Source organism: Solanum lycopersicum, chromosome 8 (assembly GCF_036512215.1).
Source record: "Solanum lycopersicum chromosome 8, SLM_r2.1".
NCBI classification, from domain to species: Eukaryota; Viridiplantae; Streptophyta; class Magnoliopsida; order Solanales; family Solanaceae; genus Solanum; species Solanum lycopersicum.
In genome coordinates, this window is record NC_090807.1 from 67173390 (window position 1) to 67410270 (window position 236881).

Sequence of the window (236881 nt, forward strand, 5' to 3'; positions counted from 1 at the left end):
CTCTTAAACTATCAGAATTAGCTTAAGTATACCTGTAAAGTATATTTCGGCTGATATATACTCTTAGCGTCAAACTATTGGGTCAAAGATACTCTTTTTATTAACAGAATAGGTTATACGTCACTTAGATGTCATATGGATATCACATGGCATGTCACATGATCCATAGAGTTCCACTCATGCCACGTAGACTAATAAACTTATCCCTAATTTTTTCCAATTTTCTCCGTTTTCCGTAGAATTTAGTAACGATTTTACTGAAGAACATAGAATCTCTTTTCCTCATTTCTCCATTTCCTTAGAACGATTTCACAAAGTACATAAGTTTTTCCAAGGAAAGGGTATTTTTAACCCTATAATTTGAGGAGAAGTGTAATTTTGAGTCGAAATATAGTTAAAAGATATATTTAAATTATTTCAAATAATTTAAAGATATTTTTTACCCTTTTTCGATAATCAAATACTGTCTTTGACAAAGTAATAAGTTCCAGTCAAAGTTATATATGTACTATGTGACTTTCTTGTAATAATTAAATAATCATAAAATATGTTACATAAAGATATTTTTAAAATATATACATATAAATTAAAGCTTCAAATATAGTAAAGAAAAAGCAAATGTATGTTTTTAGAGGACCGGTTTCTTTCAGAGTAAAAGTTGTCTACGCGGTATACGATATTTTATTTGTTTTATATTAATTATCTTATTTTTTAAGTTGATTTAATTAATTTTTAAAAATTAAATTAATTAATATTTTAAACTTATAATTTATTAGCTGTTAAGATTATAAACAAAACACTATAAATTACACTTTTCTCGTATCTATATGAGAAAGTATTTTAAAATATTAATTAAAATTTATGTAATTTAAATTTTAAAATAAAAATATTTGACAAATAATTTGAAATAAAGAGAATACTAGTATATACTGATAAAAGTTGTGGCGTAGTAAAAGGTAATCTTTCATTGTATCACCTTTAACAAAAAAATTGAATTTAAATTGTAACAATATATTTTCCTTTTTTAGTGAAAACTGATAATCAAATCAATAAATTTATAAAGTATATATATCCGACCCCGTGAAAAATTGACTTTTTTTTCTTATATCGCCAAATCACTCATCAATCCTCATAAATGCTCCTTCAACCATATAAAACTCTAAAATCTTATCAATACCAATGGTAGTAACTTCGATTGAAATTTCTTTATCCTTTTGATAATTTTTTTGAATTTGAATTTGGATTTGAAAAAAAAAAATATTGGGATCGCTCAAAAGTTGGTTTTATAGTGTGTGAATTTGAACTAGTCGAATTTTAATATAAATAACGAATATTTAAAAAAATTGTGATCTTCTTTTATCCTCAAATTCATCGATTCGATTTGGTTATTGATATATAACCAATTAGATTTGACAGAGACACAAAAAGAATTACTTAAGAACAAGGTGACAAATCAAATAAATCATGTATAGACAAATTGTATCTTGCATAATTAACAGAAGAGTTTGAAACAATCAGATTTGAAAGCATAAACTAAACTCTGGCTTTATATACCGAATCGTATAAATATAATATATTAATTTACTATTAAAGTTGAGAAAAAATATCAATATGTAAAAATCAATACCCCAATAAAAAACTAAAATTCAAAATCTCTAAATGAATAACTCATACTTTATCCTAATTTATACGACACATTTCAGATTTTGAGATTCAGATAATTCTATCTCTATCGTTAATTTATCATATATCTTTTAAATATTTTAAATATTTAATATATTGTAACTCATAATACTTCTTACTTAATTTACAAATATATAAATTTTATTTTAAAAATTTAAATATTTCATAAGAAAAATCTCAATCAAACTTAAATTATTTAACTCACGAAAATAAAATACATGACATAAATTAAACAAGACAAATAATAATTTTTTTGTTTAAATATTAATTTTGATTGAATTTTGAACCCCACCCCAATAATCACAGCGAACACGTTAAAATCTTACTCGCCACATATTAAAGAAATTTCCTCTCAACTCCACAAACACACCTTTCATATGACTCGCCACTATATAAACCCCAAAATCTCTGTATATTAATTCTCCACTATCAACAATGGCGAAAACTCCAGAGAAAATCTCACCGCAAAAAATGGCGTCCGCCGCAGCAAACAAACCTCTCATATGGGATTGCGGCAGCTCACTCTACGACTCATTTGAGTTGAAATCATTCGAACGTCAACTCGATTCAGCCATATCTTCTCGAAGCCTCTCAATGCCTCATTTACCCGATCGTCGTCTTCTTATTCCACCGTCAACAACAGATCCACAGCAAACTACTCAACCGATTTCCAAAAAAACTTCTAGGATCTCTAGATCTTTCCAGAAACTTCTCAAATCCGTTTTCAGAGCAAAACAGAGCAACAGTCCGCTGTTTCAGGGGCAAAATCGAGATGGATTTTACGTCGTTTATGATAAATCTGGTGCACTTACGACGATTCCGGAAGGACCGGAGTACGACGGACTTTCGCCGGAGATTAAGTCGTTGGTTAGAAGAACGGGTTCCGAACGGTTCACGGCGACTTCTATTGGTATTTCATGTGCTTGATAGATAATATTGATCTTAATCTAAGTAATTAGAATATTTATGACTAATATGTATAGCAATAATTTCTTTCATCTTTTGGAATATTGTTGTTGCTAGTTTTTTGAACTCAAAAATTTGAAGTTTTCATGGCCTACAACGTAGAATAAGTGACATTATTCCATAACTTTTGGTTCGAGTTATTGTTCTCAAAAACTATAAATATCTTAATTGTGATTCATATGTAAAAATTCCTTCCATAAATAATTTAGGACGAAAAATATCTTAATTGTGATTCATATGTAAAAATTCCTCCCATAAATAATTTAGGACGAAAGAAATATAATGCGTAATTTGAAAACTTATCGAGTAAACAAACATTACTCAAACTTATAATGATTAGAAATTGAGATAGGTTTATCGTCCCGAGTAACTCGTAAGTTATTTTTGGTTTACGCGGTAGCCTTAATGACAGCAAGCTAGCTTAGTTAACTCCCGCCTTAATTCACGTAAAAAGTAGCGCGAATAGTGCAAAGTATTCTCTATTTATTGGTATTTAATCATGAAATCTACTTCTTTATGACTTAAAAATCATTAATATCGCAATTAATTGATTAGGTGAGGAAATTTCCTCAAACATGTAATATTCATGTTATGAGCTCGATAAGTTTATCGTTTTATACGTAGATGGTCGAGTTTAATTTGTTAAGCAGTTGGTAATTTTTATGTTGTGAACCTGATAAATTTATCGATTTATCTATAACGATAATTAAGTTAGTTGAGCAGGAGGTTGTAGGTTTGAGACTTTCTTCATGCTTTATGAATTGAATATGTCGTGCAGGGCTTGTATAGTTCCATACACAATATTCGAGATGAGATTTCTAATTAAGAAAATAATGATCTTATTCATTACACCACATCGTTTAATAGCAGTGATTTGATTTCTTTATATCACGAGTGAAGGTACCTAAAAGTTTGACTTCCAACTATGAAGACTCAACTCTACGTTAGAGGAGGAGAAATGGAGTATTTAAGTAAAAATTGACAGCAAATATATGTATGACCCATCTATAATTGACCTAAATTTGACAACTAACCAAGCACTTCCTTTGCATTTCTTGGAAAATATATAGGGGTAGCTTTCTTTTTATCATTTATATTTTTGATGTTTAATCAGTTAATGAAAAATATTTTTTTAAAAATACACATTAAAAGTTAATAATAATATTGATATTGAATCAAGTAATATAAAGTTAAAAGTCGAAATAATTATTAGAAATAACTACCGCTTATGAGTAAGAAAAGTCATGTTATATGCTTTTTAATAAAATATTTACCTAATAATTTAACATCAAAAAATGATAATAAATGATTTTTGTATGACCAAATGTACCATCTATGTTAAGGAAAAAATAATATTGGATGGTCTTGTAATATATTTAGAAGATATTAGCTACCATAAAAAAAGATTTATTGGCATCTTATGGTGGTTGAATTAAAGACACATTATAATCAAAGGTTTTGTCTATATTTGTGGAGATCGCTAAAAGACTACATAAGAGAATATTAATGAATTGTACTATATATTGACTTGCTCTTGAAAAAATTAGAACAAAAAATAATGTATTAATCTTGATAAGTTTAAAAACCAAATTACAGCTTTACTAGAGCTATACATATTTAAATTTTCTTTCGTCAAAAAAAATCATACTATAAGATAAAACCAATATAAATCCCATTAACATTAATGTTAACATAATTGAGAGCTTCTAAGATTGGTTTAGGTTGCAATTTGAATTCCAATTTACAAGTGACATCTTTATTCGTAGAAGCATATATATTTGATTAAAATTTATGATTTCATCATTATTTATAACTAGTTATATTTGGATTAAATTAAACGAATAAATCATTAATCTCTTATTCTTACTATTTTTATCTCAATTCCTTTTTAAAGTTCCTAACTTCGCTACAATATCTATAAGTAGTTGATTACGTATCGAAATAAACAAATTTGTAATAAAATTTCCATATTAAAATTCATGGCTTCACAACTACTTATAATTAACTAGCTAGGTACATATCAGATTGAACAAATTAATTCTTTTTTTTCTTCCCTACTTTTTTCCGATTCATAATTGAACCGAACCGATTAATCCTCAGATCAAATTAGGTGATACAAATTAAAAATGGTATGATAAAAATTAAAAGATGTTCACGGATGAAGCATGAATATAATTAATGAATATTGGTTCAATTAATTAGAAAAGATGATTAATTACTATAGTTATATACTCGTGAGGTTGGTGGCAAAGCATTTATATACTTTACAGCATTACATACATTTAATTATTTTGCAGAAGGAAGCATTTGATTGGGCAATTTAACACTATAGTTTCTATCAAACTTCATGTCAATCTAATAGTACGTACAACTAGTAAAGATTAAAAAACAATGAATTTAATGCACACTGTGTCATACATGAGTGGCCCAAATTCAATTTGAAATTTTTCGACGTGTTTATTATATTATTAAGTTAAATTATTCATTATTATATACTTAAGTACATATTATTTATCTTTTAAGATTTTATATGCTACTTCCAAAAATTCATTTAATAAGCGAAAAATTATAATGATCGACTATATAAAGCTAGTGTTTTGATATTAGTTGAACTTAACAATTTGTACAAAATGTCAATGATTATTTTCGGTGTAATAATAAAGAAAATACAGAAGAGAAGCTTAACAATTCTTATTAGGCAACCACCACCTAACCTATCGACAGGAAAAATTCGAAGAACTTTCCTTCATTAATTACTTACTAAACTAGAAATTTCTACGAGTATCTTTCAAATTTCATGTCAATAGTGTATATATGTATAGTACATAGAAACAAAGATAAAAAGGATGGATCAATGAATTTAATGCAGACAACAATACATGTTTGGCCCAAATTTATTTTTTGAAAAATGTTTGAACGTGTTGTTGTTTTAAATTAGGTTTCTCTTTTAGAAATAAAATCTTCTAAAAGTTTTATTTGCATTTTGAAAGAAATGTTTAATAGTTGGGAGGCATTATAGGTTGACTAAAAATATCAATATTTTGATGTTTTATAGAATTGGACCAATATTTTATAAGATGTCGATATTTATTTTTCATTTACTTAGGAAAGATTAAGGGAAGCAAGACCTTTTTTTTTTTGGGTTTCTCACCTGATCTTTGGAGCTCACCCACCAAATTCGAATCGCGTTCTGCAGAGTTCATTTGAGGGTGGCGCTCCCGCTTAACTAATGTATTAGCACTAATTGAAATAATAAGAAATATTTATAAACAAATTTAATTAGCTAACATGACGTACATATATTCTTCTTATATACAATTGAACTTAATATATATATGAGTATCGAATATCGAATAAAAACATATCACCCTCTCATTTAGTGTCTAAGAGTACACATTAATAAGCTTTAGGTCAAAGTTACCACCTATTTATTCCTACAAATCAAACTTGTGATTGTCCACATCTTCATGTGGACTATTCACTAATCTTTTAAAAAAAGACACCCTATTTACAAGGGAAACTACACATAGAGGTAGGTTTGCCAATTTCACTTTCTTCAAGTTTCTTACAAGTTACAAGATAAATGATGATAATGAAAATGATACACATTATTATTGATGAGGAAATTATTTTCTATAATTGTTTGGAAGTTAAAGATTTTTATTTATTTATTTTTCTTTCCCAATATTGTTTGTCTACAAATCTTTTAACTGTTTTTGAAAAATATCATTATAAAGGATGAGTAATATATATTTAATTATGTATATAAAATCATGTATTGACATATAGTATGATTTATGACGAAGGAAAGTAAATTGACACCTCTAATTGGGATGGCCCTATGTCTATGACCACTCACAATTTGAAATATTAATTGGAAACAAATTTAAAAGACTTGCCAATATGTACAGTTCGATCAAACTAATTTACCATATAATCGAAGTATTAAATATTTATACATTAATTATGTATTATTACATGTATATCATATTTGAAATATACAAAATCTATACATTTGCTAACACTATCGAAGTAAATTGATCCACGCGATATACATAATTCATTTTCACTGAACTAGTTATTTGAGTCTATATATGGGCTACCTCTTTTATCCACTTTTTTTTATAAAATCTACTTTTAAGTTATTTAAATAGGTTTCAACTAAAATTGTTGTGTTCTTGTCACCTCTTGGTAAATTAAACTCTCATGTATTAACTTTGTCAAAATAACACTTACTTTTATAATGATTCAAAGTTCCAAACCTACAACCTCAATGTTGAAGACGAAGAGTACTTACCATACGTATCCGTAAAATAAAAGTGTACGTAATAGTCAAATGTATAGTAATAGTTAGTTAAATACAAATAAAAAGAAGAAGAAGGGGGTTTATGTGATACTTGAAACTACAGGGGGTAGTTTACATACAAATAAAAAAGAAAAAGGTAGTTTATGTAATACTTGAAACTACAGGGTAGGTTTTTGTAATAAAAAAAGTTAAAGAAGCAACTGTGTCGAGAGCCAAAAACCCTAGAAGAGAAAAGGGGTTTTTAGAACCAGCAAAATCTGCAGATTTAGGGTTTAAGATTTGTTACATTTGGTGAAGAAGGAAGAATGGATAAAGCAATTATTAAGCTTGAAGAAGGTACAACATGTACTGCGTGGAATTATTCGGGTCACAGATTAGCTGCTGGTTCAACTGATGGTACTTTGTTTGTTTTTGATTCTACTGATCCGGCTTCATCTGTTTTCAGTGGTTCTTCTAAATTCAAGGTTAGATAAAAACACAATTTTCATATGAATTTGTTTTAGCTCTCAATTTGAAGTCATACGGATTTGAAGTTTTTTTTTTTTGTGGGAAGTACAATTTTTGGATATAGATTGATGTTGTAGCAATGTACATCCAAAGAGCCGAATAGATTATTTATACATGTAGGAATTTGCTGCAGAATAAATAGAACAAGTATGTATCAATCCGAGGTCGGGTATATGGGATAGTGAGTATCATTGTCCTTGTAGTCAATGAAGTCAGGTAGAACATGAGTTCTCTGGTTCAAATCCCGGCATTTGGTGAGCAAAGTTATGACGTACACGTGTTGGTGGGAGATAGAGGTATATGGTGGAATTAGTTAGAATTTTGCTCAAACTAGCTCAGGCACCACCTCATAATAAAAAAGATGGGATAGTGAGTTATTACTGCCCAAACAAAAAAAGGGGAACATTTGACTCTTGATATCAGACTTTGGAGTCCATACAAAAATCTCCTATTTTTGAATAGAAACCAATAAAATGTTGAACGGGGCAGAAGTTGATAGTTCGTTTCCTTGTGAAGTCATATGTATTAAGAGAGATTCACGTCCTTGTCGTGCTTCTTGTATAGGTAACAGATACCATAAGTATATGTTAATAAGTTTTCAGTGGCAGAAAAAACTGGACAAGTAGTATTGTCAAACTACGGTCCAGAAAGCTTCCAAGTATTGATGTAATGGTCTGTATGGCAAAATGTTGAACTTTCAAATAACTATTGAGAAGCAGGATACATAACTACTGCAAATCAGTCAAACTTGATTCCTTGTTTTTTCATTCAGTTGGCCATTTTTATTGGGACCCTCTTTTGCTCTAATGTAATCTAAGGATTGAGTATGAAATTGAAAAACTGATGAATGGTATAAACTAACTTCAAAAGGAAGAAAAACTGTAACTCGGTTCCTTTTTGTATACTAATGTAGTGCTGAGCAAATAAGCTTTTAATTTTTTTCTTTCGCTTAACTATGAAAATAATTAATTGTGATTATAAAATAGTGTTAAATTCTTGAACTGAAATCTATGCGATTGCATTTACATTTTGATTAGGTGCATGAATCCAGCATTGTAAAAGTTGTTTGGGCTCCACCAGAATATGGAGATGTAGTTGCATGCATTTGTGCTGATGGAAGTTTGTTGTTGTGGGAGGAGGTAGTTGAAGGTGAGGACACATTATTCGGCATTTGTTCATGAAATTACTGTCACGAAGCTAAGCTGAACATTATGTATGTGTGCCTTTTCCCCTTCTTTTTTGCATGGGGATGTTTTGCTGATAAGAGTAGATAGTCAAAGTGAAATCTTTGGTTTCTTTCTTTTGAATCTCTAAAGTCAGGAAAAAGAAGCAAAAGAAAACTTATCCTCTATTTTTCCCCAAATGTTCATGAAATATTGGAAAAATAGAATAAATCCAAACAAGAAACTTGATATGAAATTGAAAATTATTTTGGTTCTTTATGTCATTTATTCTTTCTTTTCTATTGTGTTTGACAAGAGTAATTGTGAAGATAAATTTATCCCCTTAAATTCTTAGTAATAATCTCTGTTTCCAACAACCAGTGAAACTATAATCTTAATCTTATCATCAATTGAGTTACTTGCTTTCATAGTCCTTTTTTAATCTATGAATTTTTTTAATTTTATCTGTAAATACTTTCTCAAATTTTACTTCTGACAATAATTTCACATTTGTTTTTCTCAACATTTAACTGGAGACTTACAATGAGTTACTAATCTTTAGATTCAGAGCTGCTTCAGTGGAAGCTGTGCAAATGCTTTGACAGAATCTCATCCCTAGTTCTGGATGTTCAGTTTGGAGTCTCCCAGACAAGTCTGAAATTGGTGAGTTTAAATTAGATTGGTCGTAAATGTCTATGATTTGACATTGAAATGTGACAGCAGTTGTTTCAATAGCTTGAGGGTGGCAGGGTGCTAGAGATTAGAACAAAGAGATGTATCTATGTTGTTTTTGAGTTTATGATTACTGATTTTGTTGTATTTCTCTTTCATGTCTATAGTGCTTTAGATGCATTATGATGGAATCACTCAATAGTCGTAAGCAATCTATTGTTGTATGCATCTCTGTAGGAATAGTTAATTTTTTTATGGCTTGCCCTTGACTGAGATGTTGAATGTATAGTTTTTTTGCTTGCCCTTAAAGGAGATGTTACTTCCCCCTTCTCTTGATCTTTGCTGCAGCATTGGGATTGATTTCTTGTTACTTGTAGAGTGATGTGCTAAAATAACTCGCCTTTATTGATTAAAAACCTTATATCTCATCTAAATTTATTTCAGCATATCCGGTACTCTTTTTTCTTCCTTCTTTTGTCTTCTTAAATTGTTAAAATCACCTCTTATAATCTGTTAACTGAATAGCAGTGAACCTACAATGCCAAGTTGCTTATTGCTTATTAATACTTGCATTTATTGATATCACTGTCTAAAAAATTGAAGCTCTTATTGGGAGTGTGAAAGCGAAGTGTTCTTCTCATTGACTTCTCCCCTAACTACTTGTAAAGTTGGTTAGGGTAGTTAATGAATTTATCTGGAAGGAAAGAAGGGGAACATCTACGAGGTCAGATGTTGCCCGATACAAACTTCCCACACTAAAACTCTATCATAAGATGCTTGAGGTACTTGAGTGAGTTCTTCAAGCTGTTGATCAGGAGGCACATAAAGCAACTATAGGTTCACACTAATTTGTACTGATTTGGCTCTAAAGTATGCCGTCTAGAATAACTACTATGAATTGCTTTCTTGAACAAGATCACATCGGTACTAAGTTAAAAGTATTTCAAGTTTCTTTTTCCTCGTTTGAAGTTTCGAGGAAAGATCCCTAATCTTTCTTTTGCATTTGGCAATACGATGTGACAGGATAGGGGCCAATACCTGTACATTGTGGTCTTGCTTTATTTTACTCGCAAATCATTTAATTTATGGGCCTTTAGATCTGATGGATGTTCCTTATTTTTTTCTTCAATTTGACGGGATAGACAAGGATGAGATGAAACTGCCTGATCCAGTGATTCTTGGTTTTCAGCTTTTAGTCTATATGACTACATAAAGTCATTTTGATCACATTTTCCGTTATTTTCTTTCACATAGGTTGCTGCTTATTCGGATGGCCAAGTGAAAGTGTTTGAGCTCCTAGATCCATTTGAATTGAAGAATTGGCAGCTGCAGGTGTGTATCTACATTCTGCTTCTTTGACTTTCTGCCTCGTGAGCCATGTTCTTCCTTATTGGTCATTTATATCGCTTTATTTTTCTGGTGCAGTACTTGTTTTATACATACTCTGAAAATGATGATAGTATTTTTTACTCTTCTGACTCTATTTTAAAGATGACACATTATGAATGTTACTAAGAAATGGAGAAGCTAACTTTTAGTCCTCTTTTTGTAGGCTGAATTTCAGAATGTTATTGAATCTGTATCTAAATTTGGAAATGTTTCATGCCGATCGGCTTCTATTGCTTGGAATCCCTTGAAAGGAGAAATCCAGCAATCAAGCTTCGTTTTGGGTTTTGATTCCGATACGCCACACCTAAACTCCTCCAAGGTATGGCAAGTTCCTTTCTTATTGTTAACTTTAAGGACTGTGTTCTATAATCCTTAATTAGTTCTATTTACATATTTCTTTATTAGCTAAAAGTTGGCAGTGAATTTATTGCATTTTGATTCTTGTTGATAAGAAATAAAATTCAGCTAGTTCTTGTATGTGTCTATTTGACATTTATAAAGTCGGAAGATGTAATTCTTGAAATCTTAAGCTTCTATCATGTAGTAGATGGTCTTAAAAGCTGTTAATTTACTTGGTCTCTGATGGGACATATGTAATTTTATCATATCATAGATTTCCACAGGTTTGGGAATTCGATCAGGATCATCAGAGATGGCTTCCAGTTGCAGAATTAGCTTTACCTGCAGATAAAGCTGATCCAGTCTCTACTGTTGCATGGGCACCAAATATTGGAAGGTTTGCTCTTGACAACATCCTCCTTAAAACCATATAGCTAGACACCGCCGTTAGTGAAATTTTTCTGTTTATCTTGTTGTGTGCGCTTTCTAATTTAAAGCTTCCTTTTTCAGGCCGTATGAATTAATAGCAGTTGCCACTTGCAAGGAAATTGCATTATGGCATGTTGGATCAAATCCAGACTCTGATGGAAGGCTCTCGGTGGAGAAGGTTGCAATGCTCTCTACTCATGACAGTGAGGTGCCTAGTGCAACCCTACTTAGTTTAGCTGTTCTTGTAAATCAATTAACACGTTTAGGTCCCAATACTATTTCTGATTTTCTTGGTAGTATAAAGTGACTGATATTATTTGTTTTGGTTTCAACGCACGGGTCAATTGTCTTGAGTGATCCTACATTCCCTTACCTTAAATTTTCTCATCTGCCAATTCACTAAGGCTATTGGTGACAAAACTGTAATTTTATTATACTTATACCATATTTGATATTTATCGTGCAGGTATGGCAGATGGAATGGGACATGAGTGGAATGACACTTGCTACTACTGGAAGCGATGGTGTAGTTCGCTTGTGGCAGTGCAACTTGAACGGAGTTTGGCATGAGCAAGCAACATTACAGCCCACTAGCTAGCCTGCTTATATGATTTTCACATTCAAGCTTGAACAAGATTGCAAGAACCCAGTGAAACACAAGATTCTGTGGTTTATCCATGTGACCGATTTGTCGTCAGGCATTTCATTTTGTAAAGCTAAGTGACCTTTGCATTGTAAGTGGTGGAATATGAAAAATTCCCAAAATGAATATGTTCATCTGATATACTGGAACTTGTTTGCATGTATGGAGAATTGTGGGGATACAGAGTTTTGATTGAATATGAAAAAAAACTCGTATTCGTTGTAAGATTATTGAAAAGTATGCTGAAATGTGAGCATCACTTTTGCTTTGAAGCAGTTGCTTGGTACTTGCATTTTGTAGTCGTGGTTTGGTTATTCCCATGGAACATACAATTTCATCAAATTTATCAACATTCAGGCAGTTTTTTGCAAGAATGTGGTTGAATTTAAAAAAAAATAAAAATACTAGGCTATTGATACAAAATATTATAGCTTGTTCCTGCTCTTGGCTAGTTTTCTTGTTAATTTATGTACTACAAAAATAGAATTGAGTGATCAAAATCCAAGCTACTCGTTTTTATTGTCCTTGACATTATTTATCTGAAAAAATCAGAGAAATTTGGATCAAGCTCTACATGTTCAAGTGGAAACTCCAAGCCTATAATTGGAGAACTTGTTGATGAAGTGTTGGCTGAGAACAAGTCAGGGAGGTCTGATTCTGAATGGTACGCGTTATACATTCTTCGCGAATCATTCATCTGGCAGGTTGGTAATGAGAAGTAACTTGATTCAGGAGTTGTAGGAGAGACAAAAGATGGTGAATAACCCCCAACCAAACTGTCATCAACTTGTGACATCTGGAAATGCAGATTTTCGTCTACGAAACCAGAGAATGTAGGTGAAAATGGGAAAGAACATGTTGCTTCTTTCTTGTCCAAATCATCTGTATTCACTCTCAGATTTGCTTGTAAGTTCGCGAGCATTTGATTCGATGGTGTTGTTCTTGAATTGTTGGCTTGTTTCTTGTGTTTATGTTTCTGTGGTGATTTTGGTTGTGTAGCAGCAGCACAGTTATAAGTTTGGTTACAAGTATGTGTCCCTTTGTATGTGATTTCAAATAGTGCAGGATCATCATCAGACCTCTGCACTTGCTTTGTTGCCCAACAGTTCTGCATTAGTCTGTATGTGCATCTGTAGTAACTCCTGCAAACATAATGAAATCTCATCGTTACGACAAAGGACGATGTTCGATTAAATTATATACTATCAAGAAAGTAGAGCCGTCAAAATAAGCTTGATCCATAATACTACTTGAGCAGGATAAGGCTTAGTTCCATTGAGCTAATATCAACCCCACCCAAATAACCTTGTTGGGTCCATATACTGGGCCGGGCTGGCCAAGCCGTTTAAAACGAATGGCCCATCCTAGCCCGTTACTTCCATAAACGGCCTTGAGCCAGGCCCAGCCAGGCTAACATTTTAAATGTCGGGCTTGTCTTAAACCTTCAGATTCATAGCCTTTGTGGACATAGCTGGGCTAGACTGAATTAACCCGTTTTGACAACTTTACATGACAAAATTACTAAAAGGGTACTAAAAATCTTGAAAATTTCACTTAAATTTTTCATTTTTTCCCTAAAAATATTTCAGAAGTTGGGTACCCTTTTTTAGTAAAATTCTTGAATATATTCACCTTGGATATTTAGCACCAAGAATGTCTTTTTGCCCATATTTTCTCCAACTATATCCATCATCAGTAGGCCCTTCATATCCATTTTCTGAACTCACTCTCACTTGTTCACTCCATGTAGGCATCTGTTTTCTGCAACAACCATTAAAAAAACAAAAAAAATTAACTCAAAAAAGAAAAAAAAATTAATAATCATTAAAATTAGTCAACTAACAATTATTATCTCATAAAGTCGTCTTTTTTCTTGATTACAATTTTTTATCTTTTCATATGATAGACTTTCTTAGATAACAACTATTAGCTGAATCGAAAAAAATCGTCTAACCTCTTTTTTGAAACATATATGAAATCTTGATCATCACTTTTAGGATTTTCATCAACAGAAATTGAAGATTCAGGTGGTGCTACAAGTAGTGGAGTTTGTGTTGCTAAACCACTTGTACTCCAATTAAGAATTGACAATGATTTTTCAAAAGAAGAAAGAATCATTTGTAAATGAAAATCCAATTCTTGAATTTTGTTTGAAGCTCTTAATTGCTTAACATGTTCTAATCCTTGTGTTAATTCATTGATCAATGAATTATATTCATAATTGAATCCACAATCCATTTTTCTAGTTGTTTTTTTTTTCAAAGATAAAAATGTAATCTTGAAAATGGTTATTTTACATAAAAAAATAAATTGTAGTGTAATGAAATTTAGAAGTTTCTGAAGAAGGAGAAGAGAAGTTTCTTGTTTTTTTTTTTGGGGGGGGAATTTTGTTTAGAGAATGATTTGAGGAAAATATGAGTTAGAAACAGGTGAATTTAAAAGGAAATGACATGTGGAGAAATAAAAAATAAATTAATTTTTTTAATATTAAAAAAGTGAGTGTTGAAGTGGAATATAGTTTGAAAGTTGACTGTGGAAAACGAGTTTTTTTTAAAAATAATTATTATTATTTTTAGACCAGTCTTTGGTCATAAAATCTTTTTTCAAGTGAAAATCTTTTAGTGAACAAGGTCCAAATGCTGACCAATTCAAACTTTTTTGAAAAAAATTAATAAAATAGAATTCTTATAACAAAATAAACTATAAATCTCTTTCTACATTAACTTTTCTTTTTCTTTTCTATATTTGCTTTCATAATCTTCATATCCACATAAAATATAATTTTATGAGTTGTTATGATCTCCAACTTTTTCTATAGGGGAAAGTGATGGAATGATTATTCATGAGAAATACACATTAAGTTTGAGTTTGTTTTATGTTTTATTATCATGTGTTTAGTAACCGCTGAAAAATGATTATCAATTTTTATAACGATATTTTAATATATGTATTTAAGATCAGAATGAGCTTGAGCAAAATGATTTTTTTTATAAAAAATCGCATTCGCAAGAAATTCAAGGGGTATAGGGCATATTTTATTAGAAACAACTTTATATCCTTTCAAATTTTGATATTATAGATCGATGAGGCCACTTAATTTTTACTTTATTGTATTAATTAATTATTGTTTATCATAAAAAAGTTATTCAGTTTTGTCTAAATATTAAATATAGTCATTATGATGCAAGAAAATTGACATTTTACATAGACAACGTCAAAATAATTTAATATTTAGTGACTTTCTATGATACTTAATACAAAACTGAACGAATTGATTCGTTTTTATTTATCTCACGTTTGAATATTTTTTTTTTCAAAAAAGAGCATATTGTCCTATAAAGATCATCCCTATTTAGCATGAGAAAACCCCAAAATTAGTAAAAGCAACTCATTAATTAAAACATACCATAATTATACAACAATATTAAATTTAACACTAATCTATGACTTTCACCTCACTCTAATTCTAATTCCTTAATCATGTTTGACCCAAATGAGTTTGAATTGAATCTCTAATAATACTACATGAAATAGTGATTAGGAAATTAATTGAGTTTACTAATTAATTAATCAACTAATTAATTATGTATTTGGAATTTGACTGGAATTTATATTTCTCTTTCTCACATCACATGTACATGATGATGCATTGTTTGGCTTAACGCTGTTAATCTAGAAATTAGTAAAAGTCCAATGTATGACCAATTCAAACTTACAAAAGTGGGGCCCATTTGATGATTTGGCCATATATTTTGACGTTAATTATTAAGTTTTTGATAAGAAAAAACTTGTCTTTATTATAAAGTCAGAGGTTGAGATAAAAACTTAATTGATTATGTAAAGTGATAAGTACTGTTTTATTTTTTTAAAATGAGATTTCAAATCTAAAATGATTAAATTGTATAACATGTCATCCAATACGTCTTTTTATGTTTATATATAAATTATTTTAAATAAAATTTACATATGAAATTACACTGAATATATTGCGACGTTATATTTTTGTTGTTGTAGGTGTGAAACCAAGAGCACAAAAATATTTAGAGGAATTATGTGTTTTGGGGACAAAGAAAAAGACAAAAAGAATAAATATATTCAAACATTTCAATTGCGCGTTCTTTTTTTCTATTGGGTAGAATTTAAGTCATGAAGATGAGTGTCACATAATTACTCAATAAATCCAAATATTATTATCTTATTATTATTATTATTAGACCTTCTAGGTCTTCCAATGCACTTTTCTACTTTAATGCAATTTTTATTTATTTTTAGTTTGTTATGATATTTGATATATTATTTAGAATTTGACTAATTTAAGTTTAACATAAGTTTTATGAATAGTAACTAATTTGACTTTCACAGGGAATAACTTAAGTTATATATCAAATTAGATTTTAGGTATATTGAATCGAACGAGTCATTAACATATGTCAAGCTGAATAATGGAAGGACAATGATATTCGCGAAACTTAAATGGATTGGACAAATTATGCTTTTATGACTTAATTTTTTTCTATTTATTATTTTTTTTCTTTTCTATTTTTAATTAATAATGGCCAGATAAAAAAGGGTTGAAAATTCAAAAATCATGAACCAAGATCTTCTAGATGTTGCAATTAAGAAAATTCCTAGGATTTTAAGTGTTATACTATTGTTTTCCTCTTTCAAGTTTCAAATATTGTAATTGTAATTTTAATAGTTCAAGATACAATCAATTATTTTCGTTTTATTTCTAATCGTAATTGCTCTTGAAATTATAAAATCTTAATTATGATGATATAAACATATATATCGATCGAGCAAACAAATGAAGAAAAATATATTTTATTAAGACATAAAAAAGTTTGTTAATAAGGCTTATATGTTCACTAAAAGTATTATCCGAACCGTGTTGAATAGTAAGCCATCACATGACTCTCTAACACCACTTGTGTAGATTTCGTGAGACAAAGTTAAAACGTAATATCCTTGGCCCTATACTTTGAAATGCTCCTCCTTGTGAATCAATTTTCCCCAAACCTACACACATGAACAACTAGAGTATACTAGGGCACATGAGAGAACTATATCAAAGATTCTCAACAAAATGACTCAGTAACTTTGGGAGGAGTGTTCTTTTATCTTTTGAATAGGAAATATATTTACAATGCTGGAGACAATGTATTAAAAATACGATAATGGTAAAATAGTTTTAAAAATCTTTGAATTTTATATTTTTTAAGAAACGTGTAACAGAGAAACACGACAGACGATTTAAGACGATGGATGTATATTAATAGTTTTGCAGCCCATTTCTTACAGTGAGACAATCTTTTCTTTTTCAACTTTTATTTTATATTTTTTAAAAAACGTGTAACAGAGAAACACGACAGACGATTTAAGATGAAGGAAGTATATTAATAGTTTTGTAGCCCATTTCTTATGGTGAGTCAATCTTTTCTTTTTCAACTTTTATTTTATATTTTTAAAAAAACGTGTAACAGAGAAACATGACAGATAATTTAAGACGAACTAAGTATACTACTAGTTTTGCAGCCCATTTTGTCTAGTGAGTCAAAATATTTCTTTTCCCCAACTTATATAATGCAATGTCTCCCACAAATGGCCTCTGAGACTAAAGTTTGACTATATTGTTATGAGTTTAGATTTCAATGGCCTTTTGACTGACTGTTGTCAAGTTGAATTATTCTTACTCTTTAATATAGTTTATAAAAATATAATAATTATAAGAATAATTAAATTATGAGAACTGTAAACATTGTACATAATAGTAACTTTAGTAGTCAACTGGAATTTGGAAAGACCATTCCAATGAGAAAAAGAAAAGTAAGAGCTAAAATTGAATATTTATTTAAAGGTTGATCTATCCATCTCAGTATATTATTACTTATAATCATAGAGTTTTCAGGTTCAACTTTTCGAAGTGGAATTTTTTTTTTAAAGAGAAGTATGTATGAAAAATTGAATTGAAAAGTCAATTTAAATTGAATTACTGTACTTTATGAACCTAACGTGTTTCATTTATTTGCGGGTCAGACATTCAAATGTATTGGTCTTTAATTTTTGTCTTAAGCAATTAAGCTTATGCATAACAGGTACATTCAACCTGTGTATGATGATATGCTAATTTTTTTTTAGTATATTTAATTCATCATATATATTTTGTAAATAAAAATTTGTTTCTATTTTCTTTCATCTTATTATTTGTCAAATGTTTTAAAAAAATGCTCTCTCTTCTTTATTTTTTAAAAATTCTTTCTTACGATATAGTTTTTCTTTGCTTCTTCCTAATCTCTCTTATTTCTTATATTCCTTTTTCTCGACATATTTCAAACTTCAAATAAAAATTGAAATACCACGAAGAAGAGAGGGGAAGAAACTGTGTACCCCATTTTAATGAATTATTTGAGACATTCATATGAATACGTATTAGCAGTTTGATTTTGATAGGATATAATATATATATATATATATATATATATATATATATATATATCAAAAGTGTATACATTCAGAATAAAATTTAATGGTGTATACACACATGAGTTTATACATACCTAAACTACATAAATTACAATTTAGTGGCGTATACATATCAGAAGTGTATACATTTCATAAATGTACAAAATATAAAGTAATTATGTATATATAATAGAACTATACAAATACAACTTAACTATGTATTTATCAAATACAACGTATGAAGCCTGATCGGGCCAAATATGAAAGCAATCAAATATGTATACATCAAATACAGCTTAAATATGTATACATCAAATACAACTTGAATATGTATACATATCAGAATTATACAATATAATTTAATGATGTACACATATCAGAATTGTACAAATATAATTTAATGATGTATACATATTAGAAACGTACAATTTCAAATTAACAGTGTATACATATAGATATACTTCATATTATTATCTACCCATTTTCTTTTACATTTCAATGAGATGAACAAAGTGATGTCAATTTTGTGTTGTATTATAAGAGAGAGATAAGAAGAAAATAATTTTTTTTATGAAAAAAAAATGTGACTATTCCAGTACACATGAATAAAAATAGTATTATCATTCTTTCATACTGGATCATCCATTGCAGTGGGCTTATGTGACAACTCTTGCTTTAGCCCAACATGTCCAAATTACACTAAATGACTTTGAAAATTGACGGTATTAAACTTTTATCCTCACTTGCCTCATATAAAAACCTTCACCGTCAAATTAAAAGCCAAAAACTTAAGTATATAATCACCAAAATGTATATGCAAGTAGCCATTCATTGCCCTCTTATTTATTTATTATTATGTAAAAAAGAGAAAAGAATATAGGAATTAGACAACAAATAATGGAAACGCATATAGAATAAAGTTGAGAAGTATTTCAAATTTTGCAAGTAGCATATATTTCCTACCTATATAATATTCAAATATACTCTAGCTACTAGAGAAAGAAAAAAAAATACTACCAAGCTTTCTCGTAACAAGTTTGTGCATTTACGATTAGTACGTACAATACATATTTGTAAATCTAAACATTTCTAAGTTTCAGCAACAAAAAGTCTGATTCCGAAAAAATTTAACAAAAGCCATAAATTATCATTCAGTTTGTGATTGAGGCGTAGTTGAAATTATCAAATCACTGGCCACGTGTTTATTTCTAGAGTTTTCTTCCAGCTACTATAGTTCCAAATATGTTAGTCCAAGTTCAGAAAATAGAACAATAAACAGATAACTCAATTATGACAAGGAATAGAATAAAGACTCACTGAAATAGCTTTACCTGACAAAAAAAAGATTCAAAAATGATAAGAGCTAGTGATGTGAGGTGTTAAAAGAGAAGAATTTTCACTGCCAAAACTAGTATAAATAGATGTCATATGAATGGCTATATCAAGTAAGAGAGCCATAAGAAACTAGAACTCAAATACCAAGAGTCAGTTTCTGAAGAATATCAATGGCGTCACTTCAGTGCCAAAAGCCAGTTGCACAACCAACTGTCTGCCAAAAAACCACCAACACTGTCACTTGCCACAAGGCGAATGAGCACCACTTGGCTGACAAAATGAAACAGATGACAACCAAGATGTTGCACCACGACAACCATGGTCAGCAATCTGCCTGCCATGGAGCCAAAACTCAACATTCAGCAGGCCATGGCTCCACTGCTATTCACGGAAATCATGGTAGCCACTGCCAGCAGACTGCATGCCATGGTGCAAAAACTCAACATTCAGCATGCCATGGCTCCACTGCTATGCATGGAAATCATGCTAAGGGACACAACACTGCATGCCATGATGCTAAAACTCAACATTCAGCAGGCCATGGCTCCACTGTTGGGCATGGAAATCATGCCAAGGGCCACAACACTGCATGCCATGGCACCAAAACTCAACATTCAACATGCCATGGCTCCACCGCTACTCATGGAAATCATGCTAAGGGCCAGATAACTGCATGCCATGGCACCAAAACTCAACATTCAACAGGCCATGGCTCCACTGCTATGCATGGAGGTTATGCTAACCACGGACAGCACACTGCAAGTCATGGCTCCACTGCTGTGCATGGAAGTCATGGTAGCCACAACCAGCAGACTGTGTGCCATGGCTCAAAGAAGGAAGGGGGCATCATGCATAAGATAGGTAGTCAGCTGAAGACCATCGGGAAAAAGAAGAACAAAGATGGACACTGCAGAGATGGCAGTGACAGCAGCGACAGCAGCAGCAGCAGCGATGATGAGAGCGACAATGAGAATTGTGGAAGGAAGAAGGTATCATCTAAATATAACCTATTGTCTATTATTGCTTCTGTATAATCTGATGGGCATTGACAATAGAGAAGAAAAAAACAGATTTCAATGTTAAATGCACCCTCCGTATTAATTTGTTTGACTGGTTTTGACTTGACATAGAGTTTAAGAAAATAATGACTTTTTTTATCTTGAGGTCTTAAGCTAAATAAATGTTGAATGTACCAAAATGTCCTTAATCTTGTGGTCTTAAATATGTTACGTGAAAAATTTAGAATTATAGAGACATTCTCTTTTAAACAGATTAAAAAGTAAAATAAGACAAACAAAATGAAACAGAGTAAGTATTTCACAAATTGGATCTAAAACCTGGACATCCACAAACTGTGAAAGGGAACAGATCTTGAATTAGTTGGTGTAACCCTTCACAATGCTCAGTTTCATAAAGATAGCAACTTTACTACGTACCCAATTTACCTTGAAGCCTAAATTGTAATTTTGCTTTTGCAGAAGGGGAGCTGCTGAACAACTAAGCTGCAAACAATCAAGTGAGTAAGAGACAGAAGCTATACCACTAATAAATTTCTGTTGCTAAAAAATTATGTACTTTAATTAAGGGGTGCTATGTGTGTGTCTCTGAAAGAGTCAGGTGTACTGAATGAATAAATGCAAATACTTCTACTGTACCTATTACCTATGGCCTTTCAAGTAATGAAATAAACTTGTGAGATCAGTTTTTCTCTTTTTTTTTCTTTTTGGGGGGTGTGGGGGTAAAGTAATCGATATTGCCTCATGGTGGAAAATGCAATGAACAAACAATGAGCAAAGACATATTTGCACATAATATCATGGAATCAGTATGAACCGATAATAAGAGAGCAAGGATAGAGGAAAGAAAGAGTCAATTCTAATGGAATGAGCATTTTCTCCAATATTTGGATACAATTTTCCAGTAATAGCACGTCAGGATATCAAAGCTGACGAATATAATTTTTGAAGGAGTTTTTAGTAACTAAGCAAGTTTGTCTTCTTTCTACCATTCAAATGAGATAATAACTAAGAAGAATGCTCAAAACATCCTGGGAACTCCAAAAACCAATAAGAAATAAGTTAAATGCAAAATGAAAATAAAAGAAAGGCTTAAACTGTTCAGGCTGTTTTGCTTTGCCGAAGGTCTATGGGAAACAGCAGTAGGAGTAAGGTCCGCACACTCTCTACCGTCCCCAAACCCCACTTTGTGGGATTACACTGGGTATGTTGTTATTGTTGTCTTTGCTTAAACTGTTCAGACTACTCATGAACGTATAAGTAAAAGAAAGAGTATATTCTATCAGATATTTGAAGGCTTTGATCCTATTGCATTTTTAGAGGAATAAAAGCAGTTACCAGATGATCATTACGACCAAAAGAAAAATGCAATGAGATACACAAGAGAGACAGATAGCTTTAAGAATGGGTTCAATTGAACCCACCGTTCTTGACTGAAACCATATAAGCATGTGTATTTGTGAAAAACACTTGAAAAGCAGTATAAATATTAAGTTCTAAACTCATATTTTGGAAGAGCCCATGAAGTTCAATAACTTCTTAATTTACCTCGGTCTCGTCCAGCCTAAACCAATGAAGAGAGAGTGTATTGAAACTAACACGCTCTGGACGATAGATTAGGGCCTAGTTGACTATGCATATTTAACCAAAAAATTAGGAATGCTGATGTTCATAAAGCCCAAACTGAAAGAGATGGAGAGCAGAGACAGAGAGAATAAGAATCTAGTAAATTACACATAAAACCTTTACTGGAGCCTAGGGGTATAACAATGACAACTGCTACTACGCCTCAATTCCAAGAAAGTTAGAGTCAGCTATATAAATCCTCACTTACCACTTAACTTCATTTAAATCATTTCATGCCAATACTATGCAAATACAAATAAAAAGTATTACAAGTTGTGTGTGCTTTTTAAATTAAAGGTATGGATCTCTGAAAGGTTAAACCACTCCTAGCAAGCATATGACCTAGAACAGACGTGCAAACATGTAAAACATATTCTCAACTAAACTATAACACCTATATTGCCCATCTTTTACTAAGTCTACATGAATCCCAAATACTGAAGGTCCTTGAGACAACTTCATTTTATGTGATTTTAAGGCTACCTCGTCCGTCTTTAAGACCTTCAAGCTTCATCCCATGGTTTCACACCAGCACATAACAGTGGACATGATCAAACCATCTCAAGTGACCTCCTCTCATTTTATCCTCAATGTGTGCTAATTGAACCTTCTTGTGTAAGTGATCATTTCTAGCCATAGTTCAAACCTAAAAGATGTCGACAACCCTCCACAACTCTCAGCTAGTAACCTTCAATTTAGAACACCAGAAAATATTCACTATTTACAAAAGAGATTAGTGATTAATAATTTTTCCATGCTTTCTGTTGAAATAGTATCTTGATTCGCCTTCATCTATTAGTCAAGATGAAAATAAGTTTCAGCACTTCTTCTCTCAAATTTACACTTCGATCTTTCTAAAGGAAATAATTAAATTATTGGAGCATCAAATTTTCAATATTTAAATAGCAAATAATCCAGCATTTCCTTTTCTTTTTTGGGTCTATTTTATATGCAAATCTTAAGTCTGAACACTACAATTTCTACTTGTACTTTTTCAAATGAAACAGGAGGAAGAAAAGATAGAGGAATCTCAGGATGGCAACAAGTCTCATTCTTACTGAAATTTTTGTAAAAGCCAAAAGGTCAGTTCATGGGCTACATTACCTCTTCTTCTTGAAGCACAATATGTGTGGTGGATGCGGTCAAAAGCTCAGCTGAAGGCTTTGGAATATTTTTGTATTTTGATAATGGACACGTTTAATATTCAAAGAAGGATTTGGAATATAAACATAAGAAAAATAAATTGGCCTGGAATAGAATAGATGCTCTTCAAAGTTTAGCCTTTGGCAGAAAAGGAGATTCAAAGATGACAGAACAATTGATGAAAAATAAGAAAAGAATCCAACCACTAATTCATGTTGCTATTGCGTACATGTGTGTGTGTATATATATATATATATATATATATATTCAATCATTCTGTGAATATCAAGCAAAAAGAAGGCAACAGTCCAGAAGACAATATCTCTAGTTTCAGTTTGATCACTCATGGCATCAGTTCAATGTAACAAGCCCACTGAGCAAAACATTAATCATGTTCATTCCTCCACCGTGAGCAACAAGATTAGCACTCCAACTAGCCAAAAGCCAGTTGGCAACAAGACCAATACTTCGATGAGTCAAATGGCTGTTTGCAACAAGACCAGCACTCCGACTAGCCAAAAAACTGTGTACAACAAAAATAGCACTCCAACAGTCCAAAAGACAAACAATGAGAACCACTCTTTCGCTGAAAAAATGAGAGAAATGTCACACAAAATATTTCACCGTGAACATCATACGAAAGCACCCATCCAGAAAGGAGGTCAGCCTGTCTGCCATGCGTCCTGTGCAACTCATGGCACTCATGCTAACCATACCCAACATTCTGCAACTCATACTACAACTAATGGAAAGAAAAAGACGGAAGGCCACTGCATGCCTATGAGGAGGAACAAACAAGAAAAATACAAGTTCAGTGACAGCAGCAGCAGCAGTGATGACAGCGATAATGAAAAGTGTGGAAGGAAGAAGGTATGATCTGCAACCTTTTACTAATCATTCAGAAGACAACTGTGTTAATAGTCCTTTATCTTCATGTAAGCTTAGTAGGACACTTCACTTGCAATTATGATCACAACTACTAAGTTTTTTCTCAAGTAACATGTCGTGAAATACATAAATAAATGTTCTCCTACATTTGAGCCCTTAACCAGAGCACATCAAAACTTTTCTTTACTACAACCTAAAATTCTTGTTTTTGGTGTGAAGAACTAAAAGAGGAGTCCTGCAAAAGATCAGCTACAAGGAGTGCAAGGATGGAAGCAACTTGAATAAGGCATATTTCATCTTTATTTCTTATACGTAAATGGTGGAATGATGTGTCATGTCAGTAAGTGTTTATCATATTGATTATGCAATGAAAAAGCTCAATGTTGAATTTTAGTCATCTGAAGAAAGAAGATTTTTTTCATTAATAAACCAATATAACCAGATAATCACATACTTATTAGCATTACCTAAATCAAACAAAAAACAAATGGGTGGTGAAAAATACCTTATGAACAGGGTTGCAGATATAATGGCCAATGACCACCTATTTTCTTTCCAAAGCTTATAGAAAACATAGAAACCCTAGTGAAGGGGGTTGTGCATATAATGGCCATACATCTTGGCTATAACCAAAACCACAAACAAATTTTCAGAAACTATTTACAGGAACCTGCTATTTCTTTAAGTGAGTATATACCACATTTGTCATACAGAAGCTTGGACCACTGATGAAAATGAGCATTGAAGTAATGAAATCATAGAAAAATAGACAAACAGGATACTCTAGAGGTGGACAAAAGAAATAGAGGCTAAAGCTTCAGATACTAATTACTAGTAATACTTCACAGGGAGCAACATTTGTACATATGCTACAACAATGTCATAGGAAACTCCCCCCCCACCCCCTCCCCCCCCCCAAAAAAAAAAAAGGAAAAAAAACTATACACTACAAGGAAGTATTCATGAACCATCTTTGCGCAAACTGGACAAAATATTTTAAACTATCAACTGTTTCTTACCATTAGAAACTTCACCCCTCTTTCGCATGATTAGAAACAAAACTTGCAATAGCATGAACAGCAAGCTTTTCAGCTTCCTCTTGGGTGGACTCAGTCAACTGCAAGTGCTTTTTGCCAATTTTGAAGGAGTGATCACCACCATCTATCACATATAATTCATTAACACACTTCATTTTCTTTCTTACAGCTTCCAGCTTCTTGAGTGGACAAAGCCCATCTTTGCTACCCTACATGAAATTAAGCCATAACATTTATACAAAATCTTGAGCATGAATAAGTTTACACTTAGCACCATCACCCCCATTCCAACTCCCAAGCAACAGAATTTATGATATTATAGTAATGGCTGAGAAAACACGACTGATTGAGCTGTGAACAATATAACAAAGTTAGCTATACCTAGCAAATTAGCAATGAGTGCACAAAAGCAGTCAAAAGAAATCATAATGAATCGTATTTATGTATGCATATATGTCGATTCAAATGTATATCTCAGCCCCACATATACAAGTAAGCATATAGCCCATCTGTAAGCAATTCAGATTTAGCAAATGTGTGTCCATTCTTGTGCCTATTAATAAAAGATAATGCCCGTCTAACAAATAAGCCTCAATAAGATGGGCCGTTTTGTCCATGTGAAACATCTACGACAAAGTGCTTTTACCTGAACAAACATAACAGGTACATCAATTTGTAACAGCAACTCATCTCGTGCTGCACCATTTGCACCCTGAAAGATTTGCGACCAGACTTATAAAAGAGATTTTATTTAAAAATGACTGTGTATATATTCAGTAAAAGATAACTAAAAATGGCAAAAACAACTATAATAATGGTAAACTTCGCATGCCATATATGCTGTAAATATATTCACTGCAGTACATACCTACATGCCTAAACAGATCCCCCTTTATAACCATCTAAGTAATGAACATCATGATCATGAACATCAAACTCAAAAAATAATGTTATTGCCTTGGTTCTTGATTTAGTTGTTCAGGTGTACCTGCACTTAGTTTTTATGACGAGCAGTCTAATCTTAATAATCAATTTAGACCACTCAAGATGGACAGAAACAAAGCACTTGATTTTGGAATAAGACTGAATGTAGCACATCATGCAAGGAACATGTATATAAACATCAAAAGCAAATTAATTCTTGACTGCAACCAATTGTGCATACATGAGCACAGCAAAATACATGTTGGAGGTAGAATCTCGGCTAAGCTTTAAAAAGATTAGACATGAATTTTCCAAATCAATGATCATTAACTCATTAAGTTACCATTATCAAAAAAAGAATCATCATTAACTCATCCAGCTTTGGCGGAAAAGGGAAAATGAAAAGTAAATAAAACAAAGGTTTACATTTTACATGCATCAAAATTATGCAATAGGAATTAGAATTGTAATAAAGATGTGAAAGAACAACAGGAGTATTATCAGGATGATAAATAACCTTTAATGGGTAGCCCAAGCAAACGATAGCTGAAGCACCAATGCCATTAACAGCTACCATGCAGCTAACCCTACAAAAAAAAGAGGACATTTGTTGCAGGTATGAATATGGAATTAAATGTAATTACCTTACACTTCATCAATTCTCTAGTGCACGAAGGCAATAAAATACTAATTCAGGCAATGCACACAAATAAGCATGGGTATGTGGAATATTATATTATATATATGTGTGTGTGTGTGTGTGTATAGAACCTTGCTGCATAGTATCTAAAAGAAAAATTCAAGCACTGAAATTGGAAAGTAGTAGAACATCCAGCAAACCAAATTTGAGCTGTAACTCGTTATAGAAGATAGGTTATCTACACAAAAGTTACTTTCTGAACACATACTGAAATACATGTCAGAAGAGGTCTAAAAAGGACACGGACATTGATGAATTTTATATGATCATGGAGTTAATACTCCATTGTTGCAGATTTCTGCAACTCTTAAGAAATGGCAGTAAGGAAATGTGAAGAAGAAGAAGAAGGAAGGAGAAGAAAACAGATTGTATTATTATTGCTGTATACAATAATGATTCCCTTTTATAGGGATCATGTCACTCTAATTGTTCACACTTTTGGAGTGGAAGTTAGTTATAACCAACTACAAGTTGCCTAACCACTTCCATGACTCCTAACTAACTAACTAACAACTTTAACTACTTATTGGACTTATGTAATTCCAATACTCCCCCTCAAGCTGGAATCTCTATAGACATTGAAGACTCCAAGCTTGTTTATTAGTCCAAGATGTTGAGCAACTCCAAGTCCTTTAGTTAGGAGATCTGCTAACTGTTCCTTTGTGTTGATATATTCCGTTTGTATCATACCATTTTTGATTTTTTTCCCTTACAAAATGACAATCAATCTCAATGTGCTTGGTTCTTTCATGAAAAATAGGATTAGCTCCAATTTGAATTGCAGCATTACTATCACAGTGCAATTTTACAGGAACTATCACATTTACATTAAGTTCTTTTAGTACTCCAAGTAACCAAGATATTTCTGATACTGCAGCTGTCATGCTTCTATACTCAGCTTTTGCTGAGCTTCTGCTAACTGTATGTTGCTTCTTGGATTTCCAAGAAATGAGTGAATTCCCTAGCTTGATCACATACCCTGTTACTGACCTTCTTGTGTTTGGACATGATGCCAGTCTGAGTCACAGAATGCCTCCATTTCATTGTTGTTTTCACTGCTAAGTAGTATTCCTTGTCCTGGACATCCTTTAATATATCTAACCAACCTCAATGCAGCTTCCCAGTGAGACACCTTAGGTTTTTGCATGAACTGTGATAAAACTTGTACTGCAAAACATATATCAGGCCTAGTAGTTGTCAAGTATAACAGCCTACCAATCAGTCTCTGATATGCAGTAACATTTTCATATAAAGGATCATCTGTCTTTGCAGTGGCTTCATCATATTCCACAGTAGTTAATTTGACACCTGATTCTAAAGGTGTGCTTGCTGGTTTTGAACCTCCAAGACCACAGTCAGAAATCAACTCCAGTGCATACTTTCTTTGACTAAGCACAATACCATTTTTTGATCTTAGTACTTCAATACCAAGAAAATACTTTAGATCACCAAGATCTTTCATTTTGAAGTTACTATCTAATGCAGTCTTTAGATCCTCAATCAAAGCACTGCTATTTCCAGTTATAAGAAGATCATCCACATAGATCAACACTGCTGCAATATCACCTCCAACTCTCTTTGTGAAAAGAGAATGGTCATGAGAACTTTGAGAATAACCAGCAGTAACTAGAGCCTCAGTTAGCTTAAGGTTCCATTGCCTAGAGGCTTGCTTCAAGCCATATAAAGACTTCAACAGCTTACAAACTTTGTTCTCCCCCTGCCTCTGAAATCCCTGAGGCAAATCCATGTATACTTCTTCAATGAGATCACCTTGAAGGAAGGCATTATGAACATCCATTTGAAAAAGAGGCCAACCATGGGATGCTGCAACACTAATCACAGTTCTCACTGTGACCATCTTAGCTACTGGGGAAAATGTTTCATGATAGTCCAGCCTTCTTGTTGATTATATCCTTTAGCAACCAACCTTGCCTTGTACCTTTCCACCTCACCATTGGCCTTAAGTTTAACTTTATAAACCCATTTGGAACCAATAGGATGTTTACCAGATGGCAAATCTACTATTACCCAGGTATTGTTTTGCTCTAGAGCAGCTACTTCAGACTGCATTGCATCCACCCATTGTTGGTGTTTGGAGGCTTCCTTGAAGTTGGTGGGTTCCACTATAACTGAGAATCCCCTGATAAAACTTTGATAAGATGGTGTCAAGAGTTCATAGGACAAATTATTAGCAATAGGATATGAACAAGTCACATTGGACTTAGTTGAAACTAAGTAATCTTTATGCCAAAGAGGAGGCCTAGAGTGTCTAGCAGTCCTTCTAGCAGGTGCAAGATCACCATCACCTGTGATATCACTGTGTTGTGGCTCCAACAGATTATTCTCTAAAGAAGTATCAACTTCTGATTGTATTGGATTGATCTCCTCAACATGATCTTCAATAGTCTACAGAATTTGAAGGTATATTATCATCTGCATGATCAAACATATCCATTTGTATGGGAACAATATGATCTATGGATGATGATACTTCTTCTGTGCTAGAATTTTTGAAAGGAAATGAATCTTCTATGAATATAACCTCCCTGCTCACTGAGATGACATGAGTCTCCAAATCCATGACTTTATATCCTTTTTGTGTCTCTGAGTAACCAATGAAGACTGATCTTGTTGCTCTTGGAGCAAATTTATCTTTTTTTGGCAAAACTGATACAAAACACAAACATCCAAACACCCTCAAATGTTCCAGATTAGGTGCTTGTTTATAAAGAAGTTCATATGGTGACTTCCCTTGTAATATAGTTGTAGGCATTCTATTTATTAGATAAGCTGCAGTTTTAACACAATTTCCCCAAAATCTGATAGGAATTTCACTGTGAAACTTCAGTGCTCTAGCTACATTTAATATGTGTCTATGCTTTCTTTCAACAACACTATTTTGTTGAGGTGTATAAGCACATGAGCTTTGATGAACTATTCCAAGAGAAGAAAACAAAACACTGCATTTAGAGTTAAAAAACTCAGTCCCATTATCAGTTCTCACAACTTGAACTTTAACACCAAATTGTGTATTAACCATCAACATAAAGTCTTTCAATATAATGTGCACATCTGATTTGTGTTGAACTAGACAAAGCCAAGTAAATCTACTGAAATCATCAACAATTGTCACAAAATACTGCTTATTATCGTGGGTAAGAACTTTGTAAGGTCCCCAGAGATCAACATGAAGAAGTTGAAAAATATGAGTAGACTTAGAATTACTTGTAGGAAAACTCAATCTACTTTGTTTTGCCATTGGACATATCTGACAGCAACTGTATGTGGAGATGTTGAAATACTTCTTAAGAGAAAGTATCTGTTCCATAACCTTGATAGGAGGATGTCCAAGTCTGAAGTGCCACAAGTCAGCCAAACTTGCACCCTTTACTGATGTTGAAGCTGAATTAACTCTTGCTCTAATACTACTTTGTAGTAGGTATAAACCATCAACCTCTTTACCAATCCCAATCACCTTGCCACTGTAGAGTTCCTGCAGTATACAAAAGTGAGGAAAGAAACTCACACTACAAGATAATTCCTTGGTGAGTTTTGCCACAGATAGTAAATTGAACTTAAAATCAGGTACATGAAGTACATCCTTCACTGTTTGATTTCCAAAAATTACTGAATTGCCTGTATGTTTCACTTGAGCTCTGCTTCCTGTTGGTAACTGAACTGTACTTGAGTGTTCATTCTTTGTGTTTTTCAATTCATACATGAGCTCTTCATATGAAGCAACATGATGAGTAGCTCCTGAATCAATTATCCAGTCATATGCAGATGATTTTGTCTGTAAAGAAACATTACCTGTCAAGTTAGCCTTGCAGTCACTTGGTTCTTTGTTATGTAACAGGCTCTTCATTTGATTGTATTCTTTCTTTGTAAACTCAGATTCCTCCCTCTGTTTATCTATTGAAGCATTGTTAGCATATGGCTTAAAATTTCCAGTATTGTTGTAAGTATTATTGCTGTAAGATCCATGTGATCTAGAACCTTCATTGTTGTTCTGGTATGATCCACTAGAATCTGATTGCTTCCTCTTACTCTTGAAGTCAGAAGGATATCCTACCAGCCTATAGCATTTTTCAGTTACATGATTTTTGAATCCACAGATCTCACATCCAATATTGTTATTGCCTGGTGATACCTTCTTCCCTTTGAATCCTTGTCCTTGTCCTCTTCCTGCCATCATAGTAAGTGGCTCTTTATTTGAATCCATTACACCTAATACTCTTTGGCTTTCCTCTTGAATTACAGTTGCATAAGCTTGGTTAATGGTAGGTACCTCACTTTTGAGCAACAAATCACTTCTCACATGACTGAAAGTCTCATTTAACCCCATCAAGAACATCATCAATCTTTGTTGATGCAAATGCTCAATGTAAGGCTTAGCATCATCACATTTACATGATGGTGAAGGCACCAACACATCATATTCATCCCATAGATCCCTCAATTTTGAATAATATTCTGTTACAGAATCTGTACCTTGCTTTAATGTGGCTACTTCTGTCCAGAGTTGATAGATCCTAGTGAGATTAGATTTATCAAACCTCTCCTTGAAATCTTCCCAAACTCGTTTTGCATTTGATGCATATACTATTGTTGTTAACAAATTGTTTGCTACTGTGCTACAAATCCATGAAAGAACCACTGCATTGCACCTTTCCCATTGAACTGCTAATTCATCCTTAAACATACTCTTCAAACAAGTTCCATCTATGAAGCCTATCTTATTCTTCACCAACAGTGCTAATCTCATCGACCTGCTCCAAAGACCATAATTCTCAGGTCCTGTAAGCTTTGTTGTGATCAATGCAACACCAGGCATGTCTGAAGGCTGCAGATGGAGTGGATGATTGTGTCCAAGAGTTGCTACAGTAAGCTCTGCCATGGCTATAATCTGATCTTCAAAAAAACTACTTCGCGAAAAGAAAATTCAAAATCGAACTAGTCCTAGTCACGCCTGCTCTGATACCATGATGAATTTTATATGATCATGGAGTTAATACTCCATTGTTGCAGATTTCTGCAACTCTTAAGAAATGGCAGTAAAGAAATGTGAAGAAGAAGAAGAAGGAAGGAGAAGAAAACAGATTGTATTATTATTGCTGTATACAATAATGATTCCCTTTTATAGGGATCATGTCACTCTAATTGTTCACACTTTTGGAGTGGAAGTTAGTTATAACCAACTACAAGTTGCCTAACCACTTCCATGACTCCTAACTAACTAACTAACAACTTTAACTACTTATTGGACTTATGTAATTCCAATAGACATCCTTTCTGACTACAACCCTGATACATAATTGAGCTAGAAACTCAACATGACTTGCCCTTTTTATTATTGACAAAGGTTAGAAGTAAGTTGTCTGGATGACATAAACTGATTTCAAATAAACAGGAGAAAGTTCAGAAATGGAAAAACTATGGTTATAGGAATAAATTAACACTTGTAGTTGCTACTTTACTGAGAAATATTGAAAAATTGATGGTTATACATGGTGTTTTGAATGCATGTAATGACGATCACCTTGAACCCATTGACTTCCCTGCCAAGATCAGCGGATGCCCAGGGTATTTAGCAGCCACCTCTTTGACAACATTAGAGTGAAAATCAACCAATTTGTCTGCTTTGGGGGGAGCCCTCCTCTTTCCACCAGACATGTCTGCAATAATCCATAGAATTTCAGCAAGAAAATATTTGATATATAATGTGTGGTTAAAGTGACCCATAAATCTTACATGGGTAGTCAAAGGTCACAACTTCAGCAGCATTCAGTTCCTTGGTCAACATATCCTTCCATCTTCATAAAGCAGTCATAAGTTAGCACAGAAGGTTTATGCTACTTAGAAAGCATGTAGCAAAATTCTAATTATGGAAAGGCCATTTACAAGTAACTAACATGCTTTCTTGAAGTGTCTGGCATGCATGGGAGAAAATACTATACAAAATCATATAACGGTTAACGAGTAGTGTAGTTTGGTTATTTCGTGTACTAAATAACAACTATGTCAATTAGTTGATTGAAGCAAATGATATGGAGTAAAAGCCAGAAAAATTGTAAGGCAGAAATTGTCATCCCTCCATAAGTGAAAATTCATTTTTCTCTTCCATAATATTTGTTTTCCTTTTGAAGTAATCAATTTCCGTTACACCTAACACACCTTAAATCCCAAATTGGCTGATCAGTTATAGAAATCCACTCTATGTCTATATCCACAGTTAAAAACTTTTTTCCAGCTCGATATCAGTCTACCGCAACCCTCCTCCTTCACCTAAAATTCGAACCTGATACGTTTAACTCGGATGGGCGGAACTTAGCTACAGTGGTGGATTCAGAGTGCCTGTTTACAGATTCATGTGAACCCAATATTGGACTATGAACTCAGTTATCATTATAATTTTAATCTGATATAGTTGTAGGAACCTACAAAATTCAAAATTTTAGATTTGTCTCTGCTTAGCTATGTATATAAAGTGTATCACATATCATGAAATCAGAATCCATATAACACTCAAATATTAATGCATGTAACTAAAAGCGAAACTGCATATAAGAGAGATGACCTGATCATCCAATCGGAGGTGGAAGGAGCACCAGCACCATGAGCAAATACCACTACTGGTGACTTCTCTTTTGAACTTCCATTCACCTCTGCTTCTTTTTCATCTTCCACTTGTTGAACTTTGATATCTTCTGCTTCTTCTTTCTGCACAGTACGTCTTCGCTTTGAAGCTCTTCGTGTCGGCATTAGTACCGATTCCGGTGGATACAATGCCGGAGGAATTGGATTTGAACTACCGGAAAAGTGATGCCGGGAATGGAATTTGACGCCTAATTTTGCTGATTATGATTTTTCGCGCCAATATTTGGGGAAGTTAGCAAAGCAGTGGAAATATGGGCTGGGCTGAAAAGAAAATAGGCCCATGAGCTTGGATTTCGTTGGGAGATTTATACGAATATTCGATTAAATTCATTATTTGCTTTTTATGACCGGGATACATATAATATAAGTTGATTATACACGATTACACATACATGTGCATAAATTATTTTAACTAATTCGATGGGTGGAAATTTAGTTTAATTCTTCTTTATTTGCTAGGAGCTCAAAGATGTTCACATTATTATGGTACAAATAGTCTATTAAATTCATTATTTGCTTTTTATGACCGGTATATATATAATATAAGTTGATTATACACGATTACACATACGTTGTGTATAAATTAATTTTAACTAACTCAGAAATTTAGGTTAATTCTTCTTTATTTGCTTGGAGCTCAAAGACGTTCACATTATTATGGTACAAATAGTCGATTAAATTCATTATTTGATTTTTATGGCTGGTATACATAAAATATAAGTTGATTATACACGATTACACATACATTATGCATAAATTAATTTTAACTAATTCGGTGGGTGGAAATTTAGGTTAATTCTTCTTTATTTGCTAGGATCTCAAAGATGTTCACATTATTATGATACAAATAGTCGATTAAATTTATTATTAACTTTTTATGATCGATATACATATAATAAGTTGATTATACACGATTACACATACATCGTATGCATGCATAACTTTATTTGCTAGGGGCTCATAGACGTTCAAATTATTATTTAAGGTGAAAGCACTTCAATCACGATGGCATATAATACATATAATAATTCACAAATAACATTTGCTAAGTGTGTCTTTATAGATGGCATTTAAAATATTTACGTAAATACACTTTCTCATTTGTTAAATACGCTTTATCAAGGATATTCAGAATATAATTTACAATTTACCATTCGCGTTTTCTCTCTTTAAACATTAATTTACTTTCTTACTATCTAAATTTGAAACTATTTGAAAATAAACATTACTATATATTTCAATTCGAATTCAATATTGATCATGTCCAATCCCCTTTATGACTTGTTAACAACTTTTGTTAGTCATACGAGTTGAAAGATATGGGTCATATATATGGATTACACAAATATGGTTGAGATAAATTAGGAATTAATTAATTAAACTACTTTATTTTTTGATTTATCAAAAAAATAATATCCAAAACTTCCACCTTCTAGGTAGATTAGCTGTATTTGGATTTTGGATTGGTTGACTTTAGAATTTTGACCAGCTATATATATAAAATCAAGGGGATTTCCCTAGGTCAATTGTATTTTAGTTCCCAAATAAATAATTAGTAATTTTCATTCCACTGTTTTTTGGCTTTTTGAGACTTGATTAAGACTAAGTAAATTTTGTTGACATTAAATATTTTTGATAATGCAAAGAATTAAAATATCTTGTTAAACCTATTTAACATGTTCCAACTTGCAATAATATTTATTTATTTATTTGTAAATAAAAAGGAACAAATGTCCCTCGTTGCTCTTTTTCCTCTCTTAATTATATTGAATTATTTTTTTTATCGTGCTATGAATGGACATTGCTCGAATGTGAGGAGACAAATTATAAATAAAATAGACGATGTGAGTTTGTCCAACTTTCAACAAGTCGCTACATTAGTGGCGCATAATCTAAGGTCAATCGCTTCACTTCAATATCAATATAATAGTATTTTTCTTTTAAATTAAAGTAGAAAGTGCGCACATACTCATCGTGTACATGTCCAAAAAAAAATTCATGGCCAAGCGGGCATTATTGCAATCATTTTATCTAAAAAAATATAAAACAATTAGATACAATACGATACACTTTTATTTATTTACTTAACAATAAACATTCAAAAGAAAGAAAGAAATAAATCTTCCGCCATCTTGCTCCCTTATCGATATAAACCACTATAAGGTGAAAATATTTACCATTTGAATAATGTCCTGCATGTAACAAGTAACATGTGAAAGGTAAAAAGGTCAAGGAGCTCGTAAGCGGGTATTATTGTGATCATTTTATCTAAAATATATAACGTTTAGACATGATCATTTTATCTAAAAAAATATAATGGTTAACAACAAATAAATCTCTCATTATTTTGCTCCTCTTATCAACCCAAACCACTATCTTCATCTAAAGGTGAACAATATTTACCATCTGAATATCGTCCTTCTCGTAACAAGTAACATGTGAAAGATAAAAAGGACGAGGAGCTAGTAACCCCACAAACACAATAATGTCATGAGAGTTAGCAAGTTGCACTTTAACGTTTGTCAAGAAATGGAAATATTGCAGGTAAAAATGTTGTCCTTGAATTTAACCTAAACTAGATAAAAATTAAAATAAAATGCTCACATGAATTCAATTTCTTCATATTTAGGTCTTCAAAGAGGGCCCATATTGCAACTGTTACACGCACAACTTGCCAATGTTTGTTTGTTCATCACATTTGTGTGTGGTGGACTACAGCTCAAAGTGTTGTGTATGTGACTGTTTATCTTTTCACTATAGGACCACAAAGTCTTTTTTTTTCAAAAAAGAAATCATTGTAGTTGGTTCTAATAGGAAAAAAAATGGTTATATTTTCTTTTTAATTTTCTAAAGGTTCGAGCAGAATGGTGGTTAGTTTTTCTTTTCGTTTTTAGTGATTTGTTTAGTATCAACATGAATTGATCAGAGATGATTAAGATTATTCTAGTTGATCGCTATTCTTTTTAAATCATTCAACAAGAAAAGGAAAGACATTATTGTCGAACATAGTTTTCATGCACGTGACATGAAACTTTTAGATTTTTTATTAGAGTAGAGATCGCGATAGAGTAGAAATATAGTTAGGACTTATAATCGTTGTTAGAGTAACTTATTATGATTATTTTTTTATCGTTATTATATATATATATATATATGTGGGTGGATGTTTGAGAGATGTATATCGAAGAATCTCGTCAAAATTACCTTAACTTCAAAAGAAAGAGTATTATTGATTAAGAAAGCGAACTCAAGAATACGAGTTTTCTTTTTTAGTTCTATCAATATATGTTAAAACTAAGTATTATATATATGTGTGTGAGTGAGAGAGAGAGAGAGATTTGTCATGAGAATCATATGAAAAGAATCTCACTAAATAACTTTTTAACTTCGAGAGAAAAAGCATTCACGATTAAAAAAATGAAACTGAGTACGTTTATCAATATATAATATACATGTCCAAATTATAGTATTAGAAAGTCATCAATTAATGAAATTTGATTACAATAAACATATATTCATGAGTACAAATCCACTTTTATCAACGAAAATCCATCATCACAATTAAATATATGTAATAACGATAAATTTAATTACTTATAGCTCAATATATATGGTGCATTAATAAAACATAACCCCACCCCCTTCCCTTCCTTTTCTCTTCTCACTTTTTTTTTTTATGGTCGATGGGTAAATATATTTTTAAATCTATATATTAAATTTCTCAATAATAATAACCATCCAAGCCATTAAGCAAGTTCTTGATTTTTCTCCACAACCCTCACTTCTTTTGCAGATCTAAGCACATTAGCCTGTAATCATAAAATAATATATGTCATTTATAATAATATAAAATATATAGTATTATTAATTAAGAATATAGAAATACAAAATTTGAGGAAATTAATTAATTAACTAACCTGATGTTGAGTGATTTCAACAGCAAATCCATCAACAATAACCAAAGACAATCTCTTTATATAGCTTCCTGCCTCAAATGTATTTGCTAACAGCTCATCATGTTTATTGCTTATGTACACATCCAGCTCATAGCTTCCCTTCTTTGTTCTATTAACTCAGACACGGAATCAAGATTTAAATGTACGTACGTATCAGATTCAAGGTAGTTCAAATTTATTTTTTACCAAAAAAAGATATGTTAGCTACGGAATATATTGGTAATCCCTAGCTAATTCATCGCTAAAAAAGCTCCTTGCTATAGTCAAATTTTCTTATAATAAGTTGATTAGCATGAGATTTTTGTTGTTCAGCTACGAAAATATTATTTTAAAGTTCTTTTTATAAAAAATTTATAAGTGAAATAAAGAAGAAATACTGACCTTTTGGATCGAAGACGTTCGTATTCAGGATCATAGTTCATAAAAACAAAGTAAAGTTCACTCTCTTCATTTGCCATTTTATTACTCTCTTTTATTTTTCTTCTTATTTTACCAAATGAAAGCTCAACATGCTATTTATACATATAGAATCAAGTCAACACACTTTTATATGCAACATAATAATAATAATAATAATAATAATAATAATAATAATAATATAAGATACTCCTTCATCTTTAGTTAGCCATATATTTGAATTTGATTTTTCAATCGACGTGAATCCAGATTAACTCAGGCTCCAATATAAATATCAAAGCCCTGGTAAAAACAAGCTAGTAGTTAAGATTGTTCAATTTTTCATCTCGTAATCCTCCCCTTGATTTCCCCTTCCAAAAAAACGAATATCGTATATTAAACCATCTTTATTTTGTCACTAATCGTATTGTGATTATTTCACCGATATAGAGAATTTTTTATTTGAGTATATTAAGATTTTACACGTTCTATCGATTAACATTCCTAAAAAAAATACTTACCTTACCATTAATAATCGTCGATAAAGATCTAGAATCTAGTAATGTAGTATATGTTTGTTGGTACAAATTAACTTCGTATGATTTTTAAAAATAATTTATAAATTCAATTTGCTAATCCATCGTGTAATTAAGTGGTAATATAAAGATAATGCAATTGATTTGCTTTAATCGTGCTTAATGATTCCAATACGAAGCTTCTTGATTCTTTGGTTCTGCTAAAATAAATAATAATTAAAGTACGCTATTAACCATGCACACGCTTTGGAAGAAAAAGTCAACAGAATATAATTAATTTTATTAAAAAAAATTATACTACTGGATCAGTCAAAATGTACGTTACACTAATTAATTAATAAATTAAATCATAGCTTGTTGTTATTATATTAATATAAAATCCTAATAACCTTAGCTCTATAAGCCTAATAATCATCTATATTTTTTTTAGTTATTAAAAGGCAAAAAAGGAGCTGTATTATGTGTAGCCATTGGTCCACGTGTCGTCAATACCGTGACTTAATGAGATTGATTGATTCATATATTAATTGAAGCTTGAAAATTAATTGTATATATACAACTTTTGTATAATAAGTAGATTAGTAGAGTACTTCCATGATCTAAGTTCAATTAATAATTGATGAATAATCTAATAACAACAATTAAAATATATTCGATGATTTTTTCGACGAATGAATATCGATTGACTTCACTAGATTGTAACGTTCATAATTACTTGTTACATTTGAATACATATTGAATGGGAGTAAATTTAAATATTTATGAGGTATTCCAAGCTTATGTCTCGTCCGGTATTTGTAAAATAATCCGCCCCATATTCTCCTCTTTTATAATATTGATATAAATATTGAGTACGAGTAAATTTTTACGAAGATGGCCCCTATTTAGTATCAAGATGGAGGAGTAGTCATGAAACTACACGTGTAAGATTTGACATGTATCAGTGAACTCATCAAGTGGTCCTCTTGAATCTACACTGTTTTTGTGATAGAAAAAATAGGAGGAAACAAACTAATCAAACTGACTGTTTGTTATTTATATTAAAGTCTAATTTAAATTTATATTGAAAAGTTGTATATTAAAGTTTAAGTGTTTTCAAATAAAGGCGAATCCAATTAAAAAACATTCATATTCAATATCTCTGATTAACGATAGAAGAATATTTACCGCTCCATCTTAATTTTCGTGGAAAAAAGAAAAAGGACTTTGATTGTCTATAAGATGCCCCTCTGTTGTGTGTAAGAACCACACGTGAGGCTACTCTATATTTCTGTCCCTTCCAAGATCCCTTTATTAGTTTATTATAGGTCAAAAGAAATTGTTTTTCTACCTCGTAAAACATAAAAATAAAATATTTTTTATAAACTTTACTTGTAGGATTTTACTACTGATATGTTCATTGTTATTGTATTTAAGTAGAATACAGACCAAGAAAAAGCATATGCAATGATCATTAGTTATGAACTAGTATTGATTAATTATGTGTTTTATTTCTGTTTAAGTTATTAGATTACATTTTAATCAATGTGGTTTTGTATCAACACTTGTTACACTTTAAAAGTGTTAGTCACTAGACAGTATTAGATTACACACTGAGATATATATAATTAGAAAGAGAACAACACATCATATATCATATATCAACAAAAAAAAATTATCAGAGTCAAAAGTTAATAGTAAAAATATTATTTAAATAACTCAAAAGTTTTCAAACATGTTTTAAAGCATACATCTATTATGTTGCGTGACATAAATTTCTTGAAATCAGCTGAACAAGTCGACAATCAACAAAAAAATGTTGAGCAAATTCTACAAGCTACTTTTCATCGTATATGTTTCAAAGCATATCTTATTCCAATTTGCTCGGGAATGAGACGTTGTAATACATGCTTCAAAGCATACACGACGAAAAGACTCTCCTAATATCAATATATATAGATATATGTATATCGTTCACACTAAAATAACACTAATTCGAGTAATTTTTCACCCTCAATACATCTCCTAGGTATATTACTATTTGTTCCATTGTAGGCCTTGCCTCTAGATCATTATTTATGCATTTCAAAGCTATGTTTAATACATTTAAAACTTGTTTTCTTTCTTTGCCTTGTACAAAAAACTCAAACTCCCCATTCCCCATTTCTTCTAATTTCATCATCCATAGCTTTCTTCCTAATATATCCAACAAAATAATCCCAAAGTTATACACATCATTTTTTTGGCTTAACATTTCACAATATGCATATTGATCATCAAGTGGGGGCGGATTTTTTTGCCAGGTATCAGAAAACTCTGTCCTCTCAGCTAATTGCATGAAGCCATAGTCAGATAGACAGGCGGTGAAATCGATGTTGATCATGACATTTGATGCCTTGACATTGCCATGAACATTTAGTTGTATATCCTTTTGATCTTTTGGTGGATCTTGTGAGTGGATGAATGCAATGCCATGAGCAATGCATACAATTATTTTTAAACGTTGTTTCCATTCTAGTGCCGTTTGACCTAGATTCCTTGCTCCTACAAGATAAAAAAGTCGATGTATATAAGTTAAATTTATAATTATAATAAAACGTGACATGTACTAACACGTAATGATCATAGAGATATCTGATTGGATAACTATTCATAACTATACATTTTTGGTTAGTTAATTTAAAGTAAACTAATTAAAAACGATATACGTATTAATCTTAAACGAATTTTACTTAACAATTATAAACATTCATTAATTGCAATATGTTTAAATCCATTTTTTTTATAGTTCTTAATTTTTATTTTTTTGGAAATTATATTAAAAAACGAACTATAACAATAAATCTAAGCGAATTTAACTTATCTCTATATGAATAGATAATTGAAAAAATGCACGAATTACCTAAAAGATAACCACATGTAATTTATAACAAGTACGATTAGTAACTTAAAAATAAGTGGACGTTATTTTTTTAGTGTGTTTTTTTCATTTAGTATCTGATACTCGCACCCTATATACCTCCATTGAGAATTAAATTGAATTCACGTAAAAATTTAAGATTTTAAAATTCGAAATTTTCGTGACCGAAAACTCACCAGCAAGTAAATCAGCAAGGCTTCCCATGGGGTAGTAATCACAAACAACAAATTTGATCCTCTTTGAATATAAATAAGCTGTGATTGGAACAAGTTGTTTGCAATCTCTACTAACCCTAGCAAACTTCTCAATTTTTCTCCCAAATTCATTCTTTTTCAAAATAACTTTTCTAAATCTTTTTAAAGCACAAATTTTCCCTTTTAAAAGCACAATTTTTTCAGTCATCCCTAAATGACTTTCTCCCATAACTCCACCTGATGCCCTCAACACTTCTTTTAGTGTCAATCTTGGCTCACAAGTACGCGTCACTGCTTTACCTGTCGAGACATAATATAATTAAATAGAATGATTATGGAAGTCAACATTACATGTTATGTTATAGCAAGTAATCTCCATTTTCAAGATTTAAAAATCACAAACTTTAAAAAGGTTTATATGTAGATATCTTTTAGGTGACTTCATAATGCAACAAATTAATAATTACACTAGCCGTATAAAATAAACCTTTGAGTGTGTTTGGTACGAAGAAAAATGTTTTCTATGGAAAATGATTTTCTGAAAAATATAAATGATTTCTTACTTATTTAATGATGTTTGATAAGATGTAACCGAAAGATATATACATACAAATATAATCTAAACAAATATTATAAAGTTGCGGGTGGGGTGGGGTGGGGTTGGGGGTGGGGGGTATGTGTGGGATTGGATGTGGTGGACGACGAAGAAGAATGAAATGTCATTTATAAAACCTATTATCCTTACTTTCACCATAAAAATCGCATATTTTTCTCGAGAAATATTTTTCTAAGATTTTAGCCAAGAAAAAGAAATTATTTTCCTCGATACCGTACCATGGTTACGATTAGGATCATTATTTTCATCAAAAAATACAAGAGGAACATCTTGTTTGAATCCTATAATAAACTCTTCATACTCATAAATTGACATTGATCTGCAACTATTTTCTTCATGATCATTGAAATTCCTTTTAATTTGATGTTTAGTGACAAAAGCTCTTGATAACATCTTTAATTAATTATATTAAAAAAAATTGAGTGTTTAAGAAAACTTTCAGAAATAGTATCATTTTAGAGAATTTATAATGTTTTTGGATGTTGTCTTATTGGTTATAACATCATAGAATTTATCGAATACCAAGTTGTAAACAATTGGTATTATATGGTATTCAATTATGATTAATTAATTGAGTTTAAAGAAGATAGTGAGTTGGAATCCTTGTTTTTCACCACAAATTTTATTGGTTAGTAATTAAATATATCTTGTTTGTTTATGTATCGAGACATGAAATTATACTCCCTCCGTCCAGAAATATTTGTCATGTTATGCTTATCAAAAATATTAGTCAAAGTTTTTATAGTTTAACTCTAAAAAATAGGACAAATAATACCAGACGGAGCGAGTTTTACTTAAAAATTATTTGTTTTGCTCTTCAAATGAATTGATCTTTGCAAAATTTTATTCTTTAGCAATTGAACTTATATCCAGGAATGACACTAGGGCGGTGTGAGGTTGGATAGGGCAAGACAGATTGAACTTAACCCGCAAAATTTTTAATCCATCCTGGTTAACAACTTCTTTCATTTTCAACCCGCCTTAATCCACCCAGCATAATTTTTTAATATTTTTTTTCTAGTTAAATTTGGTACAAAAAATAAAGTCACAAAATAAATTTATTTTTTCATTTTATCGTATTAATTTAATGAATAATGAATTAAAATTTTATTTTTTAGAAGTAAAATGTAAGAAATTGTACTATCTTTTACTAAACTGCTTTCATTCACTATCTTGAATATTTTTATAGCTTTAAGAAACTAACTAAAATAATATTCTACCACTGTGAAAAGTTGAAAATAAGTTTGAGCCCGTTTAAAATCACATATACCCGCAATCGATAAGACGAGGGAAGGAGAAGGACATGATACTTTACCTACTTTATAAAAATATTATAATAATATACTACTTCAATTTCAAGACAATATTGATCCCTATTTTGTTCTTGATTTGTGCAAGACTGCGTCATTAGCAAATATATAAACTAATGTTACATATTTATACAAAGTTTTAAATTTTGTTTTTAATTCAATTTACCTTGCCCAATGACAAATAGCAAGATTTAAGGATTGACGATCAAATATATAATCATGGCAATAGCTCATCCATACTTACTATTTTAATATTTAAATTATATATATCGACATATAACAAAGTTTATTTTTCATTGAAAAGAAAAAAAGGCTACATTAGAGAAACTTTTAATAATGTTGAAACTTTTTGGAAAACCTAAGTTTATCTTAGATGATCGTCGTAGCCTAACAATTGATATCAAAGCATATGGTTTGTTGAAACGAGCATGAAAATGGAGGAATGATAGCGTGAAGCTCGATTTAGTACCTTCTAGAGGCACACACACAAGATGAAACTAGCACCAAGTATCGAATAACTTTGTCCATTGAAACTTATACACGATAAAAACATATCACCTTGTCCTCTTTTTTTTTGGTCGAGATTTGAACCTTAGTCTCACGTTATTTACTCACTTCATTGCCCGTTAGACCACACTTTATTGGCATAAGGTGAGAGTAGAAACTAAGTCAAATATTTATTTCACTCTACACATAAATATTATTGGATTAAAAAATATCACTATGTTTTATACCTCTTTTAACCTCTCTTTTCCCATATTCACTGTCCACCTTCCAAAGCAAAATAGAGCAAAAACAGCCTAATTAATCCTTCTATATATATATATATCCATAAACATCATTCTTTTGTCTTCAGAGAAATAGACTTTGTTCTATTAAACCAAATTTACACAATGGACAAACTCTCCATTGCTATTTTCTTCCTTTTTTTCGCCTTTTCATTTGCTCGAACACCAGTAACGCAACAAGAAAACGATATCATTAACATCAAACTTCCAGAATTCGATGCCACCCCGACCACAAACCAGATTGACAAAGAAACTCAACATGTTCAAGACAATGAAGATCACATTCCTGAATCTAGGGACAAAAAGAATAAGGTATTACCTTTGACGCTTGTTCGGCTTCATTCAATCAACCGCCACTTTCCGGATAGATCTAGGCGTCCTTCGCGATTATGCGACCACCATCATTTCCATCATGCAGACAACCTGAAGCCAAGAACACAGTCAAGACACCTTGATGATCAGATCCCTTATGGTAATGATATGATACCTTCTGAAGATGATGATGATGACTTTGCACATGTATTTCCTGGAGGCCTGCATCAGGTTCCGGAGGAGTGGATGAGTTTCCTCCACCAAAACAACGAAGATGTTGATGATGATGATGTTGATGAACAAAAGATGTCGAGATTCATAATCAAGCGGAACAAACATGACAAGTTTGGTAAAATGAAACTGAAGGGTCATTTATATGACCCCTTTGAAGAGGAGCACGAGCACGAAGATGAGGATGGTGAGATTTCAGCAATGCAGCATGAAGATCATCATAGCTTTGATAAGAAGAAAATGAAGAAGCATTTGCACCATCACCATGAAGAAGAGGAGCAAGAAGCTGTAGAAGGAAATGAGGCACATAAAGAGGAAAAGAAGACAGGTGGTCTCGTTAAGCACATTCGCAAGTTCTTGGATAATTACTTCGATTGAAGCAGTTCTGCAAATGTGCTCCATGTTTTTTGCTTTAGTATTTTGTATTAGTACATGTATTTGTAGAATCACTCTTTTGGGTTGAGGCCTGGAGACAACCTCTTCGGTATAAATACAAGAAGGTTGCGTACCATACACGCCCACCCTCTCTCCCTAACCCTGCAATAGCAAGGGAACACTTTGTGCATAGGATACACCTTTACCTTGTTTTGATGTGTGTTTTAATAGTCACTAGACAAACTTGCATCCATGAGAGGTGTGTAGGAAAATATGTATACAATATGATTGTGTGCGAAGTTGAAATTACAATTTTACTTAGAACATGAAGAAAATTCTTCGTTTCGTTTTTGTGATATACTGAATTGAATTGGAAGCAAAGAATTACTACAGCATACTTAGAAGTAGGTAGAGCATGCACCAGTTTTTTGGCTGCTGGTGAGTTCTGCACAAGGAAAAGGGCTGACTTGAATGGCAGCTCCGCTAACATCTGAGCATTTCCAAATGGAATTTCGTGGGCCGGGGTTACCACGAAGGTTGATATTGGAGAGACAAATCCCAGAGAAAGGGGAATTCTTCAAACCGTGAATCAAACCAGCCTGCAAAACCTTTTCACCCCAAACATCCTTAATCTTGATACCCTTAACAACTGGAAGAGCATTTGGATTGAAATTTTCATCTGGATGATCCCCAACATCACCTGCAATCTTAATCCCTGTCCGTGCATTTTCCATGTAGACATTTGAGACCGTAATGTTTCTGATCATCCCTCCTCGGCCAACGTTTGTCTTAATGTGAATACCAACTCCCATATTGAAAAGACTAATATGCTCAGCTAAAACGTCCACTACGCCACCAGAGGTTTCACTTCCAACTGCAATTCCAGCAAATGGAGAAGATCCAGTTATCCTTCGGATGGTTATGCCATGACTAGGGCGACCATAAGCAATTCCATATTGATCCCAGCCACTCTTTACAGCTACTAGATCATCCCCTACTGAAATATAGGAATCTTCAATGCAGACATTGGAGCTTGAGTCTGCAATAATAAACAAACATGTCAATGAATTGAAGATTACTGATTATTGTAAAGAGTAATGACAACTGCTACATGATGTCTCTTCAGCATAATGTCACATCCAAAAAAGAAAAAAGACAGAGACTATCTCAGTTCTGAACAGTTCAAGGATTTCTGCCAAAAAGTTTTCACTAAATCAGCAACCATGAGTTACTATAACGAAATGTGCCAATAAAAGGGCACTCAGAAGACTTGAGGAAGAGAAACTTAATGACAAAAAAGTACTAGCGTTGATACACAAAAACGGAACTCTTAACTCCAAACACAAATAAAAAGGTTCCTTTTAGGAAGTTGATTTCAGAAACTGCTTTGCTTTACCTGGATCAATTCCATCGGTATTTGGTGAATCAGCTGGAGCCAATATGGTGACATATCGAATAACAACATTGCTGCCAGAGGAACAAATAAACAAATTAAACTAGTCTGCAATAGGCTAGCTATATGGTTGCAGAATTTCTTTTCAGATTTTTAGGCATGACACAAAATTATGAAAATTTATACCTGCAATAAACAGGGTGGATATTCCAAAAGGGAGAGTTCTTGAAAATGACATTAGAAATGAGTATGCCTCTGGAGTTCATTAGTTCAACGAGATGAGGTCGTGTAAACTGAAGAGTTCTTTGCCTCCACATATTCCACCAAACATCACCCTGGCCATCAATAGTACCATTCTCACCTAAAAAATCAGTTCAATATTTCAGCCGAACACATTATAACAGGCCTTGAATGTCGTTATGATAAAGTTAGGAGGTTCTTACTTGCCACAAACTGTATCCAAAAATGTACTGCAGGAATACAAAAGAATATAATAATGAATATTTACCTGTGATTATCACATCATGGAGCCCGTCTCCATGGAGTAAGCTCATATACCTTGCACCAGGTCGCTCTCTTCCTCTCCCATATGAAGGCAATGGATCAACTAATGGCCATTGACTGGGATCCTAAATTGTAATTCATTGCAAGGATTAGAGAGTCAATTGGACAACACGAAGGAGGAGAACAATAAGTGGTCTTAACTTCGAATTAAAATATGTGATCTCATACTACATTTGCAATACATTAATATCCAAAAGGATGCGTTAACATGGAACATCATATCTTTGAGTTGGCACACGATTGCAACTTCTACAAAGATGCAAAGCATAATAAAGGTAAGCTACCCTCAGTATCAAACAGCCTTTCCTATAAGAAAGGTTAGTACGGATTGGTATAAAGAATACTGAGGTGGATGCATAAACTGTTGAAGTCTGCAACAATGGAAAGAATGAATCTAGCTAAAGATAGCATATCTGAATAAACGCTCTAATCATTTGAAACTGAAGGTTTAAACTAAGGCCCAAGAATACAACCTGAATCACCAGTGTAACAGACTTGTTTCTTTTTTCTTCCATGGCATGTGGAACTATTTTCGATTTATCATAGAAGATTATGTGATGATCACGTAGAGTCAGACGAATAAGAAATGGTTATCTACTTATCTTGCTGGAAAGTAGCTCAGTGCTTTACATTCTTGTTTTTTTCCATGTGAAATGTAAATTCTTGTTTGATTAACCGCGGTTCTGTTCAGCGATAACTTCACAGTTACAAGTTACAAGCATGTACAGAAAAATAATACAAAGAGACAAAGATCAAATTGGCTTTCATTATTTTAATCTTTTATTTGTTCTTGTCTGATGAACACCGTTAAATAGTACAATAAACCCCATGGTTATCCACCATCCCTAATATTTTAAATACCATCACATGGATCAGGTCCCATTATCCAATGGCCCGCCAATTACTTAATGCATTTAACTCTTCTGTCCATACTTAAATAATTACTATTTTTAAATAGACTCCCTTTAGGCTACTCCAATTACATGTCTTGCTTAATATATTGAAACGTTGTGCTATACATCCCACTATTCAAAAACAAATGACGCCGTGTAAGCACGTGAACCTGAAATCTAGGTCAAGAAAATTATACACTCACCATTATCATACTTGGAAAAAGGTCTTAAAATCTACATTTACAAAATTCCAATAAAGTTCTTGCATTCATGGCTGAAATGAGTCAAATGATAGTCAAAAGAAGAAAGTTCAAAGTAAATGATTCCTTCTAAATGCAATTATTCTTTGTAAAAGTAAAGATATGAAGAATTAAGAATAAACCTGAGTGGCTTTGATAACAGCACCGCGGGCCAAATAAAGAGTCATTCGACTAGTAAGATCAAATGGGCCAGTCAAATATACACCAGCAGGTATGTAAAGCAAAGTTCCACCCTTCCTCTTCAAGTGTTGAATTCTAAAGATTGCTTCTTTAAACGCTTTTGTATTCAATGTCCGCCCATCACCTACACCTCCAAAGTCCAATATCGATATCTTATCATTTCGATATTGCATTGGTACTATCCCCGAGCATGTCTCCCCCTCCGCCGCCACCAACCAGCTCGTCAGAAGCAATGTGCTGATAATGCATAGAAATATTGACCCAACCCAACGATTCATTATCTCTGGAGTTGAAGGAAACTGGAAAAAGAAAATGTATTCAAGCTTTAATTGTGAATATTATACAACAACAAACTCAATGTAATCCCACAAGTGGGGTCTGAGAAGGATTACTTCTACCTTGTGAATATAAGAGACTTTGTTTCCGATAGACCCTCGACCGACTATAAGTTATAACTACAAGAACCTTCCATGCCCATTAGTTTGATTAGGACCCCAATTTCATTTGACTACTCAATAATTCGTGTATATGAACTAATTATTAAAATTATGCAAGATTAATCAAAAGGGTAAACAAAAAATCCTTCCCTTTTCCTTTTCTTTTTGTTGCTAAGAGTTAAGATTATGCAAGATTAATCAAAAGGGTAAGCAAAAAATCCTTTCTTTTTTCCATTTTTTTGTTGCTAAGAGTGAAGATTATGCAAGATTAATCAAAAGGGTAAGCAAAAAATCCTTTCTTTTTTCCATTTATTTGTTGCTAAGAGTGTAGATTATGCAAGATTAATCAAAAGGGTAAGCAAAAAATCCTTTCTTTTTTCCATTTTTTTGTTGCTAAGAGTGAAGATTATGCAAGATTAATCAAAAGGGTAAGCAAAAAATCCTTTCTTTTTTCCATTTATTTGTTGCTAAGAGTGAAGATTATGCAAGATTAATCAAAAAGGCAAGCAAAAAATCCTTTCTTTTTCCTTTTTTTTTTGTTGCTAAGAGTTAAGATTATGCAAGATTAATCAAAAGGGTAAGCAAAAAAACCTTTCTTTTTTCCATTTTTTAGTTCTCAAGAATGAAGAAGCAAAAGCTCAAGAAAACCCCAACCAAAATAAGCTAAAATGCAGTAAAAATAACAAAGAGAGAACTCCAATTACACAGATCTTGTTCAGTCTCCATGAAACCTCAGTTGAAAGTTCAGAAATTTTATAATGTTAAAGCAGAAAGAAAGCTAATTCCTGCTTAAAAAACAGAAAAGAAACAAGCAGAAACAAACCAAAAAAATGCAGTAGAAATCCCAAAAAGATAACTCCAAATACACACAGATCTTGCTATGTACATCAAAATTCCCATTGTAAAGTAAATAATTTAGCAGAAAATAACAAAATGAGCATTAAAAAAAGTTGAAATTTAGTACCTGGAGGTGTAGTTTGTCTACAAGCAAGTGTCTTTTGTTGTATTTTAAAGTTTAAGATGAAGAAAAGAAGATTTTATGAGCAAAATTTATTTAATGCTACTTGAAATTTTGCAGATAAAGAGAAAAACAGGGGTCCTGAAGTTGATTAGTTGAAAACAGAGCCACTCACCGTCATGGGCCGAGTACAATAACGACCGTTTGGACATGAATTTATTCAATATTTCACGTTGAAAAGTTTCATATTAAAAGAATCAAACAAATACGATAATATATTTAGAAAATCCCGCAAATGAAATTCCAAAAAAATAATCAGATTCAAAAATAATAAAATATAGAAAGTTATAGCATTTTTTTTCTAGAGTAGAATACTTCTCATTTCACCGTAATCCGTGAACACACATAAAATTTGATTAAATTATATACATATAGGCACTTTTTATTTTATTATATAGTTTTTTAAGATTATATAATTGTAACACAAATTCACAAAATTAAAACATTTCACGTGTGTAGATAGCTGCACTTATTGTTGGTAGCTGGAATAACCATGTGTCCTGCCGTTGTCTATATTAAACACAATCCAGCTCATTTTATGTTAAAATTTTGTTTTTTAATATATACTTATTATCTCATATCAATATAATCGTAAAATTAGATATTTTAACACTCAACTACGTACTAACGCCTGATATCACTTTTGAGAACCATTAAAGATTAGATCCTCTCACCACTTCCAAAAGTACTAATTATTAAAGCAAAGATCCACAACTTAACATGAAAATTAAAAGCTTAGCTAGTGATATGAAGAATAAAGCTCCACATATATCAACTAAAGCTAAGTTCCCCCACTAAATCACTTCAAAAGTTGTTGGCTAATCACAACAAAACAAAGAGAATGGATTGCTTTTTGTATCTTTTTGCAAAAATGTATAGTAACTAGTAAGTTACTAGTTGCCATCTCTTTGTCATTTTTGCCTTTTCTTTTGTTTCCCTTAGAAGATTTGGAAAAGAGATTTAGGGCCTATGGTACTTTTGAATAGCAATATGTATCTCTTGTTTGAATCAACTTTCACTCATATCAACTATTTCGAATATATATTACTTCGCATTAGCACATATACTATCATTTTCACCATAGACATGATGTATCACATCAACCACACATCAACTATTTCACCAAATACATAATATTTCGCATTAGCGCGTGTGACAACACAATTACCATAGACATGTTGTATCACAACAACACATATATCAACTATACATATCAGTTCAAACAAATGTATCAACACATGTTCCAACTATTTTACCATAAACATGTTGCCTTGCATTGGCACATTTAATGAGAGATTTGAATGTTGATCTCTCTTGCGACTTGCGCCATCTTCGTTGAATCACTATATCACACCTTGTGATAACAACAACAACAACATATCCAATAACATCTCATAAGTAGAGTCTGAATAGGATAAAATGTACACAAACTTTACCCTGTGTTTTCCTAAGGACCCTCGAGTCGGTACAACAAATCTCAAGGGGAAAGTGGAACACAGAACAAAAAGCAAGCACCCTATTTTTAATATACCAAATACTGTTTCTGGTACATATTGACACACCAAAATCAAAAGATACACGAGCGTATAGCGTGTCATAACCACACAACAATGATCCTATAACAAGAAACAGCACCTTAATGAGCATAGATGTTTACAACCCAAGCTCAATTCACGCACAGCCACAAACAGCATGGCTGGTTCTTCACATTATGAAATAGACTGATTGCATTTTACAAACCGCGATGACCTTACAGATGATGAAGAGGAAGCATGAACATATATATATGTATATATAGATAAAGATATATATACTTCTGAGATCGAGAAGGACCGGCATAAGTACCAGTCACTCTTACTCGCTTTCTAATCAAATCCTTGCACGCTTGGCAAAATGATGAAGCTGTTAACCTACATTCTGTCGATAGGCTCCATATGGCCCTGCACAGCTAAGCGCTCGGATACATCAGCTAGTGATTTGAGGTTACACCGGATGAGGGCCTCGACAAAGTAACAAGTTTCATCCTTAGTATTCCCATCTGGTACATCCACCACGAATGACTCGACTACCATTGTTCCAGGCCTTCCGTCAATGACCTTCGGGTGAACAGTGATAATTGATGAGTAGTTCTGCAAGTAATGTGAAGAAAAATTAAGACAGTCACCATCATCTCTTGTTTTTCCTTCCCGGGATAATAACAGAACATATGGTGACGAGCCTAAGAATCCAAAGTGAACAACCAACAAAATACCCCCAACCCCCCAAACCCAAATACACACAAAAAGAGGGAAATAAAATAAAAAGATCACAAGAAAGACTTCATGAATAAATAGAGCAATAACTTGACTATATAGGTCACTTGTTGATACTTCACGCTTCATGGTTGATTCTACGAGGGAAAAGTTATGGATATATTCAATACATATCAAACGATGAGATAAAAGACTCATACCCTAAGCCTGTGATCTCCACCTACGATCTTTACACCAAAAATGTGCTCGTCATCATCTAGAAGCTCTAACCTCTCCTTGCTTGTGGTAGCTGGGAGTCCGGACTTAACATTCACTTCCCTAACACTTCCGATTTCAAGGTCCCCTTGCACGATGCACCTGCTAACAAATGGTTTGTACCTTTGTGGTTGATCAAACCTCCTCACTAATGACCAAACCTATCAAATATACCAAAACCCAGTAAGTACCCAGTGAAGAAAACATAAATATGTTACCTTTCTCAAAACAAAAAAACATACATGGTACATCCATTTTCCGTCTTTAGATACAATACATGTAAACCATAGAAATCCAAAATAGTCTACTTACTTCAATCTTTTCCAGTGATCAATTGACAAGCCTGAACAGTTCGAAGAACATCAATGAAATGAAGTAATAAAACAATCAAACGTCTTGAATAGTTTCAAACTCACTGCTTTTTTTCTCTTTCATAAACAGCTTAAAATACATTGTCCAAAGAAAAGTTCAAGGCATCTCTGCAACTAGCTTCCTCAACAGATAAAGACGGAGCTCTCTTTTCAGTAACCAACCCCTCTTTTCTCTCAAATCCACAGCTATTGTGAAAACTAAAATCCATAATCTATGTTATCGGAAAACACTATAAAGATTGTTTTTTCCAAGAATCTAACTTGGGGCAACTTACATCATCACCAAGAGCTCCAATATGCTTAACAAGTGAGAAATTGCATCAATTATCTCAAAATATACATAAAATTCCAATCTTTTTTTTCAATACACTGAATAAGGGCTACCTACAACCTCAACAAGGCCTCTGATATGCTTAACAAATGAAAATAAACACAAACATTCAGTCATTTTTTTTTCAAGAATCTAACTTGGGGCAACTTACAACATCACCAAGAGCTCCAATATGCTTAACAAGTGAGAAGTTGCATCAATTATCTCAAAATAAACATAAATATCCAATCTTTTTTCTTCAATACACTGAATAGGGGCTACCTACAACCTCAACAGGGGCTATATTATGCTCAACAAATGAAAATAAACATAAAAATTCCGCCTTTTTTGATTAAGAATCTAACTTGGGGCAACTTACAACATCAACAAGAGCTCTAATATGCTTAACAAATGAAAATAAACATAAAAATTCAAACTTTTTTTCAAGAATCTTAATTGGGGTTACTTACAAGATGAACAGGAGCTTTAATATGCTTTACAAGTGATGAACTACACTGATTATCTCTAACATCATGTCTATGATGTCTCCTAATATACTCATCTTCACTACTAATTTTTCTATCAACGTTCATGATGCTGACCATCGCCGGAGAAAAAACAACGGCACCGACAACCTCGTCGACGGCGAATAAATCTGGAAAAAAAAAGGGTGGAAAATGAGAAAAATTAATTTAGAAAAAGCCAAAAGACACCGCCATTAGAACCTCGAAATAATTTTTTGAGTGGTTTAAATTTGATGGGTTATTTTATTTTTTTATATATATTTTTATTTTCTCGTCCACATCTATAAACCTCCATTATTGTTATTATTTTTTTGTAATTTAAATAATTAAGATAATTTGTGCAAGTGGGGTTTTTGGTGGTGGGGGGTAGGTATTAAGTTTCTAAATTTAATTAACATTTTGATCTAAAATGGAGAAAACTACTTTTTACAAAAGTAGAAATTGATAATGTTATTTTAGAATAATATATTTGATGTTATAAGATAAGTAATTGGTTAAAATCTTTATTAATAATATTGTGCCCTTGTCGGCTTTAAAGTATCTTGATTATTTGTTTTTTCTTTTATTTTAATTTATTTATTTTATTTGAATTGACATAAATTTTAAAAAGTGAAAAAAAAAATTAATTTTATGTCTATAAACTAAAAATATATGTCCTTTGGAATGACTCAGATGATTTTGAGGGTGGTTATCCCTACGGATAATTCGAGATTGATCTCCCTCAATATTTTCTGAGTTGATTTTGTCACATAGAATTTATCTAGTACGATTTACATTTCATATGTCATTCGAGATGATTAGTTGATTTTGAAGGTGGTTATTCACGCGGATGACTCGGGATTGATCCTCACTCAACACTTTTGAGTCGAGTCTGTCGGATAGAAATGACAGAAATTATAGCAACTTCCGATTATTCAAAGAATTCAAAAAAAAAAGAAAAAAATATCATGTTATTTAATCTTATTGATTTTAATTATATATCATATGAAAAAAGAATTAAAAATATATTTTTTTCTAAAACGAACTTTAAAAAAGACGAATGAATTGTATAGTTTGGTTCGAAATCAAATTATTATGATTACTGGGATTATCGTTAGGATTATCTACCATATAATTTCAGTGTAAAACAAAAGGAATAAAATTCTTGCAATTTATATAATTCAAAACATTTATGATATTTGCATGATTCCATTATAAAATTATGTCAGAATAAATTAAAGTAAAGAATTCAAAATTAAATTATTCTAAGTATAGAAGAAATATATCTCATAAAATAAAATAGATGCATTATCAAAACATTTTATCCTGTTAACATTTGGATTCTAGTCAATCATTTTCTTCATTCCAATCGGATAAGTCGTTAGCCTACACTTATTAATACAATGATCTGTTTGTTCTTCGATATTCGATGAATTTAAATACTTTAAAGTGAAATTAAAAATTTTCATTTAGAGATAAATATTTTTATTAGACAATCAACTTTAATTATATTCAGATCAAATTAAATATTATTTTAATAAATAATAAAAATATTTTAAAATTGAATTATTATCTCCTCAAATACATACTTCACTCTTTTTTTAGGGTGAAACCATACATAAAAGAATCCACAATTACTAATCCACTGCTAATCCATCATTAAATCACCAAACAACCACTAAATAATCATACATAAGGGAAAATTAAACTGAAATTGAATAAAGCTAGGTAGGAGGGGAGTGGTTCTCTTTTCTATGAAAAAAAAAACATTATTTATATCAATATATAATAAAATGATGCTAAATACTCTTTAACCTTTTTTTACATTTATTTTTTCATATTTTTGAATTGAATTTTTTAATAAAAATTTTCGATTATATCCTGCTAAAAATTTCTGACTCTATCATTATTTGGCACGGAAAAGAGACAGATAGATAAGGAGGGTGAAGCATGACATCTTGTTTTATTAAGTGAAAGTAACATATGTGGAAGAAAATAAATTGAAAAAAAAATATAGATAAGAAAAAAGCAAAAGGAATACAAAAAAAGTAGAAAATAATAATTAAATATCCACATAACATAGCGTAGATATATCACTATAATACTTTAACTCATACTTGAATATGACTTTTGTATATTACAATTTAAAATAATTTTAGAGTGTTATCGATCTACAATTAAGAATAAAATAAAATAAGAAAAAAGAGTGTGGAGATATATTTATTTAACCTTAGAGAGAGAATGTGTAAATAAAATTTTTGAAGAAATTTAAGATTATTCTTATGCTTTTTTATTAAATTTTATATTAGGTGACAAAATTCAATCAAATACCAAAAATACCCTTTCTTATTCACTTTCTCGTTACAACTTACAAGTCTACGACAATATAAAATGTAGTTCCTTCAATTACTAGACTATTTTAGGGGACTATGGTTGGTAGGTCAACCGGATCGTGAGTATCGTGACAATGAATGATGAGTCAATTTAATTTGAACTTAATATAAATAAGAAAAAAGATAATTTTAATTTTATATTAATTTTGTCAACTTGTTCATGACATATATATTATTGATCATGAAAACATATAATTAGAAATATTTTTGTTGAAGTTAAAAGAAAAGTTGAATATGGTGAATACATCGAGTAAATATTACTAATAAACTATACAATAACACTTACTAAACTTAAAATTTTATTTAAATTATGTCGAGCTTTTTAATTTGGCATCTTTGTGAAAATATCTGGTAGATTAATGTACTATTTCCTTTTTCTTAGACGATATATATTAACTATATACACCGTTATAACTTATACATATATTATACATCATGTTTCACTAACTATTTTTAGATTTATATATAAGTTGTTATAGTGAGCGACTATTAATTATATTAATAATTTTTTGAATTCTAATTTTTTTTCTCAAAAATTTATAATTGTAACATGAAGTGTACGTGGCTAGTGATTGGAATAGTAAAAATTATGAAAGTGTACTTATATTCCGTTCTATAAAATTACAAATATTGAAAAGTGGTATTTTCCTCAATAACAATAAATCGAACAAACTTTATGTCACTCAATATCATAAGTGCGTAGTGAATCTTTGAAAAATATTTATTGCACAAAGATACCAAATTAAATGTATTACGTACTATATTTGCCATGCAGGCATTGGATAATTAAACTAGTTAGGATTCTTTTGATCGAGTATATATATGCAATTTTTTAAATTTGTTCGATTTTTTCACTTAGACACTTAGATTAAGACTTATACCTATCAAATATTGTCGTAAATGTTTCAATATGTCACGTAATTGAGATACAAACATTTTGTTTTAGTGACGAATCGTCCATTTAATTATATAAAGCTTAAAATATCGATCAATCTCTGTCTTCAAAATAAGTATGTTATTAAGCTAATTAAATCTTGCACAATGTTATAAGAAGTAATAAATATCGTATTGTGCAACACTTATTTTATGGCATTCAAATAAAAATTGAACAAGATATAAAAGAATATTTATCTATCATATTCAATCATATTATCCTTTTAGAATAAATTCTTGTTGGTCCTTTGCATCAAATAATGGAGGAAATAAAAGAATCCCACTAACCAATATACTCGTATAAATACCTATCTTCGTCAACTCATTTTCCTCAAGCCATCAAAAAACAAAACACTCATCTCAAACAAACAAACAAAAACCCCATTAAGTCATGGCTTCAATGCAGTGCTACAAAGAAGAAGGCAAAGAGTTCGATTACTATAGTTACGGAAATCAAAAACCTTCTTATTCGAGCTCTGGATATGAACAATCTTACTATGAGAAAGAAAAGTGTTACGAAACCAAACCTGGAATGATGGGCTACGGCTCTAGCCATGGCCATCAACATGGTAGCAACCCATGTGGGCCGATGATGGGCCATAACTCGGGCTATGGTACGGGCCATAACGGTACTTCTCATGGGATGGGCTATGGAATGGGCTACGGTACGGGCCACAACAGTAATTCTCATGGAATGGGCTGTGGTACGGGCCACAACAATACTCATGGGATGGGCTACACGGGCCACAACATGCACAAACCCAAGCCCGGTATGGGCTTGGGCCTCGGAACGGGCACAGCTTTGGGCCATGTTATGGGCTTTGGAAAGAAACATGACGGACATAGTAGCTATGCAATGGGCTCTTCGGGCTGCACCACTTACAAGAAACAACACCGTAAGAGAAACGGTTACGGCAGTGGCAGCGATTGCAGCGACAGCAGCGATGACGAGCGTCATTGCTAAATTAATTACTACAGGTAATTATATCGTGTACAAAAGTTAAACTCATCGTACAAATTAAAATAATATAGAGTCTTACATACAAATAATTACTAAACTTAACTCACTATAATAACAATAGAGCTTACAAAACTGTTTCTTATCACGTTAAAGTAACTGAACTCTACTTTACTTCACTTTTAATAGTATAGTCATAAAAGTTAAAACGTGCACGCTACTTATATATAAATTAAACGAAAAAAATATTCATAAATATGTGAAATTAACTATATGATTAATGTTTAATTATTTTGTTGTAGGGTTTCATGTGTAGCAGCCTGGCTTATGGGAGAGATTGAATTACATGTCCCAGTACTATAAGGGAGTATTTATGATAATAAAAAATAAGAAGCAAATCAGCTATGGCTACTAGCTATATATTGACTATGTGAAGTTAATTATGAAATCTTAAGTTGTGTGTTTGTGTGTTGGTACTTTAAGTACCAATTTAATGTAACTGCTTATTACCTTTGGCAATAAAACTATGTTGTTATTTGTGTCGATTATACATAATAAGTGGAGTTTGAAGAGAATACAATAAATGCAAATATTATTCTTATAATAGCTAGAGAGCAAAAAATATATTCATATGACGATAAAAATAAGTAGATACAAAGCAATTTAGTAACAGAGATATCAATACATTTGCAAAATGAGAGACTACAATGGTACTAATTTAAGTAAGTGACATATAATTTATGTCAATTACGTGAAATTACACGCAATTTTTCTTTTTTCTTACATACTTTGATGGTTTGCGATGTTTTATTCGAATTATATTTTTTTTTTACAATTTTGATTTTTCAGTAATTTACGGGACTTTATTGTTCAATTATTAATCCTTCTTAAATGCCTTGTTAACCATGTAAAAATCAAATGAAAATAAAATAAAAATGACCTGCCAATTCAATTAAATGCTTATGAGAAAATATTATTGGCCTATTCCAAAATCCTTGTCATTTGTCAATATAGGATTATAAATTCAACGCATATAAAAAAACTCAAACTATAGTTCCATTATTCAGAGCACACAATACTAATTCTTATCCTTTATTTGCTCTTTTCTCCCTAGAAAACTATGGCAAATTGGGAAGAAATGCCCAACGATCTTATTATTTTTTCGTGCTATTTGTACTTCTTGGCGGATTGCCTATACAAAGGCTGATTTCAACGTGTTTTCGCCCCAAGTTTCATTGCTTATGTTGGTCTGACTTTCGGGAGTTTTATTCTAGAATCTTGAAGAGGTTTGAAGACAACTCTAGATCGAATATCTCTGTAAATATACAAGGCTTTGTATGATAATTTTTATTTATACTTTAGCTCCTAAATGTGTAGTATAAATATGAGACTTTCATTTATAAATCAAGCAAGTGCAAGCCATCTTTCAAAGAAATATAAAACATTCTCTAAAAAGTTCTCAAAGAAAAATGAAAAGATCGTAAAAGATCGAGTCATCGATAAGAATTGACCAAAATCTCAATCCAATGCATTACGCGATGAAAAATTCTAGAATCAAGATTATTAATTGAATAATCTTCCAAAATCAAAGAAAAAATCTTGAATCAAAATTCTCAATTGAATATGATAATAAGAATGTTTGCACTACCCCAGAATATTTCATACTTAATATTTTGTATAATTTTAAATAACTGAGCATCAGTTACTTTTGTAGTTCAAATAATTTTAATTTCAATCACAATTTCCTTAAGAAGTTTATGGTTTTAATTTCAATCACAACTTTTTTAAGAAGTTTCTATAATTTAGATTCGGATAGGGACAATGACACATTGATTTCATACTTCCAAAATTGAAGTTAGCGATGGTCAAACTTTCAAGAATAATATTAGTAATCTAAGATCACATTTTTTACTTGAAAATCAAATTTTAATTTAAAACACAAATAAATTAAATAAAATATAAAAGACCATAGCTCTTCACATTGATGGTGTAACCCACATTGGCGGGGAAAAACAACTTCTTGACGATCGTAGATAAAATGCTTCAATTGTTCCATTTTCAAGATTGTAAGCTCCCATATCTCTTCCGCGATAGACCATGTAAGCAACGGTTCGATGGAAAGCACTCTCACTTTGGAGAGAAATAATCGTGAAACTTTTTTTTTTGGCAAGAGAGTAAAATTTTCCAAAGTCATTGTCTTTATCTGCTAGCATAAGCAATGGAACTTGAGGCAAAAACACATCAAAATCATCGTTATTAGTGGCAAATCGCCAAGAGGCACAAACAACACGAAAAGCAATAAAATCTTCTATCACTTTAATACGATTTGCAATAATTTGAATAATTTACCTTGAATAACGAAACTATAGTTGAGTTTTTATAGGCATGGAATTTGTAGTCCTATATTAATAAGGATTTGGAATATGTTTTTTTTTAATAGGCATGCAATTTATAGTCCTATATTGACAAGGACTTGGAATTTACGTAATTTTTAAAAAGATTCATTTTCAGTAAATAAAAATATTAGTAATTACCAGAAGGTTAAACAATATATTAATATATTATATATGAATGTAACAATTATGTTTGTAAGGACAAATACGTGGTTAAATAAACATATACTAGTTAATTAGTTCATCATAGCTATAGTTTTTGTTAATTACCACTCGTCATCAATATTCAATGATAATTACGTGATCCACTTTTTTCAGTTTGTATAAGCATATACATCTGTATAACTTTTGTATAATGTAATTTGTATATTACAATTAATTCGTATAATTGTTTAAAGTTCAAATATTTATATTTGTATAAAATCGTTATTTATAATTTAAACAAAAAAAAATACAAATCAATTGATATTAACTAGTTTATACATACGTACAGATAAAATAGTCAAATTATACAAATATATCCGCAAATTATACAAACAAAGGTACATAACAGTTTAAACTATAACTACAACACGTAATTATGCAAACTATAACTATGAAGCCCAATTAAGTTTATTATAATGATTATTTGTAAAATTTCCTCTTTTTAAAAGCTATATTTACATTCGAGAACACAAAGCCGTTACATTCGTACCCTCAAAAATTCAAAAGATATCACATGGAAATTGAAACCAAGGAAATAAATACTCTTAAAATAATGACCAATATTTGACACGAGAGGTTAAAACTTAAAACTATTTATTTACCAACTCTGCTCGCAACATATAAATCAGGCCCAAAACTAAATCACACGGCCCAATAAACGGTTCAATAAATTCATCTTTTCTCCCGCCAACTTAAATGCTTCATTATCCTCAGTCCGATTTCCCGCCATTTTCAGCTTCCGTTCTAGATCTTCATCGCCGCCGCCGTCCGCCGTATCCGACGCCGCTGTATTCAGCCGGTGATTCAAGTATACCGGTGAGTTCTATATTATCCTTAGTTTTATCCTGACTAATGTTCTGTTTGAGCTTACTTGAACCTTTATTATAGCTTCCTGGTGCTTACAATTGCTAGGGTTAACTCCGGTGAAGATAATCTAAAACATTTGTTTATGTTTACAGTGCTGCGTAAATTATTTCTGTAAATTTGGATAAAGGAATTTTGGAAAATGAACAGAGAAGAAGTTGAGAATGGAGGAGATGATATGTTAATAGATAGAGATGAAATTGAGCAAAGGAGGCTAGAGAATGCCGTTCCAGAAGGATTCAATGCCGATTATTTAAAAGCATATTATGGTAATTATTTGTTTGTTACATTTTGGTTTTGTTCATTTGTATACGTTGAGTATCATGATTTTAGCTTTATGAGTTGTAGTTTGGAATTCTGTCGAAGCTCATTTGATTTGATGAGTTTGAAATCTATTACTTGTATTTATCCGATGCGCTCTTCAGTTAGGATGAAATTGCAACACATACTCTACATCGGTCCTTTTCTTTACACTCACTTAGACACATATGTTTGTCATGAATTTTCTAAGCTAGGATTAGACATTTGTATACTAGGCTGATATTTGCAAAACATGCTCTCTCCGTTCCAATTTAAGTGTCTTAGTTTCACAATTTTTTTAAGCTAGGATTAGACATTTGTATACTAGGCTGATATGTGCAAAACATACTCTCTCCGTTCCAATTCAAGTGTCTTAGTTTGATTCAGCATGGAGTTCAAGAAACAAAGGGATACTTTTAAATCTTGCGATGTAAAATTAAAAATTGTTTGAAGAAATGTTTTTTAGGTGTCAGTATAAACTAAAGGATGCTGTAGCTTTTTATCTTCCTTGAAAGCAATAGGGCAAGGAATTCAAGATTGTTGTGATAGAGCTATGCGGGGGCAATTTTTTGCCTTCCTCGATCCCTCATCCTCTAAGAAAAAATTCTGTCACACATCAGTAATTTTTAATTTAATCTCGAAAACCATTTATGGATTGATATCTCAAGCCAACTCTTCTCTGTTTGCAGGAAAGATTTTCCCTTATGTTGATATGTTCAAGTGGCTGTCTTATGGCAACGGTAAAAGCAGTTCCTTGATATGCAATTTCTCATTTCACATTTCTTTTGTAACACTACTATTGTGGGTTCTCCAGATGGAAAGCATCCAGGTTGTGATCACTCATACTTTGGTCGAAGGGAGTTTTCTTTCACATTGGATAATGATATTTACTTGCGATTTCAATCGTTTAATTCTGTATCTGAGCTGGAAAATGCTATCAAAGAGAAGTGTCCTTTCAAAATAGATATTGGACCTGTCTACAGCGTAGATGTAAGATCTCTGCTACTGTCGTTCTCCCTGCATTAGAACTTAAGTTAAGTTTATGTGTTAGCGTGATGGACAAATTGTAGAATATCTTGTAGGATATACATTAAGAAATTCTCGCTATGATAATTATGCAAGAGATATTCTTGATACTACATTTAGTGTAGAATATTGTGTAACATTTTCTGAGGATATCTCTCGTGTATAAATACCAAATTATTCTTATCTATCTGAAAAAAATGAATTGAGAAAATCATTCTTCTGTTCCCCTTGTGTTTTCTCTATTTTTGCCTCTATGAACAAGAGGATTCGGGTAAAAGCTATTTACAGTTAATTTGCTACATTTGTTGCTTTTATGTGTATTGAGAGGTTCTTATATGTGTTTTTATACTGTCTGCTTGTTAAGTCACTTCAAAAGAAAAAAAGAAGTTTCTTTTTAGCTGAAACACGCATAATGGCTATACGTTGAGTTAATCATATGGTTTCACATTTTGATGCCTCCCCTTAGCTGAAGGTACCCCAATTTCTCTGTGTCCTTTCTTTGCGGGGTAGACAGGTTTGTGTTAGTGAGTCAGTAAGTTGTTTCAGTAGGATAGATATATTTTCACCGTTTATATAACTTCTAATTGCTATCTTTCTGTGCTGCAGCCTTCAAAAAGGCACGCATATTCACAAGGCGGTGACAATATTTTCACGCCTGTTGAGAAGGAGCTAGTTTTTGATATTGTAAGTCATTGAGATTGAAAATATTAATGTTACTGTGGAAAATATGCCAATTCATGTTGCAGCTGAAAGAAGTCACATACATATCATACTGCAGGATATATCAGACTATGATGATGCCAGATATTGCTGTTCAGGAGCTGATGTTTGTTTAGAGTGCTGGCCGCTGATGACAATTGCTATCAAGGTCATTGATACTGCTCTCAGAGGTATAGTCTTTATGACATGAAAAACAAACTGCTGTTTTTCCCCAGAAACATTTTGACCTTTGGAACTTCTGCAAATGTATGTTGCACACACTCTCATTTTGTTGTTCCACAGATGACTTTGGGTTCAGCCACATCCTATGGGTATACAGTGGTAGACGTGGTGTCCATTGTTGGGTTTGTGATGGAAAAGCGAGAAGGTACTGCTCTAGATGTGTACTCTGTGATTGCTGTTTATTTTATTTACTGATATAGTCATTGTATTACTTTTCTACTATGTTCATAATGTTCTTATATTCAACATCATAATCAGGTTGAACAATGAACAGAGGGCTGCAATTGTTGATTATTTTCGTGTCTACAAGGTACTTAGAGATACTTTACATGTTTTCTATGGAAATTATGATAACTTGAGGTTCTAACAGAAACGTATTGTGTTTACATTTCAGGGCAATGAGAATAGCAGTAAAAAAGTTTCTCTAGTGGGTCCTGCACTTCATCCTTTCCTCGTGTAAGGTTCTATCCATTTTTTTTTCTCTTTGTTTAGGTTTAGGTTGTATTCTTAGTCAATTTCTACCTCTGCAGGAGATCGCATACTGAGGTCTTGAAAGATTACTTTGAAAAAAGACTGTTATCAAGTCAAAATTTGTTCTTGAACGAGGAAAGGTTTGAGAAGATTCTGGAAATGATACCTGATGAGTGTATGCAAGTTTACCTTTCATTACTTCTTCTAAATCATTTTCATCTTATTGAGTTTTTAGTGATGTTGAGGAATTTTGCAGCTGTTACATCTGAGCTTAGGGGAAGATGGTTGTCTAACAAACGCTCAAGAGAGGAAATTAATGTTGCCCGGTGGGATCAACTAAAAAATCTATTGCAGTCCAATAAACAGAAGGTAGCAATCTTATATTGACTTGCACTCTGGAAATCAAAGTTTTTAACTGTCAATTTAATCGCATGAATCGAGTTTGGCTTAATTATTAGTCTTGAGTTCATTGAGATTCTTGTATTGTGTGTCATTGCTCCAGAACTCAAAATCTATTCTTTTGCAAATTGAGTGAATTATGATATTTTTAATAAATTAGCTAATAGATGTGCTGTATTTCTTGCTTTTCTTGTAGTTTCTTCTAATATCTGCTTGTAGTTTCTTCTAATATCTGCTTGGGGCTTTCCACGTGATTGCTTATATGACAAATTTGAAACAAGTGCCTTCAGTTTCCATTACCGATGGTTCCATCTTCCATTTTCAGGGCCAAGGTCTTCGTAGATGCATCGAGGAAATTGTGTTTACTTTTACCTATCCAAGGCTTGATATGGAGGTTTGCCTATTTCCCATTTCCAACCTATTTGGAGCCTCAGTTCTACTTATATGGAGTGGAGAGCAACAAATACAATATGACTTGATTATATCCCTTACATGTATGCATAAATTTCAACGGGATTTGCATTTTTGACGTCTCAGGTCTCAAAACACATGAATCATTTATTAAAGGCTCCTTTCTGTGTGCACCCCAAAACAGGTTTGCCCCTTGCATGCTTGACATTAAAGCACTTGAAAGACAAAGATACTTGAATTATTACAACTCCTTATCTGACTGGATATGATTTCATCTATTGTCTGCATATTTTAAAAGAACTTACTGTTCTTTTTGTCAGGCCGGGTTTGTGTTCCCATTAATCCCAAGAACTGTGAGGAATTTAATCCATCTGCTGTTCCAATCCTTTCCCAGGTGAATAATCCTCGAAGAGTTTGCCTTTAGCACTTTCAAGATATAATTGGTTTGATTTTAATTGGTTGAAGGTTCTTGTTTTATCTGTTACTTGTGAGAGGTAAAATTATATTTTGTAATGTCTAGGAGACTATAGAAATATGTATTTATCATCAAACTGAATTTTTCAAAATCAAATTAGTTAAACTTGTCTGTTCCCATGTTACCAAATATTCGATTCAGAAGCAAATGGTTTCCTCGTAATCCAACTGCTCCTTCGCTGTCTCGCCTGATTGGTGTTTTCTCCAATGTTCAATTAGTCAAGGCTGATTGTAATTCTTAAGAGCAAAATGATACTGAACCTGATTAAAGGAATTCCTATTCCGTGTACTCAAGACCACACTATTATTCTATTCCTGTTTCTAGTGATACTTCTGAATATGACTGACTTCTGTTAGTGATCCTATCCATCATCAGTTACAACATGACTTGTCCACCTGTGGGATAAGTTAACCATTATCAGTAATTCAGTACCATGCTTTTTTCACCCCAGTACTTGTAAGATTGACAATATATTATCGAGCAATCATAATTACGTGGAGACTTCTTATTCGAGATAGTTACTCTTTTCCCTTTTGTTGACACTGATTTGACTGTGTTGCAGCTTCTTGGGGAACTTAATACTGGAGGCTTTAAAGGAGAAGGGGATAATGGTATGCTGAATTTCTCTGCATCTTTTTACTTGTATTTTTCTAATTATTTTCTTGATGTTTTTCTTTCGATCAAGTATCAAAAATGGCAATGAATAATTTACTTGAGGTTCTTAAATGATATTTCATTAAGCTAAAGCTAGTAATAGTTCAGCTAGCATAACTTATGAACTTCACTCTAACAAGACAATTAACTCTCGTGTTCCTTTAATTAGGTCCCATTTGGACATTACATTTTTGCTTTCTTCAAGTTTTTATTTTTCAAAAACCTGTTTGGTTATACATTGTGTCAACCAGTTTTTCAAGTAAAAAATGTTTTCTTTCAGAAAACTTCAACATTTTTTCAAGTGCAATACATGTCTTAATACAACTTCTACTACCAAATATATTTTTTCAATTTAAGTCTTTCAAGTATTGCTGTTTTTCAAATCACTCAATTCATGTCCAAATGCCTTCTTATTGTCTCTCACTATTGCAATGTATTTCTTTGTTCTTTCTCTAGTCTAGCTGATCTTAAATTTATGTTTTTTACTTTTTGATGAATAAATTTATGACAGAATGGGATGGAACCTCTCTTGGAGATTGTGTTAGATACTTTAGGGAATCCTTCTTGCAACCTCTGTTAAAGTCTTGCAAGGTACATCTCAACTACTTCAAACAAATCATCCTTGTATTTCTTTTGCCATGCTAGAACTTTTGACTTCTGTATGAGACTAGCTGTTTCCAGGAGGCATCCTTGCCATGCCTGTCCTTTTAATAGTGGCTTATCGTACTCATCAGAAATTTGGTCATCTAAAATATGTTTTAACCATGTGTTTATTTTGTAACTGGCATCAATGTTTTAAACTTAAACTCATAGGTTAGGAAACTGATGCCAGGAGAATGTGTAAAAGATCACTAAATTTGCAACATATAGTATATATGAATTCATAACTAGTGCAATGCTTTACGACTTTTACGGATTGAATTCATAGAACTTGAATCGTGGATCCACCCTCTGACTGATGCAACTCATAACCATGCAGGAGGAAATAGAGACATCTTATAATGCGAAAGTTCAGCAGTCAAGGAACTCAATTAGCTGGTAGTGTTCTTATAAAATCTCCTATATACATGTGATGTTATTTACGACCCTGCATGTGATTGTAATTATGCGTCAAGTCTCTGTTGTCCTTGGTTTGTTAATTTATTGCCTAGTTGATTGATAAAACTTGTAACATGCTCTCCCTATATTGTTAGTTTATAATATTTCCATTTGAAAAAAAGAAGCTTGTACTACTTAATGTTATGGGGAGTAATTTGTACATGCCCTCTTGAGACTACAGCCTTGGCAATCAAATTTTCCTTGCAGTTGACAAATTTTGATAAAAACCTAGATTAGCTTTGATTACAACGTTGTGTTCCAAGAATCTATAATGATAAGTTTTTGTTCATTTAATGAAGTAATAAAAGGAGCTTATAACTGGTTCAAAACTTCAAAGTAACATTATTAAAAACTCAGAAGATTTTGTTGACTATTGTGTATTTGTGGTTTGTGAGACAATAAGTGGATCTTAGTTGTTTGTATTGCTACGGTTCTAAAGTTGTCAGGCAAGCATTACTGAGACATCACCATCGCCTGCTTTGATCTTTACTCTACCATTTTTATTCACACCAGTTTCTGGGACCATTTCATTTTATTTATTCGAATTTCTTGACAAACCTAACCTTAGTCAGAGAAATAGGCATAGCATTATCTTTTAAATGAATTATGTCCACTATGATTAGACTTTGGATTGAACTCACACTCCAAAAGCTTGCTTAAAGGAATAAGGAACCTCCAAACTTGGATTTTAAGGCTGTGGGTGCTCTGAAAGTAGCCGAGTGAAAATATAAAAAATACATGTTAATAATGAGATTTGAACTCTTGTTCAACAAGACTAAGAAAGTCCTAAGCACCACCCAAGAGCCATTGGGCCAATTAGATCATTTATTCATTGGGTGTTGTATGTTAATTTTATATAAATATCTCTTAATTTCTACATAGATATATATTCCATAGCGAATTTAATGGGTGTTCGAGCACTTAACGGACTCCATGTGGGTCCGTCCCTATTCATGAATCGAGGTATTTCCACCTCTTTCAATTGATTCGGGCACCTCATCGTTCTCATCCAAGGGCCTACATCAGATCGGGTTGGAATTTGATACTATGATAGATTAGGTCTTGTGCTTAGTTCACACCCTGAAAGCTAGCTCAAAGAGTGGATTGATAGATGTGAGATTCATTCCATATATCATACTTTTTCTCTATAATTTGAAAATTATTTAATTTTTGAACTCATCATTATACCCTTAATGTGAGATGCTCTTAGTTCTTTTTTCTTTTTATAATTTCATCTATGCTTAAGTTATGGAGATATAGCTCATGTAGGCATCTGATGAAATTAATTGAGATGTGCATAAACCGATCAAGACATAGCCATCGCTTTAAAACCAAAAAAAGAGAATGTAGGTGAGAGTTGAAGAATCAGGTGGACCACAGTGACTTGGCAGTGAGCTCTGAGGTTCACATGTGGCCTTCTCAACCTTCAAATAGTCAACTAACTTTGTGGATCACACATTACACGGTATGGGCAATCTTGGATATGTGGCACTATTCCTTTTCACACCTTATTTCCCTCAACATTTTCTTTCTGCTGTTTCTCACTTAACAATCCAAGATGAAAACCAAATCTACTACAACAAATTCCGTATAATCCCATAAGTAAAGTCTGAAAAAGATTGATTGTACGACAAACTGTACTCCCATCCTTGAGACGGTTGACAGGTTGTTTCTGATAGACAGTCGGTTGTTTAAGCAGATAGAATCCAAGATTTGACCAAATAATCATCAATTTATATAGGTTGTAGCTTAGTTTTGTTTGCAGGAAGTTCTTTTCCTCCCTTATACTCTCCCTACTCACACCACCATCCCAAAATAAAATTTGAAACAAGTAGATGCTAAACTACAAACTGGTTTAAAACATCACTAATATAATTACAAATAACAAAACCCCAACATATTTGATACATATACTTGGGAGTAAATAGAGCTCAAATATGTCCATTCATCCCATAAGAAAAACACATAAGACATTCATCACTGCTTAATAGTACTAGTCATAAGATAGATATAGCTAAATCTTCAAAATTAACCATTTACATTTTCCCACAACATAAAATTGGTACCAACTAAATCCCAATAGCAACAACTCCTAATTAACCATGATGGCTTTGCTCGTCTTGGACTTAGTCGCACCCTAATTAGCAAGAACTTCCCATATCAATTCAGGATCAAAAGAAGGCATTCTTGCAAGTGAACAACTATCAAACTCAGACTCCATCAATGGATCCTTCAAGCAATCACCAAAAACAGAACAAGTTGAATCCTCACTTCTCCATAATCCATCTTCAGAAACACTCGGTGAAATCATAGTAGTAGTAGTAGTAGAAGATGATGAATCCATAGTTTCTTTAACTTTACTCTCATTCTCACTCTTTTTCTTTGCAGCCTTTTTAGCTTTCTCCCTTTTCACCCTCTGACAAATAGCTTGAATCTTAGCATCCACTGCATTCTTCACAGCATTCATTTTCTCTCCATCTCCAAATCCCAACTTACTCGGATCGCGAACATTAGGAAAATTCAATCTTGCATATTCGCCACGAAGCTTATAAGCTGCTCTATCATAAGCATAAGCAGCAGCTTCAGCAGTTTCATAAGTACCTAACCAAACTCTCATTCTATTCTGTGGAAGTCTTATCTCAGCAACCCATTTTCCCCAATGCCTCTGTCTGACTCCCCTGTATAGTTTTTTCTTCTCTGGAAGCTTATAACTTTGTGTATACAAAGAGTTTCGAAAAGGGATTGTTTTCGAAGTTGTTGGTATTGAGATATTTGCTATGTTTTCTTGACAGAATTTTTGTAGCAAATCTCTTTGTCTGAGGTAGACTGAAGTACCTAAAGGCTCAAAAACAGGACTATTACTCATTTGGTTATTTTCTTGACAATGAGAAAAAATTGTATCGAATGTGTTTGTACTACTTGTTAGAATTAGTTGAGATAATGAAGATCGAATTTGAGCACCCTCATCAAATATACTAGACATAGAGTTGTTTTCTTGAATTCTGTCCATTTATAATAACTTCATAAAATGAGAGAACAGAGTTCAGGAAAACAGAGTAAAACAGAGGAATTGCCCCTTTTTTTTACTGATCCAGAGAAAAAAAGAGGATCAATGAAGAAACCCGAGGCCTTTAGTGAGTTATAGACAGTTTGAAAAACTTAATTTTGTTTCTAATTGCGAAAACTTTAGAGGGCTAAAAAAAAAAGAAGGGACAATTGGAGAAAGATTTGTTTTTTTTTTTTGAGTTTGATGTCACTTGTGTTTTTGTTATCCTCTTTTGCTTGTATTTATAACTGTTGAGAAAAGGATCTTTTGTGCTTAATGTTAAGGTCCCATAACTTTTTTTTTCTTCTATTTTAAAAGTTGGCATTTATGATTCAACTTTTTACTCTTATCTACCAAGTCCTCTAGGCAATCTATTTCTATATTACCCTTGCAGTAAGTGTCAGTAAAGTGGTTCCATGTTTTGTTTAAAGTGAACTGATCAATTTACTTGAACTGTTTCTATTTTTGTGTGTGTTTGGGGGTGTGGTGGGATGAAGAGATTTTCATGAAGACGTTCATAGTATTAAGAAGTAAACACACGAACAAGTTCAGAGAATTCAATGTACAATAATTTTTTGTTGATGATAGCTCCACCCCGGTGGGAGTGTTGGGAAGACTCTGAGATAGTAATAAAGTGGAAACATAACATAAGGTTTTAGTGCAATATTAATCAAACAACAACGTATCTCTCACAAGTGTGGTTGAGAGAGCATGAGGTGTACGATAATCTTCACCCCTATTTTTTTTTTTGGTAGAAGGTTGTTTCTGGTAGAGCAACTTTCAAGAAAAACGTTTTTTTTTAAAATTTTGATTTATATAATGTAGTCTTGATCATACGTTCAATTTAGTGTTCGAACTACATGCCTTCATCAACCAATACTAGGTTAAGGTGATTTTTTTTGTTTTAGTTGAATATGCTTCCTTCCAATAATTGCGACAAGATTTTTACCAAGAAAGTCATCATCTACTATATAAACGTAAACAAAATTTAACCTTATAAACTTCTTTTAACCTTTAGCTCCATTCTTTTTAACACTTGATCAATAGATATACAATCGATAATCTTCCTTGTACATATATTTTCGCTATTGCATTCTTTTAAGTTATTAAAAGAAGGAAAAATACAATTAAATTTAAATAAAAAGCGAATTAACGTTTTACTAGATTACGAATTTCAACTTTCTAAACCTCAAAAAAAGTGTTTAAACCTCAAAAAAAGTGTTTTAACAATATAAAGGGGGTATAATTTTACTTGTTGGGGTGGTTGGTTGGTTGGTTTTGGGATGGGTTCACACTGTGGAAAGGGTAATTTTGACTTGGGCAAAGGCAATTACCGTGTGGACCTAAAAACACAAAAAGAGTGGTCACTCTCTATCGACTTAACTTAATTGCCGAGAAATCAAAAAGCAACTTTATGAATTTATTATATAGCATTCAATACGGTTGAGAGATAAGACTCTTTACCAATCAGGATTATCGTGAGATTGATATAGTCATAAAAATTTCTTTATTTTTAATTAAAGATTTCAAATACGAGTTCTGAATATATAAAAAAAATCTTTTTAACGAGTACTTTCCTCTTATATAAGTTTTTTATAACAAAAATATAAATTAATCGAATTCTAATATGAACACTGAAAATGGAATTACGATTAAAACAAGAAGAGAGAGAAGGATAGCCTTTTGCTTCTAGTTTCAACTTTCAACTTACAGCTTTCTTCCATTTAATTTTTTGTGCCACGTCTTCACTTATTCATTTATTTCTATCTTCCTATTTTTTTGGCAGAAGTTTGCTTTTTTTCCTTTTTTTTTGTTTCATTTAAAACCTTTAATCTTTTGTTGTAAAATTTACTTATTTATTGAAAAAATATATTTTAGGTTGGCATAAGCTAGTGAATAGTGCAAGGCATGGAAGGTAGGTAGGTAATGGGATAGGGTTTAATATGATTAGAAGTTTGCACCTTATTTCCGTCCTAATTTTACGCATAGGAATTTGAGAATTAGTTTAGATTTCGAGCGTGTATGATAAGAAAAAGAACAGTAGACTAGTAAAATTCGAATATATCAGTAGAAACACCTGATTGTTAAGATTAAAATTTTAAAATATTAATAAAAATGATTTAGAGATTGGAATTTAAAACTAATTATAACTAATTGATTTTGATGGTTGAAGTTATAAGTATCTCTTTTTGTTCTAATATTATAATTTTTCCAGCTCTAACTTGTCATGCATGTTTAACTAAATTTGGAAAAATCACTATATCAAAAAGCAACTTTGAAATTAGTTGCCTCTTACTAATAAAAGGAAAAGACAAGTCATATGCTAAAACACTTTTTAAATCTCAAAATTCCACCAAACTTGGAGCATGGTATATGAAATGAAATGCATCATTATATTATGCAACAAAAGTCAAAAAAAGTACCATTCATCCAATTTTATTACTATTAGTTTATTTAATTGTTATGCTTCATCTTTGAAGTGAAATAAAAAAAAGTAATACTGATATTTTACGTTTACGCAGAATTTGAAAAAGATTTATTTCAAATATAGGGCTTCAATTTGAAACCATTCATTACTAATTACACGTATAATATTACCCAAACAAATATCAACAATACCTAATGCTAAAAATTTGCTCTATAATGGAGCTAAAAATAGACTACCTAATTTTTCTTTCATCTATGTTTTGATTTGAGATTTAAGTGTAGTGTATTTGTTAAAAAAACTAATTCCATAATTGCTTTTAAAGTTTTAAAGATTTTTTCCACGCTCTGACTAATTTAAATTTGCTCATAATCATATAAAAAAACTATTTTTTACTAAAAAAAACATTCTCAGCTCGAATCTAAAATCTCTAGTTACAGTAGAAGAATCTTGTTCTTGTTCATTACTAAATGTGTTTTGTCAAAAATTTCCCTATTACATAAATTCATACACAAAACTTCTAATTACGAGTAGAAAAATCTCATTCGTCTCAACAGAACTCTCGATCCATCACGCTAACAAATTTTGCTAGACGTGAATGGTGTTAATCATGGAAAAAGTTTGAAATTAAAATTTGTGGGACCTTAAATAACATTAAATATATAAAGGTGAAAATTGATGATGGGGCCTTTAGAAGACAAGACCCGTGTAGTAAATGGGCCCATTCCATGTATCAACGGCCCAAAATAGCTTTTGCATGTGATATACACCTAACTTATCAACCTAAAAAGTCAATACAAAACCGTACTCTTTAAGGCCCACTATTTCACATTCTTTGATTTTCTTTTGTTCACTTTTGAGATTGTTTGGTTAAAATATCTTACTTATTATGAGGATATTATAGTGGAAGATATTATTTATGTAATGAATAATTATGTAGATGAGAAGATATTGTTTCCCCTTGTGTTTAGCATTTCAAATTCACGTAGCGTAAGGTTTATTATAGAAAAAAGATACTATATATTAGAAAATAAGATAATCATTAAAATGTTTATTTACTTAGTAATAAAGTTGCTAGAAAGTTATGGGTGCGTAACTGGTGTAATGTGATGGGTTGGAGTCCAGACTTTTAAATGTAGATAAAAAGCAAGATTCGAATCCAAACACATCTGATTAAGATCCCATAAGGAGTAATCTCGAACTTTTGACCATGCTAAAACGAGATTATTTTTGTTTATATTTAATGAAAGAACTTATTAATGACTTATTGAAATTTCTCGAACTAAACTTATAAATAGATCTTTTATTTTAACATGACATTAGTGTATATATGTAATAAACTTATATATGTAGTATTTTGATGGATTAAGTCTCACAATTTTTTTATTTGTGAAAAAATTATTTTTAGAAGTTTATAAAATACACGACTCAACTATTTCTATCAAATTGTCTAAATAGTCCAACCTTTTTCATCATAAAATTTGACTTGGTATTATTTGCCTTTCATTTTCTCTAATTCCATTAATTGAAAGCAGTAATTATTTATCCAATTAGAGGTTATGGCTATAATAATGACTGAAATTGACTCCCAATTAGTTTGCTTGGTCAAAAAAAATGAGAAAGAAAAATTAAAAATTGAATTTATATGACCAAATTAGAAAAAAAGGTCAATCACATAATTATAATACTCTTTTTATTTCAATTTTTTTATAATCTGTTTAAAATGACAAAATTAGACTTTCCCATGTCATATTAAATTATATTTCAATATAAGGCACATATTTTTAATTTAAAATCAAATATTTTAATTTTTTTTATTACTTTTTTAAAAATTGTATCAGGTAAAAAAAATACAGAAGAAGTGTTATTCAGTGATACAAACAAAAATCTTTCACAAAATAAGTATGATTTAAATTTTAATCGTTCCCTTCCTCCTTTCTTTATTAGCTCTACAAAGTTGCTTGTAAAAATAAATTCGTGAATTAAATTTGACGAATTTTAGTTATATTGTCAATATAAATTTCTTTTTCACTTTAAGTTCAATCTTTAAAGTTGTATACTAACTTCTTCCTAAACTTTGAGTTGTCGCCAGTCATAAAAGTCGTATTGTCAACTAAAAAAAAATTTAACATATCCACACGTCTCTAATATTATTAATTTCAAATATTATTTTTTAAAAGAAAAATAAAATGATTATGATGTGTGGGGTCCAATTAATTAACACAGCATGACAATTACAAAAAGTTTTTTTTTGGCAGTATTTGATAGACTTGGTCATATTTTAAACAACTCAGCAAATGGAGATAGGTGGGACCTACTTGACACCTGTCTCGATCTAGATGATTGACACGTCATCAAACTGAATACTTATCTGAAATATCGAAACGTGTCAATTAGTGATTGGTTTTAATCACAGTTTCTTTTTAATTATATCATCTTAAATTAGGATAAAACATAAAAATTAGTCGAGTATTGTTTAGTTCCTCTGTTAATATTATTTTCATTACTCTTTAATCGTCTTATTCTTCAAATTTACCCTTAGTTACCTATTGTCGTACATTTCACCGTTGCTATTTTATTTTCTTAATTATTTTTAATACATAGCTTGTTCTTTATGGTGTTTCTATAACTTAAATATTTGTGTTTTGAACATGTTTTATTTGAGTCGAAAGTTTATATATTATAAAAAGTCTCTTCACCTTAATAAGATAGGGATGAAGTAGCATACATATATATCATCTTCCTCAAAAGCTTGTAAAATTACATTATTTTAAATCATTTATAATACTTTTGATATAATTGAATTCCTTCTCAAAATTTTCAACCTTTTATTTGACTCCTTACACTTAGAGTAATATTAATCTAAACGTACTTAAGATTATTTCAATGCTCAATTGGTCTTTTTTTTTTCTTTCACAAATAGAATCTCATGATAGTTGAGAAAAGAATTGATTAAAAGTTTGCATGCATAGAATAATTTATATTTTCTATGAACATGCAATAAAGGTCTTGGCCTTAAGGGTATTTGTGTCAAGAATTTTATTAAAGATGTATAGAAAATATCGATTTAGAACACAGTTATAATTATATATAATTGTCACTCTTAAATTGATCAAGAATCATACCAATAAAATTTTTGTTTCACCTTTTTATTGAATTACACTGAGTTTATTATTATACCAAGTTAAGATATTGGTACTTATAATATTATAACCTAAACAAGCAAAAGATTATTTAATTTCAATGCTCAATTTAGTAATATTCACAAAGAGAATATATAAATATATACTCATGATTCTTGAGAAAATAAACAAATTGATTGAAATATTGCATGTATACTTAGATAATTTATATTTATATTGTATGTACACACCAACTTTTTCTTTAATAATACAACATACCTTTTTTTCAGACTTGTTGTATAGAAATTAAATTGTTTTTTTTATAAAGAATGAAGGACACCTGTTAAATTGAAACTATTGGGGGAAAAATCAATGATTGAAGCAATAATTCAATTTTATTAATTACTAATATTAAATGTTTTTGGCAAACGTGTCATAGCTATATTTGTTACAATTGGAATATATGCAGCTCATACCCTATGAAATAATTTTTGATTTTGCATTATTTAATTCCTTTTTTGGTAAGGAATTGTTGAGAAAAGTCCACATAATGTTTAAATTTGAAACAAAATAAATATATATATAAAACAATAAAAAATAGAATGAGTTCATTTAATTTTATCAAGATAAGGTCCCCTCTTATCGAAATCTCAAATATTGTTTTCTTTCAGTATGAATGCAAAATGGACATGCAAGGCAAAGAGCTCTGTCGATTCGTTGTTCATTTATTGATGGATAAATATTATCATTTTCAGTTAAATATAAAATCTTCTTTTTTTTATAAACTACGAAAAGTCGAAAACTAGCCTTTCATCCCTAATATGTTTTTCTTGCTTATTAGTTGAAAATTTATCTAAAAAAGAACACAATCAAAATTCCATAAAATCACCTTGCTTTGTTAAGTTGTTGTGACACATTCACAATTTTACATGAATGTGTTTACACCATAACAACCTGTGTATGAGATAATCCTAACTAATTACTATATAAAATAATTATAAGTATATATATAACATATTGTAATCGGTAAAAATGTTGATAGTATTAAAGAATTACAGTATTAGTGTGCATAAGTTAAATAATAATGTTTTAATAAATCATTTACGAAAAAAATCGTGAATAGAATAAATTAGTTTAATTATAATAAGAAAAGGGAGCGATATAATACACTAGCTATATATATATATATATATATATATATATATATATATATATATATATATATATATATATATATATATATATATATATATATATTGTGGTAGTTAAAATTGCAAATTACTCTAATAACTATATTACAATATTTTGCTCCTTATACTAGAGAAATTCTATCGAGATGTATTCTCTGTGTTATAAACTAACATATTTTGATCATTTATAATGATTCTTCCAAATAAGTACAAATTTATCGTCAAATGTTTCTTTTATTACAATAAAACAGTTTGATTGTGAAACTTATACAGAAGATATTTATTTATATTCACGTCTTTTAAAATGATTCTAGCTATAAATAAAGTTTTAAACCAATAGCTTAAACTCAGATTAAAATATATTTTGACTTATATCCTTACTAATCTAATACTTATAACATGAATGATTTATAACTAATTAAACATGAATAACTAGGGTTGGAATTTCTCATTTGTAGCACACAATTAGGGTTTGGTCTTGTTAGGTTATCATATAATTTTTTTTGTCTCCCTAAGTTTGTTGATGGATGGTCCTAACTAATTTGGAATATAAAGGCAATAATGTGAAGTTTTATTTTTTAAATTTTTTTTTATAAGAAATGTCCAATCAAGATGGTCACTATTTTTCATGTAAAAGATGAGCTGTCCATTTAGAATAATTTTAAATTTTTCAAAAAGACATAATTTGGAGCGAGTCCATGATGGTCGGTTTGACAAAATTTCAATAATTTTTCTAGACTTTTTAGATAGGTACCGACTTTGTTTAGTTTGATTTCTTATCAGTTTTTAGACTTTTTTTTTTGGCCTACCAAATTCAATAATTAAAAAATACTATTTAATGTAAACTATATAGTGCTTACTCACTTCTCATTGTATTAATTGCTTGAACTAATACTGATTTTTTAGATAGTATAAATGCATGGGACATGTTGTTAAAATATAAAATGAAGGGAGGAATCGATCGATGCAAATTTTGAATTTAAATTTTATAAATTTATATTAATAATTTCAAGTTAATGATAACAAGGTTCGTAATTAGATATTTAGGCGTAAAAAAAAAAGTTAGTTAGTTTATGTGACTTTGTATATATAAATCCGTCCTAAATATCAAAGAGATATTGAAAAAACATTTTCAGAATTTAAAAAAAAAAGATATTTTAAAAATTGTATTTCTTTCTTAAATTACGTATAACTATTCCAAAAATTATCTTGTAGTTTGTTTGAACGGTAATAAATATATATGTATGTTGAATTGAAGTTTCTTTTAGCTAATAAAGAAAATAAACGAACCCCTCAAAAATTAAATAAGCTATATTTTAATGTAAACCAAAAATAAATAAAATGAAGCTATTAAATGATATTGCTCAATTCCATTATAATTTGAGCTTCATTCAACCTTGTCATTGGAAATTACAAGTTAGACTTAATCTTAATTAAGGTCATTATCTATTAATTAGTATTATTAAAGCCTAACCACATTCTGTAAAATATGAACCCTATGACTAGGGTAAGCTGAATTCAACTTTATACACTGAGCCATTAATTAAGTCCAAAATTGGTGAATGTGATGTTAGAATTTATCCTCAATTTGTTTATCTTATCTCAATTTATCATGATTTCGTTATACTTAAAAATATTTTTTAAAATATATATCTTTTTTCTTGAAAGAGAGTTTTGGACTCTATAACTAGAAGATCTTTTGTTTTTATAAATAACACAATAATATTTACGATTTTATTGTGTTTGTGCACTTTGTAAGATAAAGGAGTAATCAATTTCTAAACTAGTGTTTATATTTTTATTCTATTTTTTCTGTAGCACATATTCTCCTAATGTTGCAACTAGCATATGTTGGGGATAAAATGAGAAAAAATTGTCTGATATAATTTGATTATATTCTGCATTGATCTATCGAAGCACTAATTTATCCACGAAACTATGGTGAGTGAAGATATTAAAAGGGGACGAAGTAGACCTAAAATTGTATCGAAAAAATTGCTTTTAGAGACCTACAAATTCATGGAGTCAATACTGACTTAGTTTTATAACCTTAAAATTAGACTTCCTGCATAAATCTCAATTAGTTATGATGAAATCGTCAATACAAGATGATGAAGCCAGCAATTCAAGCTGGAAGCTGGAAGCTAATCTCATTCCTCCATTAATAGAGGTTGAGCTTCTGATAGTGTGAAGGAAGAAGAGGGAATTTTCTGTATTGGAATGCATACGTCAAACAGTACATTAGATGTGTATATATACACATCAATGAGTAGTAACTAATCAAAAACAGAAATACAAAACATGTGATCTATAACTAACTACCCATGTGAAATATAACTAACTATAACTAACTACTTGAAAGTTGAGTAATGACTAACTAACTAACTAACAAATTGATAACTAACTCACACTAAACAAGCTAGTTTTATCACCCCCCCCCCTCAAGTTGGAAGTGAGCCATTCACAGACAACTTGTTCATCAGATGAGAATGTTTAACACCAGTCAATGCCTTAGTGAAAACATCAGCTAGCTGAGATTCTGTTGAGACATATTGGAGTGTAATCAGTCCTTCTTGGAGCTTTGTCCTGACAAAATGGCAATCAACTTCTATGTGTTTGGTTCGTTCATGAAATACTGGATTCTTGGCAATGTGTACTGCTGCTTGGCTGTCACAAAATACTTGTATAGGCAAAGGTATTGTTACTGAGAGTTCACCAAGTAGTCTTTCTAGCCACACTACTTCTCCTACTACCTGTCTTATGGCCCTGTATTCTGCTTCTGCTGAAGATAATGACACTGTAGGCTGTTTCTTGGACTTCCAACTAATAGGGCTATCTCCCATGAGGACCAAATAACCACTCACTGACTTCCTTGAATCAAGACAAGAGGCCCAATCTAAGTCACAGTAGGCACTGATGGTGATATCACGTTTATTACTGATAAAAACTCCTAATGTAGGATCATTTTGTAGGTATCTGAGTACATGGTAAGCTGCCTTTAAATGAGGTTCTCTAGGAGACTGCATGAATTGACTGAGATGTTGGACACTATATGCTATATCCATTCTTGTATTAGCAAGAAAATTAAGCTTGCCTACTAATTTTCTGTAGTAAGTAGGATCTGGTAGTAACTTCCCTTCTGTAAGTCTTAGTTTCTCAGTAGGATCTAATGGTGAAGTAGTAGCCTTGTAGTTTATAGACTCAAATTCCTTCAAGAGATCAAGAGTAAACTTCCTTTGTGAAACAAGGACACCATCCTGCTTGTACAGTATCTCCAATCCAAGAAAGTAATGCAGCCTTCCTAAATCTTTTATTCTAAATTTCTCATGCAAGAAGAGTTTCAAAGATTCAATCTCCTTCATATCAGTACCAGTCAAGATAATGTCATCAACATATACAGCCACAAATACTAAGGAGTGACCATTTTTCTTGTAAAATAGTGAGTAATCACTGTCTGAATGAGTATAACCCTTTGAGCAAAGACTATCAGCTAGTTTCTCATACCACTGTCTACTAGCTTGTTTCAGACCATATAAGGACTTCTTCAATTTGCATACCATATCATTGTTGTCCACTACCAGTCCTGGAGGTAAAGCCATGTATACTTCTTCATTCAAATCACCATGTAGGAAGGCATTATTTACATCCAATTGATACAAGTCCCAGCCCTTCTTAACTGCTAATGAGATTAGTGTTCTGACTGTAGTCATCTTTACCACAGGTGAGAAGGTTTCATTATAGTCTATTCCTGCTTGTTGAGTGTATCCTTTTACCACCAGTCTAGCTTTGAACCTCTCTATGCTCCCATCTACCTTATGTTTAATCTTATACACCCATTTACATCCAATAACATTCTTTTCTTTTGGCAACTTAACTAGCTCCCAAGTATTATTAGTGTGCAGTGCATCAAACTCTTGTTTCATTGCTGCTTGCCAGGCTGGATTCAAGCTTGCCTCTTCATAAGATGTAGGCTCAATATCATGTGAAACATTATGGATCAACTGTTGACTTTCAGAACATAGTGTAGAGAAGCATATATGATCAGGATGATTTGTGAAAGATGTGAGTGAATGTTGAGAATCAGTGACATTATTTATAGGTGAAGAGGAGTGTAGTTTAGGTAATGAATAGCTATAGTCTTTTAAGTAGTTTGGAGGATGACAAGATCTAGTTGTCCTTCTAGGTGTAAGAACAGATACATTTGGTCCAGTAGGTGCTGTGACAGGTATATTTGGCTCAGTAGAAGGTGTTGTAGATTCTGTTACAGGTATATTTTCAGGTATGGAAACTTGATCATAAATGACTTCATCCAGTGTGTGTTGACTCAACATCTCATCATCAATAAAGGTATTTGTTTTACTAGACATACAAGGCAACTTATCAGAGTGATGAACAAGACATTGCAATATGAAGTCAAAATTAGAACCAGCAGGAGTAATGACAAAAGGAAGAATATTTTCATAGAAAGAGACATCTCTAGACACATGAATCCTCTTGGTAGCCAAGTTTAAGACCTTGTACCCTTTTGTGTTAAAGGGATATCCAACAAAAATATGAGGTACAATTCTAGGCTCAAACTTATCCTTATGAGTTTTTAAAGTAGTTGGAAAACAAAGACATCCAAAATTTTTAAGATGTGAGTAGAAAGGTTTCTTCTGATACAACATTTCATATGGAGACTTCCCTTGAAGTAGTTTAGTGGGCAATCTATTAACCAAATAAGTGGCAGTTAATACACACTCTCCCCAATACCTCATAGGTATTTTTGATTGAAATAACAGTGTCCTTGCTGTCTCAAGAAGGTACTTGTGTTTCCTCTCTACTACCCCATTTTGTTGTGGTGTGTAGGGACAAGATTTCTGGTGTATTATGCCTTTTTCTTGGAAGAAACATGTTGCCTCAGTACTAGAAAATTCTAATCCATTATCAGACCTGATAGTTTTCAATCTAGTGTGGAACTGATTTTCTATTAGGGATATGAAGGCTTTTATAGTACAAAGAGCATTGCTTTTACACCTAATAAGTTGTGTCCAAGTAGCTCTACTGTAATCATCTACCATAGTCAAGAAATAGTGATATCCATCATGTGTTGGTACATTATAGGGTCCCCACAAATCAACATGCAGTAACTCAAATATTGAACTGATCATAGTAACACTTTCTGGAAATGGCATTCTAGTTTGTCTAGCCATTGGACAAATTGTACAAGTGAAAGGTTGTTTGTTGGAAAACTTTAGAGGTATGGTAGATATGCTCTTCATTTTCACAAATGGTACATGTCCTAGCCTAGCATGCCATAAGAATTCATTGTCTTGATTGAAAGAAAAATGAGCAGCTGAGTTAGAAATCTTATCAGTGGAACAAACCTTTTCATTGATTGTATGAGAATGTTTTGTATTGGGTAGTAATGGTGCTTTACAGTAGTTCATAAAGGAAACAGATTGAAACTTCTGTTGGGAACCAGTATCATCATTTACAGATGGAATGTGACACTTTGAACAAAAAAGATACAAACCACTCCTTGCTTTACCAAGTGCCAGAGGGCTCTTCAGAGAAGGGCCCTGCAATAAACAAGAACTATTGTTAAAACTGACTATCCCTCTGAGTTGGTTAGCTAAACAATAGACTGATATTAGATTGAACTTGAAGCTAGGTATATACAATACTTTATACAGAGTTAATGTTGAATTCAAACACACATCACCAATTTCAGTCACTTTAACCTTGTATCCATTTGGTAAAGTGATTAAGAAGGGATAAGATAGAGGCTTAAGGTTTATGAGATTGTGTTTTGTGTAGGTCATATGGTGAGATGCTCCTGAGTCAATGATCCAAGATCCAGCAGTTAATCTTTCACATTTACATGACATATCACTTATCTTACTTATAGAAGAATGACAAGCAAGTATACCTGCTAGACTTGCAGCTCCACTTGACACATTGTTTGAATATTCAGACTCATTTCCAAGCAAATTGAGCAATTGCTCATATTGACTCTTTGATAGATTCACTGGCATTTGTTTTCCCTGCTTAAAACTCTCTTCACATTTGTAACTATCACCCTCAGAGGTATGTACATTTGCTGCAGATCCTCTTCCTCTTCCTCTTGGATTTCTTGTGTTGGTTGGATAGCCATGAAGTTTGTAGCATCTATCTTTGACATGTCCAGTTTATTTACAATACTCACAGAACATATTTGATCTGTTACCAGCATTAGAGTTTCCCCTATAAGCATTAGTGTTGTTGAAATTTCCAGCATTGTTATTGTTAAAACTGCCAATGTTGTTGTAACTTCCATTTCCCCTACCTATGCCTCCTTTATAAGAACTAGAATTTGTTGAATTACTTTGAGACAACACAGATGCATTAAGTGAAGTGGACTCCAAAGCCATATGATTTGAAGGCTTCATTTCTCTCTGCCTCTCTTCCTGTGACAAGATAGCAAATGCCTGTGCCATTGTAGGCAAAGTAGACATCATGAGGATGTTCCCTCGCACAACAGTGTACATCTCATTTAGGCCCATCAAGAAGTGTATAAGTCTTCTGTCCTGCTCGGCTTTATACAGTTTTATCTTTCCTCCATAAGTACACACACAACTACATTGTGAATTCACATCAATTGCACGCATTTCCTCCCACAATTTCTTCATCTTTGTATAATAACCTGTGATGTCTAGACTGCCTTGCATCAAATCATTTATCTCCTTCTGCAACTGATATAGCTTACAGCCATTAGTCTGATCATATCTATCCTCCAATTCCTCCCACAATTCCTTAGCATTGTTAACATATTGCAGACTATCTCGTAGCTCTGGGGAGAGGGAGTTTAGAACCCAAGATGTCACTATATCATCACACCTCTCCCACTGCATGAATGATGGATCTGTAAAGCTTGGTTTCACGATTTTACCATTGATGAATCCAGTTTTATTCTTAACGGACAATGCTCTAAGGGTTGCTCTTCTCCATGATCTGTAACTAGTCCCATCAAACACCATAGGAACCAAGGTAGAAGTAGCATTTTCAGAGGGATGCAGATAGAAAGGGCTGTTAAAATCTGGTCGTTTTAAGGAGTTACTAGTATTCACATCAGTTGAAGTATCACCCATGAAGAATGAATTGATATTCAACAAATGGAAAATCTATGAATCAGCAACAAGTAACTAACCAAATCAAACAAAAACAGAGAACAAAAGAGGACAAAAAGAGAACAGAAGAGAAGAACAAACAAGTATGATCAGTGAGTCGATTAATCAATTAGATCGAAAAAGAAATCTAGTATGAGTAACCTTGCTCTGCTACCATGATGAAATCGTCAATACAAGATGATGAAGCCAGCAATTCAAGCTGGAAGCTGGAAGCTAATCTCATTCCTCCATTAATAGAGGTTGAGCTTCTGATAGTGTGAAGGAAGAAGAGGGAATTTTCTGTATTGGAATGCATACGTAAAACAGTACATTAGATGTGTATATATACACATCAATGAGTAGTAACTAATCAAAAACAGAAATACAAAACATGTGATCTATAACTAACTACCCATGTGAAATATAACTAACTATAACTAACTACTTGAAAGTTGAGTAATGACTAACTAACTAACTAACAAATTGATAACTAACTCACACTAAACAAGCTAGTTTTATCAAGTTAGGTTTCAAAACGAGTACTGAAGTCGAGTCGAAGAAAAATCGTTATGATAGACCTGAAATTCATTAAAGAAGATTGTAATAGCTAAAAATTATGCGAGTAAAAACTAATACATCGATTTTACTTGAAATTAAATTTTTCCTAAGTTTAACATTTGCGTATGCGAGTAATTTCATGCCATAAATAAACGCAAACATAGCCAATTGTCAAAACTTGTATTTGCAAATATTTAGTCATTTACCAAAATGGGCCTCAAAGTCTTTCAATAAGGAAAAAGCCCAAATTTATCTCATCCCTTATTGAGACAATATAATTGGGCTTTTAATGTAAAGGCCTTTTGAATAAAGCCAGGCCCAAAGGCCCAGCCCAATACACTAACCCCACCCCCACCCCATCATATGTGTAATTTTGCCTAAATTTATTTAGTATGGTGTATTTTTTTGAGAATTCAAAAATATGCCATGTAAAATGCGATTTACATGTATTTTATTATAACAAAGTTTAACATATATTTCATAGACATTTGACCTTTTTAGCAAGCTAAGCATATTCTAAGATTATTGTTCAAGTTAAAAATAAAATCCAAAATAATGATGACTTATTTCTGTTGCACATGTTAATTTTTTAAGTGTTATTTTGTTGATCGTATTAATATAATTAATTTAAGTATAATGTTTGATGAAATGCATATTAATGGATACATAACTAATATATTAGATTGACAATCAAAAATTCATATATTTAAAATTTATCGAAATAAAATATACTTAAATTTTTTTTTTTCGTTTTATCTTAATTGAAGTGACACAACATCATATAAAATTAATCGAGATGCACGTTGGAATAAGACTCCGAAAATTTGTTAAAAATTATTAAAACGTCAAAATAGTCCAAGTGCAAGATTATTCAAAATTTCACAGCAAATGAAATGAACCAGTGTTCTTTGCAAGTTGCATTATTTTCTGTCACTTTTCAGAAAAAAATTCCTAAATATCTGTTAATGGTGGAATCAAAACCCTAGATTTCTCTCTCTCTCTCTCTCTCTCATAACTATGGCTTCCCCAATTTCAAATGCACAAATTTAGTTACTAATCATACAAGTAAGCGCTTTCGATTCTGCTATTTTTTTCAATTTTTAATGTACAAATCTGTTCATATTTGCCCAGTACACTCAATTTTATTTTATTTTAGATTTTTGTAGTTTGAAGCAGCTTATTGTTCTATAAAAAGATGCATATAATTTATACTCGTCGAGTAATTATAGCTTTACTCATTGCTTACGTTGCTGCTGCTGCTGATTTAGAGGTAATAGCTAAAAGAAGTGTTAATTTTTGTCTTTTGAGCAACACCCATTTGATCAATTTTAAGTGTCATATTGATTGTTTATTTGTCTGTTTAGATCAACGGAGCTGAAAAAACAGGTGTAGATGGATTGATTTTGAGTAGTAATAGTAGTGTGAATGAGAAATTAGATCCGATGATTACGAATAGAAAAAAGGATGTTCAATTAGAAAATGATAGTTCGAATAGTGGAATGAGGTCAAAGGAAGCTGGGGATCGGAGGAAAATGAATAATAGTAGTGAAAGTATTGGTGAGGTTGTGAATGTTGTGGAGAAGAACAAGTTAGATGATAGTATTGTGAAAAGGGGTGATGAGAGAGGAGGGTTGAAAGAAGGTGAAAGGGAGAAGAAAGGAAACGATAGTGGTTTCGAGATAGATGACAGGAAAGATAATGTAAAAGAAGCTGAACATCAAGAGAAAGCAAACAATAGTAGTTCGGATAAGAAGGAGAAGGGAAAGGTTCTTCCGGATGGAATTCAGTCTAGAGAGGTGATATTGCCTGCAAGAAAGGAGAGCTTTCATGGAGAAGAATGTGATTCATCTTATAGTTGCACAATAGAGGAAAAGGCATTGGTTGCATGTCTAAGAGTTCCGGGAAATGGTACGTGTGTGGTCCTTCAGATTTTCCATTTATAGATATATTTGCTTCCTTGCATATGTTATCAACAAAGAAGTTGTGGATTGTCTATACAGTATGGCCAATTGGCAATAAATACTTTTGCCATATTTTCCTATAGCTGATTATATGTCATTAAATATGTATTTGTAGTTACTTGTAAACTGTCAATGGTTTTGGAAAATGCTCATGACTCCCAATGAGAATATGCTCAGAGTTGGAGGACCGGAGGTAGCCTTTAAGTTCATTTATTGAATTGGCATCGAGTATTTTATCTACACCGTTAAGTGTATTTGAAATTTCTATCTTACTTAGGCTGCTTGCATATCTCAGTCTTTAATACTCAATTCTTGTGCAATAATCTTCAGATGGAAACTAGTATCATTTTCTCCTGATAAATGTAGTTATATAATTTGTCCCCTCCTTATCCCAAAAATTGATTTTGTTCTGCTCCTGTTAGTGAGTATGATCAGTTATTGTAAATGTAAAGTTTCAGTAAAAATTTAGAGATTGTAATGATAGACAACTTCCATGGCTGGTTACTTCACATAGACTGTGCCAGTGATATATTCCTATTAGCAGTTTTGGAGAGGGAAATGGAACATTATACCTCTTTGAATTTACTGTTTCATATCTAGCTTGTAAACATTCTTTGATGTGCGGAAGTTTTATCACGGAAAACAGAAACTAATTGGAGTTTTATCAATTTGTCAACTTTGTCTCAAAGGGCAAGGTCACCACAGGCACTGCTTTCTTCCCCTATCTGTAAAAGAATAGTCAGAATAGTGACTAGCTATCCTACTCACATCTATTACTCCTCCTTCAAGTCCAAAAGTAGTCGGGGTAGGCCATGGAAATCCACTGTCAAAATAGGTAAAGTTAAGCGGACTTTCATGCATCAGCATTAATCATGTGCTGGAAATTATTGCATAGATCATGTACGACATTAAACATTTAACTGGGGCCCTCCAAAATAAAATAGGTGCTGCTTTATCTGTATGATGTGTGCTCGTGATACATGTCTTTAGCGAATGGCTCAAAGTGTTCCTGTCAGTATAGTGTACCATAAGTAGGATATTCTTCAGGTGGAATTGTCTACCTTGTAATCAGATGGATTGTTCATTTTTCTCGTTAAGTCATACCATTTCAGTTGGAGAAATAACCTGTTGCTTTCCCTTGCAGAATCTCCAGACCTCTCACTTTTGGTTCAGAACAAGGGAAAAGACACTGCCAGCATTTCTATTAAGGCTCCTAAGTTTGTAACACTGGAGCATAACGAGATTGAACTCCAAGGGAAGGAAAACAAGAAGGTAATAATACTTTTCTAGCAGTATCTTAGAGCATTCTGAATTAAATCTGATGAATAGGTGGCCACCTTGAATGTCGAGCTTCCCTACTTGAAATCCCGTTGAGCTTGAATGCCCCGAAAGCCGAGAGATTTTGACTTTTTGATGATATAGCTCTTTCCCCAGCATTGATCTTCTCAAGATGGATTTGCTTATAGTATATTTATGATTTGTCTTATCTCATTTTAGAACTTTAATCAAGTTCTTACTTTATCTAGCACCCATTATTCGAAAGAATGTAAAACTAAGTGAGGAAATGGAGGTTCTGGTTATCTTAATAGATGGGAAAGACTTACAGTCTCTTTAAATGGTTATCTTTGATGAATAGATGACCACCTTGAATGTAAACCTTCCCTACTTTAAACCTTAAGCTTACCTGCCCCAAAAACAGAGATTTCAGGCAATATTTCTTTCCACGGTATCGATGTCCTCCAGATGGTTACCCATAGTATAATCATGATTTGTCTTGGGAAAAAGAATATGATTGCTCATTGCCCCTTTTCCTCCCAAATAATAGTGACATCAATTGTAGCAATGGCTTGCCACTTCCTTTAAGTGCTATCTTTCGTTTTAAGTAGAAAAAGATAGTGGAGTTCAACTACAGCCGCAATCGAGAAACAAACCCCCCCCCTCCTCCACGGACCAATCTGGAAAATTGAGCGCCTCTGTCAATTCAACTATGTTATGATATTAATTACGTATAACCAATATGAACTTTATGGACCTCTGAGAAAGTATTTCTGATGATGTATCAGTATGATGATATCTTCGTAGTCTGCGAGCAATTTTACATTGAGGTATGTCTGGGATATGTTAGAGACCTTTTGATGGTTTATCTAAGTTTTAACCTTTAGGTAGCTACAGCTTATGAGTTTGGTGCACTGCCCTTTATCAATGCTTGTTGCGTTGTCATTCTTTGTGTTGTTTGCATGAATGGGATTTCGCTGAAGTAGATATGTCATTTATAGTTGTAAGCTGTAACAAATACATTTTCTTCAGTTAGTCTTTCCCTGGTATATCACATTTTGAAATGATAATAGAAGTCCGGGAGTGGTTATGGCTTCTTGTTTCACTTAAGGAGTAATTCAAGGTTAATGAGCTGTTTAATCGTCAAGCTTGTTGATATCTGGGTGCTGCTCAGTCGTATGGTTTGATGCTATTTTATTCTGAGGCTCTAAAAGGGCATAAAATAGGCAGACTGGTCCGCTGATCTGAACTATGGAAAAGAGTGACTAAACCTATGTATTATTCATCTGCAGGAAGGATCTCCTTTATTACTATCTGATGAAACATTCCTTGACCAAGTTTTCTGTTTTGCATACCTTTTAAAGTTGTCTAAATAAGGTAGCATTATAGACAGTTCATGAGTATTAGTCACATGCCAATGTTACTTACATGGATATATCCCGTTTCTTTGAGAGTCGACCACCTTTTGTTGATGCCTGATAAGAACTTGAGCATTTAAAACTATGTAATTTTCTCATCAGGAGGAATCATCACTTAAAAAGAACTGTTTGAAAGCTAGTAAATGGTGATTTTCTGAAGTGTTCTGGCAAAGATTAATATTTCAAGTCTTAATTTTGCTAGTGTTTTACTATTTTTAATGCGAGGCTGTGATGCTTGCTCCTGATGCAGATGAAGGTTTCTATAGGGAATGGAGGAAATGACAACATCATCACTCTGAAGGTAGGGGACGGTCAATGTTCACTTGATTTCAGGGGTCTGATTGACAGCGCTGAGAAAACATCTCAGTTCAATTATGCTCTCCCATCCTTCGGAATAATGTGTTTGGTTGCAATTGCATTAGTGGCTACAATCTTATTGTACATCAAGCGGAGGCTTCTAGTAAGCAATGGCCACATGTATCAAAAACTGGACAATGCTTTACCAGTTTCCAGTGGCGGAAAGGTAGAGACACTCTCAACTGATGGATGGGACAATAACTGGGATGACAATTGGGACGACGAGGAGGCACCCAAAGCACCATCCTTGCCAGTCACTCCTTCACTCTCTTCTAAAATCATCTCCGCACGATGGTCTAGTAAGGAAGGCTGGAAAGACTAATCTTGATGAGTGTCCGCGAAATGCTTTCTTTGCATCAACCTTTTTTTCCTTCCACTTGGTAAGTATAGAGAATAGAAATGACTTAAATTGCACAGTAATCGCGACTCGTGGCAATACGATTCAAATCGTGACCTCTTGCCATATCGAGTTGCCCCTCGGACTCTTCCCTTTCAATATCTTTGAAAGAGGGAAGTCCCTTTTTCTGGGCTTGATGAGAAATGCCCTATAGCTTGAGTTTCTTTTTGCTTTTCTTTTCCTTCTAACTCACTCAGTATGCTTGATGAATTACTCCTAAAGGTTGAAGATGTTTCTAGACCCGCTTTGTGCAGTTCAATATTCACGTTGAAATCTCGATTAATTTAAATATTTTCTATCAAGACCTTTTCATTATTTATAATACTCGCAAAATATATCTTATTCATTTCGATATAACCGCAGATACCTTACGTTAAAATTAAATACTATGTTTTATCTTATTTCCCAAAGTCATTAAGCTTAATTTTATTTCTATTCACATTATACACTTGGAGGGAGCTTTCATGTTTTGACACGTGTCGACTCCTGAATTGATCAGGATGGACAAAAGCACGTGCTATTGATGTCGGCCTGCCACGTGGTGGGGTCCAGGATAAGAACATGCACGAGACGTCACATGTAACCTACCACACGTGTCCCGTGATCTCGCAATGCTAATCACCGTTGATTATGATTGGGTCCATGAGATGAAGTTGTCCATTGGGACCCACTCACCCAACAATCGGGCGGTGAGCACCTCAGTATATAATCGTATATTATAATTGAGAGTCCGATTACACCTAAGGCCACATTAATATTGATTGTTCGGATACATCCTCTACGTTTATATCAAGTATCAAAAATAAATAAAATCTTGAGATTCAAAAGTGTTATTCAAAAAATAATCGTGATAGAATTCTTGTCTGACTTATCAATCTTAATCATTTATATTTTGAAACTATGTTATTATCAAGCTTAAAAATATACGTAACAAAGTAAAAGGACGAAAAATGCCAAATCGATTAAAAAAAAGAAGAAGAAGAGATATTTGGGGAATGGGCAAGTAGTTACAAAAAGATGAAGGGCCCAAATGTTAATTTTATAGTTAGTAGGGGGGTAGGGACGTTAAATGTATCTATCTATATACAATATCCCCTAAGATTCTCTTGTCTCCTTTTAACTTTTTGTAATTTTCATTTTCCACCCCATAATAAAAATTAAAATACATATTCTATCCCTAATTTTTCTCATCTTGTTCATTTTGAATTACACGTTTCTTATGAAATAACGATTAATTCAAAATACTTTCTAACAATATTTATATTAATTGATGTATATATATATTTTTTAAATTTGATATTTTTTATTTATATTATAATCTGATTAATTCATATTCACGCTACGTGTGGAACCTCATTTTTCTTTTTCTTTTGGCTTTTCAACGGTCGCACTTGGAAATCTCAGCATGGGAAAAGTGAACAAAGAAGAAGTTTGGGAGATTGTGTTATTTTTTACACTTTTTTTGTGGGGCTCTATGCTTTGGTTTTCATTTCCCTCTTCAAACATCTTACTCCCTTTTTTTGTTATTTGTATTCTCGTGGACGGATTCAAGATTTTTTTATCGTGTTATATCAATAAATAATAAATTTAAATTTGAAATATTTTTTTAATTTGATACGAACTAGAGTTATAGTCTATTTTTTGTGCTAACCAGAGTATTTAAAGTGTTTCCTTGATCAAAGAATCTAACTTTTGTAAATTTCTACAATGAATGTGTATATATAATAATATTTGAATGTATCGTTAAATATTTGATATTTTCTTAATAATTTATAAAAAAAAATTACTGAATTCTCGTGAATTCAAACGTGTGGTAGTTCTCCTCGACAACATCATGCAATTGGAATTCCATTACATCACCATATTATTACTATTCCAACATCTTTATATCTTCATGTCATTATCTTATTAGTATTAACTATGATAATAACATTTAACAAAAAAGAAAAAGACAAGAGCATCGAAAATAATAGTTAACCTAATTTTTGTTGCTTATATTAGTGGGTCTAAATCTTAATCACATTTTCATATGTTATTATCGTTATAAAATTAGAATAATATATTCATTGTAACTCTATAAATAAAATTTTAAAAGAACTGAATATGCAGATTTTATCGTTATTTTTATACAGTAAAAAGATTTTTAAATTTGCATATATCAACAACTCAATTATGATTTATTATTTATTTCATTAAAAATATTGTCAACTAAATGAAATTAAATTCCATTTTTTTTGCTTAATTAAAAGAATCATTATTTTGGACCATTAAATAAGAGATATTAGTATCTTTTTTCTACTTTTTTTTTCCCGCGTAATCCTTATGTCCCCTTTGCATCTTTTTCTTTTATTATATTATCACTTTTAAAGCACAAAGTGGATGCTTTTTTGTTCTAGTTTCTCCATGCGTAATTAGTTAGGAAAAATGTTTGTTTATTTATTAATTAAAATTATTATCCACTCAACTATTTAAATTAAAAATAATTAAAAAATTTTAATGTAAGCAAAACATATCTCGTTGAATAGATTTTTTTTTGTTAGGAGCTGATTTTTAACTTGCTTCTTTTTTTACGATCAAATGACTTTTAAGAATTTTATCGAACTATCAACTATAATAGCCACCTCTTTCATAAAGAGTTCTTTTAATTTTATATTAATATCTTTTTAAAGGAGATCTAATGGTAGGGTAATTGAGGCTAGAGGTACAAAACCTAAAAGATTTAAAGACAAATAAGATGATTTATATTCATTATTATCATTACTAATTTTCTTTTGTTAATAATTATTTTATGTCTCTTTCATAATTATAACCACACAAAACGGCTACTATACAATTATTATTATTATTATTATTTATTTAATGCAACGTAACCTTCATACTGTTTATGTGGTTATTAAAGCTATGATTATAATGACGAAAAATGAATCATACAAAAACATTTAATATTATGATAAGACATTTTGATAAAACTTTTCCTTGATTAATTATTTATTTCAATAATTCTTGTGTTTGTTTTTCGTTACAAAAGAGAATATAATGACACTGTCTATTTTTTTTTTTTTAACTTTTAGAATATTAGAATTACAGATAAGTTGTATGAATCGTATAAAAATTATTTGCACGATTAAGCGCCAGAATTTATACTTATAATTTAAATGTCAAGAAGAGTTATTCAATAAATATTTGTATCGACAAATCTAACATGTACTTAATAAAATAGTTGAAATGAACGTAAGTTAATTAGAACAATAACGACGTTAAAAAATATAAAAAAAAATTAAAAATTCTCAAGGTGTATATATATATATATATTGACTGTCCATTTAATCATTATATGATGTACTTTCTTTAATTTACAATTTGTAAAAAAAAAAAAGATATAAAATTTGTAGATTGACTGGCAAATTGTTCCAAAAAAAAAATCTATCAAATGTCAGAATGATAGGGATTGAAAAATCAAATATTTGGAAACAAACAAATAAGTGGGAGGAATTGCACATGTAAGAGAAATGGACACTTATATTAGATATAAACAAAAAATAACAAAAATAAGATCAAACAAAAATAGTTTAATCTGAAATTAAAATGTAGTAGAATCCAAACATTCTTACCAAAAAAAAAAACACAAAAATATAGGCTGATGCAACACCTGTCTCCTTGATTGGCTCACTTAAAATATATCTTAAAATATATCGTAAGTGATCGAGTTAAAATTTTTACTAAGAAGGTTTAAAATATACTATATAAAATTAGTTTCGCGTTTGCTTGATTTGTGCCTCAACTAGTACACCTAGCTAGTCCACGTATACATTTATCGATTTAAAGTTACATATATAAAATAATTAGTTCTATCAAAAATGATCATTATGTATTTTTAGTTGTAATTAATATTTTTTGTATATATTCATAAAACGTTTAGCGATGTTAATTCTAATGATACTTAATTAATGTTGATAAAAACTTTAACATTCTTTATTAATGTCATTATTTATTGCCGCTAAAAATTATTTTTATTATAGTATCCTTCGAAGATGACTTGATTTTTCATGCTTAATTTTGATATTTTAAGGAGGCATAAATCTTTATTACTCCGTCACATCCTTCAAACATCACATCCTTCAATATCACACATTAGCAATATAATTTGACTTGTTACTATAAGTGCCTATATTTCATTATGTTATATAGAGTTCGGAGTTTAAAAAATAAAAAAATTATTAAAAATTCTAATATGACATATTAATTTTTTTAATTAAAAAGGTAAAATCACTTCTGATAAAGCGACTTTGTTCTGATAAAATTGGTACGGTGATTTAATTTTTTAATATCGTAGCGTGTGCAGCGTTTTTCAAAAAAGAAAAAAAAGTTAATAGCAACGATTTCCTTTCCCTTAAAAAAAAATTGATCTTCTTCTCTTTGCAGCAATAGAGGCAGGAGCTGCTCTATTAAAAAAAAATGACAAATCGGTGCCATAACAACAATTTTAAGAAAAAAGATTTTTTTTTAACGAAATCGCAGACACAACAACAATTTCTGTATTTTTAAAAAACATTGATACGTTAATTTTATAAGAAGAATTTGTCCTTTTGATTAAAGAATATTAATATACCTTTTTAAAAATTTTAATAAATTTTTTTATCCTTTTAACTTCGAACTCATAATATATATAATACGATAATATAAATATTTCATATACTTTTTATTAGTGTCTACGAATTTAAACTCACATTTACTTCTTGCATTCCACCCTCTTTCCACTACATATATTTAAAATCTAGTAAGTTACATAGTAAAAATTAAAAAAAAAAAAAAAGTATTTGAAGAAGTAGTGGTCAATAAGAAACTATATTTTTCTTGTTGAGATAGGCAGAATTTTTTTCTCCTTAATTGATTTAATAATTGCCATATCTACACCATCACGGGAATTAGTTTGACTTAATTGTTTTGACTTTTTAATAATGTAATTTATAAATATAGCTGTTAATTATATGAAGTCAACACTAAATTAATTTAATTTCTTTGTTGTTTGTGGAAATTATTGCTTGATTTGTGCAGATAATTACGTAATTTTGGTGACTAGTGAGTATGTAAGAATAAAATTTTCAAATTAATGTGAAAGAAAGACTTCACAACACATACAAATATGGGCATTCATGAAATAAAATTAAGATATCAAATATTGTCTTTTTTAAAGCGAAAATTGGATTAGTAAATAAAAAAAATTACTTTAATTAGATTTTTGATAAAGAAAGAAAGATTTTATTTGAATCTAGAAGATTTTTCTATAATGAATAAGTAATATTAATTTTATAACGGACCAATTTTTGTTAAGTTAATTTAGGCTAATCAAGTAAACATCTCATACCACATCCAAAATTTCAAAATAACTTCAAGAATGATACATTAAACTTACGATCTAAAATAATTTTTAAATAACATTTATCATTTCAATCAAAAGGGCAAAAAGGTAATTTATCAATTTATATTTTTCTTAGTAAATGATTAAATCAAATTATTAAACAAAATGAGTGATGCAATTGGGTCCACGAAGAATATTTATTCTTAGTTTCTTATAATTAAAAATGATTTTCAATTATTTTTTATGGAAAAAAATCCCATAAAAATTTACTCCCTCGTTTAAAAAAGAATGGTCTAGTTTAACTTGAAACAGAGTTTAAGAAAAGAAAGAACACTTTTTAATCTTGTGGTTCTAAATTAAAGTTATGTCAAATGTACCAAAATGCCCTTTAATCTTGTGGTCTTAATCCTGTCACGTGAAAAGTTAAAGTTAAAGTATTGTAAAAAAAGAAAATAGGTCATTCTTTTTTAAACGGACGAAAAAAATATAGAATCATTCCTTTTAAAACGGAAGGCGTAATAAATAAATATATAGGGTTCTGTGCACGCGTTTAGCACGTGAGGACCAAAATGGTCCCTAAAAGTTTGGTATGAGAATGGGATACTTAAATATCTTTATTCTATTATTGAACCATACCTTTTAATTACATATAGCTAGCATGCTTCATTAGTAATTATTGTATAAAGGAAAATTCAATATTTTATGTTATAGTTAAATATTGAGGTAAGTTTTATGTATATTTTATTTTTTACGGATTATATTTGTGTATTTATATGTATATGTTTTATTATTATAGCAGTGTTAATAGCATTTTTGATTGTTCAGATACTATTAATAACGACCGGACATCTTAAGCTATTGGTTGCTAGAGATATCAGCGCACTCGGGCAGGGTGGAGGGAAAATATTACTATCTATATATGATCAAAAATAATTTTATATATATATACTAGATGTTGGATCCTCTTTATTAGTTCATGCATTTAGTTCTTCAAATTTTGAACCCCTTATTCAAAATTATAGCGCTGTCACTATTCTCGTATATATTAAGTTGGATTATTATTGTTGTAACAATCATTTGAAGAGTTGAAACGAAATTGTCTAGCGATAACCTATATTTAAATTGTTATAGTTGAAACCAACCGATCAATCAATGAGGGGTTCAATCAAATATCTCAACCATTGATAGAGATTTCATCGATGTATCGTTAATACGATCTTAAGTTTTTGTATTATGTTGAATTACTATTGTGGCAACATAATCATTAGAAGTAGAAGATTAAATCCCGTCACAATGATCTATATTTAAATTGCTACTATGAAAAAAATTCGTAATTCATGAATTTTGGACATGATTCGATCGATCAACAGGCTAGTGAATCAATTAAACATCTCAACCAGAAACGTTGCCATTGCTTGTATACAATCATAATAGGATTAATAGATTACTGTTAGGATACACACCCTCATCTAAGAGTAAAATTAAATAATTTTACGATTATCTGAATAAGCAGCTCCATCACTAATTTCCTATTGGTGAGGTTGATGGCATGTCCCTCTTATTTTTGTTTTTCACATCTTAGGATATTGATGGAACATATGTACTAATAAGTTGTGTGAGAGGACTTAACACTAGTGGTGCATGACAACAAGATTCTTCTAAAGGGAGAGATATTGTGGTTCCATGGATTGGACAAGCATATCTTAGTGAAGATCAACCTCGGCCATTGACAGCAACAAAAAGTATGTAATGTAAGGTAATAATAATAGTAGGTACAAAGTAACCAATCGTGGGTCGTGGTGTACTGGTGAGACTATTCGAATCTTAATCAGATTTTAAGTCTGTATCAGGAATATATATAGAGAAAATTCTGTTCGGAGCTAGCGCTACTCAAGAATGGATCTTACAGTGCGTAATACGAATTTAATTAGAACTTTAATATGAACTATAGATATCGAACGAGAAATAAAAAAAATGATAATAGGTGCAAAGTACAAACCAACCGCTCATATATATGCAATCATATTAAAGGCCATTTGGCCCCTATGGCATTTATTCCTACTATTGTGTAGTTGAGCTTCTCACAACTACTAGAAGCCAATTTACCCCTTATTAAAGCATCTCATGTCAAATCCCAACTAAATCTTAATTTATATTTGAAATTTTATAGATTTTTATGACAATTTCAAGAACATATATGTGGTTTTATGTTGATCCATGAATTTTATTTAAGGTTTATGAGTGCAAGTATTTTATTAGTATAATTTAAAAACTTAAATGTGTTTGAAACTTTTATATTTTTAATGTGGGATATTATATAATTTGATAACTTTAATTATTATCAACAGGTGAAATTTATTCGTTTTTCAAAATATTTTACACTTGTTCGACTAATGTTGAGCAACCATTACTCAATATATATATAATGAACATCAAACACTATATAAGAACAATAAACGTAATAAATTCTTTAACAACGAACAACACAATTTTACTATTAAGAAAAAAATTAGGATCTCACACAAATCAACTTAAGTTTCATTAGAACATTTGCTTTTTAAGACAATGATTTGATTAGTGAATATTTAAAGACATTATTTGAAACGATTTGTCTTGTCACTTCATTTATTTACTTTGCTTTCTAAGTTCATTATATTGATAATAACTTAGTAAAAACATGATTAGAATATATGTCGGCCCTTCTTTATTAAAAGAAAGGGAAAAAAGAAAACCCTAACTTTTATTTATGTATTTATTTTATTTTTTTATTTGCTATTCAATATTTAATTTTTTTTTTTTATTGAGAGTATAACACTTCAAATATAGTGACTTCCGACTCTATACCTAATAAGATGATTAAAAAATGAGACCTGAAATTAATAAAATATTTACCACTCCACGACACAAACTTTTAACTCTAATAAATTTGGTAATGACACAATATTAATCATATAGAGTGCACTTGTTCACATTCCCTTTTTAAGGACCTCAACTGTTCACATTTACAAAACATATAAATGCTAGTAACAATAATAATACAACAAGTGTACAACTAGTATATTTTACATATATAATTGTATTATTATTTATATTTAATGATATACTATATAGTTTTTCATTCATGAAAAATTCTCATGTGATTGCCTATCTGTTTTTCAGAACCCTTAATGTATCCCAAGACAATTTTGTTTCATTATTTCGTGTTTCTTTCACATACTTCACATGGCTTATTATATTTCTCTAGATTTAATTTCATATGATATATTGGAAAGTATATATAGAGAGGAATTTATTAGGAAGTTTCTTTAATAGTAGAAATTGATAGACTGTCCTCGTGCACATATGATATAATTAACTTATCATAATTCCTATGTAGAAAATTTATTTCTAAAATACAATAATATAATACGCGAAAAAGTTATGAATCAATTAATAGATATGATAATAGATCAAATGAATCCTAACGAGCATCATATATAATTTATTTTGTGAAGCTTTTTGGAGATTCTTAAAGTTCGTAACATTAATCTCATACAGTTTTAGAGAAGCTAGCGGCGGATACATTTCAGGATTTGAAGCGCATGCAACCTATATTGATTACGTTAATACTATTTTTATAAAATAAAAATTAGATATATCATAAATACAAGCAATATTTTTCAGGTCAAAGGAATCAAAGGAGAATTTCTTTTGATATTATGGTTACATATTCAGAATTTCATCACAATACGTAAATATGTCATTCTCTTCATCAAAAAATATTGAGTAGTTTATCGCCAAATAGGCACTAGGTCCTAAAATGGTGTGGCTAGAGGTACCACCATTCAATGATTTATATAGATCTTGAGATCAGCTCAGTTCACTATCACTACGAACAATATTCTCTGTCCCATACTTTGAGATGCTCCTTCAGCGCGCCGAGCAAGAGTAAATAACGAAGAGATTGTATTAAATTTGAACTAAAATAAATAATATTAACTACTTTAAAACACTAAATTTTCAAGTATTATCACAATTTTAAAATTTCCAACAACAAATTGGATCTACAATTAACAAGCTTCCACGCAATAGCTCATTTGAACAACTAAGCATTTATACAAGTTGAAATTCCATTGACAAATAAATAAATAATTAAATATTTACTTTATTTTGAAGACAACATTAATGCACCATAAAAAAAATAATGAAAAATATTCAGAAACTTCCCGGAAAACATGCCATTTCGAAGTACTTGTAGATTTATGGTAGTGTTCAATTATAAATTAATGTATTTAATTAAACTAAATTAATTAAAAATAAAGTACAAAATGCATTGACCAATTAAAAATGAAATTTAAAAAAAAAACGTATTGATGGGGAACTCAAATTCCTAATTCCAAGAATAAGTCAAATGATGGGTGCAAAATATCTGGATTAATTGCAAATTTAAGCAACATACCCACTTAGAAATTGTGTTTTGATTAAGTTGTTAATTAATTAAATATTTGCAAATTTGTATTATTAAATTGGACAAATCGCTAAAATTCCGCTGCTATTTTTCCCTCTCTTTGCATTAATTGCAAAAGTCATTTGAAATTTGAATTTATTGTATAGTTTTGTAAAAGCCAATTTAAAAGCATATATATATGCTCAATATTCAAGAAGTTTGGTACAAATACAACTAAATAATAAAGAAAAATAGAAGGTACAAAAAAGTAATTGGATCACAGAAGAATATGAAAAAAATGAAAATGATATACTAATAAAATAAAATTCTTTATTTTTTTTAATGTAAAGTCTATAGGTCTGTTTATATTCGACCTATTGTGTCGACGGAGAATTCTGTTTTGATATAACTATAATGTTCTAAACGAGCTATTAAGTTATTGTTTTCTTTGAAGCTATACTAATGGAAAATTGCGAATTTTAATTCAGAAAAAGCTTCAATAGTTGATTTTGAATTCATTCTTTAACTTTCGCATATCAAACGAGATTTTTTAAGCATGAAAACTTAATTCAACTAAACATGAGTGTTTGTGCTAAGAAAACACAAGTTAATTTATGTGCTAAATTAAAATATTGTCATCCAAAAGAGAGAAAAAATTATATTTTTCAAGTTTATAATGTTAAATTAATAAAGTAAAATTTTAAATACTATAAAAAGAACCCAACAAATAACAAACCGTCGTAATTAAAAATTTTACTTGCCAATTTTGCCCTTTCCCAATTTTCACATTACCACCGACATCTTCAATAATTTTTAACCTACTACTACGGCGCCGGCGGGTTAAATAACAAGTGGCAATTTCGTTATTTCACCAAAAACTCTGCCCATTTTCACAAACATTTAAAACTTTAATAAAATAAAATAAAATTTTTTAAAAGGAATATAATAAACGGAGAAAAATAAAAATGGGGACCTATACTCGTGTCTTTTACTTCTCAACCGCAATTAACGGCAAGTGTTGATAGATAGATGAGCAAAATCTTATTTATTTTCTACTTTTTGGAAAGTAATTAACTTTTTTTAAGCATTTAAGTTATATATGTTCGGCAATAATTTTTTTTAAAAATATCTAATAATTAAAGAATGTAATAACAAATTAAATATCAAGTTTATCGGATTACTATAATAAAAAAACAAATATTGATGTATTCCAACTTTAAAAATAAATTCAGCAGATTGAAATGAAGTCTGACAAAATTTGAATACGCGCTGAAAAATCTTGTATTGAAAGAGTAAAATGCTCTCTAAACAAGTCGATTTCATATCCAAAGAACTTAAACTTGAAATTTCTATTTAAGAATAAAAGATTATATATAATTTCACAATTTTATTTACTAATATGAAATTATTAGTTGATTTCGATTTAAAAACTTAACTTTAAAAGCTAGCTTATAGGTGAATAAATATTTTTGACATTTTTATATATAGCACCAAAACAAAAACTCATTTTATAAATAATGATAATAAATAAAGTAAATGGGGACCTATTCTCGTGTCTTCTAATTCAACCGCATTCAACGGGCAATTTCGTTTATTTTGTACTTTTAAAAAAGTGAAAACTTTTTAATAAAATAAAATAAATAATTCACATAATAACTCAAAAAGGCAAAAGCTCCGTGATTACCGGCAAACACCGGTTATGCAACGGTCACGGCAAGTTTAGTAACACACTAATTACTTATTAGAATGTTAATGACTTGTATTAATTAGCGATTAGTCATTTTTGATTTGTTTAGTATTCTTACGAGTCAACTTCTTTGTTGACTTAAAAATTCTACTAATTAGTACTTTAATTGGTGAATTAGTTCCTAATAAATGAACTTCTTATTAGTAATTGTTGTACTCCCCCCTTTCATTTTTATTTGTCATTTACGTATTTTTAAAGTTAAATTAGATTAAATTAATTTGATATTTTAAATAAAAAATTTAAATATTCAAAAATTATATGAAAAAAGTACTATAAATTGTAATTTTTTGTATATTAATATGATGAAAAAATACATGTTAAAATGTTAGTCAAAGTACCTATAGTTTGACTCTAAAAATAGAAATTATGACAATCAAAATGAATGCAGGGAGTACTAATTTCGTTATAAATAACTAAAGAGACAATTTCATAGAAGAAAGAATTATGTTAAAAGACCATAAAAATTTTTCATAAATTTAAAAAGTCTATAATAGTATTTATTTTAAAATAAGGAAAATTTGACCAAGAATGTTAAAATAACATATTTCACACTATGTTATTTTACGTTTTTAAACATTTTATCCTTTTAACTTTAATACCTTCTAATTACAAAAATGAAAAAAAGATCAGAAATTTTAAAATAAATAATATATTTCACACTATATTATCGACTTTTTAAATTTCTGATCGAATTTTCTGTTCATTTAACATTACCCTTAAAATAAATTCATCTTTTTTTCTATATTTTTAATTAAAAGGATAAAAATGTTAAAAAAAAAAGTAAAATCACACAATATAAAATCTGTAATTTTAGTAAATATTGACAATGCAGAGTTGTACAACATAGCTTCATATATTTAACGAAATTTTTGATTAGTTTATGAAAAAAATTGAAAATAAAATACTAAAAGGAATAGTTAAGTCGCTTCACTTTTTGGTTGTTAAGTTATAAAAATTCTAATCTACGATAAAAAAAATGTTTGAGCTAAAAATTAGATAAAAATGCAAATATTACCATCAATGAATAAAAAATTAAGGTAAAGAAGCAACAAATTAGATTTTCCTTTATTTGTTCCAATATACCTAACAAAATACCAAACATTAAAATCGAAAGTGAGGAATTATCAAACAAATTAAAATAAAAAAGTAGATTGTAATGCACTAGTGAATATTTTTATACAGTGTAGATTATAAATTTGAATTTTACGAATATCCTATCTATAATTTTTTTTTTTGGGATCGTTTTGGACTTTATCTTTAATTAAAATATTAATTTTTCAACTTGATAAAAACTTGCACACTGTTCGAATATATTTCTAATAAGCATTCCAATTTTTTTCCACAATACAAAATAGTAATGACTCTTTTCTACCTTTCGAATTTTGTCGTTAACAAATCATTTCGTATTTTATTGGTATGAGTGAAATGTTCACGCAAAAATGTCTGAATTTCACGTGATGACATGAAAATTTATAAAGTAATACAAAAGTCCAAAATTATCTCACGAATACTTTTGAATAAGATTTAAACTATTGTCCGAGATAGTTTAAAGCTCTGGTAGAGTCGTGATAACTTCAAGGTAATTTACCAAAAATATAATTTTTCAATGTATCTCGATTGTCACATCATTTGTTCGTTGTTACTATTTCTTATTATTTTGAATGCTAATTAGTGCTTTTCCTATTTGTTATGTCCATTTTACTTCTATATTTCTTTTACAAAGTATTTTAATATGCTTTATTTAAGTCGAGTATTTTGAAAATTGTTTATACATTTACTATAATTGTAAACCTAATAATTCTACTCTAAATTTTTGCCTTTTCCTTAAATACAACTCCTTATATTAAATGAGACATGATTATCTTTTTTTAATTAATAGTGTGAAACATAGAAACATTACAGAGACATTTTTCTGAAACTCTTTTTGACTATTTCTTCCATAACCCATTTTTTTTTTCTTCTTTTAGTAAATAAAATTTAATTTAATTTCATCTTCCCCTAAATAGTCAGAACAAAAGCACATGGCACTATACCCCTACCATTTTTCTCCATTCCCACAAATTATTTTATTTTATTTTTTAAAAAAAAAACAATTAAAAAAAATAAAATAAAGTGCATTAATTTTTTTTTTTGGCACTTTGTATTCCCTACACCATATATACTCCTTCAACCTCTTCTCAATATGCTCTCAAATTTCACAAACTTCATTTTATTGTATCAAAAGGGGCTTAGTTTATCAGTAAGTTTTTATCTGATAAACTAACCAGCATTGCCCATTTTTTCTCTTACTTGTAGTTACTTGTATACAAAAACAACAGATCTGCACAGTGAAGTAATTTTTACCCACAAAAAAATGAAGGGTTTTGTTGGTTCTCTGGTTTTTGTGATTCTTCTTGTTGTTCCAGTAGCATTAGCTGGGCATAATTATGGTGAAGCTTTGAGTAAGAGCTTTTTATTTTACGAAGCTCAGAGATCTGGGTACCTTCCTCGTAACCAGAGAGTTCAATGGAGGGGTAATTCTGGACTTAATGATGGAAAAGCTAGTGGGGTATGCAATTAATCAAATCAATTAACTATACTTCAGTATAAAATGGTTTGTGATGATTTTGAAATTTTTATTTTTTTTACAGATTGATTTGGTTGGAGGGTATTACGATGCTGGTGATAATGTGAAATTTGGTTTGCCCATGGCATTTACTGTTACAATGTTGTCATGGAGTATTTTGGAATATGGTAGACAAATGGCTGCTAGCGGTGAACTTAGCCATGCTATGGATGCTGTTAAGTGGGGTACTGATTATCTACTCAAAGCTCATCCCGAACCTTATGTTCTTTACGGAGAGGTAAGAAGTTATCCTTATTTTAGTGGTATATGTCATTTTTCTTAGTTCATTTTCGTTTGAGCTCTCGATCACGCCGATAGTATTAGAGTTAGTTCGATATAAATATCGAGTGTGGAATTTGTATGTGACATGATTGAGCTAATGATTTTGGTTGTTTAAATGATATTAATGGGTAATGTGTTTTTAAAGTCATTTTCAAAGGAATAAAAAGTGTCTTGTTAACTAACTAATATTATTATAATAGACATAAAATTGGACCAAATGGAATGTTGATTTGTGTAAAGTGAAGATTAATTTGGATTTAGTGGTTAATTAACTAGTTTTAATTGTGATTATGATAGGTTGGTGATGGTAATACAGACCATTACTGTTGGCAAAGACCAGAAGATATGACTACATCAAGAGCTGCTTATCGAATCGACCCGAACCATCCCGGGTCGGATCTTGCCGGAGAAACAGCCGCCGCCATGGCGGCTGCTTCCATCGTCTTCCGTCGTTACAACCCGGGATATTCTAATGAGCTCCTTAATCATGCACATCAGGTTAATTAATTTTCATTAATCATAATTTATGATTTTTAATCATGATTAATTGGCTCAGTCTTCAGTGTGTAGACTGTAGAGTGAGAAAGTGGTGTAGGTTAGTTAGGCGTTGGAATAAGTGCGCATGTTAGTGCGGGCCCCGAGTAAATAGGCAGTTACGATTAGCTCAGCTTTTTTTGTCGGTGTAGGTTAGTTGTGGGGGCGTATTGTTACTTTTTCATTTATTTCTCCTAACGCCCTTCTATGGTCGTAATAAATAAATAAATTAACCAGCGCCAAGTTAGCAGTAAATATTTGACCCATTTTTGAAACTTGTAATTTGAAAATAATAATTTTGAAATGAGTAGTAACTAAAGGGGGTCACAACTAAAGAAGGTAATATACGTAGTCTATCCTATCGTAAAAGTTAATGACTAATTTTACGATGTGTATTCGTGAATTATATTCACGCTATTACGGCCTATGGGAAAAGACCACTATCAAAGGAATCTATGGAGGTGATTTCATTGTTTGAACTTGTGATGTATAAATTGCACGAGGGTGATTTTATTGTTTTAAAGCTTTTATTTTAAGTATAAATAAATGAATATTTAACTATAATATCTATAAATTAAAAGTTTAAAGTCGAATATAACGTTATTTTCACACTATCAAAGATTCTTAACATTTTTTTTTAAAAAAAAGAACTTTATTTTATTCGTTCCCTTAAAATTACTCAATGAGAATGGTTTTGCGACATTGTGGGTCTTGTCCTACCTTTTTAAAAGTTAAAGGATTCATGTGCATTGAGTTATGTACTTATATTAGGTCAAAGGCCCATATTTATTACGACTAATATTTACTTTAAATTGAGATTTTATTATAAATAACTAAAATAAAATAGTCACAAGTATAATAATAAGTTTTGTAGATACATTATTTTCCTTTTAACACAATCACAATCCCTTCAAAGAGTGATTTTTCTTTAAATTGATTTTTATATATAAATCTAAATTAATCAATTTTTTTTTCATTTTATTAGAATGTGAGATAATTAAATTTGAAATAGTAGTAATAATGATAATAATGAGCATTGATAATTTTTACCTGCCGGTATAAATGTTAGCAAAAATCTTTCGGCGAAACAAAAGGATTATGGTGGGGCCCCATTATCCGTCTATCGCGGGTAGTATGTTAACAACCGTCCGATTACTATTCGTTAAATCTGAGCCGTACATCACTTTTATGGTCCTTAACCTTAGCTTTTTCCACGTGATGTGAATTGTCGGTGCAGTTGTACTGTACAAATTACATAATGCACACCTTCTTTATGTTTTAATTAGTTCCTAATATACCCTTTGTTGTTCTGATTTTATTACGTTATTTTGTTGTTTTCAGCTGTTCGAGTTTGCTGATAAGTATAGGGGCAAATATGATAGCAGTATTACTGTCGCCCAGAAGTACTACCGATCTGTCAGTGGATACGCGGTATGTGATTATAACTCTTTTTTTCGAGTTAATAAATCTCTCGTTAATATTTAATCAAAGTATATTACAACTTTTAATTACTTAAATTGTGCAAGTTTGATCCTTTTAGTTAAACTATGGACTTAAATTTGTATCAAAAAGTTCATATATAACATTTTTTCTAATGTGAGGATTAAAAGTGTACATTTTGTTTTGTCATTTTTGCTTCTTCTTTTTTCAGGTTTTATTTGTAAGTTGTGAAATTCATTAATTAACTAATAAGTACTAATTAATTTACCCTCTATCTTTAATTAGTTTGAGTTGCTTTAACACATAAAGTTGAACGAGTAGACATATTTTATGCGTGGCAACTAATTTTTGGTTATCTTTTGTTGTTATAGGATGAATTACTATGGGGAGCTGCATGGTTATACAAGGCATCAAACAATCAATTTTACTTGAATTATTTGGGAAGAAATGGTGATGCTCTTGGTGGAACTGGTTGGTCTATGACTGAATTTGGTTGGGATGTCAAGTATGCTGGTGTCCAAACACTTGTTGCTCAGGTAACATAATAAAACTCCAATCTTTTGTTGTCGTACACGTGTAGAAGCATCCAAAAAATGTACTGCTTTTGGATGATTGGAACACACGTGATGACATTTTTGAAGAGTCTGACTCTGCAAAAACTAACTAGTTGGTATTATGTGTTGACAGTTCTTGATGTCTGGTAAGGCTGGTCATAATGCACCTGTATTTGAGAAGTACCAGCAGAAAGCAGAGAACTTTATGTGTTCAATGCTTGGAAAGGGTAATAGAAATACCCAGAAAACTCCTGGAGGTCTCATCTATAGGCAAAGATGGAACAATATGCAGTTTGTTACTAGTGCTGCATTCCTTGCCACTACTTATTCTGACTATTTGGCTTCTGCTGGCAAATATCTCAAGTGTTCTTCCGGTTTTGTTTCTCCGAATGAGCTCCTCTCATTCGCTAAGTCACAGGTAAAGATATTAACTTTGATAGAGTGCTACAAAGTCTGTATTATGACGATTCTAGCAATGTGTTTTTGGTGAACTAATCGTCATGTTTGATGTTGTTCTAGGTGGACTACATTCTTGGTGACAATCCGAGAGCAACAAGTTACATGGTGGGATATGGAAACAATTACCCGAGACAAGTACACCACAGAGCTTCTTCCATTGTCTCGTTTAAGGTTAATCCTAGTTTTGTTAGCTGTCGGGGAGGCTATGCTACCTGGTATAGTAGAAAGGCGAGCGATCCTAATCTCCTTACTGGTGCTCTTGTTGGTGGACCTGATGCCTATGACAACTTTGCTGATCAAAGAGATAACTATGAGCAAACTGAGCCTGCCACTTACAACAATGCTCCGTTGATCGGAGTGTTAGCAAGACTTCATGCTGGTCACAGCGGTTACAATCAGCTCCTTCCAGGTATACTTTAGTGAATTCACGTCTTATGTGAGTATTCCGAGGATTCATCATAAAATGACTAGTTTTAGCTAGTCGTCCACCTACTACTACTTGCTTGAGATTGAGACGTAGTAGTTGTTGTAGCAATAACACCTTCATATAACTCATTTCGTAGTATTTTGTTCTTACAGTTGTTCCTGACCCGAAGCCAACGCCAAAGCCAGCTCCAAGAACTAAAGTAACTCCAGCTCCAAGGCCAAGAGTACTTCCAGTCCCAGGTATTTTCACTTGCTATTCGTATGTCAATGTATTGTATCGACCAATTCTAAATATCATAAAATAACCTCTCTACCTCCCAGGGTCTGGGGTACACACTACCTTCCCCAAACTAGACTTGTTGCAATAGTAAAGTTTTAATCAACATGTGTAATTTTGCAGCTAATGCTCATGTTACTATTCAACAAAGGGCAACTAGTTCATGGGCTCTGAATGGGAAGACTTACTACAGATACTCAGCAGTTGTAACCAACAAGTCCGGAAAGACGGTTAAGAACTTGAAACTCTCCATAGTCAAGCTCTATGGTCCTCTCTGGGGTCTAACAAAGTACGGTAACTCGTTCATCTTCCCAGCTTGGCTCAACTCTTTACCAGCTGGTAAAAGCCTAGAGTTTGTGTACATTCACACTGCTTCACCTGCAATCGTCTCCGTTTCAAGCTACACTCTAGTCTAAAAGACATCAACAAGTTGAAAAAGAAAAAAATGAAGTGGAAATGAAATGCTCACACATTTTTCTTGTGGTTCTAATGTAAGAATTGTGCAGCTATACTACTACTACTACTAGTACTAATCGGCGGGGTCAAGCAAGTCCCTTTCATCGTTTCTTTTTCGTTTGTCTGTAAGTTTTCAACGTCTTGTTGGTTTGATTTTGGTTAAGACTTTTGATAACGAGGTGTTAGGTTGATAATGTGGAGAAGTCGGAGGAAGAAAGGAGTGAAGAGACGAGTTTATACAAGTGCTCATCCTCTTTCTCCTCCACTTTATATATATACACATAGTGTTTCAGAAACAGAGAAAAAGAGTGAAAGGAGTAGTTGTAAAGCAAAGAAAGTTTTGCTTTTGACTTCTCTCTATATTTATTATCAATCTATAACTCTTCATTCTCCTTTGTAATTTCAATGCAAGCTTGAAAATATTCCTAATTATTTTTGTATTGTGATGTTGTAAGTTTTGTTCTGGTTTTAGTGTTCTGTTCAAAGAACAGTTTACACCATTTCTGACACTAGATTTTCTCTACTAGTTGATGCCATTTGAATTGCTTTTATCGAAAACAACGTCTCTATCTCAAAAACAGTGAATCCTTTCAAGACTCTATCTTATGGAGTTATGTTGAATATGTTGATGTCAGTGGCATTTCAAACAAGATCTCTTCGTTACTATTGTTATACCACCCCTTCTGTTTCTAATTACTTGTCCACTTTTTTTTTATGATCGTCTCAAATTACTAGTCTATTTTGACAAATCAAGAAAGAATTGATTACCTTGAAAAAAATTAGATTTTTAATTCATCTACTCTATAATTAATATGGATAAAATGATAAATTTACTAGATCAATAACTATTTTCTTAATAGACATACTAATTCAAAAGTAAACAAATAATTAATTACCGAGAATAACATTATTTTTGTCACTCAACTTGGCAAATAAACTCTAAAACTGGTCACCAAAAGCTAAGAACCAACACAAACACTAATTTAGGGGAGAAATTAAACAAGACAAAAATTTTGAGCCTCTATTACAAGGGAGGAAATTTAATTAATGTCATTCAACTCATTTTATCAAGCTCAACTACTATAACACTAATATTGTCTTTACTTCCCCTAGCAATAGCCAACTCGGCTAACAGTGCGGCGGCATCCGCTGCACTGTCTCGTTCGGGGAACTTCCTCCGAATTTGTCGGAGACATTTTCTCGCGACGTCGCAGGTTACCTCATTGGACACAACATCCCATAAACCATCTGTGGCAATTACTATGAATTCGTCCAATTCGTTACGTTTGTATACTGTCACTTCTGGCTCTGGTATCACAAATGGTTTTAGACAATGATCACCTGTTTAATTCAAAACAAATTTCAATAATAATACTTCCATGCATTGTCTGGTATCGAGATTAAACTGAACAAGTAAAAATAAACGTAAAAAATATATTGTACCTATGGATCTTGAAGTAGCTAGGATTCCTTGGACTCTACTACCATTCCAATTTAGAATTTTACCACCTGCTGCTTCTACCCTTTTCTTTTCATCTGGTCTATCAGGCTACGTTAAAAAAAAAAATAATAACACATGCACAAATAAATTTGAACAATATTGATATAATACGAACCTATTTTTTATATAATAAATATGTAGTATATGTCTTGATTTCAAATAATTATATAATCTTTAGACTATCAGTATATAGAAATTCGATGAGTCTTTGTAACAAAATCATCTAAGGGTAATGGCGAAAGGTGCATGGACTCTTAACCACCATCAAATATAATTATGTGATAGATTTTAAATTACGAAAATAATTTTTTTTTAAATAACTTATGCAAAATGAATATAAATTAATTAATGAATTTAAAGTTCAATCGAAAATAAAATGAAGTAGATCAATTGTTGTAGTGGAGAATGTCACCAGTAGTGATGGTGCTGCTCTGATTTCATGTAGTACTTTTGATTATTAAGAAAATAGTGTGTTGATTGTCGAATTACTGCAATTCGTTCTTCTTTTTTACTCGGATATAAAAAAATTATTGTAAAGTTAGAAAAATGACTTACCTTATGATCATTGGACAAGGGTATAGCAACACCACGACTACAAAGTATAGCCCTGCAATCACCACAATTAGCCACCACTATTTCTTCTTTTCCCACCATCACCACCACCGCCGTAGATCCCACCGTCTTCTTTACATCCTCGTATCTACCCTCCTCATACCCCGCTATCCAATTCCCTTCTCTCATAACTTCATTATCTATCTTCGAAAAACACTTCACCATCACCTTTTCCCAATCCACATAATTACTATTATCACTACCATCATCATCATTATTCATTAATTTTCTCTTAGCGTTTAATAACTCCTCCTCGAGTACATAATCTAAACGATCACGACATGCATGTGAAACCCTAGACCCTCCATGACCATCATACGCTCCGAAAAATATGAACTCATTATTCGCCATTTTAATCGAAGCTTTTATAGCGTCTTCCATCACTCTCCTCCGTCCGATCATCGATATACATCCATACTTTAACTCTATATTATCACCTGGAATTTCAACAACAGTACTACTACTTCCCATCGAGCGTAGCTCGATGGTATAATTAGTAGTAGTACTATTGGAGGAACTTTTATCAATTGGTTCATTTTCCCTTAGGCAAAAACGTTTTTTAGGGTTATAATCCTTGTCCTGATCTCGATAAGCTGAAATTGCATCATTTTCATCGGATGAATTTGTAGAAGTCATGATACGTTGTTGAAGTTGTTGTCTTTTATGGTAAGATTTAAGAATTCTTTTGTGAAAGACATCTCTTGGCTTGTTATTTCCTGGATCTGATACCATTATAATTCTACACTTAACAATAATAATAATAACACTATCTGTTATAATAATATTGGTAGTAAAAGAGGAAGTGGCTTAAGGGGTTGTTTGGTTAGTGACAATTTATAATACATGATAAAATAATGCATGAATTATTTTTTAAAAAATGTACCTTTTGTTTGTTTCTTAAAGAAAAAAATTGCTTAATATAGTTAGCCATTTTTTTTTAATTCTTTTAATCCATGCATAATATCAAGTGTTGATTCTTAAATAGTATCATATATTAAATAGTCAATCAAATAATATATCATACAATTTCACGATAATCTTTCTTCCATAATAACATTTTATTACAAAGGAATTAAATTTTATATATAATTGATATTTTATGTTATGTTAATTATTTGTTTTCTTTGCTTTTATTTCAAGAAAATCTAAACAATTAGGATGGTGTGAAGATAGCGGAGTCTGTGTGTTAGTTTAACAATTCGTTGAATTCAGTAATTTTAATTTCAGATTATGAATTTGTAGTAAGAAATACATTGCATATATAAGCGTATTGTTAATTTAGAACTCAATAATTTAAAAAAAATTAAAATTTTAAAATTTGATTCGTTCTAATTTTATATACCCTCAAGAGTTGACGCTCAATATTTTATTAATTTGACAAGCTACGTGGAATTATACGTAAGCAATGCCAACTAGGATTCACTATAAAAAAACTGAACCTTTAGCGGCTACTATTACAAAAGCCCAAAAATCGTCACTAAAAGTTTTTAACATTAAATCTAATTTTGTGTTTTTTCTTCATGTTTTTTAAAAAATAAAAATAATATCGATTAAGTAGGAGTTTGAAGACACTGTATATTTTATTTTTACGTTATATGTAAATGTATAAAATGTACAATGATGAATTATATAGAAGGAGATGTGAATCGAGAAGTAATTTTCATGATTTTTCATAATAATATTGGGTGTTTTCAATATTGATATTGCAAGTTATTTATTTTAGAAAATTAGGTTGCAATTGAAAATTAATTATCATATTATTTTTTATTGAAAAATAGGTTTTACTATGGTTATTAGAGTCTTAGCCGTCATTAAAAATCACTCTTAACCTTTAGTGACAATATTTTAAAATTTTGTGGCAACTTTATCACTACTAAAGGTTAAGTTCTTTTGTAGTGAATCTTAGTTGACAACAGTTAGGTGGAGGAATTAGTCCATGTCAAGTCACTAAAAAATTAGGGTGTTAACTCTTGAGGGTATATGTTGTTTCCTAGAATAACAGCGAAGACATTTCTGATCCCAAAATGTAAAGAATGGTATAAGTAATTTATTTCGTATAGTTCGAAAATAATTTTGACCGTTTTACGTATATTTTTAATATATATATATATATATATATATATAAGATCTATTTTGCAACCAAACAAGGCCTTTAAGGGAGTTGGTCATTGGTGACAAAGAGGGAAAGGTGGCAAGATGAGATAACACGTGTACATTGTATTTGCCTCTTATATTTACACGTAGCAGTTGCAATTTTTGCTAGCGTTCGGCGTTCGGCTGAATATATTATTTCTCTATTTCGTCCGTTTGCTTATTATGTTTCGATTCGATATTTCAGATAGAAAATTTGTACACCTTATAAATCGCAATCGTATGAACTAAAAAACATCAAAATATTTAGTTGTATTTTTATCCTTCATAATTAACACAATAATAATATAGTTAATTAAATTTTACAAGTAAAGTCTAAAAAATATATAATGTTTCTTATCCCTAAATAATAAAGGTAAAAATTAATATTTTTCATAAATTATCGATTCAAAATAAATACAATAGCAAAGAAATCATACAGAAAATAACTATATATTCTAAGTACATATGGACCACAAGTTCAATAAATGATTACTAATATGCTGATAAAAGAATTTCTTCTAAAAAATATATAAATAAAAATAAACGAAGAAAATAAAGTATTCCAAGAAATTCAATATTCACAATAGACAAGCAACTTGCTTATACTTACATGCATGTACTTTGTTTTTCTAAATTTAGTTTGATGTTAAAAAAAATAAATTTTCTATTGTCATTCCCAAACTCAAATTGACTACTTGTCCATATTTTATCCCAACTTCCATCTTTTGCAAAATAAATAAAAATAAAATAGAGTGGATAGTTGCAAGTTTTATATTAACTATTATTATTTTTACGAGTTTTATATGTAATTTATTATCCCTATATTACAAAAAAGATGAGTCCTATGTAAATTTATTAATTAGTATTTCTTTAAAATTTTACTCATAATAATTCTTTTTAAAAATCTTTTATTTATCTATAAAGATGGTTTACTGATAAATGAATTAATGTTGTTATTTTTATTAAGTACTTAAGAAACAAAACAAATATAAAAAAAAAAAGTAAAATAGTTCAAGATGAATAGACAAAGTGAAAATTTAAATTTGTTTTAATATCAACTATAAAAAGTATATTTACATAAAATTAAAAGATTAATTAAGCATGCCAATTGCCATGAAAGTATTAATATGACTTAAGATTCTTAGATTTTTTCAACGAGAAATAATTTATTAAAAATATATTCGATAGATTTTTTTTTTGTTAGAAATTCATATATTTTTTAATGATCTCATAGCCCAAGTGGATTTTGTATGGGCAAGGAATTTATTGTCTCCCTCTAGAGATGCAATTTTACGTGTCTTAAAACTGATTTTAGCATAATATATTTCTATTCATTTAAAAGTTTTATATTAAAATTATGAGTCAGATTGAAAATTTCTGAATAGACATAAACAAAAGAAGAAATAACTATTCCAATGAAGAAATTTAAGTATTAATAATTATTAAATATTAAAGACTAAAATTAAAATATGTTCGATATTTCTAATAAATTATTTCTCGTTGAAAAAAATCTAAGAATTCTTTAGTCATATTTATTAAAGAGGGATGTATGAACTCACAATTATTCATCTTGACTAATGAATTTAATATTTTGTATAATTATTTGTTTTTATTACACTCATAGCTAAATTTATAATATTCTTTTATATTAGAGAGTAGAGACAATCTTAGTTCGTTTTTAATTATCACTTTCGAAAACTAATTTAAGTAATTTTTTTTAAAAAAATTCAACTATATTAAAATAAAAAAATTGAAATATTCAAAAATTATATGAAATATATTATAAATTACAATCTTTTTGATGTCTTTTTTTTGTGTGCTTTGTTTTCAAGATTTAAGACTTCTATTTAAATGATTTGAGATACATTAACTAAGTAATGACGTATCAAATGTTAATACATAATTAACGATATAAAAGTCTTTCTCTTTTAATATTATAATCTGTTAAATCATACTATTTCACACAATTTATTATAATAAAACAGATAAAAATTCAAAATTTAAATCTTACCGTCATTTATTAACAACAAAGTTAACAAAAAGCTAGGCGAAATGACAATTTCCTAAAGCACATTAACAAAAAAATAAAATTCATTTCTCCTAATAACTAAACGTTTTAACATTTAAATTATGAAAGTAAAATTGCTTGGTGCAATTTTAACTAAATCAACGTGATAAATAAATGTATCAGACATAATAGAGAGTGTTTAACTTCAATATAAGATTTTTTTGATATAAGTTTAAACTTAATCGAGTCTCAATAAAAATGTGAAACACTTACGGAATTTTATTTTTTAAAAAAAATTTGAAATTAAATTACTCAGCGTGAATTTAATTAGTCAATCTTGATAAATAAATATAGGAAAATTGTATATAATGACAAATTAGTAAATCAAATTAAATGTTATAATCACACTTTGATTTAATTTCCCTGTAGCAAATTGTTTGTGAGTCACCTCTCTCCTTCAAACTCTCGCTCGCCATTCTCACTCTCTCGCTCGCTCCTTCTCACTTTTATACAAATTCAAATGTATAAAATGCGTTTGTGTTTGTATAAAGCAAGAAAAAATTATATATATACATATATTTTCGTTTCCCTCTCCCAGATCTCGCTCGCCACTCTCTGAGATGTCGGTCACCACCCTCGCCTCTATCGCTTATACAAATAGAAACGAAATGTAAAAATTGTGTTTCCGTTTGTATAAAGTGAGAAAACATTATATATATACATGTATTTTCATTCCCCTCTCCCAGATCTCGCTCGCCATCCTCGCTTCTATCGCTTATACAAACAGAAACAAAATGTATAAATTGCATTTATGTTTGTATAAAAGCGAGAGAAATTTGTATATAAACATGCAAATACATATATCTTCGTCCTATAAACTTATAATTAGACGATACAAATATTCTCCAACCTAATTTTCTTTTGTCTTTCTCTCTTTTTCGTTTTATACATACACAAATTATACAATTGATTTGTATACAACTGCTTTCTTTTGTATATGTATAACAAATTATACATACAATTTTGTATATGTATAACGAATTATACATATTTATGTTTGTTATGGAGCGCAATTATGTAAATTTTTCTATAATATACAAATATAAATTTAGAATTATATAAGTATATTTACATAAAATTAAAAGATTAATTAAGCATGCCAACTGCCATGAAAGTATTAATATGACTTAAGATTCTTAGATTTTTTCAACGAGAAATAATTTATTAAAAATATATTTGATAGATTTTTTTTTTGGTTAGAAATTCATATATATTTTAATGATCTGATAGCCCAAGTGGATTTTGTATGGGCAAGGAATCTATTGTCTCCCTCTAGAGATGCAATTTTACGTGTCTTAAAACTGATTTCAGAATAACATATTTTTGTTCACTTTAAAAATTTATATTAAAATCATGAGTCAGATTGAAAAAATCTGAATAGACATAAATAAAAGAAGAAATAACTACTCCAACTAAGAAATTTAAGTATTAATAATAATAATTAATAATAAATATTAAGGACTAAAATTAAAATATGTTCGATATTTCTAATAAATTATTTCTCGTTGAAAAAATCTAAGAATTCTTTAGTCATATTTATTAAAGAGGGATGTATGAACTCACAATTATTCATCTTGACTAATGAATTTAATATTTTATATAATTATTTGTTTTTATTACACTAATAGCTAAATTTATAATATTCTTTTATACTAAAGAGTAGAGACAATCAGACAAAGCGGCTTGGCCAAAGGGTCAAGATTCGAGAATCAAGAAAAACTTTCGTTTTTAATTAGTGTGTTATACTTTTCGAAAATTAATTTAAGTAATTTTTAAAATAAAATTAAATTATATTAAAATAATTTTTTTTCAAAATATTTAAAAATTATATGAAACATATTATAAATTACTATTTTTTGGCATCTTTTTTTCGTGTGCGTTGTTTTCAAGATTTAAGACTTCTATTTAGATGATTTGAGATACATTAACTCAATAATGACGTATTAAAATACTAATACATAATTAACGATATAAAAGTCTTTTCTCTTTTAATATTATAATTTGATAAAGCATATTATTTCTCACAATTTTATTATAATAAAACAGGTAAAAATTCAAAATTTAAATCTTGCCGTCATTTACTAACAACAAAGTTTACAAAAAGCTAGGCGAAATGACAATTTCCTAAAGCACATTAACAAAAAAATATTTCATTTCTCCTTAATAACGTTAAATTATGAAAGTAGAATTGCTTGGTGCAATTTTAACTAGTTCATCGTGATAAATAAATGTATCAGACATAATAGAGAGTGTTTAATTTTAATATAAGATTTTTTAATATAAGTTTAAATTTAATTGAGTCTCAATAAAAATACGAAATATTTGATGGAATTTTGTTTTTAAAAAACTTTTTAAAATTAAATTACTTAGCATGAATTTAATTAGTCAAGCTTGATGAATAAATATAGGAAAATTGTATATAATGGCAAATTAGTAAATCAAATTAAATGTTATAATCACACTTTGATTTAATTGCCCTATAGCAAACTGTTTGTCAGTCACCTCTCTCCTTCAAACTCTCTCTCGCTACTCTCCCTCCCTCCCTCTCTCTCTCGCTCCTTCTCACTTTTATACAAATATATATGTATAAAATGTGTTTTTGTTTGTATAAAGCAAAAAAAATTTGTATATATACATATATTTTCGTTCCCTTCTCTCCCCCCTCCCAAATATCGCTCGCCACTCTCTCAGATATCGCTCACCACCCTCGTCTCTATCGCTTATACAAACAGAAACGAAACGTAAAAGTTGTGTTTTCGTTTGTATAAAGCGAGAAAAACTTATATGTATACATATATTTTCGTTTTCCTCTTTCCCCTCTCCCGAATCTCGCTCACCACTTTTCCTGATCTCGCTCGTCACCCTCGCTTCTATCGCTTATACAAACAAAAACAAAATGTATAAATTGCATTTATGTTTGTATAAAAGCGAGAGAAATTTGTATATACACATGCAAATATATATATCTTCATCCTATACACTTATAATTAAACAATACAAATATTTTCCAATCCAACTTTCTTTTGTCTTTCTCTCTCTTTTGTTTTATACATACACAAATTGTATACAACTGTTTTCTTTTGTATATGTATAGCGAATTATACAATTTTGTATATGTATAACGAATTATATAATTTATGTTTGTTATGAAACACAATTATGTGAACTTTCCTATAACATATAAATATAAATTTTGTATTTGTTATATGTGAAAATTGCTAATAAATATATCGAATACGATAAAAACTTCTTAAGTACAATAGTCTAATGTGAACTTAAATTTAGTCCACCTCATCAACAAAAACATGAGGCACTTGACGGGAATTTTATTTTAGTTTTTTTAAAAGAAGAACTCAATTGAATTTTTTTTTTTAAAAATAATCTTGCTAAACAAGTACTTTTGATTTTTGGCAAAAGTTTGCAGTTTTATTGAAAACTCCGATCAATTTCCGATCTGAAAAATGGACAGCCAACTGGTTGAGATGTGCATGGTATCGGCGACGGAGAGCCTTGACGCTGTCGAAGCGTGGCGGAGGCAGCGGCGGACACTGGAAATGATGCCTTCTCACCTCGCTGAAGCTCTTCTTCACCGCCTTCTTCGCCGTCGTCTCCTCTTCCCGTCTTTACTCGAGTATATCTTAATTACGACTTAAATCCTTCCATATCTTTTCTGTATGCTTAATTAAATTTTACACTGTCCTGTAATTAGCATCAATTGATTTTTCAGTATACTTAATTACTCTAATTTGCCACTGTCCTGAAATGTGATTTTTCATAATCTAGCAGTTATGAAGCAGCTCAAGCTGTAATTAATGTGATTATCGATGAATTATGATCTTACTATTTTAGAAATTCCTCATACTGCATAGCAACTGTTTGCGAAAGTCAAAATCAATCCGTGCATAGTTTGATTTCATACATTTGCTGAGATTGATAGTTTAAAAGGGAAAATGACATTGATGATTTAGTGTGTAGATAGTTTAAAAGTGAAAATGGCATTTAGTGTGTAGATAATTGATGAACAAAATGGCATGTGACGGAACTTAATAGAAAATGGGAGAATAGAAATAATGAGAGTGTATAGATGCAAGTGAAAGAGTTGCATTGCTTGAAATTTTTGGTCATGTCTTTTTGTTATGCAGGCGCTCCAACCAGAGGCGTATGTAGCATAACGTTTGACGTGAAGCATAAATTTATGTGTAAAAATTTACCGGAACTGCAACAAATAGAAGATATGGACCCATAGCTTTAAAAATATAATGCTTAAACTAGAACTAATAGAGTTTAAACATTGGATCCGAATCTGCCTCCAACCATTACGGCTAAGTTTTTAGAAAGTGTATAGACTACCGGGTGCTTGATCACCCATTGTCTGTGAAATAAATTATTTATATCTATATAAAAACTGCTTGAAAAAAAATATATCAACCTAATAAAACCCAGTGAACCAGAAGCCTTATGGGTGCTTTGGTCGGGTGGCTTGTTTGAAGGCTGTATTCTGGGAGAAGTAAAGGTTCAATTTTTGACAATTGTTTTACAAGTCAGAGTAATCTTTAACTGATTTTTCTGTGTTCTTCTTTTTTCCTTTCTATGCTTGCTTAACTTTTAGTTGTAATTTCCTTTTATGTTTATGTAATATCTTGTTACATAGAAAGAGATAAAAATCAGTGTTCAATCACTTATCTTATTATTCTTGAGGAATTTTGGCTATTTGGCTAAGAAATCTTTCAAGCTAATTATTTTTTTTCCAAAAAGTTGATTTCTTTTATATTTTTTTAAAAATGGTAATATTAATCATGATTTTCTTATTAACCTTTTAAATTATTGCATTTAAACAGTTGTGCACTTATCATATGTGATTTATTGTAACTTATATTAAAAGAAGCGAGCACCCGCGTGCCGAAAATCCTAAATACACCACTGGTGGTTGGGTATTTTAAGCACCATATCTGTATTGGACTGAGCAGAAGACACACACACACACACACACACACATATATATGCAGGATATTGGTTGTGCAATGATATAAAATGTTCTTCACATCCTTAAAACTGCACTAATATCTTTTTTGGGATCTAAATAGATCAATAATTTTTGTTGATGCTATCTAGCTCTAACATCAGGATGGCTTGAGATTCATTTTTGTTTCTCTGGCGCAGTGAGGAGGGAGGGTGGCGTGTGTACTGTGTTCTGGTTCAACTTTATTGCTTTCTTTGTGAAATGAGACTCCTAATGTAGAACTTCTGTGATTCAATATGATAGTACTATCATCTTAAATCTAAGAATCGTCTTAGCTACGTGATTATAAAGCTGATGTTTTTCCATAATCCTACTAAATTCTATAACAATGTGACATCAAAATTTATAGTCTGCTTAAGCGAAGGACTTCTTTCTTCCATGTGTTGAATTTTTGCATTATCTTCTCCAGAAGCTGATACATATTTTCTTGTGCAGAGTGTTTAAATTTTGTGTCGATGGGATCGACTTAAGGGGAGAGAGTTATGTGGATGCAGAATGGATGGCATATATAGGTGGTTTTGACCACTTGCATTCTCTAAATCTATCAGATTGTAACAAAATTAACAGTTCAGCCATTTGGGCTATTACGGGTAACTATTTATTTGACCTCGAATATTGTTTTGATAAATGTGACTAACCTAGCTAAGTTTCTGTTATATTCTCCTCTAAATCTGTAAATGTTTTCATTTTCATCAGGAATGACAAACTTAAAGGAGCTTGACCTCTCCAGGTGCTCGAAGATTACTGATGCTGGAGTTGGACATCTAACAACCATTCCAAGTTTGGAAAAGTTATGGATTCCAGAAACAGGTGTCACAGCTGATGGTGTCATAACCCTGACTTCGTTAACCAACTTATCCTTGTTGGATTTGGGAGGCCTGCCTGTATCTGATTCGACTCTGTGTAATCTTAAGGTAGACATCTACTGTTCACACGTCTTAAATATCTTGTCTTTCTTCTCCCTCACCCTTCCCTTATGGTGTATCAAAGTTGTATTCCTCTTTAACCGTGGGAGTTGAGTTACGTGTGCCATGCCTTATTTCTCTTTATTCTATGTTTTGTCCTTTCCAAAGAGAATACATATGTATAGTTATTATAGATACCCAACATTACTCGCCGCATTTATTTCGCGTCCACGAACTGCTCTTTATTTGCAAATCAGAAAAAAGAAAGGAGGGGAAGCTTGAAAGTTTTTGCTGCTATTTTTGATTTAATCAAGAGAAACAAAATGGAGAAAAAGTTTGAAATTGCTCCTCTTTTTTTTATTGTAGATAAGGTTAAAAGAAAAAAAAATAGCAGCGGATGAGTGAGATTACTTACCATTTCGGAGCATTTCTTTTGAAGGAAATCAGCTAACAGTTTTTCAGTTTTTCTCTTCCCTTTAGCGCACAGCTTTCCTTCTTTGATTTACTTTTTCCTTGGTTACAGAAAAGCACACAGTGAAAAAAGATGCTTTAAGCTTGGCGTACCACTAAACGAAACTATTATTGCTTGTTTTTCAATCATTTCGTTCATTACTTATTTATAATGTTTGAACTTTTTCATGATCAATGACACATTTTATGGTTCCGGAAGGTTCTCAGGAAACTACAACATTTGGATATTTGGGGGAGTGAAGTATCAAACAAAGGAGCATCTCATCTTAAATGGTTCCCGAAATTGAGTTCTCTGAATTTGGCCTGGACCAAGGTCACTATGTTGCCGGGTCTGCCTTCTCTTGCATGCCTAAACATGAGCAATTGTACGATACATTCTATATTCGAAGCAGAAGGACAGAAAGCTCTTCTTACAAAGCTTATTCTGTCTGGAGCAACCATAAAAGATGTCTCTGAAGCTTTCCTACACCTTGAAACATCTTACCTCTCTCATCTGGATCTTTCAAATTCATCTCTTAATTCGTTCTGTTTTCTGCCATATATGAGAATGATGTCAGATTTAGATCTCAGTGGCACATCTGCAGGAGATGAGTCAGTTGAACACATTGCATTTGTTGGTCAAAATTTGCGTAATTTAAATCTCAGCCGGACAAAATTAAGCTCTGCAGGACTGAGAACCTTAGCTGATTTTGTTCCCAAGCTTGAAACTTTATTGCTGTCTTACACAGCCATTGACGATTCTGCTATCCCCTTCATGAGCTTCATGCCTTTGCTAAAATATATTAGTATGAGTGGTACAAATATCAGAGGTATGATGTGTTCTTCTCCTCGATATTTTCTTACTTCTTTTTTCTTTTTGGTCCTCAATTTCTCTGTAATTGGAAACCAGATAGGTGTAGAGAATGCTTAAATAACTGAAGACAACACCATGATATCAATGCGTATCCCACACTCTAGGCTAGACTATTACAAGATGAACAGACCCTGGTAATTTGAACGAGTAACTTTTGGGGAAGTAATGGGTGAATTGTAAAATTATTACTTTGTGGTGAAAGTCGTTTAAAATAAGATCAAGTTGATCTTGAAATTATTTTCAGAGATGTAATAATTGATGGATGCATGACATGCCTCATCACAAAGATTAAGTAGAGTGGACTTGAAGTAGCAACTTAGTTGCCTATTGACGGAGATCTTTTTCCTGTAGGGTTAGAATAATATTTGTCTCTTCCCTCTTAACTCACATTGTTGCATAATCTACCACAATGTTAGGTATTTCCAGTGAGATGGACTCTGATCCTAATTATGTTTCGTCACTGTCCGGGTTGTCTAGTCTTGAACATTTGGAGAGTTTGGATTTGGAGGAGACTCGAATCAAGGATTCAGCTTTGGCTCCTTTGCCGAGCTTTCGTAAATTGAGCCATTTATTTTTACGGAGTGGTTCCCTTGCTGACACCACTTTGCATCAGTTGTCGTCTATTACAAGCTTGGTAACCCTGGGGATTCGTGATGGTGTGCTCACTAATACCGGGCTCTATGTGTTCAACCCTCCGCCACCTATGAAGATTCTTGATCTCAGGGGTTGTTGGCTTTTGACAGAGGATGCTCTGTTGTCATTTCAGCAAAGGCATCCTCAAATTGAAGTAAGGCATGATCTTCTTAGTATTGCAATGGTGAAAAGGTTATCTTTTAGCTCACCTTTGTCCCAAGCGACACCATGGACCAAACTACACAAAAACAAGAAGGGAGGCTCATCAACATCTCCCCTTAGATCTATCAGAGACGGTTTTCTTGGTGAGGCATTGTCAAACCTATCTTGGTCTAAAAATACTCTATTCTTTTTCCCGTCTGATATTCCTTCTTTTCATTTTGTGAAAACAAGATCAAAGATTGAAGTACACCAACGAAGAACTACTTGCAATGAGGTTTGACTCTGCCTCTATTTCCAGTGACAATGTTGTTCAGATACCTCATGAGTTGGCAAATGATGGATAGAATTTCTTGGATTCATCTCATGTGCGTATTCTATTACCTGTCGATTGTAGTTCTTGAGTTTCTTTTTCAATGTCGAAATTCTAATATTTCTTTTTTTGAATGATGCAGAGTATAACTCAGAATGCTAAATGTCCAGGCTGTTGTAACGTCCCATTTGCTTGTTACTTTTTACGTAACTCAGATTACCATCTGTCAAGGACAAGATTTCATAGTTCTAAAGCTCCCAAATGCTTGTATTGCATTGGAACCTTTGAGGCTAGATGATTATTAGCTATGATTTTGGTTATTTTTGTAGCTAATCTGTTGTATTTTACGATTTCTTGATCATTCTGGTGACATTGTTTATAATGTATACTAACCCAGAGATGTTGTCATCCTCGAATTTGCAGAAGTTAAAAAAGAAATATCATGTTTCGAGGTATTACACTTTTTGTGCAATGCCTTTTTAAATTTTTATTTAGAACGAAACCCCCGCTCCTATGCAATAGCTGGGCCGCCCCGAAGGGTATGTGTAGCTATCTGTTGTATTTTACAATTGCTTGTATCCTCCTTCTCTGGTGAAAAATTGTAATAATTATATATACATACATGCTCAACACAACTTATGACGATTCAACAAACCTAATATAATTTCACAAGTTGGAGTTTGGTTAGGATAAGATATACGCAAATCTTAACTGGTTGTTTCCACTAAGCTCAAAACAAAAGTTACCGAAGGAAGGTATGAAGAAACACAAGTGCTTTGAATAATGACGATAATTTATCTGATATTAGTATTTGATAGCAATCTTTTAAACCATGAAGTTGCACTTTTGAGCTAAATAAATAATACGAAACATAAAATAAAACAAATTCACTTGTACTACAGTCAAACCCAGTTTAATAAAAACAACTTCATCATATATTCATGTGATATATACAGTACCAACAACAAAAAGAAAAAAGAAAAGAAGATAAATTAGGTAGAAAGATCAAAAGTAAAAAAAGGGACAGGTAACTTCAGCTGTTAGGTTCATTTGGTACTCTTGTACATGTTGTCAATCACGTCCTGCACAATGTAAATCAAAATCAGGCAAGAACACAAATTATTATGTTGGCTCGACCACTAGGGCCGACCTTAGGCTGGCACCCTTCCCGAGATAATATTCTAGCAAAAAAATTTAGCTTCAGGATTAGCTATGCTCCACGCGAATACAGGCAACAAATAACTTATGCCAGGCTAGACCACTTGGGTCGACCTTAGGCTGGCACTGCTCCCGAGTGCAATGGAGTTCACAAGCCTAGGCCATGAGCCTTCTTGATCGCCCATTGACCGCATCCAGTTAAGTAATGTTCTAGCGAAAAGATGGAATAGAAATGGAACATGACAAACGATTGCTCACCAACATTCACCAGTAGGTTAAAGAGAAATTGATTACCTTGTAAAATTTGAGCATCTGGGGTCTTTTCTTCTTGAATGTTGGAGTTAGAAGGTCTCGTTCCATGTCAAATGGAAGAGGATCGAGGTGTACAGCTTTTATGAACTCAAAGCCCTTCAGCTGCAAAAAGTTGGTGGCGATTATATCTAAATAGAATAGAATGTTCTGCTTCTTTTACGCGTACACTACACTATGCTTGCACTATGGATAAAGCAGCAACAACAACAAGGAGAACTAACCTTCTTTTCTTTGCCAGTTTTTGCAAGCTCGCCAATTATGTACTCTTTCACTTTCGCATTTTCACACAAGGAAGCAAAATCCCCAGATATGCCATTATGTTCGGCCCAGTGTTCAATTGCTCGCTCATTTGGGTTAATGACAGCAACAAGGAAAGACTCAAAACTGTTTCCGTATATCCATATCTGGAAGCGAGGTAGACAGAAATGAGTCCACTTTCATTTCTAACACGAATAAGACTATATATAACTAGTTATCAGAGTATCTAATGCCGGAAAACATCAGTAGTTTGCACATGAAGGTTAGATGAAGTCTACTTTGTATAAGCATATTTTTTCGGTCAAGCTGGACCATTCATGATAGATATAAAAGATAAATATTGTTCCACCTTGGTCATGTAGAAAGCAGAAATTGCACAATGAGTAGATACATACCGAGTCAATAACAGGATTATCGCCATAGATATTCTCCAAATTTTCAACGGCAACATATTCACCTTGTGATAGCTTGAAAATGTTCTTCTTGCGATCAATTATTTTCAAGCTACCATTAGGTTGCCACTCGCCAACATCGCCTGAACAAAGATTTGTTAGAAACAATGGCCATTTAAAGATATGTAGAATGTACAAAATTTTCTTTAATCTTGTGGTCTTAAACATGCCACATGGAAAGTTAGAATTAAGGAGTTGTTAAAAAATGAGGGAGATATTCTTTTTGAAACGGACTAAAAAAATAAGACAAACAAATTGAAACGGAGTGTGTATCTGGCAAGAAGAGATTTATCAGTTCAAATTCAACTAGGAAAAGCAAACCTGTGTGGAACCACCCATCAATCATGACTTCTTTTGTTAGGTCTTCACGCTTGAAATAGCCTGAAAAAAGAGTGTCCCCCCTCACGCATACTTCTCCACGTGGCGTGCTTGACAGAGCATCATATGACATTTCAGGGACGGACTCCAGGCACACATCCACATTGGGCACCGGAGGACCAACCGTACCAAGCATATCATAGTGGTTTGGTAGTGACACAAATGTACCAGCACATGTTTCAGTCAAACCTATACAAGAGTAGAAAGGAAAGATTCATTATATAACTTTACCTTGCTAAAAAAAAAAAGATGATGTTTTTACCTTGCCATATAAAAACATCTCATTATATGGCTCATTAGTCATTAGTGAAGATTTACGAGATGCTCCCATCAATCAATTTTCATAAAGAGATGTTTTTACATTCTAGCATCTTTGTTTGAGATGGAAGCTAATAACCAACAATTTCTTCATTCATATTTCAGCTGAACTCATAATATCTTGAAAGACAACATTTGGAGGGAACATGAATAAGTGTCTAGTACAATTTGATAATTATAGGTCATTGGAACTATCCTACTGAAAACATGACCCTAGATAGGAAGGAATGGAGGTCGAGAATTAGGGTAGAAGGTTAGTGAGAAGTGAGTAGCTGAGTGTCGTCATACTTCATGTGGGATAGGTAAGGGGCTAGCCTCCTTTAATTATTTCCTATTCGTAATATTATCTAGGAATCACATTATTTTGTTGTTCTTCAGTGTTTGAGTTTATTACCATCTGTTGCTCTATTTACTTTGTATCTTGTTTTTTTTTTTTTTTTGCTGTCTATTTTTTAATAATCGTGCTTCAAAATCTTCTTTTCTTTTTGAATCGAGGATCTAGCAGGAACAACCTCTATACCCAATAAAGGTAGGGGTAAGTTCTGCGTACATCCAACCCTCACCTTCCACATGTGGAATAGCTCTAGGTATGTTGTAGTTGGATATTTACTATCTTGAGTCCCTATTTCTTTAGGTGGGGGTGGGGGTGGGGGGGTATGATGATACTGAAGTTCCTTTGATTGCAACATGAAGCCTAGGGTCAGAGAAGAAGCACTAAAAGCAGATCAACAGCACAATTTTTCAGATGAAGCAAAAGAATGGGATACCATATCCTTGAAGAACGTGACAACATCCCACAACTCGCAAAAAAGCTTCCACATGAGATGCAAGGGGAGCTGCTCCAGACAATATAAGGCGTACTCTGCCTCCTAACCCTTCTTTTACCTTAGCAAAAGAATAACATGAGTTAAGGACTAACTGGTAAGAAGAAAGAAAAACTGGAAAAATGGATTTGTTAGCTACTCCAAGGACGTTTGCAATACCTTACTGAAAACGACTTTGTCAGAAAGGGGAGAAGCTTCAACGTGGCTTTGCCCCTTCTTCAAATTGCGGTGTTTGCTGTAGAATTCCAAACATTTAGGCAACAGACTTCACTAAAAATAATTCAAACTAAGATTTAGTTTAATGCTAAACAAAAAATCACAACCAAAGTTCTCCCATTTACAGTAACCCAAAGGATGCGAAAAAATCAGTTTATTATTCCGAGTTTGGTAATAAACTCTAAAAAAAAGAGGAAGTCTAGAAGATCCTCATCAGATTTGACATGGAAAATCACTTACTAAGCATACGCAAGATTGAACAAGGTGCTTTTGAGCATACCACCAGAAGTAATTTTATGTTGCAAACCTGATAATATTCAAACGAACTAGTTAAAAACATTTCCAGCATTTCAACAAGACTTAGAGAGCACTTAGTCAAAGGTACACCAAGAAGATAAGAATTAGTGTTATCAAACGCAAAAAGTGCAAAAAGGCTCTAAGATCCTTTGGGGTTTTAAGAACAAAGCACAAATAAAGCGTGAGTTTTAATGAAAAAGGCGCTAACGGAGAAAAACTACAAATATGTATGTGTAGTCCAAGATTAATAATTGTAAGCGTTACTACCGAAATTACGGATCAAGAAATTTTTAAAAAATTTATGATAATGTGAAATACCAATTGTTTAGTGTCACATCTTCAAGACTGCCTCATTGGCAAGGAAAAGTATGTCTTAGAGCCTTGATAACGAAATTGAAGAGCCCAGTAAGTGAAGCGAAGCACTCAACATGTTTTGTGCATCGCTTCAACGCTTAAGAGCACCTTTGACAACATTAATAAGAATGTAAATAGTTGATGTCCATTCAAAGGGAGCAAAACTTTTTTGACCATATTAAGGCATTGTCATCCGTCATAGTTAAAATGAACCCACAAAGAACCATAATTAACAGTAGACCATTGTACACTTACTATAGTCTCATCCAAATCTAAAGTGCACCGATTGTCCAGTCAAACACAAATTAGGTAGTCAAAATCAACGTCAGAAGAAAAGGTTTGACAGATGCAAATTACCTGAATATATTCTGTCTAATACCCGAGGTACAGCACAGAAGATAGTTGGTTTCAGCTCTCCAATATCTTCGGTTAGTAACTTGACATCCTACGGACATGATTAGGAATGCATAAGTATAAGCTCTACCATGATTTAGCTGAAGATATGAACAACTAACCCCTCGCCAAAATCCTATTGAGGCACCATGATTAATGAAACACTCTTCAATCACTCGATCGAAGATATGTGCCAGGGGAAGATACGAAAGATACACATCATCCACTGTCAACTGCAACATAGAAAAATTAGATGATCAAGCCTACACCGTAGCTATGATTTACATCAAACGGCATGAAAAGAAAGAGAAAATAATTCATTACCGACTCATTCACACTCCCAAGCAGACGCTTTACTCCAGCTATAAGAGTAACAATACTAGTATTTGAAATCAAGACACCTTTGGGGTCTCCAGTCGTTCCACTAGTATACATTATTGTACAAATGTCTTCCTTCTTCTTCACAGGAAGATCAAACTGTTTTTCGCTTCCCTGCACATAAAATTCGAGCTTCAGTTCAAGGGCGCATAAACAGTTCCATTTTTGTTTACTCAGCAGATCATTCCATGTAAACGTCAATACTACAGACTTATTCAGAAGTGTAGATAAATAGCTATTTCTCATAATATCATTGGCTGCATCTACAAGCCTAAAATAAATAGTACAATGGAAAGAAGATATCTTCTTCTTTTTGACAAGGTGGAAAGAAGAATTTTGAGGTGGAATGGAAATTTAAAAACCAACAACACTACCTACCTAGTGTAATCCAAAGGGGGGGCGGGGGTTCAGTTGTGTAGACCTTACCCCTTACCTTTGTGGGGTAGAGAGGTTGTTGAGAGAAATTATTCGCAGAAGGGTAGCAATAAAAAACCATTACAAAAAAATGTTAAAATCTGAATCAAACTCAAGTCAACATGTAACTAAATTATATTTAAGAAATCAAAATACTCTGTTCCCATTTTTTGTCAAATATTCAAGGCCACAAACAACCTTGGCATCCAAAATTATAACACTACTTATGATGACATCTAACAAACCACTCGACAAATTTGATAAGAAATAGAAAAGAAAAAGACGAGTCTTACCAGTTGTAGAAACTCATCCCAGGAGTACAGAACCACCCCAAACTTTTCAACCTCTTCCTTCTGTTGAGGAGTGACCTTCCCGAAACTCACAATAGCTGGTGATTATGAGCAGGAAACAAGTTTGTTAATGCCAACATTTCATGTATCACACTTTGAAATAGGAGCTGAATTCACAATCGACTTACTCTTCAAGTACTTTGACGCATCAGGAAAAGTTTTCAGAAGCTGAAAAGGGATAAACACACTTTTTGTAAGAAAGCACATCCCTATATATTAAAAGGTACAGTGAGACTCATTCAACCATTCCAGTGGACAAGTGATATTTGAATCTGAGATACGTATATCTGTTTAGTTTTTAAAACACTGTAGTGATTCTCAAGGAAATTAGTCTTATTATTGAATTAGTTATCCAAATTTGATTCCATGCTTAAGTCTTAATGAGTCGTGTCTTATGAGATGTGACTAATTCTATATCCGGCATGAAGATCAACATGCATGTCAAGTTGGAGATCAGACAATATCATATCAGCCGTCTATCCAAAGTTTAAATTGAAATATGCAGACCTCAGGAAGTTTTTTCTCTTCGACAAAAGCAATTGTAACCTCAGCATGGGAAATGATAAATTCCACTGCACCAGCACCTAAATCACACAAAGAAAATAAACTATAGAGATTGAGGTTCCTTCTCCTTTTACAGAAAAAAATAAAATAGAAGACCACATGACATGATTAATGGGTGAAAACTAATCTGGCTATCAGATTGCATGAAAACGATATCTTTATTAAATGTATCAAAAAGAATGATAAATAACAAAAAGAAAAAGAAAACAAAGGAAATGAGGAGAATGCATACCTAAGGTGTCATACAGAGGAACACAGTAAAGTCCATGAGCATTGCATGCCTGCATTGGTAAGTCGTTATCAGAGCTAATTAAAATTAAGGAGAAGATTTGAATTTCTTAAAAAACCTGGTACAAAGATTGAAATGATACACAGCAGAAAACAGGATCAACAAAAGGATGAAACAAATATTGATAGAAAGTCGACTAGGAAACCAAACAGCGAGAAGGTCAACTACTTCCATATCTCGTAATTCAATGACACACTGTCCTTTTATCTATATCCTAATTTAGAGGTGAAAAGAAAGGCACATCCTACTATACGAATCCCAACCGGCCTCCTAACACCGACAGCGCTTACGCAACCTCTTTCTTTTTAACCGTAGTTCTTCCTATCTGTCGAACTCAAATATGTGTTCTATATGAAACAAACGTACAGAGTTGATTTAACTTGAAGAAATGTAAGGCCAGTGATTCAACAAAGAGATATAGCACAACAAGAAAAAAAAATAGACAATCTGAGACTCTGAGTGCCAAAAATACCAAGACTAATTATGGTCAATATAGCTAATCTTAAATGTTATATACATGGCCAATTACCTCTTCATCAGCTAGGAAATAATTATATGAAGTACCCAAAATATTAGTAACTGAAGTCCTTACTGCTGTTTGAAGGCCATTAACAGACAAAAGGAATAAAATGAGAATTAGAAGGACCAAGAAAAACTAACCTCCATGCTTATTATCCACTCAGCACAATTAGCACCATAGATACCACATTTGTCTCCCTAACATCAGAAAGTAAAATTGACAGAAAGTGAGGCAATGATTGGAAGTACAATCAATAAAGGGCAATAAACAATATGAGATTGGCTAAAAAGTCCTATACACAAGTATAATATAGACAGAGAACATACACAAACTTCAAAAAAATAAGTGAAATAATGTTTGTTGGTTTTGGTATCAGAAAGGTAACATTTACTTCTATAAATCCACAGTTATACTACATCAAAGTGCAGTCCCCCTCCAAAACTTTATATAGTTGATCGAAATCACAAAGTATAAGAAAATATCAAAGCATAAGTTTTTAATCTAGTCATAAGCTGAAAGGCATCTAAAAGTGAACCTAGCTTTTCACTGCTCCTAATAGAACTAGGAAACAAATTAATAGCTTGAGAAGCACAAAGAAGGCAACATCATCTGCTGTATTTGATGACAGAGCTCAAACACTAGAAAGCAGTTATGAGCACTTATAGTTGGAATATTTCTCGCAGTCAACCAAGCTTTTAGCAAAGTGTATCACGTGGAATATAAATATACTGAACTCACCTTATTTACACCACAGCTACGGATGGAATTTCCTACTTTGATCACAATGTCATATACTTCTTTGTAAGACATCCACACATACTTTCCAGGCTGAAAGTAAGAACATATACATGAATCAGCTAAAGTCAATTTAGAGAAAAGAGAAGAGAACTTTTCTGGAGGAAGGAGTTACAACTTATGCAAAAACTACTCATGGTAACAACGTACTTTTCCATCTACAATTTCGCGGTGTCCAAGCATTCGATTGTTAGGATATTTCTCCACTGACAAACTGTACATAGAAAAGAAAATGTCTATAAGATATGCTATTAGATTATAATGTAATGCTCATTTTTGCACACTGGGGAAGTCTCTACTAGCATCCTTATTGACTAATAGAAATAGCTGCAGGTTCTGACGAAGTGCCAGATTAATTTTTACTAGAACAAACACGAACAAAGAGGACTGGTCGAGTCAAAGTTTAAGCTTGTAAAGACCAAGGGCAAGCTTGTATATGAAGTATATCCTGAATAGGGAAGCACAGTAAAGCTTGAAAATCCAAGGCCTTTACTTCCAAATGGAGAAAGACCTATACTCAATCTCAAACTAGTTGGGATCAACTATATGAACCTTTTCTATCCATAAGGCTTCATACAGGCCCACTTTAAAGTTATATTTTCTTTAGAATTATTCTCAATTTATTTAAAGATATTATCACTCTTAAAAAAGCTGAACATTATGTGACAATTGTTTTTGTAACAGAGAAATCCACATGTTAAATGGACCTTGGGCCTAACGCGACCCCCAAAGTTAGCTCGTGAATTGGGATATTTCCGAAGACCATACAAAAGAGACCTCACCTCCCGAAGTGAGCCGATGTGGAACTCAACACGCCCAATAATGGTATATAATGATTGAGAAGGGCGTGACTTTGATACCATGTTAAATAAATGGCTGTTGGCCTAACTAAACCCCAAAAACATGAAGGAAAAAAAAACTAGCTCAAAAGGATGGAATCCAAGATCGATACAAAAATTGCCTCCCACCCACCGATGTGGGACTCAACACCCCCGCACGTTCTGACATCTAGAAACGTGAACAATATAAGATAGAGACCTAACATCGTGTGAAACAAGAAATAGATTGTGTTGAAGTGTGACCATCTCATCTAATTATATCATCAACTTAGTTTATAGAGAGACCACACTTTAATTTACTTGACTGTATTCTCAACACCCCCAGGGTCAACTAACGCACAATTAGAAACTCGATGGATAATGACCCAACCCCTTGCCCTCTCCAATCTCCACTAGAATATCAAGTTTTTTTGTGAAGAAAGATTTGAATTCAAAGGAATTTGGGAAATTTGAAGAAAGATCTTCAGATCACAGAAGTTATCAAGTAGCTGCATATCTCAATTGGCCGTTCATGTTCAAGAAAACACAGATGTAGTTTTTTGTTCATGTTCAATGGCTCAAGACAGTACAACGTCTAGAAGGTAAAAGAACCTGCGACATGCATGAACATGTGAACGGTGAAGTCATGTCATTTATATACATAATAAATGTCAAAAAGTGTTCAGATTTTGCAGAAAAAGAAAATCCAAAAGTCAAAACCATTTCATGAAACTTTAAGTCAATCATCAAACACATAAAGCTAAAAGACTAGACCTTTTGTAGCCAAATTAATCAATTGGATTCAAAACACATAATCAAATCAAAGTCTATCAACTTTTTAAACTAAAAAATAGTAGACCCTGTATAGTTTATAGCCAAATCAAACAATCAGATTCAGAAAAATAACTCTGTATTCAAATCAAGTTTATCAAATAACCTGAATAAAAACAAAGAAGAATTATAAAACAAGATCAAATCTTTAGCACAAAAAAAGTGAAATAAAAACCAAATCTTGGAACTTTATGCTACTCATCAGTAACATAAAGCTAAAAAGACTCCACCTTTACCAAATTCCAACACAAACAAATACTCAGATTCAACAAACAACACCACAATCAACTACATAAACATTAAAAAAAAAACAAGAACCCAACATAAACAACAAAGCAAATTAACATAAAAATCAAATCTTTTTCAGTCTAACCGGAAAATATCCCAACAACTATCAAGTCCAGGAATAGGTGGAGGAAATCCATCTTTAGCAAAAAGACTTCTGTAAACAGGACCCATTGATGGTCTTCCATCTTTAGCAGGCTTTGCTGGTTCAACTTCAACAATGAACTTTTCTGGTGCCATTCTTGATCCCTCTTCTTTTTTCTTCCTTCTAACACACAAACACACAAAAAATGTCAATATATGTTTGTATATATATGTGTGTAATAACACAAACACACAATATGTGAAGGAGAAATTGGACTATATGGGTGTTTGGGGGTGGGGGGGGGGTGGTTGGGTGGGGATAGGTAAGCTGAATTTTGTATATATTCTCTGTGACTGAGAAGGGAGTTTCTTGAATTTGGCCTTTTTTTGACAAAAGTAAAGAAACAAAAAAGACAATAAAATTTTCTAACAGAGATTATTGACCAATGGCAAAATTCAGTCCACTTGTATATATATATATATTTATTACTAAATAAGGCAGCTGTGATTTGCTGGAATATTCCAGGAACCCTAAATCAACTTATTCAAACTCTACTATTAATCAACTTATTCAAACTCTACTATTAATCGAATATTTGTTGCCTTGTATTAGGATAAGTATTAAGTAAATCAACTTACTCGTAAATCTATTGTTAATTGAATATTTCTTGTCACTTATTAATTAACTTTGTGTATTGCGATTTCAGCAGATAAAAACGTGTTAGCTGTCCGTAATAATAAAAAGTTTGTTTGAAATAATAAATACATTTTTTAAATTGAACTTCATTCGTGTCATATTAATTGTCAATGTTATCCAAAAAAAAAATATTTATTCCAAAATACTTGTCGATTTATATAGTCTAAGATTGAGTGAGTAATTTTTTGGTTTACTCACGAAATTAATTGGTTTTGAAAGTAAAACATTGTAATATTTATTATATTAAAAAGAAAAGAATAAAAAAATGAAAAATTATATTTATTTTATAATTTTTTAAAAGACGTATGTGAAAAGAAAACCAGATAATTAATATGAAACGATGAAAGTTGGTGGTTTCTTTGTTGTTATGATATTAATTTTTTGGTTTTTGGGTATATGATATAAATATTGTCCTACTTGCTTAGGATCCATTTTAGAGGGTTTTTTTAAAAAAAAAAAAATAGATGTTTTTTAGAATATGGCACCACTCATTTAAAAAATTAGTTATTTACATTAATTAAGAAGGTAAAAGAATAACTTTTGATTTATTATACAAACTTATGTTGGATAAAAAAAAATAATGTATTTATTTTAAATTATGTTTAAAAAATAGGAAGACGCTTAAAAGTTCAAATGAATAGGAGGGAGTAATTATTTAATAATCAGGTTATTATGATAATTACATAGTAAATAGGAATAAAACTAGAATAAGACAATCTAAAAAGATTAAGTTATATAAAATGATTGTTAATGATTTTGTGTTGATATTGTATCTTTTTCAAACAAATTCCTATGACTTTGGGAAGCATGACAATTTGGTTAAATCTTAATTCTTAATTAATAATATGTGTTATTATAATATGTATAAAGCTATTGCTAACCTAATTATATTAATAGTATATATTATGACGAAAGTGATGTATCAGAAATTCATAAAGGAAAAAAAATTCAAAAGATTCATCTATTTTATCGGTAGAAAATTGGTATAGTAGGGGGTTTCATAATTGTTTGTGTAGTCTATTTTTTCATATTCTTTGTTAATTTCACACATAATATCCGATAAAATAAAATTTACGATTATTAATTTTAATTTTATCATATAAATATTAAAAAATTATTTTCAAAAAAGCACTAACTCCATTATTTTATAATAAAAGAATTTAATGATTTTAAATTGAAATAATCTAATCGTAGATGGAGGACCATAACTTTTAATTTGTCAAATATGATAATTCAATAAATTAATAAATAGTATGAATTTTTCCACACGTCTATAGAACGTGGACGTGGTCTAAATTCTCCATGTTACGTTTTTTTTTTATTATTATTATTATCATTATTAATTACTTACAAATAATAGGAAAAGTATTTTAGTTGACTTCTTAATATATATATGTTTTATGTACATCGATGTAATAAAATTGTGGAACCTTCTCTAAAAGTATTAAGAAAATATGGTATCTTAGATATTATGGATATCATGATAAGTAATACAAAATATATTATTGTCATGATTCAAATATAGAGGCGGAATTAAAATTTTAAATATTTTAATTTTTAATTTTAGAACGATTGATTTTAAAGGCTAACACAACTTGATTCCAAATTTCAATATGAATACATATTTAACTTAGTAAAAGTTATTGAGTTCGATTAGTATGTAATCAGATTTATACTTTTGATAATATTCAAGTCAATGATAGATGTTATTTGTTTTGACTCAAAATACATTACATATTTATTTTTCGGGCTATATTATTATCGAGCTAAAAAAATATGCGTACGATATGAACTTCTGTTAAGCTTTTTATATTTCCACGTAAAATTCACTTAACATGCCATACACATTATTATTATTATTATATTTTAGAAAATTGTCAAAACACATATTTAAATATTGATTTAAAATCACAATAGAAATCGTGAGGATATGTGTTGCGTGGGAACATGGAAATATTATGTCATGTTAATTTGATGAATATACATAACTTAAGCCGTAAATTAATATATTCGAAGATATAATTAACGATATTTAACTATTATAAATTTCTCATATTTATATCTCTATCAACTCTTTAGTCTTAAAGCAAATAAAAGTCTTAAATTCTAGATTACTATATATACATATATAAAAATCATAAATTCAAGATTACTACATGTATAATTTTATATTAATTTGACATTCTACCAAAAAAAAAATTATTAATTTGACATCGATGTACACGTGGGATTCCTTTAATTTTTGGTTTATCATCATAAAAACACTTTCACCAAGTAAAAGAAATATTTTATCTAATAAACTAATAACGGTATAACACAATTTACTTTATTTGTCATATTTCAATGGTTACCTATTAAAACAAGTTAAAATATGATAATCGTGAAATAATGCTATATATTATACGATACATAAAATTATTTTTTACTTTATTTTACATCGATCCTATCATCTCGCAACTACAATATATAAAATTCAAACAAATAAAAACAAAGCCAAGATTTAAATGTGTCACTGAATGACTTCTTCTCAAAAAGCAGCAGCATTAAATAATGAACAATCGTTTTTTACACATATCAAGAAGCAAAAGTTTTAAAAAGACTTTTCTATCATTCTCAGATGTTCAAATTTAAAATGTTTTATTAAACGTAAAGAAATTTCGAATTATACCATTATGACCTATATCTATAACAATTAATTGAGTAGTTAAAGCAGTCACTAGGCCTGTCCAATAATTTTTTTACAACAAAATCCATGCAGAGCCATAGCTGTTACATTTTTTCTTAAAAATAAATAAATGCAAGTTATAAATTTTTCAGATCCTTCAACAGTCTTGAAGATATTGTGAATGCCAAACAAGATTTATGTTGCTATTGGTTTTGATTTTTAACATTAGTTTAAATATACTCCTCCCGTTCACTATTATTTATTCACGATAGACTTTTCAAGCCCCTTAAAAAACAACGATTGACATGATTATTTTATTATAATAAAAATTATTTTAAAAAAATTATAGCTTCCGATAAACCTTCAACTCAAAAGAAAGGAAAACGAAGCACGTTTCCTAGACAGATATAACCGTAAACTAGCAAGATACAAAGCGACTAGTGGACAAGATGGACAGCCAAAAGAACAACACTAGCATTAGAGTATTCATTGTCTCACAAATGTGCATTGGAAATATTTGCCAATTATAGAAATAGAGCATAATATTACAAGACTCTAAATGGATAATCTCTCTCTAATTATGTCTAATGAGGAGAAATAAAGATACTATGGTCCTCGAAATACTCTCGAAACGAAACAAAATCTTGCTTACTCCCCAACACTCGAGAGGGTGCAAACGCGCAATATCGCCAAAAATCATTGAGCTTCTCTGCCCCGATTATTTCAACAAATACAGCTTTTAACTGTGTATATGTATGCAACTAGAGATAACCTATAACTAGCACTCGAGTATTTACCTCTTCTTGTTCTTCTTTCTTCCTTTCACTTCTTTTTCTAAACTTTTGACCCTTTGACTAAGAACCGAGGATGCTGATACTCGTTGACTCGTGGGTCTTGATTCTTCTACAGGAGGGGATGATAAAGCCGGTTGCTGTGATGCTGCGCTCTGCTTTGCTGCTATATGTTGTTGTGCTGCTGCATATTTCTTGAGTGTTTCAAAAAATGGGAGCGCTGGTTTTTGTTCTGTTGGAGATGGAGGACTGTAACGTATTATAGGAATACCCAGTGCCTTCTTGACCGCGTGACTTTTTATCACTGACACACAAGATGAAAAGTGAGATATGTTGTAGAAAGATTGCATTTACCCTCACCTTCACAAATTCCAAATTCCATTCGCGAAACACAGATTCCAATGAGCAGATGAATATTTCAGCAGAAATGAGTGTTATATAGTATATACTAACCCAAACCGTAGGAGAGTGAAAAAAGATTTGAGGTTATCCAGTAACAGAAAATTGCCTGCATTGATTCAAATGCTGTGTATTAAAAAGTCTCACTTTACAAACAAATGACTATGAGACAAATACCATATATCGAACGGCATGTACAAAGATTATACTGCACATATGAACTCTTAAACGAACATGGCAAAAGATGGATGTAATGGATTTAAACAAGGTATAAAATTCTAGATTACACCAAACTTTTTTGTGGCAAAAGATGGATGATACATTCTTGATAAAACTATGCCTATTAACAACCTCAAGAAAATCCAGCCAGACACCAGTAGCAATGTACACATATGACCAATCACGCTGACAATTTCTTTGATTACGTGTTCCAGCAATATCAGAAGAACATCTCTCTTAAAACTATGTGTGCAGACATGCAGAAAAGGTGTTCTCTGTTTTTGATATGCTGTTTGCATGCTCAAAGACTAAAACCGAAATACATAATCATGAAAATTCTTGACATGCAGAAAAGATGCAATGTTTAAGATGATAAAATGGATCAAACGAAAGAAAAACAGGTAGTATGTTTTAAATCCGGAAATGGACGAACATACAGTTGGCAGGCCATCAAGAAACTTAAGCAGCCAAATACATCTTCACAAAGCAGCCAAATTCATCTTCAACAAAAAATCTCAAATTCCTTCAAATATGAACATCAAAATTTAATCTTAACACGTGATAGCTTGTAACCTTCATCAACCAACCCCCCAACCCAAAAAAAAAGAGAGAAAAAGGGGATACTGCTCCTCTCAATATTGTGATCAATAACTAAATATACCACCACCACCATAGGCCATACTTTTCATACAAGTCAAAGATATAAAACAAACTTGTGCATCTACCCGAAGTAAGGCTATTCATGTATCCAACAATTCAACCAGAAAAAGTATTTGGCTACAATTAGGAGACCACCAGGAAAAGAACAGGAAAAAAAGGAAAAAAGGAGAAAAGGAAGTTGGCAACAAAGGCGCATCAGAAACTTCTACGTACACAGATTTTGAAGATTTGTCATCATGCATAAATAGGACAAATAAACTATGAACCATTATAAACAAGTTGGTTGCATATCCCACCTTAGCAAAACTAGCAGTAAGTGGGACAGTTAGCACAGCAAAGGCCCGTGAAACATTTTTTATAGTTTTACCAGCAGGATTTCCCTCCAATCCTTCTTGAGCATTCAACTGCAAGAGAAATTCTAGTTAACAAAATTGACCAGAATAATATGCTCTAAAGTACTGTTAAGAAAGACAGATAGCTGCTAATGATGGCTAGAGTATTAAACTTGATATCAACAAAAATGAGACGAGTGTCAAATCTTCAAGAAGTTTCAACATTAACTTGATAATGGCATATTTACAGGTGCTGACTCCGTCATCATTTCTCTCTATATATTTTTCCGTCTATCTTTCTCTCTCCCTGTCTATTTTTTTTACCTACCGCTCTGGTGCAATCTGAACAAATATCTTTAATGATTCTACAAGATAACATCAGATATTTGTAACTGTTAGAGTGGGCTAGAGTCCCACGTTGGTTGGGAAACCAGTGGTTTGCTTATATGGACTCGGGTAATACTCCTGTAGGAGTAGTATCCTATATGGACTTGTGTAATACCGATTATCTTCAGCCTTAATCAACAACAAAGATGCCACTAAAAGAGTCAGGGATGGCTCATGGCTGGAGTCTAAGCTTCCGAAGACACCTTAATGATTGAGAGATAGATAACTTGGCAAAATTCTACAACACTCTCAATCTATTCAAAGGTCCCTCCTCTCAGGAAGACAATCTTACATGGCAAGTAGATAAACAAGGGATATTTTCAGTCAAGTCAGCTTACAAGGAATTCAACCATTCTAACAACCAGATTAATTGTTGGCCATGGAAACTAATCTGGAAAGTCAAAATTCCTCACAAAATCACTAGTTTCACTTGGCTCATGGCCAGGACAACGGTCCTATCTCATGAAGGACTTAGATGCTTCCACCTATCCTCTAAATGTTATATGTGCAGAGAAAAATCAGACACAATCTACCATCTTTTTTTATACTGCAAATTAACTGGACAAGCCTGGAGGATTTTCCTCAATTTAAAAGAGATCATGTGGGTGATGATGCCAAGATACACTTGAAGCGTTGGAGTGCTGGAACAATATAGCACTCAGTCAGAACAGAAAAAAAGATGGAAGATTATCCCTGCTTGCATTTGGTGGACAGTTTGGATGAGAGAAATCAAAGGTGTTTTTTAGACAATCATAGCTCTATCCAGAAACTGAAGATGAAGTGCCTAGCCCTTTCTATTTTTGGTGTAAACATGAATATATGAAAGACAATTTTATTAATGTTCTAGGATCTCTGTAATTAGGTTATAGCTTAGTACATCTTCATATATTCCCTTGTAAGTATGGTAGTTTTTATGCAGCAAATAGTTATCAAAAATGTTACATTCTCAAAGAAAAAAAGAGAAAATTAATAGACTGAGATAACTTATAACTTTACCTCCACTGTTATCCAGAATGTTAAAGCCGTCAAAACTGGAAGGATATACATATCATCTGGAGTAGTTAGATCAGTAAACCACAATGGTCCACCCGTTTTGAGAGAAGGAACAGCATCCACCATGTTCCTAATCTGCATTTTCAAGAGATACCATAAAGGGTCTAATTATGTAAGAGATATTGGGATGGGAGCAACCAACAATACAGATAGTGAAGGGATAATCTTACAGCCATAAAAAAACTGATGAAGATCGGGCCTTGTATTAGTAGTCCTTTTAAGGGAGTGAATGGAGTTACTCCGTATCTGCAAGCATGACAATAATTTAATAAAGACACTCATCATATCAAATATTTCACCCAGAGCATTATCAAAGGAATTGCTTTTTGAAGTATGTGGCTACAGCTACTTGTATTTTCGATCTACATCAGATAATAAAAGCATTCCATCGAACTGATGACTTGAAGATTGACTTCTTGTCTAAACCATGCAAAATAAGTTGAAGGTTTTGCTGATAGGTCACCATGTATGTTTTGAAATGCCAATGGAAATAGCATTGCTGAAGACTAGATAGCTTAGTTTAGGATTCACACGCAATCAGACAGGTTGATAATTAGGTAAAGCAACCTGTTTAATCATCGTTTCTCACCTAGTGCCAATAACATCATGATTACATTGAGAAACTGTTGGACAGAAACTAAAGTAGCGAAGCAAAACAGAACTGAGCTGAGACTAGGAAAAGGCTAACTACAAAGTGAAGCTAAGAAAAGTACAACTAACATTGAAATGCTTCAAGACAGGAGATAATTACTTATGTCAAGCTGACAAGCTCACCATTAATTGGAATAATGTCTTTCAAGAAGAACATATATAACATAAATAATTTATGACATATGGAAAAGTATAATCAGAACGCCCCATTCAATTTTGTCGGTTGCTTAAGGTCGTGGAGGCATCATTTCCATCCAACTGAAAGAAAGTTGCGTAATCTACACATAAATGATATTTGCTTTCAAACACTCAACACTTAATAATACTAACATTTTGAAGTTCAACTGAACTACTGCCGACAGATAATGTGAGTGAGAATAAGAAGAGATTCAGGATTATAGTTGTTAGGAAAGCAGATGCAAGTGATGAGAAGTTCAATACTAAGTAAGGGGATGGTGATGGGTCGATATGCAGCTCAAAGTAGATAGACACTGGCTCGAGAAAAGAAAAATATATATATATAGGACTAAAAGAAAAGGAAAGAATCAACGGATTTATCTATATGAGGAGCTAGTTAACTTCTATAAAAATGGCAAATTTCCAAGTCAGCTCTTGGGAAGGCTGACTATTCCACCTGGTGCCTCTATCCTCCAACCACAACCAGTAGAGGGTGCAGGCCGCAGGGTAATTTTTTTGAGAAAGATAGATACGGGCAATTCTATACACAAGGCTTTCTCATGAGAAACTAATTAAGTTCTTCAAAACAAAAAAATATCCAAAACAGGGCATATGGAAGTTCATTAGATCAACAAGGAAAAGTTGCTTACTCCCTCATCAATTCTTGCATTCTTCGTTGACCATCAGCAACTGCCGCTGGCTCCATACCCTGTTAAATGGTAACAAAGCTAAGTCAACTAAAGCTTTTGGTAGGTAAAAATATAACCACATAATTCTTGCTTCAGGAAGGGAAGGAAACACGTGGGTTTATAATTTGAGGCAAGAACTCTGACAGAAGAGAAGTCAAGTGTGTGCGGACATGTCCATGCATGGATTACTTACTTATAGATGATACTAGGGAGGGTTTTAGAGTTCAAGAATGTGTAACAGAAAAAGCACACCAAGTGTAATAATCAATGAATTTCAAAGAAGCATCGAATAGTCATTGACTGGATCACATAAATAATATTTCTTCAGAGGTCATTACTATGACCTACATGACAGAAATTTAGTAATTGGCTAGCTCAATCAAACAGGAATGAAAATGAGAGGAGACTGGTATCAACCTACCTTATTTTGCATCTCTTCTTTAATCTCTTCCAACTTTGGTCTCAGAAGCTGCACAAGACATGCAGGTTAAGAAATGGTGAATAAAATGAAACTAAAAACAGGACAAAGTGGAGCACAGAGACTTTAGAATGAAAAGTACCAATAGTTTCATGTTTTTTTTAGTACTGTGTAACTAGACCAAATATTAGCATGCAATGAATTCTAATGAGTGTAAAGCTAGTTTAACATTTTCACAAGCTGCATAGTAATGCAGAGAAGCTTGCTTTGGTAAAGGTAAACATATCTTATTGGATTTGAACAATCTCCACAAATGAAATGAATAGAGAGATCAATAAGGAAATAAGACTTGAGAATCAAATATCAAGCACAACTTTTGAAAGAAAGAAAGAATAAAGAACGACAACTGGAGCCAAAAAGATGTATTAAACCTTCCTTTGAATGAAGCAAGTTTGAAGTTTCTCTTTAACTCAAAGAATCACAAAAGAAGATCACTTAATAAAATCACAATGGAACAAACCCGCCTGCTGTATAAACTGCATACTAAATGTTGGAAAATCCCTTTCAAAACTCCTGAAGTTCGAGTAGAAATTTATTTTTGCACTGATTCAAACTCAGTCAAACCAGCTTGTCAAAATAGTAACATATCAAGGGTTGCAAGATCTGGCGGCTTTAAGCGCAAAGCTGAGTTGAAACAAGATTTTTTTTAAGGAATGACACAGATGAAGATAACAAAGACATATATGTAATAGAAAACAATAACTATAAAAATAAACAACAATTTCATAAACAAAGTGATTGGAAAAACCTGAATTAAACACACTAAATAGAAGTTATGTCAATCAAGTTTAAGAAACTATTCTAAATGTTTGTACCAGAAGTGAAAATACAGTTATGACTATTTTACTGAGACTTGGTTATATGTGGATTTCTAATTTCCTATTCCAAAATTCCTAAAGCAATAACATACATGCATAACATAATATATCGCTTTTCCAGCTACATTATTGTTGCTCTCTTCAGAAACCAAGGACACATGTATTAGTGCAACACTGAACTGTCACCTAAGCATGACAAAAACTGTGATATACCTAACTTCAGGGCTCAAGAGCACCTTTAACAACATAGAGTGAACTTTGTGGCTTCTAACGAACAAGATGTCGGGCCAATGAAATAATATGAGTCACTAGTTATAGCTTAACTTGATGATCCCAGGCCTTCATTCAAGAGGCATAGGTTGAGGACTTGTGACTTAGGTCACAGGTTCAAAACCTAAGCTTATATTTAAGTGGAGAAGGGTAGAGGGTAGGCCCATTATCCCTGAGTTTCAAAGGCTGCGGATGGTCCAAAGGGTCGTCCCTAGACAGATTTCTTGACCATAAAAAAAAATTGGCTTCACCTAATATAATCACTTGGTGTAATTATAGAATCAGGTAAAACACGATCACTATCCAGATACACTGATATCAAATGTGTGCTTAAGCTCTGAATGGCCCAAAACCTGCTGAGTGGTTAGCCACGTTTAATGTACGCTTCAGTGTCATCATCAAGGTTCTAAGACATACTTTTATTGCCAATGAACCTCTTCTAACGATACGACACTAAACAATTAATATTTCACTTTATCGTAATCATTTTCAATTTCTTTGTTCATATATTTGCCATTCATGCTTATAAATTATGTATTGGACTAAACATATACATTTGTATTTTTTTTCTCCCTTTGGGTCTTTTTTCATTAAAGCCCACATTTTACTTGCGCTTAAAGCCCCAATGGACCTTAGAGCATTTTTGCGCTCTTTGCTTTTGATAACACTGTCTAGATACTTGCACCACCGAACTTACATTGCACAAAAGACTAAACACAAGAGCATCACATATTAAGAAAAAAGGAAGATCATATGGTCCGTTACATGAAGCGTCAAAGAACTAAGGTCACAAGACTTGAATATAGTAAGTAGCATATCTTTCTCAACTAGTTCTCAAATTCCACAACAACAGCAACAGTGGTAGAGTACTGACCATGATTTTCTGAGAATTTTTTTTTATAAATAGAAAGTTTTCACCCTGGTATTTTCAAAGCAACTGCAGCTTTATCACTTAACTTACAATCAGGGGCATATCCAATGAACAAGCTATGGGTTCATCCGAACCCATAAGTTTTGGCTTAGGCTAGGACGCTAGCTGATAAAAATCCAGTAAATATGTACAAATAATAGATTCTGAACCCAGTAAATTTGATTGAGGTGGTAGAATATACGAATCTGAACCCATCAAATCCTATATCCACCTCTACTTACAATAGCTACAGTTAAAACAAGAAGCTCGACACCACATTCCATTAATTTTACGTACCAAACTTTACGAGTAGAAAATATCCTACCTATGAGAAACTCTTTTAATTATAAAATTTCAAAAAGTTTTTAGCACATCCAGTGAGAATGTTAACTGTCTTGGTAGTTATCAATAAATTTTGTTCACTTAGTTAAAAAAGGTAGAGTTTTAGATGCATTGTCTACATATTTTCTTTTAATTCCCTTTTGCTTATTATGTCGAGAAGTCAACAAACTAAGATCCATAAGAAGGAAATCTAGCTTTTGCATTTTGCTAAACTAGACAGTAGCATAGGGCCCCTAATCCCTATTGCACAGATGTACTTCCATTTTGTAGAAAGCACGACATTGAACAGAACTAGTTGATTTTTTTTTTGACAAAAACTAGTTGACTTCAAATTAAATACTTTCTAGAGGCGTATCCAGGATTTCAGAATGATGTGTGCACTATTATGAAAAGGTAGATCTAATCGGTTTGACATTCAGGTTTGTATCATTGAAAACAGTTAAAATTTTAATTCAATAGGTCCAAAAATGAAATGATTATTTAGTAAAACGCCAAAAGTGCTACAATAACCACTTAGAGAGGTGTTCTCTAATTTTAGAAAAAAAGATGATACAAGATAGATATAAATTTCAAATTTCTAATCACAGTGAGAGACTGAAAGGTGCACCCAATCATCATTGCATTATGATACTTCAATTGTGGGTTCACACAGGAGGGAAGCATGGGTTCACGTGAACCCGGTGACCTCTCCTGCATACGCCTCTGCTTTCTGGTCATTTGGACAAGTAACAACTAACAGATAAAAAAAGTAATCCTGTTGAGCACGAGTACTGCTATTATGAGATCATACAGCTCGAAGAAGTAAAAATCTGGACTTTAACGTCAAACTTGAGCAAGTAGGTGTATCGAACAATTCAAGTACAGTGCACTGCTGCCTTGTACCAGGAGAAGGCATAGCTTTGTCGGTGAGCCATGCAATGTTTGAGAAGTGTTCCATTCAAACAATGACATGCAAAGTGATTTAGCAAGAAGTTATTGGTTCTTTGAATTTCATGTGTGAGGAATAGGGTTATAATCGGCATTATTGTGTATTGGATACTAAAATTAGTTGATTCCTCCTTTCCACTTTGTTTGGCACTTCCCTTATTTTCTTGTTCCAAAAAGAATTGCACATTCTTATATCTCTTAATGAGAAGTTTTTGTAGCCACACCAATGTTATAACATGTTTACAACTTCAAAAATTTATAGCCACACAAATTTTATTCCATATTTAAGATCACAAGTTGTTGCTGGTACTGTTCTTTTTCTATTATTTTCTATATGTTTCTTCACTATTGAATTTCCTTTACTTACTGATTTGGAAATGCTTTACATGAGCTGAGGATTTATCAGAAACAACCTCTGTGGGGGTATGTTGTTGATGTATTTAAGATCACAAGTTTCAAACGGGTTTCTTTCTTTAATAAACAAGAAGCTCGACACCACATTCCATTAATTTTACGTACCAAACTTTACGAGTAGAAAATATCCTACCTATGAGAAACTCTTTTAATTATAAAATTTCAAAAAGTTTTTAGCACATCCAGTGAGAATGTTAACTGTCTTGGTAGTTATCAATAAATTTTGTTCACTTAGTTAAAAAAGGTAGAGTTTTAGATGCATTGTCTACATATTTTCTTTTAATTCCCTTTTGCTTATTATGTCGAGAAGTCAACAAACTAAGATCCATAAGAAGGAAATCTAGCTTTTGCATTTTGCTAAACTAGACAGTAGCATAGGGCCCCTAATCCCTATTGCACAGATGTACTTCCATTTTGTAGAAAGCACGACATTGAACAGAACTAGTTGATTTTTTTTTTTGACAAAAACTAGTTGACTTCAAATTAAATACTTTCTAGAGGCGTATCCAGGATTTCAGAATGATGTGTGCACTATTATGAAAAGGTAGATCTAATCGGTTTGACATTCAGGTTTGTATCATTGAAAACAGTTAAAATTTTAATTCAATAGGTCCAAAAATGAAATGATTATTTAGTAAAACGCCAAAAGTGCTACAATAACCACTTAGAGAGGTGTTCTCTAATTTTAGAAAAAAAGATGATACAAGATAGATATAAATTTCAAATTTCTAATCACAGTGAGAGACTGAAAGGTGCACCCAATCATCATTGCATTATGATACTTCAATTGTGGGTTCACACAGGAGGGAAGCATGGGTTCACGTGAACCCGGTGACCTCTCCTGCATACGCCTCTGCTTTCTGGTCATTTGGACAAGTAACAACTAACAGATAAAAAAAGTAATCCTGTTGAGCACGAGTACTGCTATTATGAGATCATACAGCTCGAAGAAGTAAAAATCTGGACTTTAACGTCAAACTTGAGCAAGTAGGTGTATCGAACAATTCAAGTACAGTGCACTGCTGCCTTGTACCAGGAGAAGGCATAGCTTTGTCGGTGAGCCATGCAATGTTTGAGAAGTGTTCCATTCAAACAATGACATGCAAAGTGATTTAGCAAGAAGTTATTGGTTCTTTGAATTTCATGTGTGAGGAATAGGGTTATAATCGGCATTATTGTGTATTGGATACTAAAATTAGTTGATTCCTCCTTTCCACTTTGTTTGGCACTTCCCTTATTTTCTTGTTCCAAAAAGAATTGCACATTCTTATATCTCTTAATGAGAAGTTTTTGTAGCCACACCAATGTTATAACATGTTTACAACTTCAAAAATTTATAGCCACACAAATTTTATTCCATATTTAAGATCACAAGTTGTTGCTGGTACTGTTCTTTTTCTATTATTTTCTATATGTTTCTTCACTATTGAATTTCCTTTACTTACTGATTTGGAAATGCTTTACATGAGCTGAGGATTTATCAGAAACAACCTCTGTGGGGGTATGTTGTTGATGTATTTAAGATCACAAGTTTCAAACGGGTTTCTTTCTTTAATAAACAAGAAGCTCGACACCACATTCCATTAATTTTACGTACCAAACTTTACGAGTAGAAAATATCCTACCTATGAGAAACTCTTTTAATTATAAAATTTCAAAAAGTTTTTAGCACATCCAGTGAGAATGTTAACTGTCTTGGTAGTTATCAATAAATTTTGTTCACTTAGTTAAAAAAGGTAGAGTTTTAGATGCATTGTCTACATATTTTCTTTTAATTCCCTTTTGCTTATTATGTCGAGAAGTCAACAAACTAAGATCCATAAGAAGGAAATCTAGCTTTTGCATTTTGCTAAACTAGACAGTAGCATAGGGCCCCTAATCCCTATTGCACAGATGTACTTCCATTTTGTAGAAAGCACGACATTGAACAGAACTAGTTGATTTTTTTTTTTGACAAAAACTAGTTGACTTCAAATTAAATACTTTCTAGAGGCGTATCCAGGATTTCAGAATGATGTGTGCACTATTATGAAAAGGTAGATCTAATCGGTTTGACATTCAGGTTTGTATCATTGAAAACAGTTAAAATTTTAATTCAATAGGTCCAAAAATGAAATGATTATTTAGTAAAACGCCAAAAGTGCTACAATAACCACTTAGAGAGGTGTTCTCTAATTTTAGAAAAAAAGATGATACAAGATAGATATAAATTTCAAATTTCTAATCACAGTGAGAGACTGAAAGGTGCACCCAATCATCATTGCATTATGATACTTCAATTGTGGGTTCACACAGGAGGGAAGCATGGGTTCACGTGAACCCGGTGACCTCTCCTGCATACGCCTCTGCTTTCTGGTCATTTGGACAAGTAACAACTAACAGATAAAAAAAGTAATCCTGTTGAGCACGAGTACTGCTATTATGAGATCATACAGCTCGAAGAAGTAAAAATCTGGACTTTAACGTCAAACTTGAGCAAGTAGGTGTATCGAACAATTCAAGTACAGTGCACTGCTGCCTTGTACCAGGAGAAGGCATAGCTTTGTCGGTGAGCCATGCAATGTTTGAGAAGTGTTCCATTCAAACAATGACATGCAAAGTGATTTAGCAAGAAGTTATTGGTTCTTTGAATTTCATGTGTGAGGAATAGGGTTATAATCGGCATTATTGTGTATTGGATACTAAAATTAGTTGATTCCTCCTTTCCACTTTGTTTGGCACTTCCCTTATTTTCTTGTTCCAAAAAGAATTGCACATTCTTATATCTCTTAATGAGAAGTTTTTGTAGCCACACCAATGTTATAACATGTTTACAACTTCAAAAATTTATAGCCACACAAATTTTATTCCATATTTAAGATCACAAGTTGTTGCTGGTACTGTTCTTTTTCTATTATTTTCTATATGTTTCTTCACTATTGAATTTCCTTTACTTACTGATTTGGAAATGCTTTACATGAGCTGAGGATTTATCAGAAACAACCTCTGTGGGGGTATGTTGTTGATGTATTTAAGATCACAAGTTTCAAACGGGTTTCTTTCTTTAATAAACAAGAAGCTCGACACCACATTCCATTAATTTTACGTACCAAACTTTACGAGTAGAAAATATCCTACCTATGAGAAACTCTTTTAATTATAAAATTTCAAAAAGTTTTTAGCACATCCAGTGAGAATGTTAACTGTCTTGGTAGTTATCAATAAATTTTGTTCACTTAGTTAAAAAAGGTAGAGTTTTAGATGCATTGTCTACATATTTTCTTTTAATTCCCTTTTGCTTATTATGTCGAGAAGTCAACAAACTAAGATCCATAAGAAGGAAATCTAGCTTTTGCATTTTGCTAAACTAGACAGTAGCATAGGGCCCCTAATCCCTATTGCACAGATGTACTTCCATTTTGTAGAAAGCACGACATTGAACAGAACTAGTTGATTTTTTTTTTTGACAAAAACTAGTTGACTTCAAATTAAATACTTTCTAGAGGCGTATCCAGGATTTCAGAATGATGTGTGCACTATTATGAAAAGGTAGATCTAATCGGTTTGACATTCAGGTTTGTATCATTGAAAACAGTTAAAATTTTAATTCAATAGGTCCAAAAATGAAATGATTATTTAGTAAAACGCCAAAAGTGCTACAATAACCACTTAGAGAGGTGTTCTCTAATTTTAGAAAAAAAGATGATACAAGATAGATATAAATTTCAAATTTCTAATCACAGTGAGAGACTGAAAGGTGCACCCAATCATCATTGCATTATGATACTTCAATTGTGGGTTCACACAGGAGGGAAGCATGGGTTCACGTGAACCCGGTGACCTCTCCTGCATACGCCTCTGCTTTCTGGTCATTTGGACAAGTAACAACTAACAGATAAAAAAAGTAATCCTGTTGAGCACGAGTACTGCTATTATGAGATCATACAGCTCGAAGAAGTAAAAATCTGGACTTTAACGTCAAACTTGAGCAAGTAGGTGTATCGAACAATTCAAGTACAGTGCACTGCTGCCTTGTACCAGGAGAAGGCATAGCTTTGTCGGTGAGCCATGCAATGTTTGAGAAGTGTTCCATTCAAACAATGACATGCAAAGTGATTTAGCAAGAAGTTATTGGTTCTTTGAATTTCATGTGTGAGGAATAGGGTTATAATCGGCATTATTGTGTATTGGATACTAAAATTAGTTGATTCCTCCTTTCCACTTTGTTTGGCACTTCCCTTATTTTCTTGTTCCAAAAAGAATTGCACATTCTTATATCTCTTAATGAGAAGTTTTTGTAGCCACACCAATGTTATAACATGTTTACAACTTCAAAAATTTATAGCCACACAAATTTTATTCCATATTTAAGATCACAAGTTGTTGCTGGTACTGTTCTTTTTCTATTATTTTCTATATGTTTCTTCACTATTGAATTTCCTTTACTTACTGATTTGGAAATGCTTTACATGAGCTGAGGATTTATCAGAAACAACCTCTGTGGGGGTATGTTGTTGATGTATTTAAGATCACAAGTTTCAAACGGGTTTCTTTCTTTAATAAACAAGAAGCTCGACACCACATTCCATTAATTTTACGTACCAAACTTTACGAGTAGAAAATATCCTACCTATGAGAAACTCTTTTAATTATAAAATTTCAAAAAGTTTTTAGCACATCCAGTGAGAATGTTAACTGTCTTGGTAGTTATCAATAAATTTTGTTCACTTAGTTAAAAAAGGTAGAGTTTTAGATGCATTGTCTACATATTTTCTTTTAATTCCCTTTTGCTTATTATGTCGAGAAGTCAACAAACTAAGATCCATAAGAAGGAAATCTAGCTTTTGCATTTTGCTAAACTAGACAGTAGCATAGGGCCCCTAATCCCTATTGCACAGATGTACTTCCATTTTGTAGAAAGCACGACATTGAACAGAACTAGTTGATTTTTTTTTTTGACAAAAACTAGTTGACTTCAAATTAAATACTTTCTAGAGGCGTATCCAGGATTTCAGAATGATGTGTGCACTATTATGAAAAGGTAGATCTAATCGGTTTGACATTCAGGTTTGTATCATTGAAAACAGTTAAAATTTTAATTCAATAGGTCCAAAAATGAAATGATTATTTAGTAAAACGCCAAAAGTGCTACAATAACCACTTAGAGAGGTGTTCTCTAATTTTAGAAAAAAAGATGATACAAGATAGATATAAATTTCAAATTTCTAATCACAGTGAGAGACTGAAAGGTGCACCCAATCATCATTGCATTATGATACTTCAATTGTGGGTTCACACAGGAGGGAAGCATGGGTTCACGTGAACCCGGTGACCTCTCCTGCATACGCCTCTGCTTTCTGGTCATTTGGACAAGTAACAACTAACAGATAAAAAAAGTAATCCTGTTGAGCACGAGTACTGCTATTATGAGATCATACAGCTCGAAGAAGTAAAAATCTGGACTTTAACGTCAAACTTGAGCAAGTAGGTGTATCGAACAATTCAAGTACAGTGCACTGCTGCCTTGTACCAGGAGAAGGCATAGCTTTGTCGGTGAGCCATGCAATGTTTGAGAAGTGTTCCATTCAAACAATGACATGCAAAGTGATTTAGCAAGAAGTTATTGGTTCTTTGAATTTCATGTGTGAGGAATAGGGTTATAATCGGCATTATTGTGTATTGGATACTAAAATTAGTTGATTCCTCCTTTCCACTTTGTTTGGCACTTCCCTTATTTTCTTGTTCCAAAAAGAATTGCACATTCTTATATCTCTTAATGAGAAGTTTTTGTAGCCACACCAATGTTATAACATGTTTACAACTTCAAAAATTTATAGCCACACAAATTTTATTCCATATTTAAGATCACAAGTTGTTGCTGGTACTGTTCTTTTTCTATTATTTTCTATATGTTTCTTCACTATTGAATTTCCTTTACTTACTGATTTGGAAATGCTTTACATGAGCTGAGGATTTATCAGAAACAACCTCTGTGGGGGTATGTTGTTGATGTATTTAAGATCACAAGTTTCAAACGGGTTTCTTTCTTTAATAAACAAGAAGCTCGACACCACATTCCATTAATTTTACGTACCAAACTTTACGAGTAGAAAATATCCTACCTATGAGAAACTCTTTTAATTATAAAATTTCAAAAAGTTTTTAGCACATCCAGTGAGAATGTTAACTGTCTTGGTAGTTATCAATAAATTTTGTTCACTTAGTTAAAAAAGGTAGAGTTTTAGATGCATTGTCTACATATTTTCTTTTAATTCCCTTTTGCTTATTATGTCGAGAAGTCAACAAACTAAGATCCATAAGAAGGAAATCTAGCTTTTGCATTTTGCTAAACTAGACAGTAGCATAGGGCCCCTAATCCCTATTGCACAGATGTACTTCCATTTTGTAGAAAGCACGACATTGAACAGAACTAGTTGATTTTTTTTTTTGACAAAAACTAGTTGACTTCAAATTAAATACTTTCTAGAGGCGTATCCAGGATTTCAGAATGATGTGTGCACTATTATGAAAAGGTAGATCTAATCGGTTTGACATTCAGGTTTGTATCATTGAAAACAGTTAAAATTTTAATTCAATAGGTCCAAAAATGAAATGATTATTTAGTAAAACGCCAAAAGTGCTACAATAACCACTTAGAGAGGTGTTCTCTAATTTTAGAAAAAAAGATGATACAAGATAGATATAAATTTCAAATTTCTAATCACAGTGAGAGACTGAAAGGTGCACCCAATCATCATTGCATTATGATACTTCAATTGTGGGTTCACACAGGAGGGAAGCATGGGTTCACGTGAACCCGGTGACCTCTCCTGCATACGCCTCTGCTTTCTGGTCATTTGGACAAGTAACAACTAACAGATAAAAAAAGTAATCCTGTTGAGCACGAGTACTGCTATTATGAGATCATACAGCTCGAAGAAGTAAAAATCTGGACTTTAACGTCAAACTTGAGCAAGTAGGTGTATCGAACAATTCAAGTACAGTGCACTGCTGCCTTGTACCAGGAGAAGGCATAGCTTTGTCGGTGAGCCATGCAATGTTTGAGAAGTGTTCCATTCAAACAATGACATGCAAAGTGATTTAGCAAGAAGTTATTGGTTCTTTGAATTTCATGTGTGAGGAATAGGGTTATAATCGGCATTATTGTGTATTGGATACTAAAATTAGTTGATTCCTCCTTTCCACTTTGTTTGGCACTTCCCTTATTTTCTTGTTCCAAAAAGAATTGCACATTCTTATATCTCTTAATGAGAAGTTTTTGTAGCCACACCAATGTTATAACATGTTTACAACTTCAAAAATTTATAGCCACACAAATTTTATTCCATATTTAAGATCACAAGTTGTTGCTGGTACTGTTCTTTTTCTATTATTTTCTATATGTTTCTTCACTATTGAATTTCCTTTACTTACTGATTTGGAAATGCTTTACATGAGCTGAGGATTTATCAGAAACAACCTCTGTGGGGGTATGTTGTTGATGTATTTAAGATCACAAGTTTCAAACGGGTTTCTTTCTTTAATAAACAAGAAGCTCGACACCACATTCCATTAATTTTACGTACCAAACTTTACGAGTAGAAAATATCCTACCTATGAGAAACTCTTTTAATTATAAAATTTCAAAAAGTTTTTAGCACATCCAGTGAGAATGTTAACTGTCTTGGTAGTTATCAATAAATTTTGTTCACTTAGTTAAAAAAGGTAGAGTTTTAGATGCATTGTCTACATATTTTCTTTTAATTCCCTTTTGCTTATTATGTCGAGAAGTCAACAAACTAAGATCCATAAGAAGGAAATCTAGCTTTTGCATTTTGCTAAACTAGACAGTAGCATAGGGCCCCTAATCCCTATTGCACAGATGTACTTCCATTTTGTAGAAAGCACGACATTGAACAGAACTAGTTGATTTTTTTTTTTGACAAAAACTAGTTGACTTCAAATTAAATACTTTCTAGAGGCGTATCCAGGATTTCAGAATGATGTGTGCACTATTATGAAAAGGTAGATCTAATCGGTTTGACATTCAGGTTTGTATCATTGAAAACAGTTAAAATTTTAATTCAATAGGTCCAAAAATGAAATGATTATTTAGTAAAACGCCAAAAGTGCTACAATAACCACTTAGAGAGGTGTTCTCTAATTTTAGAAAAAAAGATGATACAAGATAGATATAAATTTCAAATTTCTAATCACAGTGAGAGACTGAAAGGTGCACCCAATCATCATTGCATTATGATACTTCAATTGTGGGTTCACACAGGAGGGAAGCATGGGTTCACGTGAACCCGGTGACCTCTCCTGCATACGCCTCTGCTTTCTGGTCATTTGGACAAGTAACAACTAACAGATAAAAAAAGTAATCCTGTTGAGCACGAGTACTGCTATTATGAGATCATACAGCTCGAAGAAGTAAAAATCTGGACTTTAACGTCAAACTTGAGCAAGTAGGTGTATCGAACAATTCAAGTACAGTGCACTGCTGCCTTGTACCAGGAGAAGGCATAGCTTTGTCGGTGAGCCATGCAATGTTTGAGAAGTGTTCCATTCAAACAATGACATGCAAAGTGATTTAGCAAGAAGTTATTGGTTCTTTGAATTTCATGTGTGAGGAATAGGGTTATAATCGGCATTATTGTGTATTGGATACTAAAATTAGTTGATTCCTCCTTTCCACTTTGTTTGGCACTTCCCTTATTTTCTTGTTCCAAAAAGAATTGCACATTCTTATATCTCTTAATGAGAAGTTTTTGTAGCCACACCAATGTTATAACATGTTTACAACTTCAAAAATTTATAGCCACACAAATTTTATTCCATATTTAAGATCACAAGTTGTTGCTGGTACTGTTCTTTTTCTATTATTTTCTATATGTTTCTTCACTATTGAATTTCCTTTACTTACTGATTTGGAAATGCTTTACATGAGCTGAGGATTTATCAGAAACAACCTCTGTGGGGGTATGTTGTTGATGTATTTAAGATCACAAGTTTCAAACGGGTTTCTTTCTTTAATAAACAAGAAGCTCGACACCACATTCCATTAATTTTACGTACCAAACTTTACGAGTAGAAAATATCCTACCTATGAGAAACTCTTTTAATTATAAAATTTCAAAAAGTTTTTAGCACATCCAGTGAGAATGTTAACTGTCTTGGTAGTTATCAATAAATTTTGTTCACTTAGTTAAAAAAGGTAGAGTTTTAGATGCATTGTCTACATATTTTCTTTTAATTCCCTTTTGCTTATTATGTCGAGAAGTCAACAAACTAAGATCCATAAGAAGGAAATCTAGCTTTTGCATTTTGCTAAACTAGACAGTAGCATAGGGCCCCTAATCCCTATTGCACAGATGTACTTCCATTTTGTAGAAAGCACGACATTGAACAGAACTAGTTGATTTTTTTTTTTGACAAAAACTAGTTGACTTCAAATTAAATACTTTCTAGAGGCGTATCCAGGATTTCAGAATGATGTGTGCACTATTATGAAAAGGTAGATCTAATCGGTTTGACATTCAGGTTTGTATCATTGAAAACAGTTAAAATTTTAATTCAATAGGTCCAAAAATGAAATGATTATTTAGTAAAACGCCAAAAGTGCTACAATAACCACTTAGAGAGGTGTTCTCTAATTTTAGAAAAAAAGATGATACAAGATAGATATAAATTTCAAATTTCTAATCACAGTGAGAGACTGAAAGGTGCACCCAATCATCATTGCATTATGATACTTCAATTGTGGGTTCACACAGGAGGGAAGCATGGGTTCACGTGAACCCGGTGACCTCTCCTGCATACGCCTCTGCTTTCTGGTCATTTGGACAAGTAACAACTAACAGATAAAAAAAGTAATCCTGTTGAGCACGAGTACTGCTATTATGAGATCATACAGCTCGAAGAAGTAAAAATCTGGACTTTAACGTCAAACTTGAGCAAGTAGGTGTATCGAACAATTCAAGTACAGTGCACTGCTGCCTTGTACCAGGAGAAGGCATAGCTTTGTCGGTGAGCCATGCAATGTTTGAGAAGTGTTCCATTCAAACAATGACATGCAAAGTGATTTAGCAAGAAGTTATTGGTTCTTTGAATTTCATGTGTGAGGAATAGGGTTATAATCGGCATTATTGTGTATTGGATACTAAAATTAGTTGATTCCTCCTTTCCACTTTGTTTGGCACTTCCCTTATTTTCTTGTTCCAAAAAGAATTGCACATTCTTATATCTCTTAATGAGAAGTTTTTGTAGCCACACCAATGTTATAACATGTTTACAACTTCAAAAATTTATAGCCACACAAATTTTATTCCATATTTAAGATCACAAGTTGTTGCTGGTACTGTTCTTTTTCTATTATTTTCTATATGTTTCTTCACTATTGAATTTCCTTTACTTACTGATTTGGAAATGCTTTACATGAGCTGAGGATTTATCAGAAACAACCTCTGTGGGGGTATGTTGTTGATGTATTTAAGATCACAAGTTTCAAACGGGTTTCTTTCTTTAATAAACAAGAAGCTCGACACCACATTCCATTAATTTTACGTACCAAACTTTACGAGTAGAAAATATCCTACCTATGAGAAACTCTTTTAATTATAAAATTTCAAAAAGTTTTTAGCACATCCAGTGAGAATGTTAACTGTCTTGGTAGTTATCAATAAATTTTGTTCACTTAGTTAAAAAAGGTAGAGTTTTAGATGCATTGTCTACATATTTTCTTTTAATTCCCTTTTGCTTATTATGTCGAGAAGTCAACAAACTAAGATCCATAAGAAGGAAATCTAGCTTTTGCATTTTGCTAAACTAGACAGTAGCATAGGGCCCCTAATCCCTATTGCACAGATGTACTTCCATTTTGTAGAAAGCACGACATTGAACAGAACTAGTTGATTTTTTTTTTTGACAAAAACTAGTTGACTTCAAATTAAATACTTTCTAGAGGCGTATCCAGGATTTCAGAATGATGTGTGCACTATTATGAAAAGGTAGATCTAATCGGTTTGACATTCAGGTTTGTATCATTGAAAACAGTTAAAATTTTAATTCAATAGGTCCAAAAATGAAATGATTATTTAGTAAAACGCCAAAAGTGCTACAATAACCACTTAGAGAGGTGTTCTCTAATTTTAGAAAAAAAGATGATACAAGATAGATATAAATTTCAAATTTCTAATCACAGTGAGAGACTGAAAGGTGCACCCAATCATCATTGCATTATGATACTTCAATTGTGGGTTCACACAGGAGGGAAGCATGGGTTCACGTGAACCCGGTGACCTCTCCTGCATACGCCTCTGCTTTCTGGTCATTTGGACAAGTAACAACTAACAGATAAAAAAAGTAATCCTGTTGAGCACGAGTACTGCTATTATGAGATCATACAGCTCGAAGAAGTAAAAATCTGGACTTTAACGTCAAACTTGAGCAAGTAGGTGTATCGAACAATTCAAGTACAGTGCACTGCTGCCTTGTACCAGGAGAAGGCATAGCTTTGTCGGTGAGCCATGCAATGTTTGAGAAGTGTTCCATTCAAACAATGACATGCAAAGTGATTTAGCAAGAAGTTATTGGTTCTTTGAATTTCATGTGTGAGGAATAGGGTTATAATCGGCATTATTGTGTATTGGATACTAAAATTAGTTGATTCCTCCTTTCCACTTTGTTTGGCACTTCCCTTATTTTCTTGTTCCAAAAAGAATTGCACATTCTTATATCTCTTAATGAGAAGTTTTTGTAGCCACACCAATGTTATAACATGTTTACAACTTCAAAAATTTATAGCCACACAAATTTTATTCCATATTTAAGATCACAAGTTGTTGCTGGTACTGTTCTTTTTCTATTATTTTCTATATGTTTCTTCACTATTGAATTTCCTTTACTTACTGATTTGGAAATGCTTTACATGAGCTGAGGATTTATCAGAAACAACCTCTGTGGGGGTATGTTGTTGATGTATTTAAGATCACAAGTTTCAAACGGGTTTCTTTCTTTAATAAACAAGAAGCTCGACACCACATTCCATTAATTTTACGTACCAAACTTTACGAGTAGAAAATATCCTACCTATGAGAAACTCTTTTAATTATAAAATTTCAAAAAGTTTTTAGCACATCCAGTGAGAATGTTAACTGTCTTGGTAGTTATCAATAAATTTTGTTCACTTAGTTAAAAAAGGTAGAGTTTTAGATGCATTGTCTACATATTTTCTTTTAATTCCCTTTTGCTTATTATGTCGAGAAGTCAACAAACTAAGATCCATAAGAAGGAAATCTAGCTTTTGCATTTTGCTAAACTAGACAGTAGCATAGGGCCCCTAATCCCTATTGCACAGATGTACTTCCATTTTGTAGAAAGCACGACATTGAACAGAACTAGTTGATTTTTTTTTTTGACAAAAACTAGTTGACTTCAAATTAAATACTTTCTAGAGGCGTATCCAGGATTTCAGAATGATGTGTGCACTATTATGAAAAGGTAGATCTAATCGGTTTGACATTCAGGTTTGTATCATTGAAAACAGTTAAAATTTTAATTCAATAGGTCCAAAAATGAAATGATTATTTAGTAAAACGCCAAAAGTGCTACAATAACCACTTAGAGAGGTGTTCTCTAATTTTAGAAAAAAAGATGATACAAGATAGATATAAATTTCAAATTTCTAATCACAGTGAGAGACTGAAAGGTGCACCCAATCATCATTGCATTATGATACTTCAATTGTGGGTTCACACAGGAGGGAAGCATGGGTTCACGTGAACCCGGTGACCTCTCCTGCATACGCCTCTGCTTTCTGGTCATTTGGACAAGTAACAACTAACAGATAAAAAAAGTAATCCTGTTGAGCACGAGTACTGCTATTATGAGATCATACAGCTCGAAGAAGTAAAAATCTGGACTTTAACGTCAAACTTGAGCAAGTAGGTGTATCGAACAATTCAAGTACAGTGCACTGCTGCCTTGTACCAGGAGAAGGCATAGCTTTGTCGGTGAGCCATGCAATGTTTGAGAAGTGTTCCATTCAAACAATGACATGCAAAGTGATTTAGCAAGAAGTTATTGGTTCTTTGAATTTCATGTGTGAGGAATAGGGTTATAATCGGCATTATTGTGTATTGGATACTAAAATTAGTTGATTCCTCCTTTCCACTTTGTTTGGCACTTCCCTTATTTTCTTGTTCCAAAAAGAATTGCACATTCTTATATCTCTTAATGAGAAGTTTTTGTAGCCACACCAATGTTATAACATGTTTACAACTTCAAAAATTTATAGCCACACAAATTTTATTCCATATTTAAGATCACAAGTTGTTGCTGGTACTGTTCTTTTTCTATTATTTTCTATATGTTTCTTCACTATTGAATTTCCTTTACTTACTGATTTGGAAATGCTTTACATGAGCTGAGGATTTATCAGAAACAACCTCTGTGGGGGTATGTTGTTGATGTATTTAAGATCACAAGTTTCAAACGGGTTTCTTTCTTTAATAAACAAGAAGCTCGACACCACATTCCATTAATTTTACGTACCAAACTTTACGAGTAGAAAATATCCTACCTATGAGAAACTCTTTTAATTATAAAATTTCAAAAAGTTTTTAGCACATCCAGTGAGAATGTTAACTGTCTTGGTAGTTATCAATAAATTTTGTTCACTTAGTTAAAAAAGGTAGAGTTTTAGATGCATTGTCTACATATTTTCTTTTAATTCCCTTTTGCTTATTATGTCGAGAAGTCAACAAACTAAGATCCATAAGAAGGAAATCTAGCTTTTGCATTTTGCTAAACTAGACAGTAGCATAGGGCCCCTAATCCCTATTGCACAGATGTACTTCCATTTTGTAGAAAGCACGACATTGAACAGAACTAGTTGATTTTTTTTTTGACAAAAACTAGTTGACTTCAAATTAAATACTTTCTAGAGGCGTATCCAGGATTTCAGAATGATGTGTGCACTATTATGAAAAGGTAGATCTAATCGGTTTGACATTCAGGTTTGTATCATTGAAAACAGTTAAAATTTTAATTCAATAGGTCCAAAAATGAAATGATTATTTAGTAAAACGCCAAAAGTGCTACAATAACCACTTAGAGAGGTGTTCTCTAATTTTAGAAAAAAAGATGATACAAGATAGATATAAATTTCAAATTTCTAATCACAGTGAGAGACTGAAAGGTGCACCCAATCATCATTGCATTATGATACTTCAATTGTGGGTTCACACAGGAGGGAAGCATGGGTTCACGTGAACCCGGTGACCTCTCCTGCATACGCCTCTGCTTTCTGGTCATTTGGACAAGTAACAACTAACAGATAAAAAAAGTAATCCTGTTGAGCACGAGTACTGCTATTATGAGATCATACAGCTCGAAGAAGTAAAAATCTGGACTTTAACGTCAAACTTGAGCAAGTAGGTGTATCGAACAATTCAAGTACAGTGCACTGCTGCCTTGTACCAGGAGAAGGCATAGCTTTGTCGGTGAGCCATGCAATGTTTGAGAAGTGTTCCATTCAAACAATGACATGCAAAGTGATTTAGCAAGAAGTTATTGGTTCTTTGAATTTCATGTGTGAGGAATAGGGTTATAATCGGCATTATTGTGTATTGGATACTAAAATTAGTTGATTCCTCCTTTCCACTTTGTTTGGCACTTCCCTTATTTTCTTGTTCCAAAAAGAATTGCACATTCTTATATCTCTTAATGAGAAGTTTTTGTAGCCACACCAATGTTATAACATGTTTACAACTTCAAAAATTTATAGCCACACAAATTTTATTCCATATTTAAGATCACAAGTTGTTGCTGGTACTGTTCTTTTTCTATTATTTTCTATATGTTTCTTCACTATTGAATTTCCTTTACTTACTGATTTGGAAATGCTTTACATGAGCTGAGGATTTATCAGAAACAACCTCTGTGGGGGTATGTTGTTGATGTATTTAAGATCACAAGTTTCAAACGGGTTTCTTTCTTTAATAAACAAGAAGCTCGACACCACATTCCATTAATTTTACGTACCAAACTTTACGAGTAGAAAATATCCTACCTATGAGAAACTCTTTTAATTATAAAATTTCAAAAAGTTTTTAGCACATCCAGTGAGAATGTTAACTGTCTTGGTAGTTATCAATAAATTTTGTTCACTTAGTTAAAAAAGGTAGAGTTTTAGATGCATTGTCTACATATTTTCTTTTAATTCCCTTTTGCTTATTATGTCGAGAAGTCAACAAACTAAGATCCATAAGAAGGAAATCTAGCTTTTGCATTTTGCTAAACTAGACAGTAGCATAGGGCCCCTAATCCCTATTGCACAGATGTACTTCCATTTTGTAGAAAGCACGACATTGAACAGAACTAGTTGATTTTTTTTTTGACAAAAACTAGTTGACTTCAAATTAAATACTTTCTAGAGGCGTATCCAGGATTTCAGAATGATGTGTGCACTATTATGAAAAGGTAGATCTAATCGGTTTGACATTCAGGTTTGTATCATTGAAAACAGTTAAAATTTTAATTCAATAGGTCCAAAAATGAAATGATTATTTAGTAAAACGCCAAAAGTGCTACAATAACCACTTAGAGAGGTGTTCTCTAATTTTAGAAAAAAAGATGATACAAGATAGATATAAATTTCAAATTTCTAATCACAGTGAGAGACTGAAAGGTGCACCCAATCATCATTGCATTATGATACTTCAATTGTGGGTTCACACAGGAGGGAAGCATGGGTTCACGTGAACCCGGTGACCTCTCCTGCATACGCCTCTGCTTTCTGGTCATTTGGACAAGTAACAACTAACAGATAAAAAAAGTAATCCTGTTGAGCACGAGTACTGCTATTATGAGATCATACAGCTCGAAGAAGTAAAAATCTGGACTTTAACGTCAAACTTGAGCAAGTAGGTGTATCGAACAATTCAAGTACAGTGCACTGCTGCCTTGTACCAGGAGAAGGCATAGCTTTGTCGGTGAGCCATGCAATGTTTGAGAAGTGTTCCATTCAAACAATGACATGCAAAGTGATTTAGCAAGAAGTTATTGGTTCTTTGAATTTCATGTGTGAGGAATAGGGTTATAATCGGCATTATTGTGTATTGGATACTAAAATTAGTTGATTCCTCCTTTCCACTTTGTTTGGCACTTCCCTTATTTTCTTGTTCCAAAAAGAATTGCACATTCTTATATCTCTTAATGAGAAGTTTTTGTAGCCACACCAATGTTATAACATGTTTACAACTTCAAAAATTTATAGCCACACAAATTTTATTCCATATTTAAGATCACAAGTTGTTGCTGGTACTGTTCTTTTTCTATTATTTTCTATATGTTTCTTCACTATTGAATTTCCTTTACTTACTGATTTGGAAATGCTTTACATGAGCTGAGGATTTATCAGAAACAACCTCTGTGGGGGTATGTTGTTGATGTATTTAAGATCACAAGTTTCAAACGGGTTTCTTTCTTTAATAAACAAGAAGCTCGACACCACATTCCATTAATTTTACGTACCAAACTTTACGAGTAGAAAATATCCTACCTATGAGAAACTCTTTTAATTATAAAATTTCAAAAAGTTTTTAGCACATCCAGTGAGAATGTTAACTGTCTTGGTAGTTATCAATAAATTTTGTTCACTTAGTTAAAAAAGGTAGAGTTTTAGATGCATTGTCTACATATTTTCTTTTAATTCCCTTTTGCTTATTATGTCGAGAAGTCAACAAACTAAGATCCATAAGAAGGAAATCTAGCTTTTGCATTTTGCTAAACTAGACAGTAGCATAGGGCCCCTAATCCCTATTGCACAGATGTACTTCCATTTTGTAGAAAGCACGACATTGAACAGAACTAGTTGATTTTTTTTTTTGACAAAAACTAGTTGACTTCAAATTAAATACTTTCTAGAGGCGTATCCAGGATTTCAGAATGATGTGTGCACTATTATGAAAAGGTAGATCTAATCGGTTTGACATTCAGGTTTGTATCATTGAAAACAGTTAAAATTTTAATTCAATAGGTCCAAAAATGAAATGATTATTTAGTAAAACGCCAAAAGTGCTACAATAACCACTTAGAGAGGTGTTCTCTAATTTTAGAAAAAAAGATGATACAAGATAGATATAAATTTCAAATTTCTAATCACAGTGAGAGACTGAAAGGTGCACCCAATCATCATTGCATTATGATACTTCAATTGTGGGTTCACACAGGAGGGAAGCATGGGTTCACGTGAACCCGGTGACCTCTCCTGCATACGCCTCTGCTTTCTGGTCATTTGGACAAGTAACAACTAACAGATAAAAAAAGTAATCCTGTTGAGCACGAGTACTGCTATTATGAGATCATACAGCTCGAAGAAGTAAAAATCTGGACTTTAACGTCAAACTTGAGCAAGTAGGTGTATCGAACAATTCAAGTACAGTGCACTGCTGCCTTGTACCAGGAGAAGGCATAGCTTTGTCGGTGAGCCATGCAATGTTTGAGAAGTGTTCCATTCAAACAATGACATGCAAAGTGATTTAGCAAGAAGTTATTGGTTCTTTGAATTTCATGTGTGAGGAATAGGGTTATAATCGGCATTATTGTGTATTGGATACTAAAATTAGTTGATTCCTCCTTTCCACTTTGTTTGGCACTTCCCTTATTTTCTTGTTCCAAAAAGAATTGCACATTCTTATATCTCTTAATGAGAAGTTTTTGTAGCCACACCAATGTTATAACATGTTTACAACTTCAAAAATTTATAGCCACACAAATTTTATTCCATATTTAAGATCACAAGTTGTTGCTGGTACTGTTCTTTTTCTATTATTTTCTATATGTTTCTTCACTATTGAATTTCCTTTACTTACTGATTTGGAAATGCTTTACATGAGCTGAGGATTTATCAGAAACAACCTCTGTGGGGGTATGTTGTTGATGTATTTAAGATCACAAGTTTCAAACGGGTTTCTTTCTTTAATAAACAAGAAGCTCGACACCACATTCCATTAATTTTACGTACCAAACTTTACGAGTAGAAAATATCCTACCTATGAGAAACTCTTTTAATTATAAAATTTCAAAAAGTTTTTAGCACATCCAGTGAGAATGTTAACTGTCTTGGTAGTTATCAATAAATTTTGTTCACTTAGTTAAAAAAGGTAGAGTTTTAGATGCATTGTCTACATATTTTCTTTTAATTCCCTTTTGCTTATTATGTCGAGAAGTCAACAAACTAAGATCCATAAGAAGGAAATCTAGCTTTTGCATTTTGCTAAACTAGACAGTAGCATAGGGCCCCTAATCCCTATTGCACAGATGTACTTCCATTTTGTAGAAAGCACGACATTGAACAGAACTAGTTGATTTTTTTTTTTGACAAAAACTAGTTGACTTCAAATTAAATACTTTCTAGAGGCGTATCCAGGATTTCAGAATGATGTGTGCACTATTATGAAAAGGTAGATCTAATCGGTTTGACATTCAGGTTTGTATCATTGAAAACAGTTAAAATTTTAATTCAATAGGTCCAAAAATGAAATGATTATTTAGTAAAACGCCAAAAGTGCTACAATAACCACTTAGAGAGGTGTTCTCTAATTTTAGAAAAAAAGATGATACAAGATAGATATAAATTTCAAATTTCTAATCACAGTGAGAGACTGAAAGGTGCACCCAATCATCATTGCATTATGATACTTCAATTGTGGGTTCACACAGGAGGGAAGCATGGGTTCACGTGAACCCGGTGACCTCTCCTGCATACGCCTCTGCTTTCTGGTCATTTGGACAAGTAACAACTAACAGATAAAAAAAGTAATCCTGTTGAGCACGAGTACTGCTATTATGAGATCATACAGCTCGAAGAAGTAAAAATCTGGACTTTAACGTCAAACTTGAGCAAGTAGGTGTATCGAACAATTCAAGTACAGTGCACTGCTGCCTTGTACCAGGAGAAGGCATAGCTTTGTCGGTGAGCCATGCAATGTTTGAGAAGTGTTCCATTCAAACAATGACATGCAAAGTGATTTAGCAAGAAGTTATTGGTTCTTTGAATTTCATGTGTGAGGAATAGGGTTATAATCGGCATTATTGTGTATTGGATACTAAAATTAGTTGATTCCTCCTTTCCACTTTGTTTGGCACTTCCCTTATTTTCTTGTTCCAAAAAGAATTGCACATTCTTATATCTCTTAATGAGAAGTTTTTGTAGCCACACCAATGTTATAACATGTTTACAACTTCAAAAATTTATAGCCACACAAATTTTATTCCATATTTAAGATCACAAGTTGTTGCTGGTACTGTTCTTTTTCTATTATTTTCTATATGTTTCTTCACTATTGAATTTCCTTTACTTACTGATTTGGAAATGCTTTACATGAGCTGAGGATTTATCAGAAACAACCTCTGTGGGGGTATGTTGTTGATGTATTTAAGATCACAAGTTTCAAACGGGTTTCTTTCTTTAATAAACAAGAAGCTCGACACCACATTCCATTAATTTTACGTACCAAACTTTACGAGTAGAAAATATCCTACCTATGAGAAACTCTTTTAATTATAAAATTTCAAAAAGTTTTTAGCACATCCAGTGAGAATGTTAACTGTCTTGGTAGTTATCAATAAATTTTGTTCACTTAGTTAAAAAAGGTAGAGTTTTAGATGCATTGTCTACATATTTTCTTTTAATTCCCTTTTGCTTATTATGTCGAGAAGTCAACAAACTAAGATCCATAAGAAGGAAATCTAGCTTTTGCATTTTGCTAAACTAGACAGTAGCATAGGGCCCCTAATCCCTATTGCACAGATGTACTTCCATTTTGTAGAAAGCACGACATTGAACAGAACTAGTTGATTTTTTTTTTTGACAAAAACTAGTTGACTTCAAATTAAATACTTTCTAGAGGCGTATCCAGGATTTCAGAATGATGTGTGCACTATTATGAAAAGGTAGATCTAATCGGTTTGACATTCAGGTTTGTATCATTGAAAACAGTTAAAATTTTAATTCAATAGGTCCAAAAATGAAATGATTATTTAGTAAAACGCCAAAAGTGCTACAATAACCACTTAGAGAGGTGTTCTCTAATTTTAGAAAAAAAGATGATACAAGATAGATATAAATTTCAAATTTCTAATCACAGTGAGAGACTGAAAGGTGCACCCAATCATCATTGCATTATGATACTTCAATTGTGGGTTCACACAGGAGGGAAGCATGGGTTCACGTGAACCCGGTGACCTCTCCTGCATACGCCTCTGCTTTCTGGTCATTTGGACAAGTAACAACTAACAGATAAAAAAAGTAATCCTGTTGAGCACGAGTACTGCTATTATGAGATCATACAGCTCGAAGAAGTAAAAATCTGGACTTTAACGTCAAACTTGAGCAAGTAGGTGTATCGAACAATTCAAGTACAGTGCACTGCTGCCTTGTACCAGGAGAAGGCATAGCTTTGTCGGTGAGCCATGCAATGTTTGAGAAGTGTTCCATTCAAACAATGACATGCAAAGTGATTTAGCAAGAAGTTATTGGTTCTTTGAATTTCATGTGTGAGGAATAGGGTTATAATCGGCATTATTGTGTATTGGATACTAAAATTAGTTGATTCCTCCTTTCCACTTTGTTTGGCACTTCCCTTATTTTCTTGTTCCAAAAAGAATTGCACATTCTTATATCTCTTAATGAGAAGTTTTTGTAGCCACACCAATGTTATAACATGTTTACAACTTCAAAAATTTATAGCCACACAAATTTTATTCCATATTTAAGATCACAAGTTGTTGCTGGTACTGTTCTTTTTCTATTATTTTCTATATGTTTCTTCACTATTGAATTTCCTTTACTTACTGATTTGGAAATGCTTTACATGAGCTGAGGATTTATCAGAAACAACCTCTGTGGGGGTATGTTGTTGATGTATTTAAGATCACAAGTTTCAAACGGGTTTCTTTCTTTAATAAACAAGAAGCTCGACACCACATTCCATTAATTTTACGTACCAAACTTTACGAGTAGAAAATATCCTACCTATGAGAAACTCTTTTAATTATAAAATTTCAAAAAGTTTTTAGCACATCCAGTGAGAATGTTAACTGTCTTGGTAGTTATCAATAAATTTTGTTCACTTAGTTAAAAAAGGTAGAGTTTTAGATGCATTGTCTACATATTTTCTTTTAATTCCCTTTTGCTTATTATGTCGAGAAGTCAACAAACTAAGATCCATAAGAAGGAAATCTAGCTTTTGCATTTTGCTAAACTAGACAGTAGCATAGGGCCCCTAATCCCTATTGCACAGATGTACTTCCATTTTGTAGAAAGCACGACATTGAACAGAACTAGTTGATTTTTTTTTTTGACAAAAACTAGTTGACTTCAAATTAAATACTTTCTAGAGGCGTATCCAGGATTTCAGAATGATGTGTGCACTATTATGAAAAGGTAGATCTAATCGGTTTGACATTCAGGTTTGTATCATTGAAAACAGTTAAAATTTTAATTCAATAGGTCCAAAAATGAAATGATTATTTAGTAAAACGCCAAAAGTGCTACAATAACCACTTAGAGAGGTGTTCTCTAATTTTAGAAAAAAAGATGATACAAGATAGATATAAATTTCAAATTTCTAATCACAGTGAGAGACTGAAAGGTGCACCCAATCATCATTGCATTATGATACTTCAATTGTGGGTTCACACAGGAGGGAAGCATGGGTTCACGTGAACCCGGTGACCTCTCCTGCATACGCCTCTGCTTTCTGGTCATTTGGACAAGTAACAACTAACAGATAAAAAAAGTAATCCTGTTGAGCACGAGTACTGCTATTATGAGATCATACAGCTCGAAGAAGTAAAAATCTGGACTTTAACGTCAAACTTGAGCAAGTAGGTGTATCGAACAATTCAAGTACAGTGCACTGCTGCCTTGTACCAGGAGAAGGCATAGCTTTGTCGGTGAGCCATGCAATGTTTGAGAAGTGTTCCATTCAAACAATGACATGCAAAGTGATTTAGCAAGAAGTTATTGGTTCTTTGAATTTCATGTGTGAGGAATAGGGTTATAATCGGCATTATTGTGTATTGGATACTAAAATTAGTTGATTCCTCCTTTCCACTTTGTTTGGCACTTCCCTTATTTTCTTGTTCCAAAAAGAATTGCACATTCTTATATCTCTTAATGAGAAGTTTTTGTAGCCACACCAATGTTATAACATGTTTACAACTTCAAAAATTTATAGCCACACAAATTTTATTCCATATTTAAGATCACAAGTTGTTGCTGGTACTGTTCTTTTTCTATTATTTTCTATATGTTTCTTCACTATTGAATTTCCTTTACTTACTGATTTGGAAATGCTTTACATGAGCTGAGGATTTATCAGAAACAACCTCTGTGGGGGTATGTTGTTGATGTATTTAAGATCACAAGTTTCAAACGGGTTTCTTTCTTTAATAAACAAGAAGCTCGACACCACATTCCATTAATTTTACGTACCAAACTTTACGAGTAGAAAATATCCTACCTATGAGAAACTCTTTTAATTATAAAATTTCAAAAAGTTTTTAGCACATCCAGTGAGAATGTTAACTGTCTTGGTAGTTATCAATAAATTTTGTTCACTTAGTTAAAAAAGGTAGAGTTTTAGATGCATTGTCTACATATTTTCTTTTAATTCCCTTTTGCTTATTATGTCGAGAAGTCAACAAACTAAGATCCATAAGAAGGAAATCTAGCTTTTGCATTTTGCTAAACTAGACAGTAGCATAGGGCCCCTAATCCCTATTGCACAGATGTACTTCCATTTTGTAGAAAGCACGACATTGAACAGAACTAGTTGATTTTTTTTTTTGACAAAAACTAGTTGACTTCAAATTAAATACTTTCTAGAGGCGTATCCAGGATTTCAGAATGATGTGTGCACTATTATGAAAAGGTAGATCTAATCGGTTTGACATTCAGGTTTGTATCATTGAAAACAGTTAAAATTTTAATTCAATAGGTCCAAAAATGAAATGATTATTTAGTAAAACGCCAAAAGTGCTACAATAACCACTTAGAGAGGTGTTCTCTAATTTTAGAAAAAAAGATGATACAAGATAGATATAAATTTCAAATTTCTAATCACAGTGAGAGACTGAAAGGTGCACCCAATCATCATTGCATTATGATACTTCAATTGTGGGTTCACACAGGAGGGAAGCATGGGTTCACGTGAACCCGGTGACCTCTCCTGCATACGCCTCTGCTTTCTGGTCATTTGGACAAGTAACAACTAACAGATAAAAAAAGTAATCCTGTTGAGCACGAGTACTGCTATTATGAGATCATACAGCTCGAAGAAGTAAAAATCTGGACTTTAACGTCAAACTTGAGCAAGTAGGTGTATCGAACAATTCAAGTACAGTGCACTGCTGCCTTGTACCAGGAGAAGGCATAGCTTTGTCGGTGAGCCATGCAATGTTTGAGAAGTGTTCCATTCAAACAATGACATGCAAAGTGATTTAGCAAGAAGTTATTGGTTCTTTGAATTTCATGTGTGAGGAATAGGGTTATAATCGGCATTATTGTGTATTGGATACTAAAATTAGTTGATTCCTCCTTTCCACTTTGTTTGGCACTTCCCTTATTTTCTTGTTCCAAAAAGAATTGCACATTCTTATATCTCTTAATGAGAAGTTTTTGTAGCCACACCAATGTTATAACATGTTTACAACTTCAAAAATTTATAGCCACACAAATTTTATTCCATATTTAAGATCACAAGTTGTTGCTGGTACTGTTCTTTTTCTATTATTTTCTATATGTTTCTTCACTATTGAATTTCCTTTACTTACTGATTTGGAAATGCTTTACATGAGCTGAGGATTTATCAGAAACAACCTCTGTGGGGGTATGTTGTTGATGTATTTAAGATCACAAGTTTCAAACGGGTTTCTTTCTTTAATAAACAAGAAGCTCGACACCACATTCCATTAATTTTACGTACCAAACTTTACGAGTAGAAAATATCCTACCTATGAGAAACTCTTTTAATTATAAAATTTCAAAAAGTTTTTAGCACATCCAGTGAGAATGTTAACTGTCTTGGTAGTTATCAATAAATTTTGTTCACTTAGTTAAAAAAGGTAGAGTTTTAGATGCATTGTCTACATATTTTCTTTTAATTCCCTTTTGCTTATTATGTCGAGAAGTCAACAAACTAAGATCCATAAGAAGGAAATCTAGCTTTTGCATTTTGCTAAACTAGACAGTAGCATAGGGCCCCTAATCCCTATTGCACAGATGTACTTCCATTTTGTAGAAAGCACGACATTGAACAGAACTAGTTGATTTTTTTTTTTGACAAAAACTAGTTGACTTCAAATTAAATACTTTCTAGAGGCGTATCCAGGATTTCAGAATGATGTGTGCACTATTATGAAAAGGTAGATCTAATCGGTTTGACATTCAGGTTTGTATCATTGAAAACAGTTAAAATTTTAATTCAATAGGTCCAAAAATGAAATGATTATTTAGTAAAACGCCAAAAGTGCTACAATAACCACTTAGAGAGGTGTTCTCTAATTTTAGAAAAAAAGATGATACAAGATAGATATAAATTTCAAATTTCTAATCACAGTGAGAGACTGAAAGGTGCACCCAATCATCATTGCATTATGATACTTCAATTGTGGGTTCACACAGGAGGGAAGCATGGGTTCACGTGAACCCGGTGACCTCTCCTGCATACGCCTCTGCTTTCTGGTCATTTGGACAAGTAACAACTAACAGATAAAAAAAGTAATCCTGTTGAGCACGAGTACTGCTATTATGAGATCATACAGCTCGAAGAAGTAAAAATCTGGACTTTAACGTCAAACTTGAGCAAGTAGGTGTATCGAACAATTCAAGTACAGTGCACTGCTGCCTTGTACCAGGAGAAGGCATAGCTTTGTCGGTGAGCCATGCAATGTTTGAGAAGTGTTCCATTCAAACAATGACATGCAAAGTGATTTAGCAAGAAGTTATTGGTTCTTTGAATTTCATGTGTGAGGAATAGGGTTATAATCGGCATTATTGTGTATTGGATACTAAAATTAGTTGATTCCTCCTTTCCACTTTGTTTGGCACTTCCCTTATTTTCTTGTTCCAAAAAGAATTGCACATTCTTATATCTCTTAATGAGAAGTTTTTGTAGCCACACCAATGTTATAACATGTTTACAACTTCAAAAATTTATAGCCACACAAATTTTATTCCATATTTAAGATCACAAGTTGTTGCTGGTACTGTTCTTTTTCTATTATTTTCTATATGTTTCTTCACTATTGAATTTCCTTTACTTACTGATTTGGAAATGCTTTACATGAGCTGAGGATTTATCAGAAACAACCTCTGTGGGGGTATGTTGTTGATGTATTTAAGATCACAAGTTTCAAACGGGTTTCTTTCTTTAATAAACTTTGTGCCAATCAAACTTTGATGATTATGATACTAATAATTTCCAAAATCTGGGTGCTTTCTGTCAAACAACCACACAGTCCACTTCATACTTTTCATTTCAAGCCTCATGGACATAGTTGCTTTTTGTTTGCTTCTAAACACATTGTGATCTGGTGTTGTCATTTATAGGGTTACGTAAAGGAAATCTAATACTTGAAAAGACAGTTTATATACATTATCAGTTTCCCCAAAAAAAGACAGTTTGTATACAAATTAATGACTGCAAAGGACTTCTTCCAGAACATAGAAACAACTTTGACATGATTGTCTAATGTTACAAAGTTCTCAAAGAAAACTATCTAACATTACTACACTATCCCCACTTCTTCAATTTTCAGGTTACAACTAAAATTGGTATTTCCAGCCTAAGGCTACTGTTACATATGACACTGATTGTTCGTTCTGGCAGATACTTCAATTTACGAGCAATGGGCTTTATATTAATTGCTTCAAAATTAAATTTAGGAGAACGAAAGACCAAGCAATTACTTGAAACAGACGCCAACATAGGTGTAGCTAACAAATGAACTTCGCCTGAGGTCCGGGTTTTTTAAGATCCTTCAGTGTTCAGTCCCAACAAAAGTTAAGTAGGGAAACCAATTGGATAATTTTTGTTGCTCAGCAACATTTGTAACTTGTATATGTTGACATACTCGAACTTCTGAATTACCTTCTCAGTTTCCTTCACTAATTTTGTGCATACAATGGAGGTCCTGTGTGGGTTTAAGATTCTATGGGAACATTTTTCTTTTTCTTTAAGAAAAGGTACGATCATACGTATTTTGGTCTAGTTATTTCACCAACTGCCTTAAGATGTTATTATGTAAGCAAACTGAGACATTAACAAGGTTAAAATGCACTTAAGAAACTTACCGTAAGTTTTGAAGTAGCTTTAAGCTGATTAATCATTAATGGAAGAATAACCAACCGAATCATAATACTTGTAACAACTATGGATCCCCACCTGTACAACATCAAAATTTTCAAGATGAAGCCAAGACGTAAGAGTTGTCACTTAATTAAACAAAGCATGATGCCTTAATTTTAACTTGGAACAAAACTTGCACAAAAAATGTGGTAGGAGGGGGGAGAATGACTGAGAGAGAGAGAGAGAGAGAGAAACTCTTAACGACCTAAGGTTTAAAGTATTTCAGCTAAAATGTAAAATCTCGAACTTCCAAACATATCTCTCAAACAAGAACTACTACCAACATTAAGTCCAAGCAAGCAATTATTTCAAATGAAAGATCTGCAATTTTGAAGCCCAGCTAAGTTTATGCAGAGTATAAAAGAACAAACTCAGCAAGCCTAATTGAATACATGTCAGATGCTTCAATTGCAATGATAACTTCAACTTAAAACTATATATCTTAAGGTTCTACGAAATCTTTCAGTCAAAAAAATGTATATTTGTTTAATAAAAGGACTATGGGAATAACAAACGAGATAAAATCATGCTTCTTGTTCTTGAACCCCTTTCCAGCCCCAAACCAAGAGTGCATTGAGTTGTTAATGTGATAGTCATCACTCTGTTTCTCACCTAAATATTATCAAGAGGTGAATAACTATATACTTCATTTCTTTTTCCTACTAAGCAATGCAAATGTACTGTAAAGACACCAGAATGAGATAACAGGAAAAATTAGAGGCAGCAACATTTACTCTTACCATTCAAACCCAGTAAATATATGAACGTAATCCATCAAATACATCAATGCCTTCACCGGCAAATAACAATCTGCAGCAGCATTTGCCACCTCGTTCAAAGCTGGAGCTTGAGAAACTACAGCTTCCACAGCCTTATCAGCAAGTACTTCGGCAACATCAGTCATGTAATTAATTTTATCTGCTTCACCACCAATATCAGTTGACATATTCCTGGTCAAAGAGGACCCATAACTCATCGGAATCATAAGTCCTGAAGCACAAAACCTCCTGTCTTGATATGGGCTTCTTGAGCCAATGAAGCTGTTAACTCCACTTACACTTCCCATGTAACGGGATTGGGAAAAACTAGTAATTCTTAAATTCTCAAAAGTCGGTTCAGGACAGCTCTTACGATCATCATCATCCTTATGAAAATAAGAAAATGAAGGAGTGACTCTTTGTTGCTGATAAAGAAGCTTCGCTCGCGTTGTTATGCTGCGCCTATAAGCCATTCTTTATATATGCTTCCTATAAACAGATTCAGCAGCAAACATTAACACCCCAAATCATATATAGGCAACCATGACAGTATATACATAACATAAGCATCATAAATATGAAACCTTTAGGGAACGCTTGGTAGGATCTATTAGAAAATATAATACATGTATAAGTCATAATATTATTTAATCTTTTCTATGGTAGGATCCTCAACCTATCTATAACGGTATAACCAATACACAACCATGAACAAACCATGGTATTAGCATTACAAGGACTACTAGGACATGGATAAGCACTATTAAAAACAAAATCGCCCTTAATACACTAAATTAAACCCTGAATACTAATACACCCTATTCAGTACTCCCCAGTATCAATTTGTGTAGCACAGCTAAAATTTTGAGATTCAAACTTCTAAACTTTGATTGTAAATTCAGACATAAGCTATTTGAAAACTACGTAAAAAGTAAAACTTGTTGACTATCGAAATTCAAACTGTGCCACTTAAATTGAGGACAACAGAGTACTGTTTTTATACACTCTACCAAAATGATCCCTTAAAGTCACACACACAGCAAAAATACAGAGACATATAACATAAAGATGATAACTTTATATTCATTCACACAAAACAAGGATAACATTTTTAGATTCATTCACACAACAAAATGACACAAAAAGAAGCAAAATTAGAAAAGATTCAAAGCTCAGATCCCAATTATTGTGATTTGTGATTCAAAAAATACATGAATATGAAGTTTAAGAGTAGAAAACTTACAGCAATATGTGATTGCAAGAGCGAAGAAAGAAGGGTTTACGGGGTTTTATGAAGTAAAATGAAGAGAGAAAAAAGTACGAGGAGTGAAATGTAAGATCGATTTTTCTGTTTCAAACGGGTTTTTTTGGTGGGTTGACCCGTTTAGACCTCGGGGCTCCGAGAGTTTTGTTGCCATTTTGGGGGGGTATTTTTGACTTTTCATAGTAGTAGCATATTCTTCTCAGATACTTGCACATGGCTTTTGGGCTTGTGGAAGATAGTGGCCCAAATTATTGATAATAGTAGAAAAAATTAGTAAACTAGTCAAAATAAATAACATATTTAGCTTTATAAATATTAGTATTAATGTCAAAAATGTCATTATTTTAAAAAATTTATGTGTCCCAATTTTCTTGCTATTTTATCTCTCATTTTCAATTAATTCTATATATCCTTTTTTTTAAGAAAAAACATTCTCTCTCATATTTATCTTTTCAAATTGTAATTTTTTTTTCTCTCTCATGGTTATCTTTTGTGATTTTCCTCCAACATTCAAGTTGCAAATATTTTTTTGTCATATATTTTGGTTGTTTTTTTAATCCAAAGTTGAATCAACAAGAATCTCTTTGATTAAGGTATCTCAAATTTTTATCCTATTTTCAGATTTCTTTTCTAATTTTATTTTTGTTTAAATCTTAAAAAAATGTTGTTTGTATTTTTCAATTTCCGTTATGATTTACTCTCCAATGGTTGAATCCAAGAGGCTTACTAGAGGTATTCATCTTAATCAACCAATTTCTGGTGATTTTTCATCCTTTAATTTATTTATTACTAAACAAATAGTGTATAATGTATGATCCGCTGCTAAAATGAGGGAAGAAAGAGGGTAAAAACATTTACAAGACTCATTGGTGTGCAAAACCTTCCTCAAATTCAGAACGGAAATGTGGAATCTTTGTCTACTCGTGAGGATCTTGAAAAAAACGACGAAGATAGGATAGTTGTCGAACAATTTTCTATTAGTTTGTTTTGTATTTATAGTTCTTTTTTAGAATTTGGTATGCTTTCTTAATTTGTATTCAAATCACTATGTATACTATCAATATTTGTATTTATTAAAAATTTCATGTTGCATGATTTATCATAAACCTTGTATTTGTCCCTAATTTGTACTTATCCAAATGTATGTCAACTAGTTATGTATTTTATTTATAAGAAGAACAACTTTCTATTAGTTTATTTGTATTTGAATACAAATACAAATAATAGACATATTGGAATGAATACGACTTAGAAAAGGAAACAAGATTTTGAAAAGAAAAATAAATACACAATGAAAAATATATACGAATACAAATGTATTTATTAAATAGCTACATTTTATTTGACATACATATTGGAATGAATACAAACTAATAAAGGTATGTCAACTGAATTTGACATTTTTTTCTAATTTGTATTTATTCTAAAGGTATGTCAACTAGTTATGTATTTTATTTAAGAATGAGTACACCAAATATTCAATTATTTCTTTTCAATTTTATATTTCATTCACTTTTTCATCATACTAATTTTTCGTATTTTATATATTATTATACAAAATTCTAAATAAAAATTAGAATAAATAGAAATACAAATAAAATACATATTGAAATGAATACATACAGGATTTTTGAAGAAAAAAAACTATATAGGGAAAAAATATATGAAAATACAAATATATTTCTTAAATGACTACATAGATAAATTCGGCATTCCTATTGGAATGAATACAAACTAATAAAAAACTATAATAAATATAAATAGAATATATTGTGAAATGAATATAATTTTAAAAAGGTAAAAATTTTGAAGAAAAAAAATAAAATTTAAATTTTATTTGAAAATGTAACTGATGAGAAAATTAAGGATGCTTACCGTTCTTTAAAATATTCCCCCCTTAATTTTCTCCTTTTTGTTATTAAATAATTATATTCTTTAAATAAAAATAAATAATAAAAACATAAATAAGATACATAACAAACTAAATGACATTTTTACTAAATATTGAAATTGTTGCTAATGAGTCCTCTTAAATGCTAAAATATTGACATTTTGAAAAATTTCCCATAATACTATGAAACCATTTCGAACGACGGGGCGGAGTCGGGATTTGAAGTTGAATTTGCCATCTAGATTTTAGTTATTGGGTTCATAATTATATTTTTTGTCATCAAACTCATAGTTCACTCGGTTATTCGGTTCATAATTGCATGTTTATATAGTATTTTTTTATATATAGAATATAAGCAAAAGTTATTGAATTCGCTTGAACTCGTATTAATAAATATAAGTATGTATGTCCAATATGTGATATCATCTATAAGCGTGATTGCTAGATGATTAGAGGAGTTCAACCCTCTTAATGAAAATTCTGATTTTGCAACTATCAACTACAATCATCATACACAGTTATGATAATAGTAACGGGGATATTATTTTTCACGTAAATACCACGAACTCTGTTCACAAAGTTTGTCTATCCATAAACATTTGTTAAACATGTATATCTAGGGTATCTCTTTATACATGTAGTTCTTTTTTTTTATGGAATAATATGATCGGCTAGTCGTAATCGCGTATTAGCTATGCTCAATGCGGGATTTTCTGTTTTTTTAGATTTAGAGAAGTGAATTCCTTATTCAATCTTTTTCGATGAATATTTCTATTTAAGCTTTAAAAAATTTAATTCAATCGAAAGACTAAGTAAGGTGCAGTACAAGGTCCAACCAATCTCATTTGATAGTTCGGAAGAATAAGAAGGGAAAAAGAAGAGCAACATTATCTGTACGTCATGTAAAGTGCAAAATCATTTCCTTTCTAAAAAAAAAAAAAAATTAACGCCAAAAAGAATTCTATCCTATATCCTTTATTTTCTTTCCATTTACAATACTTGGAACTCACAACTTATATACAAGAAGAATAATTTCCCTATAAAAGACATCAAAAATCAAAGCAAAACGGAGTCTTTGTGTGTGTGTGTTGAGGCCTATGGAGAAGACGACGATACCAAAAAAGTTGACGATGAGCAAGGATGTAACGATCGATCTGGTGTGTTTCTACATAAGGGGCAAGTAGCATTTAACTTAAGCCATTCATCAATGCATTCAGCATGAAAATAATGGTTGCATTCTGGTATAGTTCTTAACGTTTCTTTAGGCATGTAGTCCGATAGACATATCGGACAAGTGCCATCGTTGGGATTGGGGAGACGTTGACTCTCCCCGAGCACTGTCTTGGGATATGTATCAATGATTGCCCTGTTAAGACCTCTCGTGGCGATGGCTGATTGTAGATTAATGGTTCTTGGGAGATCAGAGTTCAAATCACGACGAAGAGTGTAAACTTTAAGTTTACCAAATGCAAAGCCTATTATTCCAATTAAGCATACAAAACCTGGCACCCCAACTCCAATTATAATGCCATATTTGGCTCCTCTTGGAAGTCCTGCACAAATAATATCGACTATTGTTAAACAATATTCAATTAAAGACCTTACCTTTAATCCAAACTAGTCACAAACTTATATATCCAAGTTATTATTTAAGGTTGCCATTAAATTAAATAAATCTGTTAGTAGTAGAATATTTACAATTTTAATGAAGTGAAGATAAAATCATCTGTCTAAATGTTAGAGAACAAATTATCAAACGTCTAGTAAGTAGAAATAACGAATACCTATGATTGTCTCGATAGGAGTGTTAATCTACGTTAACTCGTGCTTTTCTTTATAGATTGTGTATATAAATGTCACTATATATTTTAATTGGAACCCCTTAATTATACATATGAATTCATACCTAAAACCAAAAAGTACTACTAACCTAATTATTACTATTAAATATATCTCTAAAAGTGAATTGACGATTCAAATCTTATATCTATCTTAGGTCTTCTTGTTTTCTAGAACTAGAATTAGATCCACACTCATGATTTGTGTCGTTTCGTGCGTTTTAATTAAATTTTCTTTTTTATTTTGGTGAATTTTTTCAAAATTTTATAAGTTGACAAATTGAAATCTTTATTTTTCCTTTATTTAATAATAGCATAAAAATTCATATAATTAAATTAAGCGTCTATACGATAGATAGCTAGTTATTGATTATTTTTTTTTTCTGCCCAACTCCTTACCGGTTAGCTCTCTATAACGTGGCATGGTAGCTTTGAAGGTCATGGATGGTGGCCATATATGGCTAAAATTTTATTAACTTTGTGAAATTAGAGCCTCATATTCTTGCACTATGTGTCATCAATAATGTGACAAATTTGATAGGCATTATATATTGACTTTTTGCAAATAAAGTCAAATCTTACTACTCTATATTTTCGATCTAAAAATTTTCCTCACTTTTATAATAAAAAAGAGTTATTTCAAGGATAATCACTTAATTAATAATTAATATTTGTGTAAAGTTACTTTATTTGTTAAATATCATTAAATTCAAAGAAAAATAACTTTATGAAAATCAAATCTTTGGATAAAACTTATCTGTACCGGATGTAAACACCAGACTATGCTTTAGACTTTGTCTAAGATTAAAACACTTAAAAGACTCTAGCTAATAAAAGAAGTAGAGTCAACCAATAACCTACACTTAAAAAGTCTATTCGGATTGATTTAAAAACTGATCAAACTGATTTAAAAGTCAGTTTTTGACTTATTAGAGTTTTTGACAATTATTAAAGTGACTTATTTTTAAGTCAAAAATGACTTATTTTAAGTCAAAAGTTAAAAGTTAGGTGAGGTTTTTTTTTTCAACTTAAAAGTTATTTTATGTTGACCAAATATATTACTTTTTTGTCGTTAATTCTTTTATTATTATTATTATTATTTATTATCATTATTACTATTTTATTATAATTATAATTATAAAAAATTTGTGATGCTAAAGAAATATGTGAATGATAGGAAATATTATTACTTGTGGATGTAAAATATAAATTAGTATTGTTTTGATTTTTTTAAGTATAAAAATCTTAAATTAATCAACTTTTTATCGTATTAACAGTTTTAAGGGTATTTTAGACATTTTAATAAAAAAGTGTTTACCAACACTTATTTGCCAAACACGTCAACAACTTTTTTTTCAATTGAAACACTTCTATCCAAACATATAACTACTTATTTTAAAAATAAATTTCAGCACTTTCAAAAATACTTTTTAAAAGTTATTTTTTAAGCACATTCAAACGAGCTCTAAATAGTTAAATACTTTTTTTTTGCAACCAAAATTTTCATTTTCTTCAATACTTGGGATAATTATTTTTTTATTTCTCCATTATTGATAAATTATGATTCTAATGATTGAAATAATTGGTTAAGCAAATCTCTAACATTATTAAATAATGTATGCATTTAGTTTCTTATTATAGAACATGTGTGATATCTAGACTATTTTTAAATTATATCATTTTCAACAATTGGATTATTTAGCACTTAACAGTACTTATCAACTAATTGAAAGTTTATATATTTTATCAGAAATCATTGAGATAGAAATTAAGTTTTGTCGGTTATAAGGGACTAGAAATGCTAATTTCCCGTATTTATAATTTTATATAAGAAAAAATAAAACACGACTCAATCTTGTTTTTGAATAAATAAATAATCAAAATCAAACTTTCAACTTCATTAGGTGGAGCTACAATTATTTGACCCTACAAACAAAACTACCAAAACTAAAAAAAAATAAAAAAATTTAGATGATGTAACATGAATGCACATGGACTATGCAACACTAGTGATAAGACACTTCACAAATGACACACTAACATCTATAAGTTCAACAACCCCACCAATAATCAACTTGGAAATTTGGAAACAACTTTTGTTCAAAAAGTAAATTAGAAAAAAATAAAATCTAATTTCCATTTTTTTTTGAAAAGTCTCTATACTTAATTAAATAAAAAGTATCTTTTTAATTCGTCGATACGATTTTTCTACACCATACTGGATGATTCTTTTATGTATTTATTAGTGTATAACAGACATTAGGTGTATCAAATGAAGCTTAAGATGTGAAGGGCGAAAATGTCATCCAATTACAATATCTATGGTAGTGAAAGTTAACCAATATCTATATTAATATAAACTAATGTATTCGAAGAATATGTCAACACATTTATGATTAGTTATTTAGTTATAAATGATATGCATTTTCATTTTAATTTGAAAAAAAGAGATAAATATATTTAAACTATCATAAATAGTATGCAAATATTATCCGTCATATTTTTGGGACATTGATATTTCTACCATTAAAAAACTAGAGGATATATACCTTTTATGCCAACAAACATACACGTCTCGTAATCTTATCCACTGATTCAATATTTATTAAATATATGTTCTAGTTTTTAGACGACAGGGACAACAATGTCCTAAAAATATGGTAGAGAATATCTACACATCATTTACGATAATTTTGACGTATATTTGTCATTTTTCTATTTTAATTTTTAACTGGTAAAATTAGTTAGTTTGATGTGAATAACTAGTCTAACTTGTAAATGATGATTGATAAAATAGTCAAGTTGCATATAAGTCAAATTTGAATTGTTATATTTATGAAATTCTTATTAGAGTTTTGAAATTATTATCCTTATCATACCGATCGATCGAAGGGAGATGCAGGTAAGAGAGAAAATATTGAATAACATACCTTTAGAAGGAGGAGGATTTGAACAAGCAATATCAGATCCAGTATCACTCTTAAAAGCACAAAGTTTCCCTTGATTTTCACAAATCCTGCAACTTGGTTCACTCCAAGTTAACACAAGACCTTCCATTGGAGACCAAAACTGCGAATCTTCCAATTGCAGAGGAACAGAAACTCTAGAATTAATCAATTTACAACCAACTGGTTTTTCTTGCTCATAGATACTCGGCGGCATCGCCAAAATCGCCTCATTTCTGCTCGTAACTCCCCGGCAATACAACGGAATCGCTACCTGATAATTTGGGTAACTTAACCAGTCATCTGAAGTACACCTAAAAACACACAGAGCAAATTCAAATTCACTACGGATCGGAATAGTTATTAGCTTTTGCGCATTTCTTAGTATAGTAACTGTCACCTTCCACCGGCAATAGATATCAGTTAATCGACGAGATTATGCATTTTCGGAAATCTTAGTAATTTAACTACTCAAAATTTCATCGAGAGAGTTCGATTCTCCACTTTCCTGGTACTGAAATAAGCTCTACATCACCTAAAATATCTAGATCGTGAATAAAGGAAATTCATCTGATTTAAGGATTATCTAGACTCTGAACAAATCGAAATTCCAGACTAACACAAATCGCGATTAGTGCAGATTTACTGTAATTTGATAACGAATTAGTACCTGACGATTGTGTAATTTCGTTGATGATCAGCTTTGAATGGCGAATTTGTGACATTAAAACCGATGAGTCGTTTGACAAGGCAGAAATCTGGATCATAAAGCATTACAGATTGAGCAGAGTAATCAATCTCTGTAACTAAAAAATCACCTGAATGAGGAAGTGACATGATTGTTTGGCCTCTTTCATTGCACGAAAGATCGAAACCGGGGTAACCGCACCGGTCCGATTGCCGGTCTTTTAACCGGAAAGGGAACCGGATTTCCGGTCCGATACCCATTTCTGAGCATGAAGTTGGGTTGCAGACATCAACAGAGGAAACTGGAGAAAAATTAAGGAAGAAGAAGAAGATAATTATGATGTTAATCATCAGTTTAAGCTCTGTAATTTCCATTTTTGTTTATTGTTTAGAGAAAAAATGGAAAATTATGAAGTTTGGTGGAGCTCAGAAATGGTGTTTGAATATATGCAAATTTGAATATTGTGAGAAGTGGAATTTGTTATATTTTAAACAAGTTGGTCGGTATTTGGAGTTTCTAGATGAATTTCGACCTTATTAATATTATGATACAAAATTAACTATTCGATATATATATATATATTAATGTGTTTCTAAGTATAAATTTATATCTATCTATCTTAAGTAAATTTACTAAAACTGCTATACTCAATTTGAAATTAAAATAATATAAACATTATAACTCATGAGCCGATCGATACAAATTAACATATTTTATATTATATCAAAGTAACAACAAGATACGAATGTTATTATAAAGAGCTTTTCCAACATGAAATGAATTCATATTAATGGAATTCCAAATTTTCAATATCGATATTAGTCCTCATAATATATAAATATATGTGCACTCACTATTTTCATATTGAATTAGTTTGTGTTTAAAAGCTATGTTTCAAAATTGTGGAGTATTATTTTATTGATTTAATAATCTTTTTTACATATTAAATTATATTTTTAAAATTCAACAAATAATTTGTTGTTCTTATTTCCTTGTTTTTTTTCTTTCATAAAAGAGAATATTTATTAAGTTACTTATGCTCGTTATATAGTGACACTACGATATCATTTCCATAATTTTAAAAATATCACGTACACGTTTGTATACTTTATTTATAGTCACTTTCTAACATATTAATTTGAAATGTTTTTTTCCTAAAATATTGATTAAATTAAAAGTGTTTAGGTAAAATACAAATTGAATTAGGTGCCGAGTCACGCACGGGGCTCAACCATTATGTAAAAAATATTAAATCATAGTCATCTTATTTTATTAATTATACTTACGAATTTAAAAATCATCATTGATTTACCTAAATTCAATTATTTTACTCTACGATTTATATATCTTAAAGAAATTTATCAAATATAAATAAATTATTTAAGTTAAAATTAATTAATTTATAAAAAATTAAATTTTTATAAACTTTAGATTCTGATTATAATCCTATTTTTATTTTTAAAATCATGTTTTTTTATTAATATTGTTAATTTTTCAAACTTTCACATATCGACAAGGATGATGATGGCCAATAAGAAAATATATATGGTGGTACGTGTTTGAATAAATTGCAAAATGATCTTTATATTGAATAAGAAATTAGTGCATTCCATAATTACTATATTTTGGGAAGTATAACTTGCAAGGACCGCAATTCACATGATTTAAGCATTTATATTTTCCTTATAAAAAAATTATAAAATTAAATAAGAAGTTTTTTTTATTCACATTCGATATTTATAGTAAATTAATTATTTTGGTTAGTTTTAAAAAATCAAGGTGAAAATGTGTATTAATATAAGAATTTAACTATTATTATGCGGTATTAGACACTTTCGATGTTTATTATTCGGCTTATATTTTTTTTATGCAAAATATTTTAATCTACTATGAGTATGCAGGACGGACAAAAAAAGTGTATCAATATTACGATTATTTTATATATATAAAAAAAAAACCCTTCTTAATGAAGTAAAAGTTATATATGTTGTTTGATCATTTTTCTTTTAAAGAAAATAGTCGTAACGATAATTATTTTTATATGATAAAAATTGAGTTTTTTTTATGAGTATTACCTGAATATTTAGCCAAAAACAATTAATGTTTTAATGATCGTAAAAGTAATTTTCAGATCGACTCACCACGGATAAACTGATACTTTTTAGAAATATCTTTTTTTTTTAAATATTTCCGGCTAACAAAACTTTTTTAAATATAAGTGATAATTGAATTTGTCTATATGTATGAAAGTAGAAACATATTGTTTTTATATATATTTTGTCCATATGTATGAAAACAAATAAATAATTTAATGTATAATATGATTATGAAAAGTTAACTACTCAAACGTGTTTTAGGTTGAAAAAATTGCAAGTTGGATCCAGTTTTTTCAGTGTTAACATCACAATTCAGAACCACAAATGGTAAAAACATGTTTTTGAAAAGAAAATGGCAAAATAATAATACAGGTCAACTTTCACATATAACAAACACAAAATTTATATACGAATGTGATAATAAAATTTGCATAATTGTGATTCATAGCAAACATAAATATGTATAATTCGCTATACATATATAAATAAATCAATTGTATAATTCGCTATACACATACAAATAAATCAATTTATAATTCGCTATACATATTCAAAAGATAGTAATTGTATACAAATCAATTGTATAATTTGTGCATGTATAAAACGAGAAAGAGAGAAAAACAAAAGGAAATTGGGCAGAGAAATATTTGTATTATATAATTATAACTATATAGGATGAAGATATATGTATTTGCAAGTGTATATACAATTTTCTCTTACTTTATATAAACAGAAACACAATTTATACAATTTTTTTCTATTTGTATAAGCGATTGAGACGAGGGTGGCGAGCGAGATCTAGGAGAGGGGAACGAAAATATATGTATATATAAATTTTTTTCTCGTTTTTTCAAATAGAAACACATTTATATACTTGTGTTTGTATAAAAACGAGAAAGAGCGAGCGAGAGATGAAGCAGGAGAGGGAGAGTGGCGAGGGAGAATTTGAAGGAGACATGTGACTCACAAACAGTTTGCTACAAGATACAATTAAATTAAAATATGATTATAGCATTAAATTTAATTTACTAATTTGCATTATATACAATTCTCCCTAAAATAAAATAAGATCAAAACACAGTCATTAATTTTGCTCCAATGAATCTTCCTAACTAATAATAATTTGACTAATTATAATAGTTAGTACTTTTGATAGTTGTGTTGTTAAGTAGATTTATCAAAATATCGTGTTATGATTTTGAATAATAAATTATTTTTAAAATGATAATTTTTGTATCAAACATATTATTCTGGGTGCTTTAGATAATTTTAGAAACTTATGAAATAAATCACGTCTCATTTTTTTTTAAAAAAAAGTTAAAAATATATTTTCAAAAACTATGACTCACAATTTACTTCTTAAGGTTGATCCCTTTAAATATGAATTTAGCTTATACATAAAAACAAATTATCCATATTTTTTTAACACTAATAAGTTTCTCAAAAAATAGATTTTAACAAATAATAATCTTCCGTAAAAACAATCTGAGAAAAAAAATGGACTAAACAGAATTTTTGGTCAAATAGTCGAGCATGATTATTAAATTCTCTTGTTACCTTACTTCTAATTATTTTCTTATTCAAAAATTTATTTTAAATTATCATTTTAATAATTAAAGTTGTGAAAAAAAAAAGATGAAGAAAAAGAGATATAAATAAATATTTTCCCACATTTTAAATTTATGTGATCCAATTTATAGTGAAAAAATCAAACTAATTAATTTCAAATATAAATTTAAATATAATATTTAAAGATATTACAAATCATAATAGCCGATAATATAAAGCCATTGAAATAATATTTACACAAATAGTGACCAAAGTAAACATTATTTAATTCTTCAAATGGCAACAACATGTGAGATGATTTTTTTTTCTAAAACTTCTAATTTTAATTTTTTCATGTGTTAAAAAAAATCAAAGAATATCTTAATATATTTATTTTTAGTCTTAATGACTAGTAGTTTGAAGCTTTAAGAAACTGGTGGAGTTTCCATTATTGCTTCCTTCATCTTAAGTAAGGTTTAATTTATCTTTTCTATTCGAAATTTTTAGTTGAGTTGATGACGAGATCAACCTTTTGTTATAGGTTCAAGAGGAAGGAGAGGAACAATCGTCCAATGATGTTTTTACGAAAGTATAATCACCAATGACTAACCTTTTTGAAACTATAAAACTTGAAATTCACTTTTCATCGCTCTTTTTAGATTTATAACATAAAAATAGAACGACAATAAAGAGCACATATTTAATGCTTTTGAAAGGTTTGGAGGGTTAATTGAAGTCTAAGCTTACTCCAAGACTAACAACTAAGCAACTAGGTGCTTACATGATTTAACGTCTATCTATCTCACTACATTCTCGACTCTTATAAATAATGTATATCTTTAGCTTATAATTACAAGACTCTAAATTATTTTATTTTCTTAAATTTCATGTCAAGCAAAATATATATTAATAAATTAATATGAAGGGTTGTTCAATATAAGAGGAAAACAAATTCTATGAAAAAAATAAATAAACGACTTCCTTAATGAACACCTTAATTTAAAACGTAAATATATACAAATACTTTATTCGTCAAACACAAAAAATAAATAATAAAATCCTTATTTATATAAAATATTTTTCTTCCTATCGTATCGAACAAATCAGAGTATAATTTTTGCTTATCCATTTCTAGAAGAATATAGTCATCGGACACCCACATATATAATACCTTGAATTCGGATTCGGAAAAAAATTGATAAAAATGGCGGGAAAATGTCCTTACAGCCCTTTTTGCCTCGAATAAAACCCTAGCCCATTTTTCACGGAGTAATTTCCTTATGGATAATGGCAGTAAGCTTCATCGATTCAGCTGATCGTTGCGTGTAGATACCTTTCTTCTTTCTTCAATTTAGGGTTTCGAGTTCCCAGGTTTTCCTATTTTGCAGCTACTTTTAGGGTTTAATTTGGTTTGATAGCTCATTTCTGGGTTGAAAATGGCTGATGCATTCGAAGAGGATGGTGAGAATACTGTTTCAATTGGAGAGTTTCTCCAAGATCTCGAAGAGCAGGAGCTGGTAAGTTACTTTGCTAATTTTTATTTTTTTTTATTACTGGATTCTCAATTTAATTTGACTTGTTACGTTGCATTTCTGTGTCTGTGTTTGTGGCTGTATGGAGCCACAAACTCTATTGACTTCAAATTCAATAGAGTTTGAAGTCACGAAGACATTTGTTCAATTATGAAATCCTGTAAAGAGCTTGGTAAAGTTGCTTCCATATGACTGAGGTCACAGGTTTGAGCTGTGGAAACATTTTCTTACAGAAATGCAGTGTAAGGGTGCTTACAACAGCGGGAGCTTAGTTTGTGCTTTATTTTCACAGTGAAATGTTAGAGAGAAGTGTGAGAATAAGAGAACACCTAATTACCTTAAAATACAAATAATTAAGTGAGAGAATGAAATGCACTCGAGCCTCCTTGGTTTTGTTATGTGGTAAGAGCTTAGCTTGTCATGTGTGGGTTATGTGTATATTTCAGGCTCAACCTTAATGCAGTCGAAGAATTGGTATACAAGTGAAGAAGGGTACACGGGAAGATTAATTATCCGCTGAGTTTCAAACAGCGAGTCATTGGCACTCAGATATTTCATTGTTAAAAAAAGAATGCATATTTGAATAGAGCAGAATATGTATAGACAATTTATGCAGTAAAATCCAACTAATTTGGAAAAGATACTTAATCGGCTGATTTGTTGATTGATACTAATGTCCATCATCAGATGATATTCTTCAATGTTAAGTCTTCTATAGTTTGATGTCTTCATTGTTTTAACACTTTTTTATGTATGTTTAATTATTGCCAGCCCTTGAATTCCATCCTGATGAGAGTGTTCAGATAAACTCAATCAGTAGTTTGTGTGGAACACATCATATTGGCATGATGTCTTCGAGTTTACCTTTTCAGATGTTAAGCAAATAGCTTACTTTGCACCGGCAACAGTGTTGATAGTTATACTGTGTACACTTTATGATGGTCATGTTCATTCTTACTTTTTAACACCTTAGATCCATATTCCATATTAACCATAGAATATTAAGGCTTGAAGATGCAAATTGGGTTATTTTTCTTTCAGCTCCATAAATAGATGTTTAAGATAGGTGCTAGGGTAAATATAAATCTTAATATGTTAATATTATCTTTAGCTAGGCATTTCTGGTCTCAAGCTTGGTTTAAGTAAGAGGTTTTTTGGTAAGTTTATGTCCAGTATTGTGATTAATATTCGAAATATTGTAAACAAAGTAGAATGATACAGATAGTTCATATAGTTGGTGACTACTAAATTGAGTTTGAGGTGTAGATGTCTAGATGATGATGAATGTATAGGCAGGGGTCTTAGCTAATTGTCTTATGCTTATGTCTGTGTAAGAGAGGTGAGAAAGCCAATCTACATTCAAAGAGGTCTTTTTCTAGTTTCTTCAGACATCTGACGGTCGAGTTAATATCTTTGAAATTTCAGAGTTGCCTCACTAGACCTATGGAAAACTGGATAATAAGTTTGAGAAGATAATCATGACATTTGGAGTTATGCTACATAGTGGCTAGTCACCGTCAAATTCTGAGTAGTGAATTGGATCTTTGAAATGGTTGAAGAGGTTTGAATTAATATTGACATTTTTGTGTATGGGATGTTGAAATTAGTTTTTTGAATTGCATATTAATTTTCGTTGTACTAGATTCACAGATTCCCCCCCCCCCCCCCCCCCGCGCCCCCGCCCCCCCAACACACACACATACACAAAAAAAAAATAAAAAATTGTGTCTTCACTCAAAGAGGTGTGTGCTTTAAGTTTCATTTTGACCAGTGAGTTGATCATGATGTTTTCAATTTGATATTTTATTTTACTGTAGTATGTGTTTTAATTTTTTTTCCAATTGGGATAAATCATTTCATTAGGAAGCAGGTCTGGTCTTAGGTGGTGATGAAGGCAAGGAGTGCACCTATAGTAAAGGTTATATGAAGAGACAGGCTATTTTTTCTTGTTTGACATGCACACCGGATGGGATTGCTGGAGTATGCACAGCTTGTAGCCTTTCTTGCCATGATGGTCATGAGGTATGCATTGTTCTAAGAACTTGCCTTTTTCCTTCATATAATTGATGATTAGGTTAATGATCTCATGCTATTGATAGTAAACTATTTATGCTTATATACATGAACCCAGGACTACCTGGGGAAATGAATACCCAAGTCACCATTCTGTCTTCTGAAATGTAAAGCTTAAGGATTTCTTGTCGAATGTCAGCAGTTTATGATTTCTGCATGTTGTACATGGGTGGTTGCCAGTGTACTCCAGTGGATGTGTTATACTCTAATGTTCTCTTTGATTAATCCAACTTGCTGCTTGTTTTTAATCTCTCTAGCTGTCCAGCATAAGTAGATTGGTAAACTAAAGCTGAAAGGTTTTTGAAGTTAAATTTAAGTTTTTCATATTCAAAGATGAACTGCATGGCAGTGTTGTTATTTTTGCATGTCTGGGTTCTCACAAGTGGTATTTTGTGAAACCATGACTCTAATGTGTGTAAGAATGTTATCTAGTACAGTAGCATGATTTTCTCAAGATGAGTACTATGGTGCTCTTTCATGTTATTCTTCTTTGTGGTTATAATTTAAATATCTTACTTCTTACATTGAGATATATTGATCTTGTTTCTTTTTCAAATTTTGGATGCTGGTTGAACAAGATTTTGGAACTTTGGACGAAGAGAAACTTTAGGTGTGACTGTGGAAATTCAAAGTTTGGGGAGTTCTTCTGCAAGCTTGATGCTAGCAAAGATGTTGAAAATACGAAGAATTCATATAATCACAATTTCAAAGGTTCATACTGCACATGTGGCCGGCCATATCCTGATCCTGATGTTGAAGACCAATTGGAGAATCTCCAATGCTGCATCTGTGAGGACTGGTTTCATGAGGAGCATCTTGGTCTTGAGTCCTCTGATATGGTTGGTAACTCTTGTTTCTTCTTGCTTAATTTCTGCTGATCATCTTCAATTCCCTTACATTTTGTGTGAGATAACTTGATGATTTATGAAGTTTCAAGGAGTAAGTTTGAGATATTTCAGGGATCGTAGCTTCTGAAAATTATTGTGTTCATTCATATTGTTCCTTGATTCTTGTCCATCATGAAGGATATATGACCCTTCAGTCATGAGATCACATATTTCCCTGTAACGAATGCATTACTCGTTCCCTGATCTGTGAGTTGGTTGTAATTACCCTTATGACTCAGTAGTTAAAAAAGTTAATTTTTATAGTCTTTTTACAGGTTCCAAGGGATGACAAAGGGGAGCCTCAATTTGAGGATTTAATCTGCCAGGGGTGTGCAACTGTTTGTTCTTTTTTAAAGCTATATCCTGATTCTATCTTTGCACCAGTCCAGCAGCAGACTACTACAAATTCCTCAAAGGACAAGGAGGTGGTTGAAGATGCACCCTTGACTGTGGGATCTTCTAAGGAGCTTATCAATGGAAGTTCTGCAATTGAGACTCCTGTAACCGATAATAGTCCTAAACAAGACTGCAATGGAAAGACTGTTCTTGGAGAAAATGCTGCAACAAACACATTCCTTAATCAGTGTAATACAGATGCTGGTCCTAGTACCAAATGTGTTGTTGGACTAAATTTGTTAGAAGCTCCAAATAGCCTTGAGAAAAGCAAGTCAATGTTCCTTTCCAAAGACTGGAGAGAAGTCCTTTGTAGGTGTCCAAATTGCATAGAATTCTACAAACAGAAAGGCCTCGCCTTCTTACTTGATAAAGAAGATACCATTGCCGAATATGAGAAACTGGCAAAGCAGAAGATAGCTGAACATGAGCAAGAACAGAGCGCTGAGTTGCTTAATAATCTGGGCCATGTCGAGAAAATGGAGGTTTTGACTGGTATCGCTGACCTTAAAGACGAGATTGGTACCTACCTGGTATATCCCTCATCCCAAACTCTTACTGTTTAACTGATATTTCTCATTTTCTCAGGGTATAGCGCTTGAGCATTCTTTTACCTTTCTATTTCCTTGACAGGCCTCCTTCGATCCATCAAAGCCAGTTACATCTGCTGATGTTCATAAGATTTTTGAGAATCTTGCCCAGAAGCGTAGGCGTATGTCTTGAGTTATCTTGAATGTCCAAGAAAGTAGCTCTGCAGCTACACATCTAGTGTAGTTAGTTTTGCTGCTCAACGCTAAAACATCCAGTAGTTTAACTGTTCTATGGAGAATTCATAATGTTGCTTTACTACTATCTAACTTTAGCTTATCGTGTTGTGTTTGTTAGCTATAGTGAGACAATGCGATCATGTTACTGTTAAGCTCAAAGAACTCCTTTGAGTTAGAAAGTATCTATTGGATCAAAATTTCCCAGTCACTCTTGTTTCGCTTTGTTCTGTTCTAGCTTCAAGTGGGGCTTATTGTAGTAAGCTCTGTTGCAAATGTGCGTTTTTTTCAAGGTAGTAGTGATATAATGAAACAGAGAGAAATGTAGTGTTGTGCAAATTAGTTTGAACTCGAAACCCAGTATTTGTTGTTTAGCCAAATGAATAGCTTTTTTTCCTACTGAAAATATATAAACATACAGCTACAACAAATATGTGAAGCATCTAAATAATCACTTACATATAAGATATAAGTTCGAAATAATCTTTTGAACGCGAAACTTTTAGGATTTTGATTGAACGAATATTAAAAATGCTTGCTTTTGAAAAAGTTGAAGGACCAAAACGGTTCAAAGCAAAAACTTTAGGAACTTTTTTGAACTTGCTTCAAAACACAAGAGACCATTTTATCATTTTCCCATCTTTCTGTTTGTCTCGTTTGGTGGCCGCCGGCGGAGCTGTTCCTCGACGTCCGGTAAAACGGTCAGAATTTTTTCGTTTCTAACTGTGTATTTATCTTTATTCATCTATCTATCTCGTGTTCGAAAGCTTATAACTGTAACTATGCCAAAGTGAAAGGAGACTAGTTCCTGTTTGGCCATAGATTTGATGTTGATACTTGAAATTTGAGTTTTTGAAGTTATGATTTCTGGAATTTGAAGCTATGCTTGGACATTGGACATGCATTTTACTCAGATTTTTTTGAGGTTTTGTGATTGGAAGTCCCAAAAACTACTTGAAGATCAAATTTTGAGAATCTGATCAAAATTCATGATCAAAGGTAGGGATATTTGAAGTAAACGGTGAAGCCAATTGACTATTTGTGTAAAAGTGGTAAACTGAAATTCCTGCCAAAACTCTCTTTACAAATATGTCTGATTGGTCGGACCTTCAACAAGATCTACTGGTTCTAATAGTTAGACGTATAAATTTGATTGAAGACTTCCTAAATTTTGGCATTGTATGCAAATCCTGGCGTTGTGTGGTCACCAAGGAGAATTTTAACAGTAACTTATGTAGGGTTCCATGGCTAATGTTAGCTGAGGAAGAGGATGATAAAACATGTAGGAAATTCTTTAGTCTCTATAATGGCATGATTTTGAAGAAGAGGATTCCAAAAGCGAGTGGAAAACGATGTATGGAGTCTATGGGATGGCTTATCACAGTCGGAAAAGATGAGGGTGAAATTAGTCTGTTACATCCCTTCTCGGGTGTTCAAATTCAATTGCCGCATCAAATTACCACAGACCATTATGAATTTAACCAAACTCCTGTTCCATGGACCTTTGTCCAGAAAGCAATTCTGTCAGCCAATCCTTCTCATACATCTGACTATGTTATCATGATCATTGAGGGACACTACCAGTTCCTCAGTTTTTGGAAACCAGGAGATTTGTTATGGACCAGGATTAGGAAACCGGTCCTTTTCCCACGTACTAGTGATGTGGTATATTTCAACAGCCACTTTTATGCAGTCAGTTACAGTGGCTGCGTAAAAGTTTGTGATGTCATTGACTCTGAAACCACTAAAAGTCTTACCGTAGCACAGCTACCATCATGCTTTGATGGTAAGTATTACATCCTAGAATCACTAGGATCGTTATTTGTAGTTTCACAAAATGGTGTTGATATAAGGTACGTCAAAGATGATTGCGAAGATGAGGAGGAGGAGGAGGAGGAGAAGATGTACATGTACAAGACAAGAAATTTTCTAGTTTTCCAGATCGATTTAGATGCTTGCAAAACTATGCCAACCAGGGATTTAGGGGACCAAGCTTTTTTTCTGGGTGCTAATGCTTCTCTTTCAGTTCAAGCTTCTCGATATCCAGGAATCAAGCCCAATCATATTTATTTTACAGACAACTGTTTGGGTGCCTATCTCCACTTTGAAGAAGGAGGCGGCTTTGATATGGGGGTGTTCAACTTAGCAGATGGCAGTATCCAGCCGCATTATGATGGTGTTTCCCTCAGTCGTGTTTGTCCTCCAATTTGGGTCACCCCAAATCCATGTTGAGTGAGTCATTTTTCTATATTTACTCTTTATGTTGTTCTATATGTTCTTGTTTTACCAAGGAAGTAGATTTTAAAGAGTATTTACAACATGTCATTTACCTTAAGGCTTGGCTGATGCATCTTTGTCGTTTTCATATAATTGGACAAATATACTCCTATTAGTTGTTATACTACCTTGCTTCAAGGCACGTTGTGTTGGAATGTGCTACTAGCTTCTAATCTTCACTACATCAGTATTGTCTAATCTTTAGTGGAAACTTGCCCAAAATATAATAATATTGAGGTGCAATCACCATTGAGATTGATATACTAACGGAAAAGAAAGAGGTTGTAAGATTCTTCTATTACTTTGATTCAATAAACTGTTTCTTAGAGTTGTCTATTCAAGGGTTGCAATGAGTTTCTTCGCAGAAAGAATTATATGTTTGAGATGCTTCAACAGACTGTCATTCTGCACGTACTCGTTAGTCATTAGCCTCTCTTGCCTGAAACAATAGAAGCAAACAAGGCAAGATTTGAGATTCTTCATTTTGATGTATCCTCTACTTGAAGTCATTCTTTTAAAGTGCCCGACCCTTATTCCTAGTGACCGATGTTACATCAACTTTCACCTTGTAAGCACTTCCATGTCTTTCCTTCTCGACCAATTTAGCTGCAGCTTTAAGTACCTTTTTTCGAATCTCACTTTTCTGGACAAGAGGACTTCAAAAAAGTCGATGAGCGCACTGTGCTTTCTGGAGATGTTATTGAATACTCTCATCTGGACTTACTAGCAGAGACAACATTGTTGTTTTTGAACATTTTCTGCTTATACTCTTTTGTTGGAGCACTATTGGGTGAACGATATCCTCGTTAGCCCTCATCACTTACGATTACTCTTTAACTGGTATGTTTCGTTTGTTCTGGATATAGCTTTTGGCTGTTTATTTACCGCAAGTGTTCCTTGACAGGTATCCATTGAAGATGTTCAGATGAATTTTGAGAATCTTGTCCAGAAGCCGGTGCATATGACAAGTTATTTTGGATGTTCAAGAATGTAACTTTGCAGCTACACATCTAAAGCATGTAGAATTTCAACTGCTTGTTAATGTGTCTCTACTACTATCCAACTTTGTTATTGTAAGATACACATGACAAGGGTGAGGGTCTTTCGGAAACCGCCTCTTTATTTAGAATAAAGTCTGCATAGACTCTATCATCCTCCGACTCTATCAGTGGAATTATATTGTGTATAGGTGGTGTTAAAATGCACAGGGTCGTTATCGAGCTAGACGATAGTAGTCTTTTTTACCCTTTGGAGTGAGTATTAAAGTTCCCTATTGCCCTTACAAAGTTATTGTTGCTCATTTACTTGGAATGAATTCTTTAAGGCTGCCACAATGTGACACCTAAATTAGTTCATTGCTGATATTATGTCATAATTATTTTTATTACAATAATAATAATAATAATAATAATAATAATAATAATAAAATGATAATAATAATGTAGACTAACAAAATTGTTATAAGAAGTTCAAATAAAAGAGGTAACCCACTAAGTGTAATATTATAAACCATTTTTTTTTTATCTTCGTATAAAACATTTTCCAAAAATATGATTTTGTTTGCACCAAACCCAATTTGCACACCTTTTGATTCCAAATCAATACAAAAAATTTCTCAGTGATTTGAATTTATAATTTTAAAAATAAAAATGAAGTAAATTTATCATATCGAGATACTTAAACATTTTTTGACCCTTTTCTCTTCTGGAATTTCTTTCGCAATATCACCTTAATAAATAAATAAATTTTATTTAGTAAATTAAATATTACTAATTTAATTAAAAAGACATTAAAAAATAATTAATTTCAACTTTATATTTAATTATAACGCCAATTTTCATTTGCAATTTATTGGTTTATGATATTTTAATTTCTGAAAATTGCATAATCTGTTCTTTTTGAAAAGGCATCTTCTTGAAGTGAGTGAAGCTAGTGAATGCTCTGTGTGTGTATATCAAGAAGGAACAGGTTCTTTGTATTGTTGATATCAAAATCATGAGTAATCTTAAATCTTCAAGCTCTGAATTGGACTTCGATCGACCCAATCTTGAAGATTATCTTCCTACTGGATCCATACAAGAACCCCATGGAAAGCTTCGATTGTAATCCCCTCTTCTTCCTTTCTTATTTTGGTGCTTCAAATGTTTCAAAGTTTTGATTTTTATGTAACCCCTTTTGGTTTAATTGGTGTTTTTAGGCGTGATTTGCTTGATATATCTCCCACTTTGACTGAGGCTGCTGGTGCAATTATTGACGTGAGTCAAAATTTCTGTTATTGAATTTCAATCTTACATCGATCCATGACTGTAAATTTACTGATTGTTGCATTTCCATAAAAAGTTCAGCTTTACTTCCAATTGGGGTTTGAGGAGGGTAGGATGTACGCTGAGCTTACTGAGTATTTTTTCTGGGGTTGAGAGGTTGTTTTGATAGACTTTCGGATGAAAAGGGATGTTATGAAAGCAGACCTCAAATTTACTGATTGTTGCACTTCCATAAACAATTGACCTTTACTTACAGGTGGGATTTGGGGATGGTACGATGTACGCTGAGCTTACCCGTATCTTTTTGGGGCAGAGGGGTTGTTTTTGGTAGACTCTTGACTGGAAAGGGATGTTAAGCAGGGTTTCAAGAAAAATGTATCAACCAAACCGGAAGGCACAAAGCAAATGAGACAACAAATAGTGGTACACATAGAAGAATAGGGAACTATGTTATTACTAAATAGTACCTTACATAGCAAGATACAAAGCAAAGGGGAGGATGTACAAGTTGGGTCTCGGGAGGGGAGGATGTACGCTGAGCTTATCCCTACCTTTATGAGGGTAGAGAGGTTATTTTCGACAGATCCATTGGCTGATTAGGAATGTTATTGAAGCAGGATTCCAAGAAAAATGCAACAACCAAATAGGAAGATACAAAGCAAATGATGCAACAAATAATACTACACATAGAAGAATAGGAAGCTATGCAATTACTAAGTAGTAGTGTAGTACCACATATAGCAAGATACAAAGCAAATGAGCTAAGAATTGACCTCTACTATTTTTGGATTATTTCAACAACTTGGTTTTGGACTGCTCCTATAGTTTGAGAAAGTTTTAGATAGGCCACTATTTATTATGTCTGTTGAAAAGAAGTAGTTTGGATCTCAACCTAATTATTCAGGAAATCCCATTTGTTTATTTCATCATATCTTTCTCATCATAAGCTTCCTAGAGGTAATTTCCCCCCCTTCTATTAAGTGATATAATCACATCGAGGTTTTAGGAAATGAAAGGATTTAAAGTTACGAGAAAAAGTATTCCAATTTCATGCATGTGTCTTAGTATTCAACTTAAAGCTGTAGTCTTAATAGAACATAAAGGAGAAGGACTGAATTAGCGATATACTAGACATTCAACTTGGATGTCACTTTTGCTCTGTCAACTGCCCATTTGCTTGTCGCGTGCAAATTGATTTATTATTAACCACCATGACTGCAAAGTTGCCAATTCTTGCACTACCAAAAAAACAATTTGACCTCTACTTCTTTTGGATTTTGTCAAAAACTTTATGTTGAAGCTTGGCTTTTCAGTTTCAGGAAGTTGAATGTATCCATTTTCATTTCCGTATATCCATTCGTTTTTTGCAGGATTCTTTCACCCGATGCTTCAAGTCAAATCCACCAGAACCTTGGAACTGGAACATCTATTTGTTTCCTTTATGGTGCTTGGGAGTTGTTGTTAGATATGGAGTTCTTTTTCCTATAAGGTTTAGTCTCTTTAATTTCTTTTATTTTTCTCATTTGTGTCCTAATCATGAACTAATTTACTCACCTATTGCAATAGCTTTTCACTACCCCATTGAAAGCTCACTCTTTTCATCCTTCGTTTCTAATTCAATTGCAGAGTCATTGTCTTGACAATAGGATGGATAATATTTCTGTCTTGCTATATCCCCGTGCATTTACTTCTGAAAGGGCACGATAAATTCAGGAAAAAGCTAGAGGTATCTCTCTTGCTACCCAGTTTACTTAAATTTTCTCTTCTATTATTTTAAGTTGAGGACTGCACTTTGGTTGGCATTTGCTCACAATATGAGTATGATAACGTTTATCTTTATTCCTGGCCTTACTGTGGAGAAAATTATATTCATCTTATAAGGAATTCGTGAGTCACACATCGACACAAACATCACTCGCTTAGTGGAAAGGAACTCCATAGGTTAAGAAAGTTTTCTTTGGTAATTTTAGCTAATAAGCCTGTGCTGAACTAGGCGTAGAAAGAACTGCATGCTCAAAGAAATATGGTTAAGAAAAACATCACCCGCTTAACGGAAAGGAACTCCATAGATTAAGAAAAATTTTCTTTGGTAATTAGCCAATAAGCCTGTGCTGAACTAGGCGTAGAAAATGAACCGCATGCTCAAAGAAATATGTTAAGCTAACCAAAGAGTCCATCAGCTGCAATATTGTTCAGCATTCTGTCTTGTGAAATACTGAACAATTGGGTTCAAACAAGAGCTGTGCCTGTATGAGGAAACCAAGTTTAGTTCAGAAGACTTTGGCAAATTATGGCAGATATTGATACTGAAACTGGTTTTGAATAGAGCTTCTTATATATATATGCTTGTTTGTACAATTTGTTAAAGCCACTTTATTTACACTACGCTACTTGTTAAGATGATGGGGAGACTAGTTCTTTTAACTTCGCATGCACATAGAAATTACTGAAACTTGAGAAATATGATTTCCCAAGACATAGGAATATGTTCCTAAACAAAGAATTGAAGCAAGCACTGCAAACATTAGGAAATGCCATTAGCTATGGAAATGGAACACTTCACTATGTTGATTAGCTTTGGAAATCGCTTATTGTGTCTGGACCAGGTTTCTGCAACATCTGTGTATATGTTCAAGTATGATCTTGGATAAAAGATGTGGTGAAGCACATTGAAACATTACACGAGGAATCTGCTACATCTGTTTCAACTATTAGCTTTTGCAAACAAAAACAAAAATAGTCATAGAACAAATTCGGATGCACTATGCTCGTTTTTTTTTTCCAGCTGAAGCCTGAAGTTTCTGTCTGTCTTTCTTCTTTTCTTGGTTCACCAACTGACCTTTTTTTCCTTAGTAGCCGGTTGACATTCAAACAAAAACCATCCCAGACAATGCGACAGAGAAACTATCCCTAATTAAAAAAACTAATAGGCGGTATTTGATGGCATTATATGTTATGGAATACTATCCCTATGATGGAAAGAAACCAATCTACCAGTACTCAAGTATATAAAAAACGGCAGTATTAAAAAAGACATTCAAATCAAACAAGAATATTCAAATAAGAACTACAATACTCAAATCAACTTGAGTCATCCTCTGGCTCCCGACAGCCGACAGCGGCTTGACCCCCACCAAATTTTTGGGCCCACCTGAGTAAGATAAATTGGCAATATGTTAGGAAATTCTCTATTATGAATTAAGATGTCTAGACTTGCTTATTTTGCACTTCTGTTATTCCTTTGAAGAGTATGTATACATATTAAGGTTTCTGTTATCCCTTGCCTTGGTTAATTTTCTTAGAGGTGCCTGGTGGAGCTGATATGCAGTTTCTTTGTTGCATCTTGGACTGGGGTTGTCAAATACCATGGCCCACGACCTAGCATACGACCTAAACAGGTACATCTGCTGCTATAATTGAAATCTAACATGTGAACCATCTTCTTTGATACTTCTTAAGTCGCGTTATGCATTTTATTGACAGGTTTTTGTGGCAAATCACACATCGATGATTGACTTTATTGTCTTAGAGCAGATGACTGCATTTGCTGTGATCATGCAGAAGCATCCTGGGTGGGTCGGTAAGAGTTCTAAAGCATTTGCATTATTTGCTTGTTCTTTTTGTGTGTCATTCAAAAGTTTCTAAGCTTTAATATGAAGACATGCATATTAATGGCTAAACCTAAATATACAATCTTGTGATGGAGCATTTATAAAGTTAAGGTTTAATAACACCTCAACAGTAAAATTTTAAAATTTTCTTAGAACCTATAATTTCTGGTAATGATTCAAGAACAGGAGTTTGGAAAGGAATTTTGCAGATTTTGTCATGATAATTGCATAAGCTAATTAACAGATATTTGGGGCAGAGTGAGTGCATTGATCTGAACTTAGACTTGAACTTGGTTTACTTTACTAGTCAAAAAATACATAGGTATATATTGAAGCTTAGGTAAATATAAGTTGGCTGTGTAGACCCTCTTAACTTCTGGCCATGCTAGTTGGACCTTTTTTAATAAAAGAATATTTTTCTCAGACAAGACTCTTGTGGATGTTATTCTGCAAACTGCATAGCTAATTAGCAAAAATTCAGCGCAGAGTGCAAACTGAGTGCATTTGATGTGGAAAACAATTATTGAAGCTGAGTGTAACTATGGTTTGGCTGTCTATACCTTCTATTTGTTATCGTGCTATTTGACTTTCAATCAACAAAACCATATTGTTCATGATTATAAGAGTTTTAGCTTGATTAGCTCCAGGTTATTTTATATTGCTACCCTCTTCCTTACCTCTTTCACTGGGCAAGCAAATCTTGTTAGTATCTTGGACATGCAGAATTCAAAGCCTTGTTTGTACTAGTCTAGAAAAGACATTTCACCAGTTACTACTTTGATAATTGGTTATTTCTATGAATTTAGAATCTTGTATGCATAGAGTTTTATTAGATCACCAGGCCAATTACAATAAACAAGTTAACCAGATCTTCTTCACTGCCTACTGGTGCAGTCTACTATCTAGGCCAAAATTTAGTCTAACTTGCTAATCACTTACATCATTTCTAGCATTAGATTTGCTTATGTTCAGACCTTAAGGTGTATAAGGTGCTATACCCATCCCTGCTTAAGTGTGTCAATAGGGGCGATGCAAGTATGACCCTTGTAGTGTAATTCACCTTATCAGTAATGGAGGGGTGCTGTTCAATTGTTTCTAGGTATTTGAATTGTGTGGCACAACTGCACTATTTGTTGTACTTTGATTTCCGTATTATTTTGCTGTAGTTACTGATAAGAATGCTTTGTTATGCTTTCACTTCCGTTTATTCTTTTTGTGAATTCCCTCTCTACCTAAGCATGCGACCTTCAAGGGTATTAGGTTACCTTTCTATATGTACTTGAGAAGAAAAGTGACGCACATGCTTAGGGTACTTCAAGCTGCAAACTTGTCTTCGTATAACTGCGAGGATAAAATTTAGAAGTGATTCTTTGTCGCCTCTTCCTTGTATCAATTTCTCATTAGAAATAATATTTTTGCAGGATTACTGCAGAGCACCATTTTAGAAGGTGTTGGCTGTATCTGGTTCAACCGCTCAGAAGCCAAGGATCGTGAAATTGTAGCAAAGAAGTACGTGACGTCAGAAGAATCATTCTAGCATCTCATTTTGCACTTTTTTTAATCCCCTAATTTAATTTTTCAGGTTGAGGCAACATGTCGAAGGGGCCGATAACAACCCTCTTCTTATATTCCCTGAGGGAACTTGTGTAAATAACCACTACACCGTCATGTTCAAAAAGGTAGGCCCAATGAATTCATTCATTTATAAAAAAAAATTAATGGTTGAGCTCTCCTTGCCCCAAATTATAGGTCTTTTGAAAATCCCCCCTTCAACTACGAGGAGTTCTTTCTTGTGAGTAATTGGTTACAGAGGGAAACTGTAAAGTTACATTTTATGTTGTTTCTGAGTTTCAGTAATATTTTAGTATTTTTTTTCTTAATGTGGTTCTCCAAGTGTTTAAGCTTATGGTTTTTATGCCTCTATCCCTTTTCTTGCATGATGAATAGGGAGCATTTGAACTCGGCTGCACTGTTTGTCCTGTTGCAATCAAGTACAACAAAATTTTTGTTGATGCCTTTTGGAATAGTAAAAAGTAAGGTTTTCTTAATGCCAAATTGCTAATCTGGTTTGTTGGTTGGTATTCATTTCGTTATATCTATCTTCTTGAGAAATAACTGAAATGACAGAATTTTTTACCATAAATGAATTTCCTCTCCTGTTTTTGTTTGCTAAATTAAAGTTTGCCTCTCTTCTATTAAATGCAGACAATCCTTCACAACACACCTCTTGCAGCTCATGACATCTTGGGCTGTTGTCTGTGATGTTTGGTACCTGGAACCTCAGAACATAAGACCCGGGGAGACTCCAATCGAGTTTGCAGAGAGGTAAAATTTCCCATTCTGAAAAGCAGTAACTTTTGTTCCAACAGGGGCATTCAACTTATCAGATGTTAGAAATTAATTTTTCAACAGAACTTGTATTTAAGGAAATCCTTGCCAATTCTCTCTTTTCAGGGTGAGAGACATCATTTCTGTTAGAGCAGGTCTTAAAAAGGTTCCTTGGGATGGATATTTGAAATACTCTCGTCCTAGCCCAAAGCATCGAGAGAGGAAGTATGTTTTGCTATATTGCCCCCTCTCCCCCCTCAAGTAGTATAGACTTAATGCTTTGTGCTATTCAAATCCTTTCCTTTACCTCGAGGATTATGAAAGTTTGAAGTCACGGTTTGTTTGTTTTGTATCTCCAGGCAGCAGAGTTTTGCAGAATCAGTGTTGCGTCGCCTGGAAGAGAAGTAGAGAACTGGATGTATGCTTTGTCTCCATGTTCCACTCTTGCTTTGAGTTTGATTTTATTCTTTAAGTTTTTATTTTCTGTGGTCTGTAGGTGTTCACTTCTTAGCCATAGTTGACAGAATTTTTAGTACAAAGTTGGCAACAATGTCTGTGAAGCCCTTTGCTTATTTTGGATGTCCACACAAGATACATGAATTAAACCTTCTGTGTTTTTAGATTCTTGTGCTAATTACAGTAGCCCTTTTCAATATATGGGTATGGAGGAGTTTTTTTTTTCGTTCGATGTTTGATACTGCATTGAGTCTACTAATTTCAGATTCGTATTGGAAAGTCTCATGAAGGGGATAAACAACTCTCTAGCACAAACAACTTCGTAACTAGGAGAAGTTGAACCAAGGCTTGTCGTTAAGGGATGGATGAGTACTTACTATACATGTGTAGAGGGGTTATTTAATAAATTTCATAATTTTTCTATATATATTTATCTTGTGGTACAACACAATTTTTTTTCTTAAAACGATTTTCTTATTTTATACTTATAACTCACGTCCAAACTAATCATCAAACGACCCCCTAAGCAATAAGTTATTCATGTTTAAAATAATACGATATTTGATTCACGATTTAGAAATTCATATAATTAATATACGTATAAGCTATAAGGAATTAATCGATGTATATAATTATATTTTTTGTGTTAAGAAGATAGGCTAACTTTGTTATCTTTAAAGGGAATTCTTGTACTAATAATTGATGTATACTTTTAATTTTAAAATCATAATTCAACTATATCTTTTGTTGTATTTGACCAAATATTAAGAAAGAATTAGAAGATCTAATTTTCAAATACGGCTCAAACTAGTTTTTGGGTTTTCCACTTCAAAATCTATATCCAAATAATAATATACATTTCGATAATGCGATATCTATAAAGGACTTAACGATAATTTATTTTAAATACATTAAAAATGGACTAAAATAATACATAACTGAAAACATTTAAGATTGAATAGTAAAAGTGAAGATGTCCAAAATGTAACTGACAATTTTTGCTTTATATTCTTCCACACATTTCTCGAACAAAGTGCTTCATTGGAAGCTCCGCTACTCTCAGTGTTCTTCCTCCCGGCGAACACTGATGGGGAGCTCCGACCCTCTCAACGCCCGTCATCTCCGGTGAAACTCCGGTGCTAGAGCTCCCGGAGAACACTGATAGGGAGCTCCGCCGTCTCTGCTGAAAAACTTGGTTGATGAACAGTAACCGGTTTGCTTGTCCAGCTATCTTTGTTCATCGGGAGTTCAATTCATATGAATTAGGTATTTTCCATCCATTTGACCGATTTTATTAAATACTTTCGTCAGCTAGAGGATTGAAAATGAGAAAAATGAATGATTGGTTGGATTTTAACGTGAATTGTTGGTTGTAATTGTTAGACTTATAGATCTAATTGGGAATTACCTTAATTTTCGCATGTTTGCACATGGTGGCACTGTGTAGCCACCAACGACAATTTTAATAAGTAAGTTGCATAGGTTCCATGGCTTATGGTGGCTGAGGAATTGAATGATAACAAATGTAGGAAATTCTTAGTCTTTACAATAGCATGATTTGAAAAAGAGGATTCCGGGAGCCAGGGAAAATGATGTATGGAGTCTATGTGATGGGTCATCAGAGTCGGAGAAGAGGTGAAATCGGTCTGTTAATCCATTGTCTGGTGTTCAAATACAATTGCCACATCAAAATACCACCAAACATTATCAATCCATCAAGACTTTACAACCATGGACCTTTATACATAAAGCAGTTCTGACAGCTAATTCTTATCGATACGTCTGATTACATTCTCATGGTAATTGAGGGAAAACGTCCAGTCGCGCAGTTTATGCAGACCAGGAGATTTGTTATGGACCAGGATTAAAAAGTTGACCTATCAAGGCCATATCAGTGATGTGTTATATTCAGTGGCAACTTTTGTGCAACTGGTTACAGCGGCTAGGAATTTAGGGGACAAAGCTTTTTTCTTGGGTGTAATGCTTCTCCAAGCTTCTCAACTTCCGGGAATCAAGCCCGATCACATTTATATTACAGATGATTGTTTAGGTGCATACCTGTAAAGAAGTGGCGGCTTGAACATGGGGGTGTTCAACTTAGCAGATGGCAGTATACAGCCACATTATATGGTGTTTCCTCAGCTGCGTCTGTCCTCCATTTGGGTCACACCAAATCCTTGTTAAGTGAGCCATTTTCTATATTTAATCTTTTTGTGATTCTATATGTTCTTGTTTTACACCGGAAGTCAACTAGATTTTTTTAAATAGTATTCACAACATGTCATTTATCTTCAGACTTGGCTAATGCATCTTTTTGGTTTTCATATAATTGGACAAAGGTACTCTCACTAGTTGTTATCTTGCTTCAAGGTATGTTGTGTTGGATGGCTGAAGGATTTATCAAAGAAAATGTTATTTCATAGTGTTTTCTTTAGGAAGTTTCAACTCGTTAATAAAGTGTGAACATCTTTAATAGATTTGTATAAATTGTTCTTTTTGAAAATAATGGAACTTTCTGATGTCTGATTGGATTACTTGGAAGCCTCTTAGGAGGATCAACATTTCTATGATGCCGTTAAGACTAGGAAAAAATGATGACAAATATACTTATGGAGAAACAATTAAATGCAAGAAGCAGATGGTTTACTGTTGTTATGGACCTTTAATGTTGTGTGACTTAAGACTAAATTGTTTGGTTATCGTTTGTTTTTCTCTTTTATCGCATACTAAGTTTTGTTTGAAGTGATGATATCCATACTTGTATAATGATATGGTTTTATCATTATTCTGTTTCTTGTTGTTCTCCGTTATGTTAACCCTCCGAACATAGCCAATCCTACCTTATTGGATTGGTTAAGTCACAGTAATTATGAAAAAACAGGCTAGCACATATTTATGTAAACATACTTGGTATAAATCTTGTTTATCATATTTGTTGAGTTTAGAACAGGTACTTGGTATTTGAGTAATTTATTCCTCTTTTTGGTTAACCACGTAAATATTTTGGCTGTTTGCATGTGTCTTGTCGGCAATTTTTCATGTTTAACTCCCCATGAACATGAGACGTTTCGTACACTGGAATTTCTAATCTGTGATTTGAGTAAATCCATGGAATCTGAAAACTTTGAAGTTCAAAAAACAGTCTTGGAATAGGATATGAGGAAATATTACTCTTTTAACTGCTGTGTCTCATTTATTCTTGATATAGCTTTTGGTCGTTTATTTACCGTCACACTATCTTGACAGGCATCCTTTGATCCATCAAATCTAGTTACATCTGTTGATGTCCATAACATTTTTGAGAACCGTTCCTAGAAGCTGATGCATCTGAAGGAAGCCGATGTACTAAAGCTCTCGCTATGTACGGGGTTCAGGGAAGGGCGGAACCACAAGGGTTAGAAGCACAAACCTATGACTCAAGTTATCATGGATATACAAGAATGTAGCATAATTTGCAGCTACACATCTAGCGTAAGTTAGTTTTGTTGTTTATTGCTAAAGCATGTTGTATTTTAATTGATATTTGTATAAGGTGGAATTGTTGCTATTGTGCAACTACTATCTTACTTTAGCTTATCATATTGTGTTAGATATTATGAGACAGTGTGATCATGATACTGTTGAAGCTCAAAGGACTCCTTTGAGTTATTAATAGTATTCGTCGGATCAAAATTTCCCATTCCTCTTATTTCCTCTTTACAATTAGAAGGTCCGCGTCCAAGCTTCGAGAAAGGGGGTTTTGTAGTAACTTGTATCACTAACGGGTATGTTCAAGGTAGTGATAATGAAGGGGGCAGAAATAGAGCGATATGCAAATTAACTTGACATTAAGATGTATTTTGTTGTTTTAAGAAATGAATGATGATAAGCCTGTGCTTCACAAACAAGTTATACCTGGAAGTAATCTTCACCCAATGAGTATAAAGTGGGAAGGAAAAGGTAGAAGAAAGAGAAATTAATGATTTTTTCCTAGTAGAAATATATCAAGATACTATTACAAGTAATACATTAATATTTACAATTGTTTCAGTTTCTTGCTGCATCGCTTTTCGTATGAAGAATATGTGAATGAAAATAAAAATTAAAGGGCTCTCTGTAGCTAAACAATTTTTATTCTCAATCATAACTCACCAAAATGGTTATTTTTCGAGTTGATGTTCTGTCATCAGAATATCATAAACTAGGGGATCATTTGGTTGCTGGTTAGGAAGTTGAGTTAGGCATGTTTCAGAACTAGCGTAATTAGTACTATGTTTGATAGCTTTTTATTTGATATGTGGATAATTTATCACACCAAGTACTGTGTTTAGTTACCTAAAAGTAATTCATTCAAATAAATTAAGTTTAGAAAGGGATATATATCCGGGAAGCGGGAAATATCGGAACCAAAAAGGTAGGTATATGTACCAATTAATGAGAAATAGAAACTTGACCTAGTTTAGTCACTCATTTGGACAACTCAAACTAAAATCTAAAAAGATGGAACTTTTATTTATGATAGTTAGAACAAGTATAATCTATGCATATTTAAATACCATGTTAAAGTCTTTTTTAGTATACAAATTTGTAATTTTCCCATATAGCGACATAATAATGCATTCAATCTTCTGGTATCATCACCTTTTTATTTCAAGCTACAATTCATTTTAACTTTTCAACAAAGGTCTTCTTGTAACCGTTAAGAAACTACTATACGTGTCACAAAGTTACAGTTAACATTTTGAAAAGTAATTTCCTTGTATAGTCGTTACATTAGGAATAGCAAACAATTTTCAATTTTAAGTTTTTAGTTAAATGACACTAGAATTTTGTCTTATATTTTCTAACTTTGGATTAAACTATTTGAATTTTCATGTCTACCAGTAATTGTTGTAGTTGTATTGGATGTTGTATGAAAGTTGTAAATAAGTTGTGCATTTTATAATAGTTCTATATAAAAATGTTTTTAAGATGTATGATTTTGTATGTTTGAGGAATAACATTTCAATACAAATTTAGTACATACTGTACAGATTTTGTTTAAGTTTTGAAACAAGATTTATACAGTTATATACAAATTGCTTACAACATGTAGAGTCTTTTTCCAGAAACCAACATGAACTTCATACAAGATTTATACAATTATAGACTACTTCTCACAGAATCTGCATGAACTTGTGAGCGAGATTTGAAGCCTGATTTCGTTGATGTCTTGAAAGAGAAATCCTTTTATGTTTGGTAAAACGGAAAATTACGTTACTTTTAGTAAAATGAGGTCTAATTTCAAAATCCAAAACCAGATCATCTCGATTGTTTGACAAGTTGTTAGTGGCTGTTTAAGCTATTAACTTTGTTTTTGGGTAAATCTTCTTTGCTGCCTTTGTTTATATTTTCAGATTCATTTTATACACAATTTTCTTATACCTCTTTGACTATTATAGCTCCCAGTGCTCTCTTGATATTGGTTTTTGAAGAATTACTTAATTGGTGGTAGTGAAGCTGTAGCTTTTTAGAACCTTATGGTTTATTATTTCCTGAGGAATTTGTCTAGCAGGAATATAAACTGTCACTGTTGGAGAGTGAAGTTAACTTTTTTTTCAATTGTTTGAAGAATTGGACACCATATTAGTAAAAGTTTCCATCTTATTTAGAATCCTCTTGTATGAATTCCGGTTTTCTCCATTGATTATATTTACTCCTATGATTTGACGTTGCACTTCAATGAGCTAGAATCAACCTTGTTAGTTTGGTGAACAATTGGTGAGGAAAAAAAGGAGCATCATAGTATGGGTGTTATACTAAGTTTGTGTTTACTGTGAAAGTTTTATGGTTGTTAATTTGTTCTAATATTATATATCGCATTCCCTATTGATGTTTCAGATTGTAAATGACTGATTGCTCGGAGCTTCCACAGGATTTGTTGAGATTGATAGGTCATTGTCTTATTACATATACCAAGTCCAGTTCACATGTGTTTGAACTTCATGGAGGTCAGTATTACCAACTATTTCCAGTATTGAGGGAGTTCATCCATGCTTGCTGCTGCCTCATGACGATTTGTAAAAATGAAAAATTTCTTATTAGCATACATGAGAGAAGAGTAGTTTACTATCTTGAGATCCCGGAGGTCCTTGGTAAGGAGTTTCACGCCTCACGGTTCATCCCAAGGATGGTTAATTTCTAATTTTCTATTGAAAAAGACTCCTAAAATCTGTCTAACCTGATCACTGGTTGAAATCACCCTTCCACCGAGGTATAAGTACCCGATGTGAGAAAGTATTGTGCTAAGAAGTTTGAAACTGAATATTTGCTTGAATTCCATGATGGACAGACATTTTACTACCAGTGATCTGGCAACCCACCTTTTATTCAAAGTAGTACTATCTTCATGTCCTGCCTCTAGCAAAGTTGACTCTTTGTTTGTCACCATCTATGGTGGTAATTATACCTTGGCCTACTGTAAACCTGGAGATAATAAGTGGATATCCATTTCCAAAACAGGATAGCATGATGCCATCTTTTATCACTACCAGAAAAAATGCCTTTAATGACAATTATTTAGTGGCAATCAATTAAATGCCACTAATTTATTTCATTTGTGCAACAATTATAGCAGCAATTAGAGTAATACAAATAATTGAAAGCGAGATTTTCCTAATTTTATCTCCCCTCCATCTTTTTGTATATTCCCTCCCTCTCCTCGATTCCTCATTTTCCTCCTTGTAAACCTAGAACAGACAGAAACCCAAAATCCTTGTTGCTTGTTGTCCGATTTTTCAGTATATCTGCAATTTTTCATCAGGAATTTTGGATTTGTGGTGGATTTTTGATATTCTGGATGGGAACGATGCGTAAGAGGAAGGTGAGCTTGTTTGATGTGTGGATGACTCGTCGGCGTCAACAAAGAAAGCCAATAGAAGCTTAAATGGTGTAAACACAACAAGTGATACGAAATGCCTTACAGAGATTCGATGAAATTTTGGGGAAGAGGAAGACTCTTCCCATGTGGCATCAAAAAGAGTAATTCTCTATCACCGGTTGTCATCACCAGGTAATTCAAATCACCTCTCCCTCGCTCAATCTATCTCTATCTCTATCTCCTCCCTCTGTTTTGATATTTCTTTATTGTTGATGGCTCTTTTTTTTCTTGGCTATCAACCTTTCCTCTCGTGAGTTTCTATTGTCGCTGGCTTACATACTCGAGTCATAGGTCTGGTTTTGTTTTTCTCCATCTTTGTTGATTTTCTATTTCTAATTAATTTTTGTGCATCTAGTGATCTGCTTTAGATTATGTTCAATTTCTTTAGTGACATTTATAATACAAGTACCAAACTGCATATAGTTGTATGTTGTGTGGTTGAGATGGAATAACTCTGACTCCTATCCCATAACAAATCCGCAGGTCTCCTAAAACCGAGGAACTGGTAGTGTCCCTTAATGACCATGAGGACATAGTCAAGATGTATGAGAAGAGGATTAGCTGATAGACGTTCATGGTTCTGAAGTCTTGTTGGGTCTATAATGTTTGGTGTTATTCTGATGTGGCAACTGGATTTGAACACCGGAGAATGGATGCAACAGACTGATTTCACCCTCTTCTCCATCTATGATGAGCCATTCCATAGATTCCATACATCGTTTTCCACTGGCTCCCGGAATACTCTTCTTCATAATCATGCCATTGTACAGACTGAAGAATTTTCTACATGTTTTATCATTCTCGTCCTCAGCTAGCATTAGCCATGAAACCCTTGCCAAATTACTATTAAAATTATCCTTGGTGGCCACAGAGTGCCACAATCTGCAAACAGTGCGGAAATTAAGGTAATCCTCAATCAGCTTTATACGTCTTACAATTACAACCAACAGTTCACGGTTAAGCTCCGACCAATCAGCCATTATTCTCATTTTCAAGCCCTAGCTACCGAAAGGATATAATAATATTGGGGCAAATGGTCGAGTATCAAGCAATTCTCAGAAATTTTTCTTTTGCCATTTTATACTAGATTGTTGAGAAAATGATTTTTAATGTATGGAGGGATTCTGGCCTAAATTATCCCTTTTGGTGGTAGGCTTTACTTTGTCTTTTTCTCTCTAATGCCATCATGAGTACTATTTGTCCTTTGTTCAAATTATCAACTATGTTGGTTTCTTTATCTATGCCTTCCTATTGAACAATTTAGATTCTTAATTTGACTCCATTTTTTTAAGTTCAAATGGCATTAGAATTTTGCAGATACAATTTGCAAGTTCTTTTGTGATGGCCAGCATTATGGCATATGCTGCAATTCGACAAAGTCTGTCTCCTTTTCAGTGTAAATTATATCTTAACCATGGTGTAAAGCCATCGCGCGATAAATATAGAACTCAACAAGGTTGTGGTCGAATCTTGAGGGATTTTGTGTGTTTTGTGAAAGATGAATTTGTATTGTCTCTAATCAAATAAATTAACCTTTACTTGAAATTTGTTGGTTTTTTTGTACTAGGAGGAGCAACAATTAACTAGACAATTAGAAAGCAAAGTAATGAACTAATCACAGTAAGCAATAATTTGTTGTTGGAAATTTTGAGGGGTCACTAATATATACGCTATTAGTGGCGACCATTACAGGCATTTGCAGCGACTGCTTTGCTACTAAAAGATACTTTAGTGTCACCTATTATAGGCATTAGCAGCGACTAATATTGCTACTAAAACATACTTTTAATGGTGACTATTTTATGTATTTGCAGTGAATAAAGTTGCTACTAAAACATACTATTAGTGGCGACTATAATAGATATTCACACTTTCACAGCGAGTAATGTTGCTTCTAAAACATACTTTTAGTGGCGACTGTTATATGTATTTGCAGCGATTTATGTTGCTAAAACATACTATTAGCGGTGAATATAATAGGTATTAGCAACGAGTAGCGACTATTGGGAATACTTTTAGTGGCGACTATAATTGCTACTATAACAAACTATTAGCAGTGACTACTGTTGCTACTTAAAAGTACATTCAAACATATTTTTAGTGGCGACTATTATAGATAGTAAGCAGCGACTACTGTTTCTACTAAAATGTACTTTTCGTGGAGACAGTTATGTGTATTAGCAGTGACTATTGTGGCTACTAAATCATAATATTAGTGGCGACTTTCATAGGTATTAGCAATGACTGTTGTTGCTACTAAATCATATTATTAGTGGCGACTTTTATAAGTATTAGCAATGACTATTGTTGCTAGCGACTATTTTGCTACTAAAACATATTAATAATGGCGACTACAAAAGGTATTAGTGGCGACTTTTATAGGTATTAGCAATGACTATTGTTGCTGGCGACTATTATGAGTATTAGCAGCGACTATGTTGCTACAAAAACATATATTAGTGGCGACTACAAAAGGTATTAGTGGCGACTTGTTGCTACTACAAAAACATATATTAGTGGCGACTACAATAGGTATTAGCAGCGACTATTGTTGCTACTAAAACATATTATTAGTGGCGACGGAAAAGGTATTAGCATCGACTAATGTTGCTACTAAAAACATGCTATTAGTGGCGACTACAAAAGGTATTAGCAGTGATAATGTTGCGACTAAAACGTATTATTAGTGGCGACTACAAAAGGTATTACTAGCGACTATTGTTGCTAGTTGCTACTAAAACATACTATTAGTGGCAACTATTATAGGTATTAGCAACGGCTATTGTGCTACTAAAACATACTTTTAGTGACGACTATAATAAGTATTAGCAGCGGCTATTGTGCTACTAAAACATACTATTAGTGGCGACTACAATGGGTATTAGCAGCGACTGTTTTTGCTACTAAAACATACTACTAGGGCGACTATGCAGCAGCTAATGTTGCTACTAAACATACTTTTAGCGACGACTATAATAGGTAGTAGCAGTGACTACTGTTGCTACTAAAACATACTATTTGTGGCGACTATTATAGGCATTGCGACTAATGTTGCTACTAAACTTGTAGAAGATTCTTCTGTCTCTATTATGGGATGATTTTGAAGAAGAGGAAAACGATGTATGAAGTCTATGGGATGGTAGTTCACTATCAGAAAAGACGAGGGGTGAAATCAGTGTGTTACATTGCATCTCTGGTGTTCAAATTCAGTTGTCGCATCAAAATACCACCGAATATTATAGACCCAATAAGACTTCAAAACCATGGACCTTAATCCATAAAGGAGTTCTGTCAGCTAATTCTTCTCATACACTCATGTTTTCTCATGGAGGTAGAGACCAAATAACACATTACTAACAAAAGAATTTCAAGAAATGTTGAAACTTTGAGATCTCCATTACTACCAAAACTTGATTTTCTTTGTTATCTATAAAACCAAAAATTAGAACTAATTGTGTTTCCCTTGTAGCAAATTTTGAATAAATGAACTAATGGATGGTAGATGTGCCAGCAATTATCTGCCCAATACATGCGAGAAACCAGGATTTCAACTTTATGGCTTCTGGATTTTAGGACCAGAACTTCAAGTGCTAATAACTAGAATATACATCTAATGTCTAAGGTATTAGTAGCCCCTGAACTAATTTTTAAAAAATAATTTTGTATACCTTTTTTGCTTACGTGGCATCCAAATATATCTCACGCATCTCAATCGTGTAGAATCACGGTATGTGCCATATAAGTCAAGGGGCGTACAATATTATATATAAAATGAGTTTAAGAGGGTTTGAATATTACTATAGATTTCAATATTACTATAGATTTCAATATTACTGTAGATTTCAACTCTCCCATGACCATAATTAACATAGATCATACATTTGCCAAGATAATCTTTTTGATACCTTGAGATCATATATACAAAAATGGCTTACAACTCCATAACATAGGTAATATTAGGTCTAGACCATATGTTACCCTCTCTCCCCATTTAGATCATCTCTCATATATATAATTTTTACTGTTTTTATTTTTTGAAAGAAGAGTTTTTCGACAAATCTATATACGTTTTCCCGATCTTTATTATATTTTTATATTTCGATTGTACTTTTGTAATACGGAGGAGGGTTTTTTTGACAATCACTATATTTATATATTGATTATGCAATATTTATTTTATTTGTATCATTCATTACATACACTCTCATTTTAATGTATTTCGTTATATCAAAACCCCATACAGATGATGGTGATTATAAGCAAATGAATACAAGTGATACGAACGAAAACGATAGAATACAATATAACAAATAAATTATAACGAATAAATGCAATCTTTGATATTAGTTTTGTTGGTTATACCATTATACATGAATTTTATAGGTACAAGTTGTTAATAAGGGGGAAAATTACATGGGATGGCAAACATCCATATGTAATTAGTTAATAAGGGTATAGTTTAATTTATTTACGGTCAGTAAATACAATTTCAATTTTTTTGCCATAATTAATGGAACCCACTATCTATTTGTATACAAAATAAAAATAGTCATCCAAAGATTTTTGTATAATTTTATTTAAAATCAAATTTATCTCTCCTATTCTCATTCCATATCTTTTCCTAAAATTACTCTTCCCTTCTAATTTGAATTTCCATTGGAAAAATTTTGACCTTCTCTCTCCGATGTTCTTCCATTTTCGTAGGTAATTGCCAAAATCACGGCTTTCAATATTTTTTTTCTTGATTCCTTCTAAAACAATTGTATATGTAGTATGATTGTTAGTTTTTTTCATATTTTTATTAAAAAATCTTTATTACTTATTAATTTACAAGTCTTTCAAAATCAGAATAGATGATTTCTGTCCATGTATGAGGATTACGAGAGGTATGTCATTGTATGTCAATGTTGTTGATAATCCACATTCGTTTCAATTAGGTTAACTCATGATTCTGGGTTAATGTAGAGTCTATGGCAAAACATAAACAAGTTTAAGTTGAACAATCTATTGAAGAATTGAGATCCATGAAAAAAAAATGACTCAATGGCGATTCATAAAATCATCAACAACGGAAAATCTAGCGACATTAAGATTGTTGAAGGTGGAAGTAAGAGAAAAGTCATAAACATTGATTCAGAAGAGATTGAATCTGCCTCATCAGAACTGGACAAATCTGAAGAATATCGAGAACATCAGATAGTGTAATTTATATACAAATTACAAAGTTATGTATATAGTGGTTTGTATATTAAGTTAATATATACAAAGTATTATGAAACGCTTCTTAATTGTATATACTATTAGTTGTATACCAATTGCTAAAGTTAGGTGTATAGTGGGTTGTATATTAAGGTAACATATACAAAGTCTTATGAGGCAATAACTATTTGTATACAATTATTTAATTTTGTATAAAGAAATTTGTAAATCACTCTATAATATTATAATACATTATACAAATTCGTCGATATATACAAAAAATTATGAATATAATAAAATATTGTATATATAAGTGTTACACCCTCAAATATAGAAACATATTTCAAGCTTACTATATATACAATTAACAAATGCATATTATATACAATTAGTTTAATCATTAATATTTTTTTTTAAAAAAAAAAAAAAACATGAAATCACAGATGCACATATATAACTATATTATATATACCAAAATTATTGTACATTATACAAATTTCTAGAATTATAAAGAAAAAAATAGGAACATACTAAAATATTATATAAAAAAAGATTACCTAAGAAAAGTTAAAAGAATATATGATGGTCATATACAGTTTAAAACACAAAATCAATTACACACAAATATTATATAAAAATTATATACAATTTCGCAAGTATATACAATATAATCAATTTATATATAAATATATCTCTGTATGCGTGTGTTTCATAGATTTATCTAAAAAAATATTTGATTTTGAACTGGTATTGTCAATCTATAGCTTTAGAATTCTTTTTATGGGGAAATACTTAATTTTAATGTTTTGCTTAAATCATGGGATTATGTAAATTTATTGTTAGCATCTTTTGTGCTACTGTTACCATTTATTGAAAAATAATTATTTTTGTATATATTTAATTAAAAAAATGTTTTATACAAATTTAGAGTCACCTAACAAACTAAACTATACCCATGGAATGTAATTACGTAAACTATACTCATAGAATGTAATTTCATAACATCCGTTTGTCATATATGAAGTTAATAGTTAGTCATTTATGTTAAATATAGGATCATTTTTGATCATTTTCATAAGTAGAGGACCATTTTGATCATTTTCATAAGAAGAGGACCTTTTTGATCATTGTCATAAATAGAGGACCATTTTGATAATTTTCTAAACAATTTACTCTAAGTAAACACAAAGTCTAAAAAATTTGTTTGAGCCAAACACATCTTTCACAGTTGTGCTTCTAATAGGTGTTCTGGAGAGCTCCGCCAATTTCATCGCCGTCACCGCTGAAAAAATTGGTAGATCGAAGAATTTCCGGTGTGCTTCTTCAGTCTCCGTCATATCAATGTTCATCGGGAGCTTGAGATTCGCATAAATTAGGTATTTTCGGATAATTTGCCCAATTTTGTTAAATACTTTTGTTAGATAGGGATTGAAAATGAGAACAATGGTTGATTGGTCTGAACTTCATCCTGAATTGTTGATTTTAATTGCTAAACGTATAAATTTGATCGAGGACTACCTTAATTTTCGAACGGTTTGCAAACCATGGTACTCTGTAGCCACTAGGGATAATTTTAGTAGTAATTTGCCTAGGGCTCCCTGGCTAATGTTAGCTGAGGAAGAGGATGATAGAACACATAGAAAATTCGTCAGTCTGTACAATGGGATGATTTTGAAGAAGAGGATTCCCGGAGCGAGTGAGAAGAGATGTTTCGAGTCGAAAGGATGGCTTGTTACAGTTGGAAAGGATGAGGGTGAGATTAGTTTGTTACAACCCTTCTCTGGTGTTAGAATTGAATTGCCACATCAAAACACAGCTGCTTTTTATGAACAAAACAGAACTCACGATCTGTGGACCTATATCCATAAAGCAGTTCTGTCAGCTAATCCGTCTCATACGTCGGACTATGCTCTCATGGTCGTTGAGGGAAGATTCGAGAGCCTCAGTTTATGGAGACCAGGAGATTCGTTGTGGACCAGGATTTGGATCCCCGAGCACATTGGACATATTAGTGATGTGGTATATTTCAGTGGTCACTTTTATGCCGTCACTTTTGGCCGTTGTGTCCTAGTTTGTGATGTTGTTGGCACTGATCTCACTAAAGTTTATTGTGTAGCACATCTTGCACCATGGGCTGACGGTAAGAATTACATCCTAGAATCACTAGGATCATTATTTGTAGTTGCGCAACAGTTTGTTGATATACGTTATGTCAAAGAGGATCGTGAGAGTATTCCACCGACGCGCATCCCAGGTGGAGATGAGGAGAAGGATCAGATTTGCACGTACAGGACAAGAAGATTTCTAGTTTTCCAAATCGAGTTTTCTAGCTGCAAGGCTATACCAGTCATGGATTTAGGAGACCAGGCTTTTTTCTTGGGTGCCAATGCTTCTCTATCAATCCAAGCTTCTCAATTTCCAGGAATCAAGCCCAACTGTATTTATTTTACAGATAACTGGATTGGTGCATACCTCTTCTTTGAAAAAGGATGCGGTTTGGACATGGGTGTGTTCAACTTAGCAGATGGCAGTATCGAGCCGTTTTATGATGGTATTTCTGTCAGTCGTGTTTGTCCTCCAATCTGGGTCACGCCAAATCCATGACGAGTGAGTCATATTTTTATATTTACTCTTTTTGTTATTCTATATCTTCTTGTTTTACCCCGGAAGTCAATTGGATTCCTCACCAATTTCAAAATGAGTTTCACACAGGAAGAATAAATATATGTCAGATATGCTTGAAGAGACATTCATTCTGCATTTAGTAGTACTGTCATTAGCCTCTCTTGCGTGAAACAATAGAAGCAACAAGGCAATTTTGAGATTCTTCATTTTGATGTATCATCTTCTTGAAGTCATCATTTAGAAGTGCAACCCTTATTCCTAGTGACCGGTGTTACATCAATTTTCATCTTGTAAGCACTTCCATTTCTTCCTAATCGGGCTAGAGTTTAAATTACTCTTTTGAATCTCACCCTTTTGGCCAAAGAGGACTTAAAAAAGTCGATGATGGTATTGCGAGAGATGTTATTGAATAATGAATACTCTCATCTGAACTCACTAGCAGAAACAATGGTGTTGTTTTCTAACATTTTCTGTTTGTACTCTTTTCTTTGGAGCACTATTGCTCTCTTTTCTCATTGTTTCTCTTAAACATTTATGCAAGTTGAATAATGTAAATCGGTCCAAAAATAGCATTAAACATGATAGAAACTGAAGGAGGAGGTTGCTGTAACTGAACATGTTCTTGCCAATGTCCCTCTACCTAATCCTTCATTACCCTAAGAACTGCTAGAACTGAAACTGAAATCGCCAGAGACCAAACTACTGAAATTTTTGTAGACGACGTTGAATTTTCTGCCTACTCTAGCCGGTCTTTCTCATCCAAAAAGATTAGCCAACCTGAGATACTTTCATTGATCCTATATAATATCTGTATAACATTCCTCCTCCATTACAATTTTTTTCTCTAATATCATCCTGAAAGAAACTTGAACTTGCTGGCAATATGTATAATAAAAACCGAATTTTATACTATATTTTGGTCTGGCAAAAAGCTTCATGGGGGATAATAGTGAATAATAATAATAATCAAAAGGAACAGATGGCTGGAGGATTTATAAAGAAATATAATTTTCCTTGGTGTTTTATAGATTAGTAGATTAATTTTCTTTTTTGAAGATAATTAGGAACTTTTTGATGTCTCATTGGAATCTTGAATTACTTGGGAACCTCTTAGGTGAATGAACATTTTTATGATGACGTTAAATTAGGAAGAGACGATGATAGATATACTGATGGAGAAAGAAATAAATGCAAGAAGTAGATTGTTTATGTTGTTCTGGACCCTTAATGATGTGTGACCTTAGATGAGATTGTTTGGTCCTTTTCTGTTTTTTTGTTTAGTGCTTACAGTTAATGCTGTGTTGATAAGAAACCGCTCTATTATTGCCAGCTAACGTTTGTTTGAAGTTATGATATTGATACTTGTTATATCATCATATTTTTTCTTGTAATTTCTCTGTTTTGTTAACCTGTCCTACCTTATCGAACTGGTTAAGTCACAGTAATTAGATAGTAGCAGGCTAGCAAATATTTATGTAAACGTACTTACTATAATCTTGTTTGTCATATTTGTTGAGTTTAGGACAAGTACGTGAATATTTCACTCCACTATTTGGTTAACTATTTATTATGTGAAGTTTTTGGCTGTTTACGTGTCTTGTCAACAATTTTGCATGTTTAACTCCCGATGAACATGAGAAGTTTAGGCTGGAATTTCTGATCCGTAATTTGAGTAAATCCATGGAAACTTACACTTTAAAGTTCAAAAAAACATCCTTCATAATAGGATATAAGGAAGATGACCACTATTTAAATGATTATTGGATGAAGGAAATGCAAAAGTAGAATCAATCTTCTCATTGTTGCATTAGTTACTGGTTAACTGGTATCTATATAAATATTGGATGAACGATATTCTCTTTATCCGTCATCCCTTACTATTACTCTTTAACCGGTAAATCCCATTTATTCTGGAGATAGCTTTCGCCCATTTATTTACCGCCACATTTCCGCAACAGGTATCCGCTGATCCATCAAATCCAGTTACATCTACTGATGTTCACAAAATTTGCAAATCTTGCCCAGAAGCCCAGGTGAAGCGCAGGTGTATGACTTAAAGTTGTTTTGGATGTTCAAGAATGTATTATAATTTGCAGCTACACATCTAGTGTAAGTTTTGCTGATTATTGCTAAAACTTGTCGTATTATAACTGCTATGTACAAGGTGAAATTGTTACTGTTGATCAACTACTATCTAACTTTAGTTTATCGTATTTTGTTAACTATTGTGAGACAATGCAATCATGTTACTATTAAAGCTCACAGAATTCCTTTGGGTTATCTTACAATTACAAGGTAGTCCCTGTTCTAGCTTTGAGAGAGGGGTCTTGTAGTAGTAACATGTATCGCTACGAGCACTGTTCAAGGTATAGAAAATAAAGTGGGCAAAAATGGGGAGCAATATGCAAATTAATTTGAGACTGAGACATAATTTTTGTTGTCTTTCCAATGAATTATGATAAGCATGTGCTTCAGAAACAAGTCATACCTAAAAGCATTCTTCATGCGATGAATATAAAGGGGTAAGGAGAAGGTAGAAGAAACTAATGAGTTTTTCCTAGTGGAAATATATGAAGATACTACTACAACCAATACATTAATACTTGCAGTTGTTCAACCTCTTGTTATGTCGCTTTTCGTACATAAATTATGTGAGTTGTAAATAAGATATATGGGCTCTCTATAGCTAACATATTTTATTGTCAGTCACAACTCTCACCAAAGTGATCATTTACTGGGTCAATCTTGTGTCATCAGAAAATCACAAACTAAGGGGTCATTTGGATGTTGTTAGGAAGTGAAATTATTCATGTATTTAACAAGCATAATTAGAACAATGTTTGGGAGCATTTTATTTGTATGTACAAAATTTAGCACACCGAGTACGGTGTTTAGTTACTTGTTGCAATCCTTCATAACTAATACATGAATAAGTTATGAGGAAATTTATGTATTATTTATGGACGGTAGAAGATGCAGTAACTAATCTATAGGTAAGTACCTAACTAATCCCCGTATTGCAACAGAGGTGGCTCAATAAAATTGATGCCCTTAAGCCAAAGCTTAATAAGATATTATAAAAAAATTTAAATAAAATTTATGATTTTTTTTCTAAATTTACTCTTTGAACTTTTTAGATGCAGAGGTATATATTTATACTATCCTTTTTATTTATTATTACTTGTTGAAATGCATGTATAGGCCTAAGTTGTTAAAAAAATTGTTAAAGGAAAAGGCTTGAAAGAAGTTAGCCATTTAAAACCCTACTAACCCACGAGACCCCGTCCATGGACCGTTGGTCATTCTACGGACCATAGGTCGGGTCCGTGGGCCCAAACCACACAAATCTTTTGCTAAGTGTTGAACCACGGTCTGGACTACGGTCCGTCGTTCCAAATTAATTCATTAAAATATTTCTTCAGATTGATACTAAATTAGTTGATTTAAAGATTAAGTTCAAATGGGAATATGAAACTATCACAAACTGCAAAAAGGAGAATAAACGAATGGTGGAAAAATCTGAACCAACAAGGTAGATAGATATATGTACTGATTACTGTGTCGTGACATAGTAATTTATTAAATCTTCTTTTCATATCACCACCTTTTTATTTCAACCTAAAATTAATTTCAAGTGTTCAATAAAAAAATTCTTATAAGCTAATAAATTCCTATATGTATCACAAAGTTACAATTTATATTTAAAGAAATTCATTATTTCCTTACATAGTCACGCCATTAGTTGAAGTTGTCACTTTATGTAGAATCTTCTTGTATGAATTCCTATTTCCTCCATTGTGTATGTTTACTTCTATGATTTGGTGTTACACTTCAATGAGCTAGAATCAACCTTGTAAGTCTGGTGAATAATGGGTGGTGTAAAAGGAACATTTACTACATGTAGCAATATTTTCTTAGAATTAACTACTTTGCTAAAGCTATATCTTGATGTTCTAAAACAAGATTAAGATAGATGCGTTAGTTCTTGATTTGTAACAAACAAGATGTGTACTTAGTGATTATCTCTTTTGGTTATTATACTAAGTCTGTTTGATACTGTGAAAGTTGGTATGGTTATTTTTTTGCTCTAATATTATATATCACATTCCCTATTTATGTATCAGGTTATAAGTGGCTGGTTGGTCGTGGCTTCCACAGGATTTGTTGAGGTTAATTGCTCATTCTTTTGCTACATACACTGATCCAGTCCAGTTCACATGTGTTTGTAATTCATGGGGTCAGTGTTACCTACTATTTCGAGTATTCAGGGAGAGTTCAGCCGTGGTTGCTGCTGCCTCGTGACAATAATACAAACGCAAAAACTTGAGAAGCATCTTAATAGCATACATGAAAAAAGAGTATTCACTACCTTGAGGTCCCAAAGGTCCTTGGTAAGGAATTCCGCAGTTCGTCCCGCGGAGGGTTAGTTTCTACTTTCTATTAAAGACACCTACAATCTGTTTAACCCAATCACTAGGGGTGAAATCACCTTTCCACCGAGGTATAAGTTCTCTGATGTGAGAAATATTGTGCAAAGAAATTGACACTGAAAATGCGCTTGAATCCCATGATGTGACTTTATTCCTTTCGGCGGATCTGGTCAACGCTCGTCTTTTATTCAAAGTTGTCCTATCTTCAAGCAAAGTTAATCTATGGTTGTTGCCATCTATGCACTCTACGTAATTTATTAAACCGGTTTATGCTTGTAGCTACCCCCGGGGGGAATACGTGTAATAGCCCCGCGGGGAACCCCCGCCCGGAGGCGGGAATCTCTTTTAATTTGTCTCTGCGATTGGTCTTTCCTGCAGCTGGACCGCACCTTCGCTTCGCACCTCTGCTTTGTATGCAAAATATTGAATAAGGGTTTAATAAGGAGATCTCTTAATTACTTGATCAAGGAACAGTGCTTTCGAACATTACTTACGAGAATCTCAATCCTTCTGCCTCACCTTCTGAAAGGGTAGTAAGAAGGGGGGTTCGGGTGCGCTTCTTCTTAATGCTTTGGAATATTCTATTCTTGTAGCAGCCACCGCTTCGGATCCTGCTCCTCTACAATTTTTGGCCCCATATTCTGGGTGTGCCATGGGGTGGTAATTATAACTTCGCCTACTGCAAACTCGGAGATAAAAGAAGTGGTTATCCATTTCCAAAACAGGATACCACAATCCATCTGTTATCACTGCCAGAAGAAACGCCCTTTAGTGGCAATTAATTGAATATCGGTAACTTTCCTTTTGTTCTACTAGTAGCAGCATTTGGAGATTAGCTGGGAATAAAGACCTTTTCACTGGTTATTGAAGAAAATAGCCACAGAAAGTTGATACTGAATGCAAATTATTGGAAGTGAATTTTCCTAATTTTACCTTCCCTTCCTCTCTTCATTTTCTCCTTGTAACCTGAAATCATATCTCCCGTTTTCTGATTTTTCAGGTGTATCTGCAATGGTCTCATTGGGGATTTCGGATTCGTGGTGGATTTTAGATATTCTGGATAGGAATGATACGGAAGAGGAAAGACAAGTAAGCTTTTTTGATGCGGTGGATGACTCGTCAGCGTTGGCGAAGAAAGCCCACTGAAGCATAAATGGTGGAAACAGCATGACACCTGATGTTTGATCAACAAGTGGTACGAAAAACCTTCTCACAGAGATTCTATGAATTTTGGAGAAGAGGAAGACTCTTCTGGTGTGACATCACACAAAAAAGTTCTCAAGATGATTAATATCCAATCATTGGCAATGCCTTCTCTGTCACCGGCTTTTTTCACCAGGTATCCGAATCATCTCTCCCTAATACTATCTTAATCTCCTCTTTAGTTTTGATTTTTCTTTATTGTTGATGGTCTCTTCTGTCTAGCTCTCAACCTTGCCTCTCGTCAGTTTCAATTGTCGCCTACACACCCTGAACCCTAAGCTTGTTTTTCTTTTTCTCCCTTTTCCTTTCTATTTTTGTTTTTTCATTGATTTTCTATTTTTAATAAATACTTTATGCATATACTCTTCTGCTTTAGATTATGTTCAATTTCTTTAACGATTCTTATAATACAAGTACTAAACTATGTGCATATAGTTGTATGTTATGTGATTGAGATAGAATATTTAGTAAGGGTTGTAACACTTAGCTATAAACTTAGGAAATGACACTGCTTGATAAATCTAATGGAAATTTTGCTTCGTTTTTCCTATCTACAGCATATGTGTTGTTCTTCGGTGGATTTGGTAATAATTATGTTGGAGTACTAATTGGGAGACAAGAATATGTATATGTGGGAGACTACTTGTTATTGCTCATTTGGCAGCAAGTGTCATTTCTCTTGGATTTGAAAATATTGTTTGTGTTTTCGTGGCTGCTGATATGTTGAAGTCTATTAATTTTCAATAGATAGCAGGGGATGTAGCTCAAATGGTAGAGCGCTCGCATTGCATGCGAGAGGCACGGGGTTCAATCCCCCGCATCTCCATTCATTTTTCGTTTGATCTCTATCTCCATGAGGTAGGGGTAAGGTCTGGGTACACTCTATCTCCCAGATCCTAATCATGGAATTTCACTGGGTATGTTGTTGTTATTAAATTTCAATAGATAATTTACTTCCTTTTGTTATATGGTTTTCTGCTCTCTGATCTTTTTCAGAAAATTGCTGAGTTGGCTCACTCACATGGGTCTCTTGTGCTGGTAGATAACAGTATATGTCCCATGTACCATCCCATCGTTTGGACCTTGGAGCAGATCTGCAGATACTTTTAGTTCTGGTAAATTCTCAAGGTGCTGATTACCTTTAATGATCTGTTATTATCAGATATTGTGATGCATTCAGCAGCTAAGTTTGTATCTGCCCGTAGTGATCTGATGGAGGGTGTATTTGTTGTCACAAGGGAAAGGGTTTCATGGATTAATTTACGCTTATCATATGATTTCTCATCATCCTTGGTGCCCTTGAGTTGCTTTCATGGCCAAAATTATCAGATTACCCTGATTGAACTAAAAAAGAAAAACCACTCTTATTAATAAGCTCCTTTACTCCTTTAGTAGATTCAATTACCTGAAATCTCAATTACTAAATATCTGTTGCATAACTGGTCTATCGGGAAATTATTACCTCAATGGAACTATAGAAATATCTAAACAGTTGTAGTTTGGAGTGCAAAGTTCATATTTACTTAGAAACAGATAGTGTACGTGCTAATGTTAATCTAAAACATATTCTTTATCTTTTTGAAGGTGACAAATTATGTAATCTTCTTGTTAGGTCATTTCTCTGAATAGATTCTATCACCTGAAGATTCTCCGGAATTTTAACCCAACATATACAAGCAAGTAAATTCACATTTTTTGGTTAAAATGATGGTTTTAAGAAGATAGAAATGAAATGCTTAAGTCTATTATTTTTTTGGTGTAAGCAAGAGTTGGTAGGGGAAAGCATAGAGATGGTCGATTTTCAAGGAAACTTGTAACTCTGTATGGCTTTTTGAGGGTGTGCCCACCACCCTGTGGGATGTAAGTTTCCCATTCATCATCCCTTGGATGTTGAATTTTTTGTGAATACAAAGTTACCCTTATCTCAAAAAAAAAAGAGTAAATTCACATTTTGTCAACGGATCTGTTTAGATATTGTGGTATCGAGTTAATGTAATGCCTCTCTGAAGTTGGGATGTCACACATTTGACATTTGTAATCTGAGGGTTGTGAAAGTCTAAATTGCAGTCCTTTGACTAGGCTGAAGCTGCATAGGATAAGGTCCCCTTATGCAGGCATAACTTACTTTTTCTAAAGACAGTGCCTTCCCCTTTTACCGATTGTGAAGTTTAAGATTAGCTCACTTACTCAACCTGATATTCTAATTATATATATTGACTTATAAAAATCAGCTTGACAAAGAACGTGTACCAACTTCAGAATGCAGAGTGCAGGCTTAGCCCCATTTGGTTGCTGACTTTGTTTAAGAAGGATTATAATTATGGTGTCGTGTGTAGAAAAGCAATAGGTATTAAATTTTGCTTGCATTTTAGTCTTCTGTGTTGTTATTACTTGCTAGATCCATTTTGTTTACTGTAGCTGTGAGAGTGACTTGATTGTCGATTCTTTTTGGTTGCACCATGAACAACGTTTAGCTCTCACGAGGTTGGTTGACATAAGCTAATCCTCTCTCAGAGCAATCCACTAAGCCATTACCCAATGTCATGGTTTTGGTAAGTCGGAAGGAATTGTCTGGTGGTGCCCGCCATCTCCTTCCAGAAGGTGTGATAATTGTAATCATTTTGTAGGGTCTTTGAATTGATTATCTTCCAAAGGTTTGGTGATCGGGCTAGACCTGGAAACCTCCTTCCAGGTACATAATTGGTCGTCTGTGTGTGGCAATGAATCACAAGACTAGTTGGAAATCCTACTCGTCTTGGAGCTTCCAGTAAGACGAGTTGGAAATCCTACTCATCTTGTGGTAATGAATCACAAGATGGGTTTGAATTGAGAAATTCAACACAGAAATCTTCAACTGTGGGTGAAGACAAACAAGTACCTTTATAAATACATGACTTTTCTGTTCCAAAAATAATTAAATATGTGACTTCCTTCTGTTTCAAAAATAAATAAATATGACTTCCTCTTTTTTTTTTTTATGAAAAGAATCCGCAGCCGCTATCCTTTGGATACGCACAGGGTTGAACCCCCGTTCCTATGCAATAGCTCGCAAACCACATAAGAGAGGTGATCTGCACTAGGCAAGCGTGGTGCGACGAGCTCGTCCCAGTAGGCAAACTCTTGCTTTCGCTGGCAAGGGATTTCGAGCTTGAGAGCTCCAACATGAAAGTTCCAAGCTCAAACACACTGGGCCATCCCGAAGGGTGACTTTCTTTTATACTTTACTAGTTATTGAGCTTCACTCGTCCTTTATTAATTTCTTAATGTCCGTGTATCCAATGACTTCTTATAAAATATCTGCTCCCTATTTAAGAATTTTCTTGCCACCTTTTTCTTTTTGCTTGATTGAAAGCTTGAATTTGGAGTTCTTGTTTCCCCACAGTTATACTTTTTACTGGTGAGTGCTTTCCTGACATCATAATATTCAGAAAGAATTCTGTCAAAGTTGTATAATATATGGACATTGTGTTTCCACAAGATGGCAGGAAAATGCACAAAAAAAGTGCTCCTCGAGTGAAGATGGTTAACTGTGCTGGTTTTCCAGGCCATCCTGACAGATATTTTCACTATTCGAAGGTATGTTAAAACGTATTTTTAGTATTCTTGGTTTACCTTTAATTTCCATTGGCATTTGACATTCCATGCTGGTGTTTTCAGGATCAGAATTGAGTTCTCTGACCGGGTCATGTCACCAAATACTTCAACATTTCAGTCAGTCTCGGTGAGTATACTCTAATCCTCTTCATCCAATATTAAAGATCAAATATCATCAATCTCATTTCTGGTCCTGAATTTTGCATAAAGTGTTAAGTCACTCATAAATCTGCTATGCTTCATGTCCCATGCGGGCTATACCTGTTGCAGTATGTGAGGCTAGAGATCTTACTGAGGATGTAGTTCAAATATCTTAAATGATTTATAAATGACCTAAACACTGCGCTTAGAACTAAGCTAGCATAGAGTATAGATCGTCACCTGCCACACGTCTAAACAAGGATAATTGGCTCAAGGTCATGCAATGATAGTTGTCAAGAATATCAGCTTGTTAAGGAGATCAGAAGATCAAGAATATAAAAACCATCACATTGTTAAAGAGGAACTTTGGGCTACAACATGATGTTTATAAATTAGTAGTTGTCTTCAATTTCACAATTTGATAGTTCTAGTATTAAGTGAGTGATGTTTTGAGTTTGATGATTCTAGTAAGAATCTTCCAACTGTACGTTCAAACACGTTACGCATTCATTAGTTAGATGTAAACATTCGGATAGATTTTAACCATATTTAAAGTGTTTGCAAATTGCAAGGTTGCTCGAATACTACTACTATATAAGAACAAGATATTGGATGTGGTATATAGGAGACCCTATTAGATTTGTTAGCACTAAATAATTACTAATTAAATTTACGTACATTTTATTTGTTCAGTTTAGAAAGAAGAAAAATTTATCTTTCTTATAACCTATAATCATTTCCTGATGCATTTTCCAAAATATTGTATATTTTAAAGGTATAATGATACAATAAAATTGTCATTTTATTTATGTTTTGTAAGTTACTAGCCAAGTAAGAATAGACTGATGAATAGTACATCAATTTATTGATTCCAATTAGTGGTGTTAAGATTAGGTATATAATTATATTGTTCATAATTACAAAGAAGTCAAAAGGGTCTTCACAAAAGATTTTCAGAACCGGTTACTTTTGTAGATTATTTTTGAAAGTGAAATAAATCCCTTTTTTAACATTTTCTTTTAAATGAAACCATGTAATTATTTAATCTGAATTGTTTTTTGTAAAAAAAAATTATATTTCTACTAGCATAGTTTCATATTTCAATGTACAAAATTGATGCGGATAGACTGACGTCACGATTATGTCAAATGTTAAAAAATATTATTAATTCATTTATAATAAAATGATTTTAAGATAAGTTAATTTAATTTGCATACCCCATCAATAATTTACGTTAGCCTTAAATGCTTATCCATATTTTTTCATGACGTTATACAATAAAATTAAATTTGAGCCATGCACAACTTGTTTGGGGTCATATCATAAGTATGCTAATTATTTAATTAAAGGGAAGAAAATGAAAGAAAAAGTAATTTGATGCACTGAGTATATGTTATAAGCTGACTCTATTTAAAAAAAATGGATCGAATTGTATTAGCTTTATCATATAAAAGTAGGTAATCTTATTATATATTTATGTAAAAAGACACGATTTCATTTTTTGATCTCTCGATCACATGGGAAAAACTTGTATATGTCATTTGCTTAACATTACATATAAAGTTATAACTAGAGTGAATAATTTAATTTTTCTTGCTAAATAGTAAAAAAATCATCATTAATTTAATTTAATGATGAATTATTGAAAAGTTGTTGTAAAACTAAAGAACAAAAGAACAATATAAAGATGAAGACAAGAAGAATATAAGACAAGAGGAACAATATAAGATCACAATCTTTCTTTCAGGTATTCACCAGATCTTCAAGTATATACAATAGGATCCCTTATGCCTCTATTTATAGTGTAACATAGAGTCATACAAAAGGTTAGTCATAAACATGACAGTAAACATGAATATAAATAAGGAGGTTACGGAGGTGAAAGTTACAAGAATAATTATCATAAAGGTGGAGGTTATCTTCGTAATGGACGGAAGTAATGTAGTAACTTCTTGGTGTAGTGAATTATCTTTATAATGGAGGGAAGTAATGTAGTAACCATTTTGTGTAGTGGACATTCACAATATATTATTTTATAACAAAAGTCATGTTAAGTACTGGCTTTTAGCTATAAATTAACAATAAATTTTATAGCTAAATTATGTGTTTTGTAAAATATATTAGTATAGAAGTGCGCTATATTTATTTTTAGTTACTTCGTGCTTGGAGATGAATTTAAAAACTTAGTTATGAATTCACCTGATTTTAATCAATATATATATATATATATATATATATATAACTTGAGATTGTTATAGACACATCTCACAAAATCTAAATTATGAATCCGATGAGCAGACAGATAAACTGTAGTCCTGTCTTATAAAAATTTTAATATACAACATATATTATTTCTTTAAATCTAATTATTAATTCCTTTCTTTTCAGAATTACACTCTATTTTTTTATCATAGATTCGTCACTATATAAAAAAACTGACGAAAAAAAGGAAATAAACTGGTATTGCAAAAGTATTTCTTATGTAAATGAGAAAGAAGATATATAAAAGACATTAAAATTAAGACCGACGTTTAATTAATTAATTACCTACTTGAAGATGACCCCTGTGTAGAATTATTAATGATTTTGGTAGACTCAAGCTATTAAATACTCGTTCCGTCTATTTTTACTTGTTCAATATTAATTTAACACATTCATCAAGAAAATAATAAATAAAATAATAATTTTACGTAATAAATCATCTCTTAAAAATTTAAATTTAACAAGTAAATATAACATCGGAGTAAATAAATGTAGAGGTCACAATTCAAAAACTTAAAAATATGCTATTTTCATCAGATGTTCACATTACATGTTGAACTCAAAAAGTCTTCTAAGCTGCAGTAATTTGGAACCATATATTAAATGTCACTTGCAAACCAACTATATAATATGTTGTACTGAATTTAATAACTACCATACAAATAATTGAAAAACTACCATAATACAAATAACTGAAAACATCATAAGTAGTATTTTTAGTATTTCTGGTTGGGAGATGGTAAGACTTTATTTTATTTGTATAATAATAGAAATAATATGAGGTCTTCATCAAATGTTTTATAGGTTTTGTTAAGTCTCTAAAAGGAATGAAATTTTATATGGTAATTAATACTTATTGCAACCTTTACCATAACGATATTATTTAATATTTATAGATTAAATTATTTTGTGGATTAAATTATTCTCGTTTCAATAATTATTTAACCATCGTAAGTTGATATGACCAGTAGTGAAATCAGAATTTTCATTAAGGATTTCAAATTATGAAAAAGTCGATGGTGGTTCAACATTTTACAATTTATATACATAAAAATTGATTTATATATCATGTATAAATACTGGAATTTTTCAAAGAAGGGTGTTCGAATGAACCACCTGAATCCCTACTAGTTCCGCCCCGATATGTTTTTAAACTAGATTTTAAAGATTATGATTTTCACCTAACAATGAAGACTATATATAGCTAAATTATAACCATGTGCCTTGTATCATATTGGACCACATTAATTAACAAATTAGCCACTAGGTTTGCATATATAGACAGTGACATGAATCTGTCTATTTTCATAAACTTACCATAATAAATCAAAATACTGTAGTGATGTTTAAAATTCAAAAACTCAAGAAAAATCAAGTAATCTATTTTCAAGGTAAATTTAATAATATGTTGACTCTATAGTGAACCATAGAAACCAGACACAAAAATTCAACAAAGAAGAATTAGTCACCAAACTATTAATTCATGTACAAGAATGTTACATCTGTATTTTCTTATCATTTCAAGTTCGTTCGTGATATTATCTGTTTTAGACCTAGACTCACATGACACTAAAATCTCTTTACTTATATATTCAATATATCTCATGTGTTTTATTGATGTGAAACTTTTTATCGCGACACATTTCTCATATTCGATCGATCAGATTTTTAAATATAAACATTTTCTCTAGAAAATTACATTTGTATACCCCATAATTAATATAATAAAATGATTTTAGATAAGCTAATTTAATTATTTTTTTTTCATTATAATACGTCTGGTCAGAATTTGCAATAGACATGAGGTCCTCATGAAATGTTTCATAGGATGCATTTGCGGCTATTCAATCTCAAACACATATAATTTTTAATTTTTTTTATCAATTCAAAATTCACCAAATTAATTAATTTGAGTCATTAAAGTTTTAAATTTTGGAACAATGACTTCATATGCTAATAATTAAATTATTCAAATTTTATTGTGTGTACACGATAAACAGAAGTTATTAGGTCAAATTGAATTCATATGTGAGCTTTTAACTCAATTCCTTATGAAAATCGAACGGTGATTACACCAAGTCAATGTTAATAAAACTTTCGCTTGTATTACTAGACTGTAAATCTCGATTATTTTACTTTTAATTGATCTAGTTACTATAACAGTAAAAAAAATTAATTATATTTAATTAACCTGAACTTTTAAGGACTATAAAGTCTATAACTAAATCATAGCCTTGAATACCGCAAAAAAGGTAAAATATGTGTTTGCATATGACTACGCTAGCTAGCTTAGCAAAACATCAAAATCCCATATGGTAAAAAAATTTATTAATATAAGATATTTACATCAAATTATAATGAAGTATTATAATTAAATGATTTAATAAAATAAAGTATATTTTATTAATTATATATTAAATGAAAGAATTCTACCTATAAATATAGGTTATATGTTTTTATTGATTTGATATAAATACACAACTATTCATAGCGGCATATAGTATTTTCACCAAAATATTTTATCATTTATTTATTATTATATATAAATAAGAAAAATTTTGACATTATATAGATATAAAATGTAATTTTCCGAGATTCAGATGAATTCCTTCAGCTTTTTTGTTCTATCAAAGCATACATAAATAATAATGTGTATTTAGTGATAGAGTCAGAACTTCATCTAATTAAAAAGTGTCAAAACAAATAAAAGTAAAATCACATAGAAGTTTATCAGTATCAATATACATGAGAAAAATATTCTTACTTCACTACAATAATGTAATTTTTCAATAAAGAATTTCGATCAATCAATACTCCTCAAATATATGTGACTCTACCAGTATATATATTTCTCTTTACATAATATATAACATCTATAATATAATTTTATAAGTAAAATGTGAAGAAAAAAAATAAAGCATATGAACATAAATTATTTTAGATAGATTTTCGACTATCAAAAATAAAATTAGTAAAAAAAAGAAATAAGGGAAATGAAGATAAATATTTTCAAAGGCTATTTAACAAAATATTGACTCTTTTAGAGAAAGGTAGAACCAGACAAGATACAAGAATTTAAGAGTACGAAGAATTAGTCAGCAAATTAATTAGTCATAAAATCAATTCACGTACAAAAATATTACATCTGTCCATGCATAATAAATAAAACAATTAATTAAACAGCATTTTCCTAACTATATTTTGTCACCTTGTATTAAAATTTTAGTGCATAGTCATCATAATATATATTAAAAAAATATTTCTCTAGGATTTGATCTTTTTGTGCTCTAGCCTAACAATTCCAAAATGGAATTTCATCTTTTTGACCATAATTAAGCAGGAAATTGGGAAACAGAATTAAAAAAAAATATTAAATGATTATAAAGTATATAATTATTTAAATTAAAGTTTTGGATAACTACTTGTCTTCCTAATTTCTATGATGAATTGGTCAAAAGGTGAAGTTAACAAAAGTTTAATTTTCAAAGAGTAAAAAAAGACATCATAATTAAAGTCAGTTTACTTTTATAAGTAGTCATGTTAGTTTCTCTGTTTAACATTTTAAAAAATCATATTTGTGCTTTAAGCATATTATATCTTATAAAATGAAGTGTATTCATTTTAATGAACTATAACATTGTTAATATTTTCATAAAAAAGATTCAAATATAAAAAGATAAATACGATAAAACCAAAGAGATTTAACATGTAATATATATATTATAGAGAAAGAGAATTCAGATAATTAAACTTTGTTGCACCCTCGATTTTTATCCCTAGGTGGTTGATAATTCGAGTTGTTTTTCATTTAAATTAAATTAAAATACAAGTATAATATAAGTGGTCTAACTTATTAATTACCACAAGATTTTTGCATTGTAGCTCCTATTTTTCTAATTTAATTTTCAGAGTTAAAAGTTAAAAGTTTTTCAAACGTATCAAAGAAAAATTCTTGATTTCACATGGCTAAATGTAAGAATGTGTGATTTAGCTGTCAAATGATAGTAAAATCATGACAAGACCTTAGGAAATAAAAGTCAGTAACAAAAGAAAAGAAACAAAAAGCTAAGTAATACATATAATTAAAATTTTCATGGACGGAGTTACTCGATAATCAACAGAAAATAACATGTCAACAGAGTCTAGATTATAATAATATAGTTAATTTTAAATTTTTAATGATATCGAATGTTAATGTTAGTAATTTGGTTTTGATGTCAGTATAAATATCTGGTTTCTATAGCTACGGTCTACTTATTCAATTACGTATATTTAATTAAATAATTGAGATGCGCGTAAGTTGATCGGGATAATACTGACACTTAAAAGAGGTTCCGATCCAATTTGTTGGGGTTATATATATCATAATTATATGGGGTCACTCACATGCAGCATTGAAAGATGTCTTCGTATGAGTTATAATGATAATGATAAATCTTTTGCCTTTTTTCTCACAAAATATCAACAATAATATCTTACTGTTTATTTACTTTAATTAATAATAGATTTAACTATGACAAAGTTGTGACCTTTATAACCTAAAATGTTAAAATAAAATCAAAAGAATGCAAATAAACAACATTTATGGTTTAACTTTAACCCCACTTGCTACCTCCATAGATGAGGTAAATTGTTTATATATATTAGTTAGAACGATCACTTTGTTACCTAACAACGTTAAAAATTAACATAATTTTTTAATATAATAACATTAAAGATAATTATGCAATTTTAACGAAAAATAAAAAGGTTTCTCTACAAATGAAAAACCGTATTCATATAATTGCTTACAATATTTAAAATTAATCATCATGAGTTAGATTTTAATCGCGATTTTACGTATGATATAAGTTGTACTGGTAAAAAGTTAAAAGAGAATGTAATATTATAAGTATATTATATTAGTAAGTTATTTTTTTCTAACAATTGAAATGTGAATATTGAAAGAATAATAGAATTTTTAGATTGGTAATACACTTTTTCCAAGAAATTCAAAACCAACATTTTCAAAATTCTTTTCAACCAAATATATATTTGACAAAAAAAATAAATACAGATCATACACAAAATGCTAGTTGTAATCATACTGTGATCTATTTTCTACTTATTAAAAATACCTGTAAGTCACGGATTTGTTAAGCTTTAAATATTATTTAACACGAGAATGATTAATTTAAATAAATAAAAAGACAAAACACGTATAAATATTCCAAAATTAAAATAAATCTTCTTTCAAGGAACCTTCTTAATTCAAGTAAACTTTCTCGTGATCAAAGAGAATAAATACAAAATATTGGTCTAATTTGTTAATAACATTAGCTTAACTAATTTACTATTCTAAAGTAAAAAATAACCTTATAAAATACATAGTAAGGAAAAAGGACAAATTATAGCCTAAAACTATGGTAAATAACATGTAGATAACTTCTGTCATATTTTTGGGACATTGATGTGTCTATTGTTCAAAAACTAGAGTATACATGTCTCTCACTCTAACGGAAGACTAAATAGTAGCACGTGACGCTCGATTCGATATTTGATAAATGTCGGATCAGTGAATAAGATTATAACATGTGTCCCTATTTAGTCTTCCGTTAATATAAATATATATATGGTTTAGTTTTTGGATTGTAGAAGCACCAATGTTCAAAAATATGACGAAGGATATCTGTATATCATTTTCGATAATTCAGGGATATATTCAATTTTTTTTCTCTATATAGTATGATTTATAACAAAAAAAATATTGAGATGAAGCCCTTATATCAAATAGTTATCCAATATACGAATACTCATAGTCAAGCAATAACAATAACAAAACTTACCATAAAACGGGGAAGAGGTTATTTTCGAAAGACTCGAATACGTTAATCGATAAAGGAATAAAAAATTCCGAACAACTTTTTAAAAAAAAAAAAAAAGTGGAGAAAGTTAACGAATTCAATTTTATTTTTCATTATTTTAATTATTCAATGGAAGATCTATAAAAACTCTCTTCACCCACTCTCACATGCAACTCTCTACTCAACACTTCTCTCTACTTTCTCTCTCTAAAAATTTTCAATTTTCCTTCTTCTTCTTCTCAAATCCCTCTTATTTTCCCCTCACATTCAACAAAAAAAATCATGGGAAATTGCGTAGAAACTTGCTTACAAAGAGAAATTACAGAGGAATCACAGATTGGCGAAGATGAAAAAACAGTCAAATTTCATAAGGAAGAGGGAAAAACAAATATGAGATTGAAAGTAGTGTTGACGAAAGAGGAATTGGAATGGCTACTTCTTCAATTGAAATTCAGAGAAGGTAAAAATTTAGAAGAATTTTTGGGGGAAATTGAAAAAAACAGAGGAAAAAATTGTTCAGGATGGAAACCAAGTTTAGAAAGTATTACAGAGAGTCCTGAAGTTCCAGAAATGATGGATAGATGAACTTTTTCTTACCGATCTAATTAATTCAGATTTGTATCGCACTAGGCATAAAAAAGATCGATATTTTCTAAGGTTTTAACTCGAGACATCTATTTTTGTTATTTTTTTTAATTTGTTTTCTTTTGTATATTTGAGTTTTTTTTTTCTTTTTTGGTATGGATGTAGTTAAAATCCATGCTTGTAAATTTTCTTGGTGTTTTATTCCCTTTAATAGAATGGGTATCTAAAATTTCGATCGAATTAATATGAATTTATGTTGCGTAATATAAATTAAATGAGAAGTACTTGTTATTATTAGAAGATTATTCGAACTCGAGATTTATGATTATTTTTTTTTTTTGTATAGTTGAGTTTTTTACTTAATAAAGGCTTTGAAACTTAATATATGTGGTAAAAAATCAGTTACTAATATTTGAAGTTATTATCCTAAAATTAAGTGCGTAAAATTTAAATTTTGGATTTATTAAACTCATGATAAATGTTCTTTTACATTATGGTATTTTTAAATTTTCATTATCTCCAAGTTTAAGTTAGTTACTTAGCTTAACATATTGTCTCTAGTTTATTTTCACTTGTTTATTAATTCTTGATGCTAATATATTGTATTATTAGATTTGATTTCACTAATTTTAGGAAAATGATAAGATGCAAGTAAACAAAGAAAGAAATGGGAAGCCAAGCATAAAATATAACAATAATAATATTTTCAGTATAATTTTATAAATGAAATATACGAGAAAATTTTATACATGTAAATTTTATCTCTATCTTAAAAAATAGATAGGTTATTTTTTAAAAAAATTATTGACTCAACAAAAAACATAAGAAAATTACACAATTTTAAAGCTTTTTTCTCCACCTAATCCAAAAAATAATAATTTCTTTTACCTTTTTCCTAAGTTCCAAATTAAGGGAAAGTTTTTTAAGCAATAGGTAGGAATTATTTGAATCTCTTTATAATCACAACATCGTATTGAATATTAATAATAATCTTATTAATATTTTGTTTTTATTTTTATTACACAATTCTCTTGATGCCATTATATTGTATTATTTTAAATCTCTAGTTTATTTCCACTTGTTTATTAATTCTTGATCTCATTATATAGTATTATTAGATTTGATTTCACTAATTTTAGGAAAATAAAAAGATGTAAGTAAACAAGGAAAGAAAAAAACGGAAACCCAAGCATAAAACACAACAATAATATATTGAATATAATTTTATAAGTAAAATTTGTAAGGAAATTTTGTATAACCTATTTTGTGAGGTAGATGAATTGTTTTTCGAGAGATTCTCGATTAAGAATAACATACCAAAATTGTTTAGGAAAGAAGTAGCATAAGTGAAAAATGCA

The 236881-nt window shown here is 32.0% G+C and overlaps 24 protein-coding genes, 2 long non-coding RNA genes, 2 other non-coding genes and 1 pseudogene across 40 annotated transcripts; 16 read left to right on the top strand and 13 right to left on the bottom strand.

The window, feature by feature from the left end:
• The first annotated feature begins 2118 nt into the window (after positions 1–2118).
• LOC101261732 (uncharacterized) lies at positions 2119–2610 on the top strand. Its single transcript, XM_004245484.5, has one exon. The coding sequence runs from the start codon at positions 2119–2121 to the stop codon at positions 2608–2610; it is 492 nt and encodes a 163-aa protein (XP_004245532.1).
• A 4525-nt stretch (positions 2611–7135) lies between these two features.
• On the top strand, positions 7136–12369 carry LOC101261437 (protein SEH1). The gene is made up of 8 exons (XM_004245483.5): positions 7136–7419; positions 8500–8611; positions 9188–9288; positions 10552–10629; positions 10850–11005; positions 11310–11422; positions 11536–11662; positions 11921–12369. The coding sequence occupies exons 1-8, from the start codon at positions 7261–7263 to the stop codon at positions 12050–12052; spliced, it is 978 nt and encodes a 325-aa protein (XP_004245531.3). The 5' UTR covers positions 7136–7260; the 3' UTR covers positions 12053–12369.
• LOC112942102 (small nucleolar RNA snoR104) lies at positions 10006–10123 on the top strand. The gene has a single exon (XR_003247980.1). It is a non-coding gene; the product is annotated as a small nucleolar RNA snoR104 (small nucleolar RNA).
• Positions 12370–12429: 60 nt separating the features above from the next.
• On the bottom strand, positions 12430–14586 carry LOC101261141 (probable WRKY transcription factor 53). Its single transcript, XM_004245482.5, has 3 exons — positions 14052–14586; positions 13730–13858; positions 12430–13239 (listed from the first exon to the last, which is right to left on the bottom strand). The coding sequence occupies exons 1-3, from the start codon at positions 14333–14335 to the stop codon at positions 12633–12635; spliced, it is 1020 nt and encodes a 339-aa protein (XP_004245530.1). The 5' UTR covers positions 14336–14586; the 3' UTR covers positions 12430–12632.
• A 5351-nt stretch (positions 14587–19937) lies between these two features.
• Positions 19938–21595, top strand: LOC101260459 (uncharacterized). Its single transcript, XM_004245480.5, has 2 exons — positions 19938–20883; positions 21373–21595. Exons 1-2 carry the CDS (start codon positions 20065–20067, stop codon positions 21385–21387), a joined length of 834 nt encoding a protein of 277 aa, XP_004245528.1. The 5' UTR covers positions 19938–20064; the 3' UTR covers positions 21388–21595.
• A 298-nt stretch (positions 21596–21893) lies between these two features.
• On the top strand, positions 21894–24960 carry LOC101259961 (uncharacterized). The gene is made up of 2 exons (XM_004245477.5): positions 21894–24549; positions 24787–24960. The coding sequence occupies exons 1-2, from the start codon at positions 24025–24027 to the stop codon at positions 24790–24792; spliced, it is 531 nt and encodes a 176-aa protein (XP_004245525.1). The 5' UTR covers positions 21894–24024; the 3' UTR covers positions 24793–24960.
• Positions 24961–25370: 410 nt separating this feature from the next.
• LOC101255819 (uncharacterized) lies at positions 25371–34109 on the bottom strand. Its single transcript, XM_004246053.5, has 6 exons — positions 33806–34109; positions 32980–33041; positions 32768–32903; positions 27046–27115; positions 26251–26316; positions 25371–25813 (listed from the first exon to the last, which is right to left on the bottom strand). Exons 1-6 carry the CDS (start codon positions 33988–33990, stop codon positions 25598–25600), a joined length of 735 nt encoding a protein of 244 aa, XP_004246101.1. The 5' UTR covers positions 33991–34109; the 3' UTR covers positions 25371–25597.
• On the bottom strand, positions 30538–32268 carry LOC138337657 (uncharacterized). The gene is made up of 2 exons (XM_069287838.1): positions 31039–32268; positions 30538–30721 (listed from the first exon to the last, which is right to left on the bottom strand). Exons 1-2 carry the CDS (start codon positions 32123–32125, stop codon positions 30687–30689), a joined length of 1122 nt encoding a protein of 373 aa, XP_069143939.1. The 5' UTR covers positions 32126–32268; the 3' UTR covers positions 30538–30686.
• Positions 34110–37352: 3243 nt separating the features above from the next.
• LOC101259470 (subtilisin-like protease SBT2.5) lies at positions 37353–38499 on the bottom strand. The gene is made up of 3 exons (XR_183033.5): positions 38223–38499; positions 37803–37950; positions 37353–37694 (listed from the first exon to the last, which is right to left on the bottom strand). It is a non-coding gene; the product is annotated as a subtilisin-like protease SBT2.5 (long non-coding RNA).
• Positions 38500–40613: 2114 nt separating this feature from the next.
• LOC109120920 (probable inactive receptor kinase At5g58300) lies at positions 40614–42797 on the bottom strand. The gene is made up of 3 exons (XM_019215193.3): positions 42701–42797; positions 41849–42166; positions 40614–41296 (listed from the first exon to the last, which is right to left on the bottom strand). Exons 1-3 carry the CDS (start codon positions 42795–42797, stop codon positions 40743–40745), a joined length of 969 nt encoding a protein of 322 aa, XP_019070738.1. The 3' UTR covers positions 40614–40742.
• A 2963-nt stretch (positions 42798–45760) lies between these two features.
• Positions 45761–50584, bottom strand: LOC101258581 (probable polygalacturonase). 2 transcript variants are annotated; one of them, XM_026032462.2, is made up of 6 exons: positions 50359–50584; positions 48731–49087; positions 47400–47520; positions 47078–47252; positions 46895–46965; positions 45761–46537 (listed from the first exon to the last, which is right to left on the bottom strand). In XM_026032462.2, exons 1-6 carry the CDS (start codon positions 50362–50364, stop codon positions 45897–45899), a joined length of 1371 nt encoding a protein of 456 aa, XP_025888247.1. In that variant the 5' UTR covers positions 50365–50584; the 3' UTR covers positions 45761–45896. The 2 variants fall into 2 exon arrangements, with proteins under 2 accessions (XP_025888247.1, XP_019070784.2); XM_019215239.3 differs by having other exon boundaries at positions 49187–50369.
• Positions 50585–51746: 1162 nt separating this feature from the next.
• Positions 51747–54436, bottom strand: LOC101258886 (abscisic acid receptor PYL3). Its single transcript, XM_004245475.3, has 3 exons — positions 53902–54436; positions 52696–52911; positions 51747–52372 (listed from the first exon to the last, which is right to left on the bottom strand). Exons 1-3 carry the CDS (start codon positions 54034–54036, stop codon positions 52154–52156), a joined length of 570 nt encoding a protein of 189 aa, XP_004245523.1. The 5' UTR covers positions 54037–54436; the 3' UTR covers positions 51747–52153.
• A 2968-nt stretch (positions 54437–57404) lies between these two features.
• On the top strand, positions 57405–58773 carry LOC101259182 (uncharacterized). Its single transcript, XM_004245476.5, has 2 exons — positions 57405–58238; positions 58521–58773. Exons 1-2 carry the CDS (start codon positions 57872–57874, stop codon positions 58532–58534), a joined length of 381 nt encoding a protein of 126 aa, XP_004245524.2. The 5' UTR covers positions 57405–57871; the 3' UTR covers positions 58535–58773.
• A 2718-nt stretch (positions 58774–61491) lies between these two features.
• LOC101258292 (uncharacterized) lies at positions 61492–67670 on the top strand. The gene is made up of 17 exons (XM_004245473.4): positions 61492–61631; positions 61775–61948; positions 62669–62719; positions 62794–62969; positions 63612–63689; positions 63784–63895; positions 64008–64092; positions 64206–64257; positions 64342–64403; positions 64478–64593; positions 64675–64787; positions 65143–65211; positions 65355–65412; positions 65549–65622; positions 66266–66314; positions 66869–66948; positions 67337–67670. Exons 2-17 carry the CDS (start codon positions 61822–61824, stop codon positions 67397–67399), a joined length of 1365 nt encoding a protein of 454 aa, XP_004245521.1. The 5' UTR covers positions 61492–61631; positions 61775–61821; the 3' UTR covers positions 67400–67670.
• Positions 67671–69306: 1636 nt separating this feature from the next.
• On the bottom strand, positions 69307–70758 carry LOC101257992 (ethylene-responsive transcription factor ERF061). Its single transcript, XM_004245472.5, has one exon. The coding sequence runs from the start codon at positions 70463–70465 to the stop codon at positions 69593–69595; it is 873 nt and encodes a 290-aa protein (XP_004245520.1). The 5' UTR covers positions 70466–70758; the 3' UTR covers positions 69307–69592.
• A 14938-nt stretch (positions 70759–85696) lies between these two features.
• LOC101257691 (uncharacterized) lies at positions 85697–91932 on the top strand. 5 transcript variants are annotated; one of them, XR_011211040.1, is made up of 7 exons: positions 85742–85988; positions 86080–86193; positions 86288–86831; positions 88029–88156; positions 89828–90314; positions 90831–91020; positions 91736–91932. XR_011211040.1 is itself a non-coding variant. In XM_004245471.5 (5 exons), exons 2-5 carry the CDS (start codon positions 86119–86121, stop codon positions 90254–90256), a joined length of 1176 nt encoding a protein of 391 aa, XP_004245519.1. In that variant the 5' UTR covers positions 85697–85988; positions 86080–86118; the 3' UTR covers positions 90257–90633. The 5 variants fall into 5 exon arrangements, 2 of the variants coding, with proteins under 2 accessions (XP_004245519.1, XP_010325362.1); XR_011211039.1 differs by lacking the exon at positions 91736–91932 and having other exon boundaries at positions 90831–91198; XR_011211041.1 differs by lacking the exon at positions 91736–91932 and having other exon boundaries at positions 85787–85988; positions 86090–86193; positions 90831–91198.
• A 12072-nt stretch (positions 91933–104004) lies between these two features.
• CEL8 (endo-beta-1,4-D-glucanase) lies at positions 104005–109336 on the top strand. The gene is made up of 9 exons (NM_001247243.3): positions 104005–104411; positions 104494–104706; positions 105048–105248; positions 106626–106715; positions 107096–107260; positions 107412–107696; positions 107798–108146; positions 108317–108403; positions 108564–109336. The coding sequence occupies exons 1-9, from the start codon at positions 104217–104219 to the stop codon at positions 108854–108856; spliced, it is 1878 nt and encodes a 625-aa protein (NP_001234172.1). The 5' UTR covers positions 104005–104216; the 3' UTR covers positions 108857–109336.
• Positions 109337–109765: 429 nt separating this feature from the next.
• LOC101255229 (protein phosphatase 2C 51-like) lies at positions 109766–111793 on the bottom strand. Its single transcript, XM_004246052.5, has 3 exons — positions 110953–111793; positions 110340–110445; positions 109766–110237 (listed from the first exon to the last, which is right to left on the bottom strand). The coding sequence occupies exons 1-3, from the start codon at positions 111739–111741 to the stop codon at positions 109951–109953; spliced, it is 1182 nt and encodes a 393-aa protein (XP_004246100.1). The 5' UTR covers positions 111742–111793; the 3' UTR covers positions 109766–109950.
• Positions 111794–118471: 6678 nt separating this feature from the next.
• On the top strand, positions 118472–124022 carry LOC101257395 (uncharacterized). Its single transcript, XM_004245470.5, has 7 exons — positions 118472–118841; positions 120666–120820; positions 120927–121144; positions 121806–122415; positions 122876–123397; positions 123486–123619; positions 123707–124022. The coding sequence occupies exons 1-6, from the start codon at positions 118672–118674 to the stop codon at positions 123596–123598; spliced, it is 1788 nt and encodes a 595-aa protein (XP_004245518.1). The 5' UTR covers positions 118472–118671; the 3' UTR covers positions 123599–123619; positions 123707–124022.
• A 394-nt stretch (positions 124023–124416) lies between these two features.
• LOC101257097 (long chain acyl-CoA synthetase 4) lies at positions 124417–134672 on the bottom strand. 2 transcript variants are annotated; one of them, XM_004245469.5, is made up of 19 exons: positions 133857–134672; positions 131985–132048; positions 131778–131867; positions 131180–131236; positions 130463–130511; positions 130174–130250; positions 129795–129834; positions 129610–129704; positions 128849–129016; positions 128647–128757; positions 128489–128576; positions 127721–127787; positions 127424–127499; positions 127208–127325; positions 126066–126311; positions 125688–125827; positions 125256–125438; positions 125017–125136; positions 124417–124646 (listed from the first exon to the last, which is right to left on the bottom strand). In XM_004245469.5, exons 1-19 carry the CDS (start codon positions 134006–134008, stop codon positions 124611–124613), a joined length of 1977 nt encoding a protein of 658 aa, XP_004245517.1. In that variant the 5' UTR covers positions 134009–134672; the 3' UTR covers positions 124417–124610. The 2 variants fall into 2 exon arrangements, with proteins under 2 accessions (XP_004245517.1, XP_069143943.1); XM_069287842.1 differs by lacking the exon at positions 131180–131236 and having other exon boundaries at positions 130463–130536; positions 131752–131867.
• LOC112942089 (U1 spliceosomal RNA) lies at positions 124777–124928 on the bottom strand (annotated as a pseudogene).
• A 2994-nt stretch (positions 134673–137666) lies between the features above and the next one.
• LOC101254929 (mitochondrial inner membrane protein OXA1) lies at positions 137667–175270 on the bottom strand. Its single transcript, XM_069287843.1, has 10 exons — positions 175132–175270; positions 173871–174377; positions 173076–173166; positions 142994–143041; positions 142534–142592; positions 141226–141301; positions 140999–141130; positions 139580–139687; positions 138459–138513; positions 137667–138309 (listed from the first exon to the last, which is right to left on the bottom strand). Exons 2-10 carry the CDS (start codon positions 174359–174361, stop codon positions 138008–138010), a joined length of 1362 nt encoding a protein of 453 aa, XP_069143944.1. The 5' UTR covers positions 174362–174377; positions 175132–175270; the 3' UTR covers positions 137667–138007.
• Positions 175271–177861: 2591 nt separating this feature from the next.
• LOC101256794 (putative RING-H2 finger protein ATL21A) lies at positions 177862–183055 on the bottom strand. Its single transcript, XM_004245468.5, has 3 exons — positions 182497–183055; positions 181812–182140; positions 177862–178596 (listed from the first exon to the last, which is right to left on the bottom strand). The coding sequence occupies exons 1-3, from the start codon at positions 182886–182888 to the stop codon at positions 178139–178141; spliced, it is 1179 nt and encodes a 392-aa protein (XP_004245516.2). The 5' UTR covers positions 182889–183055; the 3' UTR covers positions 177862–178138.
• Positions 183056–187251: 4196 nt separating this feature from the next.
• LOC101256507 (uncharacterized) lies at positions 187252–192018 on the top strand. The gene is made up of 5 exons (XM_004245467.5): positions 187252–187675; positions 189554–189712; positions 190342–190602; positions 190926–191576; positions 191677–192018. The coding sequence occupies exons 1-5, from the start codon at positions 187595–187597 to the stop codon at positions 191764–191766; spliced, it is 1242 nt and encodes a 413-aa protein (XP_004245515.1). The 5' UTR covers positions 187252–187594; the 3' UTR covers positions 191767–192018.
• Positions 192019–192243: 225 nt separating this feature from the next.
• LOC101254624 (putative F-box protein At3g25750) lies at positions 192244–195439 on the top strand. Of its 2 annotated transcripts, XR_011211042.1 has the most exons (3): positions 192363–192508; positions 193885–194039; positions 194989–195439. XR_011211042.1 is itself a non-coding variant. In XM_010327059.4 (2 exons), the coding sequence occupies exon 1, from the start codon at positions 192897–192899 to the stop codon at positions 194037–194039; it is 1143 nt and encodes a 380-aa protein (XP_010325361.1). In that variant the 5' UTR covers positions 192244–192896; the 3' UTR covers positions 194989–195439. The 2 variants fall into 2 exon arrangements, 1 of the variants encoding a protein (XP_010325361.1); XM_010327059.4 differs by having other exon boundaries at positions 192244–194039.
• A 158-nt stretch (positions 195440–195597) lies between these two features.
• Positions 195598–202968, top strand: LOC101256206 (glycerol-3-phosphate acyltransferase 9). 2 transcript variants are annotated; one of them, XM_004245466.5, is made up of 13 exons: positions 195598–196186; positions 196282–196339; positions 197719–197837; positions 197975–198074; positions 199651–199746; positions 199832–199928; positions 201381–201468; positions 201542–201638; positions 201907–201992; positions 202165–202284; positions 202414–202512; positions 202647–202705; positions 202784–202968. In XM_004245466.5, the coding sequence occupies exons 1-12, from the start codon at positions 196080–196082 to the stop codon at positions 202693–202695; spliced, it is 1116 nt and encodes a 371-aa protein (XP_004245514.1). In that variant the 5' UTR covers positions 195598–196079; the 3' UTR covers positions 202696–202705; positions 202784–202968. The 2 variants fall into 2 exon arrangements, with proteins under 2 accessions (XP_004245514.1, XP_010325360.1); XM_010327058.4 differs by having other exon boundaries at positions 195617–196186; positions 202647–202968.
• A 768-nt stretch (positions 202969–203736) lies between these two features.
• Positions 203737–210878, top strand: LOC109120968 (uncharacterized). 2 transcript variants are annotated; one of them, XR_011211043.1, is made up of 6 exons: positions 203737–204009; positions 204273–204927; positions 205990–206214; positions 208603–208712; positions 209525–209773; positions 210125–210878. It is a non-coding gene; the product is annotated as an uncharacterized lncRNA (long non-coding RNA). The 2 variants fall into 2 exon arrangements; XR_002028412.2 differs by lacking the exon at positions 203737–204009 and having other exon boundaries at positions 204191–204927.
• Positions 210879–216042: 5164 nt separating this feature from the next.
• On the top strand, positions 216043–223851 carry LOC101255719 (F-box protein At2g26160). 4 transcript variants are annotated; one of them, XR_003247738.2, is made up of 5 exons: positions 216043–217447; positions 219424–219574; positions 221590–222808; positions 222896–223234; positions 223656–223851. XR_003247738.2 is itself a non-coding variant. In XM_004245465.5 (2 exons), the coding sequence occupies exon 1, from the start codon at positions 216275–216277 to the stop codon at positions 217442–217444; it is 1170 nt and encodes a 389-aa protein (XP_004245513.1). In that variant the 5' UTR covers positions 216047–216274; the 3' UTR covers positions 217445–217447; positions 219424–219678. The 4 variants fall into 4 exon arrangements, 1 of the variants encoding a protein (XP_004245513.1); XR_011211337.1 differs by having other exon boundaries at positions 216047–216216; XR_011211338.1 differs by having other exon boundaries at positions 216047–216216; positions 221590–222687.
• TRNAA-UGC (transfer RNA alanine (anticodon UGC)) lies at positions 223852–223924 on the top strand. Its single transcript has one exon. It is a non-coding gene; the product is annotated as a tRNA-Ala (tRNA).
• Positions 223925–236881: the final 12957 nt, after the last annotated feature.

Bases quoted from the DNA above. Each gene is read 5' to 3' on its own strand.
- LOC101261732 (XM_004245484.5), top strand. From the start codon at position 2,119: ATGGCGAAAACTCCAGAGAAAATCTCACCGCAAAAAATGGCGTCCGCC.
- LOC101261437 (XM_004245483.5), top strand. From the start codon at position 7,261: ATGGATAAAGCAATTATTAAGCTTGAAGAAGGTACAACATGTACTGCG. The intron at 10,630-10,849 runs GTGTGTATCTAC...CTCTTTTTGTAG, and splicing joins TGAAGAATTGGCAGCTGCAG to GCTGAATTTCAGAATGTTAT. The intron at 11,663-11,920 runs GTGCCTAGTGCA...TTTATCGTGCAG, and splicing joins TCTCTACTCATGACAGTGAG to GTATGGCAGATGGAATGGGA.
- LOC101261141 (XM_004245482.5), bottom strand. From the start codon at position 14,335: ATGGATTGTGGATTCAATTATGAATATAATTCATTGATCAATGAATTA. The intron at 13,859-14,051 runs GTTAGACGATTT...TGGTTGTTGCAG, and splicing joins ATATATGTTTCAAAAAAGAG to AAAACAGATGCCTACATGGA. The intron at 13,240-13,729 runs GTGAATATATTC...TTATGTTTGCAG, and splicing joins CTTGGTGCTAAATATCCAAG to GAGTTACTACAGATGCACAT.
- LOC101260459 (XM_004245480.5), top strand. From the start codon at position 20,065: ATGGCGTCACTTCAGTGCCAAAAGCCAGTTGCACAACCAACTGTCTGC.
- LOC101259961 (XM_004245477.5), top strand. From the start codon at position 24,025: ATGGCATCAGTTCAATGTAACAAGCCCACTGAGCAAAACATTAATCAT.
- LOC138337657 (XM_069287838.1), bottom strand. From the start codon at position 32,125: ATGGCAGAGCTTACTGTAGCAACTCTTGGACACAATCATCCACTCCAT. The intron at 30,722-31,038 runs GTAATGTTTCTT...TGTATACTGCAG, and splicing joins CTGCAAGGCTAACTTGACAG to GAACTCTACAGTGGCAAGGT.
- LOC101255819 (XM_004246053.5), bottom strand. From the start codon at position 33,990: ATGCCGACACGAAGAGCTTCAAAGCGAAGACGTACTGTGCAGAAAGAA. The intron at 33,042-33,805 runs GTCATCTCTCTT...TGCTTTATGAAG, and splicing joins ACCTCCGATTGGATGATCAG to ATGGAAGGATATGTTGACCA. The intron at 26,317-27,045 runs GTTATTTATCAT...CAAATCTTTCAG, and splicing joins GCTTGGGCTACCCATTAAAG to GGTGCAAATGGTGCAGCACG.
- LOC109120920 (XM_019215193.3), bottom strand. From the start codon at position 42,797: ATGTCAATTTATGAGTATGAAGAGTTTATTATAGGATTCAAACAAGAT. The intron at 42,167-42,700 runs GTACGGTATCGA...ATGTCTCGACAG, and splicing joins TGATCCTAATCGTAACCATG to GTAAAGCAGTGACGCGTACT. The intron at 41,297-41,848 runs GTGAGTTTTCGG...TTTATCTTGTAG, and splicing joins CCTTGCTGATTTACTTGCTG to GAGCAAGGAATCTAGGTCAA.
- LOC101258581 (XM_026032462.2), bottom strand. The intron at 47,521-48,730 runs GTTTATTCTTAA...ATTACAATTTAG, and splicing joins CTGTTATCAAAGCCACTCAG to GATCCCAGTCAATGGCCATT. The intron at 46,966-47,077 runs GTATAAATTTTC...TTCCTCTGGCAG, and splicing joins ATCCACCCTGTTTATTGCAG to CAATGTTGTTATTCGATATG.
- LOC101258886 (XM_004245475.3), bottom strand. From the start codon at position 54,036: ATGGTCAGCATCATGAACGTTGATAGAAAAATTAGTAGTGAAGATGAG. The intron at 52,912-53,901 runs GTAAGTAACCCC...TATATTTGATAG, and splicing joins TTAAAGCTCCTGTTCATCTT to GTTTGGTCATTAGTGAGGAG. The intron at 52,373-52,695 runs GTATGAGTCTTT...CATTACTTGCAG, and splicing joins GTGGAGATCACAGGCTTAGG to AACTACTCATCAATTATCAC.
- LOC101259182 (XM_004245476.5), top strand. From the start codon at position 57,872: ATGGTACGGGCCATAACGGTACTTCTCATGGGATGGGCTATGGAATGG.
- LOC101258292 (XM_004245473.4), top strand. From the start codon at position 61,822: ATGAACAGAGAAGAAGTTGAGAATGGAGGAGATGATATGTTAATAGAT. The intron at 63,896-64,007 runs GTATAGTCTTTA...GTTGTTCCACAG, and splicing joins CATTGATACTGCTCTCAGAG to ATGACTTTGGGTTCAGCCAC. The intron at 65,623-66,265 runs GTGAATAATCCT...ACTGTGTTGCAG, and splicing joins CTGTTCCAATCCTTTCCCAG to CTTCTTGGGGAACTTAATAC.
- LOC101257992 (XM_004245472.5), bottom strand. From the start codon at position 70,465: ATGGACAGAATTCAAGAAAACAACTCTATGTCTAGTATATTTGATGAG.
- LOC101257691 (XM_004245471.5), top strand. From the start codon at position 86,119: ATGCATATAATTTATACTCGTCGAGTAATTATAGCTTTACTCATTGCT. The intron at 86,194-86,287 runs GTAATAGCTAAA...TTGTCTGTTTAG, and splicing joins CTGCTGCTGCTGATTTAGAG to ATCAACGGAGCTGAAAAAAC. The intron at 88,157-89,827 runs GTAATAATACTT...CTCCTGATGCAG, and splicing joins AAGGGAAGGAAAACAAGAAG to ATGAAGGTTTCTATAGGGAA.
- CEL8 (NM_001247243.3), top strand. From the start codon at position 104,217: ATGAAGGGTTTTGTTGGTTCTCTGGTTTTTGTGATTCTTCTTGTTGTT. The intron at 105,249-106,625 runs GTTAATTAATTT...TGTTGTTTTCAG, and splicing joins TCCTTAATCATGCACATCAG to CTGTTCGAGTTTGCTGATAA. The intron at 107,261-107,411 runs GTAACATAATAA...ATGTGTTGACAG, and splicing joins TCCAAACACTTGTTGCTCAG to TTCTTGATGTCTGGTAAGGC.
- LOC101255229 (XM_004246052.5), bottom strand. From the start codon at position 111,741: ATGGTATCAGATCCAGGAAATAACAAGCCAAGAGATGTCTTTCACAAA. The intron at 110,446-110,952 runs GTAAGTCATTTT...TTTTTAACGTAG, and splicing joins CCTTGTCCAATGATCATAAG to CCTGATAGACCAGATGAAAA. The intron at 110,238-110,339 runs GTACAATATATT...TGAATTAAACAG, and splicing joins AGCTACTTCAAGATCCATAG to GTGATCATTGTCTAAAACCA.
- LOC101257395 (XM_004245470.5), top strand. From the start codon at position 118,672: ATGGACAGCCAACTGGTTGAGATGTGCATGGTATCGGCGACGGAGAGC. The intron at 120,821-120,926 runs GTAACTATTTAT...CATTTTCATCAG, and splicing joins AGCCATTTGGGCTATTACGG to GAATGACAAACTTAAAGGAG. The intron at 123,398-123,485 runs GTGAGGCATTGT...TGTGAAAACAAG, and splicing joins TATCAGAGACGGTTTTCTTG to ATCAAAGATTGAAGTACACC.
- LOC101257097 (XM_004245469.5), bottom strand. From the start codon at position 134,008: ATGGCACCAGAAAAGTTCATTGTTGAAGTTGAACCAGCAAAGCCTGCT. The intron at 126,312-127,207 runs GTATCCCATTCT...ACTCTTGTATAG, and splicing joins TCACGTTCTTCAAGGATATG to GTTTGACTGAAACATGTGCT. The intron at 125,828-126,065 runs GTTTGCTTTTCC...ATCTTTGTTCAG, and splicing joins TGATGGGTGGTTCCACACAG to GCGATGTTGGCGAGTGGCAA.
- LOC101254929 (XM_069287843.1), bottom strand. From the start codon at position 174,361: ATGGCTTATAGGCGCAGCATAACAACGCGAGCGAAGCTTCTTTATCAG. The intron at 142,593-142,993 runs GTAGGTTGATAC...ACCATTTAACAG, and splicing joins AAGAAGAGATGCAAAATAAG to GGTATGGAGCCAGCGGCAGT. The intron at 141,131-141,225 runs GTAAGATTATCC...TTGAAAATGCAG, and splicing joins TCATCAGTTTTTTTATGGCT to ATTAGGAACATGGTGGATGC.
- LOC101256794 (XM_004245468.5), bottom strand. From the start codon at position 182,888: ATGGAAATTACAGAGCTTAAACTGATGATTAACATCATAATTATCTTC. The intron at 182,141-182,496 runs GTACTAATTCGT...GTGTGTTTTTAG, and splicing joins CGAAATTACACAATCGTCAG to GTGTACTTCAGATGACTGGT. The intron at 178,597-181,811 runs GTATGTTATTCA...TTATTTGTGCAG, and splicing joins AAATCCTCCTCCTTCTAAAG to GACTTCCAAGAGGAGCCAAA.
- LOC101256507 (XM_004245467.5), top strand. From the start codon at position 187,595: ATGGCTGATGCATTCGAAGAGGATGGTGAGAATACTGTTTCAATTGGA. The intron at 187,676-189,553 runs GTAAGTTACTTT...TCATTTCATTAG, and splicing joins ATCTCGAAGAGCAGGAGCTG to GAAGCAGGTCTGGTCTTAGG. The intron at 189,713-190,341 runs GTATGCATTGTT...TGGTTGAACAAG, and splicing joins CTTGCCATGATGGTCATGAG to ATTTTGGAACTTTGGACGAA.
- LOC101254624 (XM_010327059.4), top strand. From the start codon at position 192,897: ATGTCTGATTGGTCGGACCTTCAACAAGATCTACTGGTTCTAATAGTT.
- LOC101256206 (XM_004245466.5), top strand. From the start codon at position 196,080: ATGAGTAATCTTAAATCTTCAAGCTCTGAATTGGACTTCGATCGACCC. The intron at 196,187-196,281 runs GTAATCCCCTCT...TGGTGTTTTTAG, and splicing joins CCCCATGGAAAGCTTCGATT to GCGTGATTTGCTTGATATAT. The intron at 196,340-197,718 runs GTGAGTCAAAAT...CGTTTTTTGCAG, and splicing joins CTGCTGGTGCAATTATTGAC to GATTCTTTCACCCGATGCTT.
- LOC101255719 (XM_004245465.5), top strand. From the start codon at position 216,275: ATGAGAACAATGGTTGATTGGTCTGAACTTCATCCTGAATTGTTGATT.